The 265831-nt window shown below is 40.7% G+C and overlaps 1 protein-coding gene across 1 annotated transcript; it reads right to left on the minus strand.

Moving 5' to 3' along the window:
- Positions 1-16007: 16007 nt before the first annotated feature.
- LOC131235321 (uncharacterized) lies at positions 16008-176552 on the minus strand. The gene is made up of 10 exons (XM_058232460.1): positions 176127-176552; positions 124976-125162; positions 124314-124447; positions 74791-74903; positions 74584-74707; positions 66393-66548; positions 63611-63766; positions 17916-17995; positions 17182-17231; positions 16008-16629 (listed from the first exon to the last, which is right to left on the minus strand). Exons 1-10 carry the CDS (start codon positions 176502-176504, stop codon positions 16499-16501), a joined length of 1509 nt encoding a protein of 502 aa, XP_058088443.1. The 5' UTR covers positions 176505-176552; the 3' UTR covers positions 16008-16498.
- Between the last annotated feature and the right edge of the window lie 89279 nt (positions 176553-265831).

Consider the following 265831-nt stretch of genomic DNA (forward strand, 5'->3'; position numbering starts at 1 on the left):
TAAGCATATGGTTGGCCTCAATAACTCTCTAAAGTTCACGGGGCTCACAAGGCTACTTGTAGGGGTACCAAGTTTGAGGCCCACAATTCATCAATGAGGGGGGAGCTCATACAGAGGTCACTGTTCCCCATGAGTTACTATTGAAATCAAGTTAGAAACTTGGGGGGTTTTATGCATAGTAGGCTTATCTATGGATGAACCACATAGCTTACACTACAACCCTTTTTTCTTCGCCTGTATGACCTAGGTCTATTCATAGGGGGCATTTTCTTTCATCCATTCCCATGGCGCTACCAAGAGTGATACAAACAACATAAGTCTTATGTGTGGTTGGCCTTCACGGGCTTTGAGCAGCTGACGCTCTCTGCTTCCACATAGGTCTTACGTGTGTGGTTGGCCTTCATAGGCTTTGAGTCATTGGTGCTCATCGATGCCTATATAATATTCAGAGAATCGACGATACAACATAGGTCTTAGCATGGTTGGCCTTCATCAGCTTTAAGCCGTTAGCACTCACCACTGCCCTGCTTAATATTTGGAGAATCGACAATACAAATAGGTCTTACGCGTGGTTAGCCTTCATGAGCTTTGAGCCACTAGCACTCACCGCTAACCGCATGATATTTTAAGAATCAGCAATGCTTTTTATTACTAGTAGGGGCTTTTCTCTGTTGCTTCCTTTCCGTTGTCATGTAAGTCTTATGCATAATCAGCTATAATCAATAATAGTCATTGGCAATTGAGACAATCGACGATATTCTCGATATTCCCTGGTAATTAGAGGTAATCAGTGATACCCATGATACTCTGTAATAATTGGAGATAATTGGTGATATTCTCAGATAATTAGAGATAATCGGTGATTCGTCTCAGTAATAATTTTATTTGAAGACCTTCTAAAGGTCGCGGTAATAATTTAGCTACAGTAATACTTCCAGCCAATTGTCATTTTGTAACATTATTATTAACAATTATTGTTTGAGAAGACCAACAAAAAATTCTCTTTTTTAATCATGTAATTGGCAATCATATTCTTTTGTTTGGAAGACTATATTTAAATGGATATTTGGAGGTCATATCTCTGTTTGACTTTTTTTTCTTCTATTAATCATTCTGCACCCTTGCTTCATTAGAGAAGTGAGGTTCACGAAGATACATGGTTGCATATTGCACTGAAACATGCAGACTATTCGTCTCATTATGCTTGTTACATGGTTGTACCCATTCTACCCCCTTTTGATTGGGTGAGATTTTCTTGAATAATCTTTACAATTAAAATTTTGTTCCTTTTAGCGATAGTACCTTTTAATAAAATGGGCGTTGACAGGTATTCCTATCCCTTGTCCATTATGATGCATGACCTAATAAGCCCTATTGGAATAAACTTATGTTATGACGTACGGGCCATCCCATTTAGGACCAAACTTGCCCCCAGTTCTGTAAGTAACAATGATGAGCCTTTTTAGCATCTACACTGCATCCCCTTTTTAAAAGAGTGGTGTTTGATCTTCTTATCGAAGGCAACAACTATTTGTGTATAGTACAACTTTAGATGTTGCTGCACCGTTAGCCGTTTTTCCTCCAGAGTATCTAAATCCATTAGCCTTATATTGGCATTTTCATCTTCTGTTCTAGACTCATGTATTGCCATCCTAAGAGATGCGACTTGCATTTCGATTGGTAAAACAACTTGAACCCAACAGACTAATGAGTAAGGGGTGACTTTTATCACCCTTCGATAAGTTGTTTGGTAAGCCCACAAATCTTCTTATAGTTTTTCATCCCAGTCATGCTTATTTCCTATGACAATTTTCTTCAGGAATCTAACTATTATCTTGTTAAAAGCTTCTACCAATCCATTTGCTGACGGGTAATAGGGCGTCAGAAAGAAATATTGAATACCAAACTTTTAGCACAACTTTTTCATATTTCTATTCTTGAAAGGAATGTCATTATCGATAATAATTCTTTTTGAAATTCCATATTGATATGTGATCGTATGATGGATAAAATTGGCAATATCATTTTCCTTGACATTGCACAGAGCGACAATCTCTGTCCACTTAGAGAAATATTTGTTGCTGGTAGAATATTTGGCGTCCTCGCGAGGATGGCAAATTAATGGGGCCAATGACATCCAATCCCCAAGCTACAAAGCTATTGACTGGTGCAGGTCTTTGGGTGACATATGTATGATGTCATCGTGTATCCGGCACTCATGATATCTCTTGGTGTAAGTTATCACATCTTTAAACATATAGGGACAATAACACCTCATGCGATGTATACGGTGAAATAGATTTCGATCGGCCTAATGAGCCTCACACTCTTCTGAATGAGCTTCCCATAGTACATAATTGGCATCTTCTGTGTCTAAACACCGCAACAAAATTTCATTATAAGATTTTATGTATAACATTTTATTGTGCATAATAAATCTTTTTGACCTTTGTTTAACTTGTAATTTCAATGATTAATCTTCGGGTATGATCCCGTATTTGAGATAATAAAAAAAGGCTATCGCCAATCATCAATTGCAACTTCTAAGCAAGATATTGGCTGCACTTTGATGATTTCGCTCATAAACTCGAGTAATAGAAGAAATCTCCATTCTTCGATTGTCACTTGAAGATGGCTCATGTCGGGATAAGAGAGAGCCATGGGCAAACTGGCAAATGCATTTGCTTTTACATTTTCATGTCAAGGCACATGCTTAATTTCAAAGTCATAAAACCCTTCTAACAATTGTCGCGCCTGATGGCAATAGGGTAATATTGAAAGTATTAATGAAAAGAAAGGTCGAAAGCGGTTCATTTCATGTGGCACATGAGGACATTTATGACAACATTAATAAAACATCAAACATCGTTGTCACTTTCTCTAAAAGGACATCAATGAGGGGGCCATTTACATGTGATCTGTACCTGATTCGACTGAGTCTTGTTTTAGCCAATCAGGGCCATTTACATGTGATCTGTACGGATACACGTGGTACAATCAGGGAATTTTCTGTATATATGAAAGCGAAGCCATAATGTATTGATTGCGGCCCGACGACACTAAAATGGTCGAGAAGGGTGTGACCAAATTTCAGATGACTAGATGATGGGTGGCCAACGGTCAAATTCGCACGATTGTTGGATGGGTGGCTGAAAGAGAAGCTAAGGAAGCAACAATGTGGAAAACATCCAGAAATCTGATGATGGATGAGCAGTTATGATAACCATAAGAACGTGGGAATGATCTAGATGAGTAGATCGAAGCTATAAATAGCAAAGAAATTCATCAAGAAGAACTCGTCTCATACCAAACCAATCAAACCAAACTCTATCTTTCAATTATCCTTGCAATTATATTGTTAATTTACATTTCCTAGTGTAATCGTTTACTTTCTTTATCGAGTCAATTACATTCTTAGCATAATCACTTACTTTCTGAATTTTCTATTTACATTCCTTAATGTAATTTTAGCTGTAATCAAAGTTTACACTTGCACGTTGGATTTCACTTGACTATCAGAGGATTATCCTTCACCAGCTAACAACGGCCGACTGTAAGGATTTCTTTCTCATTCTGTTTAATCTGTACTAAAAAGTCCTTTTGTACGGAAGGCAAAGGAGTAACCCATCATAAGAGGGTGAACCCCACCCTCTGACTATTACCTAATCCATTTTATACGTTGCACGAGTGGTTGAATAGGATCTCCCCAGATCTTGATCATACTTTATGTCTGCCTACTTTGGCGTTAGGGGTCATTATTGTTCGGTTTGAATTAAAACCGCAATTTCAATTCTAGCACGCTCGCACCCAACGTGTGAGAAAAGAGCGACGAACAGATTCGAGAGTGAAACGATTTCCACTAGGGGGTGCTGGTGTGATGAGGGTCATTGGATGGTGTAAGAAATATGAATTTTGAATGCTTTAGATAGGTTTCAGATTCACTCAGGTTATAATGACACTTCTCGTTAAGGAAAACGGGGAGAATCCCATTTTGGGTTGTTTATACTGACATTATTGTGTCGTATACAATGCAATGTTTTGGGAGAATCCACTTCGTCCATCTATTTTGTAGATCATATTAGGGCATGAGTTAAAAAATGAGGCAGATCCATTACTTAGGTGGGTCATAATAAAAGAAATAGTAGAGAGGACAACTAGTTGTTTGAGCACCCACTTGGGCTATTGATGGATGGATTAGATGCTGATAGAGGGTCCAGATCGATAGTGGGTTCGCGGCTCATTGCATCAGTGTGGTAGAAGAGAAATGAGAGACATGAGGGTGTGTAAGGCTTCATTGGTTCTCACAGTTACGTGCTCTGCCATTAGCGCACATTGCTGTTTTAAAATTATATATATATATATATATATATATATATATATATATGTGGTGGGGTCCACTGAGGTGTTATGCGAAATCCACTATGTCAATTTGTTTTTTAGGTCATGTTAGGACATGGGCTCAAAATGAGGCAGATCCAAAGTTTAAGTGGTTCACTCTTTAAGTGGTGAGAATTGATGGCTATGGGTTATGGTCCATGATGGTTCTCTTAATGAACGATTTGGATGGTTGACGGATGATTTTAATTAGTTGTAAAAGGTCAAGTTAGAAAAGAATGGTCGGATGATGTTAAAAAGCAAATCGGCAGGATTCATGGGGTTCTTTTGAGGAGTCGACACATCGATGCTTAGTTTCCTTTCTGAATTAATGGTTTGATCATGATTCTATTAAGCGGGGGTAACGATGAGAGGTTTAGAACATGGATGATTTATCATAAATAGCCCAAATTATATTTTTATGGATTTTATGATGATGCGATGGTTATTATTGAAATCAAATGGTTGGATAGCTCAAACTATCTATGAAGAATATTTTCAACGGCTTAGATCCATGATGGATCAAATGAGAAATGATATAAAAGCTCGAGATGTCTAGAAGGGTGTGTATATGCATATACTTGTGAACAGAGTCACTAGACAATAACCTCGATGGGTAGATAAACTCATACAATGGTGGTAGGTAAGATGATCAGGTCGGATCCATAGATGGATGTGAGTATGGATAGATGTAAGGGTCATGGAGTTGGTTTACCATGATCGAGTGGTTCAAAAGTAAAGCGAGCGATCGAATGTCTTTTCCTAGTAATGTGTAATTATTTCAATAGTTGGTTTACAAACGAATTGAGTATATAATGATATATTGAATCTTAAAGGTTGTTACAAGGTGTCTGAGGGTCTAAGTGTGTGTAGATGAGTGCAAGTCCAAGTGTCTTTCATCTCAACTTCTTATCTCACATCTCCTTTCTTCATTGTCTCTTCTCTTTTCTTGATTTACCTTTCTTTACTCCATCTCTTCTTATCTTTTCATCTCATCTTTCCTTTTTTATTTTGTCTTCTCATCTCTCTTTACTTTATTACAACCCCTCATCTCATCTCTCTTACCTCATCTCTTCATCTCACCTTATATTTTCTCCTCTTATCTCTTCACTCATTTCTTCATGTCACATTTTATTTTCTCTTCTCATATACCATCTCATATCTCCATTCATTTCTTCATCTTTCCTTTTATTCTCTTCTCATCTTCTATGTCATCTCTCCGCTCATTTCTTCATCCCATAAGAGTAAAGTTGACGAATCATATCTTTAAAATTATATTGATGAATAAATCGCAATAATCAAAATGTGGTTGTCATGTTGGTTTTTCAAAATAAAATAAAATAAAAGCGGTTGTGGATTTTGGTGATTGCTAGTGACCATTGGATTGTTAATCATGGTAACTTTTAGTGAATTAGGTGTCTTTTATAGTTGAAATTATGGTGAATACTTGTCATTTAAATGAGAAGTCACCATATACCTTTTCATGAAAATGGCTCTAAGTGTTCCTTGTTGATTTATAAAAATATATTTTTAGATCATTTCAACACATAACAAGTCCAGTAATCTCTTTTCTCCGTCATTTTCTCTTTTTGAGGTTTTTTTTTTGAAAAGTTGCAAAAATTGTAGAAATTTCAGTAGGTAAATATATGAAAATATAGAAGTCAAGGGTATAGGCTGCAAAAACATGTTCGGGGTGCGATTTTTCAAATTTATTGTATGAAACCCACATTTCTCTAGCTTGGGAGAAGAGGCTTATTGTATCCTGGAGGTGGATTTGTTGTAACCCTATTGTAAACTAATTTAACAACTAGCAGGGTGTGAATATCACCTTAAAGATAGGGCCATTGTAATGTGTCCTTAGCCTATCTTTAAGTGTATTTTCTTTTCTTTCCACTTCTTCTATATGCCTCTCATCTTTTATATCAAATTAATGGTTAAAATTAAAGTAGTGAATGGTTCAAATTTCAATATAAAACACGAATGGTTACTATTATCTTCTCAACGCAAGTCTTTAGTTATGTGAACTCATGATTTTAAGATTGTATAGTTTAGATTGCTTTAAAGCTATTTTATGCGTATGTTGAAGATGTTAGAGTATGTTCCTTACAAAATGAGCCCTAATCCACTAGCCATGTGGATGGGATAAGGCTGATCTTAGTCATAAATCATGATGAGTATGAGTCCCTCTTGTACACCTTAATATATATTGAGAATCAAATATTGCATATTTATTCTCTCATATGCATTGCTTTCACATGCATTCAAGTGTTAAATTGACCTAATAAGATATATTTTCTGCATGCGATATGATTTCAAAATCAAAGAAGAATACGTGCTTAAACAGACAATTTAAAGCCTATATTCATGAAGTGTGAAGATTTAAAGAATCGAGGACTCTAGTATGAAGATTTCAAGCCTTAAAAATCCAAGAAAACTAAGTGCCGAAGATAGAGAAAAGTATGAAAAATCAAGTAGTCAAATAATAGATTACACCAAAGGCAAGTTCAATCCGATGGAAAGTGCCAATAATAGTCCAACAATAAACAATGGATTTCAAGGATAATTCACCTTGACTGAAAGATTATTTGGTGCAATTGGATTGATATTTGATGTAACCGAAACGTGTTCGACCTGACTGAAAGGAGACAGAGAGTTCAGAGACTTTTTTGAGAAATTTCACTCCAACTGAAAGAACATTCAACTGGCTTTGAAGCGAATTCAATGAGACCGAATTCTCTCATCAGTGTGACCAAAGCATAACAAAAGTGTGTAATTTTGATGTCGGTTCAAAGTCAGTATGATATTTTTCTATTTAAGGAGGTATTTTAAGCCATTCTAAGTACGAATTAAGGTTTGAGAGAGAAACCAAGTAGTGGCGGAGCTTTTACGGAGCCGTTCTTCTTCAATCCTTCAGTTCTAGTTTGTTTTTCATATTTTTAATTTTTAATTTTTTATATTTAAGATGTTAGTCATGCTTGGCTAATCTCTTACTTAAGGTTAATGGATGAACAATTTGATGAATATTTGATATTTAATTCATTTTTAATGAAAGTTTGTAGGTTTTTATGTTGAATTGTAATTGAATTCTTAGATGATCTATTGTCGTCTTCGGGTACATTAGATGATTTTGATTCCTTGTAATTAATTGCCTAGATCTCACAGGAGATCAAACCTATCTTAATTCTAATTTATGTTGGATATTGTAATTGAGTTTACTTTTATATCTTCCTATTAGAATAGATTGAAATCTAGTTCTAGTTGAGTTATCAACTTGAGAAGATAAACTGAATTCATAATTCAATGATTGGGAATTCCTGGATCCTTAGCTGCTTTTATTATTATTTGAACCCTTTTAGTTCTCTTTCCGTTCGATTAAAAACCCATAAAACTATTTAGCTTTCGCTATGTTCTCACCAATTCCCTGCGAATCGACCTTGGTCTTATTGAGTTTATTATTACAGAGCGCAGTCCTGCATTTGGGATTGCCTAACAATATACCTTAGTATATGGTGTCACCCTTAACTTTATATGTATTTTTTTTTTTTGGCACGAGACATGCCTTTATGAATTATTTAAATAATTCGATAGTCCACTTTAGGGTGGCTATCTTAGGCTTATACGACTGACCAAAGTTGAACACGGACGATCGATAATAGTTGGAAATACATGGGATGCCTTGCACCCAATGTCGGTTTGCTTGAGATCCTCCGTAAACGATTGCATCAGCCTAATGTAATTCTTAATCATTCTTATGCTTAGTGATTGTATAACATTCGATGGAATATGGGATACCACTATTACCATTGATTTAAGTATATTAATAACCATTATTGTGTAACGATCTTACCAAGACTCATAAGCTGGACATGTTGGTATGGGACATTGTGTTCGAGTTGTCAGCTTATGATGGGGTAATGTGCCTATCACATAGGAAAAACATTGGGTGACGAGACTCCCGTGTTGGTAAAACATTAGGTGACAAGCCTCCTCGTAGTGACCACCGCTGATGAATGTCGCAACCTTACCATGTTGTTAATGATTTGGGTGACATGTCTTTTCTACATTCGGGGTGTGGATGATGACCTTCACCTTAGATGTGATTGTCCTTGGGTGACAAGCTCTAATATTAACCTGACTAAGTTGTATGGACTATTGGGTGATGAACCCAAACTTGGATCAAGGGACACTACTGAGGAGCAGTTACGTGCCACCATGAACTATGTGAATTCGTTTAAAGACTATTGATAGAAGGTAGCTACGTGCCGCCATGAGCTACGTGAATTTGTTTAATGACTATTGATAGATAGTATCCTATCTTCGCCAATCTACTATTTGAACTGGGAATAATAACAACTTGGCTAATCATGCATAAAATCGTGACAATATTGTTAGGTCGTTCTGCGGGCCAACCATTGCGCATATCATCATAAAAATTATTGTTGGGTTGTACTGTGGGAACCATTGTGCATAACATTGCATCATGCATTAAATAACTAAGTTAAGAATTATTTTTTTGTATTACTATTATTGCCTATGCTTAATTAGGGTAATAACATGTGTAACTTGCTTAGTATCTGTGCATTGGAGGTAATATGCTTAAGAGCATTACGTATAGAAATATACATTTTTTTTGTGAATCTTCTTATCACTAAGATGTCCAAGTATAATCTTGAAGATATTTATTCACTATGTTGGCGTTTGACACCTTTTATTTAACATATGCAGATGACTCGGGAATATGACCAGATGGCGGTGCGCTTAGGGCGCCTTGATTAGACCAATAGCTCCATCACTTTGGGTAGTTGTATTTTTCATAAATATTTCACTTATTATGATTTGTATAATTCTCATATGTGAGAACACCATGTTTGAAATTGTATATTTAGATATTAGCCTTATATTTTTTAAGTTCGTTACCCTTACCTCGCTTTGGTTTCACTAGCTCGAAACGCGTTACTCTGATTATTTGTATATAGAATGTATACAAATCTAAATGATGACACATAGAGTTGGGTATTGGATCGAGTCGGATCGGATTAGGTCCAACTCGATTCGGTCCGAAATCTACATGGGTTGACCTGAACTTGATCTGATCTGCGACCAAGTCCGGGACATCTGACTCGAACCGATTCGATGCAGGTTGGTGCCAATTTTCAGAGTGTGACATGAATTATCCATTGTGTGGGGCCCACCTTGATGTAGGTCATCCATCCTAGGAAGCCCACCTTTAATGTATATTGTCCATTATGTGGGCCCCACCTTCAATATGGATTATCCATCATGTGGGCCCCACCTTCAATGTGGATTGTCTGTCATGTGGGCAGTCCATCACATAAGACTTACCTTTGATGTAGGCCATTCATCTTTAATGGCTAACTTTCAACGTGGATCGTACATCATTTGGGGCTAACCTCAATGTGGGCCATCCATAATGTATGACTCTGCTTCAATGCCCACTACCCATCTTACCATCATACAAAGCCCTTTGACATGGACCGTCCAACACGTAAGCCTCACCTTTAAAGTGAGTTGTCCATTATATTGGTCTATATTGGATGTGTACTATTTATCATTAGGAATAGACCTTTAATGTGGACCATCCATCATGTAGGGCCCACCTTTGATGCGACTGACTATTGTGTAAGCCCTGATTATTGATGTGGACAGCCCATCACATGCAGCCTCCTTTGGCAAGGAGTCCTGACTATTGATGTGGACAGTACATCACAAGCGGCCTCCTTTGACAAAGAGTGCGACTGATTAAGTAAAAATAAATAAAAAATTATTGAAATAATTATCTTTTAATATTAAGTTACTTTTTATAATGATGATTACCGAGCTAATATAAGTATAAAAAGTAACTTAATATATTAAAATAAATTAAAATATAATTTATTTGGTAGTATCCAAACAGGCCCTTAGGCTTAATATTAGAGCCTTAATGCATGAGGTTTAAAATGTTAGGATCTGGATTTGTTGCATGTGGTCTATTAGCAACTAGTGTTGCTTATAAGGCCACTGATAATCCATGGCTAGGATAATCCAATGGATGTATATTTTGAGAAAAAAAATCCCATCAACATTGCACCAAAACTAGATGAATGGTTCTGATTAAATACATCACTATGCCATGTGTGCTACGGACAGATGGCTTTATAGTAATCTACTTCTACAGTGGACTAATAAATGTCACTGATGTTGCCATCTATTATTTTGACAGAATAATTTGTAACTTTAATCATTCCATTTATGATAGAAATAATCCACCAATTAGATGGGGAGTTTGCAATCTACCAACATGCCAACCTTCTGCGTATGTGTCATTCGGGCCATCCAACAAGAAGGGTAACTATTGTTGATGACATGGCCAAACAATCAGGATGGCCTATTAATCAGGTGGGTAGTACGGTTACCTTGAATTTGGACCATTCATGAACACATGTGCAACACACCTGACAAGTCTTGTTTCCTTGCATAGTTTGTTCTAAACTTTACTTTCTTTTTCAAGTGACTCCCACACTCTTGTCAACTCGGCTGGTCTTCTAAGAGGTCAGCCGTGGTTACGAAATGCTCGAGGTCGATCTCCAGAAGATGACCTCTGAACTCCACGTCATGGTTGGCGCCAGGGGTGCTGCCATGGCTCAATCGGAGGCTCTACAAGGAGCTTTGCAACTGTCACAGAAGGATTAGAGGATCTTGAGGGCCCAGTTGGATGAGGCTCTCCTAGAGGGTGCCTCAAAGCAGTCGGCATTGGAGGACCTGAAGGTCGCTCTCGCAGAGTCAAATTCCAAGTTGACAGAGACTTTGGCTCAGCTGGCAGAGGTCGAGGCCTCCATCCCTGAGATAAAGTCGGCCGCGGTGGAAGCTTTCAAGGCTTCTGAGGAGCTCGAGGATTATTTCAACCTGGGTTATGCTCGGTGCGAGGAGCTGGTTAGGCTGAAGCATCTGAGCATCGATTTGGATGCCTTGATTGAGGATGTCACCGAGAATCCTGCTCCCACTGAAGCTCCTACTTCCGCTGAAACTAGGGCTGGGGACATTTTTTGAGGATTGGCTTTATCCTCTTTATTTTTTTAGTGTACTTATTTTTGTACTTTTAAATCATATTAATGAAAACTTTTTGTTGTAATGATCGCTTGTGCAAATTTTCTAAGTATGCTGGTCGGATTAACATATCATTAATGGTCGAGTTGACCCTTTTAGGCCGCGTTGTTTAAGTAGTAGCGATAGTTGGAGGTCTGACTTCTTCTTTATGGGTTGGGTCGTTAGTGAGGGCATCTTTTCCCTTGTACTAGGGGAAGCGCCCAGTAGATTTTTGTAGGTCGAGCACTGGTAGACAGGAAAGTAGAACAAAAAATTCCCTTGACTTGGGATTTTTATTGTAGTTTATAAAGGAAACATGTAGATTGTAAATTCAATATAGTAGGAAAGGTGGATCCAGTCGATCACGCATAATACATCTTCAGGTGCTCGGCGTTCCACGGATGCGGTAGGGGTCGTCCCTCCATAACTTCGAGTTGGTATGTTCTTGGTCGGCTTGTGCTTGTCACTGCATAGGGGCCTTCCCAGTTTGGACCTAGGGTTCCTGAGTCGAGCTCGTTGGTATTCTGGAATGCCCTGCGGAGGACTAGGTGCCCAGTTCAGAACCTCCTTATCTTCATTATAGAGTTGTAGAAATGAGAGACCTGCTGTTGCTGAGCCGCGACTCTAAGTTGGGCTTGCTCCCTTCTCTCTTCGACTAGGTCCAAGTCTTGTGTCATCTGCTCGACGTTCTGCCATTCATTGTTAGGAACCCGCTCCATGGAGAGCCCCATTTCGACCGGAACGACGGCCTTTGCCCCAAAAGCTAGGGAAAATGAAGTTTCTCCTGTGGACTTCCGAGGAGTAGTTCGATATGCCCAGATTACATAGGGGAGCTCTTTGGCCCATGCTCATTTGGCCTTCTCAAACCTATCACACATGCCCCATAACAGATTGTTGTCGAACTACCGACCGTTGTCTGAGACGATCGTATGTGGGATTCCGTACTAGTATATGATGTTTTTCTATACGAAGTCGGTAATTTTTTGCTCAATAATCTTGGCTAGTGGTTTAGCCTTCTGTACCGGCATATCATGATTTTTCAGATGAAGTCGGTAATCTTCTACTTGGTAATCTTGGCCAGGGGCTCAGCCTTGACCTCGGCCCATTTAGTGAAATAGTCGACCGCAATGACTGCGAATTTGGTCTGCCCCTTACCAGTTGGTAGGGGTCGATGATGTCGATCCCCCATTAAGCGAAGGGTCACAATCTGAACATAGGGGTTAGCTACTCGGGGGGTTGACGTGCTATCATTGTGTATTGCTGACACTTGTTGCATTTCTGGGTATACTACTTGATGTCTATCCCTATCGAATAACTTTGTGAATGAGGGCCTGACTGCCGAAGTGGTTACTATAGATGCCTTCGTGGGTTTCTCTCAGGATGAATTTGGCTTCATTAGGTCGGAGGCATCTGAGTTAAGGGAGGGAGTATCCTTTTGTGTACAAAACGTCTTCAACCATAGTATACCAAGCTACCCTAGACCGAAGTATGCACACTTCTAGTTGACTTTCGGGCAATTTTCCTTCTTTGAGATAGTTGATTATTGGGTCCATCCAAGTCAGTCCTAAATTTACTGGAAGGATTGCACTTGGGTTAGTCTCGTTGATGCTTAATTCAGTTAGGAACTCGATTGGGGTTGACTTTGGGATATAATTGAAAGTGTCCTGGTTTGTTAATTAGCATGAGTGTTGAGTCGATGAGTCAAGTGGGCCCCATTTGAAGTTCATTCAATACATTGCCTCAATTGGATGTGTGTTTAGAGCTCATCACAGCTAAACTTAGCCTCACATCCCATGTCCCAAAACACCAAGGTATATAAATCCTTAAAAAGCTTAGAACAACATAGGAGTATAAGTATGAAAATTGATTTTGCAAATAGGAAAATTCTCTAAGTTTTCAGCTTTCTTCGATGTATCGAGCCTACATCGATGATATCGAACAATTGTTTTCGATATCATCGATATATCCTCGATAACATCGAATTGGGGTCTTTTATGTCTAGCAACCAACATGATATTTGGACAATATTCTCGATGAATCGACCGAGCTTCGATAGCATCGGAATTCAAATTTCGATGACATCGAGTAAGGTTCTATGTCATCGAATATAGGCTAGTCTGTGTCCAACAAGCTTCAAAGGTAAATCGAGAATTTCATCGATAACTCGAAACGAGCCTCGATGACATTGGAATTCAAATCCTGATGACATCGAGGGAGATTTGATGTCATCGAAGTCGGACTAGTCATGACCAACAAGTTTGATAGGAAAATCATCTGGATATGATCGAAGAATCGAGCTACCCTCGATAACATCGAAATTCAAATCTCGATCATATCGAAACTAGGTCGATGACATCGATTTCGGACAAAGGAATGTCCAGCAATCTCTTAAGGAAAATGTTCTAAAAAGATCGATGTATCGAACTAGGGTTCGATATCATTGACATTTGAAATCCGGTAACATTGAAGTAGGCTCGAGGACATCGAAGCTAGCCTGTTCATGTCAAGCAAGTTTTCTTAAAATATTCATCGAAAAGATCGATGTAACGAAACCACTATCGATGATATCAAAATTCAAAATTCAATAACATCGACGAATGTTCGATAATATCGATCTTTAGTAAAAAAGGTCCAGGTATATACTTCAGTTGAGTTCGTATCATCGAACCTTGATTCGATGGAATCGAAAGTATACGTTCGATGACATTGAAGCAGGTCTGATGATATCGAACTCAGTCAGAAACTGACATCTTTATTATCGTTGGATCTTTTTTCCTATATAAGGGGAGCTTGCCCTTGGTTGCTAGATGGAGAAAAAGGAGAGAGTGCTTTGAGAGTACCGGCATATAATGACAATATTGTTGGGTTATACTACGGGCACCCCATTGTGCATATCATCATAGAAATTATTGTTGGGTTCTGCTATGGGCCAATCATTGCGCATAACATCGCATCATGCATTAAATAAATAACTTAAGAATTATTTATTTTGTATTGCTATCATTGCTTATGCTTGATTGTGGTGATAACATGTATAACTTGTTTAGTATTTGTGCGTTGGAGGTAACATGTTTAAAAGCATTATGTGTAGAAATATGTATTTATTGTGAATCTTCTTATTACTAAGATATCCCAAGTATAATCTTAGGGATATTTCTTCACTATGTTAACGTTAGATGCCTTCTATTTGACATATGTAGATGACTTAGGAATAAGATCAGATGGTGGTGCGCTCGGGATGCCCAAATTAGACTCATAACTCCATTACTTTGGGTAGTTGTATTTTATAAATATTACATTTATTATGATTTGTATAATTCTCATATGGGCGAATACCATGTTTGAAATTATATCTTTGGATATTAGTCCTATATTTTTTAAGTTCGTTATCTATACATTTCTTTAGTTCCGCTAAACTGAAATGTGTTACTCTGATTATTTGTGTATAGAATGAATATGAATCTAAATGAGAACATACATATTTTTATTAAGTTCACACCTAAAAACTCGATATCGGAGTTTATGTACTCGGGTGCCAATTTTCAGAACGTGACATGGACTGTCCATCATGTGGGGCTCACCTTAATGTGGGTCATCCATCCTAGGAAGCCCACCCTTAATGTCGATTGTCCATCATGTGGGCCCCACCTACAATGTGGATTGTCCATCATGTGGGCCTCACCTTTAATGTGGATTGTCCATCATGTGGGACCCACCTTCAATGTAAGCCATTCATCTTTAAGGGCCAACTTTCAATGCGGACCTTCCATCATTTGGGGCCAACCTCAATGTGGGCCATCCATCATGTAGGGCCTGCTTCAATGCCCACTACCCATAATATAGAGCCTGATGTGGACCATCCAATTGTGTAAGCCTCACCTTTAAAGTAAGTTGTACATTATACTAGTTAGTATTGGATGTGGGCTATTTATCATTAGGAAGGGACCTTTAATGTGGACCATCTATCATGTTGGGGCCACCTTTGATGTGACTGTATATCATACGAGCCCTGACTATTGACGTGGACAGTCCATCACATGGGGCCACCTTTAGCAAAGGAGTGTGACTGATTACGTCAAAAAAGAAAAAAATTTACTTAAATAAATAGCTTGTAATATTAAGTTACTTTTATCATAATGCTTAAGCTAAATTTTATTTGTTTTTTGTTAGCTTGTTAGTACACCTACGATCATATCACACTTCACTGTTAGCCACCCCCACTAGGTAATCGATGCCAAGAACTCAGCATCGAACGAGGTAACTTTCACTCAATCAACCACTTGAGGTATGGATATGGGTGTAATACTTAAGCTAACTTAAGTATAAAAAGTAATTTAATGAATTAAAATAAATTTAAATATAATTTATTTGGTTGTATCCAAACAGGCCCTTAGGCTTAGTATTAGAGCCTTAATGCGTGAGGCTTAAAACGTTAGGATCTGGATTTGTTGCATGTGGTCTATTGGCAACTAGTGTTGCTTATAAGGCCACTGATAATCCAATGGATGTATATTTTGAATAAAAAAATCCCATCAACATTGCACCAAAACTAGATGAACGGTTCTGATTAAATACATCACTATGCCACATATGCAGCGGACAGATGGCTTTACAGTAATCTACTTCTATAGTGGACTAATAAATGTCACTGATGTTGCCATCTATTATTTTGACGGAATAATTTGTAACTTTACTCATTCCATTTATGATAGAAATGATCCACCAATTAGATGGGGAATTTGCAATCTACCAACACGCCAACCTTCTGCGTATGTGTCATCCGGGCTATCCAACAAGAAGGGTAACTATTGTAGATGACATGGTCAAACAATCAAGATGGCCCATTAATCAGGTGGGTAGTACAGTTACCTTGAATGTGGACCATTCATGAATTTTGGCACATGTGCGGCATACCTAACAAGTTGACGGCCTGATTTTTTTCTTTTTTTCACATGGTTTGTCCCACCTGATGAGTGTCTCAAATGTCAGACGCTTGCCAGGTTGGCATGTGTGGGGAGATGCATGTAACAGAAGGTAGAATCTAGAGATTGGCCATGTCATTATAATATTGCTTCAGCCACCTTGTTATGATCTTGATCTCTTTCCTCCTCACACGTTGAAGCCACTCAGGATCTTCTTCGCTCGAGAATCTCAGGTCCACATGGTGGGCCCCTGCAAATAATCACCGCCTATTAGGAAAATATGGTTCTTAATTAATATCTAAGGATTGGAGAAATCTTGTGTGTGTAGTGTGCACTATGAGTTGATGGGACACCAATCTCCACCGTGTAGTGCGTCCAGGAATCCCAGTTTTCGGCCTAAGTCCCGACTCGCATTTTGCACGGCCCACACTGGCAGTAGTAGTGGGCCCCACATATTGTCCCAGTAGGTCAGATGGGCTAACCATATCACCTATCAAAGTGCGTGAAACGAACCACTAACTTCAGACGTGTGCGATACCAGCCGTTCGGGCTTAGCAAGAGGCCCATGGATTGACTCCAATCGAGTTTTGGGTCCCTGTAATCAATGGGCCCTAATTGGGGCTCACCACATCCTAATTTAGGACTGGTGGGCGGAGCATTTGGATAACGGACTCGGCTAGGCCTAGCTATAGTCTGGGTTGGAGTGGGCTTACAATCCGATCTGGGATGTATTCAACATGCTTCAGTCGGCCCCAGATGGCTCGCTTCGACTATAGAGAATAGAGACCGTAGATTTACTAACCTTCTCTTGCAACTATGGCCACGACGCTCTTTGATATGCTTTTCAATACCCTGCCAAGTAGAGGTGAGAGTATTATCTGTATACATTTGTGAGAGAGGGGCCCATGGTTCCGTGATCTAGACCTTTGATATGATTCACCCCACAGTGGTTAGAGGACGGTTGGAAAAATTTTCAGGTCGGATGATTATATCCATCCATCCAATCTATGGCTGTTATTTTAGACCTTCTTCATTTTTGTCCTAACCGTTCTCTTAGGCCACTGATTTGAGGGCTGTAATCATTTAATATGGGACCTTATCAAGGCATCACTCACGCTAATGGGGTCCCTTCAGATCAACGGTTGGGATCCCCTAACTATGCATGGGCGTTGAATCTACAAACTGGCAAATGAGGATCCTATAATTGCTAGTGTATAAAAGATGTTTAAATGAGAAAATGTGCTTGGTAAACGTGTGAGAGATCCCAGCCATTTATCAGGCGTGCGCCCCAACAAAATTCCTTAACCTCGGCCGCTCATCAAGCTGACCACACGTGTGCAAAAACATAGAACGTGGATAATTTTGCACTTGCACAATGAATGGCCTTGATCTCGCACACGACTGCTGGGTTTCGCACTTGCACAATGAATGGCCTCTTCAAACCATCCACTCCAAATTCCCCATGGTATTTCTATATTCATATGTGCTCATATTAAAAACCACTGGACAGCTGTGATGAGAGTCGTTGATTCATACCCTCCACCGCTCCAAGGGTCCCTTAAGCCGTTGAAGAAGATAATGTTGCTGCCAAAACGCTTCAAGACACTCGAGATATTCTGTAAATTATTTGAAAAAAAAAAGAAGCTTAACCATGTGAATTTGGTTGACTCGGTGTGACTCAGTGAGTTGGGCCTAGTTACCGAGTCACACTCCACTCTTAATCCCGACTAATAATGCGAAATTGAATTGAAGTTGACGGAGGCTCAGTCGACTAAGACGAGTCACATCTGACTCATTTATGACTCACTTAATTCGTCCGTCCTTAGAGTATTGGTGTAGATTAATGGGCGTCCATGTGGGTCTAGATTTTTTTTATTTTTTATTTATCTTAATTAATAAATGTGCCGGGTGTGGGTATACCCCACCCCATACATGAATCCTATCGGAACGTGATTGTATATAAATAATAAATAATATGTGTATATGAGATTTTTCCAAAGTTTTAAATCTCACGTTAAGTGTTCTCTTAACCATTCATCCATTTGTACAATTAGAAGCAAACAATTGTGCAAGAATCACATCGATTGGATGATCAAAACCCCTTGAATGGGTCCAATTTGTGTTGTGAGGATGCCTTGGATTATGCATGTTCTGGGAGCTAGATTAGTGAATTGTTGGTCCTACCGACAACGTGTTGTGTCAGTCCGACCAACAGTGAGTTGCCGGTCTGATCGTTGGGCTTTGGTTTAGTTACGCAGTTCTGCAGAAATATGAGAATTTAAGTATAATTGCAACTAGAGCTTGGTGAGAAAGAAACGAGAGTTTTCTCTTAGAGAGGGTTTTCTTTCTTAGACGAGGGTTTCTCTCTAATTACAACTGTTTCTCTCTAAGGGTAAGGGTTTTGCGATGTAAGAGGGTTCTCTACACTTGTAAGAGCCCCTGGGAAGAGATTTTTTCAAGGATCTAGAGCTTTCTTAGGTGCACATCATAAGGGGAGATCAGGTTGATTCTACAATTGAAGAAGGCGAGTGGTGTTGACTATAAGGTTTTGATTATAGTGGAGATCTCGATCGCATTATATTGTGGTTTTTTTTTTTCTCATAGGAGTTTTTCACATAAAATTGATTTGTTTTGTGTTGCTTGCTTGATTGTTTTGGTTATTCTAGTTATTTTAATTATTTTATCTTTGTTAAATGTGTTTTCGCAAAGTGCATGTATTAACAGTGGTATTAGATACAAATTTATAATACCTATGTTGATTTGGGTTTGTTGTAGGCTTGGAATTACATCAAGGTGGTGTGAGAGAAAAGCAAGTTAACTCCAACCGAGTGGTATCAGGGAATCAGGTTGAGGACATTCTAGGATTCAAGGAAGATATTAGGGTCGAGATTCAATATTTAGAAATTCGATGGGAAGAATAATTTTAGTTTATGGCAGCGGAAGGTTAAAGATATTCTAGTATCACAAGGGTTGAGTAAGGCGTTGTTGGAGACTAAATTAGAAAATTTGTTTGATAATGACTAGAGCAAACTTAGGGAGAATGCTATGAGCACCATCCGTCTATATCCATTAGATGAAGTTATGTATAACGTTCTGGATGAGGAATCATCCCTAGAGATTTGGAAGAAAATAAAAGACTCATATGTGACGAAGTCCCTCACTAATAGGTTGTTCTTGAAGAAATAACTTTCAGGTTACGGCTAAAAGATCTGATATCCTAGAGCACATGAACTCACTTATGAAGGTATATAGCGAGTTGTTAAGACTTGGAGTGACAATTGAGGATGAAGATAAAGCGATGCTACTTTTAGCATTACTTCCCACATCATACGACCATTTTGTCACTATTATGTTTTATGGAAAAAATATAGTGAAGCTGGTAGAAATTACTGCGACTTTCATTTTTAACGAGATGAGGAAGAAGTCAAGCGATGAGGACTCTCAAGAAGAAATGAATAGTTATAAAAGGGGGATAAGGACATGGGAGATCCATGGAGCGATCTCAATCTGACAGGAAAAAGAAGTCTAGACCAAAATAAAAGGCTAAAGATAGATGCTTTTACTATGACATAAAGGGGTACTTTAAGAGAGACTACCAGAAAAGGAATGCTGACCTAAAAAAAAAAAGGTAAAAGGAACATGGGCGAATGCTAGGACTTGTCATCTTTTAGATACTTGGATACTCGATTCAAGATGTTTGTATCATATGTGCCCAGATAGGACTTTTTTTGATTCTTACAAGTCCTATGATGGTGAGATTGTTCTGATGGGGAATGATGCATCAAAAAAGGCCATCGAAATAGGGACCATCAAGGTAAGGATGTTTGATGGAGTTATACGGACTTTAAGTGATATCAGGTATGTACTGGATTTGAGAAAATTTTGATATCCTTAGGGGTTTTAGATACGAATGGATGCATGTTCCTCGCATCTAGTAGTGTAATTAAAGTCACCATAAGTGTAATGGTGTTCATGAAGGGACATAAGATGGGAAATCTGTACAAGTTAGTTAGGAGCATAGTTATAGGTCAGGTTGTTACCGCCTTACCCACAGAATTTGGCACAAATGATACTAATCTGTGCCATATGCAGCTAGGGCAAATGAGTGAGAGAAGCATGATAGAACTACATAAACAAAAACTATTGAATGGAGTTAAGGCGAGTAAGGTAGATTTTTGTTAGTATTGCATTTATGGGAAGCTATGTAGGGTAAGGTTCAAGTTTTTTTTTACACATATTAGTGTGGATGCTAGAGGAGTGAAGGAGGGCGTGATATCCCGAGGGTACAGGAAATGTACTCTCTTGTTGTCCATTGGTTGCCTCGCTCGAGGGCTTTTATAAAAGGGGTAAAGATGTGATATTTGACCAGAGTCACCACTAACCAATTATTACGATTCCATAATCGGTTAGAGCCTGTAGAAATGCTTAAGATTGAGAACTCGATGATTCTTAACCCTAAGATGACTCATGAGTTTACGTTCCAGAGATTCCAAGTAAGGGATTGAGGTTATAGAGAGAGAAGGTGTTAGGCACCCACTCTGCCCGTACAAACATATGGTCTTTACTTCACAAGATCTGACTAATTTTTAAAGAATACAAGTTGTTCTCGCAAGCTGTAAATGTAATGCGATGCAAAGAATGTAATACAGGCTATGGTTTCTAGTGGACCCGCTGCGATTATATCGGAAGGTCTTAGAGCATACACGAGCCAGTCAGATACAGTGAAAACTGATGGAGTGAAATGTATATGCTAAATGATGGCTAACTGGGTAAGGTTTTTGATGTGTAACATCCGATTATATTGGCAAGCCACAAAGCATACACCCACTAGTTAGATATGATGAAAACGATGCAAATGCACTATAATGCTGACATATATGAGGAGAAAGGGGGTTGAGAGGGGAATGAATGTTGCACGATGCTAATACGCTAATTTGATGAAATAGATAGATGCTTGAATTATTGGATGAATGATAGTGTTGCAAGGTTAGATTGAGTGGTTCAGATTTGAACTTGGGTGGCTTAGGAGGCTAGGGCTCTGGCTAAGCTAAGCTAGGCCAGAGCTAGGCTCTCTCACTCTTCTTTGTGGAGGAATGACTAAGGCTAGAGATGAGAGTATATTCTCAAGGATGGAAAGGGATCTCTTAAAATGAGATGGGATGTTTTAAATGAGAAGCGAAATGGGCTATTTATAGTATCCCAACCTAATTTTCTTGTAATTCTTAGTGATCCTAAGGGCAAAATAAGGTTGAATGGCTGTGATTGGAGATTTTCACATGGCATCATCTCATGGGTTAAATGACTTGGTAAAATAGTAATTTTAGGTAAGGAGATTGGCATAGAGTAAATACACCTCAGCCGCACACTTAAGGCTTGAAAAGGAGCAACCCACATGCTTGAGGGATACTGCCCGAAAGAGAGAGAGTGCCATGTGGTCAACGGTAACTAGGCTACTGCCGGTCCCCAGTTGGACTCCCTTCTTTGGCAAGCAACATCCTCCAAGTGTGTGGAGGCTTTACTGTGAGGGTTGTTGCTTTCGAGTTTTGACCATTTCTTTGATTGGGCTTAGTATCAGGCTTGGGTCCAAGCTTAGTTTTGGGCTTGACTAGGTGAGTTGACTAGGTTATGGGCTTGGGTTGGCTGACTAGGTGAGTTGACTCGCCGAGTTGACTCAAGGCTCTAGGATTTTTGGGTTCCTAGGGTTTAGGGTTAGGCTGGTAGGGATGAATGAGTTGACTGGGTTGGATGGGCTGACTTTAGGGTTTAGGACTATCAGACCCTAATTATTGCATGATTTTACGTACATGATAATGCTTAATGGAATATTTTAATTATATTTTTGTTGCAGGATGAAATCAGGAGCGTTGATGGAAAAAGAGTACTACAAGCATGAATTTGACACTCCGAAGTCACCAGAGTAAGGGACACACTCCAGAGAACTAAGACTGAAGAATTTACATGCCAGGGACCCGAGGAAATCAAGCCGTTCACATTAAAAAGGCCCGAAAATGGTCCAGAATGCAAGATCACATGGTTTCCGCCATTCGACTGACTCAAAACTTCATACATGGGATGTGGGGCATAAAAAAACCGTACACATAAAATTTCAACCATTTCATATCTCGGGAAGTGGCCCAACGGCCAGATCAGCCCTTTTATTCCTTAAGTGGGGCCCACCTGGTCCCTGGATATGGCTCATCTTTGGTATCAACGCTTTAAATTATATGGAGAACCATATGGATGGAGGAGATTTGGTGCATACATCATGATGGACCTCACATGTGCACTGCATGCACACAGTGCGGACACACACCAGCAGTGCATCCATACAATCAAGGTCGGTCAGCAGGCGCTGACCGACAAAATTTTGAAAAAAGGAAACTGCTATTTCCGGCTTCGCAAAAACAGAAACAGGGGCTTACGGTCCCCTGTTGTGGGCCACCATCACGATTTGTACGTCCAATCTGGACCGTCTATTAGACCATAATGGCCCATATTACCATCGCCTAGGTGGCGGTATTTCAGATGGCAGTAGAGATAGGTTTTCAACCGTTCAAAAGCAGAATGGATGGCAAGAAGCAAAATCACGTGGACCACATCAGCAGACAGTGAAAACAGTTCATTCTCGATCGAAATTCCGTCCTGCATCCAATGGACGGATTGGATTTACCAAAATAACGGGAGAATGGGCCCCACCAACGTCGCAGCGCTAACAGTGCAATCCCTGTTTTCGCATCCGCACGCAGACCGACTTGCGGGCTGTTCCGTGATCTCAATGACCATCAGATGCATGATCCAGACCGTTCAGAAGATTCTTCAGGAGGCCAATACCGTATCCTAGGTGTCCAAATCAAATTCGGAACATGTACCATCTCGGAAACTCATTTCAAACAGAAATGGAAACCTTTCGCACGCGGTTGCGGAAGACCTTCCGCTGTTGCTGCGTAGATAGCTGCCCATTCCTCCATCAGTTTCTATTCTCCAGCACGTCTCTCCACCGCCTACACTACTATAAGAAAGAGGAAAGAAGGGTCGTTTGAGAAAAAAAGATCGATTTTCTCCATTCCAGCCACTCCAGCAGCTATAAGAAGAGATGCAAAACGTAGACAAGAAGGGAGGGGAGCCAGGGAACAGATCCAGAGAAGAGAAAGAGAAGAAAAGAGAAGAAAGAGTTTAGAAGGATGTTTTCATTTCATCATTGTTATTTTTCTTACTTTTTATTTGAATTCATAGATTGCTAATCTTTTAGCTAGGGCTGAGATGAAGCCTCCAACTTGAATGATCCTTGTTTGTTGATTTAATCTTAACTTGATTGATTTGTTTCTTTCTCTGGTGTACTTGACTGGAATTTCCGTACTTCTCTATGCTAAGAGCTCAACCAAAGTCTAGTTATGGATGTTGTTTGGAATATTATTCTAGGTGCTTGTGTCTGACCATGAATAGGTTCCTATAGAGGAAGAAACAGGAATCTACATCTCTCCATGCCTGACCATGGATGGAAAGATGTGATGCATATGCTTTAAGGAATTATACATTCTGTGTGCCCGACCAAGGATATAGAGTGCGCTTTATTTATTTTTGATATCAATCTGAATTAGGGAGAATCAACAGGTAGAACAAGGATTATGATAATTAAAGGTGGATACGAAAGCCCTAGTCTTCTCCTTGATTGAATTTTTCTTATTGCTCTTGGTTATTTTTCCATTAATTTTTGTTTAGTTTACTCAATTATTAGCTCAAATATTTGTTGGATTAGTTAAGAAGAGTCTTTAATTTTGAATTGTGACAACCAGTCCTCGTGGGAACGATCTCGTAATACGTACCATATCTACATCTGATTCGTATACTTGCGGGTTTAAAATGATGAATGAGTTGACTGGGTTAGATGGGCTGACTTTAGGGTTTAGGACTAGGTTTCTTAGGGTTTAGGCTTCTAGGGTTAGGGTTTAGGATAAGGATTCGGTTGGGATTGGGGTTCTACTTGTTTAGGCTTCTAGGGTTAGGGTTTAGGATTAAGGTGTGGTGGTCCTTCCATTCCTTCAAAACTTTATCAACTTGTCAGCCTGAGGTGGGGTGTCTACAACTAGTAACGGGGTGCTCGATTACATACATTCTGATGTATGGGGGCTAGTGACAGTACTGTTTAATGGAGGAGCACGATACTTCGAGAGCTTTATATACGATTACTTGAAGAAGGTTTGGGTCTACTTCTTAAAGCACAAGTTTGAGGTGTTTGCCAAGTTTAATGAATGAAATGCGAAAGTAGAGAAGAAAACTGGGAGACTGGTTAAGTGTCTTAGGTAAGATAATTGTACAAAATATAGAGAGGTAGGATTCATGGAATTTTGTAAGAAAATGGCATTACAAGTTACTTCTCAACTCTAGGGACCCCACAATAAAAAAGGGTGGTAAAGAGAATGAACAAAACTCTATTGGAGAGGGCAAGAAGCATGTGGTTGTGTGCAGAGTTGCGTAAAAGCTTTTGGGTAGAAGCAGTTAACATGACATGATTTATTATGAATTGGTCACAATTTACAATATTAGACTTCAAAGTTGTAAAGGAAGTCTAGACAGATAAGAATGTTAATTACTAAGGGTTGAGGAACTTCGGGTATCCAACATATGTCCACGTGTAGAGTTAAAAATTGATGAGATTGGATTCCAAATCTAAAAAGCGTATTTTTATCGGGTATGAGAAATGTATTAAGGCTACAAGCCTTGGGATATAGTTTCACAGAATGTGGTCATTAGCAAAGATGTCATCTTCGATGATGCATCAATATTGAAGACTAACAAGGATACTATAGGAAACTTGGAAACACATGATGATGTAGAGAAATTTTTGGTGCAGGTGGAGCTATTTAAGCCAGTTACTGAAGGTGAAATTAAGCAAGAGTAAGATATTGACCAAAATAATTAATAGGATACCCAAGAGAGTCTAGGCGGGAATAGGGAGAAACGAACCATTAGAGCCTCGATTCAATATGGGTTCAAGGACATTCTTCATTTGCATTTTTCATAGTGAGTGAAGATCCCTCCACCTTTCAAGAGAATAAGTCTAGAAAGGATGGCGATAAGTGGATGTCGGCCATGGCAGAGGATATGGAATCTTTATATAAGAATCGGACATGGGAGTTAGTGAAACTTTCATAAGGTCAAAGGGTTATAGGGTGAAAGTGGGTATTCAGAAACATTCTGATTGTTGTGAAGGACAAGAAGGAGATACTCTTACTTAAATCTTTGTTAAGTAATGAGTTTGATATGAAGGATCTATATGCTACGAAGAAGATTTAAGGCATGAAGATTCACAAGAAAGTTTGAAAAGTTGTGGTTGTCTCAGAAGGGTATGTGCAGAAGGTGCTGAGAGGTTCCATATGGAAAGTGCTAAGCTAGTTAGTTTGTTTCTAGCATGTCACTTCAAGTTGTTAGCCACGTTATGTCCAAGCACAAAAAAGGATATTTCAGACATGTCACAGGTGCCATATGTGAGTCCAATGGGAAATCTCATGTATGCGATGGTTTGCACAAGGCTAAATATCTCACATGCAGTTAGTGTGGTTAACAGATATATGGGGAACCAGGTAAAGAATAGGATCATGTTTAGGGGGCATGGAACTTTAAGTGGAGTTGTAGGCTACATGGATTTAGATTATATAGGAGATCTAAACAACAGGAGGTCCACTATGAGATATGTTTTCATATTAATAGGTAGAATGATATATTAGATATCTATGCTACAATCTACTATAATATTGTTTATAACTGAGGCAGAATATATGGTTACGACAGAGGTGTCAAAGGAGGCATTATGGTTGAAGGGTTTAATTAGAAAACTAAGGTTGAAGCAGGAGCTGATTTGATTACACTGTGATAGTTAGAGCATTATCTATTTAGCGGTAAATCAGGTGTATCATGCAAGTATCAAGCACATCGACGTGAGGTTCTATAAGATATGAGAACTCGTTGCTTCAGGAGACATTTAATTTTAGAAGATTCACAGAATGAGAATGCCGCTGTTATGTTGATGAATCCAGTAACTACAAAGAAATTCAAGTATTGTTTGGCTTGATCAATCTTACTAGCCATTAATGAGATTGGGCACTCTTGCATATGGGGTACGGATGGAGCTACATTCCAGGTGGAGGATGCATGAGCAGTTTATGCTCAAAGTGGAGGCGAGTATGAGAGATCTTCAAGGTGACTTGACAAAATACAAATCAGGGTGGTGATTGTTATGTGGAAGCCTTGGATTTTGCATGTTTTAAGAGCTAGGTCAGGGCACTGTCAGTCCAACTGACAACGTGTGAGATGGATTTCTTAGTCAGAAAGCAGCGTTGTGTCGGTTCGACCGATAGTGAGTTGTTAGTTTGACCGATGGTGTGGTCGGTTTGATTGATTATGCAGTTTTGCAGAAATCAGAGTATTTATGCCTAATTGCGATTAGGGCTTGGTGAGAAAGAAACGGGGGTTTTCTCTTTGAGATGAGGGTTTCTCTCCAATTACAAGTGTTTTTTCTCTGTGGCAAGGGTTTTGCAAGGTGAGAGGGCTCTCTACACTTATAAGGGCTTGGGAAGGAATTTTTACAAGGGGTTAGGGTTTTCTTAGGTGTGCATCGTAAGGGGAGATTAAGTTGAAACTGTAATCAAAGAAAGTGAATGGTGAAACTCTAAGGTTTTGATTATAGTGGAGATCTCTATCGCTTTATGTCATGGTTTTTTCCCGCAAGGGTTTTCCATATAAAATTGGTATGTTGTGTGTTTGCTTGCTTGATTATTTTGGTTATTGTAGTTATTTTGATTGTTTTATCATTGTTAAACGTGATTCCACAAAGCACGTAGATTAATGAAGGTATTAAATCTAGATTTCTAATACGTAGGGTTGATTTGGGTTTGTTGTGGGCTTGGAATTACATCAAGGTGGTGTGACAGAAGAGCCAGTTAACTCTAATAATTTCTTAGCACCTTATGTTATTTACCACTCATAAATCACATGGTTAGAATTGTTGATGCAGAAATTTGGTTAGCCGTCCCTGGACCCACGAACGTGCATAAAGAATAGGCAAGGAGGACCCTGGCTTGTACAGGGGACCCTTCGATGCCTAAGTCAGGTATGGAATCTGGGTCTTAGTCGAATGGAGATCTTTGGGTTAGAGATTATGTGTACCTTTCACTATCAAGGGCACTCTTATTTATACATGGGGAGAGGCGGTGGCATAGAGGGCATCTCCTTATTTTGGTAGGGACAGATCATAATAGAATTCAGACTCCTTGCTTGGTGGGAGGATCTCTATGGATCCTTGGCTAGAATCCTAGGTAGACCCGTATTGGAATCGCTCTCTTAGATCTTCGGCTGAGATCGCAGACAAACAAGATTGAGGTTAGGTCGGATCCCATGGAGGGCAGGTCTTGCCAACCTGGGACGTGCCTGAGGTAAGCCGACCTAGTTCACGTGATTGAGGTCAGGTCAGATCCAACAGAGCGCGGGTCTTGCCGACCTAGGATGTGTCGATCTTAGGTGAGTAGTTTGTTTCTTTCAGAGCATGGCCGATCAACGATTATTCTAACCTTGTATTGAGAGGTCGAGCTCGACCTTTCTCTACACTTGGTCCGGGTGATGAGGGTCAGACCATTGGGTCACGCCTGCTACTGTTTGAAGTGTTAAGATGGCCTGTATTAGTTGGTTGGTCCATTTTTCTAATAACTGTAAGCCCCCTACTTTCTAGTTCGCATAGTGGACTTGATAAGTATATTGATCTTGGCCAGGTCGGGCTAAAGTTGGGAACAAGCTCGAGGTTGGGTGAAATTTTACTGTTGAGCAGATCCGGAGGTCGATGGGACGAATTGCTTCTTTATCATCACAAATAATGGGAAGGTGGTGAGCACTAGGCTCAAAGCAAAGTCAGTGACGATAATGTTTCTAGCTCGATAAAAGAGACGACGTTGTTTGATTGCTGGGCGAACGGCTACGTGCCAGCTGCTTGCGGGTTAGTGCTCGAGATCGCTCTCAGGTCGAGAGCCTGCCACGTGATCCACAGGGGGGACGTTTGCATGTGACGTTGCGGTTCCTCATGCTGAGGCATTGATTGTGGGCCATAAATGCGCCGTGCTGGGCATGAATATAAAGAGGGGAGGAACTGTAAGTGTTGTAACGTATAAATCACTCTTATTTGTCAAATTTTGATGGGACAAAATAGCTTATAATATGGTTCACACAAAGTGATGGAAAGTTCACCTTCAAGTGAATTAAGATGGAAAGTTTACCTTCAAGATCAACTCATGAAGTTAGAAAGTGCAAGCATAAGCACAAGTCATGAAGATAGATAGTTCAAGTAAAAGATCAAGATCCATCTTCAAGTATACTTAAAGTAGAAGATCGACTGATTTCGGCAACCCTCGACCTGTATCCGATGTTTACGCGTGATCCTAAGCCGAGTCCTGCATACCGACGTCGGCTCGACCCGAAACTTATATCTTAGCGACCGCACCATCGCCCCGATTCCAACGCCGCGACTCACCCACCGATCTGATACCCAGGCTAGGAGTTGTGGGCCTGCGTTCATTTCGAGGAAAACACCGCGCGTTGCGAATTTTCAAGGAATCTCTACAACATGTCCCACGAATCAATCAATCAATCAAGTCAAGTAAACTTCATACCTCAAGTACTAATACCTATCCCTCCTTTTTACATAAGTCATCACTCTCTTCCCTTACCCATCCCTCTTTTTCTAAATTTCAAACTAAACCTTACCTCTCCATCTCCTTTCCTTACCACAACCACTCCATCCATCCCTTTCATCAATTATTTCTATCTCTCTCTCTCTCATTTCTATCTTTACTCTCCAATTCCATGAGAGCTCCAACATCCAAGCTTTCTCTTCTAAAAACTAAGTGTGGCCCACTTTCCCACCCTCGCATCTCACATCTCAACCATCAAAACTTCATCATCTTCCATTGAGATCGAAGCTAAGGCGACTACGAGTTTAAGGAGCTAAAGAAGGAGGCCGATAGGTGGGTGATCTACTGTTGATTTGCATTTGAGAGCCCACTTGTAGGTGAGACCCATTATGATGTGTGTTGTAATCATGAGGGGCCATGGTGGCGGGGCCCCTCCATCATCGTCTCTCTCTCTCTATCCGTTTTGATGAAGAGGGCCCCACTAATTTGTGTTTCATCCGCACCATCCATCATGGACAGTGGGACTCCACTGTGAAGTGCATCCGCTGTCCAGGCCCTAGATCCTGACACCCACATCCATAGCTCAATTGGTAGACCAGCGGAGATACCTCGTTTCAACACTCGAGGTCTTAGTGGGGGTGGCACCCTAGTGGGGTCATTAACAGTGCGTATACTAACAAGCTAACCTTCACCCTCTCCCACACACACACGCATATAGACATATACATATATGATATATTATTATGTAATATAATATTTTATAATAATAAAAGCTGTGGTGGGCCACTCCCACATGGGACCCACCTTACCTCAACAGCTTTATATCAGCTGTAGCTGACATGAGGTGAGATCCTCACCATCCGCAGGTCCTGGATGGTGGGTTTTCCTACCGATGGATGTGCCACATCCAGTCCCATCCATTATGTGGGTCCCATGTTTGATTTAGATTTCATCCACTTGATGTGTGCATCTTGTCCAGCCGTCCATCTGGACACGGATTAGGCAGCAGCAGAGACAGCAGTATAGGCCGCCGCAGAGGTAGCAGCAGCATCAGGGACCTCAGAGGGGATAGGCACCTCCCCAGCCAGCTCAGGCCAGGTTTTATGCGGCTCAGCAGGATCCGCAGTCATCTGGAGGAGTCATTGAGGGTATCATTTTCGTATCCGCATGTATCGCACGTGTATTATTTGATTCCAGTGCATCGCAGTCATTCATGTCCGAGGACTTTTATCATTCGACTGGATTACCGATAGAGTCTGCTCGCAAGGGGTTGACCATATCGATGCCCTTGGGGAAGACCACAGTATTGGGCCATTTCTGTTCATCTTGCCCCGTTCTGGTCGGTGATATCTTTCTACCCGCTGATCTATTTGTGCTGCCGATGTCAGATTTCGACGTCATCTTAGGCATGGATTAGCTTGCCGAGTACCATGCCATGTTGAATTGTTCCACGAGGACTGTCACGTTCTCTATACCCGGCTTGCCACAATTCCAGTTCATTGCAGAGCCCTGAGGAGAGCCATTGTCTTGTTTAATGTCCTTTGCAGTCGAGGAGCCCGTTGCCTTATGTATCGATCAGTTGCCGGTGGTTTGTGATTTTCCCGACATGTTCCAGGAGATTCCCGGATTGCCGTCGCGCTGTCATATTAAGTTTCAGATAGATCTTATGCCTGGTATCGCGCCTATCTCGAAGGCCCCGTACCGTATGAAACCGATGGAGTTGCGTGACCTGCAGCGTCTGTTGGACGAGTTGCGTGAGTTGGGATTCATTTGTCCGAGCAGTTCGCCTTGGGGAGTATTGGTACTCTTTGTCAGGAAGAAGGATGGTTCGTTGAGGCTCTGCGTGGATTACCGCGAGCTTAACCGAATCACAATCAAGAATAAGTACCCGCTCCCAAGGATAGACGACTTATTTGATCATCTGCAAGGTGCACAATTCTTTTCAAAGATTGACCTGCGTTCTGGTCATCATCAAATTCGGGTTTAAGAGGAGGACATCCTGAAGACGGCTTTTAGGATGTATTACGGTCATTTTGAGTTTCAGGTCATGTCCTTTGGACTGACCAATGCACCCGCAGTCTTCATGCAGTTGATGAATGAGGTCTTCCGTCCGTATCTCGATCAGTTTGTTGTGGTATTCATCGATGACATTCTAATATATTCGAGAACTCGTGAGGAGCATGAGCAGCATCTGGAGATCGCTTTGCAGACCCTCCGTGCCCACCAGCTGTATGTGAAGCTGAAGAAGTACGAACTCTGGCAAGAGGAGGTGAGATTCCTCGGTCACGTGGTGATGAGGGAAGGTGTAGCAGTAGATCCCTCGAAGGTTAAAGCAGTGTGTTAGTGGGGTCAGCCCACGACTACGTTCGAGATTCGCAGTTTCCTTGGTTTAGCGGGATACTATCGGCGTTTCATTGAGGTCTTCTCCCGTATTACAGCCCCATTGACCAGGTTGACTTGGAAGGGCGTAGATTTGTTTGGACTGATGCATGTGAGCAGGCATTTATGGAGCTGAAGGATCGTCTGACGTCCGCTCTTGTCCTCACTCTTCCCTGTGGGAGTGATGGATTTGTTGTATTTATCGATGCCTCACGTATTGGTTTAGGTCTTTGTCTTGATGCAGACGGCAGCCTGACCTTCGCGTCTCGTCCTCAAGGTCCATGAGTGAACTACCCCACGTATGATTTGGAACTGCAGCAGTTGTCTTCGTACTTAAGGTGTGGAGACACTATCTCTATGGGGTCAGGTTTGAGCTCTTCTCGACCACAAGAGCTTGAAGTATCTATTCTCTTAGTCCGAGCTGAACATGAGGTAGAGACACCGGATGGAGCTTCGAAGGACTATGACTTTGACCTCCAGTACCACTTAGGTAAGGCGAATGTGGTGGCGGATGCCCTCACGTTAGCCACGAGGCTTAGTGGCACATATGATAATTCGAAGTGGAGGATGCTCGAGGATATAGCGAGTACGACTTTGATTTTGGTTTGCGGTCTTCTATCGTTCAGCTATCGAGGCCGTCGATTCAACCCTCTCTTATCGCAAGGGTGATCGAGGCTCGGACAGATGAGTCGTTACAAGATTACCGAGCAGAGGCGGCATGGAGCAGTCAGACTGGTAGATTGGTTACGATGGTGGACTTCGCTGAGGCCGATTGTGTGTCCCGGATATTCTGAGTTGCGCAGAGATCTTATGACCGAGGCACATCGATCACGGTTTTCTATCCACCTCGGCTCGAACGAAGATGTATCTTGATATGAGGAGACATTATTTTGGCGGGGATGAAGAGCCGGATTGCCAGTTTTAAGGCCGAGTGTGACACGTGCCGGCGTGTTAAGGCAGATCATTAGAGACCCCCTCCTATTGCAGCGTTGAGTGTCCCGACGTGGAAGTAGGAGCACGTATCTACCGATTTTATCATGGGTTTGCTAAGGACTCGGCGTGGTCATGACGCCATCCGGGTTGTCGTGGTCGTCCGACGAAGTCGGCACATTTTCTTGCGATTCGTGCGACTTGGCCTTTGGACATGATTGCGAGGTTATTCATCGAGGAGATTATGAGGCGCATGGCGTTCTAGTCTTGATCGTTTCGACCGAGATCCGAGGTTCACATCTCGATTTTGGAGGAGCTTTCGAATGACAATGGGGTCTATTTTGCGCTCAGCACCGCGTACCATCCGCAGACCGATGGCGACGAGATGGTCAACTAGATCCTTGAGATATGCTTCGGGCTGCGTGATTGACTTCGGGGTAGCTGGGATGAGCATCTGGAACTTGGATGATTTTGCATACAATAATGGCTATCGGGCACCATTGTCATGGCTCCTTTTGAGGCATTGTATGGTAGACCATGTAGATCTCTGAGTTGTTGGACCGTGGTCAGAGAGCGGGGTCTCTTAGGTCCCGAGCTTGTGCAGCAGACGTCAGAGGTTATCGATATCATCATGCAGATGATGCGCACAGCTTAGAGTCGGCAGAAGAGTTTTACTGATCATCGGCGTCGTCCCTTAGAGTTTGATCTAGGGGACCATGTGTATCTCAAGGTCTTACCCATGAAAGGTGTAGTTCGATTTGGAGCGAAGGGCAAGCTTGCCCCAAGATTCATAGGACCTTTCGAGATCACTGGGCGCATTAGCGTTGTGGCCTATCAACTTGCCTTACCATCTCAGTTGTCTGGCATCCACAACGTTTTTCACGTCTCTATGTTGAGGAAGTATGGGTCAGACGTAGTTCCTGTTATTGATTGGTAGCCATTGGAGGTTCGTGAGGACGCTTCTTACATTGAGCAGCCAGTTCGTATCATTGATCGGAAGGAGCAGGTCCTCCGGACCAAGGTCATTCCCTTGGTGAAGGTTCAGTGGGGTCACCATTCCATTGATGAGGCGTCTTGGGAACGCGAGGCTGAGATTCGAGAGCGCTATCCCCATCTCTTTGATGATTGATTGTATGTTGTATCCTGTATGTTGTCTCCGATTTTATACGACGATGCCTTATTTTCTCTTCTATTGTGAGTTATGTTTACTTGCGATGATTGTGTAAATTTTGATGACAAAATTTTTATTTGGAGGGGACAGTTGTAAGGCACGTATCCTAGTCCATACCATTTCGTTAGCTTTCGCAGTCCTTCTGGTTGAATTCCAGCAATTCTCGACCCGTATCTGATGTTTGCGCACAATCCTAAGTCGGATCCCGCATACTAAAGTTGGCTCGACTTGAAATTTGCACCTTAGTGATCGTGTCGTCGCCGTGGTTCCAACACCGCGACTCGCACACCGAACCGATGCCCAGGCCAGGAGATGTGGGCCAGCGTTCGTTCTGAAGAAATGCCACGCGTTGCGAATTTCGAGAGAATCTCTACAACATGTCCCATCAATCAATCAATCAATCAATGTCAAGTACAACTATACCTCAAGTATATGCCCCATCCCTCCCTTTTTAAAAGTTAACTCTCTCTCCCCTCACCATCCATCTTTTACCCCATTTTCAACCACAACCATACCTCCAATCAACTTTTTCTTACAACCACCACATCACCCATCCTTATCATCCCATCACTTCTCTCTCCCTCATTTCTCAAAAATCTCTCCCAAGCAACATCCCACGTCCAACCTCCCTCTCTCCCAAACCACAAGTGTGGCCCACCCTCTCATCTCTCATCCACACCATCAAAATCCCATCAACCACCATCAAAAGTGAAGGCAAGGAGCATAGAAGGCTAAGGGAGCAAGGAGGAGGCCTAGAGGTGGGTGATCCATCGTTTATTTCAACCTTAAGGGCCCACTTGTTGTGGGACCCACTTGATGTATGTGTTGTATCAATGGAGGGCCCATAGTGGCGGGGTCCCTCCTCTCTCTCTCTCTCTCTCTCTCTCTCTCTCTCTCTCTCTCTCCTCTCCCTAGAATGAAGTGGGCCCCACCAAATCATGTTAAATCCACTCCATTCATCAATGGTGTGGCCCACCACATTTTAGGCGAAATCCATCGTCCATTTTTGGGATGGTGGAAAGTCCCACATGCTATATATAATATATTATATTTATTTTATATTAATACTATATATATATATGTATGCATGGTGGTGGGCCACGTACATGTGGGACCCACCATGGTGCATGTGTTGTATCAACACTGTCCGGTGTCCAGGGACACTGGACGTGCAGTCGTGGGTGGAGTGTGGCTAGCAGTAAAGTGTGAACTGAGGTGTACTAAGCTTGGGGTAGGCCGCACATGTAGGCCCCACCTTGATGCATGTACTTAATCCAGGCCATCCATCCTCTTCCTCAGATCATTTTAGGCATTGAGCCAAAAAAATAAGGTTGATCTGGTTTCTTGATGGGCCATGGTATAGGAAACAGTGTTCTTACCATTGATACACTCCCTAACGCTCCTATACATCGAAAACCATCTAATATTGGATTCGATAGGTTTGTATCGAGCCACAGGGACCTATGGCTGGAGTGGATCTTGCTGATGCTGGCCCCACCTACTAAAAACTGCAGAAAAACAAAAAAAAAAACATGCAGCAGCAGTTGATGCTGCCGCTGTCAGAGCACACACAGGCGCTGCCTACGCTTGGCAGACGGACGGCCTGGCAGGGGGCCCTCTTCCCAACTATGGGCCACCCCTAAAATTAGTCGTATTTGGATCTCAAGTGACCCACATCGTAGGCAACAGTTGGATTAAACGTCTGCTGTTGAAACCCTTTTGGGTTGTAAAAGTTTTGGATCAGATACGATATTTTTTTTTACTCTTCATCCATGTTCGTGTGACCTCATCAACGGACTAGATGTTAGGTAAACATTATCGTGGGCCCCATGGCAAATAAACATTATGGGGGGGCCTAGTCCCACCCCTGGTCCACGTGACCCTATGAACAGTTTGGATGGCAGACAAGCATCACTGTGGACCCCAGGTCCACGTGACCTCATGAACAGTTTGGGTGTCATATAAACAGTACAGTGGGCCTAGTTTGAATGGAAAATAAACATTACAGTGGGCCCAGGTTGGGTGGAAAATAGACATTACAGTGGGCCCAGGTTGGGTGGAAAATAAACGTTAAGGTGGGCCCCACATGGGACCCACTGATGTATGTATTGCAATCCACACCTTCCATTAGTGTGGGCCCCATCATGGGGTATGCACCTCATCTACGCCATCCATCCTTTTCATCCCTATGGGATCCACCATAATGCATGGGTTGCATCCAAGCCATCCAACCACTTTTAAAAGATCATTTTAAGGCTTGAGACTAAAAATAAGGCAGAATTGGGATCAGGTGGACCACATTATAGAAAATAGTGGGTTTGAATGTCCACCATTAAACCCTTAGAAATTTTAATGGCGAGCATCCTTATCACCACTTATAATTGAGTGTGGCCCGTTTGAGATACGTGTGGCCCACTTGCCATATGAGGGTCCATAGTGATGTATTCGAGGCCCACTGGTGCGGCCCACTTGACGAATATAAGGCTATGTGATTAGGCCCATCTTGATGTAGTTCTGGCCCATCCGTTGGGGCCCATCTTGATATATACAAGACCATGTACATGAGGCCCATTTAATGTATTGGAGGCCCATGGGTCGAGGCCCAATGAGATGTACATGAGGCCCATTATAACGTGAATCCACCATGATTTATGTGTTGACCCTTATAGCGGCAGTGCTTTGGGAGCAATGTTGGTTAGATGCCCACATTGTAAGGATGATGTCGGTTAAATGTCTACATTGTCACTCTCCCTAAGGCCCATTGATAAGCCCATACTTGTAGTGTGTAGGCCGTTTAGGCCCGTCTTCATATATGAGCAGAGTCCATCATCATATAGCATGTTTAGTATATATCCATGATTCATGATCATACGCATCATATGTATGCCTGATATGAGGAGTGACTGATCATAGTATATGCCTTCGGGCAGATTGTTTATGGGCTCCCTGATAGACGGAGTTGCCCCACATGAGCGCGTGGTATGCGCAGGATTGTTGCATGTTTGGTAGGGTGATTCATGCACTTGCATTTGTGTGATTGTGATTATTGTATGCCCTAGCGACATCAGGGTCATAGCCTCCACAGACACATCGTGGGTGGCTGGATTGGATACCGAAAATATTGTTACTAAGCATTGGGGCACCATAGATGTCCCTGGGTGAAAATTCTTAAACCCGATGGTACCAGAGGATGACTCCAATGTCAAGCCTGAGTGGATATATAAGCGTACGAGGGCTGAATACTAGGAGGCTGCATCTCCCACTGTGTCGTGGTCTGTTAGAAAGGGGTGCGGCCTTACTCACCCTAGGGTAGGGGGTAATACTAGGCTGAGTTTGACCAGCTCGTGAATGGGTCTGCTATCGACATGCCGGATAAGTATTAGCAGACTATTGGCCAGGCGAATAGTGAGGTTTCTTACGCTTACTTAGACTGTGCGGCTAGGAGAGCGGCAGTGCCACTTGGAGTGTACTAAACCCCGGTGATTATCCAGAATGAGAACTGTACTGATACATGATGAGGATTGGCATGCTTGAGTTGCATCTCGCATCGCGTGGCCGTGTTATGGCCGATAGCATTCATATCTTGCACCGCATAGCCTTGGTATGGCTGATTGCATTCATGTACTCATCACCATGATTTCATATTATTCTGACCATGCATTCTGAGCACGCTTATATTGCGCACACACTTACACCACCCTCTAAGCTTTCTATAAGCTTATACACAATTGATGCGTGCAGGTGACGTCAGGACGCAGCCGTAGCATAGGAGCAGTAGGAGCATGCGGTTGAACTTTTGGAGTTCCCGTTATTTGCATTATCTTGTATTTCTCTTTTTTTATGCATTATACTCAAAAGTTTTTGATCATAGAGGATTTTGTGATGGTGTCCTTATGGTTATTATTCATGGGTTATGCTTATGGTTATGCTCATTACAAATCAAATTGATATTAGAAATCCTCCTTTTGGGATCCCAGGATCGGAACCTGGTAAATGGATGCCGGGAGCCAAGAATGGAGTTCTGTGGAGGCTGTCGGTGCCGGATTCGGCGATCGGGAATTTTGTAAGTCCGGTTTCCGAGTTGGGGCGTGACACTTACACTACCCTCTAAGCTTTCTATAAGCTTATACACAATTGATGTGTGCAGATGATGGTAGGGCGCACCATAGCTTCGCCGCAGTTGGAGCGTGCAGTCAAGCTTCAGGAGTTTTCGTTATTATCATTATCTTGTATTTTCCTTCATACGCATTATACTCAAAGTTTTTTTTTATCATAGTGGATTTTGTGATGGTGTTCATGTGGTTATTGTTCGTGGGTTATGCTTATGATTATGCTTATACTGAATCAAAATCATGTTTAAAATCTTTCTTGTAGGATCCCAAGATTGGAACTTGGTATATGGGTGCCAGGAGATGAGAATGGGGTACTATAGAGGCTGTTGGCGCCGGATTTGACGATCAGGAATTTTGTGAGCCCGGTTTCTGAGTTCAGAGCATGACAGAAGTTTGTATTAGAGCATAACTTAGGAACAACTCAGAACAACATCACATATCTAGTATGAGTTTAGGTCAGTTAGGTTCCAAGTGCGTAACCTTCCGATTTAGTCCCCTAATGTGCCTTCGGAAGTTTTTAAGGATTGATAGGCACCTTTGTTCTTTTATATAGGACATGCCGCATAGGACAGTGAACCGATCGACTCCCGCTCCACCACTCGATGCTCCCGTTCCACCCCCAGAGATCCCTACTCCTCAGGCTGAAGATGTCATTCCTCCACCAGAGACTGGTGCGGATCCGACCATACCTATGAGTGCCTCCGGTTATAGCAGATGTTACAGGTTGTGACAGCTGTGCTTCAGGGACAGAGCAGACACACAGTTGTTTCGCCAGCCCAGGCAGAGGAGAAGCATGTGAGCGCCCTTCTTTGAGAGTTCAGATAGCTCGATCCTCCACATTTCCAGGGCGAGCCAGATCCGACAGCAGCCGAGAGATGGCGCTCCGATGTGGAGAAGATTTTTGATATTATGGCATGTACGACCCAATAGCGAGTTCGGTTGGCCGTATTTCTTCTCCAGGGTGAGGCCAAGCACTAGTGGATCTCCATTACCCGTGTTGCAGGGCCTGATTTGTCTGGACATGGGAGGATTTTATAGACCGATTCGAGTAGTAGTACTTCCTCGACCACATTTGTCGTCAGCGAGCATTAGAGTTCAAGACTTTCGTGCAAGGGGACATGACCGTGGCATAGTACGCGGCCCGTTTGTGGCGCTATCGAGGTTCGTGCCATATTTAGTTAACGATGAGGGGCGAAAGGCCCGCCGTTTCGAGAACGGCTTGTGTTATGGTCTTTGAGGCCGTGTTATTGGGCATGAGCTCCTGACTTTCAGGTGGTAGTGTGTAGGGTTCAGATTTATGAGACTGACTGGGCCGGCGGGTAGAACGATCGAGGTCAGAGGAGGGGTCGAAAGAGGCAGGCCCCCTCTAGTAGCTCCCAGCAGCATCGACGACCACAGAGGTATAGGAGCCATCCACCTGTTAGAGCACCAGCAGCACCAGCAGCACCCCCAGCGCTACCTCAGTAGCCGCTTATAGGGACTTGTTTTGGATGTGGTGGGACAGGGCACTGTGTGTATGAGTGCCCCCACCCTCATTTGCAACGATCGGGAGGACAACAATAGCCTCCGTGTAGCGGTGACCATAGCGCAACGACCCCATCGGCCGACCGTAGCCACCTCGCGCCGAGTCCCCAACAAGAAGAGACGAGAGTAGAGCCGCCGCAGAGGCGAGCAACACCTGGACCACGAGAGGAGACAGACACCTCCCTGCACGGCTTAGGCTAGGTTCTTTGTGGCCCAGGGACCCGTAGTCCTCGGAGGAGTCATTGAGGGTATACTCCCGTCTCTGCATGCATCGCCCGAGTATTATTTGATTTCGGTGCTTCGCACTCATTCATGTCCGAGGATTTTCTCGATCGTCGGATTGACGTCGAGTTTGCTGAGAGGGATTGATCGTATTAATGCCCTTGGGGAGGATTACGATGTTAGGCCGCTTCTATTCATCTTGCCTGTATTGGTAGGAGAGATTTTCTTATCCGTCGACTTGTACGTGCTGCTGATGTCAGATTTTGATGTTATCTTGGGCATGGATTGGCTTGCCGAGTACTATGCCATCTTGGACTGTTCTGTGAGGATAGTCACATTCTACATACCAGGCTTACTGTAATTTCAGTTTGTTGCCTAGCCTAGAGGAGAGCTATTGTCTTGCTTGATGTCCTATGCCCTTGAGAAGCCGATTGCCGCTTGTATTAATCAGTTGTTGATTGTCTGTGACTTCCCCGACGTGTTCTAGGAGATTCCGGGTTTACCACGTGTCGGCATGTTGAGTTCTAGATTGATCTTGTGCTCGGTACCGCGTTTATCTCAAAGGCCACGTATCGCATGACACCGATGTAGTTGAGGAAGCCGCAACATCGGTTGGACGAGTGCAAGAGTTAGGATTCATCCGTCGAGCAGTTCGCCATGGGGAGCGCCGGTACTCTTCGTCGGAAGAAGGATGGCTCGTTGAGGCTCTTCATGGATTACCGCAAGCTTAACCGGTCACGATTAAGAACAAGTACCCGCTCCCGAGGATAGATGATTTGTTTGATCGATTGTAGGGTGAACAGTTCTTTTCGAAGATTAACTGTGCTCTGGTTACATTAGATTCGGGTCCGAGAAGAGGACATCCCGAAGACGACTTTCGGACGCGTTATGGTCATTTTGAGCTTCAGGTCATGTCCTTGACTGACCAATGCACCCGCGGTGTTCATGTAGTTGATAAACGAGGTCTTCCATCCATATCTCGATCGAGTTTGTTGTAGTCTTCATCGACGACATTCCGATATATTTGAGGACCCGTGAGGACCATATGCGACATCTGGAGATCGCTTTGCAGACCCTTCGTGCCCATCAGCCGTATGCGAAGCTGGAGAAGTGCGAGTTTTGACAAGAGGAGGTGAAGTTCCTCGATCATGTGGTGACGAGGGAGGGTGTTGCGGTGGACCCCTTAAAGGTTGAGGCGGTGCGTCAGTGGGACCAGCCACAAACTCAGATATGCAATTTCCTTGGTTTGGCGGGATACTATCGACGTTTCATTGAGGGATTCTCTGTATTGCAGCCGTTGATCAGGTTGACTTGGAAGGGCACGAGTTTATTTGGAGCAATGCCTGTAGCAAGCATTTATGGAGTCGAAGGACTGCCTCACGTCCGCCCCTATCCTCACTCTTCTTTCTAGGAGTGATGGATTTGTTGTATTTACCGATGCTTCGCGTATTGGCTTGGGTCTTTGTCCCGATGTAGCACGGAGACCGTGGCTTCGCGTCTGTCGGCTCAAGGTCCATGGGCTGAACTACCCCACACATGATTTGGACCTGGCAACAGTTCTTCGCACTGAAGGCGTGGAGGCACTATCTCTATGGGGCTAGGTTCGAGCTCTTCTTCGACCATAAGAGCTTGAAGTATTTATTCTCTCGATCCGAGCTGAACATGAGGCAGAGACATTGGATGGAGCTCCTCAAGGACTATGATTTTGATCTTGTAAGACCCCGACAAGGCAAACGTGGTGGTGGATGCCCTCGGCCATCAACCATGAGGCTTGGTAACACACATGATGATTCAGGAGTGGAGGATACTCGAGGATATAATAGAGTACGACTTCAAGTTTGGTCTGCAGTCTTATATCGTTCAGCTATCGAGCCTGTCGGTTCAACCCTCTCTTGTCGCAAGGGTAATCGAGGCTCGGAGACGAGAGTCATTATAGGATTAGCGAGCGAGGCAACATCGAAAGTCAAATAGATTGGCGATTGGTTACGATGGTGGACTTCGCTTTAGAGGCCGATTGTGTGTCCCGAATATTCCTGAGTTGCACAGAGATCTTATGACGGAGCACATCGATCGAGGTTTTCTATCCACACTAGCTCGACAAAGATGTATCATGATTGAGAAGACAATATTTTTGGGTAGGGATGAAGCGCCGGATCGCCGGTTTTGTGGCCGAGTGTGACACATGCCGGCATGTCAAGGCCGATCATCAGAGACCCCTGGTCCATTACAGCCGTTGAGCGTCTCGACATGGAAGTGGGAGCACGTGTCGACAGATTTTATCATGGGCATGCCGAGGACTGTACGATCATGATGCCATCTGGGTCGTCGTTGATCGTCTGACGAAGTCGGCACATTTTCTTACGATTCGTGCGACTTGGCCTTCGAACCAGTTGCGAGGTTATTCATCGATAAGATTGTGAGGACCGTATGGCGTTCGGTCTCGATCATTTCGACCGATACCGAGGTTCACGTCTCGATTTTGGAGGAGCTTTGAAGCGATGCACTGCGTTTCATCCGCAGACCGATGGGCGGACCGAGAGGGTCAACCGGATCCTTGAGGATATGCTTCGAGCTTGTGTGAGACTTCGGGAGTAGTCGGGATGAGCATCTGTGATTGGCTGAGTTTACGTACAACAACAGCTATCAGGCAACCATCGTCATGGCTCCTTTTATGGCACTATATGGCAGACCATGCAGATCACCGAGTTGTTGGACTAGGGTTGGAGAGAGTCGTCTCTTATATCCCGAGCTTGTGCAGCAGACTTTAGAAGCTATGATATCATCAGCAGAGGATGCACACAGCTCAGAGCTGGTAGAAAAGTTTTACTGATTGCCGGCATCGCCTCTTGGAGTTTGATGTAGGAGACTATGTGTATCTCAAGGTTTCGCCCATGAAGGGGGTAGTTCGATTTGAAGTGAAGAGTAAGCTTGCCCCGAGATTCATAGGACCTTTCGAGATCACCGAGCTCATTGGCGTCGTGGCTTATCGGCTTACCTTGCCATCTTAGTCTGGTGTCCACAATATTTTTCATGTCTCTATGCTGTTGAGGAAGTATGGGTCGGACATCGTTCCTATTATTGATTGGCGCCATTGGAGGTTCGTGAGGACGCTTCTTACGTTGACAGCCGATTCGTATCCTTGATCGGAAGGAAGCAGTCCTCCGGACCAAGGTCATTCCCTTGGTGAAGGTTCGGTGGGGTCACCAATTTCGTTGATGAGGCATCTTGGGAGTGCGAGGCCAAGATTCAAGAGCGCTATCCCCATCTCTTTGATGATTAATTGTATGTTGTATCCTATATGCTATCTCTGATTTTTATATGACGATGCCTTGTTTCCTCTTCTATTATGAGTTATGTTTATTTGTAATGATTGTGTAAATTTTGAGAACGAAATTTTTATTTGGAGGATGAAATTTTTATTTGGAGGGGAGAGTTGTAAGGCCCGTATTATAGTCTGTACCGTTATAGGCCTTCGCGATCCTTCCGGTCGAATTCCGGTAACCCTCTACCCGTATTCGACGTTTGCGTGTGATCTTAAGCCGAGTCTCGCATATTAGAGTCGACTCGACTCGAAACTTGTACCCTTGCGACGCGCCGTCGGCGCGGTTCTAATGCCGCGACTTGTGCACCGATCCGATACCGGGCTAGGAGATGTGGGCCCGCGTTTATTTTAAGAAAAACGCCGCACGTTACGAATTTCAAGGGAATCTCTACGACATGTCTCATCAATCAAGTCAAGTACACTTCATACCTCAAGTACAAACAATCCATCCCTCCTTTTTCCCAAGTCAAAACTCTCTCTCCCTACCCATCCCTCTTTTTCCAAATTTCAAACTAAACCTTACCTCTCCATCTCCTTTCCTTACAACAACCACTCCATCCATCCCTTTCATCAATTATTTCTCTCTCTCTCCTCTCATTTCTATCTTCACTCTCTAAGCCCAAGAGCAACACCCAACATCCAAGCCCTCTCTCCCAAATCCAAGTGTGGCCCACTTTCCCACCCTCTCATCTCTCATCTCAACCTTCCAATCACCATCAAGCTTCATCAAAGTTGAAGGCAAGAAGCATACAAGTCCAAGGAGCTAAAGAAAGAGGCCGATAGGTGGGTGCTCTACCATCGATTTGCATTTGGGGTCCACTTGTAGGTGGGACTCATTATGATGTATATGTTATAATCATGAGGGACCCATGGTGGCGGGGTCCCTCCATCACCGTCTCTCTCTCTCCCTCTCTCTTTCTATCCATTTTGATGAAGTGGGCCCCACTAATTTATGTTCTATTGCACCATCCATCATGGACTCTCTCCCTCTCTCTTAAGTGCATCTGCATCTAGGCTGCCCACGGTCTAGACACACCTAAATCCATAGCCCAACTAGCAGACCGAGTAGAGATACCCCGTTTCAACACTCGAGGTCTTAGTGGGGGTGGCTAACATGAAGTGTGTATACTGACATGTGTGTATACTAACAAGCTAACCTTCACCCTCTCCCACACACACATGCATATAGACATATACATATATGATATATTATTATGTAATACAATATTTTATAATAATAAAAGCTGTGGTGGGCCACTCCCACGTGAGACCCACCTTACCTCAGCAGTGTATTGACGTCAGCTGTAGCTGACATGAGGTGAGATCCTCACCGTCCAGGGTTTTCCTGCTGATGGACGTACTACATCCAGCCGTCCATCCATTTGGCCAGCCATCCATCCATTATGTGGGACCCACGTTGAGGTGGATTTCATCCACTTGATGTGTGCATCTTATCCAGCCGTCCATCTCGACGCTGGACGTTGCAACCTTGTTATAAAAGAAAAAGAATTTTATATATATATAAAATAATAATAAATAAATAAATAAATAATATACATTATAATATACATATAGAGATTACATTGCTGTGGGTCCTACGTGGCCATCCACGTTAAAGTGGATTGGTGAACATCCATACACCAGCTAAATAGTTAATGTATTGACGTCATCAAGTAGGTGGGGCCCACCCCACACCTTGGTGTTTGTATTCCACATCGTCCACATAACTGGACGGTGGGATCCCACACGTGCTACAGCAGCATGGGCTGTGGGGATGTGTTGTATCCACGTCGTTCAAAGGGTGGCCCAATTCCAGTGGCCAGCCACTGCATCACGATGGCAAATCTTGTGGGTCCCGCCATTTCATCTAAACCGTCCATCCATATGGCAGTTCGTCTCAAGGCTTAAGACAAAAAAATGAGACAGATCTAATATCATGTGGACCACACTACAGAAAACAATGGGTTTGGACGTCTACCATTAAAACCTCTTTTGGGTTACAAAAGTTTTGTACCAATATGATATTTGTTTTCCCTCAATGTTCAAGTCTTTATGGCCTTACGAACAGATTGGATGGAAAATTAATACTATATTAGGCCCACTGGAATTTAATAGTGGAAATCATTATCACCACTGCCATTTGTGGTATGCTCCAGATGATCCATTGGATATGATTCATTTTTTGTGTAATAATGCTCTAACATGATCTCTAACAATAGATGAATGGTGATGTGATTCGGCTCATTAATTTGGCCCATTTCATTCGGCCCATTTGATTCGGCCCATTTAATTCGGCCCATTTAAATTGGCCCATCTGATTCGGCCCATTGATTCGGCCCATTTGATCTGACCCATTTGATACAGCTCGATGTTATATATATTGGCCCATGAGTGAGGCCCAATGTGATGCGTATATGCCCCTTAAACGAGGCCCATGATGATGTATATTAGACCCTTGTATGAGGCCGAGGGCCCATTATACGATTGGCCCTATGAGCGTCATTCCTTGGGAGCAATGTTGGTTAAATGACCACATTGATGGGCAATGATGGTTGAACGCCCACATTGTGACCTTCCCTTAGGCCTCGTTAGGCTCTTCCTCATCATTCTCTAGTGGGTTAACCCAAACGCTTAGGCCCCATTGATTTTAATTGGTCCATCATCAGTCGCCCCTCTATGGACCCCGCCTTGCGTCAAGGTTAATTATTGGTGCAGATTGCCGATACCAACTACCATGGCCGATTATGAGTTTGTGTCAGCATAGCATCATGATACATGCCCATACGCATCATCTGTATGTTTGTTATGAGACGTGATTGGCCATTGCTTATGCCATAGGGCAGGTGTTGTTATGAGACTCCTAATAGGCGGAATTATCCCACATGAGCATACGGTATGTGCAAGATTGATATATGATTGGACTGCGTGACTCATGCACTTTGCATTTATGTGATTGTGATTACTATACGCCCTAGCACCATCAGGGTCGTCCACAGACACATCGTGGGTGGTCGGATTGGATACCGAAAATACTAATTCTAGCATCGGGCGCCATAGATGTCCCTAGGTGAAAATTCCTAAACCCGATGGTACCAAAGGATGACTCTAACGTTGAGACCGAGTGGATACATGAGCGCATGAGAGTCGAATACTAGGAGGTCGCGTCTCCCATTGTGTCGTGGTCGGTTGAAAAGGGGTATGGCCTTACCCGCCCGAGGGTAGGGGGCATTACTAGGCTGAGTTTGACTAGCTCGTGAATGGGTCTACTATCGACGTGTCGGATAGATATTGGCAGACTATTGGCCAGGCGGATAGTGAGGTTTCTTACACTCACTTGGACTGCGCGCCTGGGAAAGAGGCAGTGCCATTTGGAGTGTACGAAACCCCGGTGATTATCTAAAATAAGAATCGTATTGATATTTGATGCTCTAGTGAGGAGCTGCATTGATATGTGGATGAGGATTGACATGCTTGACTTGCATTTCGCATCGCATGGCCTTGAAATGACCGATAACATTCATGTCTTACACCGCATAACCTTGGTACGGCTGATTGCATTTATATACTCATCAGCATGATTCCATATTACTCTAACATTGTATTCTAAGCACGTTCATATTGCGCACACACTTAACACCACCCTCTAAGCTTTCTACAAGCTTGATACGTGCAGGTAATGTCAGGACGCAACCATAGCTTCACCGCAGTAGGAGCGTGCAGTTGAGCTTAAGGAGTCTCCGTTATTATCATTATCTTGTATTTTCGTTCATACACATTGCACCTCAAAGTTTTTTATCATAGTGGATTTTGTAATGGTGTTTTTGTGGTTATTGTTCATGGGTTATGCTTACGGTTATGCTCATTACGAATCAAAATCATGTTAGAAATCCTCCTTATAGAGTCCCAGGATTCGAACCTGGTGTATGTGTGCTAGGAGCTGAGAATGGGGTACTACGAAGATAGATAGTTCAAGTAAAAGATCAAGCTCCATCTTCAAGTATACTTAAAGTAGAAGATCGACTGAGCACTATTGAAGATTCAAGTAAGAGATTCAAACTTTACACTTCAATATCCAATATTCTCATATATAATTGACCCTAGAAAGACCTTAGACTTAGGTGCTTTCAAATGCTAAACATATACGGGTTTTTATACCTTGGTTAGGCTTTAGTTTGACTAGTCTAAGCCTTGGTTCGACTAGTCTAAGCTATGGTTCGACCAGTCTAAAAATATCTTCGACCAGTCCATAATTTAAACTTAAAAACAGATAGTTTCTGGTGGTTTCTCAACCAGTCGAAGACACACCTTTGACCAGTCGAAAGGTGCTTGACTCGAAGTCCAGCAACCATTTTATGGCACCCTCGACCAGTCAAAGGCTGCACTCGACCAGTTGAACGGTTTTATCCGATCGCACCCAAAACATGAAATTTGGTTGGATCTTAGACGAGTCGAAGGAGACCTTAGACAAGTCGAAGCAACAACTTTTCAGCCTATAAATAGAGGCCTTCTCTCAATCCAAAATTACTCAACCAAGCTAAGAAAAGCCTTCATTTAGAAAGAGAGCAGTTCCCACTATCATCAAGCTATGACACGGTATTTTATATTTTATTAATATAGCTTTTGTTTTTCAATTCCTTGATCTCTTTTTATGAATCATATATTTTAAAGAGAGTATTCACTCTTCTTTGTAAGATCTAAGGAATTCAAACAAGTAGCCTAAGATTTGGATTAATTTAAAATCAATTTAGAACCTAGAATCCTTGATTGTATTACTGGACATTGAATATTCTACATCAAGTGAAGCGATTTTACAGGCTACATCAAGAACATCTTTAAGAAGAAGATAAGTATAATTCTTTATTTATTTTGACTTATTTGAGATATCCAGGAAATCTCTTATATTAGTTTTGACTGAGATAGCTAGAAAATCTAGCGTAGGGTTTTGATTGTGATAGCCCTTCTAAAATCACAACTCTATAGGTTTTAAGGTGAACCTGTGAAAACCTTGTTTATTAGTAAACACCAATATCACGTGGGTTGTGATTATTGGGAGTGGAGTCGGTGTGGCTGTTTGAGAACAGTTGGTGTACACACCGAACCACTATAACTCCTGATGTTTATGGTGAATGATTTATGTGATGTATGTGTGGTGAATGGTTGTAATTTATTTATGTATATGTGGTGAATGCTTGTAATAGATAGTTCATTTTCTTTTTCCTTTTGTTTAGTTTGTGATCTTGATTCTTACTAAGTTCATAAAATCAGGTTGTCCTACCTAAAACATTAGTTTTTGGTGTAAGGTTGTCCTATGAACAAAGTTTGAATCAATTTCTCAATACTACTATAATTGAGATCTTTGATTAGTTCTAATCTTGTTTAGTTTGTGATCTTGATTCTTACTAAGTTCATAAAATCAGGTTGTCCTACCTAAAACATTAGTTTTTGGTGTAAGGTTGTCCTATGAACAAAGTTTGAATCAATTTCTCAATACTACTATAATTGAGATCTTTGATTTGTTCTGAATTATTTATTATTTTAGTTCTTTAATTTTTTATTTAGCATAGTCCTATTCACCCCTACCTCTAGGACTGTTAGCTCACCTCTTTCAAGAACGCCCGCAACCCTTCACTTCTCTCATTTCTCTTACTCTCCACAAGACTAGGCAATTTTTAGTAAGTCGGAAATCCTTTTATTTCACTCTTTCTGGCAGTTTTCCCTTTTACAGTCTGTTTTTTCCCATTTTCAGCTTTCGTAGTGTTTTCTTTCTTTTCTTGTTTAGTTTGATCGGGATGTCGAACTGGTCTAGAGTGAGGTCGGTGTCGGGGGCTTTCTATAATGGTTCATACCATTCCCTTGAGGACACCTGGGTGAATATACCTCTTCCTTCCTCCTCGGACCTGGGGGGATGAAGAGATGAAGTTCCAGGGAGTTAGTGAGGAGGGAGCTCAACCGGGGTCTGGAGGTTCTCCTGTTGGGCTCTAGGAGGTCAACACCTTTGGGTTCACCATGACAGAGGCCGACCTGACTCCAGTGAGGGAGGATTATCGGATCCCCAAGTCGCTGGTGCTTAGAGCACCCGAAGTAAGAGAAGTACTAGGCTAGCCTCATGAGGGAGAGCTAGTCGTTTATCTTATGGCTCTACAATTTGGCCTTCGTCTGCCCTTGCACCCAGTCATCTAGAGGGTCGTGTCTACCTTGAGGTTAGCTTTGGGTCAGTTGATCTCGAATGCCTAGAGGTCGTTGATTGGGACTTGTGTCCTCCGGCAGCAGCTTGGTCATCGCGAGTTGTCTGTGGATGAGTTCCTGTACTTGTACAGGGTAAAGGTCAACTCCATGAACCTAGGGTGATATTATTTTTCTACCTAGGCCAACCAAGACCAGGCCCTTATAACCGACAACCCTACGTCCAACAAAGGTTGGAAGGATAAATGTTCTTCGTATTCGGGGAGTGGGTATACCCGGCGATCGGTGTTCCTACCGAGTTTATGACTCTAGATTGGGCATTGCTAAGTTAAAGTACATTAAATCCGGTTTGGACTTGCGTTAATTTTTATTTTTGATTTCTGCAGTAGGATTCCCTCGTGTGCAACCCGAGTTCTCCTTGTTGCAGCTTTAAAGTATTTCTCACGCGAGATTGTTAAAGCCTGCCTTGAGGAATTAGAGGAAGCTAACCACTCCTCTAGCTCTCTTCCAAGTTGGTATAACCCAGGTCGCCCGAGACCAGGTATGTTGTGCTTTAGCTAAGTTTGCTTATCGTTATTCGAGTTCAATTTTTTTATGTGCTAATATTATTATTTTTACAGATATGTCTTGCAATTCGCACCCTGCGAAGAGGATGAAGTTGCCCTTTACGGCTGATGTGGAGTTGCTCAGAAAAAATATGAAGGAGGACGCTCCTCGCTGGGGCAGGGCATCGACTAAGACTGTAGCACATCCTCCTGGGATCCCAGTCCTTGTTGAGTAACCCAAGGATGCTATGGATGAGCTACCCACTGCTGCTGCTGTTGTGGCCGAGGTTGTTGCTCCCGTGCTGGAGCATGTCCATGAGGGGTGTCTCTTGCTCGCGGGTTTGAGGGAGCGCATAATGATGCTCCTAGGGCAGAGGGAGGAGCTCGTTTTGCCCCTGGTGCTGGAGTTCCTGCACATGAGACGGAGGGCAGTGGGTTGACCTCTGGGTTAGGCCCTCTGGCGAAGCTTGCTAGGTGGGCATCTCACCATGTGGACAAGCAGGACATCATCGCCTTGTACGACCTTCACCCGATGGACGTGCTGCGCGAGTCAGCAATTCCTCTTTTAAAGGCATGTTCTCGGATTGTTCATTGAGTCTTGTTTCCTTGCATAGTTTGTTCTAAACTTTACTTTCTTTTTCAGGTGACTCCCGTACTCTTGTCAACTCGGCTGGTCTTCTAAGAGGTCGGCCGTGGTTACGAAAAGCTCGAGGTCGATATCTAGAAGTTGACCTCTAAACTCCACGTCGTGGTTGGCGCCAGGGGTGCTGTCATGGCTCAATCGGAGGCTCTACAAGGAGCTCTGCAGCTGTCAGAGAAGGATTAGAGGATCTTGAGGGCCCAGTTGGATGAGGCTCTCCTGGAGGGTGCCTTGAAGCAGTCAGTACTGGAGGACCTGAAGGTCGCTCTCACAGAGTCAAACTCCAAGTTGACATAGACTATGACTCGGCTGGTAGAGGTCGAGGCCTCCATCCCCGAGATAAAGTCGGCTATGGTGGAAGCTTTTAAGGCTTCCGAGGAGCTCAAGGATTATTTCAGCTTGGGTTATGCTCGGTGCGAGTAGCTGGTTAGGTTGAAGCATCCGAGCATCGATTTGGATGCCTTGGCCGAGGATGTCACCGAGAATCCTGCTCCCACTGAAGCTCCTACTTCCGCTGAAACTAGGGCTGGGGACATTTTTTGAGGATTGACTTTATCCTCTTTATTTTTTTAGTGTACTTATTTTTGTACTTTTAAATCATATTAATGAAAACTTTTTGTTGTAATGATCACTTGTGCAAATTTTTTAAGTATGCTGGTCGGGTTAACATATCATTAATGGTCGAGTTGACCCTTTTAGGCCGCGTTGTTCAAGTACTAGCAATAGTTGGAGGTCCGACTTCTTCTTTAGGGGTTGGGTCATTAGTGAGGGTGTCTTTTCCCTTTTACTAGGGGATGCACCCAGTAGATTTTTGTAAGTCGAGCATTAGTAGACAGGAAAGTAGAATAAAAAATTCCCTTGACTTGGGATTTTTATTGTAGTTTATAAAGGAAACATGTAGATTGTAGATTCAATATAGTAGGAAAAGTGGATCCAGTCGATCATGCATAGTGCATATTTAGGTGCTCAGCATTCCACGGATGCGGTAGGGGTCGTCCCTCCATAACCTCGAGTTGGTATGTTCTTGGTTGGCTTGTGCTTGTCACTGCATAGGGGCCTTTCCAGTTTGGACCTAGGGTTCCTGAGCTGAGCTCCTTGGTATTCTGGAAGGCCTTGCGAAGGACTAGGTCCCCAGTTCAGAACCTCCTTATCTTCACTATAGAGTTGTAGAAACGAGAGACCTGCTATTGCTGAGTCGCGACTTTAAGTTGGGCTTGCTCCCTTCTCTCCTTGACTAGGTCCAGGTCCAGTGTCATCTGCTCGACATTTTGCCATTCGTTGTTGGAGTGGGTTTGAGTGGTTGGGAGTCCGATCTTGACTGGGACAATGGTTCGGCGCTGAAGGCCAGGAAAAAAATGGGTTTCTCCCATGGCCGTTCGGGCAGTAGTTCGGTATGCCCAGAGGACGATGGGGAGTTCTTCTACCCAGGCTCCTTTAGCTTTTCCAAGCTTGGTTCAGAGGTGAACCTTGATGATCTTATTGACTGTCTCGACCTATCCATTGGCCTGGGGGTGCCGAGGTGATGAGTAGACATTCTGGATTCTGAGGTTTTCACACATATCTTGGAATTGGTTATTGTCGAACTATTTCCCGTTGTCTGAGACCATCGTGCGGCGGATTCTGTACCGGCATATAATTATTTTCTAGACGAAGTCGGTAATCTTGGCCAGGGGCTCGGCCTTGACCTCGGCCCATTTAGTAAAATAGTTGATCGCAACAACTACGAATTTGGTCTGCCCCTTGCCAGTTGGTAGGGGCCGATGATGTCGATCCCCCATTAAGCGAAGGGTCATAGTCTGATCATAGGGGTTAGCTGCTCAGGGGGTTAACGTGGTATCATCACGAATCGCTGACACTTGTTGCATTTCTGGGTATACTGCTTAACGTCTATCCCTGTCAAATAACTTTATGAACGAGGGCTTGACTGCTAAAGTGGTTACTATAAATGCCTTTGTGGGTTTCTCTCAGGACGAATTTGGCTTCATCAGGTCAGATGCATCTGAGGTAAGGGAGGGAGTATCCTTTTTTGTACAAAACGTCTTCAACCATAGTATACCGAGCTGCCCTGGACCAAAGTCTGCACACTTTTAGTCGACTTTCAGGCAATTTTCCTTCTTTGAGATGGTCGATTATTGGGTCCATCTAAGTCAGTTCTAAATTTACTAGAAGGACTGCGCTTGAGTTAGTCTCGCTGATGCTTAGTTCAGTTAGGAACTCGATTGGGGTTGACTTCAGGATATCATTGAAAGTGCCCTGGTTTGTCAATTAGCGTGAGTGTTGAGTTAATGAGTCAAGTGGGCTCCATCTGAAGATTGTTTAATACATTGCCTCAACTGGATGTGTGTTTAAAGCTCATCACAGGTAAACTTAGCCTCACATCCCATGTCCCAAAACACCAAGGTATATAAATCCTTAAAAAGCTTAGAACAACATATGAGTATAAGTATGCAAATTGATTCTGCAAACAGAAAAATTCTCTAAGTTTTCAGCTTTCTTCGATGTATCGAGCTTAAATCGACGATATTGAACAATTGTTTTCAATATCATCGATACATCCTCAATAACATCGAATTGAGGTATTTTATGTCTAGCAACCAACATGATATTTGGACAATATTTTCGATGAATTGACCGAGCTTTGATAACATCGGAATTCAAATTCTGATGACATCGAGCAAGGTTCAATGTCATCGAATATAGGCTAGTCTGTGTCCAGTAAGCTTTAAAGGTAAATCGAGAATTTCTTCGATAACTCGAAACGAACCTCGATGACATCGAAATTCAAATCCTGATGACATTGAGGGAGATTCGATGTCATCGAAGTCGGACAAGTCATGACCAACAAGTTTGATAGGAAAATCATCTGGATATGATCGAAGAATCAAGCTATCCTTGATAACATCAAAATTCAAATCTCGATCATATCGAAACTAGGTCGATGACATCAATTTCAGACAAAGGAATGTCCAGCAATCTCTCAAGGAAAATCTTCTAAAAAGATCGATGTATCGAACTAGGGTTCGATACCATCGACATTTGAAATCCGATAACATCGAAATAGGCTCGAGGACATCGAAGCCAACCTGTTCATGTCCAGCAAGTTTTCTTAAAATATTCATTGAAAAGATTAATGTATCGAAACCACTGTCGATGATATTGAAATTCAAAATTTGATAACATCGACGAATGTTTGATAACATCGATCTTTAGTCAAAAAGGTCCGGGTATGTACTTCAGTTGAGTTCGTATCATCGAACCTTGATTCGACGGAATCGAAAGTATATATTCGATGACATCGAAGCAGGTCCGATGATATCGAACTCAGTCAGAAACTGACATCTTTATTACCGTTGGATCTTTTTGCCTATATGAGGGGAGCTTGCCCTTGGTTGCTAGAAGGAGAAAAAGGAGAGAGTGTTATTACCTATCATCTATCCTAAGCCTGTTTTTTTTCTCATAGGGAGTTCATCCTTCAATCCACCCTCATCATTGATATTTAATAGAGTGGATTGGTAAATGAACTTCTTCATTTAAGGATCTTCCAGCTACCACCTTAATAGCAAATCATTGAGCTAGGATCCCTTGAATGATTAACTACCTTAGAATCTCTCCATCACTTTAATAGGTAATATTTATTAGAGTAGATTCCAAGATAACCTTGACCCAATTCGTCGCCTTTATTGGAACATCATCAAGTGTCGTGGATCAAGGGAGCTGAAGAATCTTTATCATTAAGGAGGAGATCTTCATCAACGTGCTTAACGGGGCTCACCTACTTATCTGTAAGTCATTGGAGTCCAGAGACCCTGTTGATCATTCCTTATGTAAGTTTGGGTCACAGGTGCTTCTCACCCCTTTCAAGTCCTCCGAAGGGAGAGTACGTGTGGGTGCCGTGTGTTGACCCTTGATCTTATGCACGACATAAACTTAGGTTCCTTGTGTTGATCCTTGGCCTGTATGGCCTAAAATTTAGGTTCCTTGTGTGGATCATTGGCTCGTGTGGCCTAAAACCCTAAGTTCCTTGTGTGGATCTTTTACTCTTGTGTTGGGCATAAACGTGTGCCTTTGTGTAGGCACGTTTAGGTACTTGTGTAGGTCCTAAAGTCAACCTTGTATAAGTTATAAAGGTTAGAGGTGAACCTGATTTAAAACCTCTGTTAGTGAAATCCGGTACACTCAAGGGTTGAGTGCGTCCGCCGTGTAGGTTATAAAGGTTAGAGGTGAACCTGATTTAAAACCTCTGTTAGTGAAATCCGGTACACTCAAGGGTTGAGTGCGTCCGCTGGGAGTGGAGTAGGCACGTAACCGAACCACAATAAATGACTGTGTTTGGGATTGTTATTTCCATATTACTCTATTGTGTTTACTTTGAATGTTCTCATGAAGCATGTTAACATGATTATTTAGAACCGATAAGAATCACATCCCACACACAGTCACATAGTTCATCCATCATAGACTAAGTTTATATATTGGTTAAATATTAAATAGTTTTGTGATTGGATTCTCTATTTGGCTTAGAAGCCATTATAGTTAAATTAAAAATATCTTGATAGTTCCATATTAGATCAAGATTAGGTTAATAAGATTTTAAATTGTCATAAAATTTTATAAAGTCCTATTCACCCCCCTCTAGGATACTTTGACCTATTTCTACTTTTACTAGAGCGGTCATTATCACAATTTTAATCATCCTCTACTGTTGTGGCTAGCTTTGCTAGCATATTTGCCTTAAAGTTTTTCGACATGGGGATTAGGCTGATATTACACTTCGGGAATTTGTTGATCATTTCCCGAGCTTTCTGCAAGTAGGCTTTCATCCTCTCCTTTTTTACTTGGTACTTATTGGCTTTCTGATTGACGCGAGTTGTGAGTCGTTGTGGACTTCCAGGTGTTGGGCTCCCATTGCTGCCACCAACCTGAGTACGATCAACATGGCTTCATATTCTGCTATGTTGTTTGACACTTGGAATCCAAAGCTTAAGGCATACTATATGTAGGTCTGGTTAAGAGCCATCAGCACTATCCTGACCCCGTTGCCTTTAAAATTGGATGAACCATCTATGTGCAACATCCATGCCTGTAGATCTGACTTGACAGTTTGATCTTCAGGCTACTTGATCTGTTCATTGGAGCTGGCTTCCAGATTGTTCTTGGGCATAAGCTCGATAATGAAGTCAGCGACTGCTTGGCCTTTGATTGTTTGTTCGGGATCAATAGTTGATATCAAACTTGCTAAGTTCGATGGTCCATTTTGTTAGTCTTCCTGAGAGTTTAGGTTTTTGGAGCACCTGACAGAGGGGTTGGTCTGTTGGGACCATGATGGCGTGGGCTTGGAAGTTCGGTCATAGACGCCATGCTGAAACAACTAAGGGTAGGGTGAGCTTTTCGATGTCGGGGTACCTGGTTTCTGTTGGGACCAAGGCCTTGCTGATGTAGTACACAGGCAATTATTTCCATCCCTACTCCCTGATAAGGGTTGAGCTGACTATGGCCAAAGAGGCTGCTAGATATAGTAGAAGCGGCTCACCTACTCGGGCTTCGAAAGCAATGATGGTGACCCCATGTATTGCTTGAGCTTTTGGAATGCGAGCTCGTATTCTTCTATTCACTCTACTTTTTTTTATTTCCTTTCAACTGTTTGAAGAAGGTAAGGCATTTGTTCGTGGCTCGAGAGGCAAAACGAATAAGCGCGACTATTCTTCCTGTGAGGCATTGAATCTCTTTTATCATTCTTGGTGAGCTCATGTCGAGCAAGGCTTAGATCTTATCAGAGTTTGCTTTTATTCCCCTCCGGCTAACCAGGAATCCGAGGAATTTTCTCGAGCTTATGTTGAAAGCACATTTACTCGGATTTAATTTCATTTGATATTTTCACAGGATCGTGGACATCTCCTTAAGTTTGAAAATGTGGTTTGCAGCTCTGATGCTCTTGACTAGTATATCATCGACATAAACTTCCATGAAGCCTGCTGTACTGTGTGAACATTTTATTGACAAGTCACTGATACATGGCCCCAGTGTTCTTCAACCCGAAGGGCATGACCTTATAACAGTAGAGACCTTTGTTGGTAATGAAGGTTGTTGAGTGTCAAATATTACATGTTTTCCATTGTTTATATCTTGGTTTTATGAACATGATAATGCTTAACTGACATATTTTATACATGTGTGTCTTGTGAGGTGAATCTAAGAGCTTAGAATGAAATGAATGCTAAAGCATGGATTTGATGCTCAAGAATCACTAAGGCAAGGGATGGATCTTAGGAGACCAAGATTAAAGATTTCAAGACCTTAAGATTTAAGGAAACCAAATGAAGAAGGAAGAAAATTCGACAGATCAAAGTACAGAAATTCAGAAATCTGAATTTCCATCGTCGATGACATCGAACACCTTTCGATGGAATCGAAGTAAGTGTTCGATGGAATTGAGACCTGATCGATTGCATCGGAACTTACATAAAAATCAAGTTTGGTTGCCAGACTAATTGATGCATTTCTCGATGGCATCGACCACATGTTCGATTCATTGAAACTCTGTTCAATGGAATCGAAGACTGTCCGATGGGATCGACATTTTTGAAGAATATTTGAGCAACTCGCTGAAACACTCTGAACACTTTTCGATGGCTCAAGGACATGTTCAATGGAATCGAAGTTCCGTTCAATAGAATCAAAGGGACATTATGTTCGATGGAATCGACAACTTATGCAATGTGAAAGGGTTCGACTTTCAAATCTGATTCAAACTAGAATTCTTCCTTCGATGGCATCGAAGTATGTTCGATGGCATTGAAAGCATTACACAGAGTGTGTAAATTTGAGGACAAAGGCTATAAATATGAGTTCTCCAAGGAGTTCTAAGGAGGAATTAGGTTACAAGGAGTAGAGCTAAAGTGTGGAGCAACCTCTTAAGACTTTTTCTTCTTTCCTAGTTTATTTTTCATGTTTTGTTTAAGAGATTTGGTTTCAATCATGTCTATGGTGAACTAAACCTCTTAGCTAGGGCTAAGAGGTGAAGCTTATAACATGTTAGGATGATTATCTTGCTTTGATTCTTATTTATGTTGAACAATCATTGAGTTCTAGTTTGATTTGAGGAATATTTCCAGTCTTCTATGATTTATCGTGACTTCAATTACAGTAGATTCCGTGGAGGCTTTTGAGATGTTCTTAATCTATTTAGAGTTGTGGAGATTGGTAAATCCTGTTGTTCACCATTGTTTCCTGCGCATGGTAGGATGATGGAATCCCTTCCAATCAATGTAGTGGATCTTCATGTGTGAGCGATCTCAATTAAAGTTCAGATTGTGCTTGAATAGTTTATCTTCCACTAGATAGGATAGGACTCCAATTCCAGTTGTGTTTCTTGAATCAAGGTAGAATCTTGATAGGTACAAGTGGATCCTTAGCACCCTAGTTCCCACCTTTTAATTGATAGTTTAAGTCAACATTATTACAATTATTCCAACTATTCTAGATTTTAAATTAGTTTCTGATTCTAGTTCTACTTCTAGTTATTTTCAGAATACGTACAATTTTAGTCCCTGTGATTTGACTTCGGTCTCACCAAGTTATTACTACATTGCAACCCTGCACTTGGGGTTGTGAACAAAGGTCGTCTTCTACTTGTTGTAAGGGTCCATCACAAATTGGTTGTAACTTGAATAGGCGCCCATGAAGTTCAGAAGCTCGTGTCCAACCATGCTGTCTATCCGAGGGAGAGGGAAGCTGTTCTTAGGGTAGGCTTTGTTCAGGTTGGTGTAGTCAGCATAGACCCGCCACTTCTCATTGGATTTTTCACCAGGACAACGTTGGCTATCTAGTCCGGGTAGTATATTTCTTCTATAAACTAGGCTTCGAGGAGTTTCTCAACCTCTTTTCCTATGATGGCGTATCGTTCAGTTTCAAATGCCCTCCGTTTTGCCTGATTGGTCGGTGGTTTGGATCAACATTTAGTTTGTGAATTATTATCTTCGGGTTGATTCCAGGCATGTCCAGATGTGACCAGGCAAACATGTCAGCATATCATCGGAGGAGGCACATCATCTCGTCTTATAATGCCGGAGTTAATGATGAGCCGACCTGGACTGTACGGGTCGGGTCAGATTCATTGAGCATAATTGGTATGAGGTCCTCCACTGGATGCGCTCTCTCGACAAATTCTTCCCAGGGATCGAGGGAAGTGATGGTCATTGCCTAATGTTGTTTTCTCAATGTCAAGGAGTAGTATTGTCGAGCTTCCTATTGATCTCCTTTGATTAGCTTGGTGCCGTGATCAGTTGGGAACTTCATCGTAAGATGATATGTTGACACGATTGCTCGGAAAGTGTTGAGGGAAGGTCGTCTGAGTATGACATTATAGACAGAGGGGCAATCGACCACTAGGAAGTTGATCATGGTCATCGTTTAGTTTTTTCCTTCTCCTACGGTGAACGGAAGCTGAATCAATCCTTCTGAGGTGACTTTATCAAACGCTTCGATGAAGATGATGTCTGTCAAGCTAGTGGTGTCCACCAAGATTTGAAACAATTGACGGTTGACTATAGTCATAACCACCACTAGTGCATCGTTATGGGGGTGGTGGACACCGTGGGCGTTCTCTTTAGTAAAGGCTAGATCACAAGGTGTCATTCTTTGCTCCTTTAGAGGCTTGCTAGTGACGTAGATTTGGTGTTCTAAGCCGTAGTGGATGATACTTCGGGCATGGGCTTTTCGAGCTCTGTTTAAGCCACCTTCCCTGGAGGGTCCACTAAAGATAATGTGAATTTCCCTATTGGGTTCATTGTTGATGGGTTGCTCGTTGTTTGGATTCGCCTGCTCTTCTCTTTTGATGGTATATTCCCTCAAGTGCCCATTGCAAATGAGGGCTTCAATTTCTTCTTTCAAATTGAAGCAATCGCCAGTCGAATGGCCGTGGTCGCGATGGAAGTGACAATACTTCCTCTTGTCTCGCTTGTCGGCGTCAAATTTCATCTTATTCAATCCATTGAGAATCCACTTGTCCCGAACTTCCATGAGGACCTGCTCAGGTGTCGTGTTGAGAGGGGTGTACAGGCTTAGCCTTTTCTTAGGTCGTCTGCTCAGGCGCTGGTCCCTAAGGGGCTCGTCATTTTTCCTTCTTTTGTTGTTGATGGTTGAGGTCGGCTCCTCCTTAGGTCGCTTTTCTTTGGTCGAGCCTCCCTTGTTCCGAACAGCTTTTAGTAGCTTAGTAAGTTCCTCGGCATTGGAATATTTCTGAGCTCTATTAAGGAGGTCGGCCATTATCGTCGGAGGGTTCTTGTTGAGTGAAAAGAGAAATCTTCCCTCACTGAGGCCTCCTATCAGGGCGGTCAGGGCGATATCTTTTGAATGTCCTTATACTTACATCGTTTCTAGATTTAAACGCTTAATGTAGTCTTCTAGCAGTTTGTCGTCCCTTTGGATGACATTGAGGAGATGGGAGGCTGGCTTGAGTCTTTCTTTTTCTCTAATAAGTTGGTAATGAATACCTTACTGAGCTATGTAAAAGAGTTGATCGATTGTGGCTTTAGTTGCCTGAACCACTTCCGAGCTGCTCCTGTTAGGTTTAGGGAAAATGCTTAGCACATGACTGCAGTTGATGCGCCGTGGAGTTTCATCCATGCCCTAAAGGATTCCAGATGCTTGGCTGGGTCAGTGGTCTCGAAGTACGGGGTGATTTGTCACATCTGGATTCTCAGTGGTAGCTGGGCATGCATGATGTCGACAATGAATGGTGGCTTAGTTTCCTCCGGTATTGCTTCGACTAAGGTCGGAGCGTTCGTATGGTAAACCTGTCGTATATCACTGATTTGGCCTCGCAAGTCGTTGAGCTCGGCTTCCCAAGGGTCTCTTCTCTCGGCCATCACCTCGGCCATTGCTTTGGAAATTTTGCTGCATTTCTTTTTCTCTAATTCGTGGCGTAGGTCGGATGCAGCCAATGCAACAGTGCTCGAGAAGTGCAAGGGCGGTGGCTTTGAGGTTTCCATTTGCCTACTTCTTTGAGAGCCAACGGGCGCTTGGAAAGGGTTGGGTATTTCTGTAGTTGCTCATTTCGAAGCTTGTCCAGTCTTTTGGACGAGGCGATGGTTTAATTGTTCCAATAATTACTTCATTGAGTTCAAGTTATTATTTAGAGCCTCAACTTGCTGTTTCAGGGAGACAAGCCGATCTCCCTGGCTCCTAGATAGATGCATTGGTCCCGCGGTCGCAGAGTTAGCCTGAAGTTGGGAAGAGGAATCCTGGTGGCTAGTGGATTGCTTTGGTAGCGCGAGATCAGGGGCAGTAGTGGAGGGGGCTGTCTTCTTCTTCCCTTGTGCCATCATTGAGCCTGGAGAGATGAGAACGACTTTTGATGTTGTTCCCACAGACAACGCCAAACTATTGATAAAGTTTAGCCCTCTTTGGACCTGCGAACCTATACAAAGAACAAACAAGAAAGACCCTGGCTCATACAGGAGACCCTTCATGCCTAAGTCAGGTATGGAATCTAGGTCTTAGTCAAATGGAGAACTTTGGGTTAGAGATTGTGCGCACCTTTCACCATTGGGGGTACTTTTATTTATAAATGGGGAGAGGCGGTGGCGTAGATGGCATCTCCTTGTTTTGGTAGGGACGAATCATAGTAGGATTTAGAATCTTTGCTTGGCGGGAGGATCTCTCTGGATCCTTGGCTAGAATCTTAGGTAGACCCATATTAGAATCGGTCTCCTAGATCTTCAGCAGAGTCATGGACATATAAGATTGAGGTCAGGTCAGATCCCATGGAGGGCATGTCTTGCCGACTTGGGATGTGTCGACCTGGTTCACGTGATTGAGGTCAGGTCGGATCCAACAGAGGGCGGGTCTTGCCGACCTAGGACGTGTCGATCTGAGGTGAGTAGTTTGTTTCTTTCAGAGCGTGGTCGATCAATGATTATTTTGACCTTGTGTTGAGAGGTCGAGCTCGACCTTTCTTTACACTTGGTCGGGGAGATAAGGGTCAAACCATTGGGTCGCGCTTACTGCTATTTGAAGTGCTGACCTGGCCTATATTAGTTGGTCATTCCATTTTTCCCATAGCAAGAATCATCAAATCAAAGTGAGATCTTTCTAATAATATTTTAAAATAATAATTAGAGCTACTTTGTTTCTCCAATTAATCTTAATTATCCATTTAGTGTTATGAATTAGAAGTTTAGGATCATTCAATTGCCATGAATGCATAGAGATTGACCTCATGAGAAGCTTCCCATGAGGTTGAGCTCTGTGGGCCCCACCATGATCTATGTTGGACATTCATCCCTTCAATTAGATGTACCCCTATAGCGGGTAATGAGCCTAAAAATTAAGCCAATCCATGGCTTAAGTTGATGACACCATAGACAATAATCGAGAGGGCATGCTCATAGATAATCAAACATGCTAATTTTTCATTCACTCCGCATCTAATTTGAGGCCCAAAATTTTGACCGTTTATATTTGTATAACTTGCGCATCAATTAATAAAGCCAAATGAAATTTCATTACAATATAACTTGGATAGTATGCAATTTCATTGCGATAGTTTTTAGTATATTTATTTTTGGAAGCGCGTGCACACACACACACACACACACACACACACACACACACATATATATATATATATATATATATATAGAGAGAGAGAGAGAGAGAGAGAGAGAGAGAGAGAGAGAGAGAGAGAGAGAGGAGTGTTCAATAAAATTTGAATCATTCACTTGATACAGTACGCTGTGAAACCCTTAGGATCGAACTTTTACCTCGATCCAAAACATTGGTGGGTAATGGCAAGAGGAAATAGTTTCATCCCTTGATTTGCCTCTCTCTTTTGTCATGGCCCACCAAATTTTGGATCAAAGTAAAAGTTGGTCCCTTAGGGTTTCTTGGGTGTGCATCAAGTGGATGGTTTAGATTTTGAGCTCATATCACTGAAAATGGGTTCCCAGAATTTCTCGGGAGAACTCGTGAGAACAGGTGTGCAGCCGAGAATTCCTCTCTTTATACATATGTGTGTATGTATGGGAAATGGGTGGGCCCCACTATGATGTGTGTAAAACATCTACCTCAGCATTAGATGCAACATTTTATGGTGGGCCATGGACTTAAAAATCAAGTCAATCTGTGACTTGGGTGGGCCACACTACATATAATAGTTAAGAGGGGTTATCCCTTCATTAAAACTTTCATAATCATTTATTGGGCCCATCGAGATGTGGTTCACAAATCCAGCCCATCCATTATGTGTGTCCCACTTGGATGAGGGGTTAGACCAACTTTCAGCCGCATTCAAAACTCTAGTGGGCCCCACTAAGTGCTTTTATACGTTTTAAGCATGTCTTCACATGTTTTTAGATGGTATGGCCCACCTAAGATCCATATATGGCTGATTTTTTGGGATATCCTATAACCAAAAGGGGACCCATCAAATGCACGGTATTGACGTGTGACACACATCACGGTGGGGCCCAAGCAGCTCGACCTCATGGGAAGTTCCCATGAGATCGACCTCATAGTACCATTTCCATATATGTGTGTGTGTGTGTGTGTGTGTGTGTGTGTGTGTGTGTGAAAGGTTCTATACGGTCCAGCTCATGGGAACTACCCATGACGTCGAGCTGTGTGGGCCCCACCATGATATATGTCGAACATCAACACCGTGCATTTGATGGGTCCCATTTAAATTATGGTATATCCCAAAAATCAGATGTATACGGAACTTCGACGGGCCATACCATCTAAAATCATGTGAAGACATGCCTAAAACATCTAAAATCACTTGGTGGGGTCCACTTGAAATTTTGATGCGTCTGAAACTTGGTCTGACCCCTCATCCAAGTGGGACACACATAATGGATGGGTTGGATTTGTGAACCACATCTCGGTGGGCCCAAAAAATGATTATGAATGTTTTAATGGAGGGTAACCCCTCTCAACTTTTGTATGTGGTGTGGCCCATACAAGTCATAGATTGACTTGATTTTTATGCCCTAGGCCCACTATGGAATGGTGCATCTGACTGATGGGGTAGATGTTGGACATACATCATGATGGGGCCACACAGCTCGATCTCACGGGGAGTTCCCATGAACACACACACAGATATATATATATATATATATATATATATATATATATATATATATATATATATATATATATATATATATATATATAGGCATCCGATAGTTTGATGCGTAGCATAATGCTTTAGAAGCTTAGAAGGTATGAATATGGGCGTCATTGCAAGCCCAACATGAGTATAAGCATAGGCATTTCAAGCGCAGTATCCATTCATGAATATGAGTACTCTTGTATAGGCCGGAACTAGCTCATTGACATCCCTAGCTTAGGACATTGTTAAATCTATGATAAGGTCTGTCCTTTATTCAGTGGGACTAACGATAGGCCCATTCTCAACTTGTGGGCTAACAATCCAGCATGAGCCAACTGATGATAGACCATGTGGAAATTCTTGAACATACCGCATTTCTAGATTTTTGTAAGAGAAAAGATTTTGAGATACTCACATGTCCACCAAATTCTGTGGTGATCCAGATGGGCCTTGGTTTTATGCCAAACATGTCTTCACAGTATTTTGCCTGATTGCTGTAATTGTACATCGACGGTGGAAATATGCTCTCATCGGTGTTCCCGTTCGTCAGCAATATCATCTCCGTACAAGCCTTCATAGGTTCATGAAATCTTCACCGTTAGAGAAGAAATATATGGAGAATGAAATAAAAGATATTTACAAAACACTTAGAGAGACCGTCTTTCAACTCAGGCCCCGTTCATGTCTTCATCCGACTCAGACGGGTCATCAATCCATGGCATTTACTTCTAACAGGAATAGGCTCGAAAAGCCTTTCATTGATTGGGCCAGGCCCTTCACGAGTCCAATCTCTAAACATTTCATGCCTTTCAAATTTAGTGGGAAAAATCTATGAAAACCTTTCATTCACTCAGTTGCATTTTGGACACGTTGGCATGCACATCATCTATTACGTCTCTCCATAAGATCTATTCCACAATTCATAAGCTGCTTTGAAAAAATCATACTAATTGGATGAATCAAACCGTAGAATCAATGGGATTAAAAAATGGAGGGGTAAGATCGTTCTTCAATGATGGGTCTAACCACTGACGTTTAGAACCAACCGATTGATGTGATTTTTGTACAGCAATAGATGAAGAATAGACTGGACCTAATGAATGGTCCAGATACACGATGATGCCCACACCAACTAGTGCAAATACAACTAGGTGCGTTGAAAGGTTTCCATACACTGAGCCCACTAGATCACTTCTTCTCTGTAAATCAGGTAATCATAACCGTACATGTGATGATCAACACAACACAAACATAAGGTGGGACAGGATTCGGGAACAACGGCCAAGCTCGTTTGATTCGTGACTGTAGGGCCCACCTTGATATGTATGTTTTATATCCACACCGTCCATCCGTTTTTCCACCTCATTTTATGGAATAAACATAAAAATAAAACTGATCTAACTCTCAGGTGGATCACACCACAGGAAAAGTGGTGATTGAACGTCCATCATTAATACATCCTAGGGCCCATCATAATCTTTATTTGTCATCCAAACTGTTGATAATATCACACAGATTTGGATGAAAGGAAAACACAAATATCAGCTTGATCCAAAAATCTCGTGGTCCCAATTTTTAATGGTAGGATTTTTAGTCAACACTTTCCGGTGGCGTGGTCAACCTGCGATTTAGATATGCTTTGTTTTTTGGGATTATAACCTAAAATGATCAGGAAAAACGGATGGAAAGCGTGGATAAAAAACTAATAATAATAAGTTAGGGTGAGGCTCAATCCACCAAATCAGTGGTTATTGGCTTGCTGCTATGTTTAAATAATAAATGCCTCATTAATGAGGGATCGTATATCGCTTTTACCTTTTTCCAAAGGTGAAGTATGGGGGGTAATGTTCATCCCCATTGTCACCAATCCTCATGAGAATCAATCAGAACAAGTTACGTGTAATGTGCATGCATTCGCATAGTATTTGTGAACATCTGTAGAAATGTATGGAGATGATTTTTTATTAATGTAGCCGAAATGCATCGAGTAATGCTGGAGATGGTCGATCGTGAAGGAGCAGTTACGAGACAGGTGGCAAGAAAGTCTTCAAAAAGTCGTGCAGTGCTAAACGATTATAGCAATCGTTAAAACGCATGAATGATCCAAATGATTGAATTAAGATTATAAATAGTAAAAAAATTTAGTAAGAAGAATTGGTCTCATGCTAACCAATCAACACCAAACATTATTTTTTAATCACCAATTTTTTATATTCCATAGTGTAATTGTTTACTTTTCCTGACAGGTAAATTATATTTCTTAGTGTAATCCTTTACTTTCCTAACAAGTAAATTACATTCCTTAGTGTAATTTTTTACTTTCCGTCTATTATTTATGTTTCATAGTGTAATCCATAGCATTAATAAGTAGCTGGTAATATTAGCTATAATTTGTGTATACGCTTACATGTTGGATTTAGTTCATCAATAAGAGGTTTTTCGCAACGGTTATTCATTTCTTATCTCACTTTATTTATACTAAAAATTCCTTTTGTATGGAAGATAAATGTGTAATTTATTATCAGAGGACGAATCCTAGCCTTTGATCTCCTGATCTTATTTACAGATTAAGTGAGTGGCTGAATAGTTAGCTAATCTTATCTTATCTCCATTATACGTTACACGTCTGCCTATTTGGATATATAAGCATATATGTGATTGAAAACAGAGCAACCGCAGAAATATTAAATATATGACCCACGGTGCGACACAACACAACAGATCAATGGTTTAAATTACCAAACCGTGGACCAAAACTCAAGTGTTAGACTGAGCGAAAGATACCTCGGTCTTGGTACCGATTCCATGGTGGGGGTGGCCCACAAACATCTGCATGTGATGCGCATGCTCACCCGTATGTGTGACGCAGATACCTTTTTTTTCTTTATTAGTATGAATTCAACAAAAGCGGTAGAGGATATGTATAGTGTACTCCCGATCTAATATAGGAGTTTTTCAATATCTTGAATGTGGACCGTTGATATGTTTCTCTCTTGACTGTCTAACCGCATCAAACGAATTCAATGGTTACGATCGTCTTATAAAGGATGTTTCCAGGCCATGGTCCATCTGAGATGGGGACACGGATACCAATGCTCTGGATAATCTCAAAATGGGTCCCACTTGCAGATATGCTGGGGTGCTTGTCGGTTTAAATATAAACAGAAAACGACAGTTGAAGGCACAAAAAGGCGCACCTGCCATCTCCATCCATCAATTCCGAACTGAACGGATTCGTGTTTGAGATCGAAACACGTGGCATTCCCTGTATAGTTATAGTAGATGTTAGCTGCACCGTACAATCCTTTGAATGTGTCACCTGCAGCCGTTGCTTCGTCGATGGCCCTGCACATCTGCGGCATGAAATATGAATCAACGGTTCTAAAAATGGAGAGTTACTTCTGGTGGTCTGAAGGCTACCCGAGAACTATAGTCCACAGGGTCTCGCTCGCCACCCCAACACACACACACACACACACACACACTAGGGGTCACGAATTCATGTGGACAAGATCCACACGGTCCATCAAGTGCTCCACCCCGTGTCTGGACGAGGGCCCAACAATCATACCGATTCAACGTTCAGGTGGGCTACGTTCAGTCCATCCAGTCCACTCATTTGAAGGGGCACACCAGGATGAATGGGATTCGCTGAAAATAAGTATATTCCAAAACTCATTTGGCCCCACCACATGAATTTAGAGGTTTCAGGAATGATTTTACACCGTTCCATGTGGTGTGCAGCACACGACTCTTTTTTTGGACTGATTTTTTGGATCCACGGTCAAAATATGGTCGCAGATATGATGGACGTGGTGGATAGGATACGCGTTTGTACAAAGTAGTGCTCAGTTAGCACAAGGCAGGCCCTCCATGTGTAGGAGTCGGGTCCCATAATACCTGCCCCAAGCTGATTGGACGCGGATTAGTTGAGTAGCAAGACTCGTGACGTCATCAAGTTCTGTGGGACCCATCATGATGTATGTGTTGTATCCACACTGTACATTCATTTGAAGATATCACTTTAGGGCATGAGCCATAAAATGAGTCAGATCCAAAGCTCGGGTGGACCCCACCACAGAAAAGAGTGGAGAGAGTGACGCTCACCATTAAAAATTTTTAGGGGCCACAAAAGCTTTCGATCAAGCTGAAATTTGTGTTTTCCCTTCTTTCTTGTCTGTCTTAACTTATGAACACATTGGATCACAGATAAACATCATAGTGGACCTTAGGGCGGTTTCAACGGTGTGCGTCACTGTTTCCACTGTTTTTGCCCTAAATTATATGTTCAAATGAATAAATGGTGCGGATACAACACATACATCATGGTTGGTTCCACATAACTAGCTGACGTCACTTCAGTAGTGAGTCTGCTGCTCAACCTGTAAGTATCTAATCTGCGTCGAAGCTGATTGTCTTTCACGGAAGCGAATTGGTTGGTGTAACACACACCAGCTATATAGCTGGTGTAGGTACGTGTCAGCTCCTCGAGCTCCGAGTTGTATGAATGGTTAAAAGGAGATCAAAGTTATGTGGCCCCACAATGATGTATTATTATATTCACACTGTTCATACATTTTTTGAGATCATTTTAGAGCATTATCCAAAAAATGAATCATATCCAAAGATCAAAATGACCACACCACAAATAGCACCAGAGATAATGATTTTCACTGTTAAAAAATTATTAGGGCCCACCATAACGTTTATTTTCCATCCAATCTGTTCATAAGGTCACAGAGACCTAGATGAAGAGTAAAAACAAATTTCATATTGATCCAAAACTTCTGTGACCCCAAAAGGGTATCAATGGTAGACATTCAATCCCCCACTGCTTTTTGCAGTGTGGTCCACTTGATCGTTAGATATGTCTTATTTTTTGCTCAAGCCTTACTATGAGCTTAAATGGATGGATGGTTTGGATATAACACATACCTCATGATGAAACCCACGAAACTTGCTAACGCCAATACACCAGCTATAGCCGGTGTATGGTACACCAGCCAATCCACTTCCGTCTTTCACTCTTACTGGGTCCGGGTCTGGTGGGCGCGGCATGGGTGGATCCCCGGCCGGATCCTCGGTGGGATCCCGGGGTCTGCTGTGACTTCCGTTCTTTACATGTCATGTCCAACCGTTTTGAAAACTCAATTTAGGGCATGATCCCCAAAGTGAAATTGATCTAAATAAGGTATATTGTAGGCCTTCATTCAGGTATTTTTAATCTTATCAAAAGGTTGAATCACAGGTGGACCACAGCAAAAGAAACAGTAATAATTGACAATTAAAAACTTCTTATGGGCCATAAAAGTTTTGGATGAAGCTCATATTTGTGCGTTTCCTTCATTCAGATGCTTGTGACCTTATTAACAGGTTGGATGACAAATAAACATTATGGTGGGGTCCCTAAAACGTTTTTAATGGTGGGTATTCAGTCACCACTGTTTCCTTTGGTGTGGTTCACCTGAGATTTAATCTGCCTAATTTTTTTTAATCATACCTAAAACTAGCTGTCAAAATGGATTGACGGTGTGGATAGAAGAAAAATACATTACGGTGGGATCCAAAACCAGGGATCCACTAACCTTGGTGGGTGCGGGTATCCACCGAGCTGTGTCCTCTTCAAGGGCGTTTCCATGGTAACGCCCACCATAGATAGGGTTGTACACGAACTGAGTTAGCTTGGTTAGCTTGCTCGACTCGACTCGAAAAAGCTCGATTTGACTTGGTTCAAAAATGAGTTTGAGTCGAGTCGAGTCGAGCTGATTTTTTGAGCTTGAAAAAATTTCAAACTAAGTTTGAGCTTGCCCGAGCTCGACTTGACTCGGATTGAACGCAACTTGAATCAAACCCGTTCGGTGACTCAGTTACTTTGATATTGATGTTGCTCACCAAGTGTTTGATGAAATGACTCAATGAAGTGTCGGCCGGTGGCAATGAATGTATGTATATGAAACAAATACCCCTTTTCTTGATTTTGATGTTGCCTACAAGGTATTTGATGAAATACCTGTAAAACCGTTGCTAATGTTTTACATACCGTGAGAATTTGAAGGTGCAATCCATGTGTTTGTGAAAATGTTGCACAGGTGAATTCAGCTCAATCTTAGCTCGAATTCAGCTTGAACTGGCCCGAGCTACTGACTGAATCTAGCCAAGCTAGCCAGTCAGGCTCGAGGACCGAGCCAAGTTCGAGTTGGAGTTAGCTAGTGGGCGAGCCGAGCTGTGCCAGGCTCGACTTGGTTCGACTTGTGTACACCTCTAATCATAGATGCTGAATAATGCTTATTTTTAGACGTGGATTACGTCCTACCCTGCCCTGGTCCTAGTGGGGCTATGTGGGCCCACCGCAATGTGTATGCTTTATCCATGTTGTCCGTCCATTCTAACAAATCATTTCAAGGCATGATTCCAGCAAATTTGTCCTACTCCTACCTTGACGGGGCTATGTGGGCCTACTGTGATGTGTGCGCTTTATCTATGCTGTCCATCCATTCTAACAAATCATTTTAAGGCATGATTCCAAAAATGAAGCAAATCCAAGACTCAAGTAGGCCACACCACAGGAAGCAGTTGTGATAATGATGCCACCATTGAAACCTTCTTAGGGCCCACCGTGATGTTTATTTTCTATCCAACCAGTTTATAAGTTGACATACGCATGGATGAAGGATATATATATATATATATATATATATATATATATATATATATATATATATATATATATATATATGGGAAAAGGTACTATGCGCTCCACCTCACGATAAGCTCCCATGAGGTCGAGCTGTGTGGGCCCCACCGTGATGCGTGTCGACCATCAACACCGTGCATTTGATGGGTCCCCTTTAAATTATGGGATATCCCAAAAGTCAGCTGTATACGGAACTCAGGTGGGCCATACCATCTAAAATCATGTGAAAACATGCCAAAAACATATAAAAGCACTTGGTGGGGCCCACCTGAGTTTTGAATGCTGCTAAAACTTGGTATGACCCCTAATCCTAGTGGGACACACATAATGGATGGGCTGGATTTGCAAACCACGTCTTGGTGGGCCCAAAAAATGATTATGAATGTTTTAATGGTGCACGGCCCCTCTCAACTTCTGTATGTGGTGTGGCCCACACAAGTCACGGATTGACTTGATTTTTGAGACCTAGGCCCACGATGGAATGGTGCATCTGACTGATGGGGTAGATGTTCGAAACGCATCACCGTGGGGCCCACACAGCTTGACCTCATGGGAGCCCGCATGCACTTGACCGTATAGTACCATTTCTCATATATATATATATGGGAAAAGGTTCTATGTGGTCGAGCTCATGGGAACTTCCCATGAGGTTGAGTTGTATGGGCCCCACCGTGATGTGTGTGGAACATCTACCCCATTAGTTAGTTGTACCACTCCATGGTATGCCTAGGGGTTAAAAATCATGTCAATTCGTGACTTTTGTGGGCCACACCACATACAAAAGTCGAGAGGGGTTATCCTCCATTAAAACATTCATAATCATTTGTTGGGCCCACCGAGATGTGGTTCACAAATCTAGCCCATCTATTATGTGTGTCCTACTTGGATGAGGAGTCAGACCAAGTTTCAGACGCATCCAAATTTTAGGTGGGCCCCACCAAGTGTTTTTATATGTTTTAGCCATGTCTTCACATGATTTTAGATGGCATGGCCGACCCGAGTTCCTTATACGGATGCTTTTTGGGATATCCCATAATTTAAAGGGGACCCATCAAATGCACGATGTTGATGTTCGACATGCATCACGGTGGGGCCACAGAGCTTTCCATGAGGTCGATCGCATAGAACCATTTCCATATATATATATATATATATATATATATATATATATATATATATATATATATATATCTTGATCAAAAACTTCATGGCCTTCATGAAGCTTTCAAAGGTAGGCGTTCAATCTCCATTTTCCTGTGGTGCTGCTTCTGAAGCCTTAGGATTTGCCTCCTTTTTCGGCTCATGCCTTAAAATGATATTCTAAAATTGAAAACGAGATGGATAAAACATATATATCACTTTGGACCTAGAGAGCCCCCGCCAAGATCGTCTCCATCCAGGCAGAGGTAGGACGCCATCCGCATCCCGTACTTTCATCATTTACAAGTTGGTCCTCAATATAAACAAATTAAAATTTTCCATTCAGATGGAGGCGGTGAGTTCATCAACTCCAAACTTTCAACTCACTTTCTCTCCACAGGCATTATTCATCAGATATCTTCCCCGTATACACCTGAGCAGACTGGTATGGTTGAAAGACGACACAGGACTATAAGAGAGCTAGGTATGACTATGTTATTTCATTGTGGTGCTCCTTTATTTCTATGGGTAGAAACTTTCACTACAGCTGTCTACCTTATGAATCGACTGCCTACATCTGCCCTTAATTTTGAAACCCCATAATTTACGCTGCATGGAGCTCATCCTATTTACTCTTTACTTCGTACCTTTGGCTCTAAATGTTTTCCTTACACTTGGGACACACGACATCACAAGTTTGATCCAAAAATAATTCTTTGTATTTTTGTAGGCTACAGTGATAAACACAAGGGATACAAGTGCTTTCATCCTTCAAGCAATTTATTTTTAATCTCTCGGCATGTTGTTTTTGATGAGTTAGTCTTTCCTTATAAGACTGCTAACACTTCTCGCATCACATCTACTAAGCCACAGGTCATTAGCATCTTTGATTCTTGGTTACCACACACTGACATGTGCTTCCCTGTTGGACCTTCTTTGGCATCTTCAACACCACCTTGTTTGAGTCCCTTACCAGGAATAAACATCCATCATCCAACCCCACCATCCCACCATCCAGGTTCCACTGACCTACCAGATTTTCCATCCTCCCTTTCAGAGACTTCTGATATGCTTACCCACAATCATAGATCGGCACTACCTGAAACACCTCCACCGCACGAGTCTCAACCAGCGCCGCTTCCACAACTCATGTCTGAACCATCAGAGTTATCTCACCTTACTCCAGTTTCTTTAACACCAATATCTCATTCTATGGTCACTCGGTCTAAACTGGGTGTGATAAAACCCAATCCAAAGTATGCTTTGATTATAACCACATCTATCAGTGTACCTCGTGAGCCACACAATATTAGATCTGCCTTGGCACATCCTGGGTGGAAAGCTGCCATGCATGAGGAACTTGCAGTATTACATTAAAACTAGACTTAGAAACTTGTTCCTCGCACATCTAACATGCACGTTATTAGATCTAAATGGGTATTCAAATCAAAACTCAAACCCGACGGTTCTCTAGATCGACTCAAGGCTCGTCTTGTTGCAAAAGGCTATCATCAAATTGATGGTGTAGACTACACTGAAACGTTTTCTCTAGTTATCAAACCGGGAACAATTCGCATGATCATTACTGTAGCTCTTGCTCAGCGGTGGCCTATTCATCAGCTAGACGTAAAAAATGCATTCCTGCATAGTCTAATATCTGAAGATATATATATGTATATATATGCAACAACCTCCAGGACTGACGAATTCTCAACACCTGACATATGTTTGCAAACTCCAAAGAGCTTTCTATGGTTTAAAACAAGCACATCATGCTTGGTTTGATCGATTCAGTACCTTTCTCCTTAAATACGAGTTCTTTTGCAGTCTAGTAGATCCTTCCTTATTTATTTTTCATCCTGATTATAGAACACTAATTTTGCTTCTTTATGTAGATGATATATTGCGCACAGAATCCGCTCCATTACTTGTTACAAATTTCACTCAACTACTGAGCAGTGAATTTGCAATGAAAGACTTGGGACCAATTCATCGTTTTCTTGGCATAGAAATCTCCCCAACTTTCAATGGTCTTCATCTATCTCAGTCACACTATGCTCTTACCATACTTGAATAATTTAACATGGTAGATTGCAAGCCCATGAGTACACCTCTCGAAGCTAAGACAAAAACCTCATCAATTGAAACTCTTATGGAAGACCTAGTTACTATTGCGGACTTGTTGGAGCATTATAGTACCTTACACTAACATGCCCTGATCTTTCATTTAGTGTTAATTATGTATCTTAATTCATGCATGCTCCTACCTTGGCATATTTGAAAATGGTTCGGCGTATCCTACGATATGTCAAAGGAACTATTGACATATGACTACATTTTTCTTCAAATACTACACTTCATCTGTTTGCTTTTTCAGATGCAGATTGGGCAGGGTGTCCTACTACAAGACGTTCCACTACTGGCTACTGTACCTACCTTGAAGGAAATCTCATCTCTTGGTGTGCAAAGAAGCAACATTCAATTTCTCGATCAAGCACCGAAGCAGAGTACCGAGCCATGGCTAACACAGTAGCTGAACTCACATGGATGACCTTTATTCTTAAAGATCTCCGCATTCCAATGGCTTTTCCTCCCATACTCTACTGCGACAACCTTAGTGCTCTTCATATGACAATTAATCCTATGTTCCATGCACGAAGTAAACACATCTAGTTAGACTATTATTTTGTGCGTGAACGCGTTGCGCTTGGTTTACTTATCACTCGACATATCTCCACTGCTAACCAAGTTGCAGACCTCTTTACTAAGCCAATGTCAAAGGTTGCCCTTCATTATTTTCGAACCAAACTTTGCCTCCAACTCCGGCATAGTTTGCGGGAGGATATTAGCACACGTCACAACTTAGCAACTGTCGCCTCAATCAGTGGAGGTGATAAGGCCTTAATCAGTAGAAGTGATAAGGCCTTAATCAGTGGAGGTGATAAGGTTGGTGATAAGGCCTCAATCAGTGGAGGTGATAAGGCCTTAATCAGTGGAGGTGATGAGGTTGGCGATAAGGCCTCAATCAGTGGAGGTGATATGGCCTCAATCAATGGAGAGACGTTGAAAGATATCGGTAGTAAAAGATTTTATGGAGATTTGTATTCATGTTTTCATGTTTAAATTCCTTGTCTCTGTAAACGCTTAAAAGCAAGTGTTCACGTTGTAATCAATTGAAATTAAAAAATGGTATTTTTTCTTTAGGGCCCACCTTACTCAAGTTGACACATTGAATTCGAGCTTTCCATATGGAAAACCTTGACCCTACGCAAATAGAGAAGCAGAGATTTAAGCTATTAATCAGTTTCCAAAACCCTTCTAACTTGTATATGACTATGAGCCATCTTATCTATTACTACCCAGTGGTGTGGGTCCTTTTGTTCTCTTAGCTTGCGTTTGGTTGCACCAAATTTCATAAAATTTTGTATGAAATTAGACTAATTAATCATGAAATATCATAATATTTGGTGCAACCAAACACATACTAAGAGAAAAAGAAAAAAAAAAAGAAAATTAATATGAAATAAGTGATACACATGTATCATGAATTGTACCTGTTTCACTGGATAAGCTGGCAAAGGGTTCAAAACGTTGGATGGAGTTGGATAATCCATCATGGCCGTGTTAACATAGGCTGTGCGGAGCCAACGCTCTAGATAATTTGCGCTAATATAGTTCCTGTCACCAAGAAAGAGATTTATACCATAGAAATAGTGTAATTCTTCAACCTGATTAAGGCCACTGTCAAGTTAGACATTTACTCGCATATTTTAAAGGACTTTCGGAGCTCCTCGAGCCCGCCTGGCTGTTTGGCAGAATCGTCGATCAACTTCCATGACCCTTTGATCACCCTATAACAGCTCTCGCTCTCGCTCTGATATTATTGAAAAATAAATTACTAAATCTGAACGATGAGCATGTTTTATTTATTTATTTATTTATTTTTTTGTCATTTTGTGGTGTGGAAACATGTGCACATAAATATGTTTGTTTTGTTAATCTTCATAAAGGCTGCAATTTGGGTTGGACCCACTGACACAACCTGAGGTTAGGATTTAGGATTTAGGGTTAGGTTAGGGTTGAAAAACTCTCACCTTATTTAAAATTAGTCTGGGTTCGATATTCGGTTCCGTCCCTTGCTCGAGTGGAAGACTCTGAGGAGTTTGAACTCGAGGTCTTGGGTTCGAAGTCCATACGTGGTGAAATTCCACTACGGTGGGTGCGTGGGCAGGTAATATCTTTTGGTTCTCCTTACTAAATTTATTTTTGGAGTAGATTTTCATGATCTTTCTTTTAAGTGATTTAGAATCGTTTGATATTGGACTATTCAAACCATCCAATCAATGGTTAATAAAATTGATGGTCCAAATTTACTTAGTTACATAATTCATGAATTTGTTGGCTATCCAAATAATAGAATGGTTATATTCATAATTGGCCAAAACCCAAATTGATTTGATGGTTGAATCATGTAAAACACAGCCTAATCCGTCTATCAAACAGATGGTTCTTGCAATTTCAAGCCATGATTATTTTAACTGTCCAATTAATGGATATTGTAGCCTATCAAGAAGTGGGTATCCAATTTGGAATTTGCACAAAGGCCTATCTACCGTAGCAGTTGTATGGATATAGAAAAGAGATCACATTTTTCTCATGAAATAGTCCTTTAATCCATAAGAAGAGAGAAATCTCTAAAAACAAATAGAAAAGTGATATTATTCAAAGTAAATAAGAGAATTTTTTGTTATTTGTCTGTATTTTCCTATATTCAATATTCTTAAACAACGGTGTATTTATACAAAATTGGTTCAACATATTTGGACAATGGAAGGAAGGATCCCGTGACTTCTTGAGATTTTAATAATCAAATTTAGGATCAATTATCCATTTGTGTGATATTCTTAATAATTCTTGAAAGTATGTTCTTATAATATATCTCATTTTCTTTATATTAAAAAAAATCATAAATCCTAATTTTATTCAAAATAGTTTACTTTTCAAAAATATTAAAAATAGTAAAAAAATATCTAACTTACCAAAACAATTCTAGATGGGCAAAAACGAATAACGTATACTACAATCGAACTCTTAAAGCTTTTAAAATAGGAAAACAAAACTTACTAAAAGTAATAGACTCTAACTTAATATCCCAATTTAATCCTTCAAATTCTAGGCTTCAAACAACAAATTTGTTAGGTCGTCTGAAGCTTTTCAACTTATATCATAGCTTGAAATGGATAACTAGTTGTAAAATTATAGCAGTGAGAAGTCGTGATGTTTTTTTTTTTGCCTAATCTAGACCCCTTCGGCTTAATTTTGTGTGGTCCTAACCTCTTATCAATCAGATAGAAAAACTTTAGAATCAAGTTCAAAACACGTATCTGATACTTTTTCCTTAAAGCATTATTCATCCCCTCTCATCGTTATTAGATTGTGTTAATATATATTTATTTTAAATATATTTAATAATAATAAAATATATAATATATACAAAAAGGGTTTGAAAAAATGCTTTTTCATGGGTTTTGGGAATACTCCCACATTGGAAAAAGAGGAGGAGTTTTGGGTATAAATGAGAATGGCGGAGTATAGTTATGTTTACCCACCTAGTCTGAGGAGAATTGGAGCTTGCGTGTTCTAGTGCGCGCGGGCTCGGGCTCGTTCGAGGGCGTGGGCATGTAAGGCAGTATGGCTATAGAGGTGCTAGTGGCGCACTTTATACGTCCGCATCGTGTTGCAGAGGGTCGCTCGTTTGCGACCTTACGCGAACCAGAGCGAGACGTGTGTGAGTCGCGGTGCGACTGAGAAGCTAAGACAGGCTAGCTGGAAAATTAGAGGACGATAGAGGACCCTCACTATATATAGAGGCTGAAATGTGACTGTTGTAGGGAGGTGTAACTCCTCATGCAATTCAATGCAAAGCCATGTTGAAACTACTTGTAATGACCCGAAAAATTTCATGCCAAGACCCAAGTACTACCTCTATTTTCCTTAATAGCTATTATGGGGTAATTAGCGCTAAACTCGATTGCTTGTGAAATTAACATCAATCACTTTAAATTGGATCTGCATGACTCAAAACTTGTAGAATCGTTAGCACTATCTTACTCTGAAATCTGGGATTCATCGCTAAATCCAGTTGCTCTTGGAAATTTTTGGAAACTTTGGATCGGACCTGAACCGTGCGTCGAAAGTTCGATAGCGATGATCTTAGACAATTATGGTCACCATGTTGGACTTGGCTATCATCTCGAAAATTAAGTCCAGATGATGTTCTGGGTCGATTTGATTGAGTCTGGAGTGAAGAGAGTGAGAACGGTGAGAAATTAAATGTGATTTTATGAAATCTGAGTCGTGTCGCTTGCGCGATGATTTTAAGAAATCTGATCGTTTGATTCTGATCCAATTTCACCCTCTGATCAGGGAAGATGACCTAGGCATGTCATAGTGCTTGTGGACCTGATCGAGTTTCGGTGACCGTTGAATTGAGTATGGTCCGCCACGGCTGATCTGTAGATCCGATCGGTATGAAAACTCAGTCTAACCTAGATCCATGGTCAGTGAGCTTAAGTCCGACCGCACGTGGAAATAGGCCCACCAGAAGTGTTCCGTTGGATCGAGAGAAGCCTGTTTTGGTTATAACCTAAGTATACCTTGGCCCTGGGGCTATTTTCATCAATATTAGGCCTATATATATACCTTAAAACCCTAGCTCTCTTTTCCATACGAATTTCCTAACCCTAGCTAAGAAAGAGAGAGGAAAAGAGAGAGAAAGTGAGAGAGAAGTTGGTGAATCATCTTAGATTCTTTCCTGTTACTCTACATCCTTAAACCTTCACTTTTGAATCGTTATTCCGGTGATTCTGAGTCCATCCTTGGGTAAGTTAACCTAACCCTAATCTGTTTTAGAGCTTAGATGAGTCTATGCGTTGTTGTAGCTCATTTCTATTCTTGCCTTAGGTTATCCTGTCGCCGTTGACGAAGACATAACGACTGAATCAGTTCGGTACTCTATTTCTGGTTTAAGGTGCGGATTTTAATTGTATAGGTTATGGTTTTCAAGGCTTTCAATGCCAGTTAATGGTTTATTCTTGTTATGGATGAGATTTCATATGCTAAATGCTATGTTTATTTTGCATTCCTGATATGCATGTGTTATATTGAGATTTGTGTATTCTATGTATATGTAGGAAGTACCGTATATGTATAAAATATGAACATGTACTTGCCATGATTATTTGTCGTGTACTTATGCTAACTGTATGTGTGACAACTCCTTGGTAAAAGGAATTGTCCAAATGTGTGTATTTCAACATATGTCATGTATGTTGAACTATGTATTCTAAGTGTTTGTAGAAATGTCTGAATGACTTAAAATGAAATAAATTATACGATTTGCGGACGTTGAGAAGCGATTCTCAACTCTCTTATTGTGGTGTATGATTTCCTATATGCTAGTCAAATTCCTTGTTGTTTAATTTCAAGTATTACTTATGTTCAACTCCATGTTAAGTTGTTATTCTTCAAATGCTTACATACTACATGATTTGAGTTGTTGTTCCATTACTATTCTAAATTGTTGACATGATTATCTGTTGTAGTGGAATGTGTTTGGGACTATGAATAGTCCAGAAAATCGGTAATCGGCCTTGAGTTCGTGGCTGAGATTGCTTTCGCCACGTAGGACGTGTTTTGACGAACCCGAGTCGTATTAGAGTTGTCGGCAGTGGTTTGGCCACGTGGAGTGTTTGCGCACTCTATGTCGTTCAACTCAACGTGCGCTCGTGCTAGTCGAGTTCGCCAAGTAACCCGATTGTCCGATGTATGTTCACCATGTATGGACGCTATTGCTTGAATTTAAGGTACCAAACTTACTATTACAAATCCTGTTAACCATTGTACCTTGATCCGCTAAGACTCATGAGCCGGACATGGTGGTATGGGACACCGTGGTCGAGCTGTCGGCCTATGCTGGGGTGACGAGCCTCCTCGTAGTGACCAGTGAGCAACCAAACTCGTGAGCCGATTATGGTGGTATGAGACACTATATTCGTGCTGTCGGCCTACATTGATTGGTGACGAGCCCTTTGTAGTGACCTCGAGCATACATGGATACCGCATTGAGGTGACGAGCCTTATTGTAGTAACGAAGGTATGATGGACGTGCATTGATTGGTGACGAGCCCTTTGAAATGACCTAAAACCATATGATCGTATGAGATGATATAGGACTGACGACTCTAGAATGGATCACTGTTTGGAAATTGATAGGAGGAAGGTACCTTAGCTTCCCAATCCTGCTGTATGAAAATGACTAATAACAACTTGGTAATCATGTTCATGCACCGCATTTGCATGTGCCTGGAAGAGGTGGCGCACTTTGAGGCGATGTCATGCGTAACGTAAGATGAAGACGCTGAGGGTGTACGCGTGAGGGCACGCATCATTCTACATACATCCTTGCACTAACAAGAGTATTTATGACATGTTTGATTTTCTGCTTTATCATTACTGCTTGATTGAATTGATAACATGTTAACCTTTGCTCTATTGTTCCACTAAGTTGATCACTCACTCCCACGTTCTGGGGTGGTGTTTAAACACCCACCAGACTCTGTCTTAGATGCAGATGTTGATGCGACCCCTGAGGCTGAGCCGGAGTTCGATGATGATGAGGCTGCATTTTCTTTCATGCAGTTTTCAGGCGGGTTCTAGTGAGCCTTGTTCTGATGCGTAGGATTCTGGGATTTCTTTTTGGGAATAGATGATGTCATTTAATGCTTGTAATTTTGATAGTAACACTTGTAAGTATGACCTAGTATGTATATGTATTTCAGGGATTTGCACATGTACACATATATTTCTTTAAGTCTTCCGCTTGCGTTCTTCACTTATCCCTGAATTATGTTGCAGTTTGGCTTAATCTATTCAATGTTTTATGCACTCTTACAAACAACATACATCCATCATCAAATATGTTACATAAGTGATGTTCTGAAACTCGGGAGCTGAGTTATGCTCGACCCCCGAATTTCAGGGCGTTACACTACTGCATGTGGCTAGTCCAACAGCTAGAAATGGCTAGTAAGCTGTCATAATAGTCAACATGTAGTAGCTGGTATGGCTCATGCACAATAGCTAGAAACTGCTAATAATGGCTAGTTTCTCAAACAACCAGAAATTGGTTAAATGAGATTTATTTCCCTGGACCATAACCCCCAGCCACCAATGCTTATATAAGTAGGGCTTGAATGGGTTTCCAATCCATCTCAACTTACTCCAGCAGAACCCATACAAACCATAGCCACTCCTCTCATACAGACCAAAAATTCCAGTAATACAATAAGGTTCATCACAACCATTGCCTGAAGATTAGACTAGTGGTGTGGTCTAAGAACGGTTCATTTGAACCATTAGCTAAAGAACAAACTAGTGCTGTGGTCTAATTCACATTCATCTTCTCTCTTTTCTAGAATTTTTCCTTTTTAATTTCTGCCAGATACTGTATAACAGAGTTCCATTGGTGGGCCTTCGTGTTTGCTAAACGCAGGCCCACACCAGGCTCGTCGTATCCTAGAAGCAATTTTCCTGTAACCTTTCAGCATACTCAATTTACTTGAGTAGGAGCAAATAACGCTTTATGGACAACGTTTCATACATGCTTCAACCCGTCCTTATATCAGATTAATTTGGATTTTTTGGTTTCTATATTTTACAGAAAATCATTATTTTTGTAATTTTTCTAACAATCTTAAAGCGTTTTTTCTAATGGAAGCCGATAGTGTATCGTTGATCAAGTTGATGAATCAAGACTTGATTCATCTTAACCGGTTTGATGGAACCAATTTTACTAGATGGTAAGACAAACTCAAATTTCTTCTAACAGCACTGAAGATATTCTACATCTTAGATCCAAATTTGTAGCCCTTACCTGAAGCAACTGAAGCAGACACACTTGAACAGATCGTTGCTCGCACTAAACGAGCTGAAGACGAATTCCTGTGTCGTGGGCACATTCTGAATGCGCTCTCCGACCGACTGTACGATTTGTACACATAAACATCATCAACAAAGAAATCTGGACCGCTCTGGAGTTCAAATACATGACTGAAGAAGAAGGTACCAACAAATTTCTGATTGCTAGGTATTTCAACTATAACATGGTAGATAATAAACCGCTATTAGCCCAAATCCAAGAACTGTAACTCATAGTAAACAAAATTAAAGCCATTAAGATTGATATTCCTGAATCATTCTAAGTCGGGGCTATTATCGCTAAATCGCTACCAATGTGGAAAGACTATAGAAAGAAGTTGCTGCATAAGACTGAGGACTACACACTGGAACAAATCCAGAAACATCTAAGAATTGAGGAAGAATCCAGTAATTGCGATAAAAAGAATGATAACGGGAATTTCTCGTCTAAAGTGCACGCAGTAGAAAATACTAATAACAAGAATCCAGAGAAGGACGATTCCGTGAAACCTAATAAGGAAAAATTCAAGAAAAACACCCAAAAGAAGAACAAAAAGTTTAAAGGCCCATGACATGTCTGTAGGAAAAACAGGCACTATACTCGAGTTTACCGATATCGCAAGTTTAAAAAAGAAGTAAGTGTAGTAGAAGAAGGCGATATTGTGGCTATGATCACTGAGGTGAATACTATCCAATGAAAGGTTCCTGGTTGGTGGTATGATACTGCTGGTACCATACATGTATGCTATGACAGATCAACATTTAAAACCTATGAGGAATTGACCAATGGTCAAGAAGTCCAAATGGGTAATGAAGTTCGATCAAAGGTTGTTGTCAAAGAAACTATCGAACTGGGAAGAAAGTGATTCTAACAAATGTCTTGTATGTCCCAGATATAATGCGAAACTTAGTTTTTGGGGATCTTCTGGGCAAACCAGGAATAAGGATGGTGTGTGAGTAAGGAAAACTGATTCTATTTAAAAGTGGAAACTTTGTCGAAAAGGGATATACTTGTAATAGTATGGTTAAGTTTTCTCTGAGTGAAAGTAACACTTCTGCATATATGGTTAATCCGTTGGACTGTGACATGATGACTAGCCCATATAGGGTATAGTACCTTGAAGTTCATGGCTAAGAATGGTTTAATTTCATACACAGAAAATGAAATTGATAAGTGTGAAGCGTGCATACGATCCAAAATGACAAAGAAACCTTTCCTAGTGTTAAAAGATTGTCTCAAGTATTAGATTTTGTGCATAGTGATATCTGTTAGTTAAATGACATTCTTACTCGTGGAGATAAAAGGTATTTCATAACCTTTATTGATGATTACTCTAAATATGTGTATATGTGTACCTATTAAAGAGTAAAGATGAAGCATTGAACATGTTTAAGGTATATAAGGCAGAAGTAAAAAATTAACTAAATAAGAAGATAAAAATTCTCCGTAGCGATAGAGGAGGAGAATACTTCTCTAATGAATTCGATAACTTATGTGAAGAACAAGGACTAATACATCATTGTAGTGTGCCATACACACCTCAACAAAACGGAATAGCAAAAAGGAAGAATAGAACATTAGTAGAGATGGTTAACTCAATGTTAATAAGAGCAAAGTTGCCATTAAGTCTTTGGGGTGAGGCATTACTTGCAGTGTGTCATATACTAAACAAAATTCTATTTAAAAAATATAAAACATTTCCAGATGAAACTTGGTAAGGTAGAAAACCTAACCTAGGATATCTTAAAGTGCGGGGGTATTTTGCATATTATAGAACTCCTGATCCAAAAAGAACTAAGTTAGGACCTACAACTATTAAGTGCGCCTTCGTAGGGTATGCACAAAATAGTAAAGCTTATAAACTTCTAGATCTAGAGTCTAATACCATAATAGAATTAAGAGATGTTGAGTTCTTTGAGAACTCACTATCCTTAGAGTCAAAGGATAATGAAGTCCAAACTCCTGATGGAGAACCAAACAGTTTAGCTCCATAAGTAGTGGAAGTTCCTATTGAACCTCGTAGGAGTCAAAGGACAAGAATAGAGAAGAGTCTAGGTGATGACTATATATACTCTCAGTACATTTTTTTCTATCTTGTAGAAGGAGATAGAGAAAATGTTATAAGAAAAATACCTATAGTAATGATTATAGAAGATGATCCTAAAACATATAAAGAAGTTGTATCATCTAGAGACTTAGCTTTCTAAAAAGAAGTTATTAATGATGAAATAGAATCTATAATGTCAAATCAAACATGGGAACTAGTAAACTTACCCCCAAGTTCTAGACCCATAGGTTGCAAGTGGATATTTAGGAAGAAATATCACACTGATGGGACTATCTAAACCTTTAAAGCTTGACTAGTAGCTAAGATTTTTAGACAAAAAGAAAGGATATATTATTTTGACACATATTCTCATATAGCTAGGATAACATCCATTAGGATATTATTTTCTCTAGCTTCCATACATCATCTTCACATCTACCAAATGGATGTAAAGACTGCATTTTTGAATTGTGACCTCAATGAGGACGTATATATGGAACAACTGAAATGATTCGTTCTACCATGAAATGAAAATAAGGTATGTAGATTAATCAATTCTTTGTATGTATTAAAATAAGCACCAAAACAATGGCATGCGAAGTTTGATTCCAAAATACTATCTCATGGCTTTATGTATAATGTAGCTAATAAATGCATATATTCTAAAGTAGATGGTAACTGTATGATTATTATTTGTCTGTATGTTGATGACATGTTAATAATTAGTAATAAAATGGAAGGTGTGACTGAAACAAAGAGGTTTTTATCTTCCGTATTCAAAATGAAGAACCTTGGACAAGTAGATACCATCCTACGTATCAAAGTTAAAAATATTATGGGGGTTATGCTTTGTGTCAATCTCATTATATTGAGAAGATACTAAACAAGTTTAACCATCTAAATATAAAAAAAGTAAAAATCCCATTTGATCCAAGTATCAAGCTAAAAGAGAATAACGGAAAAACAGTTGCACAATTGGAATATGCGAGTACTATAGGGAGTCTTATGTATACTATGCAATGCACTAGACCTGATATTGCATATGTTATGAGTACACTTAGTAGGTTTACTAGTAACCCTAGTTCTGAACACTAGAATGCAATTAATAGTCCTTAGCTACTTAAAAGTAACCAAAGACTTAAGACTATTTTATTCAGAGTTTCCTTCCATATTGGAAGTGTAAGACCCGTAGCCTAGCTCGTACTATTCCGTAAGCTTCCACGATCCTTCCCGTCGAATTTGGGCAATCCACGACCTATGATCGACGTTTGCGCATGACCTCAAGTCGTATCCTATAGATCTGAGTTGGTTCAATTCCAGACTTGTACCATTGCGACCACACTGTCGCTGCGGTTCCAATGCCGCATATTATGTGCCGAGGTGATACCCAAGCCAGGAGATGTGGGCCCGCGTTCAGTTCGAGAAAACACCACCCGTTTGCAATACCAAAAGAACCTCTACAACATGTCCCATCAATCAATCACTCACTAAATCAATCAATCACCTCATGTCAAGTATAAGAGCAACCCCAAAGTTAACTCTCTCTTACCCTATCTCTTACACACCCATACATGTTAAGTACACATCACCCATCACTCACCATCCCTCTCTCCCATCACTTCTCTCATCTCTCCCATTCTCCCCAAGCAACTCCAACGTCCAACATTTCCATGAGAGAGAGGAGAGCTAGTGTGGTCCACCTTGCTACCTCCCATCTTCACCATCCAAGCTGCATATCAGCCATTGAAATGCATTCCATGGAGCTCTAGGACGCATTGGTGGGAGAAGAAGTCCAAGAAGATCAAACGGTGGGTGTTTCTATAGGCCTAGAATTCATTTTTGATGATGGGCCAAGTGAGGCCTACCAATTGATGGTATGGATCTCAGTTTGGACTCTAGATGTGGCTGATGGCCCACTTTAATTTTCATGATCATTTCATGATGGGGCCATTCTCTGTGGACCCCATCATGATGTTTATTTTCTTTACACAAATAGGATCATCTAGACCTTGCATTTTGGTGGAGAAAGGATCTCCATCGTTGATTTTGATCAGTGGGCCCATTTGTAATGGGACCCACTTGATGTATTTTGTGATGTACGGAAGGGAGGGCCCATAGTGCCGGGGTCCCTCCATCACTCAATCTCTCTCTTTCTCTCTCTCTCTTTTCCCTGGTTGATTGGCCATATAATGTATGCAATTTATCCATGTCATCCACCCACGTGGGACCCACTTGATGGACATGTTAGATCTACACCGTCCAAGCTATGTCGGCCCTACCCTCTGGATGATGGGAAAACACACATATTAGATTGATCCAATTAAGTGGGCCATGTCCATGTGGGACCCACCGTGAGTATGTGTTGTATTCAAGCCGTCTAGCATCTAGGGACGCTGGACATGGCCACACGCTGTGAAGTGTGAACAGACAGTGGGTGTATTAAAAAATAAAAAAGTACTTGGTTTTAAGGTTTTGGGTGGACCACTCATACAGGCCCTACCTTGATGTATGAACCTTATCCATGCCATCCATCCCATTTCCCAGATCATTTTAGGCGTTGAGCCGAAAAATGAAGCCAATACGACTATCTGGTGGGCCATAGCATAGAAAAATAATGTTTTTACCGTTGAAATTTACCCTAATGTTTCTGTACTCCAAAATATGTCAAATATTGGGCTTGATGGGTCTATCTTGGGCCATAAAAACCAATGGCTGGGTTGGATTCCCCTGATGTGGGCCCCACCTAGGAAAATCCTTGAGAAAAAAAAGAAGGCAGTAGCAGCTGTTGCTGCTGTTGACCGTCAGAGGACGCCAACAGCGTCCTGCTGCGTGGAACGGTGGGCAGGGACCGTGGGCCCCACTGTGATGTGTGTAGAACATCAACGCTGTGCATTTGGTGTGTAAGACCCGTATCCTAGCCCATACCATTCCATAAATTTTTACGATCCTCCCAGTCGAATTCCAACGACTTGTGACGCATAGATAGCATTTGCGCATGCTCTTGAGTCACATCCTGTAAACCTGAGCCGACTTAAGCTAAGACCTATGTCATCGCGACCGCGCCGTCTTCGCGGTTCCGACGACGCGTCTCGTGCATCAATGTGACGCTTAGATTATGAGATCCGGCCCGTGCATTATCTCGACCGTTGATCGCTTGATCACGGGACCCACCTATCCCTATTGTTGTACTTACCTAGAAACATAATTACTATGATGTCACCTTAAGGGTGACATCACCCTACCCTACTCTACCCTAGCCATAACTCCTTACAAGCAACCACCCCTTCCCTTTTTCCCCAAAAGTCAAACTCGTTAATTGCCTAAAAACCTTCACCTCTCTCTCTCTCTCGTATCTCTCTCCCTACCTCTTTCTTCCTCATTCTCCTTGGCAAAAACCATGTATGTCCAACCATCTCCCACCTTATAACCCCACCAATCCAACCTCTAGATCATCATCTTCACCATTGATAGAACTTCTTAGAGGCATTGGAGTATATGGGAAGAAGAAGAGTAAGGTGGGTGTTTCTCTCTCTCTCTCTCTCTCCTTCCTTTATTCTGTGGCCCACTTAATGAGTGTACGTGATGTCCAAACCGTCCATCAAATGGACCCCATGGCCGTCAAAGCCATGTGAGTTCTACCCTCTGGATGATGGGAAAACATAAATATTATATTGATACAAATCAAGTGGGCCATGTTCACGTGGGACCCACCAGCTGTGGTCCCCACATGTGGGACCCACCTTGATAAATATGTACACGTCCAGCGTCCCTGGACGCTGGATGTTGTGAAAAGTGATCAGACAGTGAGGTGTACTCACCGCTAAAACATAGTTTTGATTTTAAACTTTTTGGGTGGGCCACTCATACAGGCCCCACCTTGATGTATGTATCTAATCAACACCGTCCATACTAATTCCTATATCATTTTAGGCGTTGAATCAGAAAAAAATAAGTCAATTCGAATCCCTGGCGGGCCATATTGTAGAAAACAATAGTTTTGGGTGATTTCAATTGTTAGGGCCTGCTGTGGTAATCTGTGTATCAAAACACACCCAATATTAGGCTTGTTAGTCCCGTCACGAGCTTAGAGACCCAACTAGTGGAGTAGATCCTCCTAATGTGGGCCCCATCTATGAAATTCTTTAAAAAAAAGTAATATTTTAAAAAAAAGGGTGGACGCTACTGCTGCTGCTGCTACTGCGGACGGTAGCAGCGAGCACGTCCTGGCGCGGACAAAACGGGCAGGAGAGTGGACCCCACCTCAGGCCCCACCGTGATGCATTTGGGGCATCCACACCGTGCAATTGATGGGCCCCCTTTAAGCATAGGGACGTCCTAAAAATCAGCCATTTATGGCACTCAGGTGGTCCACACCACCAAACAACAGGGATTGAACGTCTACCATTGAAATCCCTTTTTGGGTCCCAGAAGTTTCGGATGAATATGAAATTTGGAAATTTGTTTTTCCTCTTTATCTAGGTCGGTGTGACCCTACCAATGGTTGGGATGAAAGATAAACATTATGGTGGGCCCCACGTGGGACCCACCTACAAGAGGAGTGGCTAGTGTATGAACACACCAGCTATGCTGCCGCTGTAAAAGACGTCAGCAAGTTCTGTAGGTCCCCACCGGCGTACGTGTTTCACTGTGCTGACCATCTGTTTTGATGGTGGGACCCACCTGCCAACTGACGTAGCAGGTCCTGTGGGTCCCATGTGATGTGTATGTATACCGAAGTCATCCATTGAAGTGGGCCCCACCATTTTCTGGTGCTGTATACGCACCATCCGGCAGCAGTCACTGCTGGACATTTAAAACCACAAATATCAGCTTCCTCCAGAGCTATGGGTCCACATGTGTGGACCCACCTCTCATATGTATGTGTTCTATGCACATGGGACACCACCAGCATGCATATGTTTCATGTACCTCACACGTGTGAAGATTGGCTGGGATGCCTTACACATGTGTAGATTAACTGGTATCCCTCACACCATGGCAGTGTGTGGGGCTACCTTAGCTTGATGTATTGTATATCCACTCCTATCCATCGATTTTACTGGTGGGACCCACCTTATATTAAATCTGCACCATCCATTCATATGGTCGGTGAGTCCTAGCCGCCTGGCTGCTACTATTGACGTCATCAAGATATGTAGGGCCATCGTGATGCATCTGTATGCTGCACCCTCCATTTGAATAGTGTTATGTAGGGGGCCACCATGATGTGTTACATCCGCACCGTCCAATCCATAGACGGTAGGGTGCTGGATGGCTGGGGTACCTCACACCCAGTAATATAGCTGTTGTACATGGGGTTTGCAAGTTCTGTGGGTCCCACCTATTTTGACGTCACCAGGTTCTGTGGGACCCCACCATGATGTACTTATTCCATCCATACCGTCCAGATGGTGCTGGACGGTACTGGACAATATTTGGCCGGTGTTGATTTTCAGAGACAATGGCTGGATGGTGCTGATTTACATGGTAAACGTTTGGATGGTGCTGATTTACCTGGTCAATGTTTGAACAGTGCTGATCATCATTAGTGGGCCATGTGCCCTATGGAATAATAGTGTACAGTAATACACATGTTACACCTACAACCATTTAAATGATTGGTGGTGTGGTCTAAGCCCACTTGAGGCCCATTGGTGCGGTCCATCCATGAGCCCCATCATGATGTATATTTGAGGACCATGTACAGGGCCTACCTGTGAAGTATATAGGCCCATGTGTAGGGCCCAGCTATTGTGTATTCGAAGCCCTGGGTTGTGGCCCATTGTGATGTATTCGAGACCCATAGGCAAGGCCCGACATGACGAGTTTATGGCCTATATAGTGAGGCCCATTGAGATATATTTTCGATCCATGTATTACAGACCATTTGATGTATATAAGGCCCATTTGTGTGGCCCATTGACGTAACCCACTTGATGTGCATGAGCCCTATTATTGCGGCCCACTGATGTAGGGCCCGTTATGATATGTTAGAGGCCCATGGTTGAGGCACATTAGGATGTGTTTATGGCCCATTTGGTAAGGCCCACAGAGATGTATTTTCGGCCCATGGGTCGAGGCCCATTGCGTCGTATTTTCAGCCCGTATATCGTGTCCCATTATGACATGTTTCCAGCCTAGTTATTGAGGTCCGACTTGATGTGTATAAGGCCCATTAGTGCGGCTCATTAATGCGGCCCACTTGTTTGATTGACGCCCATTGATGCGGCCCAATGATGCGACCCACCGTGATGTGCATATTAGGCTAATGGTGCAGCCTAATGTATCGACCCATCGTGATGTGTAGGCCCACGTGCTGCATGTGTAAGGCCACCTGTGATGATTATTTGAGGCCACTCATTAGATATTTGGACCCACCTTATGTTTGACTCTGCATGGGCCACTACTTGGGAGCAATGTTGGTTGAATATCCACATTGATGGGCAATGACGGTTAGATGTCCTCATTGTAACCTTCCCTTAGGCCTTGTTAGGCCCATTCTCTTCGTGGGTTAACTTAGATAAGTGGGCCCCATTCGCTATAGACAGATGGCTCCGTGCTATCGGATTGATATAACCAAGGCCGAGAGCCAATCTTTACATTATTGTTGATTGGTTGCCTATCTATGGACCCCGCCTTGTTTATATATGCTGGTTATCGGTGCCGATTATTGATGCTGATTGTCAGTGCTGATTATAGATATTGATTATCGGAACCGATTATTGAGGCCGAATATCGAGATTGATTGTTGAGGCCCGATGCGATGTATATGCGGCCCGTATTGGAGGACCGTTGTGATGTGCATGTAGGCCGTGTTTAAGGCCTAATATGATGTACATGAGGCCTATGCGATGAGGCCCATTGGGATGCATTTGAGGACTAGGCTATGGAGCCCATTATGATGTATGTTAGGCCCATGAGAAAGGCCCATTATGATGTATGTTAGGCCCATGAGAAAGGCCTATTACGATGTATGTTAGGCCCATGAGAAAGGCCCATTGTGATGTATTCATGGCCCATGATGCATGACTTTGATGTATTCGAGACCCATGTGTAGGGCCCACATGTCATGTATTTGAGGCCCATGAGCAGGGCCCGCCTGTTGTGTATATGTGGCCCTTGAGTAAGGCCCATGTGTTATATATCAAGCCTTTGTGTGAGGCCGTGGGCCCATTATATGTTTGGCTCTATATGGGCCATTCCTTGGGGACAATGTTGGTTAAATGTCCACATGTCGAGGTCGATTGTCGATGCCGGTTGTTGATATCGATTATGAGCATGTGACAGCTTAGCATCATGATACATGCCCATACGCATCATCTGCATGTTTGTTATGAGATGTGGTTGATCATTGCATATGTCATTGAGCAGGTTGTTATGAGACTCCCTGATAGGCGGAGGTTATCTCACATGAGTGCACGGTATGCGCATGATTGATGCATGACTGGATTGTCTGACTCATGCATCTTACATTGTGTGCCCTAGCGACATTAGGGCCGTAGCCTCCATAGACATATCGTGGATGGTTAGATGGGACACCAAAAATATTTAGTTCTAGTATACGGGCACCATAGATGTCCCTGGGTGAAAATTTCTAAACCTCCAAGGTCAGGAGACACCCCAACGTTGAGACCGAGTGGATACATGAGTGCCCGAGTGCCGAATACCAGGAGGCCGCGTCTGCCACTGTGTCGTGGTCGGTTGGGAGGGGGTATGGCCTTACCCGCCCGATGGTAGGGGGCATTACTAGGTTGAGTTTGACCAGCTCGTGAATGGGTCCACTATCGACGTGCCGGATAGGTATTGGCAGACTATTGGTCAGGTGGATAGTGAGGTTTCTTACGCTTACTTGGACTGTGCTGCTAGGAGAGAGACAGTGCCATTTGGAGTGTACTAAACCCCGGTGATGATCCCAGAGATGAACTGTACTGATATGTGAATTTAGTGAGCAGGAGTTACATACTCATTCATGCATTCATTCATTCACTATCCACTCGGGTTGGTGGTGCGCAACTATTTGTTATGTATGCCTTCGCAATGGCCAGGATTTCGGTTGGGGCGCGCAACTAACCTGAGATCAGGAGTTTACCACGTTGAGTTTGACTATCCAAATTTAGGTATGGGACTGGTTTGGATAGAAGTACCTTGTGATAGACCCTATAGCCTGCGATATTACGTACTATCATCCCGACTTCACACTCCAGCTGATCATTCCATTTGCACTGCATGTTGCATTACATCTGCGACATATGGTACGGCTGACGCTATTTGTGTTACTCATCAGGAATGTATATTGTATTGCATCTGATATTTAGCTATCTATGATTCTTCATTTGCATAGTTGTTCTATATTGCATATTCTAACGTTGATTGATTCATGGACTTGTCCGTATTTTCGTTTACTTTGTTATCGTTTGATTTATGATCTTATCAATATTCTGTTTACTATGATAATTCATGCTCTTGTCAGTATTTCTGCTTTTTTTAACATTATACAATTTATGGATTACCAGTACTTTCGATATTGTGTGATTTATGGCATTGTATCCTCGATATCTAATATTTGGCTCGCTTTGACTCTATGGACTTGTATTGTGTACCCTGATATTGTTTGATCCATGGACTTGTCAGTACTTCCGTTTAATCTGATTACTCTGATATTGAATACTTGACACTTATATTGTGCACACACTTACACCACCCTGTAAGCTTTTTATAAGCTTATGCATGATAGATGCATGCAGGTGATGTTAGGTTTCAGCAGTGTTGAGCTTAGAGCGTGCAGCGGTCTTCTGGTGCTTGATTTTCGATTTATGTATTTCCCTTTCAGTATTGTACTCAAATGATTATATTAGTGGATATGTGATGATGATGTTGCCTTTGTGATTTGGGTAATCTTGTGGTTATGCTTATTACGAGTTAAATGTACAAAAAAAAACTCCTTGTAGGATCTCAGGATCGAAACCTGGCGTATGGACGCTAGGAGCCGAGAATGGGATACTACGGAGGCTGTCAGCACTAGATTCGGCAATCGGGATTCTTGTGAATCCGATTCCCGGGTTTGGGGCGTGACATGGTGGGCCTCCTTTTAGCCATGGGCCACCCCAAAAATCAGCTGTATGTGGAACTTAGGTGGCCCACACAGCAGGAAACAATGGGATTGAGTGTCTGCCATTGAAACCCTTTTGGGTTATCCCAAAAGTTTTAAATCGAAATGAAATTTGTTTTTCCTCTGCATCCGGGTCCATGTGACTTTATTAACGTATTGGATGGCAGATAAACGTTATGGTGGGCCCCACGTGGGACCCACTATGATGTATGTGTATTACCCTCACCATCCACACCATTTGACGGTGGGATCCACTATGACGTATGTGTTTTATCTATGCCGTCCAACCATTTTTGCTAGGCTGCTGGATGGCAGGGGACCCCACCGTGAGGTATATGCTTTATCCATGCTGTCTATCCCTATGGGACCTACCATGATGTATGGGTTACATCCAAACCATCCATCCAGTGGCAAGCTAGCCTTAAGGCTTGAGGCAAATGAGGCAGATCTACTTATCAAGTGGACCACATACTAAAAAGCAATGGGGATTGAGTGTCTGCCATTAAAACCTTTTGTTTTCACAAAAGTTTTGGATCATTAGGAAATTTGTTTTTCCTCTTAATTCAGGTCTGTGTGACCTTACGATCAGATTGGATAGAAAATAAATGTTATGGTGGGCCTTGAGAATTTAATGGTGAAAATCATTATCACCATTGTTATTTAGAGTGCGGTCTGGTTGATCTTTTGATATGATATATATATATATATATTGATTTCTAAAAATTGATTAGATGAGTTGGGTTTGGCCTATTCAACTTGGCCCATTCAACTAGGCCCATTCAACTTGGCCCATTTGATTCGGCCAATTGCTTCGGCCCATTTAATTAGGCTCGATGTGATGTATGAGGCCCATTGTTGAGACCCACCTTGATATATATGAGGCCCATGTGATGCGGCCCATTTGAAGTATTTGAGGCCCATGGGTCGAGGCCCAATGGGATGTATATAAGGTCCATTGTGATGTGTAATTCCACCATGGTTTATGTAATGATGTTTATGGCAGGCTGCCTTGGGAGTAATGATGGTTTGACGTCCACATTGTAAGAATAATGTTGGTTAAATGTCCGCATTATAACTCTCCCTAGGGCCCATTGATAGGCCCATACTTGTTGTGTTTAGGCCGTTTAGGCCCATCTTGGTTGTGAGGATAGTTCATCACCTTATAACATGTTTAGTTTAACTCCATGATTCATGCCCATACGCATCATATGTATGTGGTGACTGATCATATCATATGCCATTAGGCAGACTATTCATGGGACTCACCGATAGGAGTTACTCACATGAGCGCGCGATACGCGTAGGATTGTTGCATGACTGGACAGTGTGACTCATGCATCTCGCATATGTGTGACATGATCATTGTACGCCTTAGCGACATCAAGGCCGTGGCCTCCACAGGCACATCGTGGATGGCTAGATAGGATACCAAAAATACTTGGTTCTAGCACTATGGGCACTTAGGATGTCCTTGGGTGAAAGTCCCAGAACCTCTGAGGCCAGGAGATGCCCCAACGTCTAGATCGAGTGGAACATGAGTGCCCGAGTGCTGAGTACCAGTAGGCCTCGTCTCCCATTGTGTCGTGGTCGGTTGGGAGGGAGTGTGGCCTTATCCGCCCGAGTGAGGGGGCTGTAAGCTAGGTTGAGTTTGATCAGCTCGCAAACGGGTCCGCTATCGATGAGCTGGGTAGGTATTGGTAGACTACTGGTCAAGCAGATAATGTGGTCTCTTCCACTCACTGGGTTGTGTGGCTAGGGAGGCGGCAGTCAGTGTGGAGTGTAATAGACCCCGGTGATTCCCCAGAGAGGAACACTACTGATATGTGGACTTGATATGAGGACTGACATGATATTATGACACCCTGTCACTGTTGCACATGTGGGTGGACGCTAAAGTGGGTGGGTGTGATGTGGGCGAGCTACCACACTAGGTAATCTACCAGTGGTTGGTAGGCTATTGTGCTGGCAGGTTACCGAGCAGGAGTTGTATACTCATTCATTCATCCATTCACTATCCACTTATGCTGGTGGTGCACAACTATTTGTTACGTGTACCTTCACAATGGTTAGGATAAATTCTCTTGTGATGCACCCCATTGTGTTTGACTATCTAAATTTAGGTATGGGACTAGTTTGGATAGATTCCCTTGCGATGGACCCCATAGCCTGCGATACTACGTACTATCATCCCGACTTCACTCCAGCTTGGTCATTTCATTCGCATCGCATATTGCATGTCATCCACGGCATATGACATTTTGGATTGCTAGGTTTCTGCACTTATATGGCTTAGACGGACTTGTCAGGATTTACATTTTGCATTGGATCCGCAGTATATGATATTTGACTCATTATGATCGGCATTGCGTACCCTGATATTATATGACTCATGGACTTACCAGTATATTTTCGCTTACTTTGATATCGTATGATTCACGATCTTGTCAGTATTTTCGCTTACTCTGATTACTTTGATATTGCTTACCGCCCTCTAAGCTTTCTATAAGCTTATGCACGATAGATGTGTGCAAGTGGCGTTAGGTTACAGCAGCATTGAGCATGGAGTGTGCAGCGGTCTTCTGGAGCTTTGATTTCGATATATGTATTTCCCTTTCAGCACTGTATTCAAATGTTTATATTAGTGGATATGTGATGATGATGTTGCCTTTGTGATTTGGGTAAACTTGTGGTTATGCTTATTACGAGACAAATGTACATTGAAAAATCCTCCTTGTAGGATCCCAGGATCGAAATCTAGCATATCCTGCACTGGGAGCCAAGAATGGGGTATTACGGAGGCTGTTGGCACTGGATTTGGTGATCGAGAATTTTGTGAGCTCGATTTTTGGGTTTGGGGTGTGACAGGAAGGATATACCGATGCAAGATGGATATCGAGTGCAGGGGACAACAAGTCTACTACAGGTTGGGTATTCACCCTTGGAGGTGCAACTATATCTTGGAGATCCAAGAAACAGACCTGCATAACACACTCAACTATGAAGTCTAAATTTATAGCCCTGGCTGCAACAGACAAAGAAGCTGAGTGGCTAAGTGATCTTTTATTAAAAATCCCTTTCTATGTAAAGCCTATATTGGATGTGCCACTACATTGTAATAGTGAAGTCACATTAGTTAGAGCCTATAACGACACATATAATGGTAAGTCTAGACATATAAGTCTTTGACATGATTATGTTAAATAGTTGATTCGAGATGGAACATTGCTATTTCCTATGCGAAATCAAGCAATAACCTAGCGGACCCTTTTACCAAATCTCTACCGAGAGAGGTAGTAAAGGCGGCATCTAGAGGGATGAGGCTGAAGCTCTTCAACCAAAGTTCTATCAGTGATGGTAACCCAACCTAAAATCAGAAAATCTCTAATTTTGGGTTTAATGAGTAAAAACAAGTTACTGATATGTGAAAAATTTTTAGTACTAAATTATTTAAGACTTCATCCATAATAGGTAAGCGTTGAGCGTTATGAAAGAGGGTTGAGTCTTAGAACTCTTAATGAAATCCAGTCTAAAAGACAAGTGTTTTATAATAACCAAGACACTGGGAGGATTTCACCTATATGAACGTAGAGATGGTGCCGTCTCTCATGAGAATTGGAGTTTTCTCTCGGGATCATTCACAAAATAGGATAAGCACATGACCATTAATTGTGCTGAGCTAGATTGTGGGAGCTCTAATTAACACATAGTGAATATGTGTGTGGTTTCTCTGGCTCTGTTATCCAGGAATAACTGGTTCAACGCTGCGGCTACCAGTCATTTCGATAGAGCTCTGAGATACTTACACTAAGGGAAGATTCAAATTAAAAGATATCTTTCTTTATGCATATAGGCTGTTTATTCTGGTAGAAATATTTTCTGAAAATATATATTTTAAAAATCAAGTGGGGGATTGTTAATATATATTGATTTTAAATATATGTTAATTATATATATATATATATAATATACAAGAAGGGTTTGAAAAAAATGCTTTTTCATGGGTTTTGGGAATAGTCCTACACTGGAAAAAGAGAAGAGGAAATTTAGGTATAAATGAGAATGGTGGAGTATAGTTATGTTTACCCACCTAGTCCGAGGAGAATTGGAGCTTGGTCTCGATCTCGGTCACGGGCATGGGCATGGGCTGTGAGGCAGTGTGGCTGTAGAGGTGCTAGTGGCGCACTTTGCATGTCCGCATCGTGTCGTTCCTTTGCAACCTTACGCGAACCTGAGCGAGACGTGTGCAAGTCATGGTGTAACTAAGAGGCTAAGGCAGGCTGGTTGGAAGATTAGAGGACTGTAGAGGACCCTCAGTATATATAAAGGCTGAAATGTGACTGTTGCAGGGAGGTGTAACTCGTCATGCAATTCAATGCAGAGCCATGCTGAAATTGCTGCATGTGTCTAGCCCAATGGCTAGAAACGGCTAGCCAACTGTCACAACAGTTAGCTTGCAGCAGTTGTTATGGCTCATGCACAACAAATAGAAACTGCCAATAATGTTTAGTTTCTCCAAAAGCCAGAAATTGGTTGAATGGGATGTATTTCCCTGGACCATAACCCCCAAACACTAATGCCTATATAAGCAGGGCCTGGATGGGTTTCCAATCCATCTCAACTCACTCCAGCATAACCCATACGAACCATAGCCACTCCTCTCCTACAGACCAGAAATTCTAGCAATACAGCAAGGTTCATCAGAACCATTGCCTGAAGATCAGACCAGTGGTGTGGTTTAAGAACGGTTCATCTGAACCATTAGTTGAAGAACAGACTAGTGCTATGGTCTAATTCACATTCTTTTTTTCTCTTTTCTGGAATTTTTCCTTTTTAATTTTTGCTAGATACTGTGTAACAGAGTTCTATTGGTTGGCCTTTATGTTTACTTAACGCCGACCCACACCAGGCTCATCGTATCCTAGAAGCAATTTGCTTAAAGCCTTTCAGCATACTCAATTTACTTGAGTAGGGGCAAATGATGCTTTAAGGACAACGTTTCATACGTGCTTCAGCCTGTCCTTATATCAGATCAATTTGGATTTTTTGGTTTCTATATTTTACAGAAAATCATTATTTCTGTAAATTTTCTAACAGATTGTTGTCGGGTTTTTGGAGAACTACTTTCAGAATACGATAAGTCTTGATAGTGCATAATAGGAACTCAGTACACAAATTACAATTCTGGCAAACTCAGTGTATTGTGAAAAAAGAGAACCCACTTTAAGTCTTATATAGAGAAAAAGAAAGAGAATATGAACAAAATATTTATTTCTTTTGAAAGAGGAGTTGTTTGTGCCAAAATCTTACAAAAGTGGATCAATGGTGCATATTGTGACACATGGCATATTTGATATCTTTAGAGTATGCGCTCCAATATTAGGAGAGCAGACCATATCTTTGAGAAGCCTTGGAATTTAGGCAATCTTTGAACAAGAGTGAGTAACCCTTAAAGCCACTTCAATAATGGAGTATTTTCGATGAAGGCATATCATGATAAAAAAGGTTTAACTACTCTTTCCCAACTGCTTACATGCGAAGGTGCCACATAAACGATTGGTTATTCTCGTTCCCTAGTCGAGAAAGCTACAAAAAGCAGAGGCAAATATGAAGTAATCTCTCCGAATCTAAATCTGAAATCAAATAAGGAAGCAAAAATCAATTTAGCACAATGTTGTTTGTCTTAGTCCAGGATTAGCCTCTCCATCGCTCATCAGCCATGGACTTGTAGGTTAGGAGTAGCCTTAGTTCGTCCCTACAAACACACTAGACTGACTCCTAGTTGTAGTTAGTAGTTGTAATTTCCTTCCATCTATATGCATACTAGATCTGAAGGAAGATCCTAGTCTTGAAATTTGTCTACCTACACTCATACGTTGGGTTGACTATAGTTGTAACTCTTGGAATCACCTTTAACTCTTTGATCAACGTGCTAATTTAAGAAGCACCCTACTGGTGGTCCCATTTCAGTGGTTAGTTATGTACATTTCTGCATTCACATCTCTATTTCTTTCCATTTGACCATATAATTATTGCGCATTCGTAAAGTCCTTGATTATCAAGAAAAAAAGAGCTCATTGGAGGAAGAGCCCTAACTTCCGCAAGCTGCTTGGTTAACAAGTGCATTGTTGGTTGAATAAACGGTTAATCTGTTGATATTTTGACCAAGCACTGCTCTATCTCAACACTAGGGGTAAATGGTGATCGCGTTTTGAATTGGACCCAATTGGTTCTGACATGCCCGCAAAGTAGCAAACATATCTTACGTGGCCAAAAATTACACAACACCGTTTCTGGCATGCCTAGTGGGATATGTGTGCAATTGTTGATTGGAGTTTATAACAATATGAGTAAGGGATTTATTAGAGTCAGTGGGAATATTGAAGAACACGATCTTAATTAGGCTTGTGAAGCATTTTAAATTCAGGCTGAAACAGAGGTCCCTAAATCCTCCACTTTTAGTGTCAACATTAACATAAGAGAGCTAACGGAACAAGGAAAAGTTTAAGCTGAGTACTCTAGGACTCAAACTAAAGTTATCAATAAATTAATAATATTCCTTCTTGACAGGTTACCTGATTACTGTCATTATAATATGGAAGCACATCAATTCTGTAATATTCCTCTAAAAATGCTGATTATTACTCCACCCAACGTTCGGCTAGACCCAGGTCTGATGGGTTGAAATATACTACCTTAGGTGGGCATTAGAAAAATGGAAAAAATGGTTGATTTAACGGTCAAAATGAAAATGCCATGAACCACGGATTACTCGCTCCGGGACGATTCATGCCGAATAATGAAGCACTTGGGGGCAGGTTCTAGTAGTGCAACCTGTCCAAGGTGTACAACTTCCTTAGATGGTTAACTAAGGACCCCATGATCAAAAGTCATCAATTTTAACCCCACTAGCTTAGGATGAACTAGTTAACTTGATAAATGAGGTAATTGACAAACATCATGGTCATCGTACCAATTGGCCTGCTTACCGTAAACCATACCTAGATTGGGTCAATCAGTACACCAAAGTGCTAAGAGGTACCAAAATACCAGAGTTTTCACTATTTTTCTAGAGATACAGGCCAATTTAAAGTTGAGAGAATTGGCCGTTTTACTGTACAATGTAGTGAATTCTCAGCCAATGAATATGTGATGTTGAAATGGTTCGTAAATTCATTAAGGGGGTGTTTGTTTTTCAATTCTCGTGTAAATGCATGTAAATGTATGTAAATGGTAATGATTAATTACCAATGTAATTCCTACACTTTTTTCTATGCTGACAATGACAACTTGCCTTTTGGACAATAAAATCGAGAAGGGTGTGAATGTCATGTGGGGCCCATTATGAATATGTGGCTTATCCATGTCGTCAATCCATTTTGAGGGCTAATTTTAGGGCATGAACCCAAAAATGAGGTAAATCTAAAGCTCAAGTGGACCACATCTGTAATGCTCCAAATTTCCTAATCCGAGTTTAGTACTCATTTTCCGAAATCCGGTGGTTACAAAATGGTATCAGAGCGAATTTTAAATAAATACGGCCTTTGTGAAATGAGACTTATACAAACTCAAATGACTTAAATTTATGCTGATGGAAATTAAAGACTTTAACTTAAGTGAAATTCCCTTGGAAAATGTATTTTTTGAACACAGAAACACAAATTTTAGGCTCCTAAAATTTTTAGGATAGCCGTTTGAACTTAAAAATGAAATTTAGTTATTGTGGGAAGATAATTACCCACCATCTTAAGATTCAAATAAGAACACTCTTGAACATGGTCCCAAGGAACAAAATCAAGAATATGAAAAATTTCAAACTTTCCTTTAATTATATATAATATTCCCCTAAATTTTTAGCAATTGGAAGGAATTGGAGGTGAAGTAATAAGTTTATTGGAGAACTCTCACCTTAAGTTGAATTATGAGATCATATTAGAAAATCTGGTTAAATCTAGCACATTACAAGATTGAAATTTATGTAATCTTGCTAGGAGTCTTAAACTTACTTTCAATAACCTTGTAAAAATTTAGGGCAATCTAAGTTATAAAAAAAAATGATAGTGGGATTTTTCTTACCAAGGAAGAAATCTTAATCAAACATAAGATACTTTGAAAATTTTTATGGTGATACACCAGATAATCAGATTGTGTGGTTGAAGCATGATGGGTCATTTGGGCTTGTTCCTCATGAAAATAGAAAATTACATGATATTCCCCAGGGGTCTAGAATGATTAGGATCATGGACTTATGAAACTATGTTTAAGCAAACCATACACGGTTTGATCCAAATTCTAAATCCTGTATGATTATAATGATCTCAATGTCTTGATCAAGTAAAATATTGAGATTCACCAGGATTAGAAAAAGATACCAATTAACTCATGGCCTTGGCTAGGAAGAAGGTTGGCGTATCAGGCTCAAACCCACTACAACCGTCTATTCATGTTAAGCTTAAACACTAAGAACATAAAATATTATTTTTACTCTTAATAGTGGGGAACTATTGTTGTGAAATTAAAAAAATACACCATTGCTTGGGCTTGACAACCACCATAGGAATCAAGCCCAGATTGTGTCCAAAAGTGCATAACTTGAGCTCTGAGTAAAGAGTGTGAGAAATGCGAATATCTTTAGAAAACAAAATGAAACTTAAGTAAATTGGGCCATTCGCTTACGCGTGAAATTGAGGCTTTCAGATCGTCAGTTTCTGCACCCATGAAAAAGGAAAATTTCGCTGCACGTATCCGTATACTTCTGGCCCTGATCGAGCATGTACCATCGTTGATTTGACACGGGTCCTCCACGGCTGATTGGCCAATCCAGTCACATCGAAATCACATCCTGGCATAGATCCATTGTCAAGGAACTTACTTTGTGACGTAGGTGAATAATGGACCTCCCGATGAGCCCCGTTTGCCAGAAACAGGCACCCTTTGGATAGAAACTAAGTATATCATGGCCCTGGGGCCATTTACATCAGTTCTGGGCCTATATAAAGCTCTTAAACAACCCCATTTCTCCCTCATACGAATTTTTTAAAAACCCTAAGGGAGAGAGAGAGAGAAGGAGAGAAAAGAAGAAAGAGTGAAGAAGGCAAGTGGGGGATCGTTGCTGTGACTCTCTCCCACTACTTCACCCACGAAATCACCTCTTTATTATGTTACCCAAAATATTTCAACTTTGATTTGGCTAAGAAAACCTAACCCTAATCTTAATTTAGAGATCCAAATAGAGTAATCGACGAAATAGCTAATCTATTTCATTGCTTAGGTGCCCGATGTCCCGTTTTCGGGAATGTAGTGTTTGAACTGAGTCCGAATCAAGTATTCCGACGAAAGGTGCAGACTATAAACATTTAGGTTATAGTTTTCAATGCTTTCAATGTCAGCTAATGATTTATGACTGACTTGATTGCTGCCATATGATCTTAGTTATGACGTTTTCAATATATTATACATGTGTGAACTATGTTGAATGAAAAATGCATTCCATGTGTTTGTTGAAATGTTTATATGAACATGAAATTATGATTTGCACTTATCATGACTGTAAATCTAGGATTCATGTTTGTCATATGTATGACGATCTCTTTGTGTAAGGATCTGCCATAATATATGTTGTAACTAATCTAGTCTATGTATTTGGTAATGTGTAATGTAAGTGTTTGATAAAATGTCTGAAGGAGAAATTATTGATGAATTGTATTTAATAAGGGTATTGAGATAAGATTCTCAATTACCTTATCCATATGTATAGTTTCCTTTATGTAATATTAATTTTGATTATGCGATTTATGGATGAAATGCAAATGTTTGGTAATATGTTTCAAGTGTTTGATGCAATGCTTAAACAAGGAATTCACTTAAATTGTTTGTTAAATGCTGATATGATTATCACATGTATTTACATGTTACATCTGAGTAAGATTGGGACTACAACGTAGTCTAGGCAATCGGTAACTGTTCCCGTTCGAGTGGCCGAATTAGTCTCGCCACATTTGACACGTTCGATGAATCCAGGTCGTATGATGATTTTCGATAGTGGTTAGGCCACGTGGGGTGCTTATGTGTTCCATATTGATTAAGTCAGTGTGCACTCGTAGCAATCGAACTTGTCTAATAAACCGATTGGCCCATTATGTGTTTACCATATATGGACATCACTGCTTAAATCTAAGGTACCACTTACCAATGTAAAAGCCCATTTCAACCATGGTACCACGATTCGCTAAGACTCATGAGCCGGGCATAGTGGTATGGGACACCGTGGTTGAGTTGTCGTCTTGCGCTGGGGTGACGAGCCTCCCCATAATGACCAATGAGCAACCCAAACTCGTGAGCCGGGCATGGTGGTATGAGACACCGTATTCGAGTTATCGGTCTATACTGAGGTGACGAGCCTCCCCGTAGTGACCGCGAGTATAAACTCTTGAATTTGCCTATCGACTGCTTTACATTAGGAGTGATGCCTTACAACTTGCCTATTGTATGTGATTAACTAGGATTGATGACCCTAGATGGATCCTTCGGTCTAGGTCAATGATATAAAGGGAGGTACCTTAGCTTCCCGAACCTGCTGTATGAATAAGCTTAATTAAGTACTCAGCTAACATGATCATGCACCGCATTACATGTGCTTTGGCGAGGAAGGTGCACTTTAGGGAGGTTATCATGCGCGAACTTGGTTGTCGGAGTTGCTTGTGAGGGTGCTTTGTGCAAGGGCATACATCATTACTGCATACCATCCCTGTATTAACAAGAATAGTTAGGAAGTGATTATTGTATCACTTTATCATTACTACTTGATTGAATTGATAACATGTTAACCTTTGCCTTATAGTACCACTGAATTGATCACTCACTCCCACCCTGGGACGGTGTTTTAAAACACCAACCAGACTCTGTTGTAGATACAGGTGATGACGAAGTCTATACAGTTGAGTTGAACTTCATAGATGAGGAGGAATTCTCCTATGTTCAGCTATCAAGTGAGTCTACGTAGACCTTATACTGATTTAACGGGATTACAGGGTCACATGGATTAGTTGGATACCTACATTTTGACATTTTATATATTTTGAAACAAACCTTGTATATATTAAACCCTCTTACATCATCATACTCTGGAGGCTGTGAACCGCTTACTTATTTCAATACATATACTTCAGACTTTCGCTTGCTTAATTACATTATCTCTGGAGTATGATATGCTGTTTTAGTATAATCCCACTCATGTTTAATACATTGATATGGACAATAGTTAAACATCATTATTCATATTACATAAGTGATGTGCTAGATCTCGGGAGTTGAGTTTTGCTCGACCCTAGAAATCGGGGGCGTTACAGATGCAGTCTTAGATTCATCGAAACAGTTTCGATGACTAGCTTTGATGACATCGAAGGGTTTACGCGGAGCCTTCGCAGAGTGAGTAGTTTTGAAGCAGTTTTCAATTTTTTAAAAATCTGTTTGAAGGAGGGAGTTCCCCACCTATAAATAGGGCTTCCCAGGACATTCCTAATGATCATTCAACACATTCCAAAGAAAGATCTAGAGTTTTTAAAGAGTTTTATCTATGATTTTTAAAGAGTTTCATAGTTTTAATTTGTTTTTCTTTACAAGTTTTTTTTTCTTGTTGCTTTTTATTTTTGCAATTTAATTATATTTTTCTAAGTTCCCTCTAGCCCAAGGTAGAATGGAAGCACATTGGTTTAATGTTTTCATAGTTATGATGATTGATTGTTTTAATGATGAGAAGAATGGTGTATGCATGTTATCAATTGTTTAGGTTTAGTTTTTGATTCTAATGTGAGATCCATATGTTTCCATCATATAAGATCCACATTGATGGATAGGCTTAACTTGGATCCATTAGATTTCCTAGATAGGAGAGGTTATCAACCTGCTACATTTCTTTGATATTCATTATCTTATGGATATGAATTCTTAAAATCACTAGTGCTTGAGAATATATATCAATGGTGCAAATCCATGATTTTCTAATCTTTTATATCATTTATTTAAAATGTTTAAACTATTTTATTTTCCGATTAGGCCAACCATAGTGCTTGCATCCTAGTTGTGTTATCTAAGTCATCATGATTTTGGAACATTAACCTATGTATGGAACTTTAAAGCTTAGGTGTTGTTTTAATTAAGTTGAATTACATCCATTCAAAACTCTCAAAATCAAATCATCAGTTTAGTTTTTATTACTTAGTTTGTTTTACATTTGATTTTCTCCTTTTCGCAATTCATCTCCTTGTGGAATCAACCCTATATTCACTTGATATTACTTACGAACCTCTGCACTTGGAGGCAATTAACCATTAGGTTTTCCCTAAAGTTTGGGTTCAGGACCAGTTTTAGGATTGGTTTTTAGGGTTCTAGGATTTGGATTAGGGTTTAAATCAGGATTTGGAGTTTGGATTATGGTGAAGGGTATGTATCAGGGTTTGACTTAGGTTAAAGTAATGAATTAGAGTTTGGCTTAGGTTAAGGGTATGGATAAGGCTTTCTATTCAATCAAGCTTATCAGCCCGAGGTGGGGTGTTTATAACTTTCTAGTAAAGCAAGAAGAGTATCTGCATCTTAAGGTGAGGATCACCTTTTAAGCTTTCCATCCTTATGTAGTTTAGTCTGATTTGAATTGTTAATTTTCTTAATCTGGTACTTATTCTCAATTTACTTACATAATATTTTAGTAGATTTAATTATAAATATTAATTTTAGTTTATCTAATTCTTTCCTTGAACTTATTGATTATTCTGAACGCTTTACATACTCATGATATCATATTGAGTATTTTTATATTTATAGACTATAACATGTTTTAAGCTATTCAATTGTAGAATTTGTTGATCAAATCTAAATGTGAGTAGAGTATTTTATATGTATTTTGGAGATTAAGTTTGTTGTGTGGTTTGGATTGCCACTTGGAGATTTGGATTGTTGTTGTGGATTTATCACTTTATTGTTGGGTTGTATGAGAACCTATTGTCAGATATTCATGGACATATGTAATGGAATTTATCCTCTAATTTGTAAGACCCGTATCTTAGTCTGTACCATTTCGTAGGTTCTCGCGGCTCTCCCGATCGAATTCCGGCAACCTTCAACCAGTATCTGATGTTTGCACGTGATCCTAAGCCGAGTCTTGCAAACCAGAGTCGGCTCGATCCGAGACTTGTATCTTAGCGACGGCGCCGTCGCCGCGGTTCCAGCGCCACATCTTATGTGCCAATCCGACGCTTAGATCATTAGATGTGGACCATGCATTATAATGGTTATGGACCACATATTGTGAGACCCACCTATCCCATGTGGCACCAATCCCTAGGTAATCATGAGGTTGATGACATCACCCTAGCTATAGCCACCCTACCCTAGCTATAGCCACCCTACCCCTAGCCCTTCTTACAAGCACTTATTGCTAGCCCCCCATACCTCTCTTACAAGTCATCATTGCCTACCTAAGCTCTCTCTCTCTCTCTCTCTTATCTCTCCCTCTCTCCTTTATTTCTCATTCCTCTAGCAAGAAATCCATGGACGTCCCACCCTTGTGAAAAAAATATCTAACAACTTCCTAACCCTCTCATCTCCCATCTCAACCCTTCATTCTCCATCATCTTCTGTTGGGATCGAAGCCGAGGAGCAAAGAAGCCATTGGAGCCAAGAAGAAAAGATCTAAGGTGGGTGATCCACCGTTAAATTTAGTTTGAGGGCCCACATGTTGTGGGACCCACTTGATGTATGCATTGTATTGGGAGGGCCCATAGTGGCAGGATCCCTCCCCTTCTCATGTGTCTCTCTTGTTCTCTCTCTCTCTCTCTCACTCTTTCTCATGTATTATAGACCCCACTGTGATGTATGATCCACGTTGTCCCATCCGCAGGGCCCACCTTGCTGACCGTCTTTGGGTGGGCCCGGATGATGAGCAAACACAAATATCAGGCTGATCCAAAATAGGTGGGCCATGTGGGACCCACCTTGATGAGGTGTACATCCACACTGTCCGTCCAAGGACGCTGGACGTAACTGACAAAGGGTGTGGCTGACAGTGAAGTGTCAACTGACAGTGAGAGTGACTAGTAGTGAGGTGTGCACTGACGGTGGGAGTGGCTAACTGTGGGTGGCTAATTGTGAGGTATGAACGGGCAGTGGGGTCCGTGGGACCCACCCACGTCATCCACCCAATTAAATGGGCCACACCGTGTTGCGTACGAGGTCTCCACCGTCCCTGGGTGGTGGGACCCACCCCACGTGTGGGGCTTCCCTTGATGTATGTGAATGTCCAGGCCATCCAAGGCCTGGACGTTGCATATTTGTTAAATATAATATTAATATATTATATTATATTATTAATATATATGATATGATATATTATATAATGTAATATAATATTATATATTTAATACAAATGTTGTGGTGGGCCCTACGTGGGACCCACCTTTGCTTCTTTTAAAAAGTAGCAAAAGCTGCTATATTATAATATATATATTATATTATATTACAAAAATACATAAGGGTGGGCCCTACGTGGGACCCACCTCTACTTTTATTAAAAGCAGTAATGGTTGCATGTACGACAACTATATAGCTACCCTGTTGACGTGCAAACCTACTGCTGTACACGGCAACAAGTGGACCCCACTGCCAGCTGCTGTACATGGCAGTAAGTTCCTTGGGTCCCACCTGTTCCATCCACCCCGTCTATTTGTGGGACCCACCATGATGCATGTGTTGTATCCAAACTGTCCAACCATTTGAGATATCATTTTATGGCATGAGCAAAAAATGGGTCATATCTAAAGTTCAAGCGGACCCCACTATAAAAAATTAAGGGAGACAGTGACATCCACTGCTCAAATTTATAAGGGCCACTGTGATTTCCAATTAAGCTGATATTTGTTTTCACTTCATTTATCTCTATGTTAACTTATGAATAGGTCGGATCTCAAAAATATATAAGGGTGGGCCGGTTTGATATACATGAGGCCCATCGGTACGGCCTATTTGTTGTACGTGTTCCATCTATGCCATCCATGGGCGAGGCCCATTGTGATGTATTCGAGGCCCATGGGCGTGGCCCATTGTGATGTATTCGAGTCCCATGGGCGAAGCCCATTGTGATGTATTCAAAGCCCATTATGATATATTTGAGGCCCAGGTGTAAGGCCCACCTATTGTGCATTCAAGGCCTGATGTGATATATGTTGGCCCATATGACGAGGCCTATGTGACATAAATGAGGCCCATCGTGATTGTACGTGAGGCCATGGGCCCACTATATGTTTGGCCCTATGTAGGCCACTCCTTGGGAGCATTGTTGGTTAGATGTTCACATTGATGGGCAATGATGGTTGAATGTCCACATTGTGACCTTCCCTTAGGCCTTGTTAGGCCCATTCTCATCATTCCCATAGTGGGTTAACCCAAATAAGTGGGCCTCATTCACCATAGACGGATGACTTCACGCTATCGGATTTGATATAACCACGGCCGAGTGTCGATCGTTATACTATGGATGATTGATTGTTCATCTATAGACCCCGCCTTGTTTATATGTTGATTATCAGTACCAATTATCGAGGCCGACACCGATTATCGACCCTAATTATCGGTGCCGTTTATGGATACTGATTATCGGTGCCAATTATTGAGGCCGACGCCGGTTATCGATACTGATTATGAGTATGTGATAACATAACATCATAATACATGCCCATGCGCATCATCTGCATGCTTGTGATGAGATGAGTGATTGATCATAGCACATGCCATTAGGCAGAGTGTTATGGGACTCCCTGGTAAAGGGAGATGCCCACATGAGCGCACGGTGTGCGCATGATTGTTGTATGAATGGATTGCGTGATTCATGCATCTCGCATTGTGTGACATGTATACTGTATGCCCTAGCAACATTAGGGCCATAGCCTCCATAGGCATATCATGGTTAAAAGTATTGGATATCAAAAATCTTGTTCTACATGGGGTGTTATAGATATCCCTGGGTGAAAGTCCCTAAACCCTTATGGTACCAGGAGGTTGATCTAATGTCTAGACCGGTGGGTGCATGAGCGCCGAGTGCCGATTACTAGAAGGCCGCACTTTTCACTGTGTCGAGGTAGGTTGGAAGGGGGTGCGGCCTTACTCACCTATGAGGAGGGGGCAAAGCTAGGCTAAGTTTGACCAGCTTGAGGAATAGGTCCGGTATTGATGAGTGAGGCCCGATATTCGTAAACGGATAGTAAAGTCTCTTTCACTCACCTTGTTGCGCGCGTTAGTGCGGCAATCTGGTTTGGAGTGTACTAGACCCCGATGATATTCCAGAGTTGAGCTATATTGATATGTGGACTTAGATGAGGATTGGTGTGCTTGGTTTGCATATCGCATCACTTGGCCTTGGTTTGGCCAACATCATCATGCCTTACATTGCATGGCCTTGGTACAACTAATAGTATTCATGAATTCATCAGCACATTCCGCATCACTCTGATATTGCATAATTATATTACTACATTGTGCATACACTTTCACCGCCCTCTAAGCTTTCCATAAACTTATGCACGATCATTGCGTGCAAGTGATGTTGGACCGCAGTAGCGCTGAGTTAGGAGCACTTAACAGATCATCTTGGAGTTTTTCTTATTCATCATCATTGCATTTCCCTTTATATAATTTGTACTTGTAAATTTTGATCATAGTAGAAATGTGATGGAGTTTTTGGTTGTTGTTTGTGGGTTATGCTTTTGGTTATGCTTATTACGAATTAAACTAATGTTGAAAATCCTCCTCGTAGCATCCCAGGATCGGAACATGGCAAATGGGGGCAGGGAGCTGAGAATGGGGTTCTACGGAGGCTGTCGGTGCCGGATTCGGTGATCGAGAATTTTGTGAGCTCGGTTTTCGAGTTTGGGGTGTGATAGAAGTTGGTATCAGAGCATAACTTAGGAATAACTAAGAACAACATTACATGTCTGCTATGAGTTTAGAATGATTAAATCCCGAGTTCGGATAGCTTAGTGATCTTCTGTTACAGACCCTTAACGTGCGTGCCTTCGAGAGTTTTCAAGATTGATAGGCACCTTTGCTCTTTCCTGTAGGACATGTCGCCTAGGAGAGTGACCCGATCGATCCTCGCTCCACCACCTGAGACTCTAGCTCCACCACCTGCGACTCCCACCCTACCACCTACGATCCCCACTCTACCACCAGAGATTTCGTCTCCCTAGCCTGGGGATGTCGTTCCTCTACCAGAGACCGGTGCGGATCCGACCGTACTTGTGAGTGCTTCTTAGTTCAGCAGATGTTACGGCTATGACGGCTGCCCTTCAGGGGTAGGGCAGGCACCCCTTTGTTTTGCCAGCCCAGGCAGAGCAAGAGCACGCGAGCGCCCTTCTTTGAGAGTTTCGATAGCTTGTTCCCCCTCGTTTTCAGGGCGAGCTAGACCCGACAATAGTGGAGAGATGACGCTCCGATGTGGAGAAGATCTTTGACATGATGGGGTGTACGACCCAGCGACGGGTCTGATTAGTTGTATTTCTTCTCTAGGGTGAGGCTGAGCACTGGTTAGTATTAGTCTCCTGAGTAGCAGGCATCGATTTTGAGTCGACCTGGGAGGACTTTGTGGATCAGTTTGACCAGTAGTATTTTCTTTATCACATCCGACAACAGCGAGCGTTGGGGTTCAAGGCCCTGGTGCAGGGTGATATGACAGTGTCTCAATATGCAGCTCGTTTTGTAGCACTATCCAGATTTGTACCATATCCAGATTTGTACCATATCTAGTAGATGATGAGGAGAGAAAAGCTCGTCGATTCGAGGACGGCTTGCATTACAGTCTTCGAGGTCATGTTATTAGGCATGAGCTCCTGACTTTTGAGGAGGTGGTACGGAAGTCCCAGATTTTGAGGCTGAGTGGGCCGGTTCTCAGAGTGATAGCGGTCAGAGGAGAGACAGGAAGAAGCAGGCTCCTTTCGGTGACTCCCAGCAACATTGACCACAGTAGAGGCACACAGGTCGCCTAGCCTTCCGAGCGCCAGCAGCACCTCCAGCACCACCTCCGAGGCAGTTCATCGACACATGTTTTGGGTGCAGTATGATGGGGCACCATATATGGGAGTGTCCCCGCCCCTAGTAGCAACAATAGCCAAGAGGTTCATAGCAGCCTCCACCACAGTAACAATGACAATAGCCCCCACCACCGAGGCCCGCTTAGCAGCAGCATCAGCACCAGCTTCCGAGGCCGTAGCAGTAGAGGCAGTAATTTCGACCACCTCAGCGATAGCAGCAGCAGCAGCACGCTCAGAGGGGACAAGCACCCCCCAGCTGGCTCAGGCTAGGTTCTACACAGCTCAGCAGGATTCGCAGTCATTTGGAGGAGTAGTTGAGGGTATACCTTTAGTTTCTACATGCATTGCACATGTGTTGTTTGACTCTGGTGCATCGCGTTCCTTTGTGGCCGAGGAATTTTTCCATTTTCAAATTGATCTCGTGCTCGGTACTGCGCTTATTTAGAAGGCCTCGTATCATTTGACACCATTAGAGTTGCGGGAACTGCAGAAGCAGTTGGACGAGTTGCATGAGTTAGGCTTTATTCGTCCGAGCAGTTCTTCGTAGGGAGCGCTGGTACTCTTCGTGAAGAAGGATGGCTCGTTGAGGCTCTGCGTAGACTACCGCGAGCTCAACAAAGTCACGTTCAAGAACAAGTACCCGCTCCCAAGGATTGATGATTTGTTTGATCAGCTGTAGGGTGCGCAGTTCTTTTTGAATATTGACATGTGTTCTAGTTATCATTAGATTTGGGTTTGAGAGGAGGACATCCCAAAGATGGCTTTTAAGACATGTTATGGTCATTTTGAGTTTCAAGTCATGTCCTTCGGACTGACCAATGCACCTGTAGTCTTCATGCAGTTGATGAATATGGTCTTCTGTTCGTATCTCGATCAATTTATTGTAGTCTTCATTGATGACATTCTGATCTATTCGAGGACCCGTGAGGAGCACGAGCAGCATTTTGAGATTGCCGTGCTCACCAGCTGTATACGAAGTTGGAGAAGTGTGAGTTTTGGTAAGAGAAAGTGAAGTTCCTTAGTCACGTGGAGACGAGGGAGGGTGTCACAGTGAAACCCTTGAAGGTTGAGGCAATGTGTCAGTGGGACCAGCCCACGAGCGCATCTAAGATCTGTAGTTTTCTTAGTTTGGCCGGTTACTACCGGCGTTTCATTGAGGGCTTCTCCCGTATTGCAGCTCCGTTAACCAGGTTGACTCGGAAGGGTGCAGAGTTTGTTTGGGACGATGTATGTGAGCAGGCTTTCGCAGAGCTGAAGGACTGTTTGACGTCCGCCTTTGTCCTCACTCTTCCCTCTGAGAGTGATGGATTTGTTGTATTTACTGATACCTCACATATTAGTTTGGGTGCTGTCCTGATGCAGCATGGGAGACCAGTGACCTTCGCGTCTTGTCAGCTCAAGGTCTATGAACTAAACTACCCTATGCATGATTTAGTGCTGGCTGTAGTTGTCTTCGCATTGAAAGTGTGGAGGCACTATCTCTATGGGGTTAGGTTCGAGTTCTTTTCTGATGACAAATGCTTGAAGTGTCTTTTCTCGTAGTTTGAGTTGAACATGAGACAGGCACTGGATGGAGCTCCTGAAGGACTATGATTTCGATCTTCAGTACCACCTGGGCAAGGTGAACGTGGTGGCAGACGCACTTAGCCGTTAGTCACGAGGCCTGCTGGCGCATATGATGATTCAGGAGTGGCGGATGCTTGAGGATATAGCAGAGTATGATTTTGAGTTCGGTCTGCAGTCTTCTATTGTACTGTTATTGATCCTATCAATTCAACCCTCTCTTATCGCAAGGATGATCGAGGCTCAGCAGGCTGATGAGCGTTGGAGAGTTATATGGCTTAGGCAGCATCTGAGAGTTAGTCAGATTGGCAGATTGGTTCTGATGGTGGATTTCGCTTCAAAGGTCGATTATGTGTTCTGGATATTCCTGAGTTGTGCAGAGATCTTATGACCGAGGCACATCGATCGTGGTTTTCTATCCACCCTGGCTCAACGAAGATGTACTATGACATGAGGCGATAATATTTTTGGGCGGGGATGAAGTGCCAGATCGCTAGTTTTGTGGCCGAGTGTGACACATGCCACTGTGTCAAGGTCGATCATCAAAGATCCCCTGGTCTATTGTAGCCGTTAAACATCCCGATGTGGAAGTGAGAGCATATATCTACTGATTTTATCATAGGTTTGCCAAGGACATAGTGCGGTCATGACGCCATCTGGGTTTTCGTGAACCATCTGACGAAGTCGACACATTTTCTTATGATTCGTGAGACCTGACATGTGGACTGACTTACCAAGCTGTTTGTTGATGTGATCATGAGACTGCACGGTGTTCCTGTCTCAATTGTTTCAGACTGAGACCTGAAGTTCACGTCTCAGTTTTAGGGGAGCTTTCAGAGAGCGATGGGCACTGATTTTAGCTCAGTACCGCATATCATCCGCAGACCGATGGCCAGACCATGAGGGTCAACCAGATCCTTGAGGATATGCTTCGGGCTTGCGCGATCGACTTCTCGGGTAGCTAGGATGAGCATCTTCAATTGGCTGAGTTCATATACAACAACAATTATCAGGCGACCATTGGCATGACTCCTTTTGAGGCATTGTATGGCAGACTGTGCAGATCATGAGTTGTTAGACTGAGGTTGGAGAGAGTCGTCTCCTAAGTCCCGAGCTTGTGTAGCAGACATCAGAGGCTATCAATATCATCAGGCAGAGGATGCACATAACTCAGAGCCTGCAGAAGAGTTTTGCTGATTGTCGGCATCATCCCTTAGAGTTCGATGTTGGGGATAGAGTGTATCTCAATGTCTCGCCCATTAAGGGCATGGTTCGATTCGGAGCGAAGGGTAAGCTTGCCCCGAGGTTCATAGGACCTTTCGAGATGACTGGGCACGTTGGCGTCGTGGCCTATTGACTTGCTTTGCCATTTCAGTTGTCTAGTGTCCAAAACGTTTTTCATATCTCTATGTTAAGGAAGTGTGGGTTAGACATAGTTCCTATTATTGATAGGAAGCCGTTGGAGGTTCGTGAAGACGCTTCTTACAATGAGCAGCCAGTTCGTATCCTTGATTGGAAGGATCAGGTCCTCCGGACCAAGGTCATCCCCTTGGTGAAGGTTCAGTAGGGTCACCATTCTGTTGAGGAGGCTTCTTGGGAGCATGAGGCTGAGATTCGAGAGCGCTATCCCCATCTCTTTGATGATTGATTATATGTTGTACCTTGTATGCTGTCTTCGATTTTACATGGTGATGCTGTGTTTTCTTATTTTTTATGAGTTATGTTTAGTTGTAATGATAGTGTAAATTTTGAGGATGAAATTTTTATTTGGAGGGGAGAGCTGTAAGACCCGTATCTTAGTCCGTACCATTCCGTAGGTTCCCACGACCCTCCCGATCGAATTCCTACAACCTTCGACCCGTATCCGACGTTTGCACGCGATCCTAAGCCGAGTCCTGCAAACTAGAGTCGGCACGATCTGAGACTTGTATCTTAGCAACAGCGTCGTCTCTGCGGTTCCAATGCTGCGTCTCGTGCGCCAATCTGACGCTTAGATCATAAGATGTGGACCATGCATTATAATGGCTGTGGACCACATATTGCGAGACCCACCTATCCTATGTGGCACCAATCCCTAGGTAATCATGAGGGTGATGACATCACCCTAGCTATAGCCACCCTACCCTAGTTATTGCAACCCCACCTTAGCTATAGCCACCCTACCCTAGCTATAGCCACCCTACCCCTAGCCCTTCTTACAAGCACTTATTGCTAGCCACCCATACCTCTCTTACAAGTCATCATTGCCCGCCTAAGCTCTCTCTCTCTCTCTCTCTCTCTCTCTCTCTCTCTTATCTCTCCCTCCTCTCCTTTATTTCTCATTCCTCTAGCAAGAAATCCATGGACGTCCCACTCTTGTGAAAAAAATATCCAACAACTTCCTAACCCTCTTATCTCCCAACTCAACCCTTCATTCTCCATCATCTTCTGTTGGGATCGAAGCTAAAGAGCAAAGAAGCCATTGGAGCCAAGAAGAAAAGATCTATGGTGGGTGATCCACCGTTAAATTCAATTTGAGGGCCCACATGTTGTGGGACCCACTTGATGTATGCATTGTATTGGGAGGGCCCATAATGGCGAGGTCCCTCCCATTCTCAGATATCTCTCTTATTCTCTCTCTCTCTCTCTCTCTCTCTCTGTCTCTCTCTTTCTCATGTATTGTGGACCCCACTATGATGTATGATCCACATTGTCCCATCCATAGGGCCCACCTTGCTGACCGTCTTTGGGTGGGCCTGGATGATGAGCAAACACATATATCAGGCTGATCCAAAATAAGTGGGTCATGTGGGACCCACCTTGATGAGGTGTACATCCACACCGTCCGTCCAGGGGCGTTGGATGTAACTGATAAAGGGTGTGGCTGACAGTGAAGGGTCAACTGATAATGGGAGTGGCTAGTAGTGAGGTGTGCACTGACGGTGGGAGTGGCTAACTGTGAGGTGTGAACTAACGGTGGGTGGCTAACTGTGAGGTGTGAATAGGCAGTGTGACCCACACACGTCGTCCACCCAATTAGATGGGCCACACCATGATGCGTACGAGGTCTCCACCATCCCTGGGTGGTGGGACCCACCCCACGTGTGGGGTTCCCTTGATGTATGTGAATGTTCAGGCCGTCCAGGGCCTGGACGTTGCATATTTATTAAATATAATATTAATATATTATATTATATTAATATAATATATGATATGATATATTATATAATGTAATATAATATTATATATTTAATACAAATGTTGTGGTGGGCCCTACATGGGACCCACCTCTGCTTCTTTTAAAAAGCAGCAAAAGCTGCATGTATTATATTATATATTATATTATATTATATTACAAAAATACATAAGGGTGGGCCTTATGTGGGACCCACCTCTTCTTTTCTTAAAGGCAGCAATGGTTGCATGTACAGCAGCTATATAGCTGCCCTGTTGATGTGCAGACCTACTGTTGTACATGGCAGTAAGTGGACCCCACTGCTAGCTGCTGTACACGGCAGCAAGTTCCTTGGGTCCCACCTGTCCCATCCACACTATCTATCTATGGGACCCACCATGATGCATGTGTTGTATCCAAACTGTCCAACCATTTGAGATATCATTTTATGGCATGACCAAAAGAATGGGTCAGATCTAAAGTTCAAGCGGACCCCTCCATAAAAAATTAACGGGGACAGTGACATCCACCGCTCAAACTTCTAAGGGCCATTGTGGTTTCCAATTAAGCTGATATTTATTTTCACTTCATTTATCTCTATGTTAACTTATGAATAGGTCGGATCTAAAAAATATATAAGGGTGGGCTGGTTTGATATACATGGGCCCATCGGTACGGCCTATTTGATATACATGAAGCCCGTTAGTGCGGTCCAAATAACGAGGCCCATTGTGATGTACTTGAGGCCCATGGGTGAGGCCCATTGTGATGTATTCGAGGCCCATGGGTGAAGCCCATTGTGATGTAATCGAAGCCCATTATGATATATTTGAGGCCCAGGTGCAAGACCCACCTATTGTGTATCGAGGCCCGATGTGATGTATGTTGGCCCATATGACGAGGCCTATGTGACGTAAATAAGGCCCATCATGATTATACGTGAGGCCTTGGGCCCACTATATGTTTGTCCCTATGTAGGCCACTCCTTGGGAGCAATGTTGGTTAGATGTCCACATTGATGGGCAATGATGGTTGAATGTCCACATTGTGACCTTCCCTTAGGCCTTGTTAGGCCCATTCTCATTATTCCCATAGTGGGTTAACCCAAATAAATGGACCCCATTTTCCATAGACGGATGACACCGTGTTATCAGATTTGATATAACCACGGCCGAGTGCCGATAGTTATACTATGGATGATCAACTGTTCATTTATAGATCCCGCCTTATTTATATGTTAATTATTGGTGCTGATTATCAAGGCCAACGCTGATTATCGATACTAATTATCGGTGCCGATTATCGAGGCCGACCCCGGTTATCGATACCGATTATAAGTATGTGACAACATAACATTATAATACATGCCCATGTGCATCATCTGCATTCTTATGATGAGATGAGTGATTGATTATAGCATATGCCATTGGACTGATTATTATGGGGCTCCCTAGTAAAGGTAGATGCCCACATAAGCGCACGGTATGCGTATAATTGCTGTATGAATGGATTACATGATTTATGCATCTCGCATTGTGTGACATGTATACTGTATGCCCTAGTGACATTAGGGCTATAGCCTCCACATCATGGTTGGTAGGATTGGATTCCAAAAATCTTGTTTTACATAGGGTGCTATAGATATCCCTGGGGGAAAGTCCCTAAACCATTATGGTACCAGGAGGTTGCTCTAACGTCTAGACCGAGTGGGTGCATGACAGCCTAGTGCCGATTATCAAAAGGCCGAGCTTTCCACTGTGTCGGGGTAGGTTGAAAGGGGGTGCGGCCTTACTCGCCCGTGGGGAGGGGTAAAGCTAGGCTGAGTTTGACCAGCTCGAGGAATGGGTCTGCTATCGACGAGTTGGGCTCAATATTGACAGACGGATAGTGAGGTCTCTTCCACTCACCTTGTTGTACGCGATGGGGCGGCAATCTATTTTGGAGTGTACTAGACCCCGGTGATATTCCAGAGTTGGGTTGTATTGATATGTGGACTTAGATGAGGATTGGTGTGCTTGGTTTGCATCTCGCATCGCATGGCCTTAGTTTGGCCGACATCATTCATGCCTTGCATCGCATGGCCTTGGTACGGCTAATAGTATTCATGGATTCATCAGCATATTCCGCATCACCCTGATATTGCATAATTGTATTACTACATTGTGCACACACTTTCACTGCCCTCTAAGCTTTACATAAGCTTATGCACGACCGTTGCGTGCAGGTGACGTTGGACCATAGCAGCGCTGAGGCAGGAGCGCTTAACAGATCATCTTGGAGTTTTTTTTTTGTTCATCATCATTGTATTTCCCTTTATGTACTTTGTACTTGTAAATTTTGACCATAGTGGAAATGTGATGGAGTTTTTGGTTGTTGTTTGTGAGTTATGCTTATTACGAATCAAACTGATGTTGAAATCCTCCTCGTAGTATCCCAGGATTGGAATCTGTCGGATGGGCGCCGAGAGCCGAGAATGAGGTTCTACGGAGGCTGTCGGTGCTGGATTCGGCGATCGGAAATTTTGTGAGTCCGGTTTCCGAGTTTGGGGCGTGACATAACTAGTGGCCCATTTTTTTTTAATGAATTAAAATGGAATGTTGTTATAAAGTTACCATCTTGTGAATCATTTGTGCCCTTGTAGTTTGTGATTGTATTCTTTGGTTATGTCCTTAAATGAATTTGGTGCTAATGTGGCTTGTTGGGATGGCCATTTTTATTAAACTATACTAGACTTGTGATGGTAATGTTTACGTGTTGATTCATGAGTGCCTACTAGTTGTATATGTTTATATAAATGGAATGCCATGAATCTATCGTATTACAACCACTACTTATAACCATTAGAGTGTATTATAATCCTATTTGCTAAATTTTCATGAGCCGGGCATGATGGTATCAGACAGTATACTTGAGCTATCGGTGTATGTTGGGTGACGAGCCCCCTATAGTGACCTTTGAGCTTCTTTAATATGGCTATCTGTAAATTGGACTAGTCATATATACATGGCATGTGAGTGTTATCGAGTGTCTAGCCATTGTGAGCATGTGCGTATTTTCCCTGATGGCTAGTACATTGTACGAATGTCTGTTTTGAAGGGCTAGTCATTGTGAGCATTTATTTGTTATACTTTCATCGGGTGACTAGTCATTTTCTTGCATGGAGGATTATTTCCCCAAAGCCAGCTAAATGTGCATCCCTAGGTTGATGTGCATTTGATGCATCCATGCATGAATCAATATTAAATTGAGGGTTGGATATTGTAGCTTGTTGTGCTATATTTGTAAAGTGTGGATTGTGTCTTCTTGCATTTTACTTGTGAAGTGTGGATTGTGTCTTCTTGTATTTTTATTATAAAATATGGATTGTAATTTCTTATATTATTTTTCTAAATTATAGTTTGAAAATTGTAGTTTGTTATTGTAACACCCCGAACTTTTCAATACCCAAGTATTGAAAGTTCTCGAGTGTTACGATGAAGTTTAACTTATTGCGTACATGTGTACGATACCAATCTAGCTATCCTAACCTTACATTTATTCTCTAACACGAATTTGACCATTGGGAATAACCTGCATTCATAGATCAAGCCATTTGTCTGTTGATTTCAAAATAGGATCAGCTTAATTATGCCCAAGTATTTCCTTTGTCCATCATAAACAACCATCCAACCAACTATCCACCGATAGGTAGAGCTAGGCAATCCTAACCCGATCCGGTGGATCTGACCTAATCCGACCAAATCCGATTTAATCTGACCTGATCCGATGGTGTAGATCAGTGCGGATCGAGTAGGGCAGCGTAGATCCGAAAGGTTTTCGGGTCGAGTTCGGATCCATACCTTCCCGGACTGATCCGATTGAATCCAATCCGACCCGACCCGATTCGGAGCGGATAATCACATGCATTTTCACGGTAGGCCCCAACAGAGGTTACTCAGTACTAGAAGCAGATTTGCTGGGGTACCACACACTAGCTATATAGCTGTTGTAGGTATGTGTCGTGTACGAAGACGAAGACGAGTACTGGTAGACGGATTGGCTACTCCCCTTGACACCAGTACTGTGGCTGGTGGTTGGTGCTCTGTGGGCCCCACCATGATGTATGCTTTTCATCCATTCCATTCATCCATTTTATGGATCATTTTAGGGCTTTATAAAAAAATGATAGGGATATAAGTCTCAAGTGGACCACACCACAGGAAACCAATAATGATTGGATATCCACCATTATAATCCTCCTCAGGCCCATTGTACTATTTATTTGACATCTAATCTGTTGATTAGGTCATAAGGACCCAGATGAAGGGAAACAATAAATATCAGCTTGTTTAAAAACTTTTATGGCCTCCAAAACTTTTTTAATGGTCAACATTCATTCAACATTGTTTCCTATAACGTGGTCTAATTGAGATTTAGATATATCTCATTTTTTTTTTCTAATAACATAAAATGATCTATAAAAATAGATGAAGGGCATGAATGAAACACATACATCATGTTGGGGCACACAGAACATTGATCACCCACCATTGGCTGGTGGCAGGGGGAGTAGCCAATCCATTTCCAGTACACTACTGGTGTTTGAGGCTCCTCGAGCTCTGAGTTGTACGAATGGTTCAAAGGAGATCAAAGTTATATGGGCCCCACAGTGATGTATTTATTATATCTACACCGTTCATCTATTTTTAGAGATCATTTTAAAGATCATCTGGACCACACCACAAATAGCAGCAGAGAATGCTTTTTACCATTAAATAATTCGTGTGGTCCACTTGATAGTTAGATCTGTCTTATTTTTCGTCTCAAGCCTTGAGATGAGCTCGTCAAATGGATGGACAGTTTGGATATAACACATACCCCAGGATCAAACCCACAGAGCTCACTAACTTCAATAAAGAAGTCACACCGTGCAAGCAAACTCTGCTTGCGTGAAAAGCAAGGCATTGCGATTTCTTGCAATGCACGTTAACAGTCTGATGAAAATGTGAATACGGTGGATGAAAGTTCTTTTAATGTCATGTGGGGCCCACCTTGATGTGTATGTTTTATCTAAGCCGTTCATTCATTTTGACAGATCATTTTAGGCCTTGACCACAAAAAGGCGGTATATTAAAGGTTGAAGTGGATCACACCATATGAAATAGTTGGATTAAATTCATATGATCCGAATCGTACCCAACCTGATCCGACTCGGTTATCCTGACCGAGTCAGACTCGGTTCGGGTCAGGCCAACCATTGACCTAGACTCGGTCCCGGATCAGATCGAGTTCGGGTCAAGCTATTAAGATATCGGATCGGATCGAGTTGGACCCAAACCGATCCGATTCCGACTGATGCCCACCTCTATCGATAGGTAAAGATATCTGACCGTCCACCTGAGTTTTGAGTCAACCCTCATATCACACCCGAACATCCTTAGGACCCTTTTGACTATTGACGTTCAAATTCAGAACAATCCGACCATTAGTTCCGTGAATATCCATAACTGGACCCTCTAATCAAGTTGTATGGCCTATAAAAACTTTGGATCCATCTCATCTAGGGTCAGATGGACCTAATTGGGCCATTAAAACTAGATGGCCGGAGTGGATTCCCCAAAAGAATTACTGTGGGGCCCATTTTAACCACATGGGTGCACCAAAAAGTGTGCACCGGCGTTGCACCAGGCAGCAAACCTAGTCAAAGCTGCTTTGACTCGATGAGATAAGAAAGAATCCTTCTTTCTTTCGGTTTCCCGCCAGCGATGATTTAAACGGACAACGTTTGATTACAACCTCTGTGGCCGACCATGATCATCCGTCTTTAGAATTTAAATCGTCCATCTCGTTGGCCATCCCAAACCGACCACTCCCTCCTTTTTCCACTAGTCTTGGGTTCAAATAAAAACTAATCCCACTGTCCAAAGTGGAACCCACCGTTAAGATAAGGAAGCGGCCAGGACCACTCGTCATACACAGTCCCCACCCCGATAAATAAACAAACAGTGTGGATCTTCAGAAAGACCACCATGTGTAGGCCCCACCGGATCCGCAGACCGGACGGCAACCCCATTCATGAGAGTGGATTTCAGGCTTACGTAGCCAAAAGGCTGACGCCACCAACCCACCCAATAGTTGACGATCCAAACTAGATCTAAACCGTTCAAGCTACACCAGAGGGAGATCCAACTCCAACCAAGAACTCAGAAAGGTCCGGAAGAATCCCACAATTCTAGGAACAAGGAATCCCTCCGCAAGTTACAGGAAGAATGGACATTACGCACCATCACAGGACCTACCAATCGGAGCAATCCAGACCCTTGTTGCAGGAGGTCCCGAGCTCTCCTGGTGAATCCAGAAGAAATGATTTGAACGAAACTAGAGCTGAAGTCAATTCGTCATTACAGAGGGAGTGCCTTCGTCGCCCAGAAACAATGATCAAGATGAAGATCGCTAACCCCACCAAGAAGATCCAAGGCACCCGGGCAGTAATACATCAGAATCCTGCTGGATATCTGGAAAGAAAGAGAGAGATTAGCAAGGAGGTTGGAAATGAGACGACTGTGGACAATGATCGCACGTCCCGCCCTTTACGCAACCAGAACAAAGTAGAGGTTTACGCAGGGAGACCCTTGCCCAACCAGAACAACTAGGAGTTTACGCAGAAGGCCCTAGAACCATTACACTCTATAAATCTACTCCCCTTCCGATCCTAAAGAAGGCACATCAAGAGAGAGAAAAAGAGAGTGAGAGAGGAAGAAAGAAAGGAAGAGCGAGAGAAAGAGAGGAAGCAGCGGCTTGAGTTGCTGGGGTTGTGTCAACAACCCACTGAGTCATTGCACCCGGGTTCATAGTTGAGTTGAGTTCAGTACCCCTAGAGGAAAATACAGGTTCAAAATCCCATTGTAAGTATTCCTAGTTGTTGGGTTTCATGCAACCGCTATGTGAATTTAGGTATTCGTAAAGTTACCTTGAATAATCTAGATAATCACTAGCTAAAACCCAAACCATAGACACAACCTCAGATTAAATTTTAACCCTACAAAATTGTATGATCTAGGGTAAGAGTGGAATTAGAGGAGGGTGTATCAACATCTAGCCTCGACTGGGATACGATCTGACTTTAAGAGGTGAGGGATTCCTTTAAGCTTGCATTAATTTAAGTTGATATGAATTATCTTGCCTTTTACAAGCTTTCATGATATTATGATTCACTCCCTGCAATTGTTAATTTACTGCCAATAATTATTTATCCTTGAAAATTATGGTATGATGTTAATTATAAGTGATCTTCATTATTTTTATGTGGGGCGATGGATACAAGCCTTGCCCTTACTTTTACTAATGTTATTGAGTTAGCCCTTGCTACTCTTCTCTTTGTTGAGTTGGCCATTGCCACTCTCCTCTTTATTGAGTTGGCCATTACCACTCTCCTCTTTGTTGGGTTAACCATTGCTACTCTCCTCTTTGTTGAGTTGGTCATTGCCACTCTTCTCTCTATTGAGTTAGCCATTGCTAATCTTCTCTTTAATTCTTTAGCCTTGAGCTATCTACCTTTATGGCTTGGGCATATGCCTTGGAATTCCAAAACCCACATGATTCAATTTATTTCCTCTTTAGTACAAGTACTATGTTGGACGTAATGTGGTTTAGGTAGCGGCCCCTGGGTCAACACGTAATTTCATTAATTTTGGGTAGTGGTGCACAAATTGAAGTAATTTGTAATGTATGTTACATCACTTCAGGGATTGGATGTTACAAATAGTCCCTCCATGAACAAATCGTATCACGTACTTTATCCAAGTCATGCGTTGTATCATCTTGGGATAACCGCGTAAATCCATGTTAAGATGGTATACGCCGAAGAATCTCTGTAGAATGGGATGCAGGGCTAGCCGGATAACTCTTAATCATTTTTCACATTGTGGCAATCGCTAAGTGTGATGAACCGCATATACTTTGCTAGGCATGCATCTCTTGTAGGTCACTTGCGCATGTTGATACCTCTTGTAGTTGTGAAGTACGGGGCATATCAGAAACCTTATATTACTTTTATGAATCTCTTGAATTATTATGAATCTTAATGGATAACCATCACTATGAGTAGGGCGTTGACCCTCTCCAACCGTACAGATGATGCATGTCATATACAAATTGAAGACCCAGAGGACAATCTCCATATGAAAGATTATACTGAATGAATAAGAAGATAGTTTTATATTTTCACTGTGAACTCAATAATGTAATAAGTTTCTATTGAGAGGGCATTTGATGATTTGGTAAACTCTTTTATTTTAATGAATTAATAAATACGGTCGATTTTATTCTCGTGAATGGTTTAACTTCATGAATATAATTGGATGTGATCTAAATAAAAAAAAGGTGAGATTTGTAAAATATCCAATTCATTTAATTATTAAAACCCGATTTTTTCAAACACGAGTATAAACTCTGGCCATGAAAATTCGGGATGTTACAGTTATATTATACTTGTGAATTGAACATTATATTTTCTTGAGTTTACTTTAAAACTATTCTCAAATATTATGATGGTATGGTAAATCTCCAGGGTATACCTCACTAGGATAGCCATTGACACCATCGAACTATATTTACTGTGTGAGGATTTATAAATGAATAGTGATTAATCATACAACTAACATCTAGTTTGACAATGAATAGCGATTAATCAATTGATTAATATCATACTAGTTTGACAAATAGCATTATCATCCAACATCTTATAATCGCCCACGTGACACATGGGTATGACATCTAATCCGTCCAAAATCTTAGGCCCACCATAAAGATCGCGATCATAACCAATCAGGCTAATCCATCATAAGGTGGGTACATGTGTAGTATGCATTTGATCAGCAGTTGTCATTGTTTGATCATAGAAGATACAGTGGGCTCCACATGATGAAGGCATCGGCATGATTTTTGCATCAAGTATTCGATCATGTTGGGGCCAACCCTTTGGACAGGTTGGATGCTGCAAACACTTGAAACCATTGCACAATGATACGCTAGTACTTGGACCATATATAACACCACAGGGACAACAGGTCCAATATTTTGTGGGGCCCAACGTGGTGTGTATATGCCATCCAACCTGTTCAATTGGTGTGCCTCATTAGGATGAGACACACACCAAAAAATTAGGGTGATCCAAAACTCAGGTGGACCTCACACAACCTGAATTTGGAGTTTTGTTGGCATGATTTTACTTTGTTTCCGTATGGTGTGGCCCACCATTGACCTGACTTTTGCATTCAGAGGAAAACATGCGAATTCCAGTTGATGGATGGAATGCCATGGTTACTCACACATCAAGGTGGGCCCCACGCAGCTGTAGAGAAAGAAGGGGAGAGAGAGAAACCTTGAAGTCACGTGTGATAATGTCATTGAAGCTGTATGGAGATGTGATGCCTTCAAAATTAAGGATGGGGGCAGAAGAGGCCAGGGCCCCAATGGCCACATGTGGGTATTTCAATCTGAACCATGCTGCCAACACTGCAATGCCCCACCGTCCATTTCAATCCCAAAATAATCTTTCAAAAAAATGAAGAGAGAGAGAGAGAGTTTGATAATTTCACACATGTGCATAGATGTAGAAATATAAAACAAGTGTGTGAGATCTAAGCTTTCCCTGAAATAATTCTTAAGGCCTGTTTGGGTGCCACTTGAGTGCCATTATATAATCACTCCTATAAAAGATCAGATCTCACACATGCATGGATTGTTGACTCATCAAAGTTAACTTGGACTCAGTCGAGTTGGATCCGGTTTGGTATACTATGAGTCACCCCTTAATAGAGCCAACTGGCCTAACTTGTACGATTCACCCCCAACTCACCTGAGTCTTGACAGATGAGTCAGTCCGAGTCGTTGAGTCATAAAGCCATGCAGAAATATGTCACATTATGATACATGAGCCCGTTTGTGGACATATGCCCCTTCCACAGTATGTATGGGCTAGAAACCTCTAAAAATAATATAAAAAATATAAAAAAGATGGAAAAAGGAAAAAGAAAATCATACTTCCTCCATAGGAACCTCCAAAGACCACCACAGGAGACCCTTGTGCACTTAAATTCTTCTTCAAATCAATGATCAAAGTGGCATAGTCAGCCAAAGCTTGCGTTGAGCTTAAATACCCAAATGTACTTGCATTTTTATTGGCCTCCTCTTTCCCTCCAAATGGTATTGATTTCCCATAAAACCTATGCTGCATTCACAATAATAATAATTATATATTAATAACATTAATCTTAATAATTATATAAAATTAATAATATAAATAACAAATAAACCACCTTTAAAACCTTTGTCAAGTTATTCATACTGGGCATAGTTTAAAAATGGGAAAAACTCAATTCAACTCGCCAAGTCAAATCAACTTGACCAAATTTCACCAAAACTCAAGAAAAACTCAATCTAGTCTTGACTCAGCCATAACTCAAGGAAAACTCAATTCAACTTTAAAAAGAAAATATAATGTCGCAGATTTGTTATTTGGATTTCAAAAATCCTAAAAAAAGTCATTATAATTAACTTATGTTCTCACTGATAACCATTAACACTCAATGTTAGCCTATATGCAGGTGTTACTAGTAAAGAACCGCACAAATTCAGTTAATTCATCGTAGGAAGCTAACGAATCCACTCTAGTACTTAAACTTTAAGTTTAGCCTCGTGATTTATTCATCTAGGGCCCCAAATGTAGCCAACTTATAAGTGACTAATGAAGACAACTATAACTAAATAAAGACATACCTAAAGCTGAGACAACTAGGGGTTATAACTTAATTAATAACCAAACTGACCCAGTTAGTCTTTTAGCCTAAGTGTTGGAGCACAAAAATTAGTAAAGAAGAAGTTATGAAAGTATAAAGATTCAAATAGGAAAGGAAAAGAAAAGAGAAGAAAAAGTAACTTTGTAGTAGTATGGAAGTGTTGCATGCGAGCAACATGGAGCCAGCATCGGACCCATTACACAGCGCGCAACAAGATTCTGGTTGCGTGCAGTGGGCCATGCAACACAATGATCGACACTTCGCACGTGTGGTTGCCTATAAATACCCCGCCAACCTCCTCATTTGACACAAGCAAGCTCAGAGGTCTCAGAAAGTTGTCCGAAAACCTCTTCATGGTACTCCGTGAAGGAGAAGGAAGAAGAAGCAAGGATTCTGTTGCACCTACCTGTGCAATAGAGATCCATCGTGCCTACCCGTGCAACAGAACTCTATTGCGCGGGCACAGTGTACACAATATGTGAATGATGTTAAATCCTTCGAAGAGTCTACAAATTTCACTGGAATTCAGACATCTCCTTCAAGATTATCATTTTATATCAATCGAAGGAGAAACAAAGGATTCTTGGACTTGTGCAACACTTCTTTCACTAAAATGAGTGCATCGCAAGCCAGAATGCTGCTGAAATCATCACTCAGATTATTCCATATAACTCAATTCAATGTTTTGTATTCAATATTGGAATAAAGGAAAATATGAGGATGTAAATGAATTCCAGAATCAATAAAATATTTGATGATGAATGTTCTTCTATTTTATTTGTTATTATTGAATGATCATCCTCATGTCGAAATACATTCATTGATCAACAGTATAACGAAATACATGGTTATGTCCTTCATGGATGTATACATATGTTATAGTCAAATACATTTGCCCCCCGAAGATGAAGAATCTATAGCATTTAGAATATCTTTGGGAATATATTGTTATAAAGTCATGCCTTTTAGACTCAAGAATGCTGGCACTACATATTAAAGAGCGATGTAAAACATCTTTCAAGATATGATGCGTAAGTATGTGGAATGCTATATTGATGATCTGGTGGTCAGATCAAACGATCATGAAGAACATTAAGAGCACCTATCTTCAATATTTCATTGGCTTAAAAAGAAACAATTAAAAATGAACCTGACAAATTGTGCATTTGGTGTATCGTCAGGAAAGTTTCCTGGGTTTGTCGTAAGGCATCGAGGAATTGAAGTTGATCCGGAAAAGATCAAAGCCATTCAAGAGATGCCACCCTCGAAAACATTAAAAGAACTCAAAAGTTTACAGGGAAAGCTACCATATATCCGACATTTATTTCAAACTTAGCTAAAAGGTGCCAACCATTTTCTCATCTGATGAAAAAGGGAGTAGAATTCATATGGGATCAAGCATGTCAGAATGCCTATGATTCCATCAAAGAGTTGTTGAAACAACCCCTTGTGCTGACAACACCTGTGAAGGGCAAACCTCTGATCTTATATATCGCTGCATGCGAAAACTCTTGAGCTCTGCTGGCTCAATGCAATGAACAAGGAAAAGAAAGTGCCCTCTATTATCTAAGTAGGACCCTAATAGGAGCAGAGTGTAATTATTCGCATATTGAGAAAATATGCTTGGCTCTAGTGTTCGTCATACCAAAATTGTGACATTACTGCCTTTCCCACAAAATAACTTTAATTTCACGAGTAGATCTGATAAAATATTTGATGACAAGACCGATGTTGTAGGAAAGACTAGCCAAGTGGATGCTACTTCTTTCTGAATACATGATCACTTACGAGCCGTCCAAGGTGGTGAAAGGACAAGCAATCGTTGATTTTTTAGCAGCTCATTCGATCTTAGATAATGAAGAGATTTTTGACGAGTTGCCATATGAAAAAGTGTTGATGGTTGAATCATCTAATTCATGGTAAATGTATTTTGACGGTGCCTCTCGGGTATTAGGAGCCGGAGTTGGGGTAATATTCATCAGTCCCCAGGGTGATTTAATGCCGTATTCCTTTACATTGGGTCAAATGTGTACTGATAATGAAGCTGAGTACAATGGCCTCATCATAGGACTTAAAATAGCTCATGAGATGAAAATACAAGTCCTACAAATCTGCGGTGATTCCAAGTTGGTGATCAATCAATTAATAAAAAATTTCGAGATAAGCTAGCTAGAATTAATACCCTACTATTGACGAGCACAACAATCATTAGACGGCTTTCACAACGTCAAAATCAAGCATATACAATGAAATGAAAATGTGAGAGTAGATGCATTGGCTAGTTTAGCCATAGCCCTTTCTTATCATGATAGAAGTCCTCTCCAAATCACGATTAAAGATCAAAGATTCCTACCATCAGCAGAATTCTTAAACGAAATAGCTAAAGTGTTACCAGTATCCTGTCTAGAAGTTACTGTCGAAGATTGACATCAACCTTTCATCAATTATCTTAAATATGAGATCCTTTCAGAAGATCAGGTTTTGAAGTCACAAATTAAATTGAGATAAAAAAGATTCATTATGTAGAATGAGGTCCTGTACAAGAAATCCTACAATGAAATTTATTATCATTATGAGGTCCTGTATAGGAAATCCTACAATGTAGCAACATTTCATTGTAGGATTTATTCTATCGCATTGTACAAGAAATCATACAAGAAGTACATTCAGGGGAGTGTGAAGCGCATCAAGCATGTCGAAATTTATTCCATCGCGTGCACCGTATGGGATACTATTGGCCTTCCATGTTTAAAGATGCAATAACCTATGCAAAATGATGCCACAAATGTTAAATACACATCGATATTACACACATACCCCCGAGGATTTGCACTAGTCAGTGACCTCATGGCTTTTCACAGCTTGGGGATTGTATGTCATTGGTCCTATAAATCCTCATCTAGAGGTTGTCAATATATCCTATCAGCAACTGATTACTTCTCTAAATGGACAGAGGCATTCGCCTTACGTAACTTTAAAGAAAAAGATGTTATTGATTTTATTCGTCATGCGATCATTTATTGCCATGGTATTCCAAAGAAAATTATAACTGACAATGACACTCTTAAAAAAAGAAATATGGAGAAATTATGTAAGAAATTTGGTATTCAACATTCGTTCTCGATGCTGTATTATCCATTATGTAATGGATTGACAAAAGCCTTCAATAAGACAATAGTCAAAATTCTAAAGAAAATTGTCATTGGAAGTAAACGAGATTGGGGTGAGAAACTACATGAGGCTTTATGGGCCTATCGAACGACTCACCGAACAACAACGAAAGCACGCCTTATTCTGTAATGACCCTGAAAAATTTTGTGCTTATCTTTCCCTAAGTAGTAGTTTTTGGGGTAATTAGCGCTATACTCGATTGCTTGTGAAATCTGCATCAATCACTTTGAATTCGATCTGCATGACTCAAAACTTGTAGATTAGTTAGCGCTATGTTACTCTGAAATCTGGGATCCATCGCTAAATCCAGTTGTTTTGAGGAATTTTTGGAAGTTCTGGATCGGACCTGGACCGCGCGTCGAAAGTCTGATAGCGATGATCTTAGGCTATTGCGGTCACCATGTTGGGCTTGACCATCACCTCAAAAATCAAGTCCATGTGATGTTCTGGGTCGATTTGATTGAGTTCGGAGTGAAGAGTGTGAGAACGGTTGGATATTTAATGTGATTTTATGAAATCTGAGTCGTGTCGCTTGCACGATGATTTTAAGCTATCTGACCATTGGATTTTGACCCAATTTCATCCTTTGATCAGGGAAGGTGGCCCAGGCATATCCTTGTGCTTGTGGACCTGATCGAGATTCAGTGACCGTTGAATTGAGAGTGGTCCGCCACGGCTGATCTGAAGAGCCGGTCGGTACGAAAACTCAGGTTGACCAAGATCCATGGTCAATGAGCTTAAGTCCAACCTTTCGTGGTTATACGCCCACCAGAAGTGCTTCGTTGGATCGTGAGAGGCTGGTTTTAGTTATACCTTAAGTATAGCTTGGCCCTGGGGTTATTTTCATCAATTTTAGGCCTATTTATGTCCTTAATCCCTAGCTCTCTTTTCCATACGAATTTTCTCTAACCCTACCTAAGAAAGAGAGTGGAAAAGAGAGAGAAAGTGAGAGAGAAGTTGGTGAATCATCTTGGATTCTTTCCTGTTCTTCTACATCCTTGAACCTTCACTTTGAATCGTTATTCTGACGATTCTGAGTTCATCTTTGGGTAAGTTAACCTAACCCTAATCTGTGTTAGAGCTTAGAATAGTCTTGATGTTGTTGTATCTCATTTCTATTCTTGCTTTAGGATATTCTTGTCGCCGTTGACGAAGACACATCGTGTGAAATCAGTTCGGTGTTCTTTTCTGGCTTAAGGTGCGGACTTTAAGTGTATAGGTTATGGTTTTCAAGGCTTTCAATACCAGTTAATGATTTATTCTTGTTATGGATGAGATTTCACATGCCAAATGTTATGTTTATGTTACGTTCCTGATATGCATGTGTTATATTGAGATTTGTGCATTCTATGTGTATGTATAAAGTACCGTATGAGTATAAAATATGCACTTGAGTTTGCCATGATTATTTGTCGTGTATGTATGCTAGATGTATGTACGACAACTCCTTGGTAAAGGGAATTGTCCAAATGTGTGTTTTTCAACATATGTCATATATGTTGTATTGTGTATTCTAAGTGTTTGTAGAAATGTCTGAATGATCTATAGTGTGATGTTTCAACCTAGTATGGGCGTTGAGAAGCGATTCTCGACTCTCCTACTAGTGTGCATGATTTCCTTCTTGCAAGTTACATTCCTTGTTATTTAAGTTCAAGCATTACTTATGCTTACATTTATGTTAAGTTGATATTCTTCAAATGCTTGCGTACCACATGATTGAAGTTGTTGTTCCATTACTGTTCTACATTTAATACGAATATCTGTTGTAGGGTAATGTGTTTGGGACTATGAATAGTCCAGGAAATCGGTAATCTGCTTTAAGGTTGTGGCTGAGATTGCTTTCGCCACAAGGGACGTATTAGACGAACCCGAGTCGTATTAGAGTTATCGGCAGTGGTTGGCCATGCGGAGTGTTTGCGTACTCTATGTCGTTCAACTCAACGTGTGCTCGTGCTAGTCGAGTTCGTCAAGTAACCCGATTATCCGATGTATGTTTACCATGTATGGACGCTACTGCTTGAATCTAGGGTACCAGACTCACCAGTGAAATCCTATTAACCTTGGTACCTTGATCCACAAAGACTCATGAGCCGGACATGGTGGTATGGGACACCGTGGTCGTGCTGTCGGCCTACTCTGGGGTGACGAGCCTCCCCGTAGTGACCAGTGAACAACTAAACTCGTGAGCTGATTATGGTGGTATGGGATACTATATTCGTACTGTCGGCCTACATTGATTGGTGACGAGCCCTTTGTAGTGACCTCGAGCATACCTGGATACCGCATTGAGGTGACGAGCCTTAGTGTAGCAACGAAGGTATGATAGGCATGCATTGATTGGTGACGAGCCCTTTGTAACGACCTACAACTATATGATCGTATGAGATGTCTAGGATTGACGACCCTAGAATGGATCACTGTTTGGATGGTGATATGAGGAAGGTACTTTAGCTTCCCAATCCTGCCGTATGAAAAGGACTAATAACAACTTGGTAATCATATTCATGCACCGCCTTTGCATGTGCTTTGTAGATGTGGCGCACTTTGAGGCGATGTCATGCGTAACATAAGATGAAGACGCTGAGGGTGTACGCGTGAGGGCACGCATCATTTTGCATACATCCTTGCATTAACAAGAGTACTTAGGACTTGTTTACTTGTTCTGCTTTATCATTACTGCTTGATTGAACTGATAACATGCTAACCAGTGCCTTATTGTTCCACTGAGTTGATCACTCACTCCCACGTTCTGGGGCGGTGTTAAACACCCACCAGACTTTGTCTTAGGTTTTGATGTTGCAGATGTTGATGCGACTTCTGAGGTAAAGCGGGAGATGGATGATGATGAGGCTGCTTTCTCTTATATGCAGTTTTCAGACGGGTTCTAGCGAGCTTGTTCTGATGCGCGGGATTTTGGGATTATTTTTGGGAAATTAAATGATGTAATCTAATACTTGTAAATTGATAGTAACACTTTCACTACGACCTGGTATGTATATGTATTTCAAGGATCTGCACTTATACACATATATTTCTATAAGTCTTCTACTTGCTTTATTCACTTATCCCTGAATTATATCTGTGTTTTGGCTTAATCTATTCCATGTTTTATATACTAATACAGACAACATACATCTATCATCAAATATGTTGCATAAGTGATGTTTTGGAACTCGGGAGCTGAGTTATGCTCGACCCCCAAATTTCAGGGCGTTACATATTCGCTGGTGTACAAAGTTGAAGCCGTTATTCCAATCAAGACACAAGCCACGTCTCTCAGAATTGTTGTGCATGAATTGATAATCGATGATGAAAATTCCAAGATAAGGCTTATAGAACTAGATGCTCTGGATGAAAAGTGATTAGCAGCACAACAATGGCTAGAATTATATCAAGCATGAATATCTGCCACCTATGACAAGAAAGTCAAATACCACTCATTCAAGAAAGGTGACGTAATGTTAATGTTGAAAAGGCCCATTATGGTTACCCACATAATTGGGGACAAATTCGACCCTAAATGGGATGGACCATATGTCATTACTGAAGTCTATTTTAATGGAGCATATTGAGTAGTATATTAGAACGGACAAGGTATCGCAATACCTGTCAACCTCGATTCATTAAGAAATATCATCCTTGAAAAGAAAACAGAAGTTTTGATTGCAAAAGATTGTAAGGAAAATCTATCCCAATCAAAAGGGGGCAGGACAAGTGCAGCTTCACGACTGCAAAATGCTCTCCATAAAACATATGTACTCTTCTGAACGTCATTCTCAATAAAGAACATGTTCGGAGACATACTATCATTTCGAAATCTCTATAAAGGCCTCTTCGGTCAATAATTGACGATAAAGAGATAATCGAAAAGATCTTCGAAAATGTCGATGATGACATAAACACTAATAGTCAACAGGCAATTTGCAAAATGACAAAAGTATGCCAGCCTTATACATACATTTCAAAACATCGTTATCAATTATTGTCGTCAGTTATTGTCACTATCATTCATCAATCATTGCCATTATTATAAATTATCACTGATCGATGTCGTCATCAATTATTATGGATTATAGAAGTATCATTATAAAGCATTAAAAATCATCACAACATTGTCTATTACAAAGTAGTATTACAGATTACTGCCATTATTATTGTTTATGACTTCGACAAGAAGAAATTATTATCTCCGGCTATTGCCAAAGCGACATTATCGTCGAACAATTAGATTAAATAATATTTTCACCAATATTATTATCAATAGAACTGGAATTATTACTTTGGCAAAAAGACATCACTGTCAAAATATCATTATCATCGACCATTGTTAAAATAATGTTATTGCCTCCCATCGTTATATCAAAATTATTGTCGCATCGATTATATTGCTGACTATCAGTTATCACTAATCGCATCAGACATATATCATTTACAGCAGTGGAGAGTGCCCATGAGGCCAACCACACTTAAACCCTTTATTATCAGCGATGGTAATATATCATGTATAGTAGCAGAGAGCGCCCATCAGGCCAACCACGCTTAAACCCTATATTCTCAGCGATGACAATATATTAATTATGGCAACGAAGAGTGCCCATGAGGCTAACCACGCTAAAGTCCTATATTATCAGTGATGACAATTTATCATTTACGGCAGCAGAGAGCGCCCACGAGGCCAACAACGCGAAAACCTATTATATCGGCAATTCACCAAATATCATGTGGGCAGCATTGAAAAGACAGTGGCCCTAAAAAGATCGCGAAGGTAATCACATGCTTAGACCTATGCAGGCAGCAGAGAGCGCCCATGAGGCCAACTACACTAAGACCAATCCCGTCTGTTTAACTTCTGGCCGTGTCATGAGGGAACGTGAGAGAAAATGCCCTATCATGAATGGGTCAGACCTTGCAGGTGAAGAAAAAGTAGGCCGTAACATGCACTTTTTGGCTTGTCCATAGATAGGCCAACCATGCGTAAGATGCCCCAGATTCTTGGCTTGATTTCAGTAGAAACTCATGAGAAATGGTCGACCCTAACGAGCTACCCCATTATCGATGGACTGGTGGCCTCGGACCTAGTACCCAAACAGGAAGCCTTGTGAGCCCTATGAACTCTGGAGATTTACTGCAGGCCAACCTTGTGTGTAAAACCTACTGAGTTCACTGCCCCAGTGGCTTCACTGGGCCCCCTCTAATGGATCGCGGTTTGTGAACTCCCCAACTATAGTGGTATAGCGAACTCTTAAGAGTTATAGATACCATCTATGTAAGTCCATCTGCTCCACTACTCATGAGCTAAAACTGTGTGTGCTCTACTACTCACGAACTTAAACAGTGTGTGGCACCTTAGGTACTAACTTGAACTTCGAAATAATTCCATCTATTAAAGAAATATTACATTGCGCATGCTAACAAGTACAAAATTATGCTATTGTCATTATACACTATGATGCATTTTTCAAGTTGTAGAATCAGAATATGTAGTTAAAGCATGAAATTATAGAAAGCATGGAATAAAGTATGAACATCCATGATCATGTATAAGAAGATGCAAATAATTCACGTCATTGCATACAATGCTAAAGTTTCACATTTGAATGTGTATATAAAACAATTCCCAAAGTATTATATTCATTCTGAAATGCCCAGGGTAGACATAAACTTTTGCAAAACCTACTTAAATTGAATCTGAGCAACAACAGTATTGAGCTCAGCCTCAATAATAAGCTTAGCCTGATCAAGAACGCTCGCTAACTCCCACTCAAGTAAAGCAACATATGCTTTGTTAAAAGAAAGTTCTGATATTTTGAAATAAGCTACATTGCTATTCTCTACGATACTATCTTTAATATTCTTTATTTTCGATTCCTCTGCCCGCCTCTGAGCTTTAAGAATAATAATTTATTCATTGATAGCTGATATCTTTTGCTCAAAAATCTTCAATTTCTCTTGAAGGAAATCATTCTTTTTTTCGTAATCAGAAATGATGGTTGAAATTCTAGATACTTTATCCTTTAGAAGCAGCAGTAATTTCTGACGGTCGATAATATTCGGATCAACGACTGCATTATGACTTAATTTCAGTTGTTGCAAGGAAGTGCAAAAGCGAATCAAAGAATCATGGAGCGACGTAATATTAATCTTTGCCAAGCTCGCAGAATTATCTAAAGTTGCCAAAGCATCCTTAAGAAGAAACCAGTGTTCTTGATGTTGAAATATGTGAGCTATGGTCGACAAAGCGTTCTTGACTATTACCAATACATCTGAAGGAACCTCGTTTAATAGGGATATATCTGATAATGGGTCCATTGGCTTGGAACTTGCTATATTGCTCGAAGATGAGACAATTGCGAAGAAACAAAAGAAAGATTAAGAATATGAAAAATCAGCATTATGAGCACTGTGTGTAAAAGAACTTTATATATATGAAAGGAGAAAATGAACCTGTCGCAGGAGTAGGGGATACGGGAACTAATATAGATGGATCTTCCGCCTCATGAGGAACAGATGCAGGAGTAGAACCACCACGATCAAATAGTTCTTCATTGTTATCTCCTTTAGAAGGCTCTTCCTCAAAAGACTCTTCAATTATTACATGTTTACATTTATGAAGAGCGTAAGGATCATTTTCTAGTATCTTTGGTCTTGTCACCAAAGTAGAGTCACCTCAGAGGACCCCTAATGGCAGAGGGGAGCAGAGTTGTGTTAGTAGACTAATCGTTGGTGATGACGGGCTTTGTCGTGATGATTACACTGCAGAAAATGTATCTGAATTTCATCTTGGATCATAAGAGTTATACAAAAAAGTGCCGAATGATGTCCATCCTTCAAGGGCATCGACATGTTTCATCTCACAAGTTGGTTCTTTTAAAGAGATCTTTACACAAATTTGGTTGGGATATGGTCTCCTTCTTTGATATAGCCTATTTCCTGATCTGTCCTATAATCCTTCATTTGTGGTGAGAAAATCCATATAGGGCAGTCAACTGGATAACAACTATGAACTAGGAAGTATTGATGAGTCCACTAGCACATCCAACAATATGAAGTATGAACCGGATGATAATGGCCTGGAATTATGAAATGTGATCCCATGCTTACAGTCGGTAGTTGTCTCCATATCAATGCCTAGTTGTATGGTCTTATGCAATAGCTAATCATCATTCTTGTAACAATGTCACAAGTTTATGGTGCCGTTTAGTCAAAACTAAACTGGCGAGCAAATCTGCTTGGATAATATGGTTCATGCCAAAATTTGCTACATTCCCTTAATGGGAGAGTGTTAGATCTGATGCAAATAAGAAATGTATGTTCATTAGAGTAAGCAGAATCTTCATCAACAATATTTGTGTCTTAAGAAAGGCTAGTGAGTGGGAGTTGAAAGAAGTTGATAGAATTGGTGTTTTCTATCTTATCTATAACCTAAGTGTATGGTTTCTCAATCATATTTCATCTTTGATAATGCTGGAGTGGAAGCTGATACGAGTGCATGTAAGCCTCTCTGGTTCATTAAAAGCCCATGGGAAGTAAACCCCCAACCAACCTACATAATAATGCCAAGGGGTATATGTGAAAAAAGATCCAATTGTTGGACTTTCATGATGAGTGACAATATTCCCAAAGGCATGATAATGTGAGCAAAGGACTAGAGATGCTAATGAGTATTATTAGCCTTTTGTCATTATGCCTGCAACTATGGACAGTGTTGGTCTGATAGTTTCTGCCCATTTTGCGTGCTCGGAAGAACTATCGAGCCTAACCAATAGACCAAAAAAGTAGCAAATTCGTAGGAATTGCTATATTAAGCATGACCTTTAATCTTCCATCGAAGAATCTCAAGTTCCTGAGAATCTTGGCTTATGAAGCTGAGAAGAATAGTAAAAGAAACAAAAAATGCAATTATTGAGTGAATGATAGAGGCAAGAATAAAATAAAAGTTCCATTAGAAGAACAAAGGGAGGAAATATATTATAAGTTGTGAGAAAATTGAGTCAGTCAGTTGAGGGGAGAGATCGTGTAGACATTTTGAAACTTGGCCATCACTTTGAAAAGTTCGATGGTGGTCTTTGAAATACTGGGTTGACAATTTTCTGGAGAGATGTAAGAAAACTCTTCATTCCTTGGTATGTATTCATCAAAGAAATTACCCATCACAGGGAGGCCTGCCATGCAGTAAAGATCCCATAGAGTAATGCATACTTCTTCCATGGGAAGATGAAATGATTTAGTGATCGGATACCAATGATTGAGAAAACTCTTAAAGATGGTGATGTCTCCGTAGAAATATTCAGATGTAGCCTTGATTGCATCCAGAAAATCGATTTCTGTGAAAACATCAGCATGCCTCTTAATGATAGCTCAGGTCCATGAATTGTAATTGCAAGTTCTATGATGTTAAGCACACATAGATTATAAAATTTTGTGAGACATAAGCACTTCAATGTAGTACCTGGAGATCAGCTCAAGATCGGCTTATGGTCAAGACGAGATCGACACATCTTCTCAAAGAAATCATCGCCTATATTCAAGCATAGTCCAAGACATAGTTCAAGACAAAGTTCAAGACAAAGTCTAAGTCAAAGTTCAAAGACAAAGTACAAGCCCAAGTGACTCAGATATTTGATATATCTCAGGTGGTATAACCCTAGAATGACCTTAGGATTAGGTGCTTTCAAAATTTCTTCATAATGGGTTATTATAAGTGTTTTTCCTTTGGAATTCAGCCAACCTAACTTTTGGTTCAGCTAGCCTAAAATTTCTCGGCTAGCCTAACTTCAAGCCCGAGTAAAATAACAACTTCTGTTGAAAATTTGACTAGCCCAAGCTTGAAATTCAGGCAGATTAAGAAAGTTCAGGTGAAATTCCTGTAACACCCCGTCCATTTCGTACCATTTTTCATGCATATGTGCATGATGATCCATACCCTTAGCTAGACCTGGATTGGCCATTCTTAGTACACACCCAACTGACAGGAACCCTAAGACCTCGAAACCTATCTCATATCGACCGCCCCGTCGCTGTGATTGCGTAGGTACCACCCGTGCATTTGTATGATACTCCGTTAGTAAGCTACACCATGAAGAATAGTAATTGTATCATGTGCGCATGGCATCATGTATTTCATTCCACACATGTGTACATCACATGCCATACATACATGTACATGCCACACATGGGTGAGAGAATCTCTACCCATGTGTGTGATGTCACACACCCATACCTCTCCTCTCTCATGTGCATGAAAAGTCAACCTTTCTCCATGCCATACACTATGCATGACATCATCACACCATGCCATCCCATGCTCCTTTAATCCACCATTAATTACAAAGCATGAATTAATTACCATAATCCTAGCCTAAGCTAATATTAATCACATTAGCTTAACCAAAATTTTATCCATTTCTTTATAAATACCCCTCCATCCCTTAGCATTTCACCATTTTCCATAAGAGAGAGAGAGAGAGAGAGAGAGGAGTGATCTTGGTGGGCCATCAACTCCATCAATCCCATCCCTTCCATCCATCTCAACCATCAATTCCATCTCAACCATCCATCTAATTCATCAAGGGCTGGAGTAGCTTGGAAGACTTAGCTTTCTCAATGCATTGCATCTATTCTTCGATTTGGCAATGTTGACGTTACGTACCTTTTGTAAAGCATTATACTTATAACCATCGGGACTTATGATGGAGAGTGTTGCTTGGTAATTTGATCATGGATCTTCATGCTCAGGTATTACTATTTATATAAATAAAAAAAATTTAGTAAAAAATCTTCCTTGTGGTGCGCCGAACTCGGGACTTGATGTATGCAAGTCGAGTGCTAGGTTGGAGGCATCACGGAAGCTGTCCGTCCCCGGGTTTGGGGCGTGACAGAAGATGGTATCAGAGCATAAGATTTGAAATCACTTATGAGCAAAGTCAGTAACTAGAAAACATAGAAGAACTTAAACTTGGTCTCCCACCGTCGTTGATCGAGAACCTAGATGCTATTAGTACCCCTAATTTATATGAATCTAGAGACATAAATCTAGGATTCCTAGTTTGAGAACCTAGTCAAAGCAAGATTCCCTAGTTAAGAACGTAGAGACTATACTTAGCACCCACGCTTGAGGGAGATAGCTGCGAGCAATACCCTCACTTGTCGGATGGATGATTGTATTATATATGTATGATAACAAGTATGTTTAAATTTCATGTTATGAGTTTGATGGTGTGCTTGGAACTAGGAATTTCGAGGATGAAATTTTTATTAGGTGGGTAGATTGTAACTCCTGGTCCATTCCGTACCATTTTTCATGCATATGTGCATGATGATCGACGCCCTTAGCTAGACCTGGATTGGCTGTTTTTAGTACACACCCAACTGACCGGAACCCCAAGACCCCAAAACCTATCTCATATTGATCGCCTCGTCGCTGCGATCGCGTAGGTACCACCCGTGCGTCTGATGATACTCCGTTAGTGAGCTACACCATGAAGAATAGTAAGTGTATCATGTGCGCATGACATCATGTATTTCATTCCACATATGTGTACATCACACGCCATGCACACATGTACATGCCACACATGGGTGAGAGAATCTCTACCCATGTGTGTGATGTCACACACCCATACCTCTCCTCTCTCATGTGCATGAAAAGTCAACCTTTCTCCATGCCATACACTATGCATGACATCATCACACCATGCCATCCCATGTTCCTTTAATCCACCATTAATTACAAAGCATGAATTAATTACCATAATCCTAGCCTAAGCTAATATTAATCACATTAACTTAACCAAAATTTTATCCATTTCTTTATACATACCCCTCCATCCCTTAGCATTTCACCATTTTCCATAAAAGAGAGAGAGAGAGAGAGAGAGTAGTGATCTTGGTGGGCCATCAACTCCATCAATCTCATCCTTTCCATCCATCTCAACCATCAATTCCATCTCAACCATCCATCTAATTCATCAAGGGCTGGAGTAGCTTGGAAGACTTAGCTTTCTCGATGCATTGCATCTATTCTTCAATTTTGCAATGTTGACATTATCTACCTTTTGAAAGCATTATACTTATAACCATTGGGACTTATAATGGAGAGTGTTGCTTGGTAATTTGATCATGGATCTTCATACCCAGGTATTACTATGTATATAAATAAAAAAAATTCAGTAAAAAATTCTTCCTTGTGGTGCGCTGAACTTGGGTCTTGATGTATGGAAGTCGAGTGCTGGGTTCGGGGCATCATGAAAGCTGTCCATCCCCGGGTTTAGGGCGTGACAGAAGGTATCAGAGCATAAGATTTGGGATCACTTATGAGCAAAGTCAGTAACTGGAAAACATAGAAGAACTTAAACTAGGTCTCCCACTATCGTTGATCGAGAACCTAGATGCTATTAGTACCCCTAATTTATATGAATCTAGAGACATAAATCTAGGATTCCCAGTTTGAGAACCTAGTCAAAGCAAGATTCCCTAGTTAAGAACGTAGAGACTATACTTAACACCTAGGCTTGAGGGAGATAGCTGTGAGCAATACCCTCACTTATGGGATGGATTATTGTATTATATATGTATGATGACACGTATGTTTGGATTCCATGTTATGAGTTTGATAGTGTGCTTGGAAGTAGAAATTTTGAGGATGAAATTTTTATTAGGTGGGTAGATTGTAACACCCCATCCATTCCGTAGCATTTTTCATGCATATGTGCATGATGATCAACACCCTTAGCTAGACCTGGATTGGCCATTCTTGGCACACACCCAACTGACCAGAACCCCAAGACCCTGAAACCTATCTCATATCGACCGCCCCGTCGCTGCGATCGCGTAGGTACCACCCGTGCATCTGTATGATACTCCGTTAGTGAGTTACACCGTGAAGAATAGTAAGTGTATCATGTACGCATGGCGTCATGTATTTCGTTCCACACATGTGTACATCATGTGCCATGCACAAATGTACATGCCACACATGGGTGAGAGAATCTCTACCCATGTGTGTGATGTCACACACCCATACCTCTCCTCTCTCATGTGCATGAAAAGTCAACCTTTCTCTATACCATACACTATACATAATAACATCATACCATGCCATCCCATGCTCCTTTAATCCACCATTAATTACAAAGCATGAATTAATTACCATAATCCTAGCCTAAGCTAATATTAATCACATTAGCTTAACTTAACCAAAATTTTATCCATTTCTTTATAAATACCCCTCCATCCCTTAGCATTTCACCATTTTCCATAAAAGAGAGAGAGAGAGAGAGAGAGAGAGAGAGGAGTGATCTTGGTGGGCCATCAACTCCATCAATCCCATCCCTTTCATCCATCTCAACCATCAATTCCATCTCAACCATCCATCTAATTCATCAAGGGCTGGAGTAGCTTGGAAGACAGCTTTCTCGATGCATTGCATCTATTCTTCGATTGGCAATGCTGACGTTACGTACCTTTTGTAAAGCATTATACTTATAACCATCCATCTAATTCATCAAGGGCTGGAGTACATTTTGGAGAGTGTTGCTTGGTAATTTGATCATGGATCTTCATGCTCAGGTATTACTATGTATATAAATAATAAAAAATTCAGTAAAAAATCTTTTTTGTGGTGTGCTGAACTCGGGACTTGATGTATGGAAGTCGAGTGCTGGGTTCGGGGTATCACGGAAGCTGTCCGTCCCCAGGTTTGGGGCGTGACAATTCCAGCAACACAAACTTTTGAAATTCACAGGAATTTGGCCAGCTGAATTTGACCTCGAGCTAGCCGAATTTTGGATAATTCTTATCCTCTGTAATCCAAAATCCGTTGAACAAAATCTGGTAAACTCGGGCTAGTCGAAGTCTATCTTAGTTTAGCCGAATTTCTAACTTCTTTGCTTATAAATTGTCTCTCATTCCAAATTACAATAAAAATTACTATAATTCTTTTGCAAGAGAGAGAGAGAGAGAGAGAGAGAGAGAGAGAGAGAGAGAGAGAGAGAGAGAGAGAGAAGCTCAAGTCCTCGACAAGCTATTTGTTGGTATTTATAAATTTTATTTTAATAGCTTATTCAATTCCTTTTTTCTCAAGATCATTTTAGTCTTAATCTAAAAGAGAAAACTATACTCCTCTTTGAGATCTAGGAGAATTGAATCAAGTAGCATTTGGGTTTTTCACTTTAAAAATCTATAGAACCCTAGACTCTATCTGATTGAACACTGCATTATCTACGTTCAAGAAAGAAGTCCTTCTAGTACAAGCTTCTGCTACGTCTTCTACATTTGAAGATAAGTATATCTTTTGAAATTCTTTTTAGGTTTTTCTAAGATAACCTGTGAAAATCTCAGTTTATGTTTTGTTTGAGATATCCTGTGAAAATATCAGTAGGGTTTTTATTGTGATAGCCTGTGACAATCATAAGGAATTATATCGGGTTATTAAGGTGACCCTGTGAAAACCTTTTTATAGTGAAAGCCAAAATTATGAGGGTAGTAATTTTGGGAGTGGAGTAGGTCTGGTTGTTTTAAACACTGAACCACTATAACTCCTTGTGCCATGTGGTGAATGCCTTATTATTTTTGGTGATTGGATGCAATTTAGTATTTCATTTCAGCGGTGAATATTGTAATCCTTTTATATACTCTTGCTAGTTTAAAAATTTGATTTTAAAGACATTCGGGAAATAAGGTTGTCCTGCCTAATATTTTAGGTAAAGGTTGTCCTATGAATTATTTGAAATCAAGGTTTCAATACTCAAGCGATTGAGATTTTTGTAATCTTTACACATTCCCATTTATTTCAATTATTTGGCATTATCTTATGCACCCCCCCTCTAGGACATCGCTAGCTCTTTATTTCAGTAATAATTTTGTGAAGATAAAAGGCCCTTAGTTTTGAATTCCTCTGTACCCCATAATGATTCTTTGGCGTGAAAACATTGTTGGACGGTTTCAAAGTAATGGGAGGGATAAAGGTAACGAGGATTATTACACGGGCGCAGGAACCGCATCTTATGGATTCTACCAATTTTTTGACGAGGTCCTTTTTCCCCAATATATCCTTTTAAGATTCGTGGTTCTATCATGATCCAGTGATCTATGGAGACGAGTTTGTTTTGAGTTGCCTGGTCAGTTGACTCACTGTGAAGAATCGATCAATGGTGATACAAATTCAGAGGGATGATAGTTACTTCATCCTTGAAAGGGATATGGAAGTCAAATATTTCTTGATGGACTTCTATAGAACCCCAAGTGTTTTGAGATATTCTTTTAATCGCCATCCGGGATTGTCGACTTTTTCTCGTTGAAGATAAGATTTCTTCAGTTGTAGCCCCTGGTTGTTTCATAGCCTATTTGTGGATCGAAGAGAATAAGGAGATTCAGAAGAAGATTGTCTGAGATTATCAGATGGACCTTTGCCCTTATGAAGAACCATTTGGTTGTGGAAGAAGAATATGAAAAAGTGTGAGGGCGAACATAATTTTGGTACTTAAAAAATTGTCTACCAGAGCAGAGTCTTGTGTACAGAGATTTATTGCGCATAAAGGAGTCATTTTGCTGAGGGTTGGTGATGTGAGAGAGTTTTGCCTGGGGAGAATAGAATGAAAATGAAGAGGAAGGGCGTTGCGTGGAACAGATGGCATAGTGAAATGAATGTGATCACGCAATGAGCTACAAAGTACAGATTTTTTAAAAAGGTGTAGTTAATCCTCCGTTTATTCTAATGTAAAATTAATAGAGGATCAATGGGGCATTTGTTAGAGCACAAAAATCAGTAAAGAAGAAGTTATAAAAGTATGCAGATTCAAACAGGAAAGAAAAAGAAAAGAAAAGAAAAAGTAACTTTGTAATAGTAGGGAAGTGTTGCATGCATGCAACATGGAGCCAATATGGAACCCATTCTGCGGTGCGCGACAAGATTCTGGTTGTTAGAAGTGGGCCATGCAACACAATGATCGAGGCTTCGCACATGTGGTTACCTATAAATACCCCACCAACCTCCTCATTTGACATAAGCAAGCTCGAAGCTCTCAGAGAAAGTCGTTCAAAAACCTCTTTAAGGAACTCTAAAAAGGAGGAGCAAGGATTCCATCACGCCTGCCTGCGCAGCAAAGATCCATTACGCCTACCCGCGCAACAGAATTCTGTTGCGCGTGCATTGTCTGCATAATATGTGAATGATATGAATCCTTTGAAGAGTCTACAAATTTCACTAGAATTCAAACATCTCCTTCAAGATTATCATTTTAGATCAATCAAAGGAGAAACAAAGGATTCTTAAACCCGTGCAGCACTTATTTCACTGAAATGAGTGCATCGTAGGCTGCAATGCTGCTGAAATCATCACTCGGATTATTCCATATAACTCAATTCAATGTTTTGTATTCTATATTGGAATCAAGGGAAATATGAGTGTTGAGTGTCAAATATTACATATTTTCTCATATTTATATCTTGGTTTTATGAACATGATAAGGCTTAATGGTATATTTTATACATGTTTGTGTTGCAAGGTGAATCTGAGAGCTTGGATTGAAAAGAATGCTAAAAACATGGATTTAATACTCAAGAATCACTAAGGAAAAACATGGATCTTAGGAGACCAAGAATGAAGAATTCACATGCCAAAGATCCAAAGAAACCAAGTATAAAGGATTAAGAAAGGATATGAAAGAATGTAGGATCCGTGGCAGAAAACAAGACATTTCGGTCTGACCCGAGTCAACTTTGGTCCAACCAAAATTGCAGAAAATAGTCCAACAAGAAGATAGGATAATTCGGTCTGACCTGAGCTAACTTCGGTTTGACCGAAGCTTCAGTTGGAGTTAGTCCAACCTAAATTTGACAGATTTTCTGCATAAGATTTTTCAGCTTCTACTTCTGTCCGACCGATGCATAACGTGGAGCCGACGCGGAGTGCATAACTTGAGGCGGTTTATGGATATTCCAAGGAGTTGCGTAAGATGGAGCTTCACAAGTATAAATAGGAGTCCCTAGGACGTTCCTAGGTATCTTCCAGGGTTCAAGGAGTGGATCAAAAGGGTGGAGCCACCGCTCAGGAGTTTTCTTCCTCTTCCTTGGTCTTTTTATTTTGTTTAAGAGTTCTTAGTTCAATCATGTCTATGGTTGGCTAAACCTCTTAGCTAAGGCTAAGAGATGAAGCTTGTAGCATGATTGGAATGTTTACTTTTCTTTGATTCATGTTTATGTTGAACTTTATTGATTTCTAGTTGATTTTAAGGAATATTTTCAGTATTTAATGGTTTGTTATGACTCAAATTATAATAGATCTGTGATAGCTTTAGATATCTTTTTTTCTTAATTGAGATTGTGGGATTGGTAAATCCTGTTGTTTCCCATCGTCTCCAGGGCATGGTTGGGTGACAGAATCCTTTCCAAATCCTCACAATTCTCCTCCTTTGAGACTGGATCAATGAGAAGTTCAAAGATTTGATCATCTCTTTCTCCAAACTAGATAAGATAGGACTCTAATTCCAATTGGATCTCTTGAATCAAGCAAGGTAGCAATTGCTACAGGTGGATCCTTTGCACCCTAGTTCTGACTTTCAATTGATAGTTTAAACCTTATTTATAATTACTCTTTTAAATTTAAATTTTTTTCTTTAGATCTTCATCTAGTTCTAATTCTAATTACTTTAAGAAAACGTATAAGATTAGTCCTTGTGGATTCGACTTCGGTCTCACTGAGTTATCACTACATTGTAACCCTACACTTGGGGTTGTGAATAATGAGGATGTAAATGAATTCAAGAATTAATAAAATATTTGATGATGAATGTTCTTCTATTTTCTTTGTTATTATTGAATGATCATCCCCATATCGAAATGCATTTGTTTCTTATCCAAACACTAAGAACCAATGATTTAGGGTGATTATGATCAAATCACTATTTCCACTAATTAAGAATAAGCCATACTATGAAATTAACAAATCCAAACCCTAATCATCGTACATAAGAAATCTTATAATCCAATTCATTCCAAAAATGCCCTGATAATCTGAACAAGCTCTAGACTGCTTGTTAGTGGGTCACTAAACCTAAGACTATAGAAAGACGTTTGTCTTAGCGGGCTTGACGTCCATCGTGGATATTGAGCCGAGATCACGTCTCAAATTGCTCAACTTGGACTCGTAAGGTCAGTGCAAAAGATAAGTGAATATTTATAAAATTAATCAAGAACTTAAGTTAATTATCTGTATCTGGTCTTTGTCAAAGTTGTGCCTTTTGGATCATTAGATCTTGATAAAATTTAGGGCACAAATCTAACTTAATACCCTACACCTATCCCTATAACTGTGGCCTTTATTGACGATTGGTGATCGTCAAACTGACTTCTAATTATACTTTTTGATTGGCACATCCAAATGGTGGGCCAATTGTATCCATACATAGAACATCAGTAGGGATAACTATCCTATCACATATATTGACCCATACACTCTCTAGTGGACCACAATAGTTGAAAATCACCTCCCATCGGGTTATAATATCGAATATCTAGTCTCTTGGACCATTTGCACCACTTTTGACACTATATAAGGCCCTCATTCTGCACCCCCTCTTCCCCATACGAATTTTTCTTAGCTAAAGGAGAGAATGAGAGAAAGAGGAAGAGGAAGAAAAAAAGAGTGATAGTAAGAGTGAGGAAGTTTTGGTGCTTCCATTCATCGATTCCCTCCAATCAAACCATAGCCTCGACCATTTTCCTCCGTCAAATCCACCCCACTCGCGATTAGGAGGTAAGAAATGAACCATACTTCCCAACCTAAGTTTTTCTAGGTTAAATTGCATAAATCTCACATAGTTTTTAGTGTTTGTATAGGAATTGGTGATTCCCCCCAAAAACCCTAACCTGAAGCGCGATTAGGTTGTATGAAACCATCTAAGGTGCGAACCATTCCTCTAGGTCTCATTTTATCAAATCTTAATAGTGATAGATAATGATTTTGATTGTTTATAATATCCATATGCTATTTATGCTTGGATTGCTTTATTATTGCAACTTTAATTTTATGTGTTGTTGGTAGTCAACATGTCTGATGAAATGCCTAAGTAAGATGAAATTTTTGCTACTAGAATTCTTGTATGCAAATTTGTAAGTGATGTTGATATACATTGAATTGTAGTGATTTGTACATATGCTCATTTGATGTACCCTATTGGGGTATTAAGTTGTTTCGTGATTATGTTTATGTATTTGATAATCCATTTTGTAGTCATGTGGATTGAGCCCTGCAAAATTTAAGTGGATAAGCTAATTTGGGTTGGCTATCCCAAACTTATATAGTCGACTGAGGTTGAACACAAATGATCGATAGTAGTTAGAGCTACACGAGATGCTTTACACCCAATCTTGATTTGGTCCAAGGTCCCTTATTATTGATCAAATCAGTCCAATGTACGGCCTGATCATTCTTATATTTGGTGGTTGTATAAAATTCAAAGGAATTTAAAATACCATTATTACCATTGAATTAAGTCTATTGATAACCGTTAGTGCGTTAAGATCCCATAAAGACTCATGGGCCAGACATGGTGGTATGGGACACTGTGTCCGAGCTGTCCGCCTATGAAGTGGTGACATCCATGCTAGATCAACAAAACATTGAGTGATAAGCCCACCATGTCGATAAAACATTGGGTGATGAGCCTCCTTGTAATGACCATTAAGCATTGATGAAGGCTGCGATCCTACCATGTTGATAATGGTTTGGATTACATGCCCTCGCCACACTTGGGCTTAGGTGACAACCTTTTCCCTAGTTGCGATTTGTCATTGGGCGACAAGCCCTAATATTAACTTGATTGAGTTGTATGGACTATTTGGTGATGAACCCAAATTTGGATCAAGGGACACTAGTGAGGAGCCTCTACGTGTTGCCACGAGCTACATGAATCCATTTAACAACTATTGATAGAATGGAGGTATCCTACCTTCACCAACATACTGGCTGAAATAAAATAATAACTACTTGGCTAATCATGCATATTATTACATTGTTGGGTTGTGTTGCAGGTCAACCATTGCGCATATGTTGACGTCCTCGACTCGCAATAGCGTTGATGTGCAATGTTTATGACTTTTGTGCTCTCGGGCATCGATCATGCTAAACATTGTTGACTTGTGCTGCAGGCCAATCATTGCGCTTATTATCATGTCATCTGTGCATTTAAATAATTAACTTATGAATTATTTATTTTATAATTCTATCATTGCATATACTTGATTATGTTGATAACATGTATAACTTAGAAAATGGAACCACTGAGTTAGCTACTCACTCTCACCTGGAATAGTATTTTAAAACACCAACCAGGAGATATTGTGGATGCAGGTACCACCGAGGTCTCAAATTAGCAGGCTTAAACTAACTTGCACCATCGCCATAATGTTTTACGAGTGTTAACAAAAATATAAGACTTTATATTTCATTCAAATTTTGTTATGTATATATTAGAGTCCCCAGCATGGAGGAATCTATGGTTTGATTTTGTTGAATGTTTATTGTGGCTTGTATAGTCCCCATTTGGGCCAACACCACTTTTGAAATTGTACATTTTGAATACTAACCATTTAGTTCTGAGCTCAGTTATCTCTGCTTAATTTTTTATGTCATTGATTTATAGTTACTCTAATTATTGATCATGGGTGAACGTTAACCAGACTATTTAGGCATGTGGGAGCTCGCCCACGTACATTTTTGTTAGGTTCATACCCGAAAACTTGGGATTAGAGTCTCTGTAATCGGGTACTGATTTTTGAGGCGTGATAAAAAAAGGAAAAGGAAAAAACAATTGGTGAAACTTGACTTAGACTCGACAAACTTGAAATTATTTATACACAAATTATACTTCTAATATTACTTAAAAAGACAAAATAAAAAACTTGTTCATAAATTGAGAAAACTCGACTTAATGAAAAACAAAGAACTTGGTGAAACTCCACTAAGACTCGATGAAGTTTACATTGTTTGTACTTTTTTTAGTAGGGTTTTTTACCCAAAAATTCATAGGAGCTTATGATATTCCTATAAAATGCTTTGATTGATCATATTCATCAAAAATTTTCTTTAACTATATGGATGGAGGATGAAAAGTCAAAATTACCATTGATGGTTAGATTTTCATAGCAGCCCGTCTTTTCAGGAGCAGATGGAAATTACGCTCTGAGAAATCAGAAGCTTTGTTAGCCCTAATGTGAGGTATTTTTAAAATTCCAATCTGATCATTAGTTCCATGGAATAATTTTAGGCATAGGCATAAAAGACAAGTCTCATTCATGATTTAGGTGGACCAAATGATTGGAAATAGTATACACGATGATGCCCACCTTGCACAGTGTTTTCCTCTGTGTTACCCAACTGAATCATGGATTGTCCTAATTCTTGGGTCCTAGGCCTAAATTTTTGTGGAATTTAATGGTTGAAGTGGATTTATTGTAATCTTTAGAATAGGCCCTGTAAGAAAATCAACCTTGGACATCTCTTCCAATTGTCTCCTTTGGTGTGACCCATCTGAATCACAAGTTAGCTTGATTTTTTTTTCCTTGAGCCTAATGTCGGATTAAACAACTAATGGTTAGAGTGGATTTCACATACACATAAGGTGGGCCCCATTAAAAATTAGTAGTGGTGTCCTTCCTGCAACTACTAGTTGAAGAGATTTAGAAAGCAGATTGTGTGATGTGAGACACACCACTAACCTCAATGATTTGTTGATGTAACCAAGTTCTATGGGCCTAACCATGATGTATGTTTTATATCCACACCATCCATCCATTTTGCGATATCATATTAGGGCATGGGATGAAAAATAAAATAGATCGGAAGCTCAAGTGGACCACACCACAGAAAGCATTAGGGATAATGACACCCACCATTATACTTTCCTAGGGCTCACCATGATGTTTATTTTCCATCTAACCTATTCATAAGGTCGTATAGACATGGGTGAAGGGAAAACACAAATAGAAACTTAATTTAAAACTTTGGGTCCCTAAGAAGTTTTTTATGGTAGTTGTTTAATCCCCACTGCTTTCTGTGGGTTGATTCACTTGAGGTTTTGATTTACCTCATTTTTTGCCCATGTCCTAAGATGATCTTGAGAAATGGATGGGTGGTGTTGATATAACACATATATCATGGTGGGACTGACAAAATTTGGTGACGTCAACACACAACCAAGGTGGGTGCATACCACTCAATCTGCTGGTAGAGATTTTGGGGGTGTTTGGATCTTTACAAATAAGAGCTTATTGGCTTATTTCTAAAATAATAAGCTTTAAACTGTTTGGTAAAAGTTAAATTAAGGGGCTCATTTGTTTAAAAGTAGTAAATAGGCTCTGAGGGTTTACTTTTTGAAAAAGAGCTTATTTGCCTTAAAAAGGTAGCCATTTTTGGGCAAGTTTGTCCTTAAACTTTTCAAGTAATTCCCATCTTGCTCTCTTATCTTCTCCTTACAATCTTTTCAAGGTAGACCCACATGATGAACGACCCATATTGAAGGTGGGGCCCCACATGATGAATGGTCCAAATTAAAGGTGGGTCGACATAGTGCACAATCACATCAAAGGTGAGCCCAACATGATGGATGGCCCACATCAAAGTGTGGCCCCCACATGATGGACGATTCACATCTAGTAGGCTCTACTTGATGGATGGTCCACATCAAAGGTGGACCCCACATGATGGATGGTGGACATTGAATGTGGGACTCTATATGATGAAAAGTTGACATTAAAAGTGGGCCCACATGATAAATGACCCATATTGAAGGTTGGGCCCCACATGATAGATGGTCCACAACAAAGGTGGGACCTACAAAATGGATGGTGGACATCAAAAGTGGCTCTCACATGGTGCTTGGCTCACATAAAAATGTGGCCCCACATGATAGACTATCCACATCAAGTGGGCCCCACATGATAGATGGTCCACAACAAAGGTGGGACCCGCATGATGATGGCAGACATCAAAGGTGGGTCCCTCATGATGAATGGACCCATATTGAATGTGGGGCCCCACTTGATGTATGGTCCACATCAAGGTGGGCCCACATAATGAACAATTCATATTAAAGGTGGGCCCTACATGATGTATGGCCCGCATTAAAGTGTGCCCCATCATGACAGAACATTCACATCAAGTGGGCCCCATTTGATGGGCAATCTACATCAAAGGTGGGACCCATATGATGGATGATGGTCATTAAAGGTGGGCCCATATGATGGTTGACTGACATCAAAGGTGGGCCCACATGATGAACGACCCATATTGAAGGTGGGGCCCCACCAATGAAAGGTCCACATCAAGGTGGGCCCACATAGTGGATGGAGTGGGCTTCACATGATGGATGGCCAACATAAAAGTGAGGCCCCACATCATGGACGGTCCACATCAAGCAGGCCCCATCTAATGGACAGTCCACACCCACAGTCTCTCGCATGATAGATAACCCATATCCAAAGTGGGCCACATGGTGGATGATCCACATAGAAGGTGTGCCCCACATGATGAATTGTGGATATCAAAAGTGGACCCCACATGATGGACAATCCACTTCGAAAGTAAGGCCCACATTATGGACACATCAATGACTCCACGTCATGAGTAATGGGTAATGGACATTGAGGAGCCCCACACAAAGGCTAATTAGCATTGATGGTGGGCCTCACATGATGGATGACCTACATATCAAGGTGGGCCCCTAATGATGAATGGTCCACATCCAAGACAAGCCATGCATGATGGATGGCCAACTTTGAAGGTTTGGTTAACACGATGGACGGTCCACATCATAGGTGGGCTCCATATAGTGGATGATCCATTTCTAATGTATGACATAATGATGGCCTAAATGTCTTAAAATATGAAGATTGTAGCCATCCATTCTTTTGTCATTTTGGGCATGGTTCATCTATGGTGAGATCCAATGAAATAACCATCTAGATTGCTCCTATAATAAAGTCGTTATAATCTTTAAAAATGGCATCAACTATCCTTTAAAAAAAACTCTTATTTGAAAGTTTTACGAAACATGCTTATTTTAAATAAGAACTTTTTTAATTTAAAAAAGTAATTTTACTAATGAGCTTATTTAAAATAAGAGCTAGAACAAAAAGAGCATATTGGAGTAGCTCTTATTGAAAAAGCTCTTATTGAATTAGACTAGAGATGCTAAATGAGCCCTTAACTTTCATACATTCAGTGACATCTTTCCTGTAACTGATTGAAGAGATTTAGCTTTCATATGTTAAAAAAAAAAGAAAAAAAGAAATTATGAGAGGCATATCCAAGCTCACTACAATGTGGATGTGAAATCTACTTTGACATTAGTTGTGTAATCCCACATTAGGCCCAAGGCTAAAAAATAAGGTTGATCTGTGATACAAATGGGCCTTATAAGAGGAAATGGTTGGGAGAGATGTCTAACATTGATTTTTTATAGGGCTAATCAGGAAGATTATAAGAAATTAACTCCAATCATTAGATTCCACAAAAACATTTAAGCATAGGGCCAAAGAATTAGGACAAAATATCATCAAGGTGAGCCCTAAGTTAGGGGTAAGCTATTACCTGAGTAACACCTAATTTGTGCCTGGGATTTCAGTTTTGCCAAAAATTCCCCATCAATAGTAATTTTGACTTATCATCCTCCATCCGTACGAAAAATGTTTTGATAAATATAAAGAGTCAAAGCATGTTTGAAAAACTCATCGAAGTTTTCAAATGAGTCGAGTATACTCGGCTTATGTTTTCAAGTTTTTTTATACTGTGACGCTAGGGGTATGTGAAATTATTGTGTAATCCTTTAAAAAAAAAGACATAGACAACTCAGCTATATGATTCCATGTATGTGTGGCCCATGTTTTGGTAATCCAACTCGTTAGTCTGCGTCCATCTGAACTTGGATAAACAACACCTTTTCGTGGAATATGAACTGAAGTTGTATTTTCCTCCTAACCATCTACTTGTACTGTACTATATTGAAGGGCCAGGATCTTTTTAATCAGGTAGATTTTTCCACACATCTCCTATCCACTGTACAGACCATCATATCAAGGATTTGGATCACCAAGCCATGATACTGAATGCACACATTTGTTAATGACAAGTAGGGGTGTACACGAACTGAGCTAGCTCAGTTAGCTCGCCGACGCGGCTCGAAAAAGCTCGAATCGGCTTGGTTCGAAGCTGAGTTCAATCCGAGTTGAGCTATTTTTTAGAGCTCGAAAATGAGTTCGAGCCGAGTTTGAGCTGGCCCCAGCTCGACTCAACTTGGATCGATATGTAGCTCGAACCGGCTCGACTTAGATCGACTCGATTAGGTAGGTGTAAAAACTTAAAAAAACCCTAGTCATTCCCCCTTTCTATTTCCCCAATTTGTTTGAAAATTAAAACCTGCCTGACTGCAACCAGCTCCCTGCCTCCCTCTCTCTCTGCTCTCGTCCAACCAGTGACCAGCTCCCTGCCTCCCTCTCTCTCTCTCTCCGACCAGCTCGCCCCGCAGTAGCTCCATATGCTCGTCCCGCCCGACCAACAACCCAACTGTGCCTCTCTCTCTCTCTCTACCTCATCTCACCGCCTGACTAGTATAGGCCCTCCTCCTCTCTTTGCTCGTCCGCCACAGCCGCCTGATCAACAACAACCTGCTCAATCAGCAAGAACGACTCAACAGTCTACCGGCCACCTACCCTACCCGTCAGTAAGCACTCAAATCAAACTCGGCTTAAACTAGTCTGATTGCTGACCGAGCTGAGTCGAGCTGGAGATGCTGGCTCGGTCACCGAGTCGTGCCTAGTTTGGGTTAGGTGTGCCTGGTGACCAAGCCGAGCCGTGTTGAGGCTAGATCGACTCGGTTCGACTCGATGTACACCCCTAATGACAAGGACTACAAACTTCTTTTCATTAACATGCGCCATGGGGCCACACATCAACATGTAATACGCAGTTTCCTTAATCATAGAAAACACAAATTATATGAAACCTTTTTATCAAAAGTGGGTTATCGAATTATGGACATCCAATCACATATCACATGGAATAATGTGTTGATTGGGTGCCTTCAACCTCTTGCTTGAATAAGGATTTCGATTCGATTGACAGTTTGCTTAATTAGATCGAGAAAATCCAAAAAATACAAGTTTACTCTTTAAATATTTTTGAGCACTTTCGATTCGATCGATAATGGGTGTCAATTTGATCAGTGGGTCATCGATTAGAGTTGATGAAATCGACAGTTTAATCGATGGTTCACGAAACTTCCACATAAGTGCATGTTTTTGTTTCTAGCTCTATATGGGGGGTTATATGAATCATCTTAATATGGGATTAGGGTTGATGTGAGAGAGCAAAACATGAAAGCTTCTAATCTAAGGGTTTTGAGAGGGAGAAAGCTAGGGGTTTTCACATCTGTAAGTTGTTCCATCTCTTGTAACTTTCTATTCATAATGGATTGTTTGTCGCTTGATGCCGTGGTTTTTCCCACAAGGGTTTTTTATATATATAAAATTTGTGTGTTCTCTGTGATTACTTGAATATTTCTTTCCCTACTGCATTATATGATTCTATTTGAGGTTTCTTCTGCACTGGACAAGTTGTGTTAGGGCTTGTTGCATCCCCAAGAAGTAGTATAAGAGAAAATTTTGGGTTTTTAAATAGAATCTGAGACATAGTATTGAGGGGATTGAATGTGAAGTTTGAGACAAAAATTCATGGGCAAAAATAATTTTGAATTATGGAGGTTGAAGATGAAAGCCCTCCTAATTCAGCAAGGGTTATAACAAGAATTCATTGGTAAGCGAAATGTCCTAAATCGATGAAAAAAAGGATTTGCATGAACTTGATCATAGGGTGATTAGCGCAATTCAATTGTACTTGACTGACGAAGTCCTTTATAATGTCATTAATGAGACAACTATCGCGTGCCTATGAGCAAAGTTGATAAGCATTTACATGACGAAGTCACTCTCTAATCTTCTATATCTGAAGAGACAGTTGTACAGTTTGAAGATGAAGGGTCAGATCTCTCTAAGAAAATCAATGCCTTCAATAAACTGATTTGTAAACTAAAAAGTGTGGAGGTGAAGATTGATGAAGAAGACAAAGTTATAATTTTGTTGACATCTCTTCTGGATTCCTCTGAGTAGATGGTGAATACTCTGTGCCATGGTAGGGATACCTTAGACCTTGATACCATTATCTCATTCCTTTAGTCGAAGTAATCGATAATGAATAACAATGGGAAATGTACTTCTATGGGTGCACTATTTGCCAGGTAAGGATCATCTGAGTGAGAGAATGGGAAGTTGCGATTGAGCTTAAGTCGAAGGGTGAAGGAAAGTTGAAGTGTTGGAATTATGGCAGACATATGAAGGACTATATAAATCCTAAAATTTAAAAAGATGAGAAACGGATGATATGCCAAAGGAGGCTAATTCTGTGAAATCCAACGAATGTACTAGTGGTTGTGATGTACTATTTATGTCCAAAGTTGGAAACTTATTTAATGAGTAGATTTTGGATACGGGTTCATCGCACCACATGTGTCTTTAACAGAGTTGGTTCACCATGTACAACGAGTATTATGGTGGCCTGGTTTTTATGGGAAATGATCATGCTTATAAGATGATAGGAGTTGGTTTGGTTCGCATTAAAATGTATGATGGGGTGGAGCATACACTGACTGATGTAAGGCACATTTTAGATCTAAAGAAGAATCTGAGATCTCTGGGAGCTCTTGAGGCACTCGAATGTAAATTCGCTATTTAAAAAGGTTTCTTAAAAGTTTCTAATGTAGAATGGGTCGTATATCATGGCAAAGATGGACCAGAGAAGGCCTGATTCGAGGCGAAAATGATCTAGACCGTCAGTACCTTAAAACAGTCATATCTCGTAAACCAGGATGAGTTTTTCGGCTTATCATATATGATTTTGTTAGAGAAGCTACTTAAGCCAACCAACCCTGCTACGCCAGATTTGTGAGATTCCATCACATCGATGGTCAAAAGTCCCATTTAATTTCATTTTTACTTGAAATGGTAAGTTTTAGTTTAAGTATGACTTTTGATCCTTTGAGTTGTAGAAGTTGTGCCTTGCATGAAAAGGGCTTAGAAAAATAAGGAGAATAATGTGGTTGGGCCAAATTGGACACTTACTATTTTTGGCCAAAAACCATGAAGTCTAGTAGGAATGGAGGCCGTTTATAAATAGTAAGTTTACTATTTATAGTAAGTCACTTTTTTAGGGTGTTTGAGTCTAAAACTCCATCCTAGTTTTGAGGTCATTATTTAAAGGGATGTAATTTCTTTTTCTTTTTTCTTTTAATTATTAATCAAGTTATTTTGAGTTTATTAGAATTTATTCTCTGCGAGGAGTCCAAAGAGCTTTGTGGATTCAAAGTAGATATCTTCTGAGGAAGACGGTGAATGACCTATCATGTCCCTCCCTGCGTCAAGTGGTATTAGTGCAACGACTCTCCTCGAGTCGATGATAACTAACAATGAAATGGACCAAAATCATATGGACGATGATATAAGGATTCATTATCAAAGCTTTCCACTGGGAGAGTCATTTGACCATGAAAGGGTTGTAGGTAACTCTCGACCATATTGCGGATGTGCTAATTCTGCCCCGAGCCCAAGGTGATGCTTAGCCGCCCGTGATCATTGTATGACACTACCTTAATTTCTGTAGAGCACTTCCAGAGGTGAATCTTAGGGCTATTCCAGATGAGTTGAACTCTAGCGATGAGGACGTTGGTTGCTTCATTGCCCGACGACCGGTCTATGGAGACGATTGACTAGATTGTGTTAAAAGATACTATCAAGGTAAGGCCGAATTTTCCAATTTTAATGGCTTATTATGTATAAAAGACTTCCTCGATTGGTTAGCCGAAGTAAAGCGATATTTTTTATTACATGGATGTGCTAGAACATAAGAGAGTGAAGTTGGCTATGTTCAAATTGAAATCTGGTGCTTATGCTTGATGAGAGCAATTATAACTCTCACTTGCCTGACAGAACAAGGCGTCCATCTGATTATGGCCGCAGATGAGACGCTTGCTTTGATCATAGTTCTTCCCCAGTAATTACAAGCAAGTATTGTTCCAGTAATAAAAAAATTGCCAGCAAGGGGATCAGACCTTCACATATTACATCAAAGAATTTTTGTGGTTGAGGAGACAGGTTTACTGGCCCAAGTCGAATTGACAACTCGGCTGCAGGAAATCCTTTTCTATATAAGTTCTCAAACATAAAATGATTTTTGAAATCAAATTATAGAAGGTAGCACGGTTTGTAGGAGGTTTATGATTGATAATTCAAGATTGAGTTTAGATGTACCCAATTACGACCATGGATGAAGCAATTCAGTTGGTAGGTATGGTATAAATGCAGCTTGTAAGAGTCCCTACTTGGCCTTATCCTTCGACTTGGCCCCCCATTACGGGTCCCATGTAGGATTCAATGCTGACCAAAGGAAGGGAACCAATAGGAGTGCATCCTCAACCTCTTACAATCACAAACCATGACATGGGTAGCGGTCCATCTAGTTCTCAACGTGCAACGCTTACAACAGCAGGTCCGAGCAAGATTCTAAATCCTTTGGTCAACTAAGGTCAAAAAATTGTTACCACTGTGGCCAATTAGGAAACTTATCAAACACCTACCCTCAACGCCCCACAACTTAATTGGCCATTAAAGAAGGGGTAATTGAAGGTGAGGTAGTGAAAGAAGGCCCAAAATTTGATGAGGATGAACAAGCTGCTGAAGAAAGATTTGGTGACGAAGAATGGTTAGTCGAGGATCATGGTGAATCCTTAGCATTAGGTGGTTATTGTACACTTCAAGGAAGGAGGTGCAACTATAATGGCACAATATATTCTGTACATGGTGTACTATCAACAGTAAGGTCTGTGATATAATCATAGATTGCGGCAGTAGCGAGAACATTGTCTCAAAGGTAATGGTGGACAAGTTATGGCTACCTATGACAAATCATCATTCCCCCTACTCGATTAGCTGGATAAAAAGGGTAAATGAGACCAAGGTAACTGAACAATACACAATCTCATTTTTAATTGATAGTAATTATAAAGATCAAGTACTTTGTGACGTGGTCGACATGGAAGCATATCATATGTTGCTCAGTCGACCATGGAAATCGGATCGTGATATGACCCACCGAGGATGAGACAATGTTTACATTTTTGTCAAGGATGGTCGAAAGATGACCTTGCCCCTATGGAACTAGAGAACCACCCTAAAACATCTAAAGTGGAGAGAAGATCTTTCCTGACTATTCGTGATTTCATAGAGGAATCCAAGGAAACCAGTGAGCTGTACACTGTGGTGGTATAGGGTGAAGATCAGAGCCCTTAGACATTCCTCCAAGTTTAAGGTCGTTGAACGAATTCAAAGAAATCTAGCCTGAAGAGTTACTTAATGGATTGCCCCCATGCGGGACATCCAACATCACGTAGACCTCATCCTTGGGACTAACTTACAACCGCTCTCACTATCGAATGAGTTCGAAAGAGTGTGAGATACTTCAGGGGCAGGTAGAGGAATTGATCCGTAAGGGTCTTTTGGGAGAGAGCATGAGCCCATGTGTTGTCACGCCCCAAACTCAGAAACCGGGCTCACAAAATTTTTGATCACCGAATCCAATGCCGATAGCCTCCGTAGTACCCCATTCTCAGATTCCAGCACTCATATGCCAGATTCTGATCCTAGGATCATAGAAGGAGGATTTTCCAATGTACATTTGTCTCATAAGAAGTATAACCATAAGTATACCCAAATCATAAAGGCAACATCATCACCACATATTCACTAATGTAAACATTTGAATACAATATTGAAAGGGAAATACATATATCGAAATCAAAGCTCCAGAAGACCATTGCATGCTCCAAGCTCAACACTGCTGCAACCTAACATCACCTGCACGCATCTATCGTGCATAAGCTTATAGAAAGCTTAGAGGGTAGTGTAAGTGTGTGCACAAGATAAGTGTCAAGTATACCATAAAGCCTATAAATCATACATAATCGGAATAAGTGAAAATACTGATAAGATCATGAATCATACGATATCAGAGTAAGCGAAAATATACTGGTAAGTCCATGAGTGCTATCAGCCGTACCAAGGCTATGCGATGCAAAACATAATAAGACAATAACAGATGCTAAGGATGCAAATGCAATATGCAAACCCTGATGAGCCACGAATACCATCAACCTCATCTAGGCCATATAAGTGCAAAAACATAGTAACCCAAAATGCTAAGTACTGCGGATGCAATGTAATATGCGGTGCAAATGAAATGACCATGCTGGAATGTGAAGTCGGGATGATAGTACGTAGTATCACAGGCTACGGGGTCCACCACAAAGACTTCTATCCAAACCAGTCCCATACCTAAATTTGGATAGTCAGACTCAATGTGGTAAACTCCTGATCTCAGGTTAGTCACGCGCCCAACCGAAATTCTAGTCATGCGAAGGTACACGTAACACATAGTTACGCACCACCGGCCCGAGTGGATAGTGAATGAATGAATGAATGGATATGCAATTCCTACTCAATATGTTCACATATCAGTACGGTTGCTCTCCGGGAAAATCACCGGGGTCTATTACACTCGACAACGACTACCTCCTCCCTAGCTGCTCAGCCCAATGAGCGGAATAGACCTCACTATCCGCTTGACCAGTAGTCTACCTATACCTACCCGACTCGTCAATAGCGGACCCACTTACGAGTTATTCATACTCAACCTAGCTTATAGCCCCCTCACTCGGGCGGATAAGACCACACCCCTTCCTAACCGATCATGATACAGTAGGAGATGTGGCCTATTGGTATTTGGCACTCAGGTGCTCATCTTCCACTCGGTCTAGAAGTTGGGGCACCTCCTGGCCTCGGAGATTCTGGAATTTTCACTCAAGAACATCCTAAGTGCCTACAGTGCTAGAACCAAGTATTTTCGGTATCCCATTTAGCCATCCACAATGTGCTTGTGGAGGTCACAACCCTGATGTCGCTAGGGCTTACAATGATCAAGTCACATATATGCGAGATGCATGAGTCACACTATCCAGTCATGCAGCAATCCTGCACGTACGGCGTGATAATGTGGGCACTTCGTCTCATAAGGAGTCCCGTAAATGGTCTACCCAATGGCGTATGCAATGATCAGTCACTACTCATATCAAGCATACATATGATGCGTATGGCATGAGTCATGGAATTACACTAAGCATGTTATGAGGTGATGAACCACTCTCACAACGAAGATAGGCCTAAACGGCCTACACACAACAAGTATGGGCCTATCAATGGGCCCTAGGGAGAGTCATAATGCGGACATTTAACCAACATTATTCTTACAATGTGGACGTCAAACCAACATTGCTCCCAAGGCACGGCCCGCCATAAACATCATTACCTGCATTATAGTGAAATCACACATTACATCGGGTGCACATTCCTCGCATTGAGCCATATGTACACCACATCGGGCCTAGCCATGCGGGCCACAAATACATCAAGATGGGCCTCATCACATGGGCTGAAAATATATCACAGTGGGCCACAACATATGAGCCAGAAACATATCACAATGGGCCTTGCCAAATGGGTCAGAAATACATCACAATGGGCCTCAACCCACCGGCCCTAATACATCACAATGGGCCTCAACCCGTGGGCTCCAAATACATCACAATGGGCCTCAACCCATGGGCCCTAATACGTCACAATGGGCCTCAACCCATGGGCCCTAATACATCACAATGGGCCTTAACCCATGGGCTCCAAATACATCACAATGGGCCTCAACCCATGGGCCCTAATACATCACAATGGGCCTCAACCCATGGGCCCTAATACATCACAATGGGCCTTAACCCATAGGCTCCAAATACATCACAGTAGGCCTTAACCCATGGGCTCCAAATACATAACAGGTGGGCCCTGCACCTGGGCCTCAGAACACGCAACAGGTGGGCCCGCTCATGGGTCAAAGATGCATCATGATGAGTCACATGTATATCAAAGTGGGCCTCTCGATTGGGCCACAAAATATATCAAAGTGGGCCTAGTGGATGGGCCACAAAGTACATCAAAGTGGACTTTACAGATGGGCCACAAAATACATCAAAGTGGGCCCGACGGATGGGCCACAAAGTACATCAAGGTGGACCTTACAGATGGGCCACAAAATACATCAAAGTGGGCCTCAATGGATGATCATATCACGGAGTGGCCCACCATGATGTGTTTGAGAATCCAACCGATTCATAAGTTAACATAGAGCTTAGATGAAGTGAAAGCAAAATATAAGCTTAATTGGAAGCTAATGTAGCTCCTAAGAAGTTTGAACGGTGGATGTCACTGTCTCCACTATTTTCAATGGTGGGGGTCCATTTGAACCTTAGATCTCATTCTTTAGCACATGCCAAAAGAAAGTGAGCTTTTAAAATGGTTGAACGGTTTGGATGCAACATATGCATCATGGTATAATCCACAGCTCAGATGGACGGTAGGGATAAAACACTTACATTATGGTAGAGGCCCACCAGGTGGGTGGCATGGATGCTAAGGTGGGGCTTACACAGCACCGTCCAGCAACTGGACAATGCATATACAAACATACATCGTGGTGGTTTCCACCGTCCACAGCTGTGGACGGTGTGAGTAAAACACCTACATCAATGGTGGGTCCCATAAGGATGGACAGTGTGGTATACATACATCATGCGTGGGTCCCACAGACCTTTCTGATGTCAACAGCAGTGGGACCCACCGCCCTACAGAATGGGTGGACGGCGTGTATAAAACACATATAGTGTGGTGGGTTCCACCGTCCGCCTAGACGGTGTGAATAAAACACATACATCTTTGTGGGTCCCATGTGGGGCCCACCATAACGTTTATATACCATCCAATCCGTTGATAAGGTCCCACGGACCCAAATGAATAGGAAAAACAAATTTCATACAGGATCCAAAACTTCTATGACCCAGAAAAGGGTTTCAATGATAAACGTTCAATCATGCTGTTTCCTATGATGTGGGCCACCTGAGTTGAATATACGGCTGGTTTTGGGGGGGCCCACTGTCCTAAAGGAGACCCGGTAAATGGACGGTGTGGATACACAAAACACATCAAGGTGGGGCCCACGTATGGAACCCCTGGGTCCGCCTGTCCATCCACAGCGCAGCAGGCGCTGCCTGCGCCTCTGACAGCAGCAGCGACCTGCTGCTTGTATATTTATTATTATTATTATTATTTTAAAACCTGTCTTTCTGAGGTTTTTCACAGGTGGGGCCCATATCAACAAAATCCACCCCACCCATTGGTTTTTACTGTTCAATACAGACCAAACGAGCCCAATATTGGGCGTGTTTCGGGGTACAAAAACAGCATGGTGGTTTTCAATGGTAAAGAAACTGTTTTCTATGCTAGGGCCCGCCAGGAAACCGGATTGACCTCATTTTTCGGCTCAATGCCTAAAATGATCTAAGGAATGGAATGGATGGCTTGGATTAAAAACATACACTAAGGTGGGGCCTGTATAAGTGGCCCGCCCAAAGGCTTGTGAATCAAGCCAATATTTTTATTTTTATTACACGTCCAGCGTCTCTGACGCTGGACAGTCTGGCATTATGCATACTAAGGTGGGCCCTCCTCAGGTGGGCCACCAATTGACGGATAGTGTGGCTACAACACATATGTAAAGTGGGCCCCACCTACAGATGGCTTGGGAAAAATACATACTTCATGGTGGGGTCCATCCGGGTGGGCCACATGGCCACATTATCACATATAATAGGAAGAAATGAAAGAGAGAGGGAGAGAGAGAGAAAAAGTGGGACACACGTGTGATGGAGGGAACTCGACACTATGGGCCCTCCTTTTAAGCATTTAATCATACATCAAGTGGGTCCCAATACATATGAGCCTACCAAATCAAAAATCAATGGTGAAGATTACTTCTCCACCAAAATGGAAGGTCTAGATGACCTCTTTAGATCTTAGGAAAGTAAACATCATGATGGGGTCCATGGAGAATGGCCCCATCATGGAATGATAATGAAAATCAAGGTGGGCCATCACCCAGATCAACGATCCAAAGTGAGATCCATACCCTTGATCGGTAGGCCTTACTTGGCCCATTATAAAAACATGAAAACTAGCCTATATAAGCACCCACTGTTTGATCTTCCTGGTCCATTGGAAAGCCGATCTCCTTGTGCTTCACTTTGATGGTGGAAAATGAGGTTTGAATGGTTAGGATGATGGATCTAGGGAGAGAAAGTGGGCCACAAAAACTCATTTTTCTCTCATGGAAGAGCTTGGACGTGAGCCTCTTCTCTTGCTTAGAATTTGTGAAGAGAGAGAGAGAGAGAGAGAGAGAGAGAGAGAGAGAGAGAGGATGTAAGGAGAGAGAGTGATGGGTGATGGATGTGAGGTGAGTGATGGGCTGACTTTGGTGGTTGCTTAACTTGTGGAGAAAGAAAGCATGGGTGCTCTTGTACTGGACATGAGGTGATGATTGATTGATTTGAGTGATTGATTGATGGGACATGTTGTAGAGATTCTCTTGGGATTACAAACGCGCCGCGTTTCTTCGAAATAAATGTTGGCCCACATCTCCTATCCAGGGTATTAGATCAGTGTGTGAGATGTGGTACCGAAACTACGGCGATGGTGAGGTCACAAAGATACAAGTCTCGGATTAACTCGACTCAAATATATAGGATACGACTTAGGGTCACACGCAAACATCAATTATATATTGCAGGTTGCCAGAATTCGACGGGAAGGATCACGAGAATCGACGGAATAGTATGGAATAGGATACGGGTCTTAATGTGTCATGCTAGCTTTATTAACGCTGAAGAAAGATGAAAGCTGGCGCATGTGTGTTGACAATAGGATACTTAACAAGATTATCATTAAATATCGATTCCCAATACTGTGATTGGATGACATGCTTGATATGTTAGAAGGTGCCAATGAGTTCTCTAAACTAGATTTGAAGAGTGGGTACCATCAGATTTGTATCCAGCCCAATGACGAATGGAAAATGACATTTAAGACTAAGGAAAGGATGTATGAGTGGTTGGTCATGCCCTTCGGTCTATCGAATGCACCAATTAATTTTATGTGTCTGATGAATGAAGTGTTAAAGCTGTTCATTGACCAGTTTGTGGTAGTACATTTTGATGATATCTGGATATATAGCCAAGGTGAGACGGAGCACATGGAACATCTTAGGCAGGTGCAATAAGTCTTGGTAGTCAACAAGTTGTACCTCAACTTAAAGAAGTGTAGTTTTTTAGCGAACAACTTGTTGTTCTTAGGATTTGTTGTGACGTCAATAGAATCTGTGTGGATGACGAAAAGGCGTGAGCCATCAGGAAATGGCCGATTCCAACAAACATTGATGAAGTGAGGAGTTTCCACAAGTTGGCAACATTTTATCAATGATTTGTGCATAATTTTAGTACTATAGTTGCACCAATTACAAATTTCATGAAAAATGGCCCGTTTTAGTGGACCAATGAGGTTGATAAGTGCTTTGCTGAAATTAAGCATCAATTGTTCACAACATCAGTCTTGTTTCTTCCTAGTTTCAAAAAGTTGTTTGAGGTTGAGTGTGACACCTCATATGATGGAATTAAAGGAGTTTTATCACAGGAAGGCAGGCTGGTAGCCTTCTACAGCAAGAAGCTCATTATAGCTCAAAAGAAATGGTCAACATATGAGCTTGAGCTGTACGCAATGGTTCAAACGCTATGACATTGGCAGCATTATCTGATTCAGAGAGAGTTTTTCTCTACATTGACCATTAAGCCTTTAAGTTTATTAATTGTCAACCTAATGTGAGCCGTGTGCATTCTAGATGGGTCACATTTTTACAGAAATTTACATTCATTCTGAAGCATAAGTCAGAGCAACAAAACAAGGTGGCTGATGCACTTAACCATCGTGCATCACTACTTATTACGATTAGCAATGAGGTGGTCAGCTTCGACTATCTCAATGAGCTGTATGCCGATGATGAGAATTTCAAGGATGCATAGATGAGGTGCCAAGAGGGTCATCCTAGTGACCTTTATATGCAAGACAATTTTCTCTTCAAATGGAATCAATCGTACATCCCCTAAAGTTCTTTAAGGGAGTAAATTATCTAAGAGTTAGATGGAGGTGGCCTTAGTGGATGCCTTATTCCAGACAAGATGTGGGCTCTAATTGAGGAACGGTATTACTGACTGCAATTGATATGTAACATGGTTAAAACAGTGCAGCGTTATCATGTTTGTTAAACCTCCAAGGGACAGTCTCAGAATACAGGCCTCTATATCCCGTTAATTATGCCTAACAGCCATGGGAGGGCTTACCTATACATTTTATGCTTAGTCTCCCACAAACATAACGCGGCATGGATTTTGTGTTCGTGGAGATAGACCGTTTCTTAAAGATGGCGCACTTTATCCCATGTAAGAAGACCATTGATGCAACACATGTTGAAAATCTATTCTTCAGAGAGGTCACGCGACTACACGCACCAGTATTTCTGACCATAACACGAAGTTCATTAGCCACTTTTGGTGGACTTTGTGGAATCGGTTCGGTATGTAACTTTAGTTTAGTAGTGCTTAACAATCACAAATCGATGGGTATATTGAAGTTGTGAATTGCATGTTAGGAAACCTCCTTTAGTATATTTAAGGTGATAAATCCAAGCAGTGAGATTTGGCCTTATCTCGAGTGGAGTTTGTATTCAATAATATGGTGAACTGCTCGATAGGGAAGTCCCCGTTCTAATTTTTTTTATGGTCGAGTTTCTCGTCACACACATAAATTAGTCCCTTTGCCCAAGCTCTCGGACATGAACATTGCAACAAAACATATTGCGGACCAAATCATGGGCATCCATGTAGATATGCAAGCCATGTTGCAAGCTTTGAATGACAAGTACAAGAAGTAATCTAACAAGCATCAACGGTAAAAGGTGTTCAAGGTGGGTGACCATGTTATGGTGTATCTATGCATGGAGAGATTTCTGACCGAGACCTACAATAAGTTGAAGAATAAGAAGGTTGGACTAGTACTGATCCTCTGAAAGATAAATGACAATGCTTACGTTATTGATCTTTTGGATGACATGAAGATCTTGCGTACTTTTAATGTTACAGACCTGACTAAGTATCGTGAATTGAAAATGGATGAGAACTCGAGGTCTAGTTCTTTTTAAGTGGAGGGGACTGATGAAGAGCTGGTCGCAAACACTTTCATGGCAAAGATGGACCAGAAAAGGCCCAATCGGAGGCGAAAATGATTCAGACTGTCAGAACCTTAAAACAGTCATATCTCATAAACCAATATGAGTTTTTGACATATCATATATGATTCTGGTGTTGGAGAACCTACTTAAGCCAACAAACCTCGCCACGTCGGGTTGCCCATGCCAGATTTGCAAGATTTCATTAGATCGACGGTCAAAAGTCCCATTTAATTTCGTTTTTACTCTAAATATTAAGATTTAGTTTGACTATAATTTTTTATCCTTTGAGTTGTAGAAGTCATGACTAAGATGAAAAGGGCTTTAAAAAGTTAGGAGAATAACATGGTTGGACCAAATTGTACACTTACTATTTTTAGTCAAAAACCATGAAGTCTAGTAGGAATGGAGGTTGTCTATATATAGTAGTTAACTATTTATAGTAAGTCACGTTTTTAAGGTGTTTGAGTTGGATTTGAGTCTTAAACTCCTTCCTATGTTTAAGCTCATTATTTAAAGGGTTATAATTTCATTTTCTATCATTAATCAAGTTATTTCGAATTTATTAGAAATTATTCTAGCTTTTATCCCCCGTGGATTCAAGGAAGCTCTATGAGGAGTCTAGAGAGCTCCATGGATTCAGAGTAGATATCCCTTGAGGAAGACGGTGATCAACCTCATCATGTCCCTCCCTATGTCAATTTTAAAAGGGGCACTCACTGTATCAGGTTGAGTTGTAGTGTCTATACCGGAATCTATACAGCACGTGTGTGGCATGCGCGCCTAAGCCACACAAGCGAGTGTGGTATGAAGGTAGATTTTTATCATGGCTTGATTCATAGCTTCAAAATTTTTAATTAGATATATGTGAGCATTGCATATATAGAAAACAATCAAGGTTATCTTTTAAAAATAAAAAACATATTAGTAAAGGACAACTTGATAATATGTTTGCTACTCATTTTTTGTTTCGATGTTTGCTCTCATGTACTATCAGTTGAGAGAGATAAACCAGACAAAAGGATAAAAAAGTGTACTTTTATCGGTTATGGTGATGGTGTGAAAGGATACATATTGAATGACTGGGTTTCATGCAAGATTATATTTAGTCGGGACATTAAGTTTGATAAAGGTTCTTTCTTCCGTAAGGATGAGCACAATGAAATAAAAAAAATTAGTTGTTGACATTGAAACATATGAAATTGAAACACTTGAAGAAGCCGAGCCGTAGGAAGAGTACAGGAAGAGGTAGTGGCACCACTTGCAGGAGAAATCTACCGAGAAATTGTAGAGTACCATTGAGATATAAGGATGATTCAAATGCTGTGTTTATTCTCATTATGGATAAGGAGATCCATCTATCTTCCAAAAAGCATTAGATAACATAGATGTTGAGAAGTGGGTGGTGGCGATGCATGATGAGATTAATTCTTTGTACAAGAATGAAATGTGGGATCTAGTGGAGCTACCCATTGGGTGAAAAGTGATTGGTTGCAAGTGGATTTTCCATAAGAAACTACTTAGGTATAAGGGGAGACTGGTTGCGAAGGGCTATGCTCAGAAAAAAGATATCGACTTCTATTAGATATTCACGTCTGTGGTCAAGTATCTATCAGATTCATATTTGCATTGGTTGCCCAATATAATCTGGAATTAGAATAGTTAGATGTGAAAGACCACATTTTTACATAGGGAATTAGAGGAGTGGATATACATGAAGTAACTAAATAGTTCGAGGTGCAGGGAGTAAATAATAGGATTTGCAAGTTAAAGAGATCATTGTATGGCTTGAAATAGTCATTTAGGCAATGGTACAAAAAGTTTGACTCTTTCTTATTCCACCAAGAATTTATTAAAAGTGAATTCGATGATTGTGTCTACTTTGTATCACTAAGTAATGGGGAATTCATTATTTTGATATTATATGTTGATGATATGCTTATCACTAGCCATAATATGTTTGAAATCAACATATTGAAAGCTCAATTATCCAGGACTTTTGAGATGAAAGATATGGGGGCTGGAAAAAAGAAATCTCCACATCAACTTACACAGAGATGGGGAAATGAGTAGGCTATGGTTGTCTTATAAAGAGTATCTTGAGAAAGTCTTGATGAAGCTTGGACTTGATAAGACTAAACCGATTAGCACACTCCGCGCTATTCACTTTTGGCTTTCTTTAGAGAAATGTCCCACGTTAGATAAAGAAAGGTGGAATATATCTCGTGTGCCCTACTCGAGCATGGTCGGCAGTCTTATATATGCCATGGTTTGTACGAGACCAGATATTTCACATGTAGTAAGTGTTGTGAGCATATACATGTCAAATCTCGATAATCAACACCAGGAGGTAGTGAAATGGTTATTTCGTTACATATGAGGTATGACGGATTACGTCTTGACATTTAAAAAATCTTAGACTAATAGGTTATGTGGATTTGGATTATGCTAGTGATGTGGATAATAAAAGGTCAACTTTCGGTTACTCATTTGTGCTAGTGAGTGGAGTGATCAGTTAGATATTGAAGCTTCAGTTTGTGGTTGCACTTTTCACAACCGAAGTCAAATATATGGTAGTGATGGAAGTATTCAAGGAAGTTTTTTAGTTGAAAGGAATAATAAATGAGTTGGGGCTTCAGTAGGAAGTCGTGTCTATGCATCATGACAGCGAAAGCGTGATTAATTTGGTGAAGAACTCAGTGTACCATGCTTGAACTAAATACATTGATGTTCAACATCATTTTATCTGGTAGATGCTAGAGGAAGCCAGACATGCTTAAAAATGTAGTTTTTGTAGAGAAGTTTAGTTTTTTGATTGACTTCTTTGGGCTTAGCAAAAGAAGATTGAAGACGGAGTGTGTATGAGAAGCGGCAATAATGGTTTTACTATGAAGAAATTTAGAGATGGGGATAGTAGCTTAAAACAGTGGAGATGCAAGATTGAAGTCTCGGTGGAGAATGTTGATCGAGTGCCTTCGACCTGTTTTAAAATGAGGATTTCAATTCGATTAACAATCTGTTTGATTTGATCAAGAAAATCCAAAAAACACAAGTTTACTCTCCGGACACTTTCGGACACTTTCGATTCAATTGACAATGGGTGTTTATTCAATTGATGGGTCACCGATTGGAGTCGATTCGATCGATGGTTCATGCAACTTCTGTGTAAGTACGCTTTTTTTTTCTCTAATTATGTAGGGGGTTATATAAACAATATTAATATGAGATTAGGGTTGATGTGAGATAGCAAAACATGAGAGCGGTTTTGAGAGGGTGAAAGCTAGGGTTTTTACATTTGTAAGTCATTCCATCTCTTATAATTTTCTATTCATAGTGAATTTTTTGTCACTTGGTGCCATGATTTTTTTTTTCTGGATGGGTTTTTCCACATAAAATTCATGTGTTCTCTGTGATTGATGGTTTGTGTTGTGTAATTTCGTCTGAGGTTGCTTCCACGCCGAGTAAGTCATGTTAGGGTTTGTTATGTCCCCAACATCACATGGAACCACTCTGCTCAACTACAGGAGCACAAAAATGTAAATCTTAGCTACCCAAAAAAAAAGAAGAAGAAAAGAATGAAAAGCACCAAAAAAAAGAAAAATGCTTTCATTGAAAGCGGGCAGTAGAATTATGGACATCGAATCATAGCCGTCAGATTACCTCGATGAATCAGATGGAACCATTGTCCTCAACCACAGAAGAACAAAAGTCTAAATCCTTAACCACCCAACAAAAGAAAGAAAGAACACACACACACACACACACACACACACACACACACACACACACACAAACAAAAAAACAAAAATGAAATAAAAAACAAAAAGAAAGGAAACGTCCATTCAAAGCAGGCCATCAAGTTATGGACAATGAATCACAATCGTCGGATTACCATGATGAATCACATAGAACCACATTCCTTGACCATAAAAACACAAAAAGTCTAAATCCTTTGCCACCCAACAAAAGGAAAGAAAAACACCAAAAATTAAAAGAAATCACCATCAAATTATGGACATTGAATCACAGTTGTTGGATTACCCATAATTGAATCACGACATTGGATTACCTCTATGAATCACATGGAACCACTTTCCTCAACCACAAAAACACAAAAGTCTCAAGTTCTTTTCCACCCAACAAAAGAAAAGAAAAGCATTAAAACAAAAAAAAAAAATCATCGAAAGTGGGCTGTCGACTTATGGACATTGAATCACAATTGTCGGATTACCTTAATGTATCAAATGAAACCAATTTCCTCAACTATAGAAACCAAAAAGTATAAATCCTTTGCTTCCCAACAAACGCAAAGCAGGCCTCGAATTATGGACATTGAATCATAGTTGTCGGATTATCTTGATGAATCACATGGAACCACTTTCCTTAACCATAGAAACAAAGAAGTCTAAATCCTTTGCCACCCAACAAGAGGAAGGAAAAACGCCAAAAAAATATATATATTTTAAAATATTTTCATCAAAAGCGGGCTATTGAATTATGGACATTGAATCATAATCGTCAGATCTATTGGAATGTCCAAACCAAACTGTCCAGATTCATCCTCCCTTCAATTTCCAGATTCATCCAGCAGATCCTTCCTCCCTGGCATTTTCAGATTCATTTAGATCTCCAGAAAACTGTTTGGCTACCCAATGCCATTTATTATTTTTAGAAATCTGTAGAGTCTTTACTCCTGGTGAATGTATTATACAAGGGTAGTAGTGTCTTTTTTTAATCTCTAGTTAAACTTACAAATAAGAGTGTTGTGAACGTGTATCAACACAAGGAGAAGCAACAAGTGCCTTTTTCATTACAACAGTAGCAGGCCTATTGAAAAAATATAATATATTTTTCTCTCCCCTGTATGTGAGCTGCATTTGTCACCATTTGGGCTTTGTAAAGCCAATAAACTGGTATCAGAGCCTGGTTTCTTTTTCTTAAGGTTCTCTGGTTGAAGTCGGTAGCAATTTCCAGCCAACAGAAAGTTTTTTCTTTGAAAAATCTATTTAAGAAGTTAAAAAAAAAAGAAGACCAGAATTCTATTCCATCCCTATCTCCTTTCCTTCTTCAAAAATCAAATTTTCTAGGTCATTTTGAGGCTTAGTGAAGCCAATTTGTCTTACCCATAAAGAGCTTGTTCGTGTAAAGATGACCACCACAATCCAGCTCCAGATTCCAAAGTTGTCTAAGAACAACTATGAAAATTTATGCATCCAGATGAAGGCTCTATTTGGGTAACAAGATGTATGGGAGATCGTCACCGACGGGTACATAGAGCCCACTACGGAGCAAGAAGCTACCTACTCTGCCGAGCAAAAGGTCGGCCTCAAAGATCAAATAAAGAAAGATAAGAAGGCATTGTTTCTTGTCTAGGGTTGGATGAATTCACCTTTAAAATGATCATTGAAGCGACATCAAACAAGCAAGCATGAGAGATACTAAACACCATCTTCAAGGGTGTGGATCGTGTAAAGAGAGTCCGACTACAAACACTTAGAGCCAAATTCGAGGCCACTCACATGAAGGAAGGTGAAAACATCTTTGATTATTTTTCATAAATACTCGTTATTATTAATAACTTGAAAAGAAATGGTAAAAAGATTGATGACATTTGTGTCATGGAAAAAGTGCTTCGATCCCTCAACCAAATTTAAGCATGTGCTTATGGCCATTGAAGAATCAAAAGATTTAAAAAAATCTATCCATTGAAGAGTTGATGGGTTCGCTACAAGTTCATGAGTAACGACTGCAATAGAATGACAGATCTATGATGCTAGAACAAGCATTGGAGTCAAGATTGACTCTAAATGAACAAAAAATCGGTTGTAGTCATGGAAGCTTCCATTTTTGAGGTGGCCACACCAATAGCAATCGTGCAAGAGGCAGAGGGCGTGAATATCATCAAAGCCATGCTTAAAATAAATAAAAAAAACCAATGCATGTAGAAGAGGAATTGGTAGAGGAAGATACATGCGTGGTCGTGGAAACATAAGAAATGTAAAATGCCATAATTGCAGCAAGATTGGCCATTATGCCTCTAACTGTTAGAGTAAAGTGGATCACGATGAACGATCCAACTATGCCAAAGTATCTCATCATGAAAATGAAAACTCCACACTTCTTGCATAAGAAAAGGCGTGTGATCGACCGAATGTGTGGTATCTCAATACTGGTGCAAGTAACCGTATGTGCGGTAACAAAGAACTGTTCGTGGAACTCATAGAATGAGTTTAAGGCAATGTGAGCTTTGGTGATTCATCTAAAGTCCCATTAAAAGGTAAAGGAAAAATTAAAATTTATCAGAATAATGGTGTGGAGAATCTCATCTCCAATGTGTATTACATACCAAACATGAAAAGTAACATACTTAGTATCAACCAACTCCTTGAAAAAGGGTATGTCACACACATGGAGAACTTCTCTCTTTCCTTGAGAGATGCACATGGGAGACTTATTGCTTAATTCCAAATAGCAAAGAATCACATGTTCCTGCTCCATATCAACACAAGACTTGAGAAGTGTCTCTATGGTCTTGTAATAAATGAATCATGGAGATGACATCTTCACTTTGGACATCTCTATTTCAATGACTTAAAGCTTTTGTCTTCATCAAGCATGATACATATCTTGCCAGCCATTAAAGATCCAGAACATGTAGCTAAGGTGTGCACACTTGGCAAGCAACAAAGAAACTCATTAATTCCTATGTGGAGTGTCACGAAGAGCAAAAGAGCCATTGTAGTTGGTTCATGCAGACATCTATGGATCATTTGTGACACCCTCTCTTGGTGGTAATAAATACTTTACTACCTTCATTGACGATCTTAGTAGAAAGTTATGGGTGTATTGCATTAAAGAGAAGTCGGCCACCTTTAGTATTTTTAAAAGTTACAAAGCCCAAGTTGAAGTTGAAAGTGGCTACAAAATCTAACTTATCAGATTTGATAGAGGTGGGGAGTACACCTCAAATGCATTTCAATACTATTGCAGGGAACAAGGCATCAAGTAGCCGCACACTGCAGCCTATACACCATAATAGAATAGCATAACAGAATGGAAGAATCGCACTATGCTCAACATGATGAGTACCATGTTGAAAGAAAAAGGAGTGCCAAGGAATTTTTGGGCAGAGGCAGTTGTTTGTGCTACGTATATGCTCAATCGGTGCCCTATGAAAAATATTAGGAATATGATACCATAGGAGGCATAAAGCGGCTACAAACCAACTGTGGTGCACCTAAGAATCTTTGGGTATGTTACGTACGCTCAAATTCTAGAGGCGAGAAGAAAGAAGCTCGATGATCATGGTGAGAAGTACATCTTCATTAAATATGGTGAAGTATCCAAAGCTTACAAGCTTTACAATCCACTAACCAACAAAGTAGATGTAAGTAGAGATTTGGTCTTCAGTGAGGCAAATGAATGGAAATGGAATGAAGAATGAACTTTTGAAGAAAACTAGTTCGAGGTAGAGAAAAAAGAAGAAAAGCCTGCAAGGCAAGAGTAGACAACTGTGACTCCCTCTTCGACCACATCATCAGTACATGGAAGTCCAGAAGGACAACTCATCTCTCCAAGAAGTATCTCATCAACCCGAAGTTCTGTTAGCTCCTCCTCATGTATAACTCCTATCAAAATGAGGAGTTTAGAAGAAATCTATAAACAAACAAAAGAATATTTCAATCTTTTCTGCATGTATGTAGATCATGAACCCCTCACATTCCATGAAGCTGTAAAAGAATAATGCTGGAGAATTGCCATGAGAGAATAAATTCATGCCATTAAGAAAAATGACACTTGGGAGCTGACTTTGCTTCCTCAAGGCCAAAGAACTATTGGTGTCAAATAGGTGTATAAGATCAAGCATATAGCCGATGGAAAGACCGATCACTATAAAGTAAGGCTTGTAGAGAAAGGCTACAAACAAAAGTACGGTATGGACTATGAAGAAGTCTTTGCTCCTGTTGCTCGACTTGACATTGTGAGAATGATAATCTCACTTGCAGCCCATCACAGTTGGAAAATCTACCAACTTGATGTGAAACCCACATTTTTAAATGGAGTACTCAAAGAAGAGGTCTATGTTGACTAGCCTAAAGGTTTTGTTATGCAAGGAGAGGAAAACAAAGTGTACCAGCTAAAGAAATCTCTCTATAGGGTTGAAGCAAGCTCGACGTGCATGGAATGTACATATCAATAGCTATCTTTATGAAAACGTCTTTGCCCAATGTTCATATGAGCATGCAATCTACATCAAGAAGAGTGCTCATGGTGATATCCTCATAACATGCATATATGTTGATGATATGCTGTTCATAGGAAATAGCCAGCAGATGTTCTAAGAATTCAAGGATGTCATATTTTAGGAATTTGAAATAATTGATGCGAAACTTATATCCTTCTTTCTCGGCATCGAGTTGAGGCGACAAGATGACGACATTTATATTTCTTAGAAGAAATTTGTAATGGAACTTCTTGAAAAGTTCAAAATGACTGATTATAATGCTATAATTAAATACGCCTGTAGCAACAAGCCTGAAGCTGACAAAAGAAGAAGAAGGAAGAGACGTGGACTTGACTCTATTCAAGAGTCTGATTGGAAGTCTCAGATACCTCACAATCACTAGGCTAGATATCATCTACAATGTTGGGCTTCTAAGAAGGTACATGGAAGCACTAAAAGAAATACGCTAGCTCACTGCGAAAAGAATCCTCATGTATTCTAAAGGAATCGTGGAATTTGGTCTTTTCTATCAATATAATGATGAGGCAATATCATATGGATACTCAGACAGTGATTGGGGAAGTGATTAAGATGAAAGAAAAAGCACCACGTGATATGTATTTTATCTCAGGTTGACTGCCTTCACATGGAACTCAAAAAAGCAAAGCATGATCGCTTTATCCACTTATGAAGCAGAGTATGTGGCAGCATTGTCCACAGTTTGTGAAGCAATTTGGTTGAAGAACTTGTTAAAGAAGCTAAAACATCAACATGAGGAATTGACAGTTATATACGTGGATAACAAGTTAGCAATCAAACTTACCAAAAATCCGGTGCAACATGGAAGGAGCAAGCACATTGATACTAGTATCACTTCCTAAGAGATCAAGTAAAGCAAAAAATAGTGAAATTGGAGTACTGTCATACTACTGAATAGGTGACAAATATTTTCACCAAGGCACTATCGACAGATGCATTTAGACAATTAAGGTCGATGCTCAGAATGAAGCCGGTTATGGTTTGAAGGGGAGTATTAGAAAGTCCAAACCAAACTGTCCACATTCATCCAAATACATTCTTCCTGGCATTTCCAGATTCCTCTAACAGATACATTCATCCTGGGTTTTCCGAATTCATCCTGCAGATCCATCCTCGCTGGCATTTCTAGATTCATCCAGCAGTTCCTCCCTGGCATTTTCATATTCATCCAGATCTCTATAAAACTATTTGGCTGCCCAATGCCATTTGTTATTTTTAGAAATCCGTAGAGTCTTTACTCCTTGTGAATGTAGTATACAGGGGTAGCAGTGTCTTTTTTAATCTCTAATTAAACTTATAAATAGGAGTGTTGTGAACGTGGGAGAAGCAAAAAGTGCCTTTTTCATTACCGCATTAGCAGGCCTATATATATATATATATATATATATATATATATGTATGTATGTATTTCTCTCTCTCTCCCTTGTATGTGAGCTGCACTGCACTTCTCAATATTCGGGCTTTGTAAAGCCAACAAGATCACCTTGATTAATCACATGTACTTTCCTCATCCATAGAAAAACAAAATTCTAAATCCTTCAGCACCCACTAAAAATAAAAGAGAAAAACCATAATAATAATAATATTGAAAAAAACATTTCCTCGAAAGCGGGCCATCAAATTATGGATATTGAATCTCAGTTGTTGGATTACCTCAATGAAGACAACGAGTGCTCCGAAGTAGGATGCGGTCTCGAATATGAACCCATTGTTCTGGGTGATCCACTCGATGTCGCCCTCACTGCCGGCGTAGATGAAGATCGGCGAGTTCTCCGCCGGGCCACGCCAGTTGACATCGTTTATGAGATATCTTTGTTGGAATGTTTGGTAGCTCTGGGGATTGTAATTGAAGTGATCTAGCGTTTGGGTGAAGTACTTTGTTTGGTAGAGCTTATTTGCAATGGAAAGAGATTGTGATTTCCATTCATTGCTATATATGGAAGCTGGGAAGCGAGTGTTGACTGTAGAGATGGAGTTGGCAAATGAAAAGACAAAAAGGAAAACTGTAGAGAAGATGGCAGTGAAAGCCATCACTGGAATTAGGGTTTTGATGAAAATGAGGTTGGAAGAATGAAGATTTAAGGAGGAAGAAAGATGGCGGATCCCACAACAAGAACTTGATAAATGGTGCGGGACTACTGAGGAAAGTCTTTTGTTTTTAGTAGAGAAATGTTCCACTATATGTTATAGTGCTCCTAGTTGTATCAGTTCAATTGGATAAAACGATCGAATGATCTGAACCATCCATTAGGTGAAGAAAAAATTTCATGCAATACCACCATAAAATTTCACTGATCAGATGGCCAATTCATCCTTGATTAACCTTATTTTCTGTAGCCATCCAATTTTCAAGCCATGGATGCGATGGTTCTGATTTCCTTAAAAAAAAGTAATTCTTTAGAAACATAAGCAATCCATGATAATGCCTATGAAATAGATGGATCGAATCGTAGATTAGACCAATTTTTATTAAAAGATCTTGCCCAACTATGTTAAAGGCTGTTGACTAAATGGTTAATATTTGTCAGATGAATCTGATGTTGGAATAGTAGACCATTAAATTTGTGTTGGACTGAATGAACAGTCAAGATCAATGAATTAACTGTCCAGATGTAACTAAGAGATCTGTAACTTATAGTGCCCTGAGAGCATCACACCATTTGTAATTTTAGTATTCTTCTTCTATCTTTTCTTATAAGGAACAGATGAATATAGGGTCTTGATCCGCTTGTCTTTAGGAATCCCGGCCATGATTTTGTAATCGAGACCCACGATTTCATGGTCCACATCGTTGATGGGGGATTCGCTGAAGATCTCCCCAGATTAAATGTTCCTAGCCCTAAGATCAGTATATCACAAATAGAAGGTTCAGAGGAAACTTCAACGACGGTTGACAAGTAAGGTTTTAAGATTGGATGTTTAGGATCTTCAATCGCCAAAGGAGTTTTTGGGCATGCTTCATCGGTAGTTGGATTCTATAAGATCAATGGTTTGGATGGCCGGAACTTCGGCCCCCTTGGAGGAATATTGGTTGCAACTGGACACCCTAATCTTGACATGGTGCATCAGGACTCTATATTCAGGTTTCTTTTCACAAGCTGTAGGTGCTGATGCATCAGAATGTGATTGATCAGAACCGTTGAACGAAGGGACACATTTGGACGGAGGACACTTCTAAAACCCTCGAGATAAGAAGATTGTATCCGTTCAATATATAGCATTTCTTTTGACCGTTGTTATATTTCTTTTCCTAATTCTATAAAAGTAGGTTTCGATTATCTACAGTCCAAGTTGGGATATTTTAGATATTTCCCCATCCATCAGATTAACGGTTTGGATCATCTAACCAAGGGACCAATTAGCACTAACTCCAGAATCAGGACACTATTCACGTGCCCTGCATCAGGACCGTATCATACACACCCGAGAAGGAATATCTTTTTCTCATGGATATCCCTAACTAACCTAGTCGCCCATGTGGCCTGGACGTTTGTTTGACTACGAGGAATGATATTTGCAGCCGTCCATCTGTACAAGTGCTCATGCACGCTAAAGTGGACCATGTGGCTGAATTCATCAAGATTCGAAAAGTATTTCTCTGGATGAGAATTGAAAGAATTAAGTAATCACGTGGGCCACACTTGTAAGGAAAAATGGACAGCTAGAAATGCATAATCAACAGTTCAGGTTGAGCATACGTGTGAGGACCATACGACAAGGGCGCTGGTATGCGTAATTGGATTAGATTGTATTTTTTTACCATTGGACCCCACCTGATGAACGTTGTAGATGTCTCGAACATACGGACTGATAACATCTTGGCGCTTCAAGAAAATGGAGCAAAGCCAATGGTGGAAGGGTCCTTTGCCGGCGCTAACTAAAACACGGCGCCGGCAAATAATCCCTGTATATGCTTGATAAAAACCCTAACCATGTTTTCAGCAATTTTGTCCCTGCACCCGACTCTCTTCCCGTCTCCCCGCCATCTCTCTCTCTCTCTCTCTCTCTCTCTCTCTCTCTCTCAATCTTCCTTGTTTAGTAGCGTGAATTGCCATCGATTCCACCATTGATCTCCTCCATGTCCACGCCCCTACTTCTACCTCTCGCCCATACAGACATCGCTGCCTCTCCCTCTCACCAGCCTCTCTCTCTCTCTCTCTCTCTCTCTCTCTCTCTCTCTCCCCTCTCTCTCTCTCTCACTGCAAGACATGTCCGTGAAATGGCGTGGATGCTCCAACAATTGCCAATCAGCACCGTATAATAGATTGTGGACTTCCATAAGGTGAGGCCTAGCGTGCGCATGCTTAGACTTGCAGGCTGTTCTGGCCTTAATGTGGTGATGTTTTTTGGGTGATTATGTTTGATTGGATCTAATGGGATCTAATCAGGTGGGTCCATCGATCTTGCTCGAAAGGTGTTTGATGGAATGCCTGTGAAGATTTTGATCTTGTGGAATGGCAGGTCATGATTCTCTTCTTCTATATATTTTTTTAGACATATTTAGTTAGTAGTAAGTATGCATTTTGGTCGAGAGACTATTGTTGTTAATCCTTATTCACTAACCAAGTAAGGGCCATGTTTGATTGAATTTGATGTTCATTGTAGCTGCTAAGTGGCTCCCATGTGTGTGTATGTGCGACCAGTTTCAAGTGCATTAATTGCATGCAAGTAGGATAGAGGCATGCCTATAATAACTTGACGAATGTAGATGGCATGGGCTGGGGCTGTAATCAGAGAAAGAAAAATGTTTGTGTTCTAAGCTACTGAGATTTAGCAAATAGAGTTAGATTTCAAAATCTGTACAACTGTGGCATTTCATGCGAGATCTAGCTTACAATCCAAGGCCTTTATATGTGTGGCATCCTGAAAATGAGGTCGGACACCCCACCAGATATAGGCCTTACTAACAATGTTAGGTTACCCAAAAATAACATGTTGTTTTTTTTTTCTTTCAACTGCACTACTGTACTTAGGATGGCCTTTCCCAATTTAGCTTGTTAATCCTTTCCGATTATTCATATAATATTTTTGTTAAGGCTGACATTAGCACGCCAACCCCATAACTAGCTCGGTGGTAGTAGCCTTCCAACAATAGGTTAAGTTAAAATTGACATAACAACTTAAACCATTCAGGTAGTTTGTAATATCCTTAAAAATTACTAAAATAGCAGTATTTTTGGCAATTTTATAAAACCATATGGACTATATATCTTGTACAGTTATACTAGCAAGTGGGTTAATGTAGAGGCATATACTAGCAAATGGGTGTTTATACAGTTGAATGGTTATTCAGGGCTCTATGATTGACACAAAACATAATAATTCAATTGCAAGACATAAATGATGTATGATTCAGTTTCGATTGGACCTGTGGGTCTCACAATAAGCAAACTAGCTATCCAGGCCATCCATTTGACTGGATTTGTGGGTCTACAGTCCAATTGGATGTTAATGTAGGCCACATCCAACAATGGGATGGCACATGGTCTACTTATACTAGTTTAATTCGTTTGCAGCTCAATTTTCTTAGGATGGTTGTTTTCTATGTAAGATTTTACTTTTATTGCTTAGGCTAAGAAGAATTTGAGGTTTCACTGTCTACTATCCAAGTTGTATTATGTAGTTTTCTTAGACAACAGTTATTTCAGCAAATTTCGGATGCCTTGCATAAGCAAGTCATCTCCTGATTACAGGATGTGTGACTCAACTGGTGTGCAATTCATGATCAACTTGTAAGTGGTGTGTTTTTCCAAGCTTTTTTGTTGTTGCTTCAATTTCTTTTCATTTCTGTCAGAATTAATTTCTCCTCTTGTGTTTTTTTAAATATATATTTTTTTAAATTTTAAATTATCTTTCTCTTTTTGTTTCTTTCCCTTTGTTTTAGAAGTGGTTCTCTCCCAAATACTTCTCACAAACAGTGGGAAACTTGATAATTTAGAAAATCAGGCTGCTTTCATTGATGAATCTGAGAGATCTTGTTCCTTCAACTCAAAGTTTAGTCCAAGAACTTACACTTTTCATCTTCCTATCCCAGAACATTGCCACACATGAAAAAAAATATATGGATGCAGCCAAACACTGTCAATCTCACATAATTTGAACAAGGGAACAGAATTCCAACACTTACATAGGTCATATTGAATATCTCAATATGCAGCTTGCATACTCTAAGGTCCATGTGTAGAACATTAATACGATGCTCGACAGGTATAACACATTGCTCAACAATCTATTTTTGCCTACCACGAATAGTTTCTGGCTTCCAAACATTCAAGGCTACAAATGCTTGCCTAATGAAACAAAGAAATTACATGATATCATTCACAAGATCAGGAAAAAGGAAGAGAGAGAGAGAGAGAGAGAGAGAGAGAGAGAGAGAGAGAGGAGAAGAAGAAGAAATAGAAAACTAAGATGTTCCAAATTTCGTAGTAGTTCCTTTATTAATTTCATGCAAACATGTCCATGTGGGTGTTCTCATTGCATGCCATATGGTATTTTCTCTTTTTCCATCTTTCATTGTCAATGTTTGCTTGATGGCTCTTTCTATCTTCCATTGTTGATTTTTTTTATCTACCTTTTTTTTTTTGGATTTCTTTCATGAGTTTTAATAGACAATTGCTTTTATTGGGATCTTTTTTTTTTCCTACCTTATTTCATTTACTTTATAGGTACTTTTTTTGTTTCTTGGGATCTTTTATTGTGATAGAAGCTCTAAAGCTTTTCTTATAAGAATATTTTATAATAAAAAATAGAAAGGATGGGCCATTTATCCATTTTCTACAGCTTTATTTTGGAGATTTACCCACCTTTTCTATTTTAGAATAGAAAAAAGAAAGCAATTGTTGTCCTATAGTTTGATTATTTCAGCTACATGTCTCTCTTGTACTACAGGAAATTGCTCTTTTACCGATGATATAATTCGTCAGTATTTCATCTTTTTTCATCAGTAATTATTATTACCGATGAAATATGTCATTTGAAAGATCGTTGTGATAAGACCGTGGCTAAAGGCTTTTCCCAACGAAATATTACTTCGTCGGCAATGGTAAAACAAATACCAACGAAAATTTGTCTACAAAATATGTTAATTTTAGTAGAAAAAATAATATATTTTGTCGCTAAACACAGCTTATAACGACAAAATATTTCGTAGGTAAAAGTTTATACCTACGACATATTTCGTCGGTAAAAACTGTGGATAAAACTTGTACCAATGAACTATTTCATCGATATAAACTTTTACCTACGAAATATTTCATCGGTATAAACTTTTACATATGAAATATTTCATAGGTAAAAGTTTAATCCATGGTTTTTACCTACGAAATATTTCGTAGGTAAAATTTTCATTCACAGTTTTTACCTACGAAACATTTCGTAAGTAAAAGTTTCATCCACAGTTTGTACCTATGAAATATTTTGTAGTAAAAGTTTTCGACTTATTATTACCAACAAAATATTTCGTCGGTAATAGTCTCTTTTTTTAAAAAAAAAATTTCATGAAAAATTCCTCATATACACCTGTAAATATACCTGTTAAAATACATTTTCATCATATTCACATCCACATCCATTCAAACACAAACTACATCAATCCAAACACAAACCACATCCATCCATACACAAATAATCCTATTCACATCCACATATATACAACCCACATTCATCCACGCACAAATACATATAAGTTTAACGAATGTATATAAAATAAATCACAAATAAAATAAAAAAATCATGAAGATGAAGGCGGAGGTGGTGGGGCATCGGTGGCAAAGCGTGCAACGAGGGCCTGAAACATCTCTTACATCCATCGCTCATGCTCCACCCGCATCTCTTCGATCCTCCTCTCCTGCTCCTCTCATCGCCTCTCCTCCTCTCTCCGCCTCTACTCCTCCTCCCTCTAACTCTCCAATTGCTCTCTAATGTCATCGACGACGAGCCATAGTTGCTAAATCTCTCTCTGCCATATCAGCTCGGCGTAGGGCGCTCTCCCCAGCAACGGATCGGCTGGAAGTAGCTCTAGTGGGTGCCATGAGCTTGGCACCATGGCCAAACCCATACACATATCCAGAATGGGTGCCAAGCACCTCGCTCAGGATATCTGGCTCACTCCGCTGACTACCATCGGGAGTAGGCTGACTGCATATGGTGTCCATCGTCATCTGTAATAAAAACATATGAATTTTCATAACGAATGACATTGTTTTAAATTAATGCAATTAAATTTTACAATGTAAGGATTTTTACCTAATTCTCGCATGCTCTAAGATGAACCCAAGATCCCATCGCCTGCTGACAGTGAGTCCTTCTGTAGAGGTCTACTGGTCCAGGCTCCTGGCCGGTGATAGAATCTCGCTGTGCAATCGAAAGGACAATAAAGTTAATATAAATGCATGGAAAGAATATATCAACTTAATAATCACTAGTAATTTCTTACTATGTCATAACAATGTCATACAAATGACTTTGAACTAGCTGCGTGGTTCACTTCTAACTTGTTCCTGTTCACAAAATTTATTCTGCTTCTCTTCTTAACACATTATTCATAATACATTGTTATTAATTACGAATTTAATTGTTACCTTAAGATATCGTAAATATGTAAATATTACCTAAAAAGCCACAGACGAAAATCTATCGTACAGTATCCACAAGTCGTCGATAGTCACGTGCAGCGGTGTGGACAGTACGGCCTCTTCGTGGGTCCTGCACCGCTTATATCGCTGGTGTAACTCTCCACAGTGCTCCTTGAACTGCTCCCTGACATGTCGTCGACGGCATGAGAAATGTACGGAACACTTAAATCTAAAATAAATTTATCCTGTAGTTTCGTAAATAATAGATTAAGGCAATAAACTTATTAAGAAAATAACTTAACCATAAATGAACTTTTACAAAAGAAAATTTAATTTACTAAAATTTACCATAAGGTACTGACGGATAAGTTGCCACACATCATCTATCACGTCTACCCAACGGGGGGTTGTAACGGGGATCAGAGATCAGCATAGGACACTGACCTCAGATGTAAACAACCCGTTATTGTCCCCAACAGGTTAAGATAGTCCTGTAGGAACTCTAGCATCACTTTACCCTTATGCATAAGTCGCTATAAAACTAACTCACGTGTGGGTCTACGTCCTCGTCGGATGGTTGATGATGCTGTCGGAAAAGAAATATATAAGTCTAAACATAAACAGAAGTCACTAAAAGAAATATATCTAGACCTACATACAGTACCCGGTGTATGCGCAATCGAGGGATCAGATGCCTGTGATGTAGCATGTGATGTCGATGTTGTCTCCATCGCATCATGGGTGGAAGGGGTAGATCCAATACGCGAACGACGTGATCTCCCACTTGGTGCCATGACTAAATATGTGCGAACTACGAACTTATAAATTTAAACAATGTCAGTACAAGTGTATGAACATCAATATAATAAACACATTAAAATTTATAATGCAAGTAGAATATATTAAAACATTATACAAGTAGTGTTGATGGTAGAATGAATTTGTGTTTATACTTAGAGAGATGATTAAAATATGATTAGATTATTACACTATAATGCAAGCAGAATATAATAAAACTGTAAACATTCTAGTAAAAATTAAAAATTTCATTACACATTGTCATTCTATATTAAATACATATATTTCATTGTAATATGAAACAACTTCGGATCAACTATCCGAAGTACTCCCTACGTAAGTTATCGTATGCTGTAAAAGTATATGTCAAGCTATGTGAAGTACTTGACAGTGTTACAGCCAACATGTCAGTCATAATAGGAGAAATCTGGTCTCTTGGGACTCCATTCAGATGTGCAAGTGACAAAACTGAATCTTTCATATGAAGTTTCTCGCGGTTATATTCCTCCATCAGGTCCAAAATTTCTTTGGCATTGTATAATCTTTCATCTAAGTCATCATAAATATATTCCTCCCTACAGTCATCAACCAGACCAGGTATCTCTTTGGCCCTACCAGAAGAAGATAGGGTCAGAAAGTCCATCCACAGTAGCTGATGAAGTATGCTTCGTACTTCCGCCAAGCTCCGGTTTGAGGAGGACATGATCAGAAATTGACTTAACTGTAAATGTGGATTATAAACAAATTAATTAAAGAAATAAATCATTACGTGTAAAACATGTATATATGTAATAATCAACTTATTCGAATTGAAAAATGATATGTAAATTATGTGTACATTTAATAATCGTCATCTGTATCACTATCACAAAGGAATATTTCTTCTTTACCATCACAATCGGTGATCAGTATTTTCTTTCCATTGCCTACAACGTTGTCATCAATGAAACCACTATCATCTCCAACAATTTCATGTATTATTAAGGCATCAACATGATCAAGTGGCACATCATCTCTGTTCAATTGCACCACATCAATATCAATATTTGGATCAGACCCTCTATCCCCAGATGACATGTCTTCTTGATATGCTTGTTCAACCCTACACGTTTCATTACTCCTGTCCTCGCTATCTTCAACTTCTGGTTTACGAATGTCAAATGCGTTCTTGAGCTTTATTTTCTGCACCACGTGCCAAAAGCCTCCTAACTTAGTGTCAGTGAGGTAAAATACTTGTTCGGCTTCATTAGCGAGGACAAATGGGTCATCTTTAAACCACTTCTGAGATAAATTTACGCTCATAAAGTACTCGTTAGTCTATATTCTCAACTTCTTATTTCCAATGTCCCATCAATCACATTTAAATGAGTACACCCGCTTTCTCATACAATAACTCAGCTCAATAATATCTGTCAAAACGCCATAAAAGTCAATTTCTACATCCGTATGCGTTTCCTTCACAACCACCCCACTATTTTGTGTGGTCCTATACTTCTCACGCTCTTCAATGTGGAACCGAATCCCATTTCCAATACAACTTATATATCTAGATACACATCTATCAGGGCCACATGCTAGTGAGTAGAGTGCATTAAACGCATCTGTAGAGTTGCTAGCATGCAATGTCTTCATCTATTATCACGTACAGAATGTAATTGTTTAAGGATTTTCTTAGGTTTAAATATTGTGCAATACAATAAAATTCTAAGTGTGGTGAGATACAAGATGAAATCTTACATGTTTTACGAACCATTATGGAAACCGATCCTGATGCATTTGATCATAATTTGTCGGGTATTAGGACTTCATCTCCTTAATGTGTTTACTACACATAATTGGCACGTTATCAGCAAGAAACATTAAGATCATCGTATGTAGAGATACAATTATCAAGGGAATACTTACTCTAAGTACGACACTATTTTTTCACAATTATGTAACACACACCACCGCGCCTTTGCTTGATCCCTAAGGTCCATATCCTGAAACGTCGGGGATCCTAAAGGACGGACGTTATGTGCGAATACAGATATGAGTCCTTGTTCATGCTCCTGCCCTTCATCGGAATTCCGATCTTCCCAGTTTAATTTAGTCTCTATGCCGCGAAGATACATGGAGCAAAATGTCAAGCACTCTTTATCGATATATGCCTCAACAATGGATCCCTCTAGACATGCCTTATTCCTCATAAATCGTTTTAGTGTGTGAAAGTATCTGTACACAACACCACTATGTTATATGTATGAAAACATGAATATATGTAGTTTATGGATTGAATAGAAAATTTAATAAGTTTTACGACCTTTCGATCGGATATATCCAATGATATTATACTGGGCCTGCAAGCTTCACCTCGTGTGGTAAGTGAATCACTAGGTGTACCATGACATCGAAAAACACAGGTGAAATATTCTTTCAAGTTTGTAAAGGATTACAACAATGTCCCTCTCTAGTCATTTAATAACCTCTACATTCAATGATTTTGAACACAAATCCTTAAAGAATATCCCCAATTCATTTAGTACCGCACTGATATCTTTGGTTAGGAATCCACAAATCACAACCGGTAGTAAACGTTGCAGAAGGACGTGACAATCCTGACTTTTCCTTCCTGTTATCTTACAGTCCGTAATGTTTACGCACCGAGATATATTTGATGCATACCCATCGGGAAACTTTACTGATCTCAACCATTCACATAAATGCTTTTTCTCTATTTTGTCAATGTGTAGTAGGCTACTAGTATAGTACATGAATTTTCATGTGGTTGCAAGTGCAACTCTTTCCTTAAACTCATTGCTTGTAGATCCAATCGAGTCTTGAAACTGTCTTTTATTTTCTTCTCCATGTTCATCAATGTTTTGAAGACATTATCACATATATTCTTCTCAATATGCATGACATCCAAGTTGTGTCGTAATTTCAGATCACTTTAATTGGGCAACTAAAAAAAATGCTCTTCTTCCTCTAGTTATACTCCAATACTGTACGTTTCCTCTTCTTCAAGTGCGGTGCCTTACCAAATCTAACTTCTCCAATGTTACTCAGTTGTTGTATCACATCTTTTCTAGATACCTCTTTCGGTGGTGGCTTATGATCTTTGTTTGCCATCAAAGATCATCGTCTTCTTGTGCCAACTATGATCGCTTGGAAGGAAGCGACGATGGCCCATATAGCACGTTTTTTTTACCATGCTTCAATGACAATGAACAAGTCTCAATACTACATATAGGACAAGCCAACTTTCCCTTCGTGCTCCACCGAAACAAATTCCCATACGTGGAGAAGTCATTTATTATCCACGAGACTGCTGCATGCAATCAAAATGTCTGTCCTGTAAATGTGTTATACGTCTGTACACCTTGACTCCACAACTCATTTAACTTATCTACTAATGGTCATAAATACACATCAATATCATTCTCAGGTGACCTGGGTCTAGGAATAAGCAATGACATCATGAAAAATGACTCCTTCATACATAACCAAGGAGGTTTTCTAGCCCCACTGGAGCTGAATTTGCATGTGGGTATGACATCTGAGACATTTATCATATCATACCTATAGTGAAGATGATTTCTCTTCACTGTAGGTATGATATGAAAACAACAGATGGACCAAAACAATTTGCAAGTTGAAACTATTCTAGACGATCAATTTTTTTTTCCAGAAAATGTATGGTCTACATGACAGTTAACCAGCCTAAAATGAAATACATTATTGGTTCCACTTGATACATGGCTCAGGTGTCCCATGCATACCAATATTAATGTGTGTGAACTGGTGCTATAAACACCAATGTCTAAGTTAGTTAACAAGCACTCACATTTATGGGATCTGGACTGTTCATCTGTTTGGCCACAAAAAAAATCACCTAGATCCGAAGATCCTAGCCACAAATCTTTAAGATTTTTACTAGACAAAGTTGTGGACAATTCCTATAGCCCATCTTGGCCATCCATATGTAGTACACATATCTAATGGTTACTATTGGTCTCAAGATGATATACAACATAGGTGGGCGATTGTAGTTTTCACAAAAAGAGATTGGTGGGTGGGGACTGGGGAGGTAAAATCAGTCACACTAATGGCTATCACGGGCATAGGTCAAATGACTGGGTGGGCCACACCATAAGCAATACAAACCCAACATAAATACCGAGAATGGCCATTGCAACTAGATTAGAACGAAGGATACACAAACTAATGCTCAAATGAGAGAAAAAATCTAAATCCATCTCTAATTGTTCAACTGTGTTCATCCTCCTAATCCATCTCTAATTGCTCAACCGTGTTCATCCTCCTAATCCGAATCATGGTTGCATTAGATGATTTGGAAAAAAGGTAAAAAAGAGGATGATTTGGAAACTATGAGATGGGAAAACTAAAAAAGAAAAAGAAAAAAAACAAAGAGTAATTTCTTAAAATAAAGGCATGGATGTGGAGACAGGTAAGCACTAACCTTAAAGGGTGGGATTGGGTGCGCGGCCATGTGGTCTTCTTTGCTTAGCGAGAACGAGCAGGCAAGTAGCGGGCAAGAGGGGCAGGCAGCATGCGCCGGTGGACCGGTGGTGGTCGTCCGGTGGATTTTTGGTGTTCGGGCGTCGGGCGGGCATGCGGCGGGTAAAGAAAGAGGAGAAAAGGAAAGGGCTAGGGTTGGGTAGGGTCAGGTGATATATATAGGGAAAAGGTTCTATATGGTCGAGCACATGGGAACTTCCCATGAGGTCGTGTTATGTGGGCCCCACTGTGATGCATGTTGACCATCAACACCGTGCATTAGATGGCCCCCCTTTAAATTATGGGATATCCCAAACATCAGCCGTATACGGAACTTATGTGGGCCATACCATCTAAAATCATGTGAAGAAATGCCTAAAACATATAAAAGCACTTGGTGGGGCCCACCTAAAATTTTGATGCGTATGAAACTTGGTCTTGACTCCTCATCCAAGTGGGACACACATAATGGATGGGCTGGATTTGTGAACCACATCTCAGTGGGCCCAACAAATGATTATGAATATTTTAATGGAGGGTAACCCCTCTCAACTTTTGTATGTGGTGTGGCCCAAAAAAGTCATGGATGACTTGATTTTTAAGCCCCAGGCCCACCATGAAATGGTGCATCTGACTGATGGGGTAGATGTTCAACACCCATCACAGTGGCCCACATAGCTTAACCTCATGAGAAGTTCCCATGAGCTCGAACGTATAGAACCTTTTCCCATATATATATATATAATATTTCATAAATTATAAAATTAATAATGAGATGAGTCGAGCTCGAGTTGAAATACCACTTGGTCGAACTCGGCTCGAATTCAACACGAGCTACAAAAAAACAGCTTGACTCGGCCCGAGTTGGCCATTCAAGCCGAGTCATTCCGAGCTGACTTGAGCTGAGTTGAGCGAGTTAGTCAAGCTAGCTTGACTCATGAACAACCCTAACGATGTGGGTTAATCCTAAATTTTTAGTAAATCTAAAACTCAAGTGGACCATGCCACACGAAACAGTGTGGAATAATGATTTCCACCGTTGATACCTTCCTTGGGCCCACAGTAACGTTTATTTACCATCCAACCTGTTCATAATATCAAAAAGATATGAATGAAGAGAAAACACAAACATCAGCTTAATTCAAATCTTTTATGGCCTCCAAGAAATTTTCAATGGTAGAGGTTCAATCACACTATTTCCTGTGGTGTGGTCCACTTGAGCTTTGGATATGCTTTCCTTCCGTTCTTTCGCCCTCAAATTATCTGTTAACATGGATGAACGGAGTGGATAAAATAAATAAATCACGGTGGACCCCGTAGAGTTTACTCTGGTTAGGGTAATGAGTAACTCACCTAAATGTAGTGGAGAGGGTTTTCCTTAAAACATTCATAATGATATATTGGGCCTGCATAAATGTGATTCACGTATCCAACCCACTCATTATATGTGTCCCACTTGGATGAGGGGTTAGACCAAGTTTCAGCCGCATTCAAAACTCATGTGGGCCCCACCAAGTGCTTTTGTATTTTTAGGATGTCTTCACATAGTTTTAGATGGTATGGCCCACCTAAGTTTCATATACATGTGATTTTTGAGATATCTCATAACCTAAAGGGGACACATCAAATGCATGGTGTTGATGTTTAACACACATCATGATGGGCCCCACAAAACTTACTAACATTAATTCTTAGGTTCTCAGGGTGTCAATAAGTTGGGTCACAATTTTGACTAGAATATTTGGCCCATTTTACATGTCTGGTCCATTCACTCTATTTTAATGATCATTACCCTTAATTTGACTAGTTACTCACCCCGATCATGCTACATATGAGAAAGATATTGGGCGTACAAGTGATCAACAATTTGAGCGAATTTTGATTTAAACATCTGAAGTTATTTACTCTTCAATCTGGACTGATCAGATTGTCCAAAAATGGTTAAAGGTTGTTTATAATATCAAAAAGATATGAATGAAGAGAAAACACAAACATCAACTTGATCCAAAACTTCTATGGCCTCCAAGAAATTTTTAATGGTAGAGGTTAAATCACACTATTTCCTGTGTTGTGGTCCACTTGAGCTTTGGATATGCTTCCTTTTTATTCTTTAGACCTCAAATTATCTGTTAACATGGATGAACGGAGTGGATAAAATAAATAAATAAATAACGGTGGACCCCATAGAATTTACTCAGTATGCTAAGGGTAATGAGTAACTCACCTAAATGTAGTGGAGATGGGTTTCCTTAAAACATTCATAATCAAATATTATGCCTGCTTAGATGTGATTCACATATCCAACCCACTCATTATGTGTGTCCCACTTGAATGAGGGGTTAGACCAAGTTTTAGCCGCATCTAAAACTCATGTGGGCCCCACCAAGTGCTTTTATATTTTTTAGGATGTCTTCACATAGTTTTAGATGGTATGGCCCACCTGAGTTTTGTATACGGATGAGTTTTGAGATATCTCATAACCTAAAGGGGACACATCAAATGCACGGTGTTGATGTTTGACACACATCATGATGGGGCCCACAAAACTTATAAACATCAATTCTTAGGTTCTCATGAGGTTAATAAGTTGGGTCACAATTTTAACCAAAATATTTGGCCGATTTTACATGTCTGGTCCATTCACTATATTTTACTGATCAATACCCTCAATTTGACTAGTTACTCGCCCCAATCACGCTACATATGAGAAAGATATTAGGCATACAAGATTGATCAACGATTTGAGTGAAAATTAATTTAAACATCTAAAGTTATTCACACTTTAATTTAGACTTATTAGAATTGTCAAAAAATAGTTAAAGGTTCAATTAGCAGATGTGCCTAATAATTTAGTAAAAAATGTTGTTGTTTTTTCTCAATCTCAATTTCCATTTAAAAATCAATTTTTTTTTTCCAAAATGTATATTTTTTCTCTTAAATTTTTTTTTTCAAAACTTTTAACAAAATATCATATTTATTATCAAATATTAAAAAAATAAAATAAAATACAAATTGTAAAATTTTTATTGTTAAAATCTTAAAATTTTTATCAAAATTTATTTTATTTTTATCAAAAAATTCAAAATGCCAATTTTTGCCGACGATGTATTTATTTTGATAAATTCAAAATACCAATTGTTTTCGTCGGTAAAAAGTTCCTTTATTGCCGATATTGTATAACGTCAAAAAATAAAAAATAACCTCTCTGATCTTTTGCCGACGAACTATTTGGTTCGTCGGTGAAAGTCTTGTTTACCAACGGTTTTTATTCGTCGGTAAAAAACATTAGGTGAAAATTTTCCACTTAAAAATATATAACATTATTACCGACGGTTTTTATTCGTCCGTAAAAAGCACATTATTACCAGCGGTTTTTCTTCGTCGGTAAAAAACATTAAGATTATTACCGACAGTTTTCATTCGTTGGTAAAAAGCACATTATTACCAACGGTTTTTCTTCGTTGGTAAAAAAGCACATAATTACTGACGGTTTTTGTTCGTCGGTAACAAACATTATGCGAAATTCTTCCACTTAAATATATAACATTGTTACTGACGGTTTTGATTTGTCGGTAAAAAAACATATTATTACCGATGGTTGTTGTTCGTCGGGAAAAAACATTAGGCGAAAACTTTCCACTTATAAATATATTACATTATTACCGACTATTTTTATTCGTCGTAAAAATCACATTATTACAGATGGTTTTTGTTTATTGGGAAAAATTACATTTACCGATGGACTATTTGGTTCATCGGGAAAAATTACATTTACCGACGAATATTCCATCGGGAAAATGGTTTTCACCGATGATACATAATTTCGTCAGTAAAGTTTCCAGGTTGTCATTGTAAATGGTGGTGGGAACATATTTGGGCATGGCGGGAAAGTAATGTTTACCGACGAAATTAATTTCGTCGGAATTAAGTTCGTCGGTATAAGGCCAATTTCTTGTAGTGTTGCTCTCCTACAGTTCAGTTATTTAAGGATTTGCTTACCCCTATGCCCCATCTCAAGAGGGGGAATTGTTATTGTATGGTTGAACTCGATGTTCTCTGTTCCTTGCGATCACATGGTTGTGAGTTGAAGATACTTGTGACTGCCTTTATGTAAAAGATTGTAATTTGGAAGGCAATGTTTGGGCGTCCTTGTATGTTATGCCAAAAGTATGCTTGATGGTCATACATCGATCATCATGGATCCCATTATGTGAAGGTAGTGATGTATTGCACTGATTGTGGAACTATTGGGGCCATGATTCTTAGTTGCCAAGTTATAACATCATTTATGTTAAGCTATCTTCTTAGTTTAAAACAACCTCCACAAGGAGTTGGAGGGTTCTTGATTAGTTTGGATATGATTTTGCATTTTTCTATTCTATTCGTCCTTGGTAACAATCTAAACTGCATTTTTCTCATCCTAATTCATTTGGTTACTCCAAAGGATTCTTGTAGTAACTTGGCAGTGACCATTGCCCACAATATTTTATGCATATTTTATTTATCAAGAAGAAAAAAAATTTCAATTGTTCTCCATGTCTCCCAGAAATTTAGTTGGGGCCTAACCTGTAATCAATTGTTCATAATTCTCAGTTGCTAACAAACATCTTGTAGTCTTTGATATATTTTTTCTAGTAATACTATCGTGGTGTGGCCATTCTAAGGTATAGCCTTGGTAGATCTTGATGAGGGAAATATTAATTGTTCATGAGAATTTCTGAAATGATGAAACCCTTTGTACTATTATCCCTATAGCAACATGCAGTTGAATATATTTTTATCATATGAAGATATTATTATTGTACTTGTGATGGGGATCAGTTTTGTACCTTCTTCTGTTATTATCTTTCATGGAATTGAATTTTTTAGGTTCTCAAACAGTTTTTTCTTAGCAATATATCAATGTTAAAGTTCATTTTATTATGAATGTTGTTGATGTCAAAATCTGGGCAGCTCTCCACTCTGTCTTTCGAACTCCAAAACCCTTCAACGTCTCGAGCCTGCACACTGGGAACAAGCAAAGGAGACCCTGGCTAAGCTGGGGGACCCTTCGATGCCTAAGTCAGGTCAAGGGAATCTGGGTCTAAGTTGGAGAGTAGTGAGAGAGCACAAGATGTTGCGTACCTGTAGTAATGGAGTCTAATTGTATTTATACTTGACTATTGGACGGTCTAGGTCCATTAATCTCGGCACGATTCACTCAATCAGTAGGATTTCTGGATCGTGGAGTTATTATTTGTAATCCAGGCATCGTGTGGTCCGTTGTGCGTATCTGTGGGCAATGATATCAGTCACGCTTGCTTAAGGTAGTTTCTTATTTCAATACCTAGAGCACCCACCTTATGATCCGGCCTCGGCTCGGTTCTTCTGGCCGATGAGGCTCCCACCAATGCGTTTGCAAGCCTTCATTAATTTGTACTGTATTCTAGGTCCGAGCCGAGCTCTGGCCTGAACTAATGGGCTTGGCCTTTTGCCTGTCAAGTTTTTCGAAAGCCTTCCTTTTAGGGTCTGAGGTGGGGCGTCAGACTCGTCGAATCGAGTTTTCTGCAACTGGTGTTAGTGGTCGAGTTATCTGTTTCCCATCTGACAGTAGAGAAATGGTCTGGCATATCCGATCGGAGTGTTACACCTCCTATCTTGGTCTCAGATCATTCTGAGCCGATCTAATTGCTAACCTCCAAGTAAGGGCAACTTTGTGACTCATCGGTGAATCCTTTAGTTGCGTGCATCACATCGGATGTTCGCATGTCTGATTGGATCACTTTGACGTCTGCCCTCGAAATTATAAGGGGCCCGGATCTTCCCACAATAGAAGCCCCCTACTCTTTGAGGTCGGCTACAAACTTAGAGAATAATCACCTGGAAGATCAACCACCTCATTTACTGGACCTTCCTCGCATACCGATGTCATTATGATCCCAGCATTCGGAGCGCTGCCTCCCTAGGATTTCATGCCTGCAGGCTGTTCTTTAGAGGACACGTGGCAACGGTTACGATTCTGAATAATTGTTGGGCCTATGACAGTTCACCACGTACACCCGGGGAGGCGTCCAAGCGACACCCCCCCTGCTCGGGCACCATTTCGTATACCGGAGCGCGCTGTTTGTCGTTAGAACCATACCATCTGGCAGGGACAGGGTTAGTACCAAATGACCATGTGTGCTCTAGAGTCATCTCGCGACGATTCGACTGCAGCCATCATTCCTCACCATTAATGCAAAGATTCTATCCAGTCTATATAAGGTCCTTCCGGAAACGCTCTCTTCACTTGCATTCTACATTTGAGTGCGTATCAGAGGAGGAGATTTTCGGTGAAGGCGATTCCAACCAACCAAGGTTTTTCTGTGAGTCGATTCTGACCGGTTAAAGATTACATGGTGAAGACGATTTCCAGTGATCGTTCGGTGAGTCTCTTTTAACATTCTTTCTCCTTCTTTTCAAAATGTTATCTGATCTGGTGACTGTTCGCAATTTTGATGATGACGCCGAGCCGAGGTGCTCTGATGGTGAGAGAGGGGCATCTGAAGGCCCCTTTAAAGCTGTGCCTCTGTACCCCTGCCTCGAAGGCAGAAGGAAGCGGGGGCTCAGACTCACCGGGCAGGCAAGAAGAAAGCCACTCAAGCCCCACGAGTCCCAACTACCAAGGCCGCCGAGATGCCCGCGAGCGGGAGGGCCTCGGAGTTTGTCCCTGTAGGCTCTAACAGAATCTCAGATGGGGTGGATTTGCTCGGAGTTCGAGATTTTGGACTCCGTGCAGATAAGGGTGTCAGAGCCTCTTGATACCCCTGGTGCACCTGCTGATGGGGAAGTCGTGTGGGCTCCAACTTCCTCTACATCCTTTCATTTGAGCCCTAATAGCCTACTTGGGACTGGCTCTCTGGAAATTCAACCCCAATGCTTGGAGGGTGTTGATTTCATCCTTCATCATCTGGCACCAAGTCAGGAATCCAGAGATGACCCTAGAGGAGTTGATAAGCCTGTACCTAGTTAAGCACGACAACCAAGAACCATGGTACTACTTCGTGACCCGAGGTAGTAAGGGGTCGGGGCTGGTAATGAATCTTCCATCCTCCAACAAGGACTAGAAGAATAAGTGGTTCTAGGTTGCGGGTGAATGGGAGGCACCGGCTGCTTAGTTTGGTACTCTGACGACTCGGGTCCCCACTTGATTCTTAAAACCAGGTCGGACTCTAGGCATTCCCTCTTTTTATGCCCTTCTCTTTTACTCCAGTCGGACTGAAGCTTTCTTTATACTTGCAGATTTCCCAAGGGCCCTGCCTCTCCTTGACTCGGACCAGAAGAACCACATTGCCAAGGCTAGGGCGCGATCCAGAGAGCTTCGCTCCCAGTCAGACCTGATCATAGTTGCCAACCTTCATCGATCCAGACTTTACAAGTCCCAACCTCGCCCAACATCTTTCAGTAAGTTTCTCTTCCGTTATCTTTGGTCAGGTCAAACTTAATCACTTGGTTGCTGATTTATTATCCTTTGAGTAGGCATGGCTGAGGCATCTGGTTCTCGGAGGAGGAAAGCCACCCCAACGGCAGAGGAGAAGTTGAGGGCTAAACTCCGGATGAAGACCACTGTTCGGAGGAGGCAGGCTGCTCTCGCAGGGAGGGCCCCTTAGGTCCAGTTCCTATTGTCGCAGCTCTGGCTGTAGCCCCAATTCCCGTGACCGCAACTCCGGCTGTGGCACCCCCCGAGGCCTAAATCCCAGCAATCATTGTTCCGACTCCTTCCCTCCCGCTTACCATCACTCCCCCTACTATGGAGGCCCCTCCTGCTACCCCCGAGCCTTGCATCGCCATACCCTCTTCTTCCGAATGGGAGGAGGCCATTCGGATGGCTGACGACATACTTTCTCCTCCCAATGCTGGGAATGATCTCAGGGCCGAGGCTTAAGTCTTGGCAGGCAGCCAGACTGGGGCTGGGGAAGAAGTGGGCTCAGCCCAGTTTAGGACGAGCGGCTGGAGGTTCAAGCCGGGCTACCATATGTCTTGCTTAGTTCCCTGGGCCACCAAGCACGCTCCGGAGGAGGAGATAGCCAGCCTCCTCACTAAATCGGACGATTCTTTTCTAAATGACATGTCTTCTGTATTCTACAGGGTATCTTCTGCTTCTACTGTTTCTCATCTTTCATTTTCATTTTTCCATTAATGTGCTCATACTTTCATTTTTTATTCAGTCAGTCCCGAGGATTCTGTTAACTCAGGAGAGGGTGTGGGAGCTGGAAAAGAGAGATGTAGAGGTGGAGGTCCTCAAGACTGAAGCAGGGATCTTGCAGGATGAGGCCACTTTTCTCTTATTTGAGCAGGGTGAGCTACGTCGGCAGCTTGAAGATGGGAAGGATAGAGAGCTCCATCTGCCAAGGGTCGTGAGTGATGTTGAGGCCTGATGCGGTGCGGAGGCAGCTGAGCTGACATGAGCCAGGGCCCATGCAGATTCTTTAACGAAGGAAATAGCTTGATTGGGTGAAGTCCTGGAGTGGACTAGGGCTGAGGCAGTAGAAGAACGGGGTCGAGCTGTCTCCTAAGCAATGGAAGCTCAGCTTGGCTCTTAAGGTAGGTTCCGCTCCTGGGATCCTACAAGGAGGATTTTCATAACAGTATAATCACTTCCAATGCGAGCATACCCAAGATCACAGCAAGTACATCTGAGAATAACAAAGGCACGCATCATAAAATTCACTAAAAATTTAAACTTTTACAATCATCCAAAAGGTACAAAAGGACATACATGAGAATAAAAGGAAAAGAGAGAGAAATCAGCAACACTGGAGTCCTCACTGCTCAACTCTACTCCACGCTCTGCTACGGCGCCTACCTAGAGTCTCCTGCACGCATCAATCGTGCATAAGCTTATAGAAGCTTAGAGGGTGGTGTAAGTGTGTGACAATGGTGCACAGAAGAATAGAAGGAGGTATAAGGAGAGAAGCATAATCAATGAACATATCACTAGTCTTACCAAGGCTTACCATGAACGCGATGCAATAAGTAATGGGTGCCATACCAAGGCAATGTATGAAAGGGGGGGCTTGTACAGCCAATGCTAATGCGATGCAAGTAATGTCAGTGCTCATATCCAAACCATAAGTCAAGTACATTTTCAATCATAAGGAAATCACCGGGTCCATTACACTGCTGAATGACTGCCGCTCTGCAGACCCCACACAGTCAAACGAGCGTAAGAGACCTCACTACCCGCCTGTGGACAACAATTACTAACAAGGCCTAAAGGTAGCGGACCCATTTACGAGCTGGTCAGACTCAGCTTAGCAATGCCTCCTCACACCAGCGTGTAAGGCCACACCCCTATCCAATCGACTACACGACAGTGAGAGTCGCGCCTAACGGTATAAGGCCCTCGTGCGCTCATGTATTCCACCCGGTCACGGCGTTGGAGCAGATCCTTGGTACCATGGAAGTTTTGGGAATCTCACCCATGGGCATCCTACGCACCCAGTATGCTCAAGTAATATTTTCGGTGTCCACACATGCGGCCATTCACATATGTCCCTATGGAGGCAAGGCCCTGATGAAGCAAGGGCGGTATCCTCATGAAATGCGATGCGAATGCATGAGTCGCACACACAGATCATGCACAAGTTTCGGGCACTCAATGTGAAAAAGGGGAGAAACTCCATCTCTGAATGACCACTATACAATGCAATCAATTCATACAGATGATGCATATGGGTCACAACGATGTAATTGTCCTACCCGAGGAATATGAAATCGTCTGTCCCAAGGATGGTCAAGATCTAGGCACATCGACAGGTATTCTAAGAAGAAGAGAAGTCCTCTAGTGGGAGCCCAGTACTTTGGGATGACCCACAAACTAAGAGAGTCAAAATCCTAAGGAGGAACAGTCCTAGCCAGGCCTAAGGTGGGCCTTTAACCACCTATAAGGGCCTCTATGGGCCTACCTTAGGGCCACCAAGGAGGACATCCAACCTCAACTGGGTCCCAAAAGGTAGCCTACTACATATGCAAAGAAAGGTCCAAGGCACAATCCACCCATGGCCTAGTGGGCCATACACTAAGCCCAAAAACAAAGGCAACCTGGTGGGCCCTTAAGCAAGGTTAGGGCCCAACCATAAGGGTCATAGGTTCATTCATTGTGGTAGGCCTAATGGGCAGCCCATTATCCCAACATATGGGAAATTCTTAAATTTTTAACACATGTAAGTTGGGCCTCACATCTCGGCCCAAGTATGGATTTATTATAGTGGGCAAACAAGGGCCCAACTACTTGAGTATTTGGCCCATAAGGCCCATCACAATGACATAGTAAATATAGGACCCAAGGGTTCAATGGGCCTATCAAAAGTTCCAGCCCAACCAAGGCTATAAGGCCCTTACTTAACTAAGAGACTAGCCCAAGAAGAATCCTATTTGGGATGGGCCTTTAATCATACACTAATTAAGTCCAAAAATAAAAATTAAGATGATAAGATACTGACATAAATCCTCCTCAAATCTAGTGGGCCATATTGCCCCAAAGAATATCTATAGGCAAATTATTGGGCTCAATGCCAAATTCCAGCCCACCCAAATTTCTGGGTTGGTTGGAGTTCAACATTAGAAGTATTTCTTAGTATAATTAATTTTGGATGGCTCACACACATCACTGTGGGCCCCACCAGATGAGAGAGGATATACAATACATATATGAAATGGGCCAGACCGTTAGAATGCAAGCCCAGCAGTAGCCTAAGGCAGGGATGTCCAATGTGTAGGCAGCCCTATGGGCCTGGGGTATCTGGCCCAAAAATCCACCTAATGTGTTCTAATTGAATAAAAAGGGGGCAAGTATGATCAATCCCCTAAGGACCCTACATGGATGGGTGGTGGGACATTCAACACATCAAGGTGGGCCCACGAAGCAGGCTGGATGCCCCAGCCTGGGCGTCCCTGCCTACCAGACCACTTCCAGCCATACCACGGGCAACTAAAATGTATTTTGGGTCTAAAATTTTACAGAGTGATACTTCCATAGGTGACGTACACCCCCACAAACTTTCAAGATTTTTGGACACTTAAAAATATTTTAATTTATTTAAATAAAATATACTGTCCAGAAAATCGGACTGACCTGGACGTCCCAACGTGGTGGGCCAGTCTGGCCCTTGCCACGGTGTACACAGAGATCCATTGGCCTTGAAATTTGGTAAGTGGGTCCTAGAATGGGTGGAACATATCTCCACAAAATTTTATAATTTTTAGATACTCATAAATATTTTAATTAAATTAGGAATTTCAATCTGTCCAGGAAGGGATGTTGCTGTCCATGCATTGTTTACCCAATAAGGTGGGCCCAACCTTCATCCAAGAGGGGAAAAATGGAGGTTTAGTATTTTCTTCATAAAATAAAGTAAGGTGGGGTCCATAAAAGTGGCCCATCCTTCAGAGAAACCAAGCTGAAGTGTATGTTTTCCCTCCATACATGTGGGTTGGACAGCCTAACAAGGTGGACCGCCCACCCCTATGGGCCTCCTTTTTGGGTACCATATCATGGACCATCTGAGGTATGACCCATCACACCTCATGGTAGGGTCCACACCTTCTCATTACACTCCATACTTATAAAGAAAATAATGACAATCATGATCCAAAAATCCATGCCAAAGATTGAACATGACAATCCATGCAACAGTCCAAGTTTTTGGATAACAATACATGGCTGGACACATCAGCCTATATCTCAATAATCCCAGCCATAAAAAGGGTGTGTGGCCTTCCTCAGTGGGCCCCACATAAGTCCAGATCACATACTAGAACTAGGACACTTGCATGCATTTGATTAAGGTGTCCGATGATCATGGAGTTAGGTGATAAGAGCATCCCACCTTGCTGGATTTTTATTTTTATTTATTTTGGGACATCCAAGGCCCACTATAAATGGGCCACACACACACTATCATCCATACATCAGAGAAAGAAAAGAAGGAAAGAGAGTAATCCGGCCATGGGGGTAGGGCCCCGCCACTAGTGGGCCCTCTCAAGAGTGAATCATACCCATACAACTACATTGATTTTACATGCAACATAAAATCACTACATGCATGATATATAATTGTTATGGATGGTTGGGATGCCATCCCAACATGATCCTTAGGGTCTAGATGACCTTAAGATGGAGTGGATTATAAAATACATCATGATGGGGTCCATGGAGAATGGCCCCATCATGGATCATGACATGCATGTAGGATGGGCCAAAGGGCCACATCCATGGGATCAAATGGGATCCCCACCATGGATTGGTGGGTCCCATATGATCCATCTAGAAAGAAAAAGATCAAAGGGTAGAAAATAAGATCAACAATTATAATCACCCACCTTGAATCTTCAAGCTACCACCAACACTAGGTACTCCAAGCTCCAAGCTTAAAGGTTCAATGGTCAAGATGAATTTGTGGTGGCTAGATGGAGGAAGAAAGGAAGGGGAAGTTGCTGGAAATTGGGAGAGGGAGGGCTGAAAATTCTTCCATGGAAGAGGAAAATGAGAGAATGAAGGAGGAGAGAGAGGAAGGGAAGGTTGTAGGGGAGTCATTATTACTCTCCCTCCTTGGTTAGAGAAAGAAATCATGACCTATGGTGATACAAACAATGCTTGCTAGGGTAGGTTAGGTGTGGGTAGTGTTTAGGATGGGTAGTGTTTATTCCATGGGAATTGTAGTGTGTGTGGGTGGTGTGCATGGGAACTTGTGCCTGAGAGTGGTCCATATGCTTTTGTACAAAAAGTGGGACACATGATGAAATGCTCACAACTTTTGATCTATAAGTCGGATGAATGCACAAGACGCGTCGTTGGAATCGCAACGACGATGCGGTCACAATGGTATAGGTCTCAACTCGATCCGAGTCGGGTCTTCATGACTGGGCTCACGGATGACCGCAAACACTATCCAAGGGTCACGGGTCGCCGGGATTCGACCGGTAGGACCGCGGGATCAAGATGGACGGAATGCATACTCACACACACACATGCACACATGCGAACTCGGGTCGGGTCTCACAACCCTCCCCACCAACAAAGAAATTTTGTCCTCGAAATTAAACAATCTTAGACAAAATAAAAGACAAAACACCACCATCATATAGCAATCATCATATAAGGAAGGCAATACAAACAATCATATATCAATCAATCATCAAACAAATGGGGATAACGCTCTCTAATCTCGGCCTCACGTTCCCAAGACGCCTCGGCCTCTGAATGATGACCCCATTGCACCTTCACTAAGGGAATGACCTTGGTCCTGAGGACCTGCTCCTTCCGATCAAGAATACGAATCGGCTGCTCAATATAAGAAGCATCCTCACGGACCTCAAGTGGCTGCCAATCAATCACGGGAATAGTGTCCGACCCACACTTCCGCAACATAGAAATATGGAACACGTCATGGATCGCAGACAACTCAGGAGGTAAGGCAAGCCTATAGGCCACAGCGCCCACGCGCTCGGTAATCTTAGAAGGTCCGATGAATCTCGGGGTAAGCTTGCCCTTTACACCAAAGCGAACCACGCCCTTCATAGGCGAGACCTTGAGATACACCATGTCCCTGACTGCGAACTCGAGGGGTCGACGCCGACGATCAGCAAAACTCTTCTGCCGGCTCTGAGCTGTGTGCATCCTCTGCCTGATAACATCAATAACATCTGACGTCTGCTGCACAAGCTCAGGACCTAAGAGGCGATGCTCTCCAACCTCGGTCCAACAACTAGGAGATCTACACGGTCTGCCATAAAGTGCCTCAAAAGGAGCCATGCCGATAGTCCCCGCTGTTGTTGTAGCGAACTCGGCGAGGCGCATATGCTCATCCCAACTCCCGCAAAGTCGATCACACAAGCCCCGAGCATATCCTCAAGGATCCGGTTGACCCTTTCGGTCTGCCCATCGGTCTGGGGATGATAAGCGGTGCTGAGATGAAAAGTGACCCCCAATGCCTGTTGAAAACTTCTCCAAAACTGAGACGTAAATGGAGTCTCGTGAAACGATCAAAACTGGGACACCATGCGGTCTCACTATCTCCTCAATGAATATCCTCGCTAAGGTTCATAGACCAGGAAGCACGCTCGAATGAAATGAGCCGACTTCGCCAGACGATCGATGATAACCCGGATGGTATCGTGACCGCGCTCCTCAGCAAACTGCGATGAAGTCCATCGATACATGCTCCCACTTCCACTGTGGAACGCTCAACGCAAGGGACCAGGGGGTCTCCGATGATCGGCCTTGACACGTTGGCATGTGTCACACTCGACCACAAAACTCGCAATCTGGTGCTTCATCCCCAAAACTGCCTCCTCATATCACGATACATCTTCGTGGAGCCGGGTGGATAGTAAGTCTCGATCGGTGTGCCTTGGTCATCAAATCATGACGCAACTCGCACATCCGGGACACACAACCGGCCTCTAAAGCGTAATCCACCATCGGAACCAATGTGCTAGTCTGACTCACGGATGTGGCTTTTGCTCGATACTCCTGAAGTGACTCATCCGTCTGAGCCTCGATCACCCTAGCCACCAAAGAGGGTTGAATCGAGGCTCGAAAGCAGAACGATGAAGACTGCAGATCGAACTCAAAGTCAAACTCCGATACATCCTCGAGCATCTGCCACTCACGCACTATCATCTGTGCCACCATGCCTCGTGGCTAGTGGCTGAGCACGTCTGCCACCACGTTTGCCTTGCCCGGGTGGTACTGAAGGTTAAAATCATGGTCTTTTAGCAACTCCATCATCGCCTCTGTCGCAGGTTCAATTCGGACTGTGAAAATAGATACTTCAAGCTCTTATGATCCGAGAAGAGCTCAAACCTGACCCCATATAGATAATGCCTCCACACCTTCAGTGCGAAGACGACTGCTGCAAGCTCTAAATCATGGGTGGGGTACTTCAGCTCATGGACCTTGAGCTGGCTCGAGGCATACGCCACTGGCTTCCCATGCTACATCAATACAGCACCCAAGCTAACTCTGGAGGCATCAGTAAAAACAACAAAAGCCTCACTCCCATCAGGAAGAGTGAGAACAGGAGCGGACGTGAGGCGATCCTTCAACTTCGTAAATGTCTTCTCGCAAGCGTCACTCCAGACGAACTCGACACCCTTCCGCGTCAATCGGGTCAGCGGTGCTGCAATACGGGAGAAACTCTCGATAAACCGCTGGTAATATCCTGTTAGACTAAGGAAGCTGCGAATCTCGGACGCATTCGTGGGCTGGCCCCACCGACGCACGGCATCAACCTTCGAGGGGTCCACAGCGACACCCTCCATCGTCACCACGTGACTGAGGAACTTCATCTCCTCCTGCCAAAACTCGCACTTCTCCCTCTTTTATATGGTGGGCACGGAGGGTCTCAAGCACAATCTGCAGATGCTCAACATGGTCCTCTCGAGTCCTCGAATATACAAGCATATCATCAATGCATACCACCACGAACTGATCGAGGAACGACCAAAAAACCTTGTTCATTAGCTGCATGAATACGGCAGGCGCGTTGGTCAGTCCAAACGATATGACCAGGAACTCAAAGTGACCAAACCATCTTCGGAATGTCCTCCTCTCGGACCCGAATCTGTTGGTAACCGGAGCGTAAGTCTATCTTGGAAAAATATTGTGCCCCCTACAACTGATCAAACAAATCATCAATATGGGGAAGTAGGTATCAGTTCTTAATGGTGACTCTGTTGAACTCGCGACAGTCCACACAGAGCCGCAACGAACCATCCTTCTTCTTCACAAACAATACCGGGGCTCCCCAAGGAAAACTGCTGGGACAAATGAAACCTAACTCATAGAGCTCATCTAACTGCTCCTGCAGTTCCCTCAACTCCAACGGTGCCATCCAGTATGGGGCCTTTGAGATATGCGCGGCACCGGGCACCAATATGGAACTCCACCTGCCGACGCGGCGGTAAACCCGGTATCTCGTAATACTCACAAACAAGTGGCAGCTACTTAATATACTCTGCCACAGAATCCTCAATGACTGAGGCCAAGAAACTAGATAATGGCTCTTCTCTGGGCTCGGCGACGAACTGGAACACTGGCAAGCCTGGAATGTGAAACGTAACCTTCCTCGCGGCACAGTCTAAGACGGCACCATACTCTGCAAGCCAGTCCATACCCAGAATCACATCAAAACCTGACATCGGCATCACGAACAGATCGGCAGGAAGGAATATCTCGCCTACTAACACCGGGCAAGAAGGACAGCGACGGGTCAACATAATAGACTTCCCCATGGGAGTCGAAACGGTCAAAGCCTCAGACATGGACTCCGATGGAATACCGGTCAATCGACAAAACTGCTCATCCATAAAAGAATGGGAGGCACCAGAATCAAATAAAACATGAGCAATGCAGAAGAAATAAGAAGAATACCCTCTACTACTCCACCGGCCGATGATCGGGGTCTGGCTCGACGCTGCTATGCCGAGAATAGAAGCGGCCCTGAGCTGGTAGGGGAAGCAACCCGAAAGACTGAGGGTCCTGAGTCTGTGCCTGTTGGGTTGTGATACATACTGGACCCAGGGACCAGACATACAGATATCCCCTCTGCTGGTGCTGCCGCTGCTGCTGTCTCTGCTGCTGCTGAGGAGACTGCCTGGCTGCATCTGCTACTGAGGAGGAGCCCTAGGAGCCGCGGGTGGAAGCTGAGCTCTCTGCTGCTGCTAAGGAGGACGAGGAGGAGGTAACTGCGGTGGCCTCTGCTACTGAATGGGGAGAGGGCACTCACGCCTCCAATGCCCGGTCTGTCCACAGCTAAAGCATACACCAGAAAAGGGGCCGAAAGATGAAGCGGTTGGCAGTGCTGACGATGACGATGAAGCCACTGTCTGAACCACAGGCTGCTGAAATCCTGATCTGCCCCTCCATCTCTGCTGATTGTGCTGCCTGAAACTACCGGCTGGCGCTCTCCTCTTCTGGTCTCCACCGGAACTCTGCTCTCTCGACCTCTTGGTCATAGCCCAGTCTTCCTCATAAACTAGTGCCCAATGCATAACCTGGTCAAACGTCTCCAAGCAATACCCTACTACATGGCTGCGAAGGGCAGAACGCAAGCCAGTCACAAAACGACGAGCCCTCATCTTCTCATCTCTGGTGAGATGAGGAGCAAATCTAGACAAGGCCAAGAAACGGGCCTCATACTGAGATACGGTCATATCACCCTGCACTAGGGTCTCAAACTTGATCACCCGCTAGATCTGAACATGCTCGGGAAATTTCTGGTCGAAACGGAACACGAACTCCTCCCATGTCCAAGAACGAGGTCCGACCATCCTAGATACGGATGACCACCAGTGGCGGGCACCCTGAAGAAGATATGTCGCAAGGGATACCTCGACCCGCAGACACCGAATAGTGTCAAAATCCTCGCAACCTCGGCGCCAAGCCTCGCGACCAGGGTCGGGTCACCACTAAACCTGGGGGATCTGCGGAACTCTCGAGCTATCGCACTAGCACGCGGTAAGTCGACGCCCGAAACCTCGGCCGTAGCAGGCCGACGGGCAATGCGGTGGCAACAAGCGCATCAATCGGAAAATGCTCGGCTCCTATAGGTACGCTTGAAAGGGGGCGGCACTCGCCTCAAGGAGGCACGGGCGGCCGGAGCAGAGCCTCGAATCGGGAACAAGAGGCGAGGAGGGGAATAGGTGGGGAACCGAGCAACGGAGGTATGGGCGCTACGGCTCAACCGAGGAACAGCCGGATCGGGACCTCGTGAATCGGATCCTCAACAACGGAGCCGGATGTGCTCGAGTAGAAGGGGTAACTCGGGCACCTCGTCCACGGCACCACGACCACGGGTGCCACGTCCATGCGGTATCGTCTACAAAATAATGATGACGCAAGGAATCAAGACAATTACAGGCTCAATACGGAGCGAAAGGAAGGATCTCGAGACACTACTTGTCCCATGTTCTTAGCAGACCTGCAATGTTATCCTTAGTCATTCTAGAATTACCTGCTATGCTCTGATACCAACTCCGGTCACGCCCCAGACTCGGTAATCGGACTCACAAGGAACCTGATGGTCGTTTCTGGCCGCAACAGCCTCCCATTACCCCATTCTCGGCTCCTGAGGTAGGTTCCGATCCTAGGATCCTACAAGGAGGATTTTCATAATAGTATAATCACTTCCAATGGGAGCATACCCAAAATCACAGCAAGTACATCTGAGAATAACAAAGGCACACATCACAAAATCCACTAAAAATTTGAACTTTTACAATCATCCAAAAGGTCTAAAAGGACATACATGAGAATAAAAGGAAAAGAGAGAGAAATCGCAACACTGGAGTCCTCACTGCTTAACTCTACTCCACACTCTGCTGCTACGGCGCCTACCTAGAGTCTCCTGCCTACATCAATCGTGCATAAGCTTATAGAAGCTTAGAGGGTGGTGTAAGTGTGTGACAATGGTGCACAGAAGAATAGTAGGAGGTATAAGGAGAGAAGCATAATCAATGAACATATCACTAGTCTTACCAAGGCTTACCATGAATGCGATGCAATAAGTAATGGGTGCCATACCAAGGCAATGTATGAAAGGGGGGCTTGTACAGCCAATGCTAATGCGATGTAAGTAATGTCAGTGCTCATATCCAAACCATAAGTCAAGTACATTTTCAATCATAAGGAAATCACCGGGGTCCATTACACTGCTGAATGACTGCCGCTCTGCAGACCCCGCACAGTCAAACGAGCGTAAGAGACCTCACTACCCGCCTGTGGACAACCAATCACCAACAAAGCCTGAAGGTAGCGGACCCATTTACGAGCTGGTCAGACTCAGCCTAGCAATGCCTCCTCACACTAGGCAGGTAAGGCCACACCCCTATCCAATCGACTACACGACAATGGGAGTCGCGGCCTAACGGTATAAGGCCCTCATGCGCTCATGTATTCCACCCGGTCACGGCGTTGAGGCAGATCCTTGATACCATGAAAGTTTTAGAAATTTCACCCATGGGTATCCTATGCACCCAGTATGCTCAAGTAACATTTCCGGTATCCACACATACGGCCATCCACAAATGTCCTTGTGGATGTAAGGCCCTGACGAAGTAAGGGCGGTATCATCATGAAATTTGATGCTAATGCATGAGTCGCACACACAGATCATGCACAAGTTTCAGGCACTCAATATGCATAAGGGGAGAAACTTCATCCCTTGATGACTACCATACAATGCAATCAATTCATACAGATGATGCATATGGGTCGCAACGATGTAAGTGTGCTACCTGTGGAATATCGAATCGTCCGTCCCAAGGAGGGTCAAGATCTAGACACATAGACAGGTATTCTAAGAAGACGAGAAGTCCTCTAGTGGGAGCCCAGTACTTTGGGATGACCCACAAACTAAGAGAGTCAAAATCCTAAGGAGGAACAGTCCTAGTCAGGGCCTAAGGTGGGCCTTTAACCACCTATAAGGGCCTCATGGGCCTACCTTAGGGCCACCAAGGAAGACATCCAACCTCAACTGGGTCCCAAAAGGTAGCCTGCTACGTATGCAAAGAAAGGTCCAAGGCATAATCAATCCATGGCCCAGTGGACCATACACTAAACCCAAAAACAAAGGCAACTTGGTGGGCCCTTAAGCAAGGTTAGGGCCCAACAATAAGGGTCATATATTCACTCATTGTGGTGGGCCTAATGGGCAGCCCATTATCCCAACATATGGGAAATCCTTAAATTTTTTTAACACAAGTAAGTTGGGCCTCACATCTCGGCCCAAGTATGGATTTATTATAGTGGGCAAACAAGGGCCTAGCTACTTGAGTATTTGGCCCATAAGGCCCATCACAATGACATTGTAAATATAGGACACAATGGTTCAATGGCCCTATCAAAAGTTCAATCCCAAACAAGTATATAATGCCCTTACTTAACTAAGATACTAGCCCAATAACAATCCTATTTGGGATTTGCCTTTAATCATACACTAATTAAGCCCAAAAAAAATAAAAATTAAGATGATAAGATACTGACATAAATCCTCCTCAAATCTAGTGGGCCATATTGTCCCAAAGAACATCTATAGGCAATAGTTATTGGGCTCAATGCTAAATTCCAGCCCACCCAAATTTCTGGATTGGTTGGAGTTCAACATTAGAAGTATTTCTTAGTATAATTAATTCTTGATGGCTCACACACATCACGATGGGCCCCCACCAGATGAGAGAGGATATACAATACATATATGAAATAGGCCAGACCATTAGAATGCAGGCCCAGCAGTAGCCTAAGGCAGGGATGTCCCATGTGTAGGCAGCCCTATGTGTTCTAATTAAATAAAAATGGGGCAATTATGATCGATCCCTTAAGGACCCTACATGGATGGGTGGTGGGACATTCAACACATCAAGGTGGGCCCACGAAGCAGGCTAGATGCCCCAGCCTGGGCGTCCCTGCCTAGCAGACCACTCTCAGCCATACCACGGGCAACTCAAATATATTTTGGGTATGAAATTTTACAGAGTGATACTTCCATAGGTGACCTACACCCTCACAAAATTTCAAGGTTTTTGGACACTTAAAAATATTTTAATTTATTTAAATAAAATAGACTGTCCAGAAAATCGGACTAACCTGGACGTCCCAACGAGGTGGGCCAGTCCGGCCCTTGCCACGGTGTACACAGAGGTCCGTTGGCCCTGAAATTTGGTAAGTGGGTCCTATAATGGGTGGAACATATCTCCATAAAATTTTATGATTTTTGGATAATCATAAATATTTTAATTAAATTAGGAATTTCAATCTGTCCAGGAAGGGATGTTGCTGTCCATGCATTGTTTACCCAATAAGATGGGCCCAACCTTCATCCAAGAGGGGAAAAATGGAGGTTTAGTATTTTCTTCATGAAATAAAGTAAGGTGGGGTCCATAAAAGTAGCCCATCCTTCAGAGAAACTAAGCTGAAGTGTATGTTTTCCCTCCATACATGTGGGTTGGACAGCCCAACAAGGTGGACCGCCCACCCCTATGGGCCTCCTTTTTGGGTACCATATCATGGACCATCTGAGGTATGACCCATCACACCTCATGGTGGGGTCCACACCTTCTCATTACACTCTATACTTATAAAGAAAATAATGACAATCATGATCCAAAAATCCATGCCAAAGATTGAACATGACAATCCATGCAACAGTCCAAGTTTTTAGACAGCAATACATGGCTGGACACATCAGCTTATATCTCAATAATTCCAGCCATAAAAAGGGTGTGTGGCCTTCCTCAGTGGGCCCCACATAAGTCCATATCACATACTAGAACTAGGACACTTGCATGCATTTGATTAAGGTGTCCGATGATCATGGAGTTAGGTGATAAGAGCATCCCACCTTGCTGGATTTTTATTTTTATTTATTTTGGGACATCCAAGGCCCACTATAAATGGGCCATACACACACTATCATCCATACATCAGAGAAAGAAAAGAAGGAAAGAGAGTAATCCAGCCATGGGGGTGGGCCCCGCCACTAGTGGGCCCTCCCAAGAGTGAATCATACCCATACAACTACATTGATTTTACATGCAACATAAAATCACTACATGCATGATATATAATTGTTATGGATGGTTGGGATGCCATCCCAACATGATCCTTAGGGTCTAGATGACCTTAAGATGGAGTGGATTATAAAATACATCATGATGGGGTCCATGGAGAATGGCCCCATCATGGATCATGACATGCATGTAGGATGGGCCAAAGGGCCACATCCATGGGATCAAATGGGATCCCCACCATGGATTGGTGGGTCCCATATGATCCATCTAGAAAGAAAAAAGATCAAAGGGTAGAAAATAAGATCAACAATTATAATCACCCACCTTGAATCTTCAAGCTACCACCAACACTAGGTACTCCAAGCTCCAAGCTTAAAGGTTCAATGGTCAAGATGAATTTGTGGTGGCTAGATGGAGGAAGAAAGGAAGGGGAAGTTGCTGGAAATTGGGAGAGGGAGGGCTGAAAATTCTTCCATGGAAGAGGAAAATGAGAGAATGAAGGAGGAGAGAGAGGAAGGGAAGGTTGTAGGGGAGTCATTATTACTCTCCCTCCTTGGTTAGAAAAAGAAATCATAACCTATGGTGATACAAACAATGCTTGCTAGGGTAGGTTAGGTGTGGGTAGTGTTTAGGATGGGTAGTGTTTATTCCATGGGAATTGTAGTGTGTGTGGGTGGTGTGCATGGGAACTTGTGCCTGAGAGTGGTCCATATGCTTTTGTACAAAAAGTGGGCCACATGATGAAATGCTCACAACTTTTGATCTATAAGTCGGATGAATGCACAAGACGTGTCGTTGGAATCGCAACGACGATGCGGTCACAATGGTATAGGTCTCAACTCGATCCGAGTCGGGTCTTCATGACTGGGCTCACGGATGACCGCAAACACTATCCAAGGGTCACGGGTCGCCGGGATTCGACCGGTAGGACCGCGGGATCAAGATGGACGGAATGCATACTCACACACACACATGCACATATGCGAACTCGGGTCGGGTCTCACAAAGTATATTGAGGCAGTAGAAGAACAGAGTCGAGCTGTCTCCTAAGCAATGGAAGCTCAGCGGGCAGAAGATGAGGCCTCCATGGTTGTGAGGTGGCCGCTGCGGTGGATGCCTTCAAGGCTTCAAAGGAGAGGGAAGCCGAAGGGAAGCCGAAGCCACCAAGTTTTACAACTATTGCTTTGATGCTTGTATTGAGGCAGTCTAGGATTTATATTCGGACCTCGAACCTTTATTGTACGAAGACGTCGATGAGAAGCCTGTCGAAGATGTCCGCCCAGACCAAGCCCCCGACTCCCAAGCTCCTCTGACTGCATAGTTTTTAGTACTTCTTGATAGAAACTTAGTTTTTTGTGATGGATTTTATTTTTTTGACCCTTTGGAGGGCGTCTGGATGATGATGATTTTCGTATTAATTGGCAGTTGATCTTTGGATATTGTTTGTTGATTTCCTGACTTGCTGACAAGTAGATTTGCTTTAGAGCATCCCGAGCCGATTCCTTGACAGATCGGCCCATTTCAATGCTATTTTGTAGAATTTTAAACCTTTATGGTCTTGTCATTGTTAAGTCCAGATCCCTAGGGGATTAATTCATCCTATGATTGGCGAGAAACCTCTGCTTCATCCGTTAGTCAGGTGATGAGTCGACTCCTCTATTGGTGAGTCGGGTCATCTTTTAGCTTCTTCCCCTGACTAAGAGGGGATGCCTTGTCGAGTTTTCGTGGGATAATGCTCTGACCCCTTCTTAAAGGGATTAGTTCTTTGTTCGCCCCCACGTATGGGAGGCAAATTTCACTCAGTAGATAATCCATGTGTAGAAAAGGAAAGACAGATTTTATTGAGAGCCTTAAAGGCTGGTCACTCAGAGGTGTACGCTTATCGGGGGCCTTAAAGGCCAGTACATCAAGGATATTAGATTTTCAGGTGCTCGGCGTTCCAGGGGTGGGGGAGCTGATGGCCCTCGACGTCTTCAAAATGGTAAGAACTCAGTTTGGTTGATCGGACCACACGGTAGGGTCCTTCCCAGTTAGGTCCGAGTGCTCCAGCCCCCGGCTCAGCAGTATTATGGAATACACGCTGAAGAACCAGGTCTCCGAGGTAAAACCTCCTGATTTTAACCTTGGAATTATAGAATCGCGCTACCTTTTAATGTCGGGCCATGACCTGGAGCCTTGAGATATTTCTGACTTCGTCAAGCAGGTCTAGGTTATCGGCAATCTACTCGGAGTTTCGATTTTCTTGATAATTCCTTACTCGAGAAGTAGGGAGGCCAATTTCAACTGGCACCATTGCCTCCGAGCCGTAGGAAAGGGAAAATGGATTTTCCCTGGTAGAGGACTGAGCTGTGGTCTTGGAGGCTCAAAGGACGAATGGGAGCACCTCGGCCTACCTGCCTTTTGCTTTTTCCAACTTTGTTTTGAGATGATACTTGATGATCTTGTTAACAGCTTCTACTTGCCCATTGGATGTGAGTGCCAAGGGGACGAGTACACATTTGTGATGCTGAGCCCTTGGCACATACCTCGGAACTTGTCATTATCAAACTGCTTGCCGTTATCAGACATAATGGTGCATAAAATTCTGAATCGGCAGATGATGTTTTTCTAGACAAAGTCAATCATCTTCTGTTCTGTGATTTTTGCTACGGGCTCAGCCTCGGCCCCCTTGGTGAAGTAGTTGACTGCGATGATTGTGAACTTGACTTGTCCCTTTCCTGTAGGCAGGGGGCCGATGAAGTCAATTCCCCATTGAGCAAATGGCCACGGACTGCTTATGGGAGTCATTTTCTCTGCGAGTTGCTTCAGCACAGTCGCATAGCATTGGCATTTGTCACATTTTTTAACGTAATTCTTTGAATCTTCCTTGATGGTTGGCCAAAAATATCCTTGTCGGAGTATCTTCAGAGCCAGGGCTCGGCTGCTAGAGTGGTTTCTGCAGATTCCTTCATGAATCTCCCGAATCACATAATTGGCCTCGTCAGGTCGGAGGCACCTGAGGTAGGGCTGGGAATACCCTTTCTTATATAGAATGGCATCTAGGATGATGTACCGCGCTGCTCTGACCCTCAGTCGCCTAGCTTCCAACCAATCTGGGGGGACCTCGCCAGACGTGAGGTAGTCATAAATCGGGTCCAAATAGCTTGGAGTGGTATCTACTGGATTGACTGCTTTCTTCTCCACATGATCAATGCTCAGATGTTCTATGAACTCAATGGGGATGATTTGCGGGATCTTCCCTTCTGTGGTCGAGGCGAGTCTTGCTAAGGCGTTGGCTATGATTTTTTCACTCTAGGGATCTGATGGATCGTACAACTCCAAAACCTTTCAATTAATTTCCTCACCTCATCCAAATAAGTGATCATCCTTGTCTCCTTGGCTTCAAACTCAGTGGAGATGTGGTTTACTACCAGGTGAGAGTCGCATCGGACCTGGAGGGATTGGACACCCAGACTCGCTGCCAATCTGAGTCCAACTAGTAAAGCCTCATACTCCGCCTCGTTGTTGGAGGCCTTGAAGCCAAGTCTGATAGCGTACTAGATGGACGTGGAATCTGGTGTGACCAGGATGATTTTAGCTCCGGCTCGTTTGGCGTTAGATAACCCGTCTACGTAGAGTACCCATCCTAGCTCTAGCGTCGCCTTTTGATCACTTGGGGGAACAACCAAAGTCATCTCAACTTCAGTGTCGATCTCTTATTGCTCGGAGTGGTGAATTCGATAATGAAGTCGGCCACAGCTTAGCCCTTAATCGCTATCTTCGGACGAAACTGGATGTCGAACTCACCAAGTTCGATGGCCCACTTGGTTAACCGACCTAAAACTTCAACTTCTGGAGAACTTGTTTGAGAGGAGAGTCAATCAACACAATGATAGAATGAGCTTAAAAGTATGGACATAGCCTCTGAGCTGAGACGATGAGACTAAGTGCCAGTTTCTTCAGAGCCGGACATCTCGTCTTGCCTGGCACCATGGCCTTACTCACATAATATACGGGATGCTGCTTCCCTCCTACTTCTCTGATCAGGGTTGAACTAACAGCTGAGGCTGAGACTGCAAGGTACAGGAATAAAGGCTCACCTTCTTTGGGTTTGGACAGTGGGTGGTGAGTCTAGATACTGTTTCAGTTGTTGGAATGCTTGCTCACATTCCGATGTCCATTCTGCCTTCTTATGACCCTTCAACTGCTGAAAGAAGGGGAGACATTTGTCCATAGCTCTGGAGATAAATCGTCCGAGTGCTGCTACGCTTCCAGTGAGGCATTGTATCTCTTTGACAGTCTGAGGTGACTTCATGTCGAGAAGTGCCTTGATCTTGTCGGGGTTTGCTTCGATACCCTTATGGCTTACCGAAAACCTGAGGAATTTCCTTGAGCTAAATCCGAAGGCACACTTCGCAAGGTTTAGCTTCATCTGGATTCTTAGAGGATGGTGAACGTTTCTTCAAGATCCGTCAGGTGATCGGACACCTTGACACTCGTTACTAACATGTCGTCAACATACACTTCCATGGTATGTCCGATCTGCTTGGCGAACATCTGATTTACCAGCCTTTGGTATGTGGCCCCAGCATTTTTCAGGCCAAATGGCATGACCCGGTAATAGTAGAGCCCCTTGTTCGTGACAAAGGCAGTCTTCTGCCTGTCTGGGGGATGCATCGCGATCTGATTGTACCTGGAGTAAGCATCTAGGAAGGAAAGTAACTCGTGTCCTGCCATGCTGTCCACTACCTGATCAATCCGGGGCAACATGAATCTATCTTTCGGACATGCCTTGTTTAGGTCCGAGTAGTCTACACAAACCTGCCATTTTCCATTTGCCTTTTTGACAAGGACTAGATTTGTGATCCACTCGGGATAATGTACTTCCTCTATAAAACCTGCATCGAGTAGAATGGAGACTTCATTGGCTATGGCTTCATACCGTTCAGTGTCGAATGGCCTTCTCTTTTGCTTCACAAGTTTATAATCTGGGTCCACATTCAACCTGTGGACAATGATGTCTGGGGAGATTTCGGGCATATCTTTATGCGACCACGCGAAGACGTCTTCGTGTTGACATAGGAAAGCTAGCATTTCGAACTGCTACTTAGGGTTTAGTGATGTTCCGAGCTGAATAGTTCTGCTCAGGTTTGTCTCGTCAAGTGGTACTTTCTTCAGGTCTTCTACAGATGAGCCTTCCGCAGGTCCCCTGGGGTCTAGCATGTTAATGGTAAGTGCTTGCTTAACCGACCCCTTCTTAACTGCTATAGCATAACATTTCTGAGCTTTGGGTTGATCGCCTCAGAGGTATCCTATTTGCCATTTATATCAATGGATCAAATGTATCCTAAGCTATTTAAAGGTCCCATAATGTAAATGACAAACATGATCTATTTCATTCCACAAAGGAAAACCATTTTCTCATTTTAATCTTCCAAAAAGCAGACCTTATCTCCAGATCTAGAAAATCCCAATGAAAAAGGGAAAATAATATCCATAGAAACGAATTGAAATGCCTTAGGAACCACTGAAACAAATTTCAAGTGTTTATTATGAATTAAGTTCAAAAAATGTTTACAGCAAATAGCTTAGTCATCAGAAAAAGGACCACCTAGCTAGCAAAGAGATCTAGATGTAGATAAAATTTTAATGGCCAATGTATGGGCCAAAGGTGAGAGATATTGAAAATATCAGAGTTGGCTGCAGATTAAAACAACAAAAATTACCACAGGGCATTAACTTACAACCAGGACAGATCATCTAAATCAGCAAGAAAATTAAATGTATTGCAACACCCACAATTTTTGATGATATAAGTGTCCATCGTAAGCTACTTGCAGGCACTCACAACCTGGATGGCCAGGGATTTATAGGATTAATAACATTAAATTTTTGGCATTCAATCCCCATTGTTTGAATGGCTAGGGATTTACCACTGGGATACACTATTCATTTAAATATCATCCTGATCTAAAACTTCTGTGGTCCCTACAAAGTTTCTGGCATTCAATCCCCATTATTTCATATGGCATGGTCCACTTGAGTTTTGGATCTTGAGAAACGGCATGGATTTCTTATGGTGAACCCTCTTGATAATGGGACAGGGAAAGAGGCCAGGCTAACCTATTCATCATTTGCCCTGGACAACCAACTTAGGATTTCAAACCTAAGCCCTGCCAATTTTAGGGCTTCAGACCCTGCCCTACAGGTTGGGCTGCCCTAAATTAGCATTGAGATTGAGAGAGATTGAGAGAGAGAGAGAGAAATACCTCAATGTTCCTGGAGATTTGAGCCTTCAACCACAGATTCAAAGAGAGTGAGATGGCGTGCACGGGTAGGGTGGTCGGCAACAGAATCTTCGGTGGGGATAGAGAGAGAGAGACAGTGGGAAGAGAGATCGAGCAAGGAAGAGAGAAAGAGGAGGGAGAGAGATCGACAGGAAGAGAGAGAGAGGAGGGAGAGATCTATAGAAAGTGAGAGAGGAGAGAGGGGATTAAGTGCGAGAGAGCGAAACAGAGTTTAGGGCCAGTGCTGGGTATCTCTGTTTACCTAGTTAGGTAAGGAAACAGATTGGCTACTCCCCCTGCCACCATCCCCGTGGCTGGTGGTCGGTGCTCTATGGGCTCCACCATGATGTATGTGTTTCATCCATTTTTACAGATCATTTTAGGGCTTGATCTCAAAAAATGAGTAGGATATAAATCTCAGGTTAACCACACAAAAGGAAAACAATATTGATTGGATATCCACCATTAAAATCCTCCTAAGGCCCACTTTATTGTTTATTTGACATCTAATCTGTTAATTAGGTCATACAGGCCTAGATGATGGGAAAAAAACCAAAAATCATCTTGATCTAAAACTTTTATTGCCCCCAAAAGGTTTTTAATGGTCGACACTCATTCAACACTTTTTCCTGTAATGTGGTCCACTTGAGATTGGGATATACCTCATTTTGGCCATATACCATAAAATGATCTGTAAACATAGATGGACGGCATGGATGAAACACATACATCATGGTGGGGCCCATAGATCACCGACCACCAGCCATTGGCTGGTGGCAGGGGGAGTAGTCAATCCGTTTCCATTGGGTAAACATATTGCATATTGAGTAAACTCAGTTGGGCCCACCGTGAATGTATTTGTCTTATTCACTGTCCATTCATGTTTTCAAATCATTTTACTGGTTCAGCCTAAAATTGAGGTATATTTAAAGCTCAAGTGGACATACCACAGGAAACCGTGGGAATAATGATTTCCACCGTTGAAACCTTTCTTTGGCCCACAGTAATGTTTATTTGTCATCCAACCTATTCATAATATCACAAAGACATTGATGAAGTGAAAATACAAAAATCAGATTGATCTAAAACTTCTGTGGCCCCCATAAAATTTTCAATGGTAGATGTTCAATGCACACTCTTTTCGATGTTGTGGTCCATTTGAGCTTTGGATATGCTTCATTTTTGGGATAAAGACCTTAACTTATCCGCTAAAATGTATGAACAGAGTGGATAAAATGCATGAATGGTTGTGGGACCCACAGAGTTTACTCAGTACACTTAGTGTACTGAGTTACTCATTACGCAATCCGCTTCCTTCCAAATGATACCCCTACCCTGGATGGATTAGTCTGGTAAGGCTCTGTGGGGCCCACTGTGATGTAAGTGTTTTATCCATGTCGTTCATCATTTTTCTCAGTTCATTTCAAGGTATGAGTAAAAAAATGAGGCAGGTAAAGGGCTCCGGTGGACCACACCAAAGGAAGCTGCAGTGATAATGACACCCACCGTTGAAACCTTTATAAGGGTCAGCCTGATGTTTTTTTTTTACCATCCAACCTATTCATAAGGTCATGTAGATGTGGATGAAGTGAAAACACATATATCAGCTTCATCTGAAACTTCTTTAGCTCCCAAGAAGTTTTTAAAGGTGGACGTTCAATCCCCACTTTGTAGTCCACTTAAGCCTTAGACCCACCCCATTTTTTGGTTAATATCTTAAGATGATCTAAGAAAAGCATTGAATGGTATGGAGAAAGTCAATCCATGACTTAGGTGGGCCAAGAGCATAAAAATAAAGTCAATCCATGACTTGGGTGGTACCCCATTCTCGGCTCCTAACGTCCATACGCCAGATTCCGATCTTGAGATGCTACAAGGAGGATTTTTTTTTGTTCATTTAACTCATAATAAGCATAACCACAAGATTACCCAATTCACAAAGGCAACATCATCATCACATATCAACTAATATAATCATTTGAGTACAATGCTGAAAGGAAAAAAAATACATAAATTGAAATTAAAGCTCCAAAAGACCGCTGCACGCTCTAGGCTCAATGCTGCTGCAACCTAACATCACCTGCACGCATCTATCGTGCGTAAGCTTATAGAAAGCTTAGTGGGTGGTGAAAGTGTGTGCACAAGGTAAGTGCCAAGTAAGCAATATCAGAGTAATCAGAGTAAGTGGAAATACTGATAAACCCATAATGATACAATATCGGAAACACTAGTAAGATCATAAATCAAACGAAATCAGAGTAAGCAGAATTATATTGGTATGCCCCTGAGTCATACGATATCAGAGTACGCAATTCAGATCAGTCATATAAATGCAGAAACATAGTAACCAAAATGCTAAGTACTGTGGATGCAATGTAATGACCCTGCGGGCGTGTGAAGTCGGGATGATAGTACGTAGTATCGCAGACTACGGGGTCCACCACAAAGGACTTCTATCCAAACCAGTCCCATACCTAAATTTGGATAGTCAGACTCAATGTGGTAAACTCCTAATCTCAGGTTAGTCGCGCGCCCAACCGAAATCCTGGTCATGCGAAGGTACACGTAACAAATAGTTACGCACCACCAGCCCGAGTGGATAGTGAAGGAATGAATGAATGAATGAATGAATATGCAATTCCTGCTCCATAAGTCCACATATCAGTACGGTTACTCTCTGGGATCATCACCGGGGTCTATTACACTCCAAACCAGATTGCCGCCCCATCGCGCGCAATAAGGTGAGTGGAAGAGACCTCACTATCCGCCTGCCAATATCGGGCTCGGCTCGTCGATAGCGGACCCATTCCTCGAGCTGGTCAGACTCAGCCTAGCATTGCCCCCTCCTCTCGGGCAGGTAAGGCCGCACCCCCTTCCAACCGACCACGACACAGTGGGAGACGCGGCCTAATGGTATACGGCCCTCATGCGCTCATGCATCCACTCGGTCTAGACGTTGGAGCAACCTCTGGAACCAAGAGGGTTTAGGGACTTTCACCCAGGGATATCTATAGCACCCCATGTAGAACAAATTTTCGGTGTCCCCATTTGGCCATCCACGATATGCCTGTGGAGGCTATGACCCTGATGTCGCTAGGGCATATAGTAATCATAATGCAAGATGCATGAGTCATACAATCCAGTTATGCATTAATCTTACGCATACCGTGCGCTCATGTGAGATAACCTCCGCCTATCAAGGAGTCTCATAACAACATGCTCAATGACATATACAAAGATCAACCACACCTCATAACAAACATGCAGATGATGCGTATGGGTAGATATCATGATGTTATGCTGTCACATACTCATAATTGGTATCAATAACCGGCATCGACAATCGACCTCGACAATGTGGACATTTAACCAACATTGCCCCCGAAAAATGATGCTCATAGATCCTAACATATAGTGGACCCATGACCTCATACGAGGGCCAAATATACAACACTATGGGCCTCACTCAAGAGCTTAATTACATCACAATTGGCATTTCACATGGGCCTAACATACATCACAATGTGCTTCATTGCCTGACCCTCAAATGCATCACAATGGGCCTCATCACATAGGCCTCGACGATCGGCCTCGGCAATCAAAATTAGCCCCGACAAACGAAGTCGACACTCGAAATCGGCCTCGACACTCGATCTCGACAATCGAAATCGGCATATACAATACCAATCAAAATCGGTCTCGATACTCAGCCTCGACAAATTTGAATCAGAATCGGCAAATCAGTTACGACAATAGGAATCAATCGATAATCAAAATCGGCAAATCAGTCACGACAATCGGATCGGTCGATAATCAGAATCGGTAAATCGGTCACGACAATCGGGATCGATCGATAGTCAGGTCGGCAAATCGGTCACGACAATCGGATCGATCAATAATCAGAATCGGCAAATCGGTCACGACAATTGGGATTGATCGATAATCAGAGTCGGCAATTCGGTTACGACAATCGGAATCGGCAATCGGTCACGACAATAGGGATCAATCGATAATCAGAATCGGCAAATCGGTAATCGGATCGGTCGATAATCAGAGTCAGTAAATCGATCACGACAATCGAGATTGATCGATAATCAGAGTCGGCAAATCGGTCACAATAATCGGAATCGATCGATAGTCAGAATCGGCAAATCGGTCACGACAATTGGGATTGATCGATAATCAGAGTCGGCAATTCGGTCACGACAATCGGAATCGGCAATCGGTCACGACAATAGGGATCAATCGATAATCAGAATCGACAAATCGGTCACATCAATCGGATCGGTCGATAATCAGAATCAGTAAATCGGTCACGACAATCGAGATTGATCGATAATCAGAGTCGACAAATCGGTCACGACAATTGGAATCGATCGATAGTCAGAATCGACAAATCGGTCACGACAATTGGAATCGGCAATCGGCAAATAAACAAAGCGGGGTCCATAGATGATCGATCGATCAACCATAGTATAAGGATTGACACTTGACCATTGTTATATCAAATCCGATAGCACGGAGTTATTCGTCTACGGCGAATGGGGCCCACTTATTTGGGTTAATCCATGAAGAGAATGGGCCTAACAAGGCCTAAGGGAAGGTCATAAATGAGGACATCTAACCATCATTGCCCATCAACGTGGACGTCAAACCAGCATTGCTCCCAAGGGGTGACCTTCATACGGCTAAACATATAGTGGGCCCATGGCCCTACACATGGGCCTAATATACAACACCATGGCCACAAATATACATCACAGGTGGGCCTTGCTAAATGGGCCACAAATACATCGTAATAGGCTGCATCATTTGGGCCAAAATACATCGTAATGGGCCACGACATATGGGTCAGAAATATATCACAATGGCCATAACATATGGGCCAGAAATACATGACAAGTGGGCCCTGCACATGGGCCTCAATACATTACAGGTGGGCCTCAAATATACATCACAGGTGGGCCTTGCACATGGGCCAGAAATATGTTACAATGGGCCTCATCATATGGGCTTCAAATACACAACAGGTGGGCCCCACACACGGGCCTTAAATATATCACATGGGCCATAACAATGGGCCGCACCAACGGGCCTAATACATTATCACAATGGACCTTGCCCATGGGCCACGAATACATCACAGTGGGCCTTGCCCATGGGTCTCAGATTCAAGCAGGTGGGCCCCATCGTATGGGCCTTAAGTACACATCATGATGGGCCTCATGGATGGGCCACACCAATGGGCTTTAAGTGGGCTCGGACCACACCACAAATTATTTCAATAGTTGTAGGAGTAACATGTGTATCACTGTATACTACCATTCCATGGGACACCTGGCCCACCGACGATGATCAGCACTATCCAAACATTATCCAGGTAAATCAGCATCATGGTGGGACGTACATGGCACCGTCCATATGGACGGTGCAGATAAGATATATACATACAAGGTGGGTCCCACCGAACTTGCTGACGTCTCACGTCAGCAATATCTAGCTGGTATGTGTGGTAGGCCAGCCAATCCTCTCACTCAACAGGTGGGTTACCACTGTCCACGTGGACGGTAAGGGTATACAATACATTTCTAAGGTAGGACCCACCCTCACACGTGCATCACGTGTGGGGTGGGCCCCGCACCTTGCAAATAGACGGATGACATGTATATATATCACACATCATGGCGGGCCTTACACCACACCGTCCACATGGACAGTGTGAAGGTAGAATGCATACATCAAGGTGGCCCCCACCTCCACATGTGTCACACGTGTGGAGTGGGTCCCACGGTCCAATGAAGATGAGAATGAAATCCATTAGGTGGGTCCCACGTGATGGGCCACCCTTCCCAATAACATAATAATATAATATTTCATATTATAATAATAGTATATTATATATATATATTAGTTATATATATAATATGCATGATTATTATTATATATTATTATTATAAAACAGCAACCAGCGTCCACATAGATGGACGCTGGATGAAACACATACATTGATGTGGCCCACCGTCCAAGCCATAGACGGTGAGGATCCACACGTGCATCACAGTGAGGTCCACCATGACATGGGCGATGTGGATGAATGTCACACATGCCGAGTGGGTCCACACGTTGGGACCTACCAGCAGTGAATGGGCAGTGGGATATGACGGTGCCCACCTCTCTTAATGACGCCAACACAACAGCTATTTAGCTGTGCAAGTACAGCAGCCAAGTCACTTCCAAAAGGGTGGGTCCCACGTGGGGACCACCATAACATTTATTCTCCATCCGATCCGCTCATAAGGTCACAGAGACCTGAATCAAGGGGCAAAACAAATTTCAGGTAGATCCAAAACTTCTGTTACCCAAAAAAAAAAGGTTTCAATGGGAGACGTTCAATTACACTGTTTCCTGTGATGTGGGCCACCAAAGTTGCAAATATGACTGATTTTTGAGAGGGCCCACTGTCCCAAAGGGGGTCGAACAAATTCACAGTGTTGATAAACAACACACATCACGGTGGGGCCTACAAGTGGAACCCATGTCCATGGCATTCAAGCCCAACGCAGGAGTGCTGTGCAGCGTCCTCTGGCGCCAGCAGCAGCACCTGCTGCCTCTTGGGCTTTTTTTTTTTTTTTTTCAAAAACAGAGTTTTTCTGAGGTTTTTCTCCTGTGGGGCCCGCATTAGGTGAATCCACTCCATTCATTAGATTCCATGGCCCAATACCGTCCAAACGATTCCAATATCCACTATGTTTTGGCGAGTAGCACATCAAGGTGGGTTTTCAACAGCAGCAATACTGTTTTCTATGGTATGGCCCGTCAGGAAATCAGATTAGACTCATATTTTGGCTCGACGCCTAAAATGAGTTGGGGAATAGAATGGACGGCGTGGATTACACATATACTTTAAGGTGGGGCCTGCACGAGCAATCCACCCAAAAGATTCAAACCAAACTGATTTTTTTTTTCTTCACATGGCACGTCCAGCGTGCATCTCACTGTTTGGTCACTACTCACTACACGTCCAGCATCCATCTAGGGACGCTGAACGGTGTGAATAAAACTCATTCTATGTGGGTCTCACTTGGACAACGTGGATCACCATCAAGGTGGGCCACACCTCATCAGCAACATAAAAATAAAAAAAATAAAAATAGAAGAAAGAGAGAGAAGGAGAAGCACCCACCTTCCTTATTCCTCCTTGATGCTCCAAAGCTCCAATGGGGCTTCTTCAATGGTGGAGATGAGGTTTGGAGGGTTGGATTAGGAGAGGCTAAAGCTAGAAGTTGTTGGATTTGGGAGCTTTCATGGCCGGTTGGAGATTGCAAGGAATAGAAATGGAGAAGGAGAGAGAGGGATAAGAGAAAGATATGTAATGATGGCTTTGTAAGGCCATCATTAATTGTAAGGAGGCATGTCATAATGAGATGTAAGACAATCAATGCTTGACTAAAAAGTAATGATGACTTTGGGTGATGTCACCCCAGTTGAGAATGGTGCCATATGATAAGTGGGTCCCACAACATGCGGTCCATGACCTTTATAGTGCGCGGGCCACAACTTATGATCTAGACGTCGGATTGGCGCACGAGACGCGACGTCGGAATCACGGCGACGACGCGGTCGCAATGGTGTAGGTTTAGGGTTAAATCGCTTTGGGTTTACAGGATGAAACTCAAGGTCGTGCGTAAATGAAATTTAAGGGTCGCAAGTCACTGAGATTTGACCGGAAGGACCGCGGGATCTTACGAAACGAAATGGACACTAGAACATGGGCTTGACATAGGTGGGCCAAGAGCATAAAAATAAAGTCAATCCATGACTTGGGTGGGCCACACCACATAATATAGTGGAGAGGGGTTTCCTTAAAACATTCATAATCATATATTGGGCCCACCTAAATGTGATTCACAGGTCCAACTCTTTCATTATGTGTGTCCCACTTGGATGAGGGGTCAAACCAAGTTTCAGCCGCATCCAAAACTCATGTAGGCCCCACCAAATGCTTTTATATTTTTTAGGATGTCTTCACATAGTTTTAGATGGTATGGCCCACTTGAGTTTTGTATACGGATGATTTTTGAGATATCTCATAACCTAAAGGGGGCACATCAAATGCATAGTGTTGATGCTCAACACACATCATGATGGGGCCCACAAAACTTACTAACATCAATTCTTAGGTTCTCACGAGGTCAGTAAGTTGGGTCACAATTTTGACCAAAATATTTGGCCCATTTTACATGTCTGGTCCATTCACTCTATTTTATTAATTAATACCCTCAATTTAACTAGTTACTCACCCCGATCAGGCTACATATGGAAAGATATTGGGCATACAAGATTGATCAACAATTTAAGTGAAATTTGAGTTAAACATCCGAAGTTATTTACACTTCAATTTGGACTGATTAGATTGTCCAAAAATGGTTAAAGGTTCAATTAGTGGATGTGCCTAATAATTTAGTAAAAAAATGTTTTTTTTTTAAATCACATTTTTTTCAAAATGTATATTTTTTTAATCTTAATTTTTTTAATCTTAATTTTTCTTAAAAAAAAAAAAACTAAAATACAAATTCTGAATTTTTATTTTCAAAATCTCAAAAAAATTCTCAAAATTTAATTATTTTTTTCTCAAAATTTTCAAAATGCCGATTTTTTTCTTCAAAAGCATCATTTTGTTTTCAACTTTTCAATTTTCTTTTTTAAAATGATATTTTTTTTCAAAATCTCAATGTTTTTATAAATAACTTTTTCTTTTAATTTCAATTTTTAAACATTTTCAATTATTTTTCAATATCACAAATTTTTTCAACCTATTTATTTTCCGTTTCAAAATGTCTATTTTTTTTGTTGAAGTATCGACTTTTTAATATCATTTTATCTTAAAATTTTCAATTCTTTCGAACTTCTCCATTTTTTTTTAAAAAGCATTTTTTTCGAACTTGTGAATTTTTATCAAACTTCTCAATTTTATTTTCTTTTTTCAAAATACAAACTCTCATTTTCTTTTTTTAAAAGATTTTCATTTTTCAAAGTTATCAAAATTTTCACATTTTTTTAATCTTTTAAATTTTCTTTTTCAAGATTTTTTTTCTCGAAATCAAATTCTTTTTTTTTTAATTATCAACTTTATTCAATATTTTTTTTTTCCCAAAAAGTAATTTTTTTATTAAATCACGATTTTTCTTTTTCAAAATCTCAATTTTTCTCAAACATTGTTAAATTTTTTTAACTTCTCAAAATTCTTTTTCATGTGATATTACAAATCATTTAAATATTAGTTTTAAATTAAAAAAATTAATAATAATTTCCACTCATTTGATATAAAAACAAAATAAAAAATTCTTTGCATTCAATCAGTTGTTAAAAAATAATCTTAGATATAAATATGTACAATTAAACCACTAAAATTCTATTAAAAAGCAATTCTTAGACTACAAAAAAACATAAGTTTCCACCGTAATCTAAAAAAAAATGAAAAAAACAAATGTTTTAAGGCAAAAGTCATTATACCACAAACCATGATCCGTCGCAAAAGCAACTAAAAACCATCGCTAAGTGCTATTTTGGGTGGTAATTTGCAACCAGAATTCCATCGCAAAATCAAAATCTGCGACAGATTTAATCTGTGGTAAATTTACGACGGACCACAATCCGTCGTAAATCCATCGTAAATCAGATTTTAGCGACGAATTTTGGTCTGTCGCGAAATTCCACAACTAATGAACTACAGATATTCACAAAAAAACAGGGTGGGCAATGGACATTTTCCATTAGCAATGGATTAAATCCGTCGTTAAACTAAGCGATTTTTGCTACGCGAGATTTTGGCGTAGTGTATGCTGAATTTGATGATGGGTTGGTTACATTTGGAGATAGGAGCACCACCAAGATAGTTGGACGTTGGATAATAGTTGGACCTGGATTGCCCAACATTGAAGATGTTGTGTTGAGGGACTGAAATGTAATCTTCTAAGTATTTTCCCAATTTGTGACAAAGAACACTCAATCACTTTCTCCAAGAACATGTGCGAGATCTCAGACCACATAGGTAAACTAATTATCAAAATTTCTCCACACAAGTGAGAACTGCTATGTGATTGAAAGTAGTGAAGAAAATGTCCCGTCCACAAGATGTAACATGGCTCGGGATAATGAATCTAAACTGTGGCACCAAAGACTCGGTCATGTACACTACCGAAACCTATCTCAACTCAGCTCAAAAAATTTGGTAAGGGGACTTCTTAAGATTGGGAAAAATGAGAAAGTTTGTACGATGATTGTCTTAAAGGAAAACTGATAAAAGTAGCACATAAGAAGACAACTATAAGTTCTTGTATTTGAAGCACACTTAGAGTAATCAAATTTCTTAGACAAAGTACCAAAATGTTCACAAGTACACTTTAGTCTTCTTCGGCATCTCATGAAGATCGACTCAAGATCGGCTCAACATCTTAAGATTTAAAGACATCCCCTGGTTTTAAGATTAATATCTATGTATATGCCAACCATCAGTTGGTATGACCCTAGAAAGACCCTAGGTTAGGTATTTTCAAATTATGGTTATAAATATAATATGTATAATGTAAAAACACTAAAGTTCAGGCAGCTCAACTACAGGTTTGGCCAACTATTGAGTGTGGAATATTGCATATTTTACCTATTTATACCTTGGTTTTATAAACATGATAATGTTTAATTGATTTAGTTATGCATGTTTTCATGTGCGAGGTGATTTTGAGAGTTTAAGGTAAAATTGATGCCAAAAGGAAGATTTATAATCAAAAGATTACTAAATGAATATTTAGAGATATGAAAGTTATTAATGAAGAATTCACATGCAAAAGATCCAAGAAAACTAAGTGAGGAATGAAGAGAATCAAAGATTTAAAGTGAAGAAAAGGAATCCTGAAATTGTCATGAAAACAAATATATTCCTAAAATTGTCCTGAAAAAGCATATTTTGAACTCCAGGTTTATTTTTGAAAACTGCACAAAGTGCGTAAATTTGAGGCGGTTTAAACTCTGAATCTATTTTGGAAAACTGCACAGAGTGCGTAAATTTGAGGTGGTTTTTAGATTTTTCCAACTCGGTGCGAAAGTTAGAGTTCCACAACTATAAATAGCACTCCTACGATGTTCCAAAGCATCTTCTAGGAGTTTGGAAAGGTCTCAAGGAGCATACATAAGGGTGGATCGACCGTCAAAATTTTTTTCTTGTTACCTAGTTTATTTTTCATGCTTTGTTTAAGAAATTTAGTTTCAATCATGTCTATGGTTGGCTAAACCTCTTAGTTAGGGCTAAGAGGTGAAGCTTGTAGCATGTTTAGATGTTTATTTTGCTTTGATTCATATTCTTATTGAACTTCATTGATTTCTAGTTTGCTATTAAGGAAATATTTTCAATTTTCTATGATTTATTATGACTCAAATTGCAATAGATACTGTGATAGCTTTGGATATCTTTTTTTCCTGTTTTGAGATAGTGAGATTAGTAAATCCCATTATTCACCATCGTCTCCTGGGCATGGTAGGGTGATGGAATCCCTTCCAATCATCACAATTCTCCTCCATTGAGAATTAGGTTAATGAAAAGTTCAGATTTGATTTAAATTGCTTTATCTTCCAATTGAATAGGATAGGACTCTAATTCCAATTGTATTCCTTGAATCAAGTAAGGTAGCATCTTGATAGGTACAAGTGGATCCTTGACACCCTAATTCCCACCTTTAAATTCATAAGTTTTAATCAACATTATTCACCATTACTCTCAATTATTCAGATTTTAATTTAGATCTTTTTCTAGTTCTAGTTCTAGTTATTTTCAAAATACATACAAGTTTATTCCCTATGGATTCAACCTCGGTCTTACCGAGTTATTACTACATTGTGAACCTATAGTTAGGGTTGTGAACAAGTTTTTGGCGTCATTCTCAGGGACTACGGCTACATTTTTTTGAGATTAATTAGTTTTGGAATTAGTTTAAGATTAGGGTTAATTTCTGCTTTGTTTTTAGGTTAAGGATTTTTTTCTGAAATTATTTTTAGAAACTAATTTAGGTTAAGGATTTTTAAGTTAATTTCTGCTACTATTAACTTTTTATCTAAGGGAGTAGGAGATAACCCAAGCGAGCATAAAAGGCAGTAAGAAATAAATGAATGCGATGCTCTAGAGTCAAATAACGCCCTAGCTGAGGATGAATAAATGACGATGGAAGCTTCGACTACATCGTTGTTAACCTCGATGCCAGGCTGAATAATGTCATCTGTTGGCGGTGCTAGATCCTCATATAAGGGTGCGGCATCATCGTAAGTCTGGGTTGTTCCATCCTCAGACTATACTGGAACATCATAAATTTGAATTGAGCCCTCGTATTATTGCTCCAAGTTCTCGTACGGCTGCACTGTGTCATCTCCTGACGGTACTAAGGTGTAGACTCGGCCTTAAGCTTGTGGTCATGGTGCCTGAACTCCCTGCCTCAACTGCTGGTACTGCTAAGATCTAACCTGTGGCGGTGGCTACTGAGGTGGTCTCTAATATACCGATGAAGGTCCCTGCTGTGGTGGCCTCGGGTATGACTGTAGCAACCACTGTGGATATGGCTAAGGTGGTCTCGAGGATGGCTGTGAGGCGGAAGGATATAGTGGAGGTCACTGTGACATAGACGACGGTGCCTAATACTGGGGAGGACTGAAAGACTGATGTGAAGGTCCTGACCTTTGTGGATATTGAGGGCGCTGTGGTCTGGAACAAAAACGAGAAGTGTGGCCCTCGAGTTCACAATTATAGCAAAATCTCAAAAAATCGTGGTGCAGGAAGTGTTGTCATTGGTCTAGCCATCGATGTCGATGTTGGTCTCTATCTCTTAGCTGTATCTTGTTGGGCCGGAGATATATGTGTAGCAGTTCTAACACCACTCTTTACGTCCCTCCTCTGATCACGATTCTTCCAATATTAGTTGATGTATTTCTCTACTGCTAAAGCACGCTCCAATACTTTGGCATAGGTCTTCTGTATGAAAGGGGCTAATCGGCTACGAATAAAGGCTCTCAGACCTTCCTCAAAATTTTGTGCCTTACAGGTTTCATCGGACACCAAAAAAGTTGCAAATCGCGATAGCTCCGTGAACTTAGCATCATACTGGCACACTGTCATATCACCCTGCTCTAATTTCATGAATTCTCCTGCCTTTTGATTTTTTATATACAAAGGAGAGTATTTATCGTCAAACTTCTCACAAAACTGGGCCCAGGTCCAGGTTTCAACTCTCAGGTTCATCCTAACGACTGAGTCCCACCAATGATCCACCTCCCCTTCTAGCATGTAAATAGCCAATTTTCCTTTCTGGTATTAATTGTACTTCATAACCGTTAATATCTTATCAATCTATTTCTTCTACACCTCGGCCTCAGATAGTTCAGGCCCACCCTTAAATACAGGAGGCCCATATCTTTTAAACATTTTCAATAAAGTTCTTATCCCTTCGTTAGCTACGTGAACAGCTTGAGTTTGACCTTGCGCTTGAGTCTGTCTTATGTGATAGCCCACAAGAGCCGTAAGGTCACCTATGGCCCTAATAATTTCACCCATAAGTGACTTGTTTTCAGTGGTATCAGGACCAAAAGCTCCTGATGTCACTCCGACATCAATGTTTTGATCCGCCATAATCTATGATTAATTAAACATGTAAGCTTAGTATGTGACAACTAAGGTAGGTTGTAGTAACTAAATTGAATTCTAAGTATCATTAATAGAGTACATACTATTTAAGGTCTCTAGGAGCATGAAATTTTTTTTGGATTGCAAGACATATTTGATGATCTAAAAGACTAACACATGAATATTAAGAGAATTTCAGGCAGTGACATGTATCAAGGTTGTAGTGAAGAAAATTCAGATTCTTAGGATACTATTTCCGCTAATGTTTCTGATACTTATAAGCATCGGATTGACGTAAACAATTTTATGAGGATACGTATATAAGTCTACTATAATTGTATAAAATTTCAGCCTAATACAAAGTTTATATAAAATTCTAAAATTCGGATAATTAGATCTGTCCAGAAATAAATGATTTCTGACTAGTATACACATAACTTAATATTGGTAAAGGATAAACCTAGATTTATATTTTTGAATTATTTTTTTCTGAAACTACACTTGTTTATCTATGACTAGAATTTTGAATCAACTTAAAAGGATTTTAATTAATTATTTATGACTTTTATAAGTTAAGTATTTTCTACTTACTATTGTTGTCCAATTTAACATAGTATGATAAAAAAAAAAAAACTCTAAAAATTCCTTAGGGTCCAGATTTGAATGTCAAGCCTAAATAAGATCATATCTGATGTCAATATAATGTAATGATCAATAAGTTTATATTTCTATTTTTCCTATCATAAAAGTAAATGGGTTTATGTTTAGGTCACTAGTTTTAAAGGCAACCCTAGGTCTACAGTTTTTAATCTAAACCTAGCTCTGATACCAACTTGTCACGCTCCGAAATTCGAGTACCTGAATAAGGTCTTCGGGACCCGAATCTCAAGGTTCGTGAGTTATAATATAATGACATTTATTACAATTCAGTTGATTCAATCAAATTCAATAAACATTCATCGTCATTTAAAAGAAAATATAGCTGAAATGTTTATTAAATTCAACACTTTTGATAGTTTTCCCTTTCTACATCGAAATTTGAACATAAACTAAACCTAAATAATAATAATAAAAAAACCTGAATTGAAATAAAACTAAACCTAATTTTCTAGAAAATAAAGCTAATAGTAGATGCCCGCCTGCTCATAGTATTTCAGCTCTGCATCTGTGCATTTTTTTAGTAGGATGAGCATAATAGCCCAGTAGGGTCATTTCTTATCTAAAATTTAACATGTTCAAATAATATTAATTTCATAACAATGAAGGAAATAGAATTCAGATAATGAAATTTAACAACAGAATTGTGAAAATGCGATGCATGTGATATTTTCATGAATACTCATAACATTTATATCATTTCTTACAACACCGTACCTAAGTAGATGGTCACGTTGCATTAACACCCACGCATTGGTACCTCATGGTGATGGACTCATTTATACGTTAGCTGGTCAAACTATTACTCCAGTTGTACTTTTGACTATGTTCGCGTACACAATTGTACTCATATGTCGTACACAAAGGAGACTCCAAAGGATCCAGTGAGTTCTAGGGTCTTTAACCCAAGGGACATGATTGTTTTACTTGTTGGCTTTAGGGTCTCTCACCCAAGGGACACGATTGCCCTACTTACTAATTTAGGGCCTTTCACTCAAGGGACACAATTGCCCTACTTGCTTACGTTACATCCAACATATTAAAATTGATGCTCAATGAATGGTAGACATACATGCAAGATGAATAATTATTTCACAATCAAATATCAACAATATAATTCTAATTAATAATTCTAGATTTAAATTTTGTTGAAACTTTAATAATTCAAATACTTAAATAAAATATTATTTTACTATTATTTAATTTAGGAATTTCTGTGAAATAATGTATAGGAAATTTTAGTTTCATTCCAAAATTTTAAAAATTTTCTTAAACTTAAGTTCATTTAAATTTAATTTAATTAACTCTTTAAAATTTTAGAATTAAAATTTGGATTTTAATCTTTACAGAAACAAAAATATTACAATGATTTCTATAATATAACATTAATAATGTAATTAAATTATTACTTAATAATTTAAGTTAATCTATCTTTTAAAAAAATTTCTAATTATTTTAAATCTAAATTTAGGATTTTATTATTATTTATTTTTATATCTAAATTTAATAAGTTTGAGGAAGTTATTAATTTAGACTTTGGATACTATTTTTTTTTTACATTCAAATTTTAAATTATTATTTTTATTATAATAAATTCTAAGCATTATAAATGATTCAGCGTCTAGGGATGCTGAACGTTAACTGGAATATATATATATATATATATATATATATATATATATATATATATATATATATATATATTGGATTTTTTTAAAAAAATTTAATAACTAATATGTTCATTAATTAAAAATATTTTAAAATTAATTCAAATTTACTAATTTAAATAAATTCATAAATTAATTTGAATTTAATCCATTTTTGATAATTTACTTTCATATTAATTAATTTTTAAAATTTTAGAAATAATTCATATTTAATTTTTAATCTTAACAAAAATTTAAGAATTAATAAATTAAAATATAACCTTAGATAAATTATTTATTTTATTTTGTGAATTTATTTTATTTTATTTATATAAAAATATATATAAATTATTTCAGCATTAAATATTAGAAATATATACAATAGAAATTCATAAATGAGTAGGATTCCTTACATGAAAATTCAACTAACAATAATATTCCTATCAAAATTTTGGATTAAATAAGCATAATAAATAATTGAAAATGATAAATTTCAGGATAAGATCACCTACCTTAAAAGTCTGGTGATCCGGTCCCACTTTAATCTCTCCCTCTCTTAATCTACAGAGCTCTCTCTATCTCCCTCTCTCTATTTTTGATTTGATTGTTTCCTTCATTTCTTCCTCCTTTTTTTTATAAAGGAGTGTGTAATCAAATGGAAGAGTGGGGATTATGGGATGATTTCGGCGCCCATTACTGTACGAAAAGGAAGGAAGAATGGAGAAAGTGGTTTAGTCAGGGTGTGGAAGATATTTTTATTTATATTTTAAAATTTTTAATTTTTAGATGTGGTGGGTCCTACTAAGGATGGCATAAATCTACTCCGTCCATCATCTTGGCCTGGCCAAAAGAAGATATAAGGCCAAAAATGAGGCTAATCCAAAACTCAGGTGAGCCACATGGAAGCGAACGGTGGGGTTAGTTCCCACAAAAAAAATGGGTTGTTACATTCTACTCCCCTTAATAAAAATTTCATCTACAAAATTTAACATACCTATCATATGAAGAGATGAGGGTACTTCTCTTGGATTTTATCCTCTCGCTCCCACGAAGTTTCGTCCTTGCCATGATACCCCCACTGAACCTTCACGAGTAGTATTGATCTTGTTCAAAGTACTTGCTCCTTCCTATCGAGGATGCGTATTGGTTGTTCTATGTATGAAACGTCCTCCCCGATTTCCAGCGGCTCCCAATCAATGATATGTGATGCATCTCTCTCATACTTCCGAAGCATAGATACATAAAATACATCGTGGACGCCAAAAAGTTGAGGAGGTAAGGTTAGTCTGTTGGTTACGAGGCCTACTCTCTATTAGATCTCGAATGGTCCAATGTAGCGTGGTGCCAATTTTTCTTTCTCCCCAAATCGCATAACTCCTTTCATTAAGGATACCTTCAGGAACACATGGTCTCCTATGGCGAACTCCAAGTTCTTTCGACGATTGTCGAAGTAGCTCTTCTGGCGACTCAGAGCGGTACGTAGATGTTCTTTGATGACGGCAATCTTCTCGGATGTCTCTTACACTAGTTTCGATCCCAATAATGTTCTTTCACCCACTTCGGTCTAACAACTTGGTGATCTGCAGGGTCTTCCGTATAAAGCTTCGAATGACGCCATGCCAATACTAGAGTGGAAATATTGTTGTAGGCAAATTCTAATAAATAGAGGTGGTCGTCCCAATTTCCCTTGAAGTCAAGAATGCAGTTGCGAAGCATGTCTTCGAGGATTTGATTTACCCACTCTGTTTGTCCATCAGTCTGTAGATGAAAAGTCATGTTGTAGTTTAGTGTCGTTCCCAATTCCTTCTAAAGACTCTTCCAAAAGCATGATGTAAACCTGGGGTCTCGATCGGATACTATGGACACAGGAATGCCATGAAGCCTAATGATCTCCTTGATATACTATTTAATTAACTCGTCTAGGGATGAAGAAATATGTATAGGAAGGAAGTGTGCCAACTTTGTTAGCCTATCCACGATCACCCATATCGCATCATGATGACGGCTTGTTTACGGTAGTCCGACAATAAAATCCATCGATATGTGCTCCCACTTCCACTCTGTGACCTGTAATGATTGTAAAAGTCCCGACGGCTTCTGATGCTCCGCTTCAACCTGCTGACAAGTAAGATACCTTGCAACGTAGTTGGCTATCTCCCTCTTCATATTCCTCCACCAATATTGACGTCGTACATCACGGTACATCTTGGTTCCTCCTAGGTGGATGGTGAATTTTGTGCAATGCGCCTCATCTAAGACTTCTTGCTTCAATTCAGATATGTCTGGAACACATAACCTCCCTTGAAATCTGATCCCACCATCACAGCCTACTCGCCACTCTGAGTTGTCCTTTCCCGCTTCTTCTGTTATTTTCTCTTGTAGCCATGCATCATTCTTCTGCGCTTCTATTATTCGTCGCACCTAAAAAAAATCTTGAATAACTAAGCCTAATATAAGAATTAAAGGCTAATCTAAATGGATAATTAAGAAATTACTAATCAGAGTGGGCTGCACCACTAAATTACGGATATAAGCCCGAGGTTCATCGATACGAAGTTCGATTTCAAAATCTTTAACTATATCAAGCATCTCTCATTCTTTAATCATTAAACTCGCCATCAGCTTGCACATCTTCCCGCTTAACGCATCGGCTATGACATTCGCCTTACCTGGATGATAACAGATGTCGAAATGATAAACTTTCAAGAATTTCATCAATCTCCTTTGTTGCATATTTAAGTTTTTTTAATCAAAAAGATACTTTAAACTCTTGTGATCCAAGTACAGTTCAAATTTCTCACCATAAAGATAATGCCTCTAAATTTTTAAGGCAAACACTACAGCTGCAAGCTCTAAGTCGTGAGTGGGATAATTCTACTCATGAGGTTTCAACTGCCTTGACGCGAATGCTATTACTTTACTACTCTGCATCCGCACACATCCCAACCCTTGATAAGATGCATCAGTATATACCAAAAATCTTTCCCCTTCTGCTGGTAAAGAAAGTACGAGGGTTTCCATTAATCGCTTCTTCAATTTAGAGAAAGTCTGCTCGCAAATTTCATTCCATTTAAAAGAAGTGTCCTTCTTAGTCAAGTTAGTCAATGGCCTTACAAACTTAGAGAATCCCTCAATGAACCATCTATAATAACCAGCTAATCTGAGAAAACTGCACACTCACTACCAGAAAAAGGGGCAAGGGTTACGGATAAAATCCGTAGCCATAGACCTATGGTTACGGACTAGAACCGTAGCACGACCGTGGCCGTAGGTGCCGTAACAATAGGTCTGAAACCTATAGCTACAGATTTAATCCGTAGCTATAGGTTACAACAGGTACAGACATAATTCGTAGCAATTATATCTGTAGCGATAAATATAAACAGCTACAGATATTATTTGTAGCTAAAAGTCCATAACAATATGCCAAATTTAATAATGGCTACAGCTGTCGGATTACCGGCTACGGTCAATATCTGTAGCTATTTTGGTACATTAAAAAAATATATAATCATTTGTTCATTTAATTACCACCTACATAATCATTCATTCATTCCATTACAATCAATTACAATTATTCAATCATTCAATTACAATCCTCCATTCAATCAATTACAATAATGCTAAAAATACAAATCTTTGGCTTCATTAGAGAAATTTGCTCGACTTCACCCTAAAATTTCAATGATAAAGAATTGAAAGAGAAGATATATTTTGACAGTATGATATTTTTTTCACAAGTAAATAGGCTTTTTTCAACCATCACCCACCTGAAGAATCAAAACCGATTGTTGTCCAAGTCCGCTCCTTTTTCTTTCAATTTCTTAGTGATCTCTGTAAAATTACTTCTATAGTCATTTATGTAGTACTTTGAAGAGTTGTCTCGAAATGCAACTCTAGTAATGACAAAGTCATTTCCTGCAACAGCTTCATATATTCCATTATCATAAAAATAGTCATGGCATTCATAAATCAGAATGACCATTGGGGGAAAGAAAAACAAAGTGAAAGAAGTGCAACATCTACAACATTTTATGTTAATGTTGTAGGTTATAGGTTTAGGGATTTGAGAATACATTTAGGTTTTAGGTTTAGGTTATACGTTATAACTTTAGGGAATTGAGAATAGGTTAAGGTTTAGGTTTAGGAAATCGGGTTCGAGTTCAGGAACGAGTTTAGGTTTGGGTTTTCAAGTTTAGGTTTAGGTTTAGGTTAGGGAGTTGAGATTAGGATTCGATGTAGGTTTAGGTTTAGGGATTTGAGAATACATTTAGGTTTTAGGTTTAGGTTTAGGTTATAGGTTTAGGTTTAAGTTTAAGTTATAGGTTATAAGTTTAGGTTATAGGTTATAGGTTATAGGTTATAGGTTTTGGTTAGGTTAAGGTTATAAGTTTAGGTTTAGGTTAAGGTTTAGGTTTAGGTTATAGGTTTAGGTTATAGGTTATATGTTATAGGATACAACTTTTGGGAATTGAGAATAAGTAAAGGTTTAGGTTTAGGAAATCAGGCTCGGGTTCGGGATTGGGTTTAAGTTTGGGTTTTCAAGTTTAGGTTTAGGTTTAGGTTAGGGAGTTGAGATTAGGATTAAGTGTAGGCTTAGGTTTAGGGATTTGAGAATACATTTAGGTTTTAGGTTTAGGTTATAGCTTTAAGTTTAGGTTTTAGGTTTAGGTTAAGGTTTGGTTATAGGTTATAAGTTTAGGTTATAGGTTATAGGTTTTAGGTTATAGGTTTTGGTTTAGGTTAAGGTTATAGGTTTAGGTTTAGGTTTAGGTTATAGGTTTAGGTTAGGTTTAGGTTTAGGTTATAGGTTATAGCTTTAGGGAATTGAGAATAGGTTAAGGTTTAGGTTTAGGAAATCGGGTTCGGGTTCGGGATCGCGTTTAGGTTTGGGTTTTCAAGTTTAGGCTTAGGTTTAGGTTAGGGAGTTGAGATTACGATTAGGTGTAGGTTTAGGTTTAGGGATTTGAGAATACATTTACATTTTAGGTTTATGTTTAGGTTATAGGTTTAGGTTTAGGTTTAGGTTATAGGTTATAAGTTTAGGTAATAGGTTATAGGTTATAGGTTAAGGTTTAAGTTATAGGTTTAGGTTTAGATTAAGGTTATAGGTTTAGGTTATAGGTTATTACTTTAGGGAATTGATAATAGGTTAAGGTTTAGGTTTAGGAAATCAGCTTCGGGTTCAGGATCAGGTTTAGGTTAGGGATTTCAAGTTTAGGTTTAGGTTTAGGTTAGGGAGTTGAGATTAGGATTAGTTGTAGGTTTAGCTTTAGGGATTTGAGAATACATTTAGGTTTAGGTTATAGGTTTAGGTTTAGGTTTAGGTTATAGGTTATAAGTTTAGGTAATAGGTTATAGGTTATAGGTTAAGGTTTTGGTTATAGGTTTTGGTTTAGGTTAAGGTTATAGGTTTAGGTTTAGGTTTAGGTTTAGGTTATAGGTTATAAGTTTAAGTAATCGGTTATAGGTTATAGGTTAAGGTTTTGGTTATAGGTTTTGGTTTAGGTTAAGGTTATAGATTTAGGTTTAGGTTTAGGTTATGGTTTTAAGTCTGGTTTAGGTTTAGGTTATAGGTTTAGGTTATAGGTTATAGCTTTAGGGAATTGATAATTGGTTAAGGTTTAGGTTTAGGAAATCGGGTTTGGGTTTGAGATCGAGTTTAGGTTTGGGTTTTCAAGTTTAAGTTTAGGTTTAGGTTAGGGAGTTGTGATTAAGATTAGGTGTAGGTTTAGGTTTAGGGATTTGAGAATACATTTAGGTTTTAGATTTAGGTTGTAGGTTTAGGTTTAGGTTAAGCTTTGGTTATAGGTTATAAGTTATTAGTTATATGTTAAGGTTTAGGTTATAGGTTTAGGTTATAGTTATAGCTTTAGGGAATTGAGAATAGGTTAAGGTTTAGGTTTAGGAAATCGGGTTTGGGTTCAGCATTGTGTTTAGGTTTGGGTTTTCAAGTTTAGGTTTAGGTTTAGGTTAGGGAGTTGAGATTAGGATTAGGTGTAGGTTTAGCTTTAGGGATTTGAAAATACATTTAGGTTTTAGGTTTAGGTTTAGGTTTTTGGTTATAGGTTAAGGTTTTGGTTTTAGGTTACAGTTATAGGTTTAGGTTTAGGTTATAGGTTATAGGTTTAGGTTTAGGTTTAGGTTATTGGTTATATGTTATAGGTTATAGCTTTTGGGAATTGAGAATAGGTTAAGGTTTAGGTTTAGGAAATCGGGTTCAGGTTCGGTATTGGGTTTAAGTTTGGGTTTTCAAGTTTAGGTTTAGGTTTAGGCTAGGGAGTTGAGATTAGGATTTGGTGTGGGTGTAGATTTAGGAATTTGAGAATATATTTAGGTTTTAGGTTTAGGTTTAGGTTTAGGTTTTAGGTTTAGGTTGTAGGTTTAGGTTAATGTTAGGTTATAGGTTATAACTTTAAGTTATAGGCTATAGGTTATAGGTAAAGGTTTAGGTTATAGGTTTTTGTTTAGGTTATGGTTATAGGCTTAGGTTTAGGTTTAGGCTAAGGTTTACGTTGATGTTATAGGTTTAGGTTTAGGTTATAGGTTATATGTTATAGGTTATAGCTTTTGGGAATTAAGAATAGGTTAAGGTTTAGGTTTAGGAAATCGGGTTCGGGTTCGGGATTGGGTTTAAGTTTGGGTTTTCAAGTTTAGGTTTAGGTTTAGGTTAGGGAGTTGAGATTAGGATTAGGTGTAGGTTTAGGTTTAAGGATTTGAGAATACATTTAGGTTTTAGGTTTAAGTTCAGGTTAAAGGTTACAGGTTACAGGTTTAGGTTAGGTTTTGGTTAATGTTGTGGTCCCTGCAAATACAGATATAAACACGGCCTGCTCTAATTAGATAGGCCCCTCCAATGTTGTCCATAGGAAATGGACAACTTCATCATGGTCATAACAACGATTCCCATCTTCCAGGGACCCCCGCTCATCCGAATAGTTCCGACGCACATCCGGGTCTGCTCCATCAATTTCAAGCAAATATAGATATAAACACGGCCTGTCTAAATGGCCAGGCCACTCCAATGTTGTCCATAAGAAATGGACAGCTTTACCATGGTTATAACAGTGGTTCCCATCTTCTAGGGACCCTCGCTCATTCGGATAGCTCCGATGCACATTCGGGTCTGGTCCATCAATTTCGAGTAAAAATAGATATAAACACGGCCTGTCCAAATGACTAGGCCACTCCAATGCTGTCCTTTTCATGATTCAAAGAAAGGAACTCGAGGGTTTTCCTTACCTTCCATTGTATGCTTCCAAGGTGCAGATGGCCCCTAAAACACACATACATCCTGGGAATCGCTTCTCAAAACCGTAGACTGTTTTATTTTGAAACTCGTTCATCTCACCTGAAAACCTGTCATATAATGGATAACTGTAACCATAATGATAATTATTGTGAATGCACTATAATGAACAAATTATTATTATTATAGATAACTATAATTACAACATACATATCATGCACACGATATCACGTAATGTATTGTTTGATGAACTACACATGTGCATTCTTGACAAGAGACGTACCAGATGCTTGAATCTGAAATATGCAGCTCCAATCTTCCCACTTGCAACATCCACCTGAAAGAACGCGCATAACCGTCATACTTGAGTAATCAATATAGGAATGTACAAGTAAAACCATAAAACCAAAGATACTGCATTTTCAGTGTTTGCTTAACAATTGTCACTATATGAAAGACATTGACAGTATGGAGGCCAAATTCAAAAGGCAATAAGGCCCTTCTAGTATGGAGGTTGTCTTTAAAGATGGCTTAGGGTAAATACAAATATGTTTCATGGGCCTATCTTGAGCTAAGCATAATTCAAAAACTTGATAACTTGACTTGAAAGCCTAGTTCATCCATGCATTGGCCTCACCTGATGCACAACTTATACATCCACTTGGTATCCTTGCATAGAATGGCATATTAGGAAGACAAATTATATGATCCACCTACCCAAGGATATGCATACCATCCTCAGGTCCTTTGTATAAATACAGCCCTATTTTAGTCATTTAGATAGTAAAGCCATACTCCATTCCTAAGCAACCAAATAGTAAGGCATTCCTTAGTCAAGATAGTAGCTACAATACAAATCTTTTGAAGAAAAAAAATAAATCCATAGAACCTATGCAATGAGAAAATATAGAAGATGATTAGTTATCTAGGAATGGGAATAAATAGAACTAGATGTAGAATGCTAACATAATTGAATTGTGCTAGAACATAGATCTTCGATATGTTCTTGCTAACAGGAATATCAATCAGCCTATAGTTGGCTCCTAAAGGAACAGCAAGCTTAGCTCTCTTTTTGTTAAGAGGGTACAAGTGGGTACTAGAACCACTTTTCTCAAAAGATGAAAATATTGTCATTGGACCTTAACCTCTTCTCTTACTAAAACTTTTATCCAATGGAGCACATCGAAGGATGACAGATCATTCTTACCAGTGAAACAAATTTTCAGAAGCTTAATAGAATGCCTTTTCATGATCATTTTAGTTTGGGAAATAAATCTGAATTACTTGTATGGTAATAAGAAAATGATACAAGAAAATGCCAATTGAATTAAATAGATATTCCATATTTAGCATGAACAGTTTAATGAACTAATCATCAATGAGTATCAGTAGCTAGCTGCCCACTCTTGCTTTTGTCCCAATTTTATATATTCTGGCACATCGTCAACAACAACTAAAGCCGATTCACAGAGTTTTATAGCTGCAGGTAGATCCTTTAAATGCCCCCACTTAGGCTACTTCGTCTCTGTGTCATGGCACTCAAATCAGCTTGGTCTGTTCAATGTGTGCCACATGAGAATGAAGAAAATGAATGGTTGGCCAAAAGTGATCAGCAATCCACACTCAATGCATACTTGTCACAAAAGACATTATATTTTTCAAGAACACAACATTCATAACAGGACCCATGGGACAAATGGTTCAGAATGCCTTAACTATAGCTCCTTATTAGAAGTACTTTTTGTTCCTTTTTAATTATTTTCCTGGTGGAATGTTTTTTTGAAGCTTGTAACTCTTATCAAGGTCGTGTTTGTTGTTGACTAGGAACTGTGGATCCTGTTTCACAAAAATTTTGGAATCCCTTGCCACATGATTCTCTTCTTTACAAAGTTATGAACTATTTGTTTCTTGCTTTGTTAGTTTTTTTTTCTTTTGTTTTCTTTTTTAATGGTAGTGGTGGATGGCACCACTGAGAAGTATGTAGAAATGAAAAAGAAAAGGATACGCCTATTGAGTGAGGGGCATATCCACCTTATTCCCTGAAAGCTGTCACAAAATACCATGCAGCAGAATAAAAAATCTCAATGCAATGACTAATACCTTATTCCCCGAAAGTTGTCACAAAATACCGTGAGGGGCACATCTGCCTTACTTTTCACTACATGGTTTCCATTTTGATCATGTGCACATTACATAACATGTTCATCAAATTCAAGAATAAGGTTTATTATCTGATCAAGCTCAGCAACTTCAAGTGTCGATAACAAAATATGAGCAGAGGATGAGCATTTGAAGCAAGAGTATGCTACTCAAATTTCAACTAGTGAGACTAAGAACAACAAAGCATGGAATTAGAATTGACAATCTTAAAACTATTTAAACATGAATACCAAAGATGTGTGTGTGTCTTATGTAGACATGTATCATGTTGATGTGTGTGCCTATGTAGCTGAAGTACTATTCTTTTGACCAACCCATGAGATTCCCTGAAATCTAGGGCTCCTAAAAAAGGAAAAAAGAAAATAATAAAATTCAAAAGGAGGTTAAGAAAGGGTTACCACGTAGGCAGCCCTGTGTCCAAAACTCTCCCACTTGAAGTTAGTGGTTCTTGTAAGTCTCATTTTAACCATCCATGAATGAGCCTCATATTCCAAATATTAAGAATTTCCTATCCACAATCGGACACAACATGCTAATGATATCAAATACAAAAACCACAGACAGAACTCACATATAAAAATTGAGAACTAGGGATGGATGGGACTATCAATGGGCCCAAATTGGCCAAGGAAAATCAAAATTTTGAATAGCCCTTGCCTATCAGACCCAACCCAAACAGTTCAAAATTCAAGCCAGAGAAAGCCCAAGCCTAACCAATATGATATTTAAATAATTGAATCCACAAAAAAAAAAAAAGAAAAAAGAAAAGGTTCCTAAAACATGTAATTTAATTTAAATTACTTATACAGAGTAATAGACTTCTCTCATGAATTTGGGGAAAAAAGGAAAATTGATAGATGTTATTTACATTTCTGCCTCACGGTGCCAATGTAACCAATCCTTTCCAGAATAAAATTCTGGTTTGACTACTTTCATGTTGAACTTTGCAAGTTCTGGTTTGTCATTTACACCCAAATTTGTTACTTTGGAAGGAAAAACAAATTCATCTTAGGAAACAAGTCAATACAGGAAATAAATGATAGGGAAACAGAGAAACTTAGATAAGTTACCTTAAAACATCACCCTGCCCACATGTCGTCGTACCGGCCAAGGGGTTGTCCATCACCCATTAGCCCAAAGTACATGGTAGTGCCTATGAGCTCCCTGTTAATAATAGCAAGGAACTAGTTCATGTTGAAAAGGGAGCAGGCACATACATGCACACATGACAAAACCTATCTTGTGTTTAAGAATGGTTCAGTGCAATTCATTCTCAACATATTGGATGCATTTACTGTTTCATCATTATTTAGATCGTCCATCCATGTGAGCCCACTATATGCATTCAGGAGGTTTGCTAATTCCACACGTGGAGAGTGTTGTCCCTGTCCATCCATACTCAACCACAATTGTGTGCTTGATTAGATTTTTCCACTAGGTAGTCTACATTGTCTAGATTTCATGAAACAACCATTTAAAGACATCCAAATGAAGAATTCAAATCACAAATCATAAACTTATAAAACTAAGTTTAAAATAAAGAAATTCATGAGCTGTTCACATATGCCAGTGATGATTTTCTCATTAGATCTCTGCATTTGAGCAGCATTCTCATTGGATTTCTGCATTGAGAAAATAAGATTACAACTTATTGTTGCTTGATTTCTATTGATGATTGAGGGAATCAAAAGAAAACCCAAAGCAGGTATTGATGAAGACCCAAGAAACTGATATTAATCAAAACCCAAAAAACCATTAGATGGAAATTGAAAGGAAACCCAAAATACAAATCAATAGAAAATGAAAAGAAAACCCAAAATAGATATTGATGAATTAAAAATCAGGCCTATCAGACCTGTACACATTTTTACACACAAGTTGCCACAAGAATGTATGGCAGACTTGTACAATATCACCATACATGAGCATGGTTTAAAAAATCAGGCCTATCAGACCATCCTAAATGCTCAATCAGAACAGAGCCCAAGGACCTGCCTTTTTTCCTCAAATCAAGCAGCTAGGACTGTCCAATTGGATCAATCTTTGGTCATGGCCCATTATGCTCAGATCCATATGTTCAGCACAAGTTTTGTACCTTAGCTGATCCAAAATAGATCCAAGAAGTTGGATGGCTTACCTCCCCACACATGATCATCAAATACACACATTAAAGGCAATGTGCACAACTTACCTCCACATAACGACCTTTACGGCACACCATGCTTGAGGGACATTCTCATTAAAAGAAACATTCATAATGGCCTGGGAAGATTAAAAACATGTGAAATTCTCTCTTCTAGGGGAAACAAAAAGTGACTAAATGCATCCATCCATTCTGAAACTAAACGCCCAGAAAGGCCAAAATGCTGAAGCATTTCATTTCAATAGGAAGGCATAATCCACAATGAAACAGTAGTGACAAACTAAGACCATTATGTCTTAAAAAATAAGATACTAAAATTTTCACCATAATCAGAGATCATATCTGAAAAACCCTTTTTCTGAAAAACCATTGCAAGATATAGAGCATTTTATCAGTGATCCATAGGAAGATATCGACCATTCTTTTCAAGATATCTCCACCATATATCACACACGAACCCTAGATCTATCAAGAACAGAGCATTTTATCAATGGTCCATAAAGAGATCGATCATTTTTTTTCAAGAGATCTACACCATATATCACACGAAACCTAAATCTGGCGAGAAATCAAGGAAAATCAAAACAAAAGGGAAGAAAATGCATAGATCTAATGAAAAAGATCTCAGATCTAAGGTAAACTCATTGACCTGGATGCCATGCTCGAGGTAGTACAACTCCCAATAGGCATTGCCGACCTTCTAACCACCTGGGACTCCTTGGAGGATCAAGCAAACACGAACAGGGGCAGTGGCTGCGGATGAAAGCTGTGCTCACGAGGGCTGCGGCTGTTGGATGAGTCGAGGCAGTGACGAGGGTTAGATGAAAGGGGTTTCGAAAACCCTAGCACAGAATGTGCTCACAGATCAATGGTGAATTTACAACAAAATGGGGTTTTGAAAACCCTAGCGAGAGAGACAGAGAGGTTGGGAAACAGAGAGGGGGAAATGGGATTGAGTCATAGAGAGAGGATGAGGGAGTACGAGAGATCGCGAGAGGGCGAGGGAAAGGGAGAGCGTGAGTACGAGAGAGAGAGAGAGAGAGAGAGAGAGAGAGAGAGAGAGAGCGGGGGGGTTTTGGTTTTGGGAATTTGGGTGCGCGCGGGAGAGGAGCGCGGATTGTATTTAGGGGTGACGGACATCACCATCCTGATTTAGTTTCGAACTTGTGAGGCCCACCATTGTGTATTTTATCTATCCACTCTGTCCATTCATTTTAACGGCTCCTTTTGAGTGTTTATTCAAAAAATGAGTTAGATCAAAGATGTATATGGACCACACCATATATTAACGATATAAATATATTTTTCATTATTTCTTATGGTGTGGTCCACTTAAACTTTTGATCTTTCTACTTTTTGGGCTCTTGCACTGAAATAATATTTTAAAATTTATAGATGGCTTAGATAAAATAAATATATTACAATGGGCCCCATGGAGCTCCTTCAGCATCATCAGTTTCTAATAAAGTCCAATGGGGGAGGTATGTTTTAAGTACATATTAAGTAGGTTTTAGCTACGAATTAAATCCATAGTAATATAACTATGGATTAAATTCGTAGCTAAAAACCTATATAGTCCGTAGCCTTTGCTCATTTTTTTGATAATAACTTTTGTCACATTGGTGGGCTACTCCCAATTTAACACTGCTTCGACTTTCGATGGATCTACCGACACTCCTTTTTCCGATACCACGTGCCCTAAAAACTTTACTTCATTCTTCCAAAAGTCACATTTTGAAGCTTTGGCATACAACTTATTGTCCTTTAGAGTATGAAGAGCTATTCGAAGGTGTTTAGCATGATCCTCTTGCGTCTTAGAGGAAATTAAAATATCATTTATGAACACTATCACAAATCGGTCCAAATACGATTTGAAGACCCTGTTCATGAGGTCCATAAATACTACTAGAGCATTCGTTAATCCAAAGGGCATCACTAGAAATTCATAATGGCCGTACTGAGTCCTAAAGGCAATCTTGGGTATATCTTCATCTCTAATCCTCAACTGATGATATCTAGACCATAGATCTATCTTTGAAAAATATTTAGCTCCCTTCAACTGATCAAATAAATCATTTATCATAGGCAGCAGGTACTTATTCTTGATAGTCGCCTATTAAGTTGACGGAATCGATGCATAGCCTCAAAGACCCATCCTTCTTTCTTACAAATAATACCGGTGCACCCCACGGCGACGTACTAGCCCTAATGAACCTTGGTCTTGGAGCTGCTGAAGTTTCTCCCTTAATTCACTCAATTCAACAAGTGTCATATGGTATGGTGTTCTAGAGATTGGTGCAGTCCCAGGTACTAGATCGATTGTGAAATCAACATCTCTCTTTGACGGTAATCCAGGGATATCTTGAAATACTTCTGGAAATTCATTAACAATCAAAATTTGTTCTACTCCTTAAGGTTCAACTTTCAAGATGGCTGACAAACTAACTAGTGCTCCTTTCCTTCGCGTCCCATGGAATTGTAACGGTGCTCGCCCATCGATATTTAATATCGTATTCTCGCATCAGCATAACTATAAGATTAGCTAGTAAATTTACGTTCTTGATCATGATCGGATAGGATTTATAAATCTGACTTAGGTCCACTGAATTACCAAGGGGGTTTGATACTATTAACTTTTTATCTAAGGGAGTAGGAAATATCCCAAGCGAGCATAAAAGGCAGTAAGAAATAAATGAATGCGAAGCTCCAGAGTCAAATAACACTCTAGCTAAGGATGAATAAATGATGTAGTACCTTCGACTACGTCGCTGCTAGCCTCGATGTCAGGCTGAATAATGTCATCTATTGGTGGTGCTAGATCCTCATATAAGGGTGCGACATCATCATAAGTATGGGTCGCTCCATCCTTAGACTGTGTTGGAACATCATAACTTTGAATTGAGCCCTCGTATTGTTACGATAAGTTCTCGTACGGATGCACTGTGTCGTCTCCTGACTGTAGTAGGGCATAGACTCGGCCTTGAGCTTGTGGTCATCGTGCCTAAACTCCCTGCCTCGACTGCTGGTGCTGCTGAGGTCTAACCTGTGGCGGTAGCTGCTGAGGTGGTCTTTAATATACTAATGAAGGTCCTTACTGTGGTGGCCTTGGGTACGACTGTAGTGACCTCTGTGGATATGGCTGAGGTGGTCTCGATGATCGCTGTGAGGCGGAAGGATGTAGTGGAGGTCACTGTGACATAAATGGCGGTGCCTATTGCTGGGGAGGTCTGAAAGACTGATGTGAAGGTCCTGACCTTTGTGGATATTGAGTGCGTTATGGTCTAGAACAAAAATGAGAAGTGTGGCCCTCGAGTCCACAATTATAGCAAAATCCTTAAAATTGTGGTGTAGGAAGTGTTGTCGTTGGTCCGGCCATCGATGTCGATGTTGTTCTCTGTCTCTTAGCTGCATCTTGTTGGGCTGGAGATATATGTGTAGCATTTTTAGCACCACTCTTTACATCCCTCCTCTGATCACGATTCTTCCAATATTCGTTGATGTCTTTCTCCACTATTAAGGCACGCTCCAACACTTCAGCATAGGTCTTCTGTATGAAATGGGCTAATCGGCTATGAATAGAGGTTCTCATACCTTCCTTAAATTTTTATGCCTTACGGGTTTCATCGGACACCAGAAAGTTACAAATCACGATAGCTCCGTGAACTTATCATCATACTGGTGCACTGTCATATCACCCTGCTCTAATTTCATGAATTCCCCTGCCTTTTGATTTTTTACATACAAAGGAAAGTATTTATCATTAAACTTCTCACAAAACTGGGCCCAGTTCCAGGTTTCAAATCATGGGTTCATTCTAACGACTGAGTCCCACCAATGATCCGCCTCCTCTTCTAGTATGTAAATAGCCAATTCTACTTTCTGGTATTCATCGCACTTCATAACCGTAAATATCTTTTCAATCTGTTTCTTCCACACCTCAACCTCAGATAGGTCAGGCCCACCCTTAAATACATGTGGCCTCTGTCTTTTGAACCTTTCCAATAAAGTTCACATCCCTTCGTTAGCTACGTGAACGGTTTGAGTTTGACCTTGCGCTTGAGTTTATCTTATCTAATAGTTCACAAGAGTCGTAAGATCTCCTATGGCCCTAATAATTCCACCCATATGTGACCCGTTTTCAATGTTATCAGGACCAGGAGTTCCTGATCCAACTGCCTCCTTAGTACCCCATTCTCTGCTCCTGAAGCAGGTTCCGATCCTGGGATCCTACAAGGAGGATTTCCATAACAATATAACCATTTCCAATACGAGCATACCCAAGATCACAACAAGTAAATCTGAGAATAAAAAGGCACTTATCACAAAATCCACAAAGAATTTGAACTTTTACAAGTTTACATGAGGTCCAAAAGGACATACATAAGATAATAGAAGAAAGAAAGGAAGGATGCAATACTGGGTCCTCAAGCTCAGCTCTAATCCAAGCTCTGCTACTTTGGCGCCTACCTAGAGTCTCCCGCACGCATCAATCGTGCATAAGCTTATAGAAGCTTAGAGGGTGGTGTAAGTGTGTGATAATAGTGCACAGAAGAATAATAGGAGATACAGGAAGGAGACATGCTCAATGAGAATATCACTAGCCTTACCAAGGCTTATCATGAATATGATGCAATGAGTACTGGACGCCATACCAAGGCAATGCATGAAGGGGCTTACATAACCAATACTAATGCGATGCAAGTAATGCCAGTGTTCATAACCAAACCGTATGTCAAGTATATTTCCAATCATAAGGAAATCACCGGGGTCCATTACACTGTTGGGACTGCCGCTCTCCAGACCCGTACCATCAAACGAGCGTAAGAGACCTCACTACCCGCTTTGTGGACAACCAATCACCGGCAGCTGACGGTAGCGGACCCATTCACGAGCTGGTCGGACTCGGCCTAGCAATGCCCTCTTACATCAAGCGAGTAAGGCCACACCCCTATCCAACCGACTACACGACAGTGGGAGTCGCGGCCTAATAGTATAAGGCCCTCGTGCGCTCATATATTCCACTCGGTCACGGCGTTGGAGCAGATCCTTGGTACCATGGAAGTTTTGAGAATTTCACCCATGGGCATCCTATGCACCCAGTATGCTCAAGTAACATTTTCGGTGTCCAAACATGGCCATCCACGATGTATCTGTGGAGGCTACAACCCTGATGAAGCAAGGGTGATAATGCTCATATATTATGCAATGCTAGATGCATGAATCACACAATCAACTATGCATCAATTCCAAGCATCCAACATGCTCAAGAGGGAATATTACGTCCCTCGGGAAGACAGCATGCAATGCCCAATGGCACAATCATAACCACACACACAGTGTCATCCAAGCATACAATGATGCACATGGGTCATGAAGATGGGTCTAGGCGCATTATGCGGCGATATACAAAGTAAATTACATTCCTCCTATCCAAGAAGGAACCAAGACTAGGTACTTAGACAATATCCATAAGGAATCCCACCTCTAGTGGGGGCCCATTTACCTGGGGTAGCCCACAAGACTAAGCATACAACTACGGGTCTAAGTAATATAGAAATGAGCCTAGCAACTGTCTAAGATAAGTATCCAATCACTTTTAAATACAACCAGACCTAGAGGGGTCCATAATGGGGACATTTAACCACCATTCCCCAAAAAGGCATATCTACCATGAACTATATGGATAAAAGGCCCAAGGCCTACATTTAAGATAAAAATAAAAGTAATTACATACATATATTCCTCATAATAGGCCATAAAAAGATATAATACCACTTTTAACAACATGGCTCTAAGAGGGGAATTAAGGCCCAAGGCCCAATTCCCAATGGCCATAGAATCCATGCATTAAGTTGGACTTGGTGGGCAGCCGACGTACACAATATACGGCCCAAAAATAGGTTTAAGTTTGGATGAAATGGGCCCCACTACATCAGCCCAATAATTAGTAATTTAAGTAGGCAACCGAGGGCCCAATACTATCCTTACCTCAGCCCACAAGTCCATCAAAATGGTGGAAGTTGGCACAATGTATGGTTGGGCCAAGTTGGGATGTCTTGCCCAATCTGGGCTCACTAGATGTCCCAAAATTCTGATCTTAAGATGGGGTCCTCATAAGATCACTAAAAGTGACCTAAAGAATGCACTGATTAAGCCCAAGGATTATAAGAAAGCATAAGCATGTAACACGTACACAAGTTCTCAATATGGTGAGCCCCCACCAAATAAAGTTGTAACCATAAAATTGTACATTGAAGGCCCTTTGATAAACTTTTGGCCCGTTTGACTTCCTGGGCCTGTTAAGGTCCAGAAATTAGTTGAGTATGTGGAAATAATCTCATGAAGGCCAACTATACTCACTGGGGACCCCACCGGATGGAGAGTGTGTATATATCATGAAAAGATCAAGTGGGCATGCTACTGGATTGTGAGTCCAGCAGCAACCCAAGGCAGAGAGTGCTTCCACAATCGAGCGATCCAAGGCTTGGACGGCTGGACCAAACATGCATTAAGGTAGGTTCCACATACATGCATATTGAGCCTTAAATAAATAGCCTAAGGTCTATGGTGGGCCTTTAACCACCCATAGAGAAACCTATGAGCTTACCTTAGGATCACCCAGGAGGACATCCAACCTCAACTGGTTTCCAAGAGGTAGCTCACCACTACCCATATAATGAAAGATCTAAGGCCTAAGCAATGCGTGGACTAGTAGGCCATACACCAAGCCCAACTCATAAGCCATATAGTGGGCCCTCAAGTAATGTTTGGGCCCAACCACAAAGGTCATAATTCCACATATTGTGGTGGGCTTCATGGGCAGCCCAGTAATTCATTTACATGGGCAAGTTTCACATTTAACACAAGTGAGTTGGGCCTCATTTTTGGCCTAAGTACAGGGTCAGTTTAATGGGCAACCAAGGGCCCAACTTCTTGTGTATCATTGCCCCTAAGCCCCTCACAATAGATAGGAGAGTATAGGCTCAAGATCAATGGGCCTATCCAAAGGAACTGAGTCCACAAGGCCTACTTGCTAACACAAACATGCATATACTATATCATATTATGGGCCCTAAAGAAATGGCCCAAAACAAAAGTCATCCAATTCATACATTATGGTGGGCTTGAGGGCAGCCCATAAACCCAAGAATACACATAGGCAAGGCCTATACTGACAGTGTGGGCCTTGCCACATCAGCCCAAAGACTTAGCAAGGCCCTCCACACTATACATTTATGTGGGCCCCGCAAGTCAGCCCATAATTAAGCATTTCATGAGGGCATCACGGCTAATAAATACACACGGTCAGCCTGTAGACGGCTCGTTGGGCCCGTGAAACAATAAGGTCAGGCCCTACACGATCTTGGGCTCAAGAAATAGGTTTCCAGCCCATTGGGCCTATAAACTACCAAAAATCTGGTTAAGGCTAACCCCCAACATCACCACAAAGGTGGGCCTTAAGAGGAACTAATTATGCCCAAAAATGTCTAAGGAAATAAGGCAAGGAGTGTGTGCAATACTCCCTTAAATCTGGTGGGCCACAACAACTCCAAAACAATCCACTATGGAGCAAATTTGGGCCCCTTGTTGGAATTCCAGCCCACCCACTTCCTGGGCCTGCTGGAATCCAGAAATTTATTTAATTCAGATGGGTTACTGGCCCATGGTGACCCACACATATCACAGTGGGTCCCACCAGATGAGAGGGGAATACACAACACACATTAGAAGTGGGCCATGCCGCTGGAATACAGGCCCAGCAACCGCCCAAGGTAGGGGCTTCCCGTGGTGGGTAGTCCTACGGGCCTGAGTATCTGGCCCAAAACTGACCCAAGTTTGCAGCCACACCACGATCAGTACAGGGGCCCGATGGCCATGAAAATTTACAAGATGGTCCTCCCATAGGTGGACCACGAATCTTCAAAATTTTGTGATTTTTGGACGATCAGAAGTATTTTAATTAATTTAAATAAATCAGACCATTAAGAAAATCTGGTGAATCGGGACACCTGGACGTGGTGAGCCATTCCAGCACTTGTCACGGTGTACACAGGGCTCCATTGGCCCCAAAAATTTGTAGGTGAGTCCCACCATGGGTGGACCACCTCTCTGTAAATTTTCATGATTTTAGGATACTCAGAAGTATTTAAATTAATTTAAATAATACAATCTATCCAGGGTGAAATATTGCTGGAATATAACTGTCCTGAATTTGGGCCATCCAATGGGTGGGTTCTGGGCCTCCAAAATTCCTGAAATTTGGACCCAAGGTCCCTCATCAAGCCTAAAACAAGTTGGCATCCAGAAATATGGCCCACCTTCTTAGAAATTATTTTTTTAATATTATTTTTATGGGACTATGCTGCTGGACTGCACAGCAGAAATTTCTGGCAGTCCAGTATGTTGGCCCACCCTTTTGGATGCCCAAATAGGATTCCTTGGCCCTGAAATTTTGTGGATAGGTCCTAATATGGGTGGGACACCTCCCTACAAAAATTTAGGATTTTTGGGATAGTAAAAATATTTTATTTAACTCATGCAATTTATGGACAGCAAGGTCCAGATTTTTATTTTCCTGCTGCAGCAATGCTGCTGTCCCTGACTTTAGCACCCCATTTGAGTGGGCCCAGGTCTATGTAAGTTTGGAAAAATACAAGGCCAACCTTCCTATACAAGTATACATTAAGGTGGGGTCCACAAAGGTGGCCCAGCATTTCAAAATCAGGCTGATATTTATGAGTTTCCAGCAAACAGTGTAGCTGGACAGTCCAGAAAAATCTGGACCGTCCACCCTCCTTGGCCCACCCTTTTGGGTGATCAAATAGGGACATTTGAAGCTGAGGTTTAGCATACTTTTAGGTGGGGTCCATACCTCAAAGAGAAGTCTAAGAAATCAGGAAAAATGAGACCACAAACAAGGCCTACAACACATACATTACAGCATAAAAAAATTCCAGCAATCTGGACAGCAACATGTTGCTGTCTAGATCAGCCCAAAAATTTAATAAATGGGAAATAAATCATAGATTCCATAAGGTGGGGTCCACCCTGATGTGTCACAAAACTCTTAGGCCCAGCACCTCCCCAAGAAAATCCATAAAATCAGGCCCAAAGGCTTTCCAAATCAAGCAGCAAAACTAGGCAGCACAGTTGGGCCTGGGTGTCCAACAACTTGGGCCTGGATGTCCCAAAATTTAAAAATTCTGGTTGCATGGCACATCAGGTGGGTCACATAATCATTACATCCAAACCATAGAAAGTGGAGAAGAGAGGAATAAAGGAAATCTCATCAAGATGGGGTCCATGGAGAATGGCCCCATCAAGATCACATGCATGCAAGTGATGGCTAAAAAGACCTTATCCAAGGAGTGGTGGACCTTCACCATTGATGTGGTGAGTCCTACACTCTCCATATGAAGCAACAAAAGATCTATGACAATAAGAATCATGCAATCTATCCTACATGCTCACCCACTTGTTGGATCTTCAAGATTCTTCAACCACCATGCTCCTTAAGCTACAAGGAAGGAGGTTCAATGGTGATGATGGATCTTTGATGGTTAGATCTAGGGGAGAAGAAGATGATAGAGGGCTGGAAAAATTCAGCAATGGAGGACATTTGCAAAGAGGAGAAGAGAGAAATGAAGAAAGAGAGAGGGAGATGAGAGAGTTTCTAAGGTTGAAATGATTGCTTTCTTAGAAAAAGATGAATTTTTGAAAAGAGAAATAATCATTGCTCATGGGATAAGGTGGCTCATCATTGCCTAGAGAAGCCAATCTCATCATGGTTTTCTTGAGAAAAGAAGCCATTATTGCTAGCCTAAAGGTGGCTTACATTGGGAATAGTGCACATGGGGAAATGTGCAATCAGGTGGGTCCCACCAAAAATGCAATCAACGGTCCAAATAATGCGCGGCCCATAACTTTTGATGGACATGCCGGATTTACGCATGAGACGCGGCACTGGAATCGCGGCGACGATGCGGTCGGAATGGCATAGGTCTTGGGTCAATCCGAGTTGGGTCTACATGACCAAACTCGAGGGTGACCGCAATCACTATCCGAAGGTCGCGGGTCGTTGAAATTTGACCGGTAGGACCGCGGGACCAAAATACATGAGATGCATACTCACACACACAAGAGTCGTAAGATCTCCTATGGCCCTAATAATTCCACCCATATGTGACCCGTTTTCAATGTTATCAGGACCAGGAGTTCCTGATGTGGCTCCGATATCAATGTTTTGATCCGCCATAATCTACAATTAATTAAATATGTAAGCTTAGTATGTGACAAACAAGGTAGGTTGTACTAACTAAATTGAATTTTAAGTATCATTAATGGAGTACATACTATTTAAGGTCTCTAGGAGCATGAAAAATTTATTAGATTGTAAGACAGATTTGATGATCTAAAAGACTAACACATGAAGATTAAGAGAATTCAGGCAGTGACATGTATCAAGGTTGTAGTGCAGAAAATTCAGATTCTCAAAATACTATTCCCACTATTGTTTTTTATACTTACTAGTGTCGGATTGATCTAAAAAATTTTACAAGGATACATATATGAGTCTACTATAATTTTGTAAAATTTTAGCCTAATACAAAGTTTACAAAAAATTCTAAAATTCGGATAATTAGGTCTGTCAAGAAACAAATGATTTCTAACTAGTATACACATAACTTAATATTGGTAAAGGATAAACCTATATTTACATTTTTGAATTATTGTTTACTGAAACTACACTTGTTAATCTACGACTGGGATTTTGAATCAACTCAAAAGAAGTTTTGATTAATTAATTATGACTTTTGAGAGTTAAGTGTTTTCTATTTACTATTACTGTCCAATTTAACGTAGTAGACTAAAAATTCCTTAGGGTCCAGATTTTGGTTATTAGTTTAATGTCAAGCCTAAACAAGATCATATCTGAAGTCAATATAATGCAATGATCCCTAAGTTTATATTTCTATTTTTCTATCATAAAAGTAAAGGGATTTATGTTTGGTCACTAATTTTAAAGACAACCCTAGGTCTACAGTTTTAATCTAAACCTGACTTTGATGCCAACTTGTCACGCCCCGAAATTCGAGTACCCGAATAAGATCTTTAGGATCCAAATCCCAAGGTTCGTGAGTTATAATATAATGACATTTATTACAATCCAGTTGATTCAATGAAATTCAATAAATATTCACTGTCATCTAAAAAAATATAGCTGAAATGTTTATTAAATTCAACTCTTTTGATAGTTATCCCTTTCTACATCGAAATTTGAACATAAACTAAACCTAAATAACAAAAAAACCAGAATTAAATTAAAACTAAACCTAATTTTCTAGAAAATAAAGTTAATAGTAGAGGCCTGCCTGCTCGTAGTAGTCCAGCTCTGCACCTGTGCATTTTTTTAGTAGGATGAGAATAACAGCCCAGTAGGGTCATTTCTTACCCAAAATTTAACATGTTCAGATAATATCAATTTCATAGCAATGAAGGAAATAGAATACAGATAATAAAATTTAACAACTGAATTGTGAAAATGCGATGCATGTGATATTTTCATGAATACTCATAACATTTATATAATTTCTTACAACACCGTACCCAAGTGGATGGTCACGTTGCATTAACGCTCACGCACTAGTACCTTATGGTGATGGACCCATTTATACGTTAGCTGGTCAAACTACTACTCCAGTTGTACCTTTGACGTATGTCTGCGCATACAATTGTACTCATATGCCGTACACAAAGGAAACTCCAAAGGATCAGTGGGTTCTAGGGTCTTTCACCCAAGGGACACAATTGCCCTACCTGCATCTTTAGGGTCTCTCACCTAAGGGACACGATTGCCCTACTTGCTAATTTAGGGTCTTTCACCTAAGAGACATGATTGCCCTACTTGCTTACGTTACATCGAACATATTAAAATTGATGCTCAATGAATGATAGGCATACATGTAAGATGAATATTTATTTCACAATAAAAATATCAACAATATAATTCTAAATAATAATTCTCGATTTAAATTTTGTTGAAATTTTAATAATTCAAATACTTAAATAAAATATTATTTTACTATTATTTAATTTAGAAATTTTTGTGAAATAATGTACAAGAAATTTTAGTTTCAATTCCAAAATTTTAAAAATTTTCTTAAACTTAAGTTCATTTAAATTTAATTTAATCAAGTCTTTCAAATTTTAGAATTAAAATTTGGATTTTAATCTTTACAGAAACAAAAATATTACACTGATTTCTATAATATAACCATAATAATGTAATAAAATTATTATCTAATAATTTAAGCTAAAAAATTTATCTAATTTTTTAAAATCTAAATTCAGGATTTTATTATTATTTATTTTTATATTTAAATTTAATAAGTTTAAGGAAGTTATTAATTTGGACTTTGGATACTATTATTATTATTATTATTTTATTACATTCAAATTATTATTATAATTAATTCTAAGTATTATAAATTATTGGAATTTAAATTTTTGGTTTACTTTTTAACTTAAATTTATATATATATATATATATATATATATATATATATATATATATATATATATATATAAAAATTTAGATATTTAAACGATTAAATTTAATAACTAACATACTCATTAATTTAAAATATTTTTAAAATTAATTCAAATTTACCAATTTAAATAAATTCATAACTTAATTTGAATTTAATCTATTTTTAATAATTTACTTTTATATTAATTAATTTTTTTAAGATTTAAGAATAATTTATATTTAATTTTTAATCTTAATAAAAATTTAAGAATAAATAAATTAAAATACAAACTTAGATAAATTATTTATTTTATTATTTAACTTTATTTTATTTTATTTATATATAAATATATGTATATATAAATTATTTCAGCATTAAATATTAAAAATATAGAAATTCATAAATGAGTAGGATTCCTTACATAATAATCATCTGACAATAATATTTCTATCAAAATTTTGGATTAAATAAGCATAATAAATAACTAAAAAAGATAAACTTTAGAATAAGATCACCTACCTTAAAAGTCTAATGATTCGGCCCCGCTTTAATCTCTCTCTCTCTCTTGATCTACAGAGCTATCTCTCTCTCCCTCTCTCTATTTTTGATTTGATTGTTTCCTTCATTTCTTTCTTTTTTTTTATTTTTATAAAAGGGGTGCGTAATGGAATGGAGGAGTGGGGATTATAGGACGGTTTCATTTAGTGGGAGGGTTCGGCGCCCATTACCATACGAAAAGGAAGGAAGAATGGAGAAAGTGGTTTAGTCGGCGTGCGGAAGATATAATTTTTATTTTTATTTTATTATTATTTTTTTAAGATATTATGGGTCCCACTAACGATAATATAAATCTACTCCGTCCATCATCTCGGCCTGACCAAGAGAAGATGTAAGGCCAAAAATGAGGCTGATCCAAAACTCAGGTGGGCCATATGGAAGCGGATGGTAGGGTTAGTTCTCACAAAAAAATGGGTTGTTACAATAGCATTCGCGTCAAGGTAGTTGAAACCTCATGAGTAGAATTCTCCCACTCACGACTTAGAGCTTGCAGCTATAATGTTCGTCTTAAAAATTTGGAGGCATTATCTTTATGGTGAGCAGTTTGAACTGTACTCGGATCACAAGAGTTTAAAGTATCTTTTTGATCAAAAGGACTTAAATATGCGGCAAAGGAGATGGATGGAATTATTGAAAGATTATCATTTCGACATCTGCTATCATCTAGGTAAGGCGAATGTCGTAGCCGATGCGTTAAGCAAGAAGATGCATAAGCTGGTGGCGAGTTTAATGATTAAAGAATGAGAGATGCTTGATATAGTTAAAGATTTCGAAATTAGACTTCGTATCGATGAACCTCGGGCTTATATCGATAATTTAGTGGTGTAGCCCACTCTGGTTAGTAATTTCTTAATTATCCGTTTAGATTAGCCCTTTAATTCTTATATTAGACTATAGTTATTCAAGATTTTTCTTTTCTAGGTGTGACGAATAATAGAAGCACAGAAGAATGATGCATGGATACAAGAGAAAATAACAAAAGAAGTGGGAAAGGATGACTCAGAGTGGCGAGTAGGCTCTGATGGTGGGGTCAGATTTCCAGGGAGGTTATGTGTTCCAGACATATCTGAATTGAAGCAAGAAGTCTTAGATAAGGCACACCGCACAAAATTCACCATCCACCCAGGAGGAACCAAGATGTACAGTGATGTACAACATCAATATTGGTAGAGTAATATGAAGAGGAAGATAGCCAACTACGTTGCAAGGTGTCTTACTTGTCAGCAGGTTAAAGCGGAGCATCAGAAGCCGTCGGAACTTTTACAACCGTTACAGGTCACAGAGTGGAAGTGGGAGCACATATCGATGGATTTTATTGTTTGACTACCGAAAATAAGCCGTCATCTGATGCAATATGGGTGATCGTGGATAGGCTAACAAAGTCAGCACACTTCCTCCCTATATATATTTCTTCATCCCTAGATGAGTTAAACAAAAGTATATTAAGGAGATCGTTAGGCTTCACGGCATTCATGTGTCCATAGTATCTGATCGAGACCCCATGTTTATATCACGCTTTTGAAAAAGTCTTCAGAAAGCATTGGGAACGACGCTAAACTACAGCACGACTTTTCATCCGTAGACTGATGAGCAAACGGAGCGGGTAAATCAAATCCTAGAAGACATGCTTCGCAGCTACATTCTTGACTTCAAGGGAAATTGGGATGACCACCTCTATTTAGTAGAATTCGCCTACAATAATAGTTTCCAGTCCAGTATTGGCATGGCATCATTCGAAGCTTTATACAGAAGACCCTGCAGATCACTAAGTTGTTGGACCGAAGTGGGTGAAAGAACATTGTTGGGACCGAAACTAGTGCAAGAGACATCCAAAAAGATTGCCTTCATCAAAGAACATCTACATACCGCTCAGAGTCGCCAGAAGAGCTACGCTGACAATCGCCAAACGAACTTAGAATTCGCCATAGGAGACCATGTGTTCCTCAAGGTATCCCCAATGAAAGGAGTTATGCGATTTGGGAAGAATGGAAAATTAGCACCACCCTACATTGGACCATTCGAGATCTTGCAGAGAGTAGGCCTCTTAGCCTTCAGACTAGCCTTCCCTCCTTAACTTTTTGGCGTTCACGACGTATTTCATGTATCTATGCTTCAAAAGTACAAGAGAGATGCATTGCATATCATTGACTGGGAGCCACTAGAAATCCGGGAGGATGTTTCATATATAGAGCAACCGATTCTTCTTAACAGGAAGGAGCAAGTACTTCGAACAAGATCAATACCACTCGTGAAGGTTCAGTGGGGGCATTATGGCGAGGATGAAGCTTCGTGGGTGCGAGAGGATGAAATCCGAGAGAAGTACCCTTATCTCTTCACATAATAGGTATGTTAAATTTCAGAGATGAAATTTTTGTTAAGGGGAGTAGAATGTAACAACCCATTTTTTATAGGAACTAACCCCATTATCTGTTTCCGTGTGGCCCACCTGAGTTTTGGATCAGCCTCATTTTTAGCCTTACATCTTCTCTTGGTCAGGCCGAGATGATGGACGGAGTAGATTTATATTATCGTTAGTGGGACCCACCATATCTTAAAAAAATAATAATAAAATAAAAATAAAAATTATATCTTCCACGCGCCGACTAAACCACTTTCTCTATTCTTCCTTCCTTTTCGAATGGTAATGGGCGCCGAACTCTCCCACTAAATGAAACCATCCCATAATCCCCACTCCTCCATTCCATTACGCACCCCTTTATAAAAAAAATTAAAAATGAAGGAAACAATCAAATCAAAAATAGAGAGAGGGAAAGAGAGAGAGCTCTGTAGATCAAGAGAGAGAGATTAAAGCGGAGCCGGATCATCAAACTTTTAAGGTAGGTAATCTTATCCTGAAGTTTATCATTTTAAGTTATTTATTATGCTTATTTAATCCAAAATTTTGATAGGAATATTATTGTCAGATGATTATTATGTAGGGAATCCTACTCATTTATGAATTTCTATATTTCTAATATTTAATGCTGAAATAATTTATATATATATATAATAAAATAAAATAAATTTACAGAGTAAAATAAATAATTTATGTAAGTTTATATTTTAATTTATTTATTCTTAAATTTTTGTTAAGATTAAAAATTAAATATGAATTATTCCTAAATCTTAAAAAAATTAATTAATATGAAAGTAAATTATTAAAAATAGATTAAATTCTAATTAATTTATGAATTTATTTAAATTAGTAAATTTGAATTAATTTTAAAAATATTTTTAATTAATGAGTATGTTAGTGATTAAATTTAATAGTTTAATTAATCCAAATTATATATATATATATATATATATATATATATATATATATATATATATATTCGAGTTAAAAAGAAAACCAAAATTTTAATTCCAATAATTTATAATACTTAGAATTAATTATAATAATAATAATTAATTTGAATGTAAAAATATATATATATATATATATATATATATCCATGAATATATATATATATATATATATATATATATATATATATATATATATATATATATATATAAATAGTATCCAAAGTCCAAATTAATAACTTCCTTAAACTTATTAAATTTAGATATAAAAATAATAAAATTTTGAATTTAGATTTAAAATAATTAGATAAAAAAATTTAAGATAGATCAACTTAAATTATTAAATAATAATTTTATTATATTATTAAGGTTATATTCTAGAAATCAATGTAATATTTTTTTCTGTAAAGATTAAAATCTAAATTTTAATTCTAAGATTTTAAAGAGTTAATTAAATTAAACTTAAATGAACTTACGTTTAAGAAAATTTTCAAAATTTTGGAATTGAAACTAAAATTTCTTGTACATTATTTCACAGAAATTTCTAAATTAAATAATAGTAAAATAATATTTTATTTAAGTATTTGAATTATTAAAGTTTCAAAAAAAATTAATTCTATAATTATTAATTAGAATTATATTATTGATATTTTTATTGTGAAATAATTATTCATCTTACATGTATGTCTACCATTCATTGAGCATCAATTTTAATATGTTGGATGTAACGTAAGCAAGTAAGGTAATCGTGTCTCTTGGGTGAAAGACCCTAAATTAGCAAGTAGGGCAATCGTGTCCCTTGGGTGAGAGACCCTAAAGCCAGCAAGTAGGGCAATTGTGTCCCTTAGGTGAAAGACCCTAGAACCCACTAGATCCTTTGGAGTCTCCTTTGTGTACAGCGTATGATTACAATTGTGTGCGCGGACATACGTCAAAGGTACAACTAGAGCAGTAGTCTAACCAGCTAACGTATAAAAGGGTCTATCACCATAAGGTAATAGTGTATGGGCGTTAATGCAACGTGACCATCCAATTGGGTACAGTGTTGTAAGAAATGATATAAATGTTTTGAGTATTCATGGAAATATCACATGCATCGCATTTTCATTATTCAATTGTTAAATTTCATTAGTTGTATTCTATTTCCTTCATTGTTATGAAATTGATATTATCTGAACATGTTAAATTTTGGGTAAGAAATGACCTTACTAGGCTATTATGCTCATCCTACTAAAAAAAATGCACAGGTGCAGAGCTGGAATACTACGAGCAGGCGGGCCTCTACTATTAGCTTTATTTTCTAGAAAATTAGGTTTAGTTTTAATTCAATTCAGGTTTTTTTATTATTTAGGTTTAGTTTATGCTTAATTTCATTGTAGAAAGGGACAACTATCAAAAGAGTTGAATTTAATAAACATTTCAGCTGTATTTTTTTTAGATGACAGTGAATATTTATTAAATTTAATTGAATCAACTGGATTGTAATAAATGTCATTATATTATAACTCACAAACCTTGGGATTCGGGTCCCGAAGACCTTATTCGGGTACTCGAATTTTGGGGCATGGCATTATTTTCTATTTTGTAGGATCCTAACATAGCTACTCCAATCCGGTAATCTCTTTCTAATTCTCTCTTTCTTTTCTAGATTTTTTATTTGTTGTAGGTTTTATTTTTCTTTTTCTTAGGTTTAGTTTGTTTAGTTACTTGAGGATTGCAAGTTTTTCATGCCCAAGAGGGTTCGTGACAATACTCGATGTCTCTTAAGTGAATGAGGATTAGTCGAAGGGTTGTCTATCCATCACAAGACACCACTTGAGACCCTCTGAGTCAATAGAAGTAATGTTTCTGAATCAACCTCAACCTCTAATTAAGAAAGTTCAAGATAAAAATGAGGTGCAGAATGCACCCCCGCCTCATACTCTATGAGATTATTTACAATCAACGGGAGTGAGTACACATTCCTTCATGATATTTTTATTAAATGCAGGAACTGTGGATATTAAACCAGGGGTAATTCAACTCCTCCCTAAGTTTCATAGACTATAATTTAAAAGTTCATACTTGTATATGAAAGAGTGAGATGAAATCAAATCTACATTACACTTCCCAAACGTGTCTGAGGACACAGTTAGACTGAAATTGTTTCCTTTCTCTTTGAAAGAAAAGACTAAGTCGTGGTTACATTCCTTAAGACCAAGGTCCATTGGCATGTGGGTTGAGATGACAAGGGAGTTCCTTAAAAAAATTTTCCCTATCATGAAACAAATACCTTGAGGAAAGCAATTATGAATTTTGCACAAAAAGCGGATAAGACTTCTTCCAATGTTGGGAGCGATTTAAGGATCTTGTAAATTCATGTTCACAACATGGCTATGAAACATGGCATATAACAAACATTTTCTATGAGGGATTGACTCACCCATGCACTAATTTGTGGAGATGATGTGTAATGGGGAATTCATGAATAAGGAAGCCAATGATGCATGGGATTATTTTGATAAACTTGATGAAAACACACAATCATGGGATACCTCTTCAAGAATTATCACTTTTAAGCCTACTCAATCAAAGGAAAGAAGGGGAATTTATGTTCTAAAAGAGGAAGATGATATAAATGCAAGAGTGGCCAAATTCACAAGAAAAGTCGAGGTCATAGAACTTAAGAAAGTAGAACCCAAAAAGATAACGGAAGTTGTTTGTGGTATTTGTGCTTGTAACATACATACAACTAAGAATTGCCCAACAATTCCTGCTTTTCAAGAGATATTGAATGAGCAATCAAATGTCGTAAATAACTACCAAAAACCTTTCAGTGGACCCACCTCAAATACATATAACTCAAGCTGGAGGAACCATCCAAACTTTGGTTGGAGGAATGGATAAACAGCAACTCCTCAAGGGATCCTTAGCCAATTTCTGAATCAAAGGAAACCTCAAGAGGATCCGGTCTTAAAATATATACAAAACCAAGAGCTTTTTAATTAGGGTATGCTGCAAGCCTTTCAAGACCTTACAAAGGTCATATAAGGGCTTGAAACAAAAAATCCAATTGGGGAGAAAGGAATCCTTCCGACTCAGCCTCTCCCCAACCCAAAACAACAATATGAAATCAGTGACCCAAGCTCTTCAAAACTGATGGAGCAGGCTAAGTCTATCACCACTCTTAGGAGTGAGAAGACAATTGACAAATTATTCCAGTAAGGGCTGAAAGGTGTAAGGACCTGAAAATAGATGAGAATGATAGACCTAGCAATGCTCCACTTGGGTTAGAACTGAAACCTTAAAGTAAGACAATTATGTCATTCTCTCAATGGTTAATTGCACCAAAACCTTTTTCTAACTCTCAGGATATTTTAGAGGTGCTTAAGCAAGTGAATGTCAACATCCCTTTACTGGATGTCATTAAAAAAATCCCTCCATATGTGAAATTTCTAAAAGATTTATGTACGACCAAAAGACAACAAAACATATAAAAGAAAATCTTTTTGACAGAAAAATAGAGTGCCATCCTCAAGCAAGATGTGCCACAAAAATACAAAGATCCCAGTAGCCCAACCATCACTTGTGTAATTGGCAACCATCAGATTAAGCATGCACTTCTTAACTTGGGGACGAGCATAAATCTAATCCCTTACTAGGTTTACGAATAATTGGGTTTAGGTGAATTAAAACCCACCTGGACCACATTACAACTTGCCGATCGCTCAGTTCGTGTACCGAAAGGGATGATTGAGGATGTGTTGGTCTAAGTTGATAAATTCTACTATCCAATAGATTTTATTATCCTAGATACTCAACTCATCATAAATGTGAGCACTCAAATACTTGTCATTCTTGGTCACCCATTCCTTGTTACATCAAATACTATCATTAATTGTAGGAATAGAATTATGAATTTATTTTTAAAAATATGACATTTGAGCTCAACATCTTTTTCAACATGAACAAACAGTCAAAGGATGATGACAGTACCCACGACATTAACATATCGATTCTTTCATGGAAGATAGAGCACTCCTGACTCTATACTTTGACACTCTAGAGACATGCTTGGCCCACTCCCCTGATTTAGATGATGACATGATTAGGGAGATAGATGCCTTGCTTGATGTTACACTAGTACTTGAAGTTAACCGATGGAGGTCACAATTTGAAAAATTGCCCCAAAATGTAGTGTTGTTGAGGGTCAAATATTGCATATTATCCTCCATTGATTACTTATTTTTATGAACATGATAATGCTTAATGTTCTATTTTACTCATGTTTGTGTTGCAAGGTGAATTTAAGAGCTTAGATTGAAAAGGGTACTAAAAGCATGGATTCGAAGCTCAAGAATCACCAAGGCAGGGGGTGGATCTTAGAAGGCCAAGATTGAAAAACTTACATGCTAAATATCCAAGAAAACCAAGTGAGGAATGAAGATAATCAAATATTTGAAGTGAAGAAAAAGAATCTTGAAATTGTCCTGAAAACAAACATATTCCTGAAAGTGTCCTGAAGAAGTATATTCTAAAACTCTGGGTCATTCTGTGAAATTGTGCAAAGTGAAGCCTATTTTGGAAAACTGTATAAATTTGAGGCGATTTTTAGAGTTTTCTAACTAGGTGCGAAAGTTGGAGTTCCACAACTATAAATAGGACTCCCCATGATGTTCCTAGGGATCTTCTAGGGTTTGTAAAGTGGAGCAAAAGCATGGAGAAGCCATCGCCAAGAGTTTTTCTTCCCTTTCTTTAGTTGGTTTTATGTTTTTCTTAAGATATTCTAGTTTAATCATATCTATGGTTGGTTAAACCTCTTAGTTGGGGCTAAGAGATGAAGCTTATAACGTGATGAAATGTTTTTTATTGCTTTGATTCATATTTAAGTTAAACTATCTTTGATTATAGTTTGATTATAAGAAATACTTTCAGTTTTTAATGGTTTGTTGTGACTAAAATTACAATAGATCTACAATAGCTTTGAGTATATTCTTTTCATGTATTAAGATTGTGAAATTAGGAATTCCCGTTGTTCACCATCATCTCATGGGCATGGTTGGGTGATGGAATCCTTCTAATCTTCATGCTTCTCTTATGATTGGTTGTGAGATTGGTAAATTCTGTTGTTTGCCTTGTCTCATGGGCATAGTTTTGTGATGGAATCACTTCCAGTTCTCACACCTCTCATCCATTGAGAATTAAGTCATAGGAAGTTCGGATTTGGTTTTTCTGAGATATCTTCCAATTGGATATGATGAGACTCGGATTCTAATTGGGTCATTGAATCAAGCATAGATCTCCCTGATCTCTAAAGTGGATGCTTGGAAACCCTAGTTTCCGACCTTTGAATTTATAAGTTTTAGTTAAATAATTTATAATTACTCTCTCAATCAATTCAGATTTAGATAAACATCTTTTTCTAGTTCTAGTTCTAGTTACTTTCAAAATACATACAAGTTTTAGTCCCCGTGGATTCAACCTCGGTCTCACTGAGATTATTACTACATCGCGACCCTACACTTGGGGTTGTAAATAAGTTTTTGGCGCCGTTGCCGAGGATTGACAGTTGTGTTTTCTGAATTTGATTAGTTTTGAAATTAGATAAGATTAGATAAGATAAGATAGGATATGATAAGATAAGATAAGATAGGATATGATAGGATAAAATAAGATTAGATAAGATAAGATAGGATAAGATAGGATAAGATAAGATAAGATAAGATAAGATTAAATAGGATATTATAAGATAAGATTAAATAAGATAAGATAATATTAGGTTTATTTCTAATTTATTTT

Source organism: Magnolia sinica, chromosome 19 (genome assembly GCF_029962835.1).
Source record: "Magnolia sinica isolate HGM2019 chromosome 19, MsV1, whole genome shotgun sequence".
In the NCBI taxonomy this organism is placed as follows: domain Eukaryota; kingdom Viridiplantae; phylum Streptophyta; class Magnoliopsida; order Magnoliales; family Magnoliaceae; genus Magnolia; species Magnolia sinica.

Bases quoted from the DNA above. Each gene is read 5' to 3' on its own strand.
- LOC131235321 (XM_058232460.1), bottom strand. From the start codon at position 176,504: ATGGCTTTCACTGCCATCTTCTCTACAGTTTTCCTTTTTGTCTTTTCA. The intron at 74,904-124,313 runs GTTTCTCTCTCT...CAATAATATCAG, and splicing joins TTATCACACGTGACTTCAAG to AGCGAGAGCGAGAGCTGTTA. The intron at 17,232-17,915 runs GTATGAATCAAC...TCTACTTGGCAG, and splicing joins GACCCTTGGAGCGGTGGAGG to GGTATTGAAAAGCATATCAA.